Source organism: Aspergillus aculeatus (genome assembly GCF_001890905.1).
Source record: "Aspergillus aculeatus ATCC 16872 unplaced genomic scaffold ASPACscaffold_16, whole genome shotgun sequence".
NCBI lineage: Eukaryota > Fungi > Ascomycota > Eurotiomycetes > Eurotiales > Aspergillaceae > Aspergillus > Aspergillus aculeatus.
The window spans coordinates 161,843-420,368 of NW_017962991.1; the positions used below are offsets into that span (position 1 = coordinate 161,843).

The window sequence follows — 258,526 nt, forward strand, 5'->3', positions numbered from 1 at the left end:
CTCGAGGTATGGATAGATATCCCTTGCTCAAACAGAAAATGTATCAACCAGCAGCTACTTCCGAGGCCTTGGGCTCTGAGCCCGGTACCCCGGGTTGCAGATTGACTGGCTGGGAATGGCGACCACACCTCACCTCACCAACCTTGATAATCTGTGGTTCCATGCGTGTGGTTTGTGGTCCTTGCTAATCACCGATGCGACGATTCTCAACTCAAAAAGATGTATGTAAAGCAGTGGCTATCTCAAGATACAAGGTGTCACCTGAAGTAACAGGTACTGGATAGAACACAACCTAGCGGAAAACTGAACATTTGGGGAGAAATAAGCCACAAGCAAGATATGCCAACAAGCTACCTAATCACCGGAGCGGCACGAGGTCTTGGAGTATATGCCACCTAAGTTTTTCCTCTCCACCCACCCCCCCACTCATCAATCCCCCAACATGACTTTAAGGACGCCCTGGTCAAGGTCCTAGCCCCCAAGCCCGGAAATATCGTTCTCGCCCTCATACGTAGCAAGGCGGCTGCCGAGCACCGTCTGGCTGCGGACAACATTACCAACGTCCATGGCCTCGTCGCCGACGTCACTGATGACAAGGCCCTGAAGTGGAAACCCAGCGAGAACGAACCAGCAACCATCATCGCAGACACCCAGCAAAGCATAACGAGGTCAACGTCTTTGGAACCCTGAATGTAACCCTAACCTTCTTTGACCTTGTGCGGCGCAGCCAAATCAAGAAGGTCGTTGCGGTATCCAGTGGGATGGGCGATATCGGTATGCCCACACACACAAAGAGTGAAAAACGGCTGCTGTGGTCAAGATACACACTGATGGATGCACCCCAGACATGATCAATGAAATTCGCCTCTCCAACGCCGCGCCGTACGCCATCAGCAAGGGCGCTCTCAATGTCCTGATCGCCAAGCTCAATGCCGCTTACGAGGGGGAAGGCATCCTCTTCATGGCGATTCGTCCGGGGCGGGTGGATACGCTTGAGGGTGATATGCCGCTGTGTATGTTTCTTTCTTTCTTGTCTGCACGGCCGTAGTCCAGTTAGGTGCCTGATGGTTATTCGTGACCCAGTACCGGCGCCGATTCTCTCGCGCGCGAAAGGCATCGAAGCCAAGTTCGAGGCGTATGTGGGGGCTAAGGTTGTTCCGACGCGGCCGGAGATTGCTGCAAGGTGTGTGTTGGCTGCAGTTGACCGGCAGTCCCTGGCTGGTGGGCTTGGGGGATCTTTCTGAAGTCACAATGGGACTAAGAGTTGGTCTTTTAGAGAGTAGGAAACTGGTTGGGATGTGCTGAGTTCTCGTGTTTTGCGGACTCGTTAGGGATCAGAAGCTTCCCTTTGATGGCAAAATATCTGGGAGAACCATTGAATGGCCTGGTACGTATAGTACCTGATCTCCGACGGCGTTGGTGTACGTTACACCAACCCTCGACCTGTGTTGAAATTTGACTTGGTCAAGGGGTTTACGGAGTGCATGATTATCGACACAACTAGAAATTGAACTCGTTGAACTCACCAAGGGGATGTGGAATGCGATCTTCATACATTGTGCTACCAAAATTGCTAACCTATTGCTCTGGATACCGCTTGTAAAGGAGTCTATTACACAAACTCATAACTTTGAGCGCCAGGGACTTGCATGATCAAGAGGTGTTGAGGGGAGCTGAGCGTGCGGAGTATCGGGCTGTAGGTGAAGTTAAAAAGTTTAAAGAGGACTGAAAAGGGAATTATCGAGGCTTCGTTCCTGCGGGAGGGGGCATTATATGAGCTTAAGGCGCCGTTGACCTGTGTTAGAGTAAAGGGTCTTGTTAGAGAGGACGAGCAAGGAGAGCGGAGGAGAGCGGGCTGGGAAGGGCGGGTTCTTTACGCCGAGTTTTCTAAGTATGGAGTATGTGGAGGGGCTAAGAGATGCTGGTGTTCACACTGAAGTGGGGTCTACAGATGGCAATGTTTACTAGCCTAGCTGGCTGGATAACCAAGGGTATACATTCTGTGAGACAATGGGCTTGTTGCTTGTACTCGGCGCGGGCCTATTTGAAAGTTCGATCGTAGCTGAATGAACTCATTCGATTCATAGGTGTACTTCAATCTCACCCATGAACAACATTAGGGCTATGAGCCATGTCCAGGTCAGTAGACTTATTCCTTGGCTCACCAGATGAGCAGCCAAGGGTCGACGACGGCAATTGATCTGAGATCATCTCTGGTCGATAAATCCCCGATAGTCATGCGTGGCTTTCTGGCTGCAAGCTATCTGAATTGTGCTCGGAGAGACTTATGGAGTTCTATCATACCGATACCAATCTTTGAGGCCAAAGGGAGAGCAGGGTAGTCGAGAGGGAGTATATATGGAGGAAGGCGAGGTATGAAGAAAACGAACATGGAAGCATTCTTGTAAGTGAATGCAATCATCATGTCAACATAATCCAAAGTAATCAACCATCCTCTACATTCAAGAGTACCATGTAAAAGAGCTTATCCGTCTTTCATCACCCCTTCACTACCTCACATCTGGCGATAGCCCTCATTCCATGAGTCTACCACCTCACCCCAATACCCAACTTTACACCCTCACCAGCCACACTCACCTAACCAACCATATCGCAAACCCTCAAAATCTACAACCTCAGCGCACAGACCCCTTCCTCACATCAAGCCATCAATATAAAACTCAAATAGTGAGGCAAACCCACCCCCACAATTCCTGTGCAGACTTTCCTACCTAACCACCCCGTCGCCCCCAATATAGCACTAAATAGCAACGGACTCGAAACCATCTAGCCTCACCCCTTAGTTTTGTTGGAATTCACCCAATGGCAGTCCCGAGATTACCACCACGCACTTTCAGCTAGGGATGGAGACGGTATAGAGGCATGACAGCTCAGTCGGAGTGGATCCCGGGAACTGGGTCCACGGTCCGGGAAAGATCCACTCTGTTGGGCACGTACCACCACCCAAGGTGCCAAGTCAAGACCGCCTCGGAGACTGGTTCTAGACTTGGATGTCGCTTGTGTTGCTATGTCGGAGATCAAGTTTGTATGGGTTTTGTTGGCGGGTCGGTGGAGACTCGACACGCTCTGGAGTCTGGACAGTCCAATGTCGAAATGAAATTCGGGGGCGGGCGGTCGAGTTTGGGTCTATGTTTAGAAACAATGAGTTGCAATTGAGTTGGAGAAAACTGACCCACGCCTTGCGTAGCTGAGCGCACGTCTTCTGTAGTATCATTTCAAATCTCTCCGGCCATAATGCTGCTGTTGTCTTGTCTTGTCTGGTCTTGTCTCGACAACTTTACCGACATCCGCTATGCATCAACCAGACACAACCAAAAACAAGGTTCCTCAACATTGACAGCATGCATAAGCCATTAAATTAGGTTAGACGGTTGCAGCGGAGCTGTATGATTCTCCCTGGGCGGGCAGTGCTGCATATTCTCGCACTTTACACTTTTCAGTATCTGCAAAGCTCCGGCGTCTCGACTCTGCCTCCGGAATCACAGATTCGGATATCCCAGGTCCACGCCCGCGGCTTGCGGGATTTGCTACCCGGCAAGGCGAGAAAAAAAAATCTCCGAGCGTGACATCGGTGAGGCCTAGCTTCTTTCTACTTTGGAACAGACGGTGGTTCTCGGACAGGGAATGTTGTTGGACTCGGAGAATTGATGCCCTTTGTTTGCTTGCTCTGCTGGAGAGAGATACGGTGGACACAAGGGGGGAAGGAAGGAAGGATGTTCTGGGCCAAGCGAGCGGAGTACGAGTTGCTTTTTGGGGGTCCGTCCCGAGCGGAAGTGGTAATTGTCGATTCGGCAGAACTACCTATACTTAGAAGAGACTCCATATCATTTACGTATACGTATACGTAGAATAAGGTCCTTGTCTCAAGCCACTAAATGTACAGGGGTGTAAGGAGCCTCCACTAAACGCTAAGCCCATTCTGGAAGACTATTCGTCTGCGGGTATCAAACATATTCTCAATTGGCGAATCATTTACGAGTCCTAATTCATACTGCATACATAGCTGGACACGTGCAACCACCAATCACGACATAGGAAATTCAATTCATGAACTAGAATCCCTGAATGGGAAGATCAAAGGAGGGGACGGTTTCCTTAAGGGAAATCCGAGTTAGAAAAGAAAAGAAAAAAATAGGGAAAAAAAAAGTACAAAGGAAAGGCGCGGCCTGCAGGTCAGCTGCAGCCATCGTGCTCTAGACTAAGCACACAAATCCGCCATCCGAGACGGATGAGTCACTGCTTGCATGCAACATACAGTAAGTTACAGTACATCTTGGCTGCAGCAAGAAAACAAAAGTTGGAATGCCCCCGTCCTGGAGCGGGCTTCTTCCGCTTTCCCCCCGGTGTAGACAGCATGAAGCAGGGTCACACAACAGATTTCTCTCTCTTCGTCCCTATTCTCATCTTTGTTTGTTCTCTCTGCTTTGTGGCTTTTTTTTTCGGCGAGCTTGTCTTTTTTTTTTTTTGTGGTTCTTGATTTCGAGAAGTCGGGATGAGCCGGCGAAGAATACCAAACATAAGACATAGGAAGGTATCGTTGCGATGATCGCAGAAAAGGAAGATGCCAAAAACAAAGTAATCGAGATCCTCTTCGAATCTGCAGGCGTATGCAGTGCACTGCAAGAACGCGCAAGTGCAGCAGTCGCTGAGCGCTTTCTCCATTGCCAAATCCAACGCGATCGGGCAGATATGGGAAGGCTGGAGGCCGCGGCGGGTCTGATGAGAACCTTTTGCCGGCGGACCAGATTCAATTTGGGGGACAGCGTGGTAACAGCTTCTTGGCTGCATCAAAGCTAGCAGACAGGTATCCAGTGTCGCGCGTGATAGAAGACCGTAATGACTATTTCCAAGCCAGTGCGTTATGCTCATTCAACGGTGGTAGTCGGTCGGCCGGTAGATGCGGGACGATTCCTTGACGCGCTCATACCGCTCGGCCGCATCAGCCTCGTACAGTGACCCTCGGCTGGGCGAGCTGCGAGGGGATGTGTAGATGATGGTCCGGTGACGCTTCAGGGTCCGTGGCTCACGCTCGATGATGGCCTGCGAAGGATGAAGGTAGTCCTGAGTGGTGGTGCGTCGAGGGGGCACGGGATAGGTAGCATCGTAGCTGATGACCGGGGGCGCAGAGGCACGAACGCCGGCGATTGACTTCTTCTCCACGCGCAGGCCGTCCTCGATTGCTAGCAGCAGCTGACGGGCAGCGGCATACTTGAGAGGCACCTTGACCAGTGTGGATCGGTTGCGCTCTAGGTCGACCACCGAGTAGATCTTGCCGTTCTTGCTGCGCAGGTATTCAGCCACGTCGCGGGCATACTGGTGGCCGCGCTTGCATAGAGACCGGTCTTCCTCGCGAGTCTTAAGGGGGTTGGCACAACGGGAGCAGTGACCGGCGTGGCTCTCAAAGCTGTTGAGGACATATGTCTCGTCGTCCTCCAGCTCCCGCACGAGCACAACGGGCTCGGCGGCTTGCTCGACCTGGTGAGGCATGCTTGCGGTGCGACGGAGACGAGGCTTGGATCGCAGGGGAACAGACTCTCTTATGGAGGTGTAGATAGGGGGCCAGAGGAATCGAGTTGACTTGAAGGGCGACAGTGTGACGGATGGGTCAGGTCGAGCTCTGGGTGAGCACGTGTTGCGTGAATAGGTGGGTAGCAGTAATGAGATTGAATGAGTAGGTCGCAGACAAAGTGGTCTTGCGAGTGGCTATATAACTAGTAGTAGGTCTGAGATGAAGAGCTGGATGCAGATGTATGAAGTTGAAATCGAGAAGTAGAGGGGGGGAGGCAGAGGAGGTTATATAGTTGGACATGACTGAGTGGAAGGCATCCATGAAAGAGGGTAAAATGAGCTGCAGGAGGGATTCATGACGGATCTGGTCACAGGTGGAGACGCTAAGAAGGAATCAGTCATAATCTAAAATTAAAGATAATAAAAATATTAACGATGGGAAAGGAGGGTGTGGCAGCTGATGGGAGAAAATTCCCTAGAGAAAGTGCTGCCTGGTGACCGTAAGGCTGTCTCTTCTGTGTGTCTACTTAGTACTGTGGCTGGTGCAGTGGAGTGGAGTGGATGATGGTGTTGGTGGTGAAGGCGGTGCATTTCCAGGTTCAATTCTCCACTTCCCGGTTGGAAACGCAGTGTTCACAACAAGATCGCCTTTTGGATGGAATTACTGTAAGCTGATTGGTGAGAGGGACAATAACAGTCGGTCAAGTTAGGATCATTCCCCTTCCCTGGCTGTTCTCATCTGACTGTCTGACTGCACCGGGTGGACACACTAGGAGAGGAATAGGGTTAGTTCCTCCCTAATGCCACGGACTACGCGTCTCCACCGTCCACTTTACTTATCGACAGGGTCTTATCATCCCCCCCCTAGTCAACAGTCTATACCCCTTCTAGGCGTCGGGGAAGAACTGAGTTCAGTGAGAGAGTCATCATCATCTATTGTCGGAGTCACTGAAGGATGGCTGGTGCTGTGGCTTGTACCCTCGTGTTTCCTGCGCCGCAATCCTCTAACTGCCACCTCGTCATCTTTCTTCTTCCCTCAACAACCTTCCCAACACGAAGCCTTTTGTTGCTCAGAATCTCTCTGTTTTCCTGATGACGCCATAATTCCACCAGAAAGAACGACGACGGACTGTGGCTTGACCCTCCATGATATGAAAAATCCCCTGTCTGTGTATGCCCGGCGAGCAGCTCTCCCCGCTTCATGGCTCAACCGCACCCGTCCCCGCGCTCATTTGCTACGCAGCCGCTGTCAACATCGCGGAGCGGTACTCAAAACAATAGAATCCATCCGTTCCAAGCCGTCGGGTCTGTCTACAATTATCGCATACCCTATCAGTCTCTCATGCTGAATTCTAGCATTCTAAGAATACTTACAATAAACGCTCGCAAGTACAGCGCTGGGTGAAGACCGACGAGGGGGGGATCCGGACTGCCAACTCTCCGCTATACGAGCGACCTGTCGATCGTCCGCACTTCCATGTGCTAAGGGGGGTCAACCGTCTCAGCCCCATTACCTCCCCCCCCACTCCCAAACCCAAACCTTTCTGTTTCCCTTACACTAGTCTCGATCATGTCTTTCTTCTTTGCACAGGGTCCAGAAACTCCTTCCTGAACTCAGCCTCCGTCAAAGCGACAACGACGACTGGTCATGGTTTCTCTTCTCCCCCTTTTTTCCTTACCCATCCAATCCCATCCATATGGCTCTACATGCCACTGAGCTTGGGTGTAATCCCTGCTACCACGAGTTCTGGATCGCGAGATTTATGCAACCTGCACGTTTTACCTATCTGCGAGCTGTTTCCTTCTTCGATGTGGATAGTGGGCTACGAGGAGTAGTGGCAGGGAACCTGGTTTCAAGTACCGCGCGGCATGACCCTTGAGTGTGTCTCGTATCCTATCGCGGTGGCCTTGGGTGTTATTTGGAAATGGCTCGCCACCTGGGCTGCTTTCCTTGTCTGAGACTCAAAGTCGTCATCAACTTGCGCAGCCCTCACTCGCGCCCTCGCACATCCGCGATAATACAAGAGTCACCCGTCTACAAGCATTACTAATTCTGTTCACAAGTAACCCGTCGACCCAGGTTGCTTTGTCGGATGCTGCCTTGGGGGTTCTTTTGCAAGAAGCCGCCGCATGCGAACGATCCGATGATCGCATGGGCGCGTGCCCATGCTGGACTGACTGCCCCAAGGCAGACTGGGAGATGCAGGTCAGGCTGTGCGGTGATTCCTGTAGTCGCCACGGGGAGATAACGATCTCGTCTTTTCTTTTTCCCCTTTGCGACCCCGGGTGATCTCTAAATCAGAAGTGCGCCCCCGATCATCGGTTCACCTACCAATCCCCGCCGTGGGAATATATATCAGCAGTTGGAAACACCAGCACAAACAACACTCATACTGCTCACCCAACCGCCTGGCCGCGACCTGCGACAGAGTCTGACTTACACCAGGGATCCAGGCTCCAGAATTTCTCTTACCTCACGAGGTAAACGTCATCGTCAATCGTGCTCCCCTGCGAGCTGAAGAGTTGTCACCAGGAGGCGGCAGGTCAAGCTTGTTGCATACATGATCTGTACACAAGCATAGCCTTCAACAACAACAGCCCGGCTAGCTCAATCGGCAGAGCGTGAGACTCTTAATCTCAAGGTTGCGGGTTCAACCCCCGCGTTGGGCTTTCTCTTTTGCTTTTTTGCCCTTCGCACATTGCCATTGTACTGCGGTTGAGCGTATATTTTTTTTTTCCTTGTGTGGTTCGTGGACGGTGCGGAAGCTCCACCGGGACCCACTTTACCTTCAATCAAGCGAATGGCTGCTCACAAGTGTAGTCAGAGTACGTAGTAGACGAGAACGCCAATCAATAAATACAGCCTGTGGTGTATGCCTACCTCATATGTTGAGTACCATCTGGTGTAATGAAGCACTTCAAACTCTACTCCTGTACGTCGCGCCTGTACATGGCGGCCCAGGATTGCGCCCTTTCTCCCTCGGCACTGTACCTGCTTTAGCTCCGCTGCACGCCCGCCGGCCGGCGACGGGTCCTAGCCACCTGATCCCATGCCTTAGTGGTGACGGCTATCGTGTCCGACTGCATGTAACCTGTCGGTCCGGTCTTACGGGCTGTTTTATGATCGGTTGGAAATGCCGCCTACACTCATCCAGCGGGTTGGGAATGTCATGCGTGGAGAGATAGATTATTTTGTCTCCAATCCAGAAATCAAGCTCCAGCGGTCCAGGCCGTCGACACCCTGTAACATGCATTCAGTAACCAGGAGGGAGAAGAGTACAATGCCGGAGGTCGACATCCGCCCCAACAGATCAGAATATCCCAGTTCAGTATAAAGCAACCCATCTCGAATTCCATATCCCCGAAGACAGAGGAAACAGCCCATCGCATTTTCGTTGTGTGAAAAACCAGTTGTAACACATCCCCTCTCATTCCCAAGGCTCAACGCCAGAGCACCATGCACCTAGTCATCTCGAAGATCCCTTTGGTTATGCCTCCCTCTGGGGCAGAGAGTTCAATACCTAGCAAAGACATGGGACGAACACCACGGAGGATAATTTAGCTTCAGTTAAGCACAGGAACGGTCGGTTGTCAGTACATATATCTTCACAGGCCTGAATTGTGGAGGGACGAATTACACACTATTCCTTGGCCTTGCATTTGTGGTTCACACACACGCCGCATCTGCCGCGGCAGCGGTCGTTGCTGACGCAGTTCCGGTTACAGTAGTTGATTCCGGGATCCAGGGCCTGGTCAGCGAGGTCGTCGACGGGATTCATGACGGCTGCGTGAACGAGGGCAGCGAGGAGGGAGAAGAGGGTGAGGTTGCAGAGGTTCATTGTGTTAATGTTTCTTTGGTAGTGGAGGGGTTTGTGTGGTGGAAGAGCTTGTAGAGGTAGAGAATTGTGAGTTGGCAGAAGGATGAACGGATCTCAGTTTGTGGAGGAGGTGAGGGTGAGGTCTAGGAGATGTTCATCCTAACTATAGAAGTAGAGCATCTCAAATCACTTTCTGCACCTTGAGGAGATATATTCACTTGTACGCGAGTTTACTTGAGCAAGATCATTCACTATGTGAACACTTACTATTGACTCTGAAGATATCACTCTAGAGACTAACTTACTCTGGTGTCTCACGCTGTGAAAGGTTTAGGGGTCTCGTCTGAAGCGATGAATTGATGTACTGTACTTCTGGCCGGAAAGAGGTATTGTAGACCCTGGGTCGCACGACAGACATATATTTATTAATTTTAGACTTATGACAATTCCCTCTGAATCTCCGATGCTATGTTACCAACCCGTTGCAAGAATATCAACATGCAAATATTCAACTTGGACGGTCAGCAATCTGGAACAGGCAAATACTTGGAGCACAATGTTTGGATAACCGAAAAGGACAACAGTTGGCGTTTCATTGCCTCCAAAGGCCCGTCCCTTGTTGCTTCCTCAAGGCTCGGAATGATTGTGATGAATGGTTCCATTCTCTGTCCACCCAGATTCAGCATATTCCCTTCCAGGCTGGCGACAGATGCTTGATTGCAACACAACCATGGACTTGATGCGGCTGAGAATCAACTCCAGTCTTGTTGCAACACTTGTGCGAAGTAGACGGACAACAGCAGCTGCGGTGCAACCTGGTTATGTGTTAACAGGGTCATGTATGCAATTGATATTCATATTGACCAATCAGCTCGCATGGCTTAGATGGTAAAGCGCAGCACTAGTAATGCTGAGATCCTCGGTTCGAGTCCGAGTGTGAGCAATTGCATTTCCTTTTTGGCTTTTTTTTTTAGCCTCCTGTCTCGGTATGTGATTGGCTTTGCCATCTTTCTTTCCCTCCACTCCAACAATCTTTTTTCTTGTGATATAACTAAACAGCCAAAACTTCTCCTTCTCCTTGCTCTTAGTTAACTACACTTTGTTGCCCCTCAGCCAAGAAGCAGATAGCCGAGCACTGGAGTCAATCTACCCCAAACTGCCGAGTTGCTGAAAATGGCAGGGTTTCGCGGTCGGCTCCGCCGTCCGCCAATCCACCGGAGCTTATCGGCCATGACGACGAGTTGGAGTAAGCAGTCTGGCTTATCGAACATTTCCCCGCTTGCTTCTACTCGGCAATCGTCCTGAACGCTGGTTCGCATGGACTGCCGATCCTTGACAATCCGAATCTCACCTGGAATGTCATGTTGTCATGTTCAACTCGCTGTCTCAGCTGCACCCTCTACATAAGTAGCATTGATTACCTTCCCACCCGCCCCCGCAACAGCCAACAATGCAGATTCTAGGTGAGCACCCACCACATACTACCATACCCACTGCACTATTTCCCCGCTTTTCATCCATTGAACTGTACCAATTGCCATCACCTCTAACACCCTTCCTCGCAACAGCATCAGCACCATCCACCATGAAGGACATCATCTCGAAATACCGCCCGGACCTCAAGCCCTTCGAGGAGATCTACCGCCACCTCCACCAGAACCCCGAACTCTCGGGCCAGGAGCAGGAAACCGCCGCGACGGCCGCGGAGCACCTCAGGAGCCTGGGGTTTGAGGTGCACACGAACCTCGGCGGGCACGGGGTGGCGGGGGTGCTCCGCAACGGCGCGGGCCCCACGGTGCTGGTGCGGGCCGACATGGACGCCCTCCCCGTGGAGGAGAAGACGGGCCTGGCGTACGCCAGCACGAAGACGACGACGGACGCGGAGGGCGTGACGCGGCCCGTCATGCACGCGTGCGGGCACGACACGCACGTTGCCAGCCTGATGGCCAGCGCGGCGCTCCTGCACGCCGCCCGCGCCCACTGGGCCGGCACGCTGGTGTGCATCTTCCAGCCGGCCGAGGAGCAGCTGGACGGGGCGCGCGCCATGCTCGCCGACGGGCTGTATGAGAAGATCCCCGCGCCCGAGGTCGTGCTGGCCCAGCACGTCATGCGCATGCGGACCGGCACCGTCAGCGTGCGCGCCGGCCGCTTCCTCACCGCCGCCGACGCCTTCGACGTCCGCATCTACGGCCGCGGCGGCCACGGCTCCGCGCCCCATACCTGCATCGACCCCATCGTCGCCGGCGCCGCCGTCGTCACTAAGCTGCAGAGCATCGTCAGTCGCGAGGTCACGCCCGGCGAGATGGCCGTCGTCACCTGCGGCAGTATCCAGGCCGGCCACGCCCATAACATCATCCCGGATTACTGTGATCTCAAGTTGAATGTCCGGACGTATGATGCGGGCATCCGGAAGCGCGTGGTCGAGTCGATCCGGCGGATCGTCGAGGCCGAGTGCGAGGCCGCCGGTTGCGTGGAGAAACCCTTGGTGAAGCTTACATATTCCACCCCGGCGACGATCAACGATGGGCAGCTGGTCAAGACGCTGAAGGGTGCCTTTGGGGATTATTTCCAGGATGGGCTCGTCGAGTCGGAGCCCGCGGCCGCGAGTGAGGATTTCTCGCTGCTGGCCACGGCGGTGGGCGCGCCGTATGTGATGTGGACGTTTGGCGGCGTGGATGCCGACACCTGGGATGATGCCGTCAAGAGGGATGTCGTCCGCGAGCTGCCGAGTAACCACTCGCCGTTCTTCGCCCCGGTCATTGAACCTACGCTGCAGACGGCGGTGGATGCTATGGCCGTGGCGGCGATGACCTTCTTGCAACAAAGAAAATGATTGGCTTTTTTTGGGGTTGTTTGTTTGCGAGGGGTGTGACTGCTCGAGTAGAACCCCTCGTGGTATCATTGTCAACGTACTGTACATAGAGAACACGAAAGCGTTGCATGGCGAATCTGTACCTCTCAATCCATCCCATATCGTTTCCTAGTCTCGACTCGATACATGCACCACCACCTTCCCGCGCGCCCGCTCCGAGCGCAACTTCTCGAAAGCCTTGGGTGCATCCTCAAACTCATAGACACTATCCAGCACAACCTTCACCTTCCCATCCCGGATCAGCTCCCCCACCTTGACCAGATCCTCCTTCCTGGGCTTCCAGAAGATAGGCAGGTACCTCCGCTTCCCGCCGCCCAAGAAGCTGGGGCGCAGCAGCCGCGTCGCGAAGGTCGGGAACCGGGTCGCGCCGACCTGCGCAAACACCTTGCCCGGCTTGAGGAAGGCATGGCACTCGTTGTACATCTCGGCCGGCAGGCCGATGTGATCGACGATGTGGTCGAACACGGGGCCCTTGGCTTTGAGAACGGCCACCACATCCTCCGCGGTATAGTCCAGCACCTCGTCCGCGCCCAGCTCCCGGCAGAACGGCACGTTCTTGGTCGAACACGTCGTCGTCACGGTGCACCCCAGCGCCTTGGCGATCTGGATGGCGTAGATCCCGCAGCCGCCGGACCCGGCGTTGATGAAGACGTTCGCCCCGGTGTCCGGGGTGATGAACGGCGCGATCGACTGCCACGCCGTCATGCCCGCCACGCCGACGGTCGCGGCGTGGTCGACTTCGACTCCCGCGGGGATCGGGTGGAGGTTCTCTTCTCGGGCGATGAGGTATTCGGCCAACGAGCCGAATTGGGTGGGCAGGTCGAGGGTGCCGTAGACGATTTGGCCGGGCGTGAACGACGATTTGTTGTTGTTGTTGTTGTCGGCGGTGGCGACGACTTCGCCGGCGAAGTCGAGGCCCGGGCTGGCGGGTTTGCGGATCAGGGCCGTCGTGATGATCGGCATGGCGGGCACTTTGTAGTCGGCTGGGTTCAGGGCGGCGGTTAGCACGCGGATGAGGACTTGCGACGGCTTGAGAGGCCTTGGAGGCGCGCGGGCGCAGGGCTCCAGGGTGAGGTTGGCTTCGAGGGTCGGGTTGGTGTGGCTGTAGAGCCAGGCTCTCATTGTGGTTGGGTAGGGGGTCGTTGCTGTTGTTGTCGTCATCTTGGGTGGGTGATTCGTGTACAGGCTTGTAAAATGGGTGTGTGCTGATGGTGTGAATTCAGGTGGGAGGTTGAGGTGAAAGTGGCAGAGTGAGTGGTTGGAAGGGAATTGTTTTTGGTGGTGGGTTTTCTGGTCGGAGTCGCGATAAGATAGCATGCTGAGAGGAGATTCCGCTAATGGCGACGTCATGGCGGCTGTTCTAGACTGGGATGTTTGTATTGGCATGGATCATCTCTCTGTAAATACATTTTCCGCACAATGGAAGCTATTTTATGCTTGTGATATGAAGTTGACATCTGATCACAGACATTGGCACTGCTCAAAAAATGGTCAGGTGATGCTAGCGATTGAGCAGAAGCGGCTGGCGGTGAGGATGGTTTGAGTGCAGCTGTATGTTAACTTATTGTCCAACAACCTCCTGCTGTCAGATTTCTACGTATGACAACACAGAACCCAACCTCAAGCCACCCAGCAGTCGAGACCCAGCTGAAGCCCAGCTGAAGCTATAGCGGTCACCGACTAAGCCTCAAGCCATTCGTCCGACGCAGCAATGGGGTCCTTATCAGAAGCTTGGCTGCGAAAGTGGGCCAATGGAGAAGCTACTGGAGCGCACTCGTGTCGGCGTCATACAGATCAACTTTCCCTCTGCACCTCTCCAACGACGAACAAACCACCCTCGGTCGCAAGTTGCACCCAGCGACCTTGGATACTATACATTCATGATGCCTGACTGTTTGCGACCGACTCTTGCCTGAACGCGCGTTTCAACGACTGCCATCGAGCCAACGCAGCTTCCGCAATGGGACTAGTGTGACGGTGGCCGGTGATGACATCATGAGTCCGACCTCGGCTGGGCCTGAGGAATCCATCAATCAAAGGGGATGCATACCAGACTATCAGTGGATGATGATTATGATGATGATGATGATGATGCACTGCGTTGTTGTTCCTCACAGCACAGCCATTCATTTACTCCCAAAAGGGTCCAGCCCTTGTCTCTCCTCCCAGACATTGGTTGACTGAGCCATTAAGATTATATCGATCGGTTCCTGGCCCACTCCGTTCGTCTCCCTGTGTTTCCGCTGCTTCCTATCCCTCCCTCCCTTTAGTTTATTTGCGCTGCCACCCCCTCTCCTCCTGAAGCCTTCTTCCATTCGACCCCGCCCTTTTATATCTCGCCCACTTCCTTTCAGTTCTTCAAGACTTCATGACCTTCTGTGAGGCTTGTTCCTTCCTCATCTAGCACATCAGAACCATGCCCCTGAATACCTTCGCATTGAGTCTGGCCCTCACTCCGACCGTCCTCCAAACCCTGATCTCTCATGTGGGTCATTCATCCTTCCCATCCGCTGCCAACAATGGCTCCATCGCGTTTCACCTTTCGTTGATTCCTTCCTTCCCCGAACTGACCAACTGACTCCCGTCTCACATGCCATCAGTACCTCCACCGCAAATCGCTCCACCACAAACCAAACGTCCACATCTCCTACGATGAAAGCATCCGCATTTTACGCGAATTCCTCATCTACGCCTCCAAGCATAGTCTAGAAGACCTCCAAACCTTCACCTGCCAGCGGGTGCCCGCGCCGCATTGGGTGAAGCTCGAAACCGTGACCGTGCCGGAGGACTGTCTACTCGGCGCAGCTGATGCGATCAACAAGCAGCTTGGCCCGAAGGGCATCGCCCGCGTCGGCGGGAAAGAGTGGTGGCAGTGGCGCGGCCCCGCGGAGGACTTGAAGGCGGAATGGATCGAGATGAAGGAGGACTACAACGAGCGGAAGCATACAGATCGCGACCATCCCAGCCAGAAGCGCATCATGCTGTACATCCATGGCGGGGCGTACTTTTTCGGCAGCTTGGATACACATCGGTATCAGATGCAGCGCCATGCGCGGAAGTTGAAGGGGAGGGTCTTTGCACGGTAAGCCTTTTATGTCCTCCTTGAGTCGAAGCATCTCTTACTGACCGTGCTCAAGTGAGTCTTCGAGCTGATGATAGGTCCCAGTGTCCACCCCGAATTAAGCTGATTCCCTGTTTAGCTAAATATCGCCTGGCGCCGCAATTCCCCTTTCCTTGTGGAATGCAGGATTCACTGGCGGCCTACCTGTTCTTGTTAAAAGAGCATAAGCCTGAGGAAATCCTCTTTGCCGGTGACTCTGCTGGAGGAGGTCTGGTTCTCTCGTAAGTTTGAGGTCCGGTCAATCATGCAAGCTGCAGCTAATGGTCGAAGTATGCTGGTTCTCCTACGCGACCAAGGGCTTCCTCTGCCGGCGGGGGCTATCTTGATTTCACCCTGGGTGGACTTGACCCATTCGTTCCCTAGCATCGTCAAAGACAATCCCGGAGACTATATTCCTCCGTACGGCTTCATGCACAAGCCGTCTCCGGCGTGGCCGCCCCCTAACGCAGATGAGCTTGCTTCTCTAAAGAAAGCACTCAAGGGGAACCCGGCTAAGCCCAGCCATGCTGTCCCCGAGCAAAGTAGTCGAGACGAAGAGACGGCGGAAAGGGGTTACTCGATACACAAGAGCAGCTCTTCCGAAGCCGACCGCACGAATTCGGATCGCCAGTCCACCGAGATTCATAACGAGAAGATCAGTATCCCGATTGACGGAGAAACGGTCGAGATCAAGGACCAGATTCACATGTATGCAACCAACGAACTTCTGACCCACCCGCTCGTGTCCCCTATCTTCCAGCCTTCTCTCGGAGGACTGCCTCCACTGCTGATTCAAAGTGGAGGCGGGGAGATGCTGAGGGATGAGCAATTCTACGTGGCCCACAAGGCGGCCAACCCGGCCGCATACCCGCCTGGCGATGCTTTTCTCGACGAGCATGACCCCAACCGGGAAACCCTTCACAAGTATCAGGGAACCTACGTTCAACTCCAGGTCTGGGACGACTTATGTCATGTGGCGCCGACTCTCAGCTTCACCCATCCCGCAAAGTACATGTATCGGGCGATTGCGCAATTTGGCGCCTGGGCTCTTGCATGTGCGCAAGACACGGAGGTCGAGATTCTTGACGATCACGGTGTATCCAGCGACACTGATAGCAGCGAGGACCCAACCAAGAGAGAATCGGAGAAATCTCACACCCCTGTCGACTGCATTGGCAAGGCTGGGGACCCCTTACCCGCGTTCAAGGACCGCATGATCCGGCAGCGAGTGGATAAGAAGGGCAACGTATACCCCTTGGATCCCCCATCGGCGTGCTCCGTGCTCCAAATCCCCCCGTCCAAAGTGGGAGTATTCAACCCCGTGCTCGTGCGCAAGTGGCTGTCTGCGAAGAAGGGATGGGATACCAAGTTCGCCAAGGAGAAGCTCCGGGTTCAACGACAGCGCATGAAGGAGCTGGCGTATGGACTCCAGAATTTCCAAGGCGAGCTGCCACCGCCGAGCTCCCTGGCTGCCCGGCGCACCGTCCCGCGCGTGTTGCCCTCCAGGACTGGCGGCAAGAGCTACCCGATGACTATGTGGAGTAAGATGGCCAGCAAGCATGACGAGCGCACCGTCGTCAAAGAACAGTTGAGGGGCGACCGTTCCACACGGACGAGCGTCGATGCCGGCCAAGCGGGAGCGTCGATGAAGGCAGAGGCCGCGCAACAGACGGACGAGAACGCGTCCGCCACCCAGCGCGCCGCCGCCGTGACTGGCGCCTCCGTGCAGGACTTCTCCAACAAACCCCAGTCGAATGGCCTGAGCAATGGGGGTGGTTCGTCGGGAACAAAGGTTCCATCCGAGGAAGATGATGATACGCGCGATCAATCAGCGAACTCACACACCAAAGCCCCCTCGCTTGAGAGCTTCACCCCCATGCTCGTCCTGCCGGGGTATGAGGGAAAGAACTTCGAAGAAGAGAACGCCAGCACCCGCGCGCTCTTCCATGAAGCGGGCGCTCTTCCGAACACAGGCGACTCTCACTGGGCTTCACGACTGCGACACCGGGCCTCGTCCAATGCCGGGTCGGGCACCATCCGCAGTGGGCTCACGACCGAGCCGCCGGAGGATACGAGCACAATCGGCGACGAGAAGTCTCTGGCCGTGACCACGAATGGACTCGATGCAGCGAGTACCCGTGCTGTGCTCAATGCCAAGGGAGTGCTGGGCATAGCTAGCGATAACGAATCTGCGTATCGCTCGTTCGAGGCTCTGCCAAGTGAGCTTGGCGATGGTGAGATGGGTACCCCGGGGCTTGGTCCTGATGGTCACGAGGCAGAGTCGACGCCGCGGCCTGGCTTGCCTGACCGGGAGTACTTCAAGACGGCGGAGGAGTACGTTGCGCACTGAGGGTTGATGTCGTTGTATTGAATAGGTGATTTCTCCTCTTCACGAGATGTATATAAGCATGGCCCGTGTCCATTTCCTTTGGTTTCTTGGGAGGTCTGTCGGTCGTTATACCCAGCTTTACATAGTCGCGCTTCTAGTTTTGGTTTCTTTGTTCAAGACGCAGCAAATTCCATCTATATCCAGCATTACTACCAATCAATTCAAACGATTTGAAGAATCATACTCAATTGCCAGGGTATATATACACACTTGAACCAAAAGAGACCATATAATACAACAACCCCCCTTTTCCTCCTTCGCTTTACCTGGCCTGGAAAAAAGTGAAATCCCTCACCACTGCACCCCAGCCTTCCGCGCCACCTCCTCCGCGATCCCCAAGAACGCCGCCCGCCGCCCACTGTCGGGGTTCCCCTCCTCCGCGACGACAGTCGGCACCCCGCGATCCGCATCCTTGCACACGGTCCCGTCGAGGGGCACGTCGCCGAGGAACTCGACGCCCAGGCGGCGACACTCCGCCCGCACCCCCCACTCGTCCTCCCGGCCGCGCAGGTGGTCGTGGCCGTGCCCGAAGATCTCGGTGCTGGTGCCGCAGCTCGGGCAGCGGAAGTAGGCCATGTTGCGCACCATGCCCAGCACGGGCACGTCCATGCGCTGGAACATGCCGATGCCGCGGACGGCGTCGCGCAGCGCGATGTCCTGCGGCGTCGTCACGATCACCGCCCCGTCCAGCACGACCTCCTGGTTGATGGTCAGCTGCACGTCGCCCGTGCCCGGCGGCAGGTCCAGGAAGAGCACGTCCAGCGGGCCCCACGAGACGCTGTGCAGCAGCTGGTGCATCGCCTTCGTGACCATCAGGCCTCGCCAGGAGATTGGGGTGCTGTCCATCGGGACGGGGTCTGTTGTCGACGACGGGGCTTGTTGTGTTTGGGGGAGGAGGTAGCCCATCGACATGGATTTGAGGCCGTAGTTCGTTAGCGGGAGGAGGCAGTTATCTATTTTGTATAGCGGTGGTGGGTTAGTGGGGGTGGATTTTGTTCGGCGGAGAGAAAGGGGAGCGGGAACAGAAACGCACTCTCATCCAGCCTGGGCTCCCCGCTCAGATTCAACAGCGTCGGGATTGAAGGCCCGAAGATATCGGTATCCAGGATTCCGGTGCGGATGCCGCGCCGCGCGAACGCGAGCGCGAGGTTCACTTTGACCATGTCACTTCAGTTTCTTTTGTTTGGGTTGATGCGCTGTAGAGGAAGATGTACCGGCGATCGTAGACTTCCCTACGCCCCCCTTCGCGGACGAAATGGCAATCACCTTCTTCACATCCCGGATCTTGCGCTTCTCGGGCAGCCCCCGGCGGCTGCGGAGGGAGGGCGGAGTGCCCGAGCGTGGGAGGCCCTACCATTTTCACCACGCGGTTAGACGAGAAACCTTCTTCTAAAGAAGAGTGGGAAAAGGAAAATACCAAAGGGTTATCATGCTGCAGCACCCGAACGGTCGAGAAGAACCTCTTCCCCAACATGATGACAGTGGAAGCGATGCGAAATGGGTTGTCGGCGGTGAGAATCCAACATTATTGACGGAAGATCGAGGATACTGCCCGGTTTTTGGTCCTTCACCGCCGGTCAAACCTGCCTTCCACGGTTGCTTTCCGGCTTGAAGGAGTTAGTTCTCCCGTGGCCGCATCCCGAAATTTTGCGGGCAGAACAAGAAAAAAAAAAGTTGGCGCGGAAACAGAAGCAACTAAGAAACTATTAGGCCGTTGTTTTGCTGTACCCTGTCCCTGCACTCGTTATGGCTCCCAAGTCGCTGGCGCAACAGCTCGCTGAGCTGGAGGATCCTACTCCTAGAGGTTTGTTTTTATTTTCCTTGCTTTTTGAGGTTGAGTTGTCTGTCCTTGGGTCTGACTGACTTGTCTTTGCGCCCAATTCCAGATTTCGACCCCGAGGATCTCGATCGCGGTGTTCAGTCGAGCGATGAGGAGGGAGGAAAGGCGGTGGATGCTGATGCGGGACGAGAGCATTATCAGGCTGTTGGGTAGGTTTTTTTTTCCTTTTCTAGGATGTTTATCATGGATTATTTTGGGTAGTCGTGTGTTGTGATCGCTGGGTTGAATGAGGGCGGCGCTAACTTGTCCCAGCAAGGGAAAGCTTCGCAAACAGGATCCCGTCGCCCTGGGGAAACAGTACGCCGGCTCGAAGGTTAGCAGACAGGCGCTCGAGGCCGAGAGCGATGACGATCCGTTCGCGGCCCGGTCCAGCGATGAGGAAGATGAGGAGGAAGACGATGAGGAGCTAGGCAGCGACGAAGACGAGGAGGATATCTCCGACGACGAAGCAAGCGAGGAGGAGACTGCCCGACCCGCCAAGAGTGCCGGAAAGAAGGCCAAGAAGCAGGTCAGCTTCGACGACATGGATACCGATGGGTCGGACGAGATGGACGGTTTTGAGGACGAGGACGAGGACGAGGATGACGAGGAGGATGACGAAGATGAGGATGAATTCCCATCCGATGAGGACGACGAGGACGAGGATGAGGATGACGATTCCGACGCCTCTGACGACGAGCCCCGCCGCACCGGCAAAACCGACGACCGCGAGGAACTGCGCAAACTGATGGCCTCGGACCAAAAGACCATCGCCGCGACCATCTCGCAGGCGGCCAAAGCCGACGCCGCCAAGGGCAAAGCCGTCAAGCAGCAGCGCGCCACCTTCGACGCCCTCCTCAACACGCGCATCAAGCTCCAGAAGGGCCTCACCGTCATCAACCAGCTCTCCCTCGCGGCCGCTCAGCAACAAGCATCAACCACCACCGACGAGAAGAGCACGCCCAATGCCGATGCCGACGCCGACGCAACCCCCGAGCCTCTGGATGGCGAAGCCATCAAATCCGCCGAATCCGCCGCCCTGGCGCTGTGGTCCACCCTCGAGGATCTCCGCCTCGCGCTGGCGGACGCGCACCACAAGCAGCAGCAGGGGGATGACGACAGCAAGAAGCGCAAGCGTCCGGCGCCCGTGACGCCGGCCACCTCGTCCGCCTCGCTGTGGAAGCGCATGACGGCCCTCGAGGCCGAGTCGCTGGCGCACCGCCGCGCGGTGCTCGACAAGTGGTCCCAGAAGGTCCGCGGGGCGACCGCCGCGACCACCGCCAACGCGCGCGGCAAGCTGCTGTCAGCCTCCAGCGCCTCGCAGACGATCTCCACCGTGCTGGACGCGCAGGTCGCCACCGAGACGGCGGCCGGGCTCCGTGCCGTGAAGCGCGCCCGCACTGCTACTACTACCAACGGCACCAAGTCGACGACCACGACCAAAGCGGCGGCGGAGCAGCCCGACGAGCCCGCGGAACCCCTCTACGACGACACCGTCTTCTATCAGACCCTGCTGCGCGAGCTGGTCGAGCAGCGCATCTCCTCCTCGGACGCCATCACCAACGGCCTCGATACCCTGCACCTCCAGCTGCCCTCGCGGCTGTCGGCCGTGCACCCGGTCACCGGGATGCGCAAGGACAAGGTCAAACGCGACGTGGACACCCGGGCCTCCAAGGGCCGCAAGATGAAGTTCGAGATCCACGAGAAGCTGCAGAATTTCATGGCGCCCGAGGACCGCGGCGCGTGGACCCGCCACGCCCGGGAGGAGTTCTTTGCTTCGTTGCTGGGGAACACGGCCAGCGGCATGCTACGGGAGGAGGATGAAGATGAAGATGTGGATGCTGCTGGTGAGGATAGTGATGTCGATCGTGAGGAGGGTGGGTTGAGACTCTTCCGGAACTAGTCCTTGTTGCTGGTGGCATAGCATAGATACTCGATTTTTTTTATTTCCATTTAGAGGTTTCATTAAAAAAAGGATGTACTGTATATATCATGTCGCATTGGATTGGAAATCAATAAAAGCCTTCCGTTTCGCCATCAATCCGGCCCAACATTATCATCGCATTGTCATCATCATCATCATCATCATAATCATCATCATCATCATCGCCGGCATCGTCACTATCATAATCCACACTCAGTATCAGCATCATCGTTCTTCTTCTTGCTCCTCTTGTTCTTGCTCATCCATCCATCGTGCATATCTCGTCCCACGCAGTCGTCAGTCGTCAATCATAAATCAGCAACCCGAGGCTAAGCTCTCAGGCTACAGCAAACCGAGTCGAGAAGTGCCTTTCATCCCCGTTCGCCCATCATCAGCGGATCCACGATCACGAATCTGTGGAAATGCACGTCGAAGTCGTCCCGGAGTCGCTGTCCTGCTTGTCCAGAACCCCCCAAAGCGTCCCATCACCTCCGAGCGGACGACCCACTACTACTCGTACTCGAATGCGAGGACCGCGATCCGGACTTCGAGCTTGCCGGCGTATATCTCGGAGGAGCATAATGACCACCCTGCTGGTGGGCACCGGGCCGCTCCCAGGCGAAATCCGTCCGCCTCGGCAACCCCAACATCCGCTCCTGCACCGCTGCCTCCAGCTGTAGTTTTCGGTCGACTTCCTCCTGCGGAGAGAGGAAATGCGGATACCCGTTCCAGTCGACGATGACGGAGCCGCTCACGTCGTTGTAGCCCGGGAGGAGGGAGGCGGCGGCGGCTGCTGCTGCTGCTGCTGCTGCTGCCGCCGCCGCTACCTTCGGGGACGTGTACTTGGGGGACGTGGTTCTGCTGGTATCGATCATCTCAGTGGTTCGGGATCGATTTAACAGGAATTGCTGTTCGAGGGCTTTCTCGTCGAGAGAAACCAGTAGATCATCCGGAGGATCGATGTTCTGCCAGCAGAGTGTGGTTTGTGTCTTGGGGTGGAATGAGATTGAGAATGTTCCCTGAGTGTTGACGGTGGTGTTTGGTCCTATACCTGTTTCGCTGCCGTTGGGTAGCGTTGGAGTGGTGGGACTGGGATGGGCTGCAGGCCGGGTCTTTTTGCCGGTGAAAAGTGCACGGATCGAGTGGCTTCCTGTCTTTGAAGGCTTGCTGTCCTGGTGATCAGGCAGCGATGGGGTTATCAAAGGCCCTCGTCTCTGCTTGCGAAAGAACGGCATCGGGCTGTCAGAGGGAAAAGGGGTCCGGCTTGGTTTCACGAGTGTGACGAAGAAAGTAAGTTTACCTCGGTCGCTAGATCAAGGAAACACGGTGAGTAGCTGTTATGCTGAGCAAGTGAGATGTCTTATCTTGAGCAAGGTTTTGCTTTGTTTTCACATGCGTGGGCTGCTGCTCGAGACTGTCAATGCAGATAACCAGTTGTCAAGCCGGAAGCAATCAGAAATGAGACCTGGCAGGGTCACATTGAGATATCAGGCGTTGCAGGTATAAAGTTGCGCTGATTTATGGTACCACGTGGATGAGACGTCATTGCTCTGAACAGCCGGTGTATGGGCCTGAGATGGATGATGGAAAGCAGGGTCCCATTCTCTGCTCGCCCAAAACATATCAAAGTTGATCAATGATCAGGGCCGTTGATCGATCCTTTGCGTCGTCTTGCAGAGCATTACAACTCATTACAGGCTCGAGAAGCATGCAAGGATGTTAGCGCATTCTGTTCTATTATTATAGGATGATTTCATCGGGGATTGCTGGCAAAGTACTCCATACCGTTCACCGCTAGAACTGGACCCTGAAATCAAAAGGAGTGCCGTCTTGCATAAGAGCCAATTCCACTGTCCTGATCAACACACACGAGACCAAAGTGATTCGATTTGCAAGACGGAAGCAAATTCTCCCCACGGAGGCGAAGATATGAGCTATCGGTAGGAGAATTTCGGCCAATGTCGCGGATACTGGTCCTGACGGAGCATTTGGTCCCCAATCAGCGAAATGTCATGGCAAACCTCCTGTAGGCACCGCGGCTCAATAAGCTTCGGGTTGGCTCTCGTAAGCGGCAGCTAACCTAAATTTGCATGAGCTCGGAGCGAATGAGAGTAGGAAGGACCCTCTAATCGGGTTGAAACGATCCCGAGTCTGCCATGTTGATCTCCATATATTGAGATTCCCATCCCCGTGACCGCCTTTTTCCCGTGCAGGTGAAGCACGCTCTGACCTCAGAATTCGGTGAAACAAAATGGTGTATCATGCCCGCAAACCGAAGTCTGGTGTCAGCAGTCAGAATCATCGTCGGCCCATTGCTCCCGTAGAGCCTGAATTGCCTGCGCAACATCCCAGCCAGTCCTAGTCTCCATCTCGCGTAAAAGAGCCTCGGCAGCTTCTTGATCCTCTCTACGTCGAATGACCCAACCCCCTGTATATGGAAGTCAATTTGTGGGAATCAACGGTCTCCTAAACAGCTTGCTGGAGTACTCACACGCTACAAGACTATGACGCGCGGTGAAAAGCGTATTTTCGGCTTTGGGATTGGACTTGGCCAAGCCAAGGACCATGAAGAGGTGGTGTCTGACTACTTTCTGCTCTTGACCGTGAGCACAGAATCAGGAAGGCCGGTCTTGGATCCTGTCGAGAATCAACGAACCTCTATGTGTCTGGAGACTTGGAAGTTCTGGGAAACGAGCGCGGGACTGGGGCAAGTGGCGACTGCTAGGACGATCCTTGCGATATGATAGTACTGTGTCCCAACGACTATAAAGTGAACACTGCGTCAGCTTATATCGCATTCACACTACTGTTCTTTCGCCCTCACCGTGGACTGGCAGCAACATCCAGAACTCAGGAAATCGCTGATAAACCGCCTTCCCGCGTGGTACAGAGTGTATCGCGTCGAAAGAGGCAGGCTTCGAATCGTTCCAGGCTTCCACTTCTTGTGCCAGTCTCTGCAGCCCGCTTAAATCCAGAGAGGCCTCACGACCAGAGGAATTGAACGCGCAACTTAGGACTGTAGCCAGCAGAAAGACCATCCGACTTGCCCATGCAAAGTCGTCATTCCTCACGAAGACATCGGACCTGTGGAAGCTCTCGAGGTTTGTCCGTAATGGCTTGTGGGAGATGAGCGAGATGTAGATGTCTTCACGGAGACAGAGCCAGGCGGCTGCCTCGCCCAGCCCGCCCGACGAGCCGAAGGACGATATTGTGTTCAGAATGCGCGCCGTACCCGTCAAATGAAACAGATTGTCATCAGCTGGAGTCTGTCAGCCACCCGAGCAAGCCGTCACTGGTCTGTTTATCATACGCTCCATTTCTTCATGCTGTCGCAGAATTGCAACTGTAGCAAGAACGACATCGGTGATGTCCGCTCTCGAGCCAGACAGGGCGGGAATCAGAAGCTGTAGGCAGTGGTTATGGTATCGCAGAGCCTCGGACGCATCCACTTTGCGCTGTCTGTCAATGTGTCGCGAGGAGAAGGCGAAGATTGCAGAGCGCAAAGCCGGCTCCTGGACAGCCCTTACCGGCACATCGGTCTCAAAATGCCGATCGGGATCGGTGATATCAGCCTGTGCATGATCCGCGGAGCATCAGCGACCTGCTAGAAAAAGCCTGCATATTTCGCAGCACTCACCCATAACGCCATGTTCTCGACAAAGTTACGCATCAAGATCGCTTCCCGGGCGCTGAACGACGGTTGTTGCGTCTTTGACTGCTTGCTGCTTGGCGGACTGTCTGTGCTCAGGGCTCCTGAGTGACCGATATTGGGGCGCACAGAACCCCGCGCTCTCACGACCACCGGCCCACTATCGTGACTGCTCTGTCCGGCGCTCACGCCGACTGATCGGTGGCCGCTGTGCGCCGGCCAAGCGGGATGGCCTGGGCTCGGATCGTTCGTGAACGGGCTAGATGATAGATCATACGGCGACCACCCGGACCGACAATCCTCGTCCAAGAGCTGTGGTGACGGAACCACCTCATACAGTTGCTGGATGGCCTCGGTCTCATCCCAGAACTCGACTATCAATGACCGTGAGAACAAGATCTTCTTTGCTTGCCCAGGAGGGGAAACGTTTACCAGGACCCATCACAGACGGCCACAGATCTTGCCCGGGAAAAGCAATCGCCGTCTCCATGGGAAGATCTAGACCTCTTCGAAAGCGGACGTTGCAGCCTCTATTGCAGTCGATGCCTGCGTGTTGACAGTGCGCACAGGAGGGTAGATTGGTGTCGCCTGGGGGATTGTTAAGCATCAGAGCTGTGATTCCTGTGTGTGGATGGACTCACACTTCAGGTGCCGGGCTGGAATCAACAGTAATGTCGCAACACTTAGTATACTTAAACAATCTTTGAAGGGAAACCAGTAGCCTAGGCGTTAAGTTTGAACATACCCCTGCATCGTTGGCTGATGCGAGTTTGTTAGCTTTGTTTAGCTGAATGATTGCCTTGTATCGAGGGCGAGGACATTACCAGCCGGTGATTAGACGAGTTCTACGTCTGGTTGTGGGGGACATTGGGGTATGTGAATGGTTTCGGCAGAGAGTGGATTTGAAATGGAACGTTGACGGAAAGAATTGGCTTGTGAGGGAGGTTATTAAAGGGTACTAAGAGGGAACAACAATACAGAGGAGTCAATGGTAATAGTCAATAAACTAGTCTAATTTGGGAGTAGTTAGTCCCTTCCCCGGTCTATTTTCCCCGCATCCCCATATCCGTATTGAGGGGGTTCAGTAATGCCACTGGAATGAAGTTTATCACATATTGCAACGGGTCTGACCAAGAAGACTGAATAGAAATAGTACGTATGTTGGATCCGGAGAAGACAAGAGGATTCGCCATCATCAATGCAGAAAACTGTTGCCCTCAACTAAACAACGGGTCCCGGGGGGGGGGGGGGGGAAGGGTCATTTACCATGTACAATATACAATATACAATATACCATATACCATATACTATATACCAAACCAAACTCTAGATCTAGATATAACACCCAACCCAGAGCCTCACAACGCAGAGAGCAGCGCCCCCGGCCGATGTACCAACAACCCTACCACCTCGCCGAACCGTTGCACCAGGCGCTGCGCCTCGGCCTGACTGCCCACCGCACTAGACAGCACCAGCACCGCGTACAGCGAATCCGGCTGCGGATACGTGTAGAGGTAGATCGTGCGCTCGGGTGGATTGTCCACGCTGTGGGCCTTCAACCGCCAGACGGCGTCCTTGTCTACGGTCCGCACGGGGCTTGCGTTGATATTCTCGTGCAGCACGATCGAGTCGATCGCGGTGTCGCGCGGCCACGCCGTGCAGTGGGCCACGAGGTCGCCCCACTCGAGCGTCTGGTGCTCCAGCGAGGCGACGTGCTGGTCCTGGACGGCCTGCAGCAGCTCGCGCACCGTCCAGGCCGGCTCGGCGCGCACGCGCACGGGCACCGGGTTCAGGCACGGCCCCACGATGCGCTCGGGGCTGGGCACGTCCACGAACCGGCAGTTGACCATCTGGCAGAAGGTGACGTCCGCCTGGCGCGTGCGCTCGCGGAGGACCTGCGACCACGCCGCTTTCACGACCGTGGCCCAGGTGGTCCCGGCGGGCGGGGCCAGGGCCGTGGGGATGTCCTGCGTCGCCACGATGCACGTTTCCTGCTGGTGCGGGTGCTCGGTGGACGGGGTGAGCGGGAGTTCGGTCGGGGTCGACTCGGCGAGGAGAGCCCGCCAGAACTGCAGGCCGGGCGGCGTGCGCAGCGTGGCGCATTTGCGCACAAAGTCGGCGTAGCTGGTTGGGATGGTTAGCGGGCTGCTTTTCTGCCCGCCGTAGAGCTCGGCCAGGTCGCCCAGGAGCGTGTCCAGGCACAGGCCGTCGAATTGCGCGTGGCTGATGCGGACGATCAGGGTGTGTTGCTGCCGGGGGCCATCGAGCAACAGAATAAACTTGAGGAAGGGCCCGCTGAGCGGCGTCGGGGTGCTGCGGTCCTCGGCGCAGACGGCGTGCGCCCAGAGGTCAGCGTCGTGGCCGGCGGTGGGCGGGCTCACGGCGCGCCACGGAACCTCGACCGCTCGCAGGATGACCTGAACGTGCTCGGTGTGGAAGGGGAGGAAGATCGTGCGCAGGATGGAGTGGCTCTGCACCAGCCCTTCGCACGCCCGGCGCAGTCGGACGGGGTCCAGCGGGCCAGTCATCCGGATCTGGAGGTAGTCGAGGATCTGATACTGCACGAGAAAGAGCTGCGTCTCGCGGACCGGAGCAATGTCTTCGATCATGTCGGCGGTGAGGTGGGTGGGCAGATTGTTGAAGAAGTCGTGGCGCAGCGAGCTGAAGGGGTCGTCCTCCGCGGTTGCTGGGGTATGGTCAACAGGCTCTGGGTGACTGGTCTTCGCGCATTCGGCGAGAGAGCTTAGACTGGGCTGCTGGAGACAGTCGATCACCGTGAGGCCGAGTCCCTCGCCACGCGCCAGGGTTACGAGCTGCCGCGCGGATAGCGAGTCACCACCCAAACTGAGGAATGACTCGTCCATCCCGACTTCTTCCAGGTCGAGGGACAGTGTCTTGACCAAAAGCGACTGCAAGAGTGCTTCCCTCTCGGTGCTCGGAGGGCGATACAGCTTGGAGACGGTCATGTACGCCACGATCTCCTTGCGAGAGAGCTGGGAGATGGTCTCGACCAAGAGTCGGCGGTGCATCTTCCCGGACGCAGTGCGCGGCAGACGGGCCACCGGGAGAAAGGAGTGTGGGATCATGTAAGACGGCAGCAGCTCGCTCATCTGGTCCAAAGCCCGTCGTGCGTGAGCCAGAAACGCTGCATCGGGGGGCAGGAGCTGGCACTGGCCAGCAGCATTTCCGCCACCAGGCCGCGCAGACGCCACGGGGATGACGGCCACGAGCATGCCATACTGCGAATCCGCATCGCGGGGACGCACGAGCTCCGCCACGACATGGGAGGCCTCCGGAAACTGGGCGCGCAGGTGGTACTCGACCTCGGCCAGTTCGATCCTCTGGCCCCGAACCTTGACCTTGCCGCCCTTGCGGCCGCGGAACTGGTAAGACCCGTCCACCGGGCTGCGCGAGAAGAGATCCCCCGTCTTCAGGAACCGCGTGGTCGAGGCACATCCGACTTGCTCTGCCCAGGCCGGAGATGTGATGAAGGTGGCATGCATCTGCTCGGGGTTGTGGAGATAGCCCCGAGCCAGACACGGCCCGTGAAGCACCAGCTCCCCCTCGGCGCCCAGCGGCATCAACCGATTGTGGTCCTGGGCATCGACAATCCACCCGATCGCCGCGCCGGGGAATCCCACCGTAGACAGGTCCTGCGGCTCGAAGATCCGCTTCGTTATGATCGGGCTCCCGCACTCGGACTGCGCATACATGGAGTGAAGGGCGACGTGAGGCGCCCACTTCCCAACCTCTAGCCGACCGATCGCTTCGCCCACCAGGAACATGGTCTGGATGCTGGGCACCTTAGTGGGCTCGAGCACCCGCGCTACGGAGGGAGTGATCATCGCCCAGGTGACGCCGAGACGGTGAATGGCCCCTTCGATGTCATTCTGTAGCTCGTCCTCGGATGGGATGCACAGACAGGCGCCGTAGGTCAAGGCCACCAGGTGCTCCCACATGCAAGCGCTGAAGTTGTACGATGTCGACTGCAGTACGCGGGACGAGCTGTCAAGCCCTGAGACGGACTCCCCGCTGGTAAAGCCGGCGTGGTTGGTGACGACACCCTTGGGGGTGCCTGTCGACCCGGAGGTGAAGCCCACATGGAGCATGTGATGGCTCTCAACCCTAATCCGTTCCCACAACCACGGTATCACCGGGTCCCTGGCGGGAGTCCCAGCGCTCATCTCCTGGATGATCATCACTTTCGGTCCGAGAAGACAGGCCTTGGCGTACTGCTGCTGGGAGGTCAGGATCAGGTGAGGGCACGCGAGGTCGCAGAGCGTGACGAGCCGGTGAGTTGGTTGCGAGGGATCCAGCAACGAGAAAGCCCCTGCTGCCTTGAGGACGGCATGGATTGCCAAGGGGGTCCACTTGGACTTCTCCGACAGAATAAAGACGAGGCCTTCTGATGTGAGCCCAGCAAGGCAGAGTTGATGGGCAAGGTAAGACGCGCTCTGGTCAAGCTCGCCGTATGAGAAGTCTCCGTCCCACGCGCAGATAGCGGGTGCCAGCGGCCGTTCGGTAGCATGACGTTCGATCCGGTGATGAACGCAGTCGCCGCTTGTTTCAGTGCCGCTCTGCTTGTTCCAATCGAGGCTTTTCTGGAGATCTTCGGGGCTACTGGTTTGAATGTTCGCCCAAGGTGTTTCGAGGTTGGACGTGACCTGTGCGAGAGTGTGCGAGAGCGTGTGCAGGACTGACTCGAACACCTCGAGAGAGAGGACCGTCGAGTCAAAATGCACCTGGACCGTCACACCTGCGCGATCAAGGCCGCATATCAGGACCAGTGGATAACGAGAACTCAATGATTCCGAAAGTCTGGCACTACCAGGCTCGTCGAGGCCAGCCGTCGGTCGCATCACCAACACGTTGCGGAAGTCACAGAGACGGGTAGCCTCGGCGCTGCTGGTGCGCAGATTATCCAGCCCCATCTGCTCAAAATGACGACTGATCTGCCAGTACTGGTTGACCATCGCACAGCCAGCGCGTACGGTGTCGACCGAGTCCAGATTCAGGTGGCAGGGAACAATGGCATTCGCGCCCTTGCCCTGACCCTGTGTGTCATCGAGCACCCCAAACAGGACATCCGGCGATGCTGTGTATAGAGACAGCACCAAAGCCCAACTCAAACATAGGTGGGTGGGTAGCTCATCCTGAGGGATACCATGGGGGAACCACTTCGTGACTTGACCATCGAGCGAAGGGCTGTAGGAGTCCGATGGCAACGGCGGAAACCTCACGCCCTCGAACTCCATGAACTTACCTCCTAAACTTGGATTGGCCATTCTGCTGGTGTAGTCCAGACCGGAGAGGAGTTGCTCGGGGCTGTATAGCAGGCTTACAGCAATACTTTGATATTGATCCAATGGCGACTACTTATATGCGAGACAATATCCCGTGCTGGGTCGAACGTCCCCGGATCAAACCCTCCCAAGCCGACTGTCACATGGCGCCCTCCGGCCCTGAGAAATCGCCTCATATTGTTTTCGACTTTTCGAGATGGAAGAGTCTCCTGCAGTGGCCCCAATTCACCAACAGCCAAAGGTTCGGTTGAGCCGATCTCCAAGCCCGTGCAGATTGGCGTTCCCACTCATTTTCACATACCTAGTTTGAGTGGCGGATAAGTTAGTTACCTCTTTGCAGACGACTCCAGCCAAGTCGATGCTAGGATTGAGAAGGGACATCAGGCTGGTGAGAAATTCGCATTGGGAACTGCTTGGGTTGACTGCCGAACTTGATTGATTCGTGCATGCGACTGATGCGTCTCAAGATCCTGCTGATCGACAATGCATGCAGGAAATATAACTCATCCTGCACCGCTCAGCTTCGCCAACTCCCTCGATCGATAAGCGGTGTAGCACGCTTTCTGCATGCGATACACACTATGCGGTAGCATTTTCCGAGAAAGACTTATTCGTCCGATTGTGCCACGGTCGTGAAAGCTGTCGTCGTCTCGCCACAGGATTACTCGTCAGCTTGTCCCCCGCGGTAGAGTTACATATAATATCAAGCTCCAACACACCTGATACCGGCCTTCCACAACTTGGATCAAAGCACGACAGGTGAAAAGTTCGAACCCGATTTGGTTCTTCCTACCCCCCCCTCCCCCCCTCTCCCCAACCATCAAACCATCAAACCATCACACCATCACCATGGGCTCTATCGGATCCTCCCATCATGACCCGCAACTCGCAGCCTCCGCGTCCAGCAACGAGGCCGCGGACATGATCACGCTGGACTGCTCCAAGCTTCACGGGTCCGCCGCCGAACGAGGCGAAGCGCTCCGCCAGCTCGACCACGCCCTGCAAACCTACGGCTTCATCTACCTAGCCAACCACGGCATGCCGGCGGAGGTCTACGAGCAAGCGCTGGAATGGATAAGTTGGCCCCTTCTGCTCTGCCTACCGTAACACACACACACAACCAAAGCTGACCAACCGCCTCCACTCCAAGCGCTTCTTCGCCCTCGACGCCGCCACCAAGAACCTCATCCCGCGGCCCGCCAGCGACGCCCTCGAGGACCACCTCGGCTACGCCGAGTACGGCGTCGGCCACATCAGCCAGCTGGTCTTCGACGAGGCGGCCGTCGAAGCCCACCGCCGCGCGTCCCCGGACCACAAGGAGACCCTGGAGGTCGGCAACCCGGCCGACCCGAAGAACCGGTGGCTGCCGGAGTCCGTCTTCCCGGGGTTCCGCGCCTTCTACACGCGCTTCTGGGACGCGTGCAACGAGGTCGAGGCCGCGCTGCGCCGCGCGCTCTGCGACATCCTCGCCATCGAGCCCGACACGCTGTGCCGCATGCAGAGCCAGCGGTTCGGCCACATCAGCTTCCTCCACTATCCGCAGATGGTGCTGCAGTCAGCCTCGGCCACCACGGCGGCGGGGGATTCCGCGGGGGGCCAAGGCCCGCGTCGATTGAACGCGCACACCGACTACGGCGGCCTGACCCTCGTCTTCCAGGACCACGTGGGCGGGCTGGAGGTGCACGACGGCGCCGTCTTCCGGCCGGTGGCGCCCAAGCCCGGCACGATCGTCGTCAATGTCGGCGATATGCTGGAGCGGCAGTCAAATGGGCGGTGGAAGAGCGCCTTGCATCAGGTCGTGGGGCCGCGCGAGGAGACGCTGGGTGCACGCTCGGATGCGGGCAAGCTGGTCTTCGATCGCTACTCGATTGCGTATACCGGGGCAGTGGACCCCGAGGTCATGATCGAGACGTTGCCGGGCTGTGACGTGCCGGGGACATGGAGGCCCAGTATGGCCGACTGGGACCAGGAGAAGCCGGTGACCTCCTATGAATGGCTGACGAAACGGGTGGCAGCCGAGTATCACCAGGGCTGAATCGGGACGGTGGTGCAAATGGGCTGCATGCGATAACTTGGAGGTCTGCAGTTGGGAAACTGTATTACCGAACCAAATTAGGGCTCGTGTCGGTGAAGGGGAGAGATCAGCACAGTGCATGGCATTGCATGCCTGCGGAGCCTTCCCGTGAATAGTCTGGAAATAGCTCCATTTAATCAAGCAAGGGACGGGCGCATATTCTGCATAGTCTAGTGATCTTTGTTGTTCTAATCATTCGGAATTTGAGGCGACATCCAAGCCATCCATATGCTCCGTATGCTCCGTATGCTGGCGATCGATAGTTAACTAAAGTATGGGAGACCTCCCCGGCTTCCGGTGGTTCTGCCGGCTTGTTGTCAACTGTAATAACTGGCTGCCCACTTCCATGGCCAGCACGACTGTGAATCACTCGCAGCTTGACTGTGCTCCAAGGCAAAGACGTTCTGTGTTCTTCAACTTGAGATCCTCTGTCTCGTTCATCACGTTCGTGGCGTCTTACGCCATTTTTACCGTACGTATGCCCCCCCCCGGTCCCTCCCTTTGTACAGTTACCTCGGAAATGCGATCATCAAATTAAATAGACTGAGGAACCTCAAGGATAGCTTTTTGTACGGACTGGTACGCTTGTCAGGAGTTCCAATCCCATCCGAGCCGCTCAGTCAGTCCCATAGCTAAAGCCGCGTCAGATCGTCCCTGTGGTTCCTACTGCGCTCAACGACCGACTCGGGGTATCCAGAAATGACGGTAATGATGATTCATTCTCTCGCGAGCTGTCTTCTCCGTCGTGTCGCTAATCTCCCGTCCCACAAACACAGAGCAAACATGGACCTCGATCCTGATCGCGCTATACGGTGCTGCTCAATTCTCTCTTGCACGTGAGTACGTTCACAAGCTTAAGAGATCCCAACTCCGAGGCTAACGCTGACCCCCTGCTCCACACGTCCAGCCCTCAGCGGCTACGTCTCTGATCGCATTCAGTCGCGGTGGTGGCCCATGGTGGTCGGAGTGCTGACACTGGGCGCGGGAACAGCGCTGCTCTGCGGGGGGAACCGCATTGGCGCCTGGATCGCAGGTCGTCTCCTCCAGGGGGCCGCCGCCGCCATCGTTTGGACCGTCTCATGCGCATTGCTGGTGGACACGGTTCCGGAGGAGCAGCTGGGCCACGCCATGGGGTGTATGAGCATGGGTATGACCATCGGGAACCTCATCGGCCCGCTCATCGGCGGTGCGGTCTATGAGCACGCCGGGTACGACTCGGTCTTCATCGTGGCGTTTGTCCTGATCGGCATCGATCTGGGCCTTCGACTGTTGATCATTGAGAGGTCGCCTGCCCTCGAGCCCGTTCGTGGTGGTTTGGACCGGGGACCTCCCCTGGCCGACCCTGCGCTGAAACCGGCCGATAGACCCGAGGATGAGTCCGAACCTGCTGCACCTCCAGCGCTGCAATCCCATACCGGTCTCCACGGCCTCTGGAGACTGCTCTCCTCGCCTCGAATCCTGGTCGTCCTCTGGACGTGTCTCGTGATCTCGATCGTAATCTCCGCGTTCGACAGCGCCTTACCGTTGTTCGTCCAGGACGCCTACGCATGGGCGCAGACCGCGCAGGGGTTGATCTTCATCCCGTTCCTCGTACCCAGCCTTCTGGGCCCGCTTGTCGGGTGGATCAACGACCGAGTGCCCTCCCGGCGTCGTCGGCTTTTGGCCGGCGGAGCGTTCCTGCTGAGTGTGCCTCCGGCCGTCCTTCTTCGTCTGGTCTCCGACAATGACCTTGCGCACAAAGTCCTCCTCTGTGTCCTGCTTTGCCTGCTGGGAGTGTGCATGAGTCTGTTGTTCCCCTTGGTCCTGGCGGAGAATTCGTATGCCGCGGCGGAGCAGGAGCAAGAGGCCCCGTCGACCTTTGGCACCCAGGGGGCCATGGGGCTGGCGTACGGCTTGGCCAACTCCGCCTACGCGGCTGGCTCCGTTGCCGGCCCTCTGCTGGCGGGCTACATTCGCCAAAGTGCGGGCTGGGCCACGATGACCGGGGTGTTGGGCTTACTGGCGGGGGTCTCAGCTCTGCCTGTACTGTTCTGGTTCGGAGGCGTTGTGCCATGCAGGAAGCCCGTGAGCTAGTTAAGGGGATGAGGATAGGGAGAGGGGGCTGACCATGTCTCATTCATGCTGCACGCGTCCAACTTGTTCGTCGATGGGTATAATCTTCGCCGCATCGTGGCAATGGCTAATGAGTGATATGCTGGGTGTTCTGTCTTACTTGTGCCCCTATTTTGGGGACTCGATCCATGCACAGCCACATGCTGTTCGAGGCTAAACTTGATAAAGGACGAGCATCATCCCCCGTGCAGATCGCTTGCAAATGATATCCTTGTAATGATAGCTCCATACACTCCTGATTCATGGCTTTCTGTTTGCAGTCTAGACATCTCGGATGTAAATGTAAGGGCCTTGGTGGTCAGGAGCATATCCTAGCTGAAGAAAGCAGCGCCAGTATTTTCTCGGCTTCTGCTGCTGTATCAGATCAATGAGCAGAACGTAAGGCAGCGGATGCCATATTCCTGAGCATACCTGCCTTATGATCTGCAAATCTGCAAGGGCCCTCGTCTACCTTCAACCATCCCATCGCCCCTGAAGGTTGTGATTTACACCGCCATTTCCCTGTTGCTTCTGCATAAAATGCTTCCGGTCATGCAGACGGCCCGGCCGGCCGGCCTGTGTCCAATAATTCTTCTCATCTTAGCATTTGATGCCGCCAGAAGGACTAACGATGCAATGAGATTCGCTAGTAGTATTCAGCCCCCCACCCAGGCCCAGCCTCTGCGCATGAACAGCCTGACTAAGGCATTGGAATAGGGAGGTAATTCCGTTCTTCAATTACCGTCTCCATCTTCCCTCTTCTCCCTCCCCTCCGGCAAAACCTTGCTCTTCTGCCTTTTTAGTGTTATTTTTGGCGAGAGGTCAGGCTGTCTGAGACAACCAGAAACAAACCACGATAAATAAAGCTGTTCGACAGACAGGCTCTCACCGATCACCGTATCGAAAAACTGAACACTAAGCCGACGGAGGCCCGACCATATTGTACCTCAACATAATGGGAGACATAACTTTGCGCGATGCTCGCGGCCTGTCCCTCACTGAGAGTGTGCTCTCCTCCTGTCAAAGGGTAGAGGATCTACTGACAAGCAAAACCCCAATTGTGCTGACCGGAAGTACCCTAGATATGGGTGCGGTGGTTGTCGTGGCTCAGTATGTTTTCGTTCCCCGGACCCCCGGTCCATCCACTCACTTCCCCTCAAACCCCCCTAATCAAATCTACCCAGACACGGCCAGCATGCCACCATGACCAGTGACCCCACGATCCGTCAAAGCATGGAAGCCAGCGTGGAATTTCTGGATCAGCAGCTACAGCGCGGCGAAGTGGTGTACGGGGTCAACACAGGGTTCGGCGGCAGTGCGGACACGCGAACCACGCACTACGCCGGCCTCCAGAAAGCCCTAATTCAGATGCAAACCTCGTGCGTTCTCCTGCCCAGCGATCGACAACAAATCCCCTCCTCCACCACCACGTTCCGCCCCTGCCACCGGAGCCATAGCATGCCGATTCCCGTGGTCCGGGCGGCCATGTTGACGCGCTGCAATTCCCTGCTCCGCGGTCATTCGGCCGTGCGGCCGGTCGTGGTCGAGCATATTCTCACGCTGTTGCGCCACGGTGTGACGCCCGTCGTGCCGCTCCGGGGCAGCATCTCCGCCTCGGGCGACCTGGCGCCGCTCTCCTACATCGCCGGCACCTTGGAGGGCAACCCCGACATCTCCGTGCATGTCCACGCGACTGACGAGATCCTTCCCGCGGACGACGCCCTCCAGCGGCTGGGACTCCCCGCGCTCGATCTGGGGCCCAAGGAGGGACTCGGTCTGCTCAACGGAACAGCCTTCAGCTGCGGCGCCGCCAGTCTGGTCCTGTTCGAAGCCAACCAGCTCCTCCTCCTCTCACAGCTCCTGACCGCTATGGCCACGGAGGCTCTCGCCGGCCAGGCGGACAACTACCACCCGTTCATCGCGGCTGTGCGACCCCACGACGGACAAATCGAAGCCGCCGCCAACATCTTCGGCTTCCTGGCCGACTCCCGTCTCGCGGCGCGGTCCACGGAGGAGGCTGCGGACAACAGCAGCAGCAGCAGCAGTATGACCGACGCCGCGGGCCACGCCGGGCTCAGCCAGGACCGGTACGCCCTGCGCACAGCGACACAGTGGCTGGGGCCGCAGCTCGAGACGATGGCGCTGGCGCTCAGGCAGGTGGCGACGGAGCTCAACTCGACGACGGACAACCCGCTGATCAGCGTGGCGGGCCGGCACGTCCACCACGGGGGCAACTTCCAGGCGGCGGCGATCACGTCGGCGATGGAGAAGACGCTGGGCTGCGTGCAGATGGTCGGCAGGATGCTGTTCGCGCAGTGCTCGGAGCTGCTGAACCCGGCGCTCAGCCACGGGCTGCCGCCGAACCTGAGCCTCGACGACCCCAGCCTGTCGTACGCGTTCAAGGGCCTCGACATCAACATGGCCGCCTACCTCTCCGAGCTGGGCTACCTCAACCACCCCGTCAGCAACCACGTGCAGTCTGCCGAGATGCACAACCAGAGCCTCAACTCGCTGGCCCTGGTGGGGTGCCGTTACGCCGCCGACGCCGTCGAGGTCCTGGCCCTGATGACCGCAACCTTCTTGTACGTGCTGTGCCAGGCGCTGGACCTGCGCGTGCTGCAGACCGAGTTCCTGCGCGACGTGCGGCCCAAGGTCGACGCTCTCACCGACGAGGTGGTCGCTGCTGCATCGTGCCGGGGGACGGCGGCGGCGGACTCCTCGACCCTCCAACATATCCGCACCGCCATCTGGGCCGAGTTGATGTACCACTGGGCCCGATCCAGCACCCTCGACCTTGCTGACCGCTGCACCACCACCGCCACCAGCACCGCCGGCACCCTGCTCGACCTACTACCGCCGCCCAAGACTGGCGCTGGCGCTGCCGAGACGAACCTGCCATCGCTCCGCGACTGGAAGCGCACTCTCGCGTGCACGTTGCGCGAGAGCTATGAGACCGTCCGCGCCACGCGCTTCACGCAGACCACTACCTTCCCTCCCACCCCAACCTACCTCTGCGGCGCGTCGCGACGGCTCTACGCCTTTGTGCGGGAGGAGCTGGGCGTCCCGCTTCATCGGGGGTTCGCGGATCACCCGACGGTCGATCGGGCTCAGAGCGCGGGGAAGCTGACCATCGGGTCGCAGGTGAGTAAGGTCTACATGGCCTTGCGCGAGGGGCGTTTGCGGCGGGTGCTGTTGGAGTGTTGGTAGTGGATCTTATCGGCTATGTATCTAGAATCCAGTATCAGCAATGCAACATAGTAAACTGATTAGGCAGCAACTCGAGCCATGATGCACCGACTCAGGTCTTGCGCCTCCAACATGTAAGTAAAGGTGGAGGGGATTCTAACGGAATATGTACCACTGCCGCGAGTAGTTCAGAAAGGTCACCTACACCCGAAATCCAGTGTAGCGAATCTAGTCTAGCATATCCCAATCCCGTAGTGAAGATGCACCTCAACTCAATGGTAATCTCCAGTTCATGATCCTTTTCAATCCGTGGGGGCATAATCCTCCGGGACATCTACCGGCAGTTAGTATTGCAAGAGAGCTCTCCCGCCCAAGTACCTCCCAAGCTCTATCCTTCAGCCGGGGATCTTAGCATCAACTACAACCCTCGAGGAACATTTCGTCAACTGTCTTTGTCCAGCAACAAAGCATTGCATCCATCAAGCTAATATAAAATGCATCCTCTACCTTATGCTCCCTCAGAGCGTCCCTTTTTACTCCCCTTCCCTTCTACCCAACGGAACCCTTCTAGAAACACCGACCTAGAACCTTTCCAAGACACCAACACCAACAACACAACAAAGCCTCCCACAAGTTCTGCTTCGTCAGAAGCTTGAGCTCTTTCAAGATGACGTGGTTGAACTGCTTCTGGCACGAAGGGAGTACGGAGTCGGAGTCATGTGGAATGTGCAGGACGGTCCTAGGCGCCCGCCGAGGGCTCGCGAGTCATGGATTTCCGCCCGTGCTGGACGGCCAGTGTCGCTGCTGTGGGCCGAATGGCTTCATGCAGCCGCCGTGCCAGAATCTCGAATGTCACCGCAATCGAAGACTTCGCGTCCTGCGGCAGCAGGCACGCGGTCCTGACCGGCACGATCCTCCTCCCCCTGACCCCAGTTTTCCTGGTGAGATCGACCGCGCCCGCATCATCTATTGCATCATGACGCAGGAACAGGAAGCTCGCCTAGACGAATACGAACGCTCGCTTCCCGGGCAGCGACTGGACTTGGGGGTGCCCATGCCCATTCCAAGCACGGACTTCGATATCGAGGGCCTTTCTCATGACCGCCGGCTGGCTTGGAGTTGGAGGCAGTACAATCGACAGATGCTCGAGTGGGAAGTTCTTCAAGAGCTCCAGAAAAGTGATAGACAAGAGCTTCTACACCGAGGGTACCTGCGCGAGCTGAATATCATGAATGGTATGCAAACCCTGGAAGCTGAGGCTCCGAGTATCAGCAGCTGCACCAACGGTGACACCGGCCCAAGAGACCGAGCGGTGGAGCAGTTGCGGGCAGCTCGGTGGGCAGAGGCAGACCCAGCTCCAGTGGTATCGACAGTCGACATCATAAGGTACCTGTTCAAATCTTCCATTCCCGAGTCCTACCTGTGTTTAGTCGAGGAATATGGAGATCGCGAGGTAGCCCCGAGCTCAGCGACCGCAATCCATGAGCTGCTAATTCGGAAGGATGCCGGAAGGCCGCTGAACTGGGACGTTCGCCGTGAAACGCCGGTGCGGGTCGACCGCCCTGTCCCATGTAATTGCAGCTGGAATCCGCGGCGCCGGCCTGCATCAACGCACCCTCCAACACCAAGCAGCTCTGCTGTCACAACCCGGCCCGGTTCCGCTTCCTATCGTTGGGAGCCATATCCCCGTAGCCGGCCTGACACACGCGACCCCAGAGTGGTGATTCCAACTTGTCCCTGCTGCGGGGTATGGGCGACAGACATGCCATGGCCCACGTTTCAAGGCGCAACTTTGGACAACAACCTGCTATTCCACGACACTACCACTCCATCCGAGGTTCCGGTATCCAACATAACCCGTCTCCTTGCGCAGAATCTCAAACTTCCCATGGTCGAATATATCAGCATGGATCTGGAAGGGAACGTTATCGACGAGACATTTGAAGCCGCAAGTGAGTATGGTGAGAACCACGAAGAAAATGACATGTGGTAAGCCAGAGATTAAAAGCGGAAAAACAACGAAAAAAAAAAAAAAAAAAAAAGGAAAAGAAACTCTACTCGGAGAAAAGATAATAAGAATAACCATCCATAGAATTTTTCTTCTTCCCTGCCGCCTGTAGAGTTGATAAATCACAAAGCGCATAGGTAACTCGCGCCCAATAACACGAGCTGAACAAAATCACGAATAATCTGATTGGAATACAGTGCCCCATGCCAGCCACGAAATTCATTCAAAGCTCCCTCCTGAGTCATATGCAGCACGTTCCGTTGGAAAATCAAAAAGGAACTTAACCTTACCTAGATCCGGCACACGAACTCAACCCCGTGGAAATACTATGAAGACTCCGTGCCCCGTTAAGTGTGGCTGGTGCATCCGCATAAATCTCCATGATAGCAGGGGCCAATAGCGCATAAGTCCGGGTCGCCTGACAATCCAGAGGGAAGTCTAATGTGCCATCCGGTACCAGAACATACTTTCATTCAGCACACATCTTTTGTGTTCCAATGGCGCTCGAACCCCCCGCAATTCGACAAGCTTCTTGGTGGGCAGTTGGTCATTTCCAAAGGTCGCGAGGGTCGAAGTCTGCGCGATGGTGATATCGCCGGTAATGCTGCTGCCAGAAACAAAGTTTCCTCTCGACTTATCCGTCCCACCCCGAGCCCAAAGCTAGCCTCTACACGTTCCCTTATCAAGCTTGACAAGCCATGTCGATCTCGAAACTAGCCGTGCGCTCGTAAGAGGACGGAGGCAGATGATGTCTAGACCTTGATTTCTGCAGCTGTTAGTGAAGACGTTCATCATCGACGATCCACACACGGGTAATGGCGTGCATGCGCGGGAGCAAGAGAAAGCCGGCACTAGCAAACCATGCCGGGACAAGAAGTATAGATGATGGATTGGGTGGTTGGGGATGGTAATCATCCCCTTTCCCTGCTTCTCGACCATCACGAAACGATCATGGGAACAAACAACCACCTGGTTTCTTACCCTTGAAGTCTGGGAATGCATAGTCTTGCCCACACGAGCGCGTTGTTCCTCCTGAGAAGCAGAGACGAGAATGGTATCTCGAACGAGTTCTGGCAAACGTAGTTCGAGTATCGGGTCCCAGTCGGTAATGTTCCCCCCTGAAGGAAAAACGAATGTGCGGCTTGCGGAGAAAGCAGGAAAGGTCATGGGAGGATGTGTAGCGTATCTCCAGCACACCAAGTGTCGGATTCTATTTCTTATTATCGGAGCCGGAGTGGGCATCGCAACAGTCCTGAAGCAATGAAGTTTGATGCCCAACCGATAACTTGTTTCGTGTCTGCGAATATCGTCTCTCAACTATTGCGATTGATCAGCTGTTACAGAGCAAAGGTCTCGACTCCAGCCTCGCAGCTACAAGCCACGTGCTGCCCATAATTAGGGATGCGATCACACTGTGAATCAGGAACTGAGGTATCAGTAACCAATTGAGTGGCAAGAACCGAGAAAAATGGTAGACAAGCATTGCAAGTCGAGCAAAGCATTCCGAGAGAAACAAGAACTCCGGTCTGAGAATTTGAATGTTCATGTAGAGATAGTTGTACTGTTGTAGTGATCAGTGCAGATGTAGAAGCACCCACTGCACCAAAAACCAAGACCCATAATCCATCCGCCCTGATCCAAACCCCATCGGGAAACCCACTCATTGAGCTGGAGCCCGCCAACGGCCCAGCCTGGAGTCTGCGATAGACAAAGTGGAATCTACACAGCACAGCCCTCACCGCCTAATCACGTGATTGCATCACGAAGAGGCACAGCCAAAGTTTCCACCAAACCTCCGCCGCAACCTCCGCATCCCCGATCGCGCAGACGCAAGACTTTGATCCTCCGAACCACCAACCTTACGCCTCACAACCTCAACGCGCTCATCACACTTACCACACAAAATGGCCAAGAAAGGTGAGCACTACCTCGATTGCTAGCACCTTTGGATTTCAATTGCCCGCGGCTAGCGGGACATCCAGCCCGGTCGGACAAGAAGAAAAAAACGTCGCATCACTCTCCCCAGTCCTTGGAGCACTTGAGAGACATGTCTACGAGCAGAAGCTAATTTCTGCTTTTCCCACGTGTATAGCCAAGTCCCGTACCATCACCGTCCGTCTCATCTCGATGGCCATGACTGGCTTTTACCGCACAATGGTCCGGCCGCGTACGCACCGTCCGCTCAGCATGCTCAAATACGATCCCGTCGTGAAGAAGCAGGTCCTCTTCCTGGAGGCGACCAAGGGTGGTCGGAACAAATAAAGTGGTTCGTCGGCTCCACGGAAGCTCTCGCTGCCGTCAAGCGGCGTCTCGCGCATCATTCGACGGTTGGTTCGTCTTCGTCGCAACACTCCCAAAACAGATCTCGGCCTGGACAAATCCCTGATATCGTTTCCTCGCTTCATTGTTATCGATTCGCGGAGAACATCGGAACAACCAACACGGCCACCACCTCGATGCAGCGAGCCGAGCTCTCTCCAACTTTTGAAGATATGATCATGTATATTATACAGCGCAACAGCTAAGACTTCACATTGTGGGATGCACTTAACATCTCCATGTATGTTAAAGCTGTCTGCTTTTCTTGTGTTGCATTCTGGCGTTTTAGAGCAGTACAATCTGGGTCCATCATCGTTCAATATATCACAAACTACTTCACAAACTCCTTCTCAATGGAAATCTCGCCTGCAAGGAAGTCAATCTCAATGTTTTCTTTAATTGAAAGGTTCAAAGCACATATGAGAGATTTATCAGTTTCATCAACATCACAAGTTCATCGCATAAGGATATCAACTAAACTACCATAGATCAACAAACGAGCAAAAAGAATTCGATGTTCTCACATACTAACACCATTATCTGCGTGGAAGAGTTCTCGAATTGGGCATATTTTGCTGGAATTTACTTTCCTCGGCTGAAGCGGGCAGTATAGCGATCACCTTGGTGCTTTAGCAGCAAACACTGGGTTAGCCATCAGAACCTACTCACCTCTTGTTTTTCGGCCGCCGCCTCTACCACCTCGAGTCGGCTTCTTCTGGAACCCAGTTTGATTATCAATCAGCGCAGGTCTACTGCTTCCAGAAGCAAGCTTTTCAGGGCTCGATTTGCGATCGAAGTACTCTGTCACTGTCTCCGTCTGCGATGTAGTCTTGATTGTGTCGAAGGATACTCTAGTCCTCTTGTTCATGATAGAGCGGGGCGTTCCAGCTTCAGTGACTTCATGTGCAATGTCTTCTTTGGAGGCGCTTGCTCCTGGACCCTTGGACTTTCCCTGAATCCGAGTCATTGACTGCTGTTGCTGCTTAGAGTATGTTCTTCGCGAACGCTTGGAATTATCCTCATCAAAGCTGTCTGCGGAGCTATCCTGGCTGTGAGTAGTCTCCATATCGTGTAATTTGCGTTTCCCTTTTTGCGCGGCTGGGACTTCAGTCTCGAATGTGACTGATCTGTGCTTCGCTCTGTTATCACCCGGTTTGCTGTTTCCACTACTCAAGTGTAACTTGAGTACCGTGGGTGCTCTTTCAACTCTGCGTGGACTACCATCATTTTTAGGGCTTGCAGCCTTCGGAGAACTTTTTGATGGGGAGTTCTGTTGCCCTTCCATCGAGTCTTGTCCCTTACGCTTAGTAGAACAGTTCGCAGCTAGTTCTGCCACGGTAGAGCTATCTGCCACTGATTCCCTTTCCGGAGTGAATATAAGCATGGCTGCGAGGTCAAAGCTATCGTTTCTTGAAAACAGGCATTCAGTGCGAGGGGATTGCTGCTGGATGCTAGAAAATGGAACAATACCTGACTCCAGCAAGCATATTGAGTCCATAGAAGCCTCGTCATTACTGATTTTGTCGCTTCGCCTTGCTGGTGAAAGACTAGTGGTTGCCTGGCTGTCAGGCACTGTAGTCGCGGCTCTTGTCAACTTGGAATTGATCTGCTCAGGCTTTTCGATATCCTCCTGGGAAAGCAATCCACCGCTACTGGCACCGAGGGACCTTTCTTCGACAGGATTGACCCGAATATCATGTCGACTATCAAGCGCAATGCCAGCCGTAGACAGCAGATTCACCTCGAACCTGCTCCAGACCTCCGTAAGCGAGTCTGTAGCCGCCGCGAGACCTGCGCGACCGAGAAGCTCCTTGAGTTTGTTTACCCACGCTTCTGATTCTTGAACTCGCTTAAGGAGTGCGTGGATTTCATCCTTTGTCTTCAGCTTGTCGCTCTCAAGACCCGCTCGTTCTGCTAGGACACCTGTGAGCCTCTCCTGAATCTTGTGACACTCTTCTTGTTTCTCCATGTTGTCTTGCAAAAGCGCGTCGAGCTTATGCTGCAACTCTGTCAGAACCTTGTCTTTTTCGTCACGAGTATCAATAAGGTCATTTTCGAGGGCGAGTGCCTTCTTGTTCGTCTCCTCAATTTGATTTTGAAGACAGGTGCTCCGCGCTTCGGCCAGAGCTGTCTGTTCCGCCAGTCTTGTCAGCTCTTGCTCTTGCTCGGCTAATTTAGTGGCCGTCTCGGATTCACGACAAGCCAACTCTTCAACTTCCTTTGCCTTCGAATCAAGCTATAAAGAATTAGAACTCGCCCGGCTAGTCGTCATACAGGCCACTCACAAGTATACCTCGATCGGCATGTTCTTTGTCTCGTGTTCTTTTGAACTCATCCTGTCAATTGTTAGCTCACATGATCGAGAAGTTGGGAAAGGGCATCTTACGAATGTTGACTTGGTATCGTCAAGCTGCTTTTGAAGAAGATCCACTGATTGCGCTAAATCGACTTTCTCTTTCAGCAGATCGCGGTGTTGCTGTTCGTATCTAGCCTTTATCTGCTCGCGAGCGATGACACTGGCCCGACCCAACTCCTCTCGGACTTGGTTCTCCTTCTTCTTGACTGCATCTCTCAGGGTGACAACTTCCGATTCGAGCTGCAGGACACAAGATTCTACCTCTTGAGTTCGTGATTCTGCCTCAAGCAGGGAGGAATAAATGGCTTTGTTCTCGAGATTTTTTGCTCTCAATCTTTCTGCCATGGCTTCCGACTCCGCCACCACTTTCTGCATCCTGCCCTCTATTTGAGCTTTCTCCAACTCGTGACGCGTGAGTTCAAGTGCAGCTAATTCAGCATTCTTGAGAGTCCGCGCATCACCCAGGTCGGCTTCGAGTTGCTCCATTTGGCCGCAAAGCCTTGCTTCGTTGTCCTTCAATGCGTCAATAGAACAGTTCAATTGATCAGTCAAAGGTAACAGGCGCTCAAGGGTTTCTCTCAGTCCGCCGAGATGCTCCGTATTCCTGGAAATTCCCTCGACCAACGTTGATTCGCTCGCAATCTGACTTGTGACGCTTTGGAGTTGCTCGGTCAGGTTCGTCATATAGCCGCCATCATTTGCGCGGCATTCTTTGGTCAAGTCGTGTAGTTGAACCAATTCACCTCCCATGCTGTTCGTTCGTGATCAGCAATAAAGCAGCATTGACTAATTTTTGAGAGCTCACCGTGATATTTCACCCTTGACTCCGTCAATGCAGTTCTTTAAACTCGAGTCATTGTTTACAATATTTTCACAGAGATTATCAAGTGTTGTAACACATTTGTCTAAGCTAGGACCGATCATTTGCTGAATAGTGTTTTGAGAGAGCTGTTGCTGGCTACCCAAGGTGCGAAACACGGCCTCGAAGCGCTTCAGAATCGCTAGCTGATCAGCCCTGATCTGATTAAGCTTTGGTTCTTGACTGCGGGAACATTCTTGGATGTATTGCTCAAGAAGTCTGGTTCTTTTCTTCTCATCGGAAAGCTGTCCTCGAACATATCTAGTCTTCTCCTCTGTTGCAGAAAGGGCCTGTTTCAGTAGGTCAACCTGGCTCTCTGACCGCAATAACTGCTCTCTCCCTTTGCTGGCAGCATCTGAAGCTTTAGCTACTTGTGCCTTAGCATCACTAATGCTTCTGTCAATATCTGTCCTTTCGTCATGCACGCTCTTCTTCGCCGCCAAGAGCCGGTTTGCATCGCTACGGAGGGTCTGGAAGTCGGAACCAAGCTGGTTGACAAAGCCTTTGATGTTCGTTATCTTCGACTGCCATGCATCGACCTGGGATCTGTAAGCTCCCAATTCGATCGTTCTCTTGCGGATGACCTTGTCGGATACTGCAAGTTGACTCTTCAGCGCTTTATTTTCGTCAGCCAGGCCAGAGATGCAAGCTTCCATCTGCTCTCTCAATTCGATCGCGGCAGCCTCATTTTCTTCACGAGCTTTAATCCGTCCGATTAGCAAATGAAACAGACTCTCTTCGGACAAGGAAGAATCATCATCTCCTGATGCTATGCGAGTTGGTTTGACATTGCGAGAATGACGACTTTTGCTTGAGCGGCGGCGCTTAGAGACCCTATACTTCTCGTTTGCAGGGCCAACCGGGTATGTCTGGGCCATCTCACTGGCCTCTGGGATCTGCATTTGAGGAACCAAATCTGGTGCTGCATGCGTAATTTTAGATGCACCGTGCCCATCACCCAAAGGCGTACCATGATTGTCGGCCCTGCTCACTGCGGGCGCTTGGGAAATTGGATGATGGCTTGGAGGACTAGAGGCTTTCCTCATCTCGTTGTCTTTGGCTGCAAGCAATGTCAGAAGCCAGGTACCTTTGAATCCGGAAATCAGGTCCACCCACTCGATGATTCGAACACAAGGGTCCCGTGTTCGGCATTGATAGGCAATTGGTTTGCATCAGGCACCACAACCTTCTCAGAGCTCGAACCATGCAAGCCATTGACAGAAAGCGGGGAGCAGGGCCGTCTAGAACCTGGCCTCGTATTCTCTCGGATCCGAGTTTGTGACTTTTGCGTGCCAGATCTTTGCCGGGCACTAGTTGGAGAGGATAAACTTAGTGGTCTGCAATATAGTCCTCTCCCTCTGGTCATATAGAGCGACTTACCTTGATAAGCTTCTGATTGCCTCGTTGGAGGGCTCGGCTGTACCATGCTCGTGCTGGGTGGCAGTATTGTTCAGCCCAGCTGTGGACGACGATGGCTTAGTTGATGCCTGAAGAGTGAATGGCTTGCGACCTTGCGCAGGCTTTGCAAAAGAAAAAGCCGATAGGTCCAGACCAGAGCTTCTCGGTCGCTCCATAAGTAATGGCGATGGACGTCTTTCCGCAGGTTTGTCGGTTGAGGCGGTAGTGTCTTGGGTTGCCATTACAGCCTTGAGCTGTGGGGAAAGAGGCTCGTTGTTGGCAACTGCCATCTGGAGCAAGAACAGTTCCTCTACCTCGTCGAACGTACTGTCTGTGCCGGCTGGGGCGGTGGTGAGGTTGGACGGTGTCTCATTAGCCATCTTTGACACCTCGCTAGTCTGCACATTGACGTAGCTCTCAGGCCAGTTTAGAGCATGACATGAAGATCGAGCAAGGAGTGACGAGATCAATGAAGGAGGTAAGAACAACGTGAGCTAGCAGTGCGAGGTGGGAAAGGATAGACTTAAGTTCAATTCTGGCCGTGAGGGACCGGGTAACCTGGTGGTGGAGTGACTGGGTAGGTGCCTTCCTTTTTCGGCAATCCACAACATTTCTTAGCAGCCATCAGCGGGGTGCCTTCTCTTGTGGCTATGAGAGAGTCCATCATACTTTCAAGATGACAGTAACTGAGCCTTCAAATCGGGTGTATAGATAGTAGTCATACCAGCACTGGGGCGAAAGGGGGTCATTCATCACGCTAAATGTATCCAAGATGCGCGATACTCTTTTTGTTTTCTGCAGCGTTGCCGATTCTTCATAGTGTTGCTAATTGGAGTGGCATCTGCACAGAAGTATCTGCAGCACCCTGCAAGCTATCCTAATATTAGACCGGAAGACAATGATTGTATGTGCAGCGTAGTATAGTAGGTGCTATAGTGCGAGACGGCGCTAAACCTACAGTTTTCTCCCCAGCGACAAACGGCCCCGACCCAATCGAACCATTGGTCACTTGCAGGCGCCGACACCACGCCTTCTCCGAGCGCATTTCGTCTCTGATTTGATACTATGTTTCAATCACCATAGAAATGAAACGCCCACTCTCCAGGCCTAATGGATGCAGCTGACGACCCAATGCCCATCCAGCAGAGGTCAAGGCTGTCTTCGTCGGGCCTATCACAACCGAACAGTCAGGGATAGCTCCTCTTCTCGAAACACCACAACCCCTGGGTGTTGAACGTGCAGAGGAGTCAAGCCCAAAGATACCTTAGTAGTCTCACCCGGTCTGCAGAAGCTCTTTTCTCATATACTCCCCCGATTTCCCACTTCACTGACCTTTCTCTTCCCGCCCAGATCTCAAGTCACACAACACTGCGCGTCGCCGATCCAGATCTTCCAACAACGTGTTCCGCTCCGATCGTCAATAAACCCGCACAAAGAACACATCGCTATGCTCTTAAGGCGGCTATACCTGCCCGCTGTCATTGCAGCGCTGATCACGCAGACCTTCGCGCAGAGCGTGCTCGACGCAGTAGATGGCGAACAGAAGGATAGCTCCGCGTCGACCTCGGAGACGAAAAGCGTCTCCTCGAAAGGCATGATCATTCTATGCACGATCGTGGCTTTAGTTATCGCTGTCGGAAGTAAGTCCCCCCGTCCATCCAAGCAAACAGATCCCTTCCAGAAACGGAGAATCTCCAGCCTGCTAATCAAGAAAGCGCAGTCTCGTTCACAACCATCTTCATCGTGTTCAAGAAACGGCGCTGGCAGATGCGCGAAGCGCTCTACTCGACCGAGCGCGTCATCCCGGACATCGAGCGGGCTTCGATCGTTAAAACGCCATCAAGCCAGTTGGACCGGGTGGGCACCCGTGCAGACGCTGAAACCCGGCCTGGGTCGCAAGCACACCATGAGGCCGCGGGCCAGGTCGAGAAGCCGGACGCATCTGAAACGGCCGCGACACACCGAGGATGGGGCTCGTTTTTCTCGTTCGGGCGGACGCAGAGCCGGCAGTAATCGACTCTGCACGTATTTTCATGAGTGAGCTGAACGAATCTTCTGCATTTGGGTGTTTATTTTCCGCGTTGTAAGTGGGCGTTTATGGGGATTGTCGGTTTTCCGAGGAAAAAGCGTCACCTCCCGAGCACTTTCTATTTAGCGTTCTATTTACAACTATTCGCGAAGGGCTGATTTCACCTTTAATCAAACGCGCCAGGTGCGTGGTCCAGCTTGATTATCTTGCGAGAATTGGCATGCTACATACAGTAAGCGATCATGAGGCCTGCGAAAAGAAGAGCCTTGCTCCAGAGAAAAGGGCACATCTTCCTTCCCTCGTATGAATTTATCCAATGAACCCGGATGACATTCGTCAATCAGTAGACGTGAGCAAAACTTCTACCCTCGAGCAATGCATAGCGCATGTCTACGAGTGATCCAACAAGTCCTCTTGCTCAGTGATGCCGTAGCATTTCCCACCACCCGTCTCGACCACCAGGTCATTTACACCACCACAGAATCAAGAAACCGAATTATGGGAAACCAGACTGGATAGCTCGACTCTTCGAAACAGAGACACACATTCTCCATATTTAAAGTGTATAACAACATCAACTGCCCTCGATGTCCAATCCGAAACCCATCGGGAATATATTTCCGACACAGCTTGCAGCAACGCAACAACAACAACAGCAGCTCATCCCAATATCCTCCCAATTCAAGATTGGGAATAACCAGTCCATAGAAACATAATCCAGAAAGCGCCTACGCATAAAGACAGCAAAGTAGCAGATTACGACCGTCGCAGCTGCAATACAAACTCCTCTTTTTACTGGAGAGAGTGGCTTCGCGAGGGTTATCGATTCAGCTGAGGCGGTAGGTATTGTACATACTTTTGCACTTAGCATGCAAATCCTATACATTGAATTATACTCACAATGTCCTTTTACATAAATATCGGTATGGAAACAATCTGAGCACATTGGGGCTTGCGGACTAACAGGGCAAGAGGATCGGAGATAATCGTGTCTGGCTATATCTGAGTCCCCTTCACGAATGCTACCCGTAGAAGATTATCCGAGACAGCCTTTAGGAGGAAACAGTGTTGGCCGTTGCTCGGAATGTGTTTATTCCACTAGCATAGCTAGCATAAGGAAAGTCGACAGTTTACATTGCTTGAGAGCATGCATGTATGAGGACTGCAGAATCTGGCCGAAGTCGGAAGTTCATCAGCCCCCGGGGCAAATCCATCACAGACAGAAGTGGCAAACAGTAGTTTTGGTCCACGAAGATCCGATCTCACCTCGGTCGTAGGCAAGCATAAACACGATAGAACAATCGATAAATCCGGTTCCCGACGGCTGCCAGTCTCCAATTCTACATTTGGATGCAATGACGGAAGGCCGACGGACGGAAAATCCCGGGGCGGTTGTATCGGGAGTGAGTTCTGCCATTTTCACAAGTCACTTGAAGGCTTTCCACCTCCTTGAAGGCCGCATTCTTCAACCGAGTGCGATGTTTCTACATGTTCGGGTTCTAGAACAGAGGCAGAGTCTAAGGATCCTGTACCTTCGTCAACCATACCCCCATCCCTTTCCGTCATCTTTGAGCCAGGTTATAATCATCCGAACTACGGACTTATTTATCCCCGTGTAAGCACCACCACTCTTCCCCGGGTAACCGGGCTCCTCACGGCGGCGGGAAGAAGAGGAGAAGGGTGGGAGGGGAACGCGAAAGCATAACCGACTTGATCTGAGGGGGACGGAATGGGGGAACACGATAATACGTGACATGTCAGAGTCTGGGGTCCGGCTGCTCCATTGCTCGTCCTCCGCATCGATTTGCCACACATCCTTTTGAGCGGGTGTTCACACCCCATAGTGTATTCCGCGATACCACCCCCTTCGATCGCATTGCACTCGTAAACAAATCGGCTTGCTTTATCTGGTAGGAAAGTTAAACCTTTGTCGGAAACTAAGGAGCTCAAAGTTCCGAATCTCCAGGCTGTGTCCGTCGCCTGCCAATTTAAGCCACCACAGGCGAGGCCCGCTGCGGAGGGTTCTCGCCTAAGATCCTCTGTCCGCATGACAGATTGTTACTAAGGAAAAGCCGCTGACTGGCGAGATCAGATCCAGTCTTTCAGACGCAGATCGAAACTCGAAAGGCTTCTTATTCTGGTGCGGCTGAGTTCGGGACAGCCCGGCATCTGGATGAGCTTTACTCCAGCTCACTACCTAGTAGGCAGCTAGGCTCATTGACCGCTTGCTAGGGACTGAGCGTTCGCTCAGAATCCTGCATTCTGGAGGCAATTCTGACACGGGAACGGAAAAAAGCCCTGAGCTGTTGCTACAATGTTCAGGGGGTCGACGCGGGACGAACGATCTTAGCGAATCGTTTGGTGGTAAGGTAGCATATACTGGCCGGGCCTATCGAGGACTTATCTGTGAGAGAACGAAGAAAGGCACAAAGTCACCTGCTAGTACAAGGAGACCGTGAAGGAACCAAGCGGACAAGTATCCGGTTGGACTGTAGTAGGATGGATTAGTGCTCCATACAACCCCGGCAAACAATTAGGGTTGGGCGCAACCCACGTGCATCTGGTAAATCCGAGACGAGATGGTGCAAGCCAGATAAGGTACAACCATTGCTACGACTAGATTGCGGGAGGCCTGAGCACCTAGCAGCATGGCAAGCATGGCAAGCAAGTAACATCGACGAGCTGTCAGTTCAGCATCTGTAATTACCCGCGAGTGAGGGAATTGATGGATAAAATGCGGCCCCGGAAAAGAGTTGTGCCCACTAGACAAACGCTCCCCACCTTTTTCTTTCCCCGAAGCAACCGGAGAAGAATCTGGGATGCCTCAGGCCTGAAAAAGGTAGTCGAGCTCCAGGCTCTGCCACTTTGGTGCTCCGTCGGGAGGCAGCTAGCCTTGTTCGGATTAGTGCGACTCGTGGCATGGACAGGCCAACGAATGGTCGACCGTTCATTGACCGCTGGCGGGCCTGGCCGATTCGGGGGGGAAGACACCTGGGGAGAAAAGCCGAGCTATGACGAAAGCGGGATAGAAAGAGGGCTTCAATAGGTTTCATTGCCTTGGAGTCACTTTGGTGAAGTTGTAAGACTCTCAAAGGACTGGGCGGAGTGGAGAGGGGGTCGCGTGGTGGTTGGCTGGGCATGGCTTGGCTGGGTTTGTCTTGGGGCCAGGTCATGGGGTCGTCGGGGAGTATTTTTTTTTTTTTTTTTTTTTTGTGATTTTTCACACTTCCCGTGTGGTCACCGTGATGAATTCTTCTTTCCCCTGGACTGAAAGAGAAAAGAAATTGTGACTGTCTAGTCTAACCGTCCGACTGAGGGGAGGGGTCGGGATGATGATCCTCGGGTGACTGGCATGCAGACCAGACTCGTCGTTCTCCGTATTTCAAAGGTGCATGTGATGGTCTGCCGAAGACAACCTATTCCCAGGGCTAGGATTAATTGTTGTTGCTTGCTGGTTTGCCGACCAGCGTCTCCTCATCCCACCCATGGTAAGGTCTCGTCGTCAGACTCCCGAGCCAGCAACGCCGGCGGCTTGACAGGCGGCGGATGAACTTACTGCAAGCAGAAGGAACATCAGCAGGTGGGCAGGTGGTGGCTTAGTGGCAGAAGGGACCTTCCTTCCTCAGTCTTAGTGTCTCTCCGTCGTCACATCGGTCGACCTCCGGAGGGGGAAGAATTGGGGGGGAAGTTGGGGGAATGGGGGTTTTCTTGTGCAGTCACCAGTCGCGCGTTGGCTGCCCCCATTCAGGGCATGAGGACATGACTAATGAATAATTCCCATTGTTCCAACAAGCCTGTTGCTTCTCAGCCTTTCTCCGTGATTGCGGGGTCGGTTCGCTTGATGCCTCGGGTGGCGGTGGAGACCAATCAGCATCCCCGGTTGGCCCGATTGAGCGGCCACGGGATAACCGGTTAAATGGGCGCGGGGACTTGCCGGGTTGGCTCCGATCGGTCGGCTTAGGATCAATCATCATACGTACTGTACATAGTACTAACTGAGGTAACTACAATACAATGAACTGACTCGCCCAAATGGGAAGTGCAGCATACTAGTGGTGCTAGGGTAGGTAAGGTACTTACCTACCTACCGTACCCATCAACCAGCCTGTGACGACAATGATAACTTTTTTTTCCAAGAATGGACTGGGGGTGCATAACCAATTGGGGTCCATGGCCACCAACGGGCTGCACAGGCCTTTTGAGGCTTGAATGTCAGCGAGTAGGATTCTTCGGGACTCTGTCGATCGGGTACCATATCCCTGACGGCAACCAATCCCGTCAGGGATAATATACGATCTTCCTCTCTTCATTCAGTTCGGTCCATGCGAAAAGCAGCAGCAGCAGCAGCAGCAGGAGCAGGGAATGGAGGAGGAAGAGGGGGGAGGCGAGATGAGACGACCCTGTGCTGCATAGGGTGTCCGGCCAGTGACCGCCTAGCGAAGGGAGCCCCGGCTGATCGTGATCTCATCTCGCTATTCTCCCCCGCGGGGAGATCCGATGCAGGGGAGGTGGGAAAAGAGACATCCGACAAGAGAACACCCTCCGCGACAAGGAGGACTGAGATCTGGGGCACGAAAACGAGAAATGCGAAGCCGGCTGGCTATGTCAGCCCTGGGCGTCTTGGCTCACCCGTCAGATGCGTCGATACCCGAGGTTTATCACGAATTGTGGTCGGCTGAGATTCACTTGCCGTTACTTTTTGCCCCTCCTTGTCGTTCTTATTCCTCCGTCGCCTACCCTTCGCCGTCCCGTTTGGCTTAACCGGGGATTGACCCGTGTCACTTGCTGTTCTGGGGTTGGGGTTGAGTTTAGACTTGCATTCCGGGGTATTGTGGCTGGGTTAGTCGGTGGGCTGTGACTGGCGGCAGTGGCAGCATCCGAGCAATCAGGCCGTGTGCTCGACCGAGTAAAAGTGGTTGGATGGCTGGATGGTCGTGGAGGATGTGTTGATGCGTCGGGTCGTGTAGACATGTAGACATGGAACAGAGGGATTGATTAAAGGGATGAATGGATGAATGAATGGATGGTTGAATGAATCGCGGAGGATGGGTTCGCAGTGGCCGGGTCGGCGGTATTGTCTTTTTGGGGGTTCGCGTCGTCATGCAATCCCCGGATTCTTTGTAACGGTTTTCACTGGGGGAAGAAGGGGGGAGAGAAGTGTCAATCAATGTCTTCTGGATACCCCCATTCCCCCAATTCCGACTAATCAATTCCTGATTGTTATTGTAGCAATCAGAGAAACCCTCGTTTCAATAATTGTCTTCAACAATTGCCATAAAAACCCTGATTGATCCACCCTCACCGAGTACTTGATCATTCACTGCTCGGGGACTGACATTGATCGACGACAATAAGCCGGGAGCAGGGCTGGGGAAAGGTCAAGTTAGGTAATAGAATGGGCCAGATGGCGGTCAAGTGACGTTCCACACGCGGCTGCTGCTAACCGGCATTCTGTCTGTCTCTCTGTCTCTCAGTCCTTCGGTCGGTCGGTCGGTACCAGACCAGACCAGACCAGACCAGATCAGATCAGATCAGGAGTCAGGAGTTGGCCTGGGTGTGAATGATCAATCAGTATGTGAGACTCAATCATGACGACAAAATGAGTCTTTCCCTGATGATCTTTGTGATCCATCTCGCTTCTCTTCCCCTCTTTTTCCCTCCATTTCAAGGTTCTCCCATCGCTCCCCGACTGATCTCATGGGTATGGGTGATTGTACGTACAGTACCTGAATAGTGGAGGGACACCAGACGGCATGGCCCAGCCAACATACCGAAGCAACATCGGCTGTCGCCGCCAACTGGCACCCGAGTCCGTGTATTATTACCCAGCGTGACGCCGTGACCCAACCAGCAAGTTGTCTAGGAAGGTAGGTAATTTACCCGACTCGACTCGGGACTCTTCCCTGATTTACGGGTGGTGCTGCTGGGCTTTGTTTCTTATTTACGAAGTACTGTTTTCAGCCGCCATTGCAGAGAGAATGGAGAATATACTTGGTTCCTATTTTTTTCTGTTTTACCATAGGTAGATTTCTATCTAATAAGATAGCCAGCTCAACATATTGTGGTCATGATCTTCAACTTCTCTCTCCAAGAAATTCACCTGAGTCTTTTCCCATCTCGGCACTCGGAATCTTGCTCCACACTCTCATTCTCTCCGGCCGCTCGGTCGCGTCCTTGCATCCTCAGGCCGCACTAGACCCGCTCCGGACTAACTCTTGTCGGGCCTCCGCAAATGCGGATGGCGCCTTGCCTGGTTGGGATCCCCTTGACGCTGTTCAACCCTCGGCCGGACTTCTCAGCTTCTTTTTCTGCAACTTCTTCTTCGTCTATATCATCATCATTGTCTGATGGGGCCAGTCCACCTTCAGTAGCAGCCATTTTGAGACTAATACTAATCTTAGTCCCCCCTCCCTTCCCTTTCTTCCCCCCGGCTTCTTGAATCATAATTTCTCCATCTATCGTCAAGCTTGCTTTTCCCTAAACTACCCGAGTTGAGGTTGCCAGACATTGTCCCCTGCGCAACCCACGCGCGCGTTGCCGGACCGGAGCCCCGACCCTGGGCGAGAAGAGAGTCGGGCTCTCCCCCACACTCCGCGTATTCCGTCTTTACGGTTAGTCTGGCGATTTGCTTGCCCGCCTGCTGCTTGCTTGCCTGCTTGCCTGCTTGCTTTGCTTTGCTTGTTCTCTTCATTGGTATTATTATTTAGTATTATTTATTATTATTTTCTTTGTTCTTATTATAATGCTTTTTATTGTGACTACCTTTTTTTTGAATCTTTTTTTATTATTTCCATGATTTTTTGTGAAGGGATTTTTCTTTACCTATCCATTACTCTATGCCTCTGTTGTCTTTTTCTCCCCATCCTCTTCTTCTTTTCCCTCCTTCTAACTAACCCACCCCCATCCATCCACACTTCCCTCATCCTTACATTCTCTCCCCCACACCCACACTAGCCTCGCCGAACTCTCCCTTTCTTACCCGACCAGACTCCATCTGGATTCTTCCTTTTTTCCATCTCCTCCACTCTTTTCCCCCCTCCTCCACCTTCTCTCCCCCAGTCGCACACTTTGCTTACATCGGGGGTTTAATTTAATTTCTCGTGTGCCCGAATTCTCGCGCCTATCGCATTCGGTTTCATTTTTCCCGTTCCCCGGCCGTCTACTACCTACGGCCACTCTCTTCCTTTTTGTACTCATCCCACGCCCTCTCCACTCCAACTGGACTTCTTTGATTTTTTTTTCCTCTCTCTTTTCCTTTTTTCGCCTTCCTTTCCTATACCTTCCCTTCTGCTAGCATCTTGCTGCATTGGTCGAGAACATCGCAATATCGCTGTCGCCAGCCTCTACTCCCACACCTATTTCCTAACTGACCGACTACTTCCCGGCTTCAGATCTGACTCCCCTTGCGTGCTACCGGCATCAGAACGCAAAGATTCTACGCCAATAAGCATCCTTCAAAGCTTCTGTAAGTGCACGCTTCGTCACGGACATCATCGGTGGATCCTCAAAGCTCTACCCCCTCACCCCCCCTCTCTTCCCTTTTCAAAAACCGGGTTGTGGTACTGACAGCGAACAACGAACAACAGCCCGTGAAAAGACCGGGCATCGCTGTTGTCCCCCCTTGCAACCCAGACCGTCTGGCGTCTGGCTCGGAATCCCGGGGAAAATTGACCGGAGAAATACGGCGGACGGGAACTGTAGCAACCTGCGGAGACACAAACCACCACTACTGCTACCTCTTCGCTCTTGGTGCCTGCAGTCCTTGGGGCTGTCGTCCCTCCTCTCCCTCCAACCCTTCTTTCCCACAATCGTTATCCCCTCCGTCCTTTCCTTTCTTCGTATCTTATCAGAGAGACGGCTTGCCCGTCTCTCGTGCCCACCCTTTTCATCACAATGCGCTCTAGTATTGCCTGTGCTCGCTGTCGGCGGAGCAAGATCAAATGTGTGAACGCTGGCATTGACACAACTTGTCGCGCGTGTGAGTCTTCTGGCAGAGAATGTGTATATCCCGCCCCCGCAATCGGCATGGGCGGTGGTGCCGCGAAACGGGACCTCGCCGCCCTGGCGGAGGGCGAGGAGCGCAACGGCGACTGGGACAGCCCCAAGCGACAACGCTCGCGCAAGACGGTTGGTCTCTCCTCCTCAGCTGCTAAAGATGCGTCCAAGATTGGTGCCGAGGTGCTTGATGCATCCATCCTGACCAACAAGGTTTGGGATGCCGTCTTCGACCTTTTCCAATCCCACTTCGCGACTATGCTACCCTTCGTACATCCCGCATCTTTCATCGGCCAAGCGCGCCAACTTTCCTCCAACTCCTCTAACCCCTCTCCTCCGAACAACGCCGATGCGACACGCGACTCCGTGCAAAGTCCTCCTGTGACTAAATCAGATCTCAATCCGCTCATTCCCCTCGGCGTTCTCGCTCTGACGGCACGTTTCCACCCTCAACTTGTCGCATACCACTCTCCATCGTCCCCTGGAAATCCCTCCAACCCTCTCGTTGCCTCCGAATATTATGCAACAGCGTTGCGCAGCCGGCTGGCCGGCGTTGAGGGTGCTAGTCTGGCAGTGCCCGACCTGACGCGCGTACAAGCCTTGCTGATGTTGGCGCTGCATGAATGGGGAATGTGTCGTGGGAGGAGCGCTTGGCTATACGTGGGGATGGCTATTCGGCTTTCTCAAGCGATGGGCCTGCCCTTTGAGTTGGAGAATGAGATGCCATTCCGCGAGGGACCCCGATCTCCTGTTCTCAAAACGGAAGCCGACCTATTCGGGCTCCCCAGGCGTCCTCTCGAGCAACGGGAGCAAACCTCCGACGATGTCATCGCCCAAGAGACGAAGCGCCGTACCTTTTGGGCCTGTTTCATCCTCGACCGGTGTCTGAGCAGCGGCAAATACCGCCCACGCATGATTCGCGTCAAGGAGCTCGCTATCCAGCTTCCCAGTGATAACGCTTTTGCTTTCGGAGAACGTGTTCGGACGTCACGCTTGAGTGAGCCCGCAGTGCGTCGCCCCACAAGTTTTGGTGCTCAGGGAGTTCAGATTCCCAGCATTCGACAAAGCTTGGGAGGCTTGGGAGACGACCGAATGCCGAGTGCTGGTCCGGGAGATGCAAAAGCGTGGTCTCCTATTTCCCGTCGGAAAGACTCGAGTGAGGATGAGATCGATCGCTGGGAAGTCGGTGCTGAAGAGTCCGTCCACAGTCGAATTATCCGTATAATTCGCATCTGGGGCAGCATCGCCAAATGGTCGTGTGCTGGGGGGAGAAGGTATGTCTGCGCTCATTCCCTTAGCACGATTTATTCTGACTGTGAGTAGAACTGAGCAATGGCCTCCGTGGCACCCTGAATCACGCTTTTCGAAGCTTCGAGCAATGCTGAGCGAATTTCAGGATGGGTTATCCCGCAACCTTCAATACTCTCCTCGCAACACCGACACCCACATCATGTACAAAAATAACACACTCGCACCTTACACTGTCATGCATGTGGTCCACTTCCTGTCGGTGATTGTTCTTCACCGTGCTTACATCCCCTTCCTCCCGGTACGATGCAGCGAACCTGTCGGACCGTTGGATGAGCCGCTCTTTCCGATGGAAAAGGCCGGACTTGCTGATGGATTCTGGCGTGAAAGTGCTCGGGTGTTGTTCAGCGCGGCCCGACAAATGATGGACCTGGTCGTGACTTGCCAGGACCGAGGAGTGCTGGTAGAAAACCCTCTCGTGGGGTTCGCAGTGTACAATGCCGTATTCATCGGCATTTACGCTGCTCATTTCCCACACATGGATCCAGACGGAGTCCTGGCCTCGAAGAATATGAGCGATCGAAACACGCAGGGACAAGCGCAAGCCCGGAAAGCACTTGATGTCCTGCGTGAGATGCGACCTCGCCTCAAGATGGCGCGTGGCTGGTTCCGCACTTTGAATCGGCTGCACACGTATTTCTCCAAGGTCAAACGTGACTTTCGGCGGCAATCGCGCAAATCGGACCCGGCCGACCCGGCCGACGCTCACGCCAATGGCATTCGCCCTGTACGTGAGGGCGGATCCGGCGGCGGTCTTGAGGAGTTCAAGCTTCTGGAGAAGTTGTTCCTTGATTTTGGCATCATTGAAGACCAACTCCCAGAGAGTGGCGCCGACGATGACGGTCTTGCTGCTGCGAGTGAACGGGCTACAATCCATAGCGATGCGGGCAGTAATGCTGTCCGCAGCGAGACTGGAGACACTGGAGAGCCTCCCTTAGATGGCGCGGGGGGCAGACGTGAGTCTTGGGTCCCTATCAACAGCCCTGGTATGCCGCTGCCCGGACCCGACGGCGAACGCCGGCCTAGTCTTCCATTGCCTCCCAATCGCTCCTTGCAATCTCAATCCCCTTACTCTCTCCCGTCTTTGCAACACCATCCGGATGGGCCATTGTATAATTCGTCGTCCTCCAACCTTCCTTCGCTGGGACCGCCTGGACCATACGGCGTTCCGCCTTCTACATCGACCCCGGCGTCTTCGCAGTACAATGGTCCAGGAGCAGCTTCCAACCGCCTGCAGCCGTTGAATTCCTGGCTCAATCGCACTCAGCCACCTCCTCCTTATTCTCAGTCACTTCCCCCGATCAACGCGGCAGCGTCGTCCCATGGATTGCCATTGTTGCCCCCTCCCGGCTCAGTCGGCCACCCTGGCGCCTCCCCGCCAGTGACCGTGGATGGACTGGAAGTTGTTAACACTAATAGCTTGTGGTCGACGAGCTTGGGTGGAGACGATGTACTTGCCTTTCTAGAGGGGTGCGAGTATGATCAACTACCAGCCACAGTTTCTCCAGAGAGTACTCCGACCGGGTGGCTCACCACCGTGTGGACCGAGTTCGCCCGCTAAATTTCCCGATTGATTATAAGCCTTGTCTGTTTCTTTTTCCTTTGTCTTTCGATTTCGATGTCTTTTTTTCATGATGGAGCATTTTTTGGGCTGTATTATTACGCTATATGCGCGCCTGCTGTGCTGTATGATTATGTATGCGCGCTTCGGCGGACTGACGAGACCACGCAATGCTTTGGGATTGACGCGATGTTTATTTGAGGGTTGGTTGAGACCTCTTGGGGTAAACCCCTATCAGAGGGGTCTGCAGGTCGCTTTTCTTGTTTCTGTCTTGTCTTTGGTTCCTGGTTTCAGCAGCATTGGAATTTGCAATGGCGCAAATGTTGTCTGTGGAGTGACACGACAACTGTTGGGAATGAAATGGCTTGACAAGGGGGTTTCATGCAAGTTGATTTTGACGAGCGTGGCGTCCGGTTCGGTTCGGGGTTTATCTTATTTTGGATGGACCGGAGGCATTTCAGTTCCAGCAATCTATGACGATTACCTTGGTCTTTTTTTTCGTTGCTGCAATGCACCTAGCTGTAGAGAAAGAGAGACACGAGATGCCGCTGGCAAAGTAGCATCGCTCGGACTGTCTCGATGGCGGGGTGGTTGTTGGGACGCCACAGCGTGGCGCAGGGCGTGAGGACTCTAAGGAGGGTACCCAACAGCTCACCATCAACACACGTACGAGGCATTTACTGTCGGATTATCTTGTCTGTTGAAGCGCTCCAGCAGAGGACATTCCAGACTATTCAATCGATCCCCCTCCACCCCCCCTGCAATGTACGGTATCCATAGCAGGAGCAGCACAGCCAGCCATACAGCGCAAGTCCAGGAGCCCGAAGCAGATGCACGCATCTCTCCGAGCGCTTACTTTCGAGAAATCTCATAAGTGGTCACCATGATTATCTCCAAAGAAAAGAAATATTGGCTTGGATCGCGACAGGTGGTTGGCTCACCAGCAAGCTAGCTGGACGGTGCACCGTACCTTACTTCCACTTTTCCCTCTCCACTGACGAAGTAGCAGGAGTTTTATACAGATGGCCCATGGACTTGTATGTTCAGAGGGGATCGGTCCTCTCGAGTGCTGATCAGGTGAACGCCTTCAGAATCAGAATATGGAAGATTGGTGGGGAGGAATGGTATCCATGGGCTCGAGAGGGTAGAAACAACAGACTGTGCTGTTTGCAGATGCGACAGGATCTCATATGCCTACGATAATTCAAGAACGAGGACGAGGATTAGAAGTCAAAACAAGCTTCAATTCCCACTCCAACGGATCGCAACTCTAACGTGTCCACTGGAACTCTAAATCGATATGATGGACCCCCCAAGCAAAACCAAATTAACCAACAAGGCGCAGACATACATGCATAGTGGAGTCCAAGAAACCGCCCCAAGCCGAGCTTATTGAAAACTCAATGGATAAACAGCTGATCGGGGCCGTAGTGTACACCGGAGAACTGCTTTAGTGATAGTCCCAGTGGTCGACCCCCCTCTCCCCCGATAAGCTCTCGCTAAAGTGCGGGTTAATCTGGACGTTCGGATCTTGAACCACTTCACCAGCCCTTCTGGAGGGTACATATTAACTAGATAACCGCTGTGGGAACGCATCCATGCAGACTATCAAATTCGAGTCCATGATTATCGTGTTCACCTCCGATAGGATCTCTTTCGCGACTGTTCGGTCTGGGTCGACCGCCGAGACGGTAGCTGCTATGCTCCCGAGTCTTCCGAGGAATGACCTAGCTTTGCCTAGGGTATCTGGTCTCTGGGTTAGACGATTATCTATACTTAAGACAAAACATCATCTAAGAGAGTAAACTGACCAAGTGCCTTCCTCAGAGTGTAGTCTTTGTGGACACGGCGAAAGATCTTCTCGGTCTGGGTCAATTCGGGCATCGCTGCGGGGGCGATGACCTTCGTTTTGAGCTGGTCGCAATCGAGACCGATGTCTAAGGCACGAGTATAGTCAGCCATCCGATGTCCGTACTCAAAGGGCAAAGATCCAGAAGAAAGAAGGAGGAGGAGGAGGAGGAGGAGGAGGAGGAGGAGGCGAACCGGAAGATTCATGATATGATCGCAATTCTTCGAGCAATGCAGCAGCGGTGACCCCGACAGGTATTGTTGTGATACTTGCTGTGGCCGTTTCAGTCAGATCCCCCATCAACGCTGCAAAGTATGCCGCCATTGGAAGTCTCCAGGCTGGGTCCTCGAACAAGTCCACAATTTCGCGGAGCGCCTGCATGCAATCATGCGGTACGGCCGGGTGAGTCTGCCTGCGTGTCTCCAACACCCCGCGCAGGCGAAGGACCTCGTTCGCCCATCGCGGTCTCTGCTGGGGAAGCTGGATATCCGCGAATGCGGGCTGAATGCGCCGGAGGCGGTTGCCCTCACAGAGGGACTGCGCACTGATCACCTGGCATTTGCCCTCGATCTGCAGCGCGCCCTGCGACAGGTACTCGCCAAAGTAGAGTTCCGCATCGCGGAATTCCTTCAACCTAGCTAGACCTTCACCGTGTGGTTTCGGATCATTCTCGAGGAAGACATTGAGCAAGTCCAAGTCACGGATGAAAGTTCCGCGAGGGAACTCGGTCGTGTCGATCACGTAGAGGTTTATTTTGTCCAGAGGCGAACCGTCGCGGTAGCTCCAGCGGCGGAAGTAGATGTACTGTAGCGCAAAGAGCAGGGAACTGGTCCATGAAACGAAGGGGTCGTTGGAGGGCTCCTTCCACCAGAGATGGTCATTCAGAAGGGCGGCTATGCGGTCTCGTTTCTTGCCTTCATTCAGGTTGGAGAAGATGTCTTCCCTGTGAGGGAGGGTGCTCTTAGGACGGACCCATGTGCTGCTCGTTTTGGCGCTAGTCTTCGCAGATGCCACGCGAAAGAGATAGGTTGGGGTCTTTGAGAGAGAGCTGCAAGTTGCTTTGAGGGCGGCTGGAGGGTTGAAGCAGAGAGGTTGGAATTGCGCATTGATGTTGAAGTCTTGAAAGGACTCAATGATGGTTTCGACTGTCATGTTTGCGGATGGGCGTGGATGATTTTGATCGGTCGATGCTGGATAACTTGGATGATCCTCAGAATGTGCACTGGAGTGGAAGTAGGAGAAGGAAGTTTCCGCGACATCAATCTGGCTTTTATAAGTTTCCTCCCCTTGATCCTCTATCCTTTCTTCTTGGAACATTGATTGAACTCAAAGGACAAGGCAACAGTAGTTGAACCTGAACCCTGTTATGGCAGATGGCGCAAGTGTTGCCTGCCGGGGCTATAGTTGAAACGCCATCCATTGGTACGGGTGTATTCTCAAGGCTGAGTGAAGTGAAAGCCTGGAGGGCTCAAGGCTGGCGCACAAACACTTCAAGACTGCGCCGCTAAATGCTAGACATGGGTTAACTTATGTGTTGGTGAGCGCACTGCAACTTCCCAACTGTGCCACATTGTGGCTTGTTGGCGCCTGCACCAAGCAGCCTGAGTCGTGAATTTGATCCACAAAACCACAAAACACACATTCTCTTGATCATAGGAGCAAGTAGAAGATGGTCTGCAAATAACAGTGAAATTTATTTAGAGAGCCTGGACGATCTTCGCGACTATCAACGGCCATGTTGCACTTCCGTAGGACTGTCGATCCTAGGAGAGGTGGATACCATGTGGAAGTCGTCCGAGACAGTCACAGTGGTTGCAAGGGTTCGAGTGACGCCAACACTTCAAGAGATGACAAGAGTCATTGCTCACCTTTGCAGGCAAAGTGATCTTGAAAGTGTGGCGGTGTTGGGCGCTTCTGATTGTGTGGGTAAAACCACGCTAGAATTGTCAATCCAATAATTCTAGCCTCCTGAAAGCCGTGTTGAGCAGGTTCATGTGTTGGAAGACAACAGTCAGGTGAGGAGCCACAGCCTTACCTGCAGCCTTCAAGGCCTTGGTAGATCGTGAAATCAAGGGTTGTGTGCACTGTACACTAGGCATCGCCCCGACGATTGTCAGGCTGCTAGCACTTTATTGTCGATCTTCTCTCGAATGCTTCGTTCCTACTATATACGTGGAGGCACATTGAGCTGCATTGATTAGGTTGCGTGCAGTACCAGAAGCATAGCAACGGCTGTCCTGTGCTTTAGGCGCAAGACGTGAACAAGCCCATCTCATGGCAGTAATAATAAATAGAATAAGTATGGAATAAATTACAAAGAGAAAGTCCTTCGTTATCATTGATTTTGGTATCCTACCACATCAAGTGTGGACATCGACAATCGCTCCCCCCGCTCCTGCGACAGGATCGACTTGCACTAGATCTGTCACCATAGCCCGTTAGCGATGTGATACAGGGTAGAGGACACGAGGTAACGGCGGGATGTATCCTATCGATCAACACTCAGAGAACTAGTATCCTTCTTCCTCGCCTTGCTGGTAGACGTGTCGCGATCGCGTCGGATCTTTGCGCATCTGTTGGCCGGACCCCGTAAAACCCACTGTCCGAGTCAGTCATTGAAACGCACTTTACATTGTAGGAAGTGGGAGAAGAGCATACCTCGAGCAGTCAATCCGTCTCCTGTTCGGAACATGCTCTCCTTCTTGCGTCCGAGTTTCCCTTTGCTGGCAAAATCCTTCCACTTCATCTTGCCCGCCTCCAGCTCCTTGTTGGCCTTCACCTTGCGGGCGGCCTTGGCAGGCCGTGCGGATCCCTCGCTCACCTTGGTCGGCTCTTGACGCGCCTGGTTGGCCAACGCAGGGTTGATGTCCGCCGCCGCAGAGATCACGCTCGAGTGGGATGGCTGGGGTGCCGGTGATTGGGAAGAAGAATTGCCTGAGCCTGCATCAGCCTTGCGCTTACGCGAGTCATTGCTGGAGATTGGCCGAATGTCCTTGGAAGTCAGAGATTCCACCGTCCCGTATGACTTGAACGAAACGAGGTAGACGGGGTTGCTCGAGGAGCCGGTGATGGAGGTGATGCGCGCGGGATAGAACGAGTTATCGCCCGATACCCAGCGCGCAAGAACGTTTTCGTTGACGGAGAAGGACGACTGGTAGGATGGTGCCGGTTCATCGGGCTGCTCAGCGGTCGGTTTGCGATAGTTACTCTGTGTGCTATAACTGTCCTTCGCTCCTTTATCCTTCGCCGCGGCTGGTTGCGGTACTGCTGGTGGCGCTGGCGGTTTCAGTTCGGCGATGGATGTTTCGGTAAGGTTTATAAGTTCTTCCAGCTCAGTTTTGAGACTTTGCAATTCTGTGTTGTCTGGGTCTACCTGCAAACTCGATTGGACGGTTTCAAGCTGATGATGGTCAGATCCAGTGGAGGGTGGTAAAAATGCGGCGGTCGTACCTGAAGCTTGAACTCCTTGACCTCAGCCTCCAGGGCTGCAGTTTCCGACATATTTTTGAGAAACGTTGAAGTGGGTTTGAAGAAAGAGGGTATGGCAAAGAGAGGAAGTATGAGGAGAGGCGGTCTATTGATGGTCAAACCAAGACAGACTGGGCTGAATCGCGAAGTTGCAGATAAGAAGTCGCGTTGGGATAAGATAGCGTGGCGAAGCCCCACTGTGGCTAGTCTCATCACGTGATTTTAGCTACACCGCCACATGGTTGAACAGAAGGTCGGCTGAGTCCGACAGTAAACGTGGACTCGTTCATGCTGCTTATCGCTGACAGACTGCACACGTCAATGAATGCAGAAACACGAGGTCATGTCGTGACGGTCAACACCATCCTGGCCGGTTCCCTCCTATGTACTATGAAACACTGCACCTAATACCCAAGCTTCATCGGGGCCATTGCGGCCATGCACAAACGCCAGACTCCATCAGGGCAATCAACCCACTGAGGGTCGAGGCTTAGTTGGCGTCCGTTCCATCGGTAGTCGATCCTCACGTCATTCAGTTTCGGGACCTTTGCAAACCGATGGGGAGGGTAATTGGCTCCTGCAGGGTCATGATGGATCCGCCAATAACTCCAATCATTCAAGACCATCTTCTACAGCGAAAGTGATAATGCAGGATGGGTCTAGTCGCTGGAAGATGGCGTTTTTGCTATACTTAGCATAACGCCAACCCGCTCTTCCTCCCTCGTGCCTGGGGTTTTATCGATCAACCCATGGATGGTGAACTTAGGAGAGCCTGTTTCGGCGTCTAGGATTTCGAGCCGGAATCGCGGATCTTTGACCTTCCATCCCCACGGTTTACCCCGGTTGCCCGGGTGGCACTGGACCGAGATGAGCAGTTCCGGCGAGATGAGATTGAGTTTCCCAGCTGCCTCATCTTGACCTCTTTTTGATCTATTTACGATAGCTGCTTGCTGCCCTCGGCGTTCTTCGAAATGGTACACCGTAACAGAACCTCATTGAATCATCTCCATAGAAGAACATGCGACCCGAGGCACCCGAGTGGTACGAGGGCCCCGATAATCGGAAGACGCAGATACATACATTCCGCTATTGTACAAATACGGTCTGTAGCAGCATTCATCACGGGGAATTTTTTTTGTGGCGCGAGATGAGTCACTCTTGTTGAACCAAATAGATTGTCTAGTTAGTAGGGCGTAGTTGTTGAGTGCAACGGTGCATCGGTAGTAAGCACGGAGGAAGCGGCGTGTATTCCCGATAGGCAGTTCTTCATATCAGTGCTGAGTGAGTGAAACCAATCAATCAATCAGCGTGGAAGAGAATGGGCGAAGAGAGAAAAAAGACTCAAAGCATCGTCAGCCTCGATTTATAAGCAGGCGAGACCTTCTCAAGGGTTTTTAGGCACTTTACCTTTATTGGTTGAAGTGCCTCCCCCGCTTTTGCTGTTCACCAATGACCATTCACAGATAGGCTCACCGCCCTCTGCCGCCTTAGGCAGCGACTCGCCCCCCCCTCCTCAGTCTCCGTCCCTCCGCCCTTTCCATTCCATCATCTTTCTTCTTTCATCCAATTTATCCAATTTACTCAGTGCTCCCTCAACTTGCAGAGTCACTCACTCTCGACTTCACCACTTCCCCTTCAATTCCCGAACTACGCCTTTCTTGTCTTAGGTCCTTAAGTCCTCCAGCGATCCAGTCAGCGAATCATCCCCCCCCCATGATCCTGAAACCGCCTTTGCCTTAGTGTCCTTTCGCCGGCCTTGCCCACCCACCCCCTCCCTCTACGCTGCTCTTCCATCTTCCATCCTTTCATTGTCAGTCCACCGGCTTGCATCATAATTCTCTTTCCTTATTCCACACTTTCTCCGAGCCCCTCTTCTCCTCCTGACCTATCCCAATCCCGGTGGTACCTTCAGTCATTCGTCAGCCTTTGTTGCGGCTTGTGCACTCGCTTGCTAGTTGCTTCGATACTGCTCCTGGTCAAGAACGTCCCTGATTCTCTCTTGCTTCTCTCCACTCCAGCAAGGCTCTTCCACTGAGGACTTTTGCATCACTTCAATCAACTCGATCAACCTTATCTCTCGAACAAATCTTCGCAGAGTTCAGCTTCGGTGATAGCGGCCTCTTTACCGTAAACGAGTCTCTCATTCCTCTTACGGGTCCTATTATCCAGGAGCCCGTCGATCACCCCATTCAGCCTCTGGGTTCAACATCGATACAACGAACGGGCGGGAAGCCCGGCCCTGATAGCTCAACGAACAGTCGAATCGAATTTCTTGACAAGACACTTGATCCTATCAGCTTCGTATACGAGACGCTATAGCTGTAGCTATCAGATCACCGATTCTTTCCAGTTAGCCTAATCATATTCTCGCTTGGGGCTTCGAAAACGCGTCCTTCCAGCACAATTCGTATCCTCCTTTCACAATGGCCGACTACAATTCCCTCTATCAACACAGCTTGTACCTCTCCCCCGACCAGCAAGACCTTCTTCTGGCCGCGCTTTCTTCCAACAACCCTCCGCCCAAACAGCAAGCCAACAACCAAATCAAGAGATCAACTTCAGAGCCAGACTCCACCCCCGGTAATGCATCCTCGAGCAGCTACAATGTATCGCCGGGGTTTGACCTCACTCAGCCCAACTCCGGTACCTTGGGCTATGGTGACGACGAAAGTCCTTTCCTCGACTTCAACCCAGAGCTTGACTTTGACTATCAAGGTACGGAGAATTTGATCGGTGATTTGCCCGAAGGACTTTCTCTGCCGGACGAACATGAAGCAGGCGAGAAGAGAAAGGACATGGACGGACCTGCCGAAGAAAATGAAGGCGCTGGCAAGAAACGAAGGGAGAGTGATGACAAGACAGCCAAGAAGCCGGGAAGAAAGCCATTGACTTCGGAACCCACTTCGGTACGTTTCGTCTGCGCCGTTCGTAGTAACGTACCCTTCCACCCTTGTACTAATTCCTCTATAGAAGCGTAAAGCACAGAATCGCGCAGCTCAACGGGCATTCCGTGAGCGTAAGGAGAAGCATTTGAAGGATCTTGAAACAAAGGTGGATGAATTGCAGAAGGCATCGGATGATGCGACCCAGGAAAATGGTTTGCTTCGCGCCCAGATTGAACGTCTGCAGGTTGAACTCAAGGAGTACCGGAAACGTCTTTCCTGGGTTACCAGCACAAACGGGCTCTCAGCTATGAACGCTATCCCTGGAGCCTACTCCAAGGGAAATTACACTGGTCTTCAGAACAATGATTTCATGTTCGACTTCCCCAAATTTGGCGACCTTCCAGGTGCTCACATCTTCAACAATGGTCAATGGGGCAAGAACCAACAGGACAACAAGCTCAAGAACGACGTCAATTCACGAAGCGAGTCCCGTGTCCCTGGTGTTCTGAGTCGCGACTCACTGAATGGAGTCAAGACCAATGGATCTGCGACGAATACGCCTAGCCCCATGTCACAGTCCAACGGTGAACGCTTGGGCTCCAAGAGTACCACGCCCAAGCTTCCAATGACCCACAATACTCAGCACGCACCTTCTGTACAAGATGTTTCAAATTCTGATTCTCCGTCTTCTTCGTCCGACTCTCACCAAAGCCAGTTCCTCTCTTCCAGCGGCACCTCCCCTGAACCATCTGTCAACTCGCCCGCAATCAAGCACCACACTGACCACAGCAACTGTACTTACAATGGAATCAACGGCGAGGAGTCCTTTTGCGCACAGCTCGGTATGGCTTGCGGCAATATAAAGAATCCTATCCCGGCGGTCAGGCACAGCAGTGTCAGCGTCGCGAACACGCCCAGTCAGCCTGAGCAGGGTTCGACAGAAACTGCTCCCGAGCCCGCTCTTGAGATTCTGGCTCAGCAGAATGGTGGGCAATTTGACCCGGTATTGTTCGGAGATTGGCGCGAACCGCAAGACGCAATTTTGTCACAAGACTTTGGCACTTTCTTCGACGACGCATTCCCATTGCCGGACTTGGGTAGTCCTTCGCACAACTTCAGCGAATTGGCCGGTCAACAGCAGCAGCAACAGCAACAGCCTAAGAGGAGTCTGATTGACGAGATCGACAGCAAGCTGGATGAAGATGAGGTGGTTCCTGGTGAAGACAAGACACAGATGATGAGTTGCACCAAGATATGGTACGTTCTTTCATCGCCTAGCACAAACCAAGACATACTAACCCAGCCCAGGGATCGTCTGCAATCCATGGAGAAATTCCGCAATGGCGAACTCGATGTCGACAACCTCTGCTCAGAGCTACGCATGAAGGCTCGGTGTTCCGAGGGCGGCGTGGTCGTCAATCAGCAAGATGTCGAGGACATCATGGGACGTGCCAAGTAGTTCACACAAGTCACCATCGATCTATCGACAAGGAAATTCCAACGCCGTCGCTACCGATTCCGACACTATCGTTCTGCGTTTCAGATACCCACCCTTTACAATACAATCACCACACTACCGCTATTGATGTCGTTATGACCCAGGGAAAACAGTTTGGATCATGGGAGCTCTTTATATATCAAGGGCCAGCACACAAAATGTGAACGAAGACCAAGTTCAGCCGGTATAATCTAACCAGCTCTATACTCTATTGTTTTCCCCGACAAACTATGTACACACATACTACAATATATCATCCACACTCATTGCCTACTTTCTCTTTCTCCATTCTGTCTTTGTTATTCATCTCTCTGCACACTGAACATGATCACGGGAGGCGTGCTTCTGTCAATTTATCGATAATCTCGTATCCCCTGGAGCTTGCGGGGAGAAATTGTACATCACCACCACCATCGCTTTTGGAGTATGAATTCTGTACCTGATTTCTTCGAACTCTCAATGTGCTCGATGTCCTCGATTTGCTTGCTTTTCACTTGGATCGAAAAAGAAACTCCTTCCTCGTTTTGTTCTGCTTGCACTCACACAACCACGGAATCAGCGCTTCTTGATTAGGTATCTTGTTCTTGCCGGACGTCGGAGGTCTCATTTTTCATCAACACTGGGCATGGATTGGGTTGATTATCAGGCACTGCGGCGCATCTGCGTTCTGCGTTAATAAGAGGTAGGCGGCTGGGGGGGGAAATGATGGGTTCGAGCTTTGGGTCTAAATCCTGTTGGTGTTTTGTTTCTCACGCCTGTTTCATCGCTCTTTATATCATTTTATATCAGTAATCAGAGCCGGCGCTATGAAATCCATTATATCTCTCCCTATAGTCCCGAGTTGAGTAATCGCGATCTCAGCTGTAGATGCAGTGCGTTCCTTGATCTTGAAGTTTCGAGGTTTGCACGAAGGCCTCGCCCAAGGATAATAAATATATCCCATCACCAAAACCCAGCAACTCCGCGCAGCACAACTCCAAAACTACAAACTATGTATAAGATATGACTACCACTTTCCTAGCCCTGCATTTACTCAGTACTATACTAATCCATGAATATTTCCAAGACCCAAAATGAAGTTACTAGGGTATCGATATTGGGTAACGTCTCCAGATAGAGAAAACAGAGGAATTTAAAGTAACAAAAAAAAAAAAAAAAAAAAGAAATAAGTTAAAAGAAAAAACACGACCGCTCAGCTCTCCTTTCTCGAAATCTCTTCTTCTTTCCCACCCCCTTTTTTTTGGGTTTCTATAGTGCTCTTTCCCCTCGTCTCTTCCTAATCGTTGCCGCCCTCAAGAGAATCCTTCTCTCATTCACCCACCCATCCACCCACCCATAGTTTCCGTATCTTGACATCCTCCTCTTGCCTCGCCCGCACGACCGGTGGAGCTGCTCCCACTTCTACCCCAACCGTGGCTTCTGTACCAACGAATAACATAAACTCCTTAGCTCCCGATGGTTTTCCAGAATCTCGATTTGAGACGGACCGGACATAGACTGATCTATTAGTGGAACAATCCTACCATCGTTGCACGGTAAATGTCTACATGGAAGAAAGAAGGAAGAACGAGAGAAAAAAAATCAATGAAGATTCAAACGCATCTCGCTCAAAGAGGTAATGGAAAAAAAGAGTAGTGGGAAAAAAAAGTAGATAAGGAAAGAGAAAAGAGGACATCATTTTTGCAGACAAGAAATATCCTGCACAAAGAAGATTAGAGTATCGAGCGAAGACCGTGCAAGATTCGTAGGGAACATGGTGGGTGATGAGTTGAGGGTAGGACGGATGCTAGAGACAGATGAGGCATGATGAGAGAGTAAGGAAGAGAGGTAAGGAGCACGGATAGAAAAAAAAGGTTAGAAAAAGCTTTCGACACAGAATGAGGAAGACGGAGACGGCGAGTTGAAATCAATAGATGCGACGACAATTACACCTCAAGCGTCACCCCCAGCTGCGGCAACGGGCTTGTTATCCCCAGCCGAAGATTCGGACGGGCCACCCTTGTTGAAGCCACCACGACCGCCCCGGCCGCCGCGACCGCCTCGATCGCCGCGGCCCCGGCCTCGTCCGCCAAATCCACGGCCCCGGTTGGTCTCACTGTCGCTGGCACCACCGCTCTGGTATCCGCGCTGAGAGGAGCTGGCACCGCCGCGGTTGCTGCTCTGCCATGTGCCGGCATTGCCACGGTGGCTGCCGCGATCCTCGAAGAACTTGATGTTGGGCTTGCGGGGCTGACCAGGTGGGCTGGGCTTCTTGTGGTCCGCGGGCTGGCGCTCCAGCGCGGCCTTGGCCTCCTCAACAGTCGCAAAGGTCACAACGTGGTTGAACTTTCCCCACTTCTCCACTCGTACCATCTTGGCCCGGTCTTCCTCGGGGAAGAGATCGCGCACGGCTTGCTCGTTGTCGACGTTGGAGACGAATAGACCGTTGCTTGCCTTCTTCTCGGGCTTAGGCAGGGGAGACTCAGACGGCTTTTCAGGCTGAGCGGTGCCGTTGGGCTCGGTGGCAGCGGCTCTCTCGGGGGAGCCCATGGAGGGCTGGCCGGCAGGAGCGCTAGGAGGCTGGGGCGTAGCAGGCTTGGGGATCACGGGAGCCGGAGAGGTGCGGGCGGGGGCGGTGGCAGAGGCCTTAGCCTGGGCGGGCTGAGGGGGTTGCTGTGCCGGGGCACCAGGACGTCCAGATACTGGCTGCACCTGACCGAACTGAGGAGCAGCGCCGGGAATGCGGGGAGAGGCGACACTGGCGGGAGCACCAGCAGCAGGGACAGGGGCAGTCTGGGCAGGGGCCACAGGTTGGGGCTTTCCAGTGCGGTGAGCGAAGTTGAAACCCTGCGCGCGCATTTCGGTCGCAATGCGGCCGGCCTCAATCTCTAGCACGAGGAAGCCGAAAGCTGCATCCGCCAAGTTGAAATTCCACATGTTCTTGAACGCACTCTCGTCCACCTGGCCGGCCGCGTTGCCGGGAGCAGCAGGCCCACCAAAGGGATTGCCGCCGTTAGCAACAGTAGGCATCCGGTTGACCACCTCCAGGGCATTGTCCAGCAGAGTCTTCTGGGCCTCGTTCTGGGAGATAGCGGTCTCAACCTCTCCACGGACAGTCTCCCATACATCGTTGAATGAGGCCTTGGAAGCAGCCAGCTTGCCGCGGTAGTGATCCAGCGAGGGGTTGACGGAGAACTCATTGTAAGACGAGCCGTAGCGGAAGTGCAGACCGGCGGAGATGGAGAAATCGGCTTTGAGGGTGACGGATAGTTGATTCAGCATGCCCTCACGGGCGGGAGAGGCATGCGTGACGAAGACGCGGGTCTCAGACGGGTCATACACACGGTTGGCCGTGTCGATCAACTCGCCCATTTGCAAGAGGGTCGTCCACATGGTACCTTGACCGCCCGCAATCGTAGTCTTGCCCTCGCCATTGTCGAATAACTTGTGCATCACGACAGCACCACCCAGACCCAACAGACGCAGCTTGACGCCGCCAATGTCTAGCAGTCGCGAATTGGCCTCATCAATGATGTGAAGGTTGTTGACCTTGTACTCCCCGGAGCGGAACTTCTCCAACACGCGGACATCTTCACAGGCGCCCCAGACCGTGTACACCGGAACATCGAGAGTCAGCCGCTTGTCCAGCAGCATGGAGAGTTCTGAAAGGGGAAGCTGGTCGGGGGTGAATCGCTGCTTGATCGACTGCTGGGGAGGGGTTTGGGCGATCGTCCGCTTCACATTCTCCGGTAGCAAAGGTGAGTATTGGGCCACGTGCTTCAAGGTCCTAAAGTTGAGAGCCCAATCGGTCAGTGGGAACCGATCCGATCACATGTGTTGCATGCATCGAGGCCGCATTCAAGACGAACGAAGACACTCCATTGAAGCACCGGAAATCACTCACTTATCCGCAATGCGCTCCAGCGAGGTATCATCGTAGAAACCAAAGTCACCAGTGTGGATAATGTGGTCTGCACGGGCCTGTCTAGCCAGTTCATTCAGAGACTTGAGATTTCCTACGTCACGGAAAAAGCAAAACAAAGTTCCTCCAAATCAGCGATCGTGTTTTCTGGGTGCGACTGACCCATTGGAGGTCTATCCGGAGCACATACCTCGAACATCAGCGATACACAGGACTCTGACGGGACCATTTTGCAAGACGCGGCCATTGTTGGGGAGAAGAGGGGTGGCGCCGGGGACAGGGCCAGAAGTGACAGCACCGTTGGGAAGCGGGTAGCCTTGAGGACCGAAGTTGTGAGGAGGACGGGGCTAGAGAGAGAGGTCGAAGATCAGTCAGTGAGCTGCAAAAGCTATACCTCAAGCGAGCGCGTGCGGAGGATCGCCAAACGCATGGATGGAGAAAAGGATAGAGGGGAGGAAGCAGCCGTGACGTTGAGCATCAACAGCTAAAGCTGAAGAGGCGATCAGGCAAGACGTACAGAAGCCATGGGGGAGAATCTAATGACGGGGGGGGCGACGGAGAATCAAGGGTGAGGAAATTGGAGAAAGCAGAAAGAGGCTGTAAAAGACAGGCAGCAATAGAAGAAGGAGATGATGGGGAGAGAGACACAAAGCAGAAGAAGAGTGGGAATGGGAGAGTAAGTGAGGGAAGATGGGGGGAGTCTGGGAGGAGAACAGCAACAGCCAGCAAGCAGTGAGTGGTTGAAGCAACGGACAACCAAGAGAGGTTTGGTTTGACGGGTTTGGCAACACAACGACATCCCCGCTTAAGTAAGCATCCACCAGGGGCAGCTCTTTTTCTGTCGATGCTCTACCAGGTAATCCAATTAACCCAGATAAAGGGCGCAAGGGATTGACGGCCAAATAAGACACGCACACTCTAGCTGTACCACTAACTGAACAAAGGAACTTGTGCAGTATTCAGTTCAAACCGGCTAACCTGGCTGGTGGTGGAAGCAAACCACCCCCTTCTACACTGTAACACAAGACCTTGAAAAGCACCGACAGGCTACCATACTACATTACATACATACATGCTCCTCACTGGTATCTGACCTCAGAGCTCAGAGCTCAGAGACATTTCATCATACTCACTTTCTTCCTCCACTACTCCAAGTCTTCTATACACGGCCTGCTGCAGACAACGAGGACCCTGCAGTGCCAACAAAGCAAAATGTCCTCCCACTGTAGGCCGCGCTCGACACAAGACAGGGACCCCAGAGCGGCCTCCTTTGGCTGATGTGGCGATGTAGCGATCGGAAAACGGCCAGTGATGTTTGCCGTTGGTCATATATTTCCACAAGTCGTCAACAAACTCATCGCGGGTGGTGGAGTCCAACGTCCCAGCCAGCCACATGTTCCAGTCCGACTTAGCCCAGTCCTGTCGGTCATCCAAGGGTACACCATATTCGGCTCGGACCGATTCAAAGAAAGTATTCCCCATATCATATGCAGCCTTGGGGAAGGTGCGTAGGTCTAACAACACATCAGGGTAGAGATTGTACGGAATCTTCCAGGAGGCCGGCTTTCCTGGGTACTGCAGCGCAAAGTGCGTCTTTTGCGCGTCAACCCCCAATCCCCGAGAGAACAGCAGCTCGGCTCTTTCGTCGCCAACACGTGAGTATTCGGAGAAGCCTGTCAGCTCCCCGAATGCCTTGATACCAACGGCAGCCTTGATCGCAAGGTTAGTCTCGTTGGCCAGAGGTCCAGCGGCGTCGTTGGAAGACAACTGCTCAGCTATGTTGATGCCATTATCGACCAGATAATCTGCATAGCCCTGGAGAAGCTCGGTATACTGGGACGCCCAGTCTGTGTCTCCCGTGGCACGAACATAGGCGAGTACGAGAACCAATAGGTTCCCGCATTCCTCGATCGGCATTGGTTCTGCTTGTTGACTGTCGTGGCCAACTGCATTCGGGTAATGTGAGCCCATATCATGGATCACGTAAGGCTGCCGCCAGCGTCCGGCGGCGAGGTACCTCATCATGGGCTCTAGCAGAAGTCGGATGTAGTTTGGGTCCAGAATATAGTAGATAGGGAAAGCAGGCATGATGACGTCCACCGTGTTGATGTTGCCATCGCTTGAAAGCTCTTTGATGAACGCTAACACATCTGTGGTATTCAGCGTGTCATTAGGAATGGTAATCTCAATCCCTGCATAGGCCTGCCGACTCGACAAAGTCACAATGTCAGCGTATTTCTGCCCTGCAACGGCGGCCGCCTGTTTAGCCATCTCCAAATCAAGAGCGTGTGACTCTCGAAGAGCATCCGGGTAATCATTCAAGAAGTGCGCAACTGCTTGCTCTGTTCTGGGGTACAAGGCCCGGTAGTATCCTGTATACGGCCTCCCTAAGTAGTTGATTGACTCTTCGCGCACATGCCCAACGGCAAAAGTTACTGACTGCGCGTTCACAAGAAATCCCAAGTCGTGAGCAATACCAACAATACCCCCAGTCGTCAGGAGTTGGTTGGCATTGTTTAGCTTTCCAGTTTTCGCAAATTGGGACTGCACATCTTTTCGTTCTCCCGAGGCATATGAGAGGCTTGAGTTTAAGGTAGATTGAGAGGCTAGGACGGCTTCGCCCCAAGTTGCCATGTCACTTTCCTCGGAGTACGGAATCGCATTCTCCGACCGTAAGGAATACATAGCAGTAGAATTCGCATAAAGAAAGCTACAAGACGTAGATTCTGACTTTCCTGTCCAGCTTTTGTCAATGCTCGAGTAGATCTGAACATTGTTGGATGACGCTCCAGAAATCGAGACTGTCAGATAGCCTGAAGGTAAGCTAGTCAGCACGCAGCCGATGAATGTCATGCATAGAACCCGCCTTACTGAATGGTAGGGACTGGCGAAGGTAGTCAGAGGGCGAGATGGGTGAAAAGAAGTCTAGTGTAATAGTCACTGTGCCAGTAGTGAGAGTGAAGAGGGAGTGTGTGGCAGTGTATTCTGCACTGCGAACAGTAGCAGGGCGAATGAATTTATCAGAGCCCTTGACGTTCATCAGACTATAAGCCTGGCCATCTACACGAGCCATAATGGACCAGGTAAGATTCTGGCCAGTCCAGAACTGTGGCTCGGCCTCAGGGAGTCTCCCGACTTGATTGCTCGGCACCCATGTTGATAGGTATGGGCTTCGCACTGCCAATGGATAAGATGGAGGAAGAACAGGTTGATGGACAACGCTGGCCTGCTTGTTGGGCGTAAGAACGGAGAGTACGGTGGCCAAAAGTGAGCTCAGACCTAGGTTGGTAGTGAAGTCCAAGTACATTGTGTATTCGCAGTGAAGTGAAGAATACAATCCAAGGGAGGAAGCAGGAGGGAGGGGGAGAAGGAGGAGGGGAAATCCGCTGGTGACGACGACTGGCCCGCCCTGACTGCTGATCACCAATTCCCATCCCATTAACACGCCACTTTTCGCCTTCAACAGATGATGCTTTTTCCTTTTTGATCCAAGTCTGACACTTTCAAAGAGATGGTGCAAGCGGTGTTCTGTCTAAAATGCTCCCTAGCCTCGACGCTCACTTTAAAGCTTGCAGTGCAAGGAACTCGCCGAAAGTCCCCCATATGCGACCTCATCCTCTCCCTTCAGAGTTCACCTTCAATACTTTTTAAGCTTCCAGATATCTTTGCAGGTCTTGTCCATGGTTTCAACTGCCATCACGAGGATCTCTCCATGATACCAGGTGCAAGAAACGGCCGGCCGGTGTAAGCTCCTTTCGAAACTTGACAGCCGTGCTTGGAACAGATATTGCAATTTCCCGGCTCATAACTAGCAATATAATTCAAAATTGCTCGTGCAAGTTAGAATAGGATTGAGAAGTGTCAGAAGTGATCGGCTGGTGATGGCGACAGAACAATAGCTGGCTACATCGTTCTCTGGCTGGGACCCATGAGAGACGTGCTGACAAGCTGAGCATAAGTAGATTGAGAGTATATGCTGGATCTTGAAGGGCCTCCAAGACTTGAATCAGTGTAATATAGAAACTGAAACAGGATGAGTAGCATCTCGCACGTTCACCCGACAATATATTGATAATTAGCCGTATTCATGTGGGCAAAGAGCGCCGCGTCCTCATGAGCATATGCAGAATGTTTGCTCAGGGATTCTGACTCCTCATTGTCTGATCACCCTGGGCTTCTAACCCTTCAAGTTGAGGGCTTTCCGCCCGGTCGGCTTGTATGTCTCGACAAGGACGAGTAAGTAAGCCTGACCCAATTCCCATTTACAATGGCCTCGGGTGAAGCTGTTGAACCAGTTGCAGATACGGTCCTGGCAAGCATGAGGTGCAGCGTTGAGATAGCGTGCTTGATGGGGTTAACTTGCTTCGTAGTCATGGACTATCGGAGGTTTCGGTGGGGCGGGAACAGAGAGCATGGGAAGGCCGAAGAGAAAGTGGATTGGGAGATTTGAGAGAAGTTGGGGATTCCTGTTGTACATGACTGATAAGAAGATGATATCACACCTATCAAAGGGAGATAGTTCGCAACCTTGACCACCACAAAAAGCCCGGAGACTCTTGGCAACGATCCCAAGAAAAACCATGAGTTGTGAAGCTCATATTGAGGGCCACGACCTTTCCGTGATTTCAAGTATCGATCTAATGCTGCCTCGAAACATTGATGGGGGTCTGCATCGCAGACGTACCTCCGACAGCGTCCGCAATAAACATGGGCATGCGTTGTTGACTGTGATTAAATGGTACTCAGCGGCTTCTGCTCTATGAAATCTGCCTTTACAGAGTCTGAGATGAGGTAAATCACGAGGAACCCGAGGCATAGTGCAGTCATCTCGGGCTCATTCGAGTTTCGAATTGAAATTGTACACGGCTTGAGCATGGTACAATCTGCTTAAAATTGGGAGACGGAGGCATGGAGCTTCCCCCCTTCGTCGGTAGCACGCCGTGTCCAGTCATATTAGTGATAGTCCACCGTTTGTGGATAAAAAAACATGCTACCGTAACAGTAGCTTCCAGCGACCCGATAAAAGCCAACTAAAGAGCACATAGCATCGGGTCTTCAGACCTTTGTCTATAATGTATACAACTTCGGCATTCGAGGCTGACTTCTCGCTGATATATCGTTCTTACTGTTTCGTTCTCGTCATCACGCTGGTGAGTTGATTGAAACCTCACTCTAGTTCATCATCGGTACCGTGCACTTGCTGGGAATTTCAAGCTTCAACTTCTTAGTCCTGTTCGAAGCTGGCTCAGCTCGATGCTAGCGTTGACACGGTTCCAATTGCCATGGGCTGAGCTAAATGCGAATTGAGAGTGATTATGCCCAATCCCCTAGCTCGTTGCCCGCACTCTTTGGGGCATGCAACTCACCGCCAAGTGCATACAATCCACTTAGAGTTCTGGAATCGAGCCCTCATGCATTTTTGCGCTCTGTGGAGTATTCAGTACATGCTCTGCGACAGAGTTGAAGACCGCTTTGTGGACGAACCATCTGTCGCAAGCCATTGCACGGCGGTATGGGCTAAAAGTTCTTCGCCCAGGACGCTAAAGGTGCCTTCCACGGTGAAGTCGAGGCCATGCAAGAACGATTCAACGTGTGAATCGATTCGTGATGGTTCTTGGGATATCGAGTCCACCTGAAGGACGATGCCTTTACCTGCGGGGCAGCATAATATGCAGGACGACCCGGCCGCTTGGGGACTACTTGCACCAATGAGATCACAACTACTATCTCGGATATATCTGAACAGATCGCGGTCGCCATTTCGATTGAGTCGTAGCAACAGCTGTCTTGCTGGTAGGTTGGTTTTGTAGTGGTAGGGGTTCGGTGGATCACTGAAGCCTCGTGGTAGTCACACGAGGTGCGATATCACAAGGCAAGCTATAGAGGCAATCTGCCAGAGCCACCTTCTCGAGGAATATCAGTAATTGTTGAGGTTATCGATTACACTAAGTGGATGGATGGTGCAACGACGGTTTCAGACGCAGTCATAAGAGTAACTAGCAGAAATAGGTAAGGTTAACTATCGTTACCAAGTTTGAGTATTGGGGTGTGGAAGCGCTCACGCACGATCCTCAAGGTCAAGCAAATGTAAGATGCTGTTCATCCCTTGAGACCAAACAGCGATCAGATTGTGTGTATGAAGGAGAGTGAGGATATGGGGCAGCAGTCGACTGAGCCTTCCGCCCCCTTTCCCGGACTTGTTCCGCAGCTATGATTGCTGCAACGGGGAGTTCCCGGGCCATGATGCTTCGGGCTCTTATAGAAGCTGCGATCGGTCGAGGAGAGCCAAGGAAAGGAGCATAGAACGTGGATTTGTGTCTGCGGACAGGGGGTATCGTCTTAGTGATCCACTGGCATGCGAGCGTGGATGATCAACAGAAGAATACTCGTGGGCGCGAGAATGAAGATGATATAGTAGATTGAAGCAATACCCATGATAGTCAGTACTTGGATGAGGCTGTAAAGCGAAAATTTGATGATGTGGTACAGATCCGAGTTGATCCCAGGGAAGATGATGCGAATCAGCCGAAGCACAAGGAGTTCGAGCACAGCAAACAGAAGAAAAAGCGCATTGTAATATATGAGAGAGAGCAGAAGTGATGAAGCGAAGGGGGATGACTCCAGAGGGTTGTCAGAGGTGATGAATGACATGACACTGCTGTTTGAAGAGGAATCGCGCATGCTGGGCAGTGTAGTATGTGAGTGAAAGACTGATGGTATTTATAGAATAGAGGGGAAAGTTCCAGTCTGTGTAGTTGACAGAACTTTAGCAAGCAGGAAGAGATATACAAGAGGAAGAGAAATGGTCACAGAAAAGAGAGGATGTTGGCAGCAGATGACAAGCGATACTTATGCCGCTTAGGAAGAAACAAGGCTTGTGAGATCCCTGGACTGATGAAGTAGGTCGTTTGTCGTTCGGGCTTCTGTGTAGCCCAGGGGTGCTCACGCAAGGTAGTGAGGTGGATAACAAACGGAAGTGCGTTTGCTCTTCCAGGATGAAAGAGCAGAAACAAACTGTCTTCCGTTCAACTGTCTTCCGTTCAACGGGAGCAGACAGAACACCGCAGTCTCGAATGCATCTGCCTGGCACGAAAAGAACCAGGATCCATCCATGTAGGTTTCAGGACAGGTGGAGATGAACAATTATGAAAATGGTATTAGTGAAATGTTATATGCTAGTCTCAAAGATTGATCGGTTATCCCAAATGGAAACTGTAACAGTCTCAAAAAGCCCCCCGTAAAAGACACAAGAAACGGTATCAAGAGAAAGACACAAAGATCTAATCAAATCGTGACATCAAATATGGTACATGACATGGCAGTTAAACGATTATGTTAGTAAGAATGCGGTGTCCCCTAATCGTGCACGATTAAGTGACGGTGGTCTTGCTCGGGTAAAACCTAGCAATGGAAGTTAGCATGGCTTCAAAGTATGTAAGTCAGGGATTATTCTTACCAAGCAGCCACGGCAATGATCAAGTACATCATCATGAGTAAAACACCCTCGAGCCAGTGCGACTTTCCATCGGCGATGAGATAGTTGACCTGCTGAGGTTAGTGCATGTCCACGGCGCAGGTGTTGAGGTACAAACCAGAAGAACAGCAACAAATAGTAGGATCACCTGGAAACCGTCAAAGTAGAGGGTCATGTCATCATTGCCTAAGCAGCTGTTAGCGATTGGTCTCGGCTCTTCTCCTCGACAGCAAGACTGACCCATTCCCCACCCGATCACAATGATCAAGGGCAACACCAACAACGCGATCTGCATACTTGAGCCGACGGCCACGCCGATGGCTAGGTCCATCTTGTCCTTGCAAGCCACGGTGACAGCCGTCGCGTGCTCGGCCGCGTTACCCACAATGGGAAGAAGGATCAACCCCACAAAGGTCTCCGAGATATTGCCGGTCTGTGTGAGAGCATCGATAGAATCAACCTGACCAAATTAGCCGTTGTCAAAGTAAGATGAGGCGAAGGATCAAGCATACCATGAACTCGGCACAAAGCGCAACAAAGACAGTCGAGATGACAAGTGTCAGCACGGCCACCCAGATGCTGAGCTGAGGCTGTTCCTCATCGTCTGGTTCCTGAAGCTCCACCTTCTGAGCATGCTCACCAGCCATCGAGGCCGTCATCTTGCCAATCTGTGCGATCCCCCGACTGGCGTCGCCTTCGTTGATTTTCTGGCGTCTTCTTTCCACCTTGGGGCTAGGGGCGTTGTAGATCTCTGTGTGCGACTTGAGCTGGAAGAACAGATAACATCCATATACAACCAGTAATATAACACTGGTGCCGCGGGACAATTCCGCAATTCCAGTCTCCCCAGCATCTGACCAAGCATGGAAAGCTGTAGGAATGATAAGACTGGCCACAGCCAACGCCAAAAGACTGGCTGCGGTTTGTGCAACCACGGGATTGAAGTGTTGCTCCAGGCGGTCGATGCCGCCGAAGAAGAAACACATACCCATGACCAAGAGCAGGTTGGACAGCATACTACCGATCAAGGACGTCTGCACAATCACGACTTCTCCGTCAACCAAGGCGATGATCGCGACAATCAGCTCTACCGCGTTACCGAAGGTAGCATTCAGAAGACCACCGATAGTCTCACCAGTACGCATGGCGATCTCCTCGGTCGCATAACTCAGCATGGCGGCAAGGGGAATAATGGCGATGAAGTTGACCACGAAAACCGCCACCGGAGGGACGTTGACATAATTTAACGCAATTCCCACGGGTGCGGCGAAGAGTAGGACATTGATCCAGGAATTGAACAGTGTGGCTTTCAGTTGTCCGACGGCAGTAAATTTTTGCTTGTCGGGCATAGACTTGCTGGAGTCGGCGGTCATGCGATCCTCGTCAGCGCTGGATCGGAATGTGTTGTCCAAAAAAGTCCTTCGCTTTCGTGGTCGCGTCTCGTCGGGCTGATCGGGTTGCGGCACATTGATGGGGTCATGGCTGCGCAGCGACCGCTCGGTATCGGCCTTTTCGGCGCTGTCAATGCGATTCAACTGATCTGTACCGGCAGACTGGGGTGGAAAGGTATCCGCATGCTCTGGACCGGCCAGGCCTTGGGTCATATCTCTCCGACGTCGGCGCTCCTCGGAGAGTCGCAAACCACCTTCGGAAACCACAGGAGTGAGTCGATTCTCCAGTTGAATGGAGTTGGTCCGCCGCGGTCGCGCCCGGAATTTCTTGAAGGGATTATGTGTCGAGGGTTCGCCTTCATTGTCATACCAGGCCAGCTTTCTGGCTTGTCGTCGGTATATATCTGATGCGGGGAGCACGGTCAGCAAATGGCCCCATTGCACGAAAAAGGGGCAGGCTCACGCATTATTGCGGTGGAAGTGGATGTTTGTGTTTAGAACTGAAATGGCTCTGGAGGATTGAGGACGAGCTTCTTATACTACATAGACATTAGGCGACAGGCGATCAAGTAATAGATCTTTGGGGCGATGGCATAGCGATCCAACAAGCTTCAGATGCGCAGCACGCCGAGGCTTGTTAGGCGGCCCAGCAGACTGGTACACAGCTGTCATTGCAGCAATGATCCAATGGGAATGAAGCCGTTCAGGCACTTACAAATTGACGTGGAGTCTGAAGCAAGCAGTGAGAAAGCGATGAAGTCTTAAGAAGTGTGGCTGGAGCGGTGGAGAGTCGCGCAACACAGCCGCCTCGTTGAAGCCACAAGAGAGCAGACGAAGGCAATGAATACCCACCTGCTGAAATCATAGACTGCGAGGAGAATGGAAAGGAGGGAAATGTGCTCTAATCAGACCACCAGCGAGGATAATAAGAAAGAAAGACTAGACTACCCAAGCGAGGGAGAAAAGAGGGAGATCTGGCGGGTTGACTTTCTGCAACGAATGACCCAGCAATGACAACAACGCAAGACAGACTAGGAAACGAGTGACAGCAGCAAGGGAGTGAAAATCCCACTTGAAAAGGGATCAATGATGAAGGGAAGATTAAGTTTTGGTGGATGACCACAATCACACTGCATTATTGGATCGGATTGCAGTAATTCGATGGCACAGCCACAATCTAAAGCGCCAACAATCTCCACGACATAATCATCGCCGTGGTGTTTCCACGGGTGAGTTACGCACATAGCCGCCTTGGCCATTCTTGTGATTCTTATTATTCCGCCGGTTCTTCTCTTTTTGTTGACATTTTTGAAATAGAATGGGAAGGGGGAGGCGGTAGAACCGCAGAAGTAACAACCATGGTGCTGAGAGTATTCCCGGTCGGGGGTGGTCTCCGATAAATGTTCAGGCACTTCCATCTGTTAACAGACCAGACACAACAGGACAGGACACACAACACGATGCGGCCCAGCGACGTAATCAACTCTGCCAAGCCCTCCGATTGTCTTCGACTAGCAGCAGAACCAATGTGCGCATAACTCTTGGCCGCCACCAAGAGAGGACCTTGCCCCCCCTTTGCCTATCACACTAGACTACCGTACTCGCTTCCAGTTTTTGCGGCGCACGCACACTCTCAGGCTCGGTTGCGGGCAACCTCAGAGACAGTTTGGGCAGCAGTAACAGACGGGATGATGCACGAGGCGTCAGTCGGACATTTTGAGAGGCTGCAACGGCCTCAATCTCGAGTGCATCTGTGCACTTATTCATTCAATCCATCGCCAATCTCTCGGTGCTGGCGTCATTTTATCAGTCAACAAAGTTCAAACATTTCCGGCCCCTGGCGTGTTTCAACCAGGTGTTGGTGGGGTTGACCCAGGAGTCCAGGACTGCTTCTTCACCGCTTATCTAATCACACGTGATATTACACAGCCACATGTGGCTGGTGAGTAGCTGCGCCTGTGTAGCAGACAAGCCGCACCTGCATCAGCCACATCAGCCACACACGCCGTCTCTCTCCCTCCTTCTCTCGCTGTGAGCGTTGGCAGGCAGGGCGTCAGCGGTGTTGACCCATATTTGGGACAACGAAGACTGTAGGTATGCGGCCTAGCATTATATGCATCTGGAAAAAGAGTCAGTTGGATAGGCGTCACCCCTATGCGAAATTCCTAGACTATGCTCTACTGGCGCAAGGCCTGCAGATTTGTGTCACTATTTAATCGGATCGAGCGCCCGCAACAATCTCTCTCTCTCCACATAGTTCAAAGATGAATCATTACACAGGCGGCGTCGATATTGTGCACTTCTCGATGAGCATGAAACGAGGGCTCTCCGCTGCGTTGCGCAGGCCGTGACACCTTTGGATTTCACGTCCACGAGGGTTGGCTGTAATGCCGGAGAATGACCTTTTGACCTCCTTGCATCGATGTCTGTGCTGTCTCGCCTGCATCCAAGCGATGAGGTCATCCTGAAATCGGATGGTCATCGGAGTTTATACATAGTATTTGTCGACAACAATTGGATCCAGAAAAGGGGTGGCGAGCAAAAGGAGAAAACGCGACCTCCCGACAACAAACAAACAGAACAGAGAACTCAGTGGTTGGACTAGTGATGCCACTAGGATGTCGCTCCTGGATGATCCCAAAGCTTGATCCTCTGTTCAGCCGATTAATCCTCGGAGTGAGTATCTGGCCTCCTCCTGTACCGAAATCCGTGGTGAAAGGACTGACTACACTGTATTGCACAACATCTCGCATACACCACCAGTCAGCCAGTCAGCCAGTCAGCCGGATCGGTCGGATTCAGTCAGGACTCATGCACATCCATCCTCGAGCATCCGGAGGAGATGTATGTATTCCTGCTGATCGGTCGGTACATGCATGAAGAGAAAAAGACCATGAGCGACATCGACGGAGTATTGTTTAAGCCTTGATCCACTCAAACAAGCCTTTTGCCCATCTATATTCGAGACACGCTTGTGGAAGAGGGCATGCATTGCCATCCTTTGCCGCAATGAATTTTTATTTTCAGATGGGAAGAGGGTGTATTCGATACGGGGTGATACCTGGTCTTACTTGGTCTTACCTGGGGGCACAAGAGGCGACGTAAGCTCAGGGCCCTTTGAACCCTGACTCCCTGAGACCCTGCGGCAGGGTCTGAGGGGTCTGCCTTACGATTTACCGTACGAGACACGGTATGGTCACAATACAAGGAGGAAATTGCCCAATTTGCCCCTTCGACAGGCCCGCTTCTTCCTACTGTTTCGGAGAGCGGACTGGAGCGACCAACAAATCTGAATCACCTTGGCCCCCCCATCAAGTGTCTCGACTGAGCCGTGGGCGTGCATCTCAATAAGCCACTGACCCACCCGCCACCTGGTGAATGGCCAGGTCCCAGACTGATTAGCCCCTCGGCAGCACCGGGACTTGCATGCTGATTTGTCGAGAGCAGAGCGGATCAGGAACAAGGCACTCTTCCATTCTTTATTGAAACGGTAAGAACCGTGTAATGACCGTCCTTACCATACCCACGGTCAGGGTTTTGAGCCAATCAGCCATCAGGGTCCTGGGGCAAGTGGGTCGTTTACTTGGGGTCTCAACCCTGAATTTGACCCCTGGCTGATGGTAAGAGCGAGGTATTCGCCCTCCTGGAACCGCCCCGATTACAGCCAAGCTGAGCGAGCCTGTAGGTATTGCCATCCCAATAATGGATTGTAACCGAACGCGCCGTTGTGTGCCACGATGGATAATTAGGATGTGGGAGGTGGGAGGTGGTGGATAGGATCGAGGTCGACGATATTGAAGAGAGATGTCTGTCCTCATCATGGATGTCATCATGGATTGCGGATACAAGAGCAAGACAAAACAGTGGATGCACAACAACAACATTATCATCATCATCATCAATGGCCGTAAGATACTCCCCCGTAACCCTCCAATCAGTGTTGCCTACTGTCCCCTGAGTTCCCATCAGTGTTAGTACTCAGTAGTTGTGCTATTTTTACAGGCGTCGTAATCTGGTTCCTCTTGGATGGACCGACCATCATTCTACTCCGTAGCAGGACTCTAGGCAGGGGCCAAACTGAGCTCTCCCATTCTTATCTTCCGCCTCCCCCCAGCCATCACTCTTTCTCTCCTTCCCTTCTTTCTGGTTCCTTGTTTTCTCTTTTTTCTCTCCAACTCCCTCCCAAATCAACCTCAATAACATCATCCCACTTCAACGGCAGAGTGTGCGCCGTTAGTCACTCGTTCTTCCTTTTTAGACTTTTGTTTCTGCCCGGTGCGGTTCAATCTTCTTTGCTCTCACTCCATTCAGATTCAAGACTCTCGTTCATAACTCCTTCCACGGTTGACCATGAAGTACAACTCTATCGCCCTGGCTGGGGCCTCGATGCTCCTGGGCCGTGCCATTGCTGCCGACTTGCCTGAGATTGCCATCAAGGTATGTGCACGAGGGAGACAAGGAACACGAGTGAACCGGTGTTGACTGTTTGATTCGTGTAGGGCAACAAGTTCTTCTATTCTAACAACGGAACCCAATTGTGAGTCTTCCTGCCAGTTTGCACCAATGTCAGCCGTGACTAACCAATTCCAGTTACATGCGTGGTGTCGCCTATCAGCGTACGTCGATGGAGGACTGTGTCAAAAACTTACGAGGGACGAATCTAACCGATTTACAGAGGACTACACGGCCAATGGCACCTCCTCGGACAACAACGACTACATTGACCCCTTGGCCGATGCCACCTCTTGCAAGCGGGACATTCCCTACCTGCAGCAGCTCCGCACCAACGTGATCCGTACCTACGCCGTTGACCCCACCCAGAACCACGACGAGTGTATGACTGCCCTGGCCGACGCCGGCATCTACCTGATCACGGATCTGTCGTCTCCTTCCGAGTCCATCAACCGCAATGACCCCCAGTGGAACACTGCCTTGTACGATCGCTACACCAGTGTGATCGATGCCTTTGCCAATTACACCAACGTGATCGGTTTCTTTGCCGGTAACGAGGTCACCAACGACAACAACAACACCGATGCGGCTGCTTACGTCAAGGCTGCTGTCCGTGACATGAAGAAGTACATCAAGGCCAAGAACTACCGCACCACCCTTAGTATCGGTTACGCCACCGACGACGATGCCACCATCCGTGACGACCTCAAGGACTACCTTGTCTGCGGTGACTCTGAGGACATGATCGACTTCTTCGGTTACAACATCTACGAGTGGTGCGGTGACTCCTCCTTCAAGACCTCTGGATACCAGGCTCGTACCGAGGAGTTCAAGGACTACCCCGTTCCCGCTTTCTTCTCCGAGTACGGCTGCAACGACCCCTCTCCTCGTACTTTCACCGATGTCCCCGTTCTGTTCGGTAGCGACATGGATGACGTCTGGAGCGGTGGTATTGTCTACATGTACTTCCAGGAGGCCAACGACTATGGTCTGGTCTCGGTTTCCGGCAACAGCGTCAGCACCCTCAAGGATTTCTCCTATCTTTCGTCTCAGATGCAGAAGGCCACCCCTACCGGTGTGAACAGCAACAGCTGGTCCGCCTCCAACACCGCTACCAGCAGCTGCCCCACCGTTGCTTCGGCCTGGGAGGCTAGCAGCTCTCTGCCCCCTAGCCCCAACGACGCCCTGTGCGACTGCATGGAGGAGTCGCTGAGCTGCGTTGTCAAGGACTCTGTCTCTTCTTCCAAGTATGGTGATCTCTTCGACTACATCTGCGCTTTGAACGACGGCAAGTACTGTGCCGGCCAGGCCAGCAACTCGACCAGCGGAACCTACGGAGCCTACAGCGTCTGCTCGACCAAGCAGCAGCTGAACTTCGTCATGAACCAGTACTATAGCGCCCAGGGTGCCTCGGCCAGCGCCTGTGACTTCAGCGGCAAGGGTACCACCACCTCTTCCCAGTCTCCCACTGGCACTTGCTCTTCCTTGTTGAAGGAGGCTGGTACTGGCGGCACTGGCTCCGTGACCTCTTCCCCCACTGGCGGCTCTGCTGCCAGCGCCAGCTCCAGCTCCTCCGAGGGTGCTGCTGGTATGGGTGTCAGCCCCATGGCTGTCTCTGTTGGCAGCTGGCAGCTGGGCGCTTACGCCGTGACTGCTGTGGGTGCTGCCCTCGGCATGATCTTGCTGTAAGCGCAAGACGGAACGGTGACTGGGTGGAGGAAGCAGCCAGAAAATGATTATATCTGTAACCTTTACCGTTGGGATTCTTAGCCGTACATAATTGAACCGATTCTGTATACGTTCGTTTTTAAAGATTGAATTGATGTGTTCATGTTTGTTCTAAACCTCTCATGCCAACTCATGTGCTTCTGAGTGTAGATGGATCTAGCCTAGATGAAACGTTAGTTTGAAATCTCGGTCGTATGCGCTGTTAATCAGCTTGTCATCTGCTTGCGGCCCAACAGTGGGTTGAGGTGCATTTATCATGCAGCTGCAAGCCAACCGGCTCGGCGGGGCGATCCGAGGTCGGCGCATGAGAGCGCAATCGCCGAGCGGTTCGATGGAGTCACTTCGGCCACACAATCGGGATGCCGAGAGAGGACGGAAGATATAAATGGCTGCATCCTCGGCGAGGCTGGTTCAAGTAAATGTTTTTCAATCGTATAGAAAAATCAATAGAATAAAAACCATGCCGGCCATGGAAAAGTTCTTGAGTGGTGATGACCTCGAAAAAGCAGCCGCCGCCGCCGCCGCCGCCACCACCAACATTAGCACACCACTGCCGACCGAGCATCCAACCACACCTTCATCCTCCCTCTCCTCCTCATCAACACATACTCTCGACCCGGACGCCGATCCACACCAACCACAGCAGCAATGGACCGTCCGCTCATTACTCTCCCTCCACTCGCCTCCCCAAAAGGGCTACGAGCTCCCGTTCTGGCATAAAGCCATCATCCTCTTCATCGTGAGCTGGATGACCCTCGCCGTGACCTTCTCGAGCACGAGTCTCCTCCCCGCGACGCCGGAGATCGCGGCCGAGTTCGCCACGACCACGGAGATCATCAATGTCACCAACGCGGGCGTGCTGCTGGCCATGGGGTTTTCGTCGCTGATCTGGGGCCCCATGAATGCGTTGATCGGGCGGCGCGTGGCGTACCTGTTGGCGATCTCCGTGCTGTGTGGGTGTTCGGTTGGCGCGGCCGTGGCGGGCGATATGCGCGTGTTCACGGCGATGAGGGTGTTGGGCGGGTTGACCGGTACGGGGTTTATGGTGACGGGCCAAACGGTCTTGGCGGATTGTTGGGAGCCTGTAAGTTTCTTATTTTCTTTGTGGTTTGAAGGGAAAGGGCGAGGGGGTTGGGTCTCCGTATCTTGAAGTATATCCTGAACGGGGTGGTGAGGATATGGGAGATGATCTTTTAGCTTCATGCATAGCACTCATGGTATCGTTCTTTCGGCACGTCAACTGACACCCTCCAGACGGTCCGAGGTACCGCAGTTGGCTTCTTCATGGCAGGCACAGTCGCCGGACCAGCCATTGGTGAGTATACACTCCCTGCTGTCCCTGTCCGCTCTCTAATGACAACAACTACAACAACCAGGCCCCTGCATCGGCGGCATCATCGTCACCTTCGCCAGCTGGCGCAACATCTACTGGGTGCAAGTCGCCATGACCGGCTTCGGCCTCGTGCTGGCCATCCTCTTCGTCCCGGAGCTGTCGTCGGTTGACGCCAAAAAATCCATCACTCTTGAGGAAAAAGCCTCGGCGCGCCGTTCTCCCTCCGAGCAATTCAAGCACATCCTGCAGGCCTTCAACCCGATGCGCGTCTTCAAACTCTGGATCTATCCGAACATCTTCCTCGCTGTACGTCCTTCTTCTTTCCCCTCAGAAACAATCCTAACGAAAGGAAAGGATCTAACCTGCGGCCTCCTCTCGACCTTCCAATACGCGATCCTCACCTCCGCCCGCTCCATCTTCAACCCGCGCTTCCACCTCTCCTCCGCTTTAGTCAGTGGCCTCTTCTACCTCGCCCCCGGCGCCGGGTTCCTGGTCGGCAGCATCGTCGGCGGCCGCCTCAGCGACCGCACCGTGAAGCGCTACATCGCGAAACGCAACGGTACGCGCCTCCCACAGGACCGGCTGAACAGCGGCCTGATCACCCTGCTGGGGGTGCTCCCGGCCGGCGCGTTAGTGTATGGGTGGACCCTCCAGGAGGGCAAAGGCGGGATGGCGGTGCCGATCATCGCGGCGTTCTTTGGGGGCTGCGGCCTCATGGGCAGCTTCAATGGGCTGAACACCTACGCGGCCGAGGCGCTGCCGCATCGGCGGTCCGAGGTGATCAGTGGGAAATATATCATCCAATATCTGTTTTCGGCGGGGAGTAGCGCCGCGGTGGATCCGCTGATCGGGGCCATTGGGGTTGGGTGGACGTTTACGATTTGTGAGTCCTTTTCTTTTAAGGGGTTTGGGCTTAGTGATAGGGTTGTTGCTGACCGTGGTGACTGTTTAGGCGTCTTCTTTTCGATCTTCGGGGGCGTGTTGGTGATGCTGATTACGAGGTGGGGGTTGGATATGCAGCGGTGGGTGCAGAGGAGGGTTGGGGCGGATCCGTGATCTTTTCGACTTCGGTGATGAGGTTATGACTGATGATTGTTTATGATTTATTGGGTAATGTCTGGGTTTGCAGGTGCGGATGAGATAGAGAGCGATTGGGGTTGGGATTGTCCCTCCGGCATGAGCCGTGGTAGAAAGGATAATACAGAGACTGAATATAGATCGTGATAAAGTTAACTTATCTTGTTCATCTCGAATAAACAGGCTGATCAAGAGTCTGGCCGTTTGGTAAGAGGTGAGCATTGGTATGGTATCGTAAGATATACCATGACCAAGGTGTGGAAGCTAAGAACGATAATCTCTCGCCATCTTTGACGAGAATCAGTATCACAGGATATAGAATGGATGAAATGTTGAAGCAGAGTAAGCACGTTTGGAGGGATCTTCCACATGACCAAAACTCTAGAAAGGGAATGTAGATTGTGGCATTAATGTTGTTCATCTTTATGGGATCGGGGTTTTACCACGGAATTAAAGGTATCATAGCGACGACCTATGGAATTAGTTGGTCTGACCCGGCAAGTGGTTCCTTTGATGATCGTTGTGGTGATGGTGGTTCGTATTGTGGGGATCTATTTGGATTGGTCTTGGGCGGTTCTTCTCCGCAATCTGACCCCAATACGAAGCTCTTCGTCATCATGTCTCCTCTATATCACGATACTAGTGTATCAGGTATCATTCCCAGAAACCCCACAGGTCAATGACTACTGGTCATCCCCTCATACCCCCCCTCATTCAAATACGTATCCACCTGCAACATCCCTAGATCGAAATCACTCTGCGCCAGAAAGTCCTGCATCGTGGGTTCCATAAACGCCATCGCCGTCGTGAACCCCCCACTGCTGTCCCGGAGCTCCACGGGCAAGAACTCCTCGACCCCGGCCGTGGCGGCCGCCGGCCCATCCACCGTCGTCGACACCACCGCCGCAGTCGCCACCCCGGGCCCGATCGCCGCCGTCGCCGCCGCGGCCGCATTCTGGCTCCGCCGGCGGTCGCTCAGATACCGCCCCAGACACTCGTGGACCACCTTGAGGTGCTGGTAGAACTCCGACGCCGCCAGGTTCCCGTTCTCGCTCATCGAGCGGAGCACCTCCAGCCCGGTCTCGAACGAGTTCATGTCGGCGGCGCTCCCCATCGGCGTGAAGCTGGACATGGCGAGGACCAGCGCGGACGAGAACAGGTAGTGCGCGTGGAAGTAGCCGAACGTGGGCATGGAGCCGTTGATCCACCGCGTCAGGATGATGGAGTGGGTGTGCCGGGCGGCGTGCACGCACGCCTCCCCCAGCGTAAGAACCGGTTGGGAAATCTCCTCCGACTCGGGCTCGCTGAGCTTGATGAGGATGTGGAGGAGGGTGGGGCGCGTGGTGATGATGACACACTGAGTTGTTAGTTAGGTAGATGCAACCCAAGACACCTCGGTGCACTGCGTACGTACCTGGTTGAAGGATAAATGCAACGATCCGACCGGTGTGCGACTCGTTTCCGGTTCCTCTTGATTCAAACGTAGGTGCTCCGGTAGCGTTTCCACCCAGTTCTTCAGCGCTTTCAACAACTTCTGCACGCGCTGCAGAAACGTCTCGCTGTACTTGCGTCGACTGTACAGTTTGGCGATCGTCTCGCCAACAATCCGCGCCAGACTGATGTTCGCCTTTAAGTATTCCGTGTCCGAGAACTGCTCCTCGTGCAAGGCGATCGGAGTGATTGTCGACGGCATGTCCAGATGAATATCATCGTCCAGGATCTGAGACGGCACTCCCATCTTCGAGCCCCACATGCGATCGAAGATGTAGATCGTCCACCAGATACGCACGCGATGCTGGCGTTCCACCGGGTCGATCAACTGCGATTCGGGAATGTTGTGGTTCAGACCAATCGTCAACCCCAACCGCATCGCGCTGCCAATCAGCACGTAGGCTGAATGCCTCCGGTTCAGGTAATAGGAGAACAAAGACTGGATCATTAGCAGAGTCCCCGCAGCCTGGATCGAATGCATACCAGCAACAAGAGCGTCTCCAAATGGGCGATGCTCGTCCGCTCCGGCAGCACTTGCACGAGGCTAAGCGCACGCGCGAAATACTTGGTCCCTGGCACCCGCGACCCCGAGGACGGCTCATTTCGCATGGAATATGCCTCGCCAAAGGCGAAGAGCGCGAAGAACTTGCATTGGTGGACCTTGGCCTCGAAGTCACCCGTCTGGTAGATCTCCTCGAGCTTCTCCGTCGTCGATTTGCGCAGGACCAGATGGTAAATGAACCCGATCTGCCGCAGGGCAATCTTCAGCAACAGCCGGGCCTGCTGCAGACTCGGCCAGCCAATCTCGCCCGCGGTGGCCGCGCTGATGCTCTCGTCGTGGACGTACTGGGTGCGAGGGATGTGGGCGGTGGCGTTACTCCCCGTCAGGAAGCGCCGGAAGCGCGTCGCAAACGCGGTGCAGGCGGCCTCCCCAATGAAGATAGGCGGTGCGGAGGGATCGTAAGGATGGAACCAGGCGCGATCCCCAATTAAGGGATTGCGCACGTTGTTGGGATTCCCAGTTTCCAGGTCCGGGGCTTCTGCCGGCACTCGTGGCGGCCCGCGCCCCGAGACGCCGCCCCCCTCTGGGTCCGCATCGGTCGGATGTTCCGGCGCTCGGGGCTGTTCGCGCAGACGCTGGTTCTCAGCTAGCAGGCGTTGCAAGAAGCTGCAATAATGCTGGCATTAGATCAAACCCTGTGTACAATGGAAGCGTGAGATGTGATGTGATGGAAAGTCCTCCCTACCTTTCGCTTACTTTCACCTGCCGATCGCGAGGCGTGTACTCGCATTCATCGGCACAGCCAACCTGCCGGCATTTGAGACACGGCTGACCCCCTGAGCATTTGATCTTATGCGAATGGCAGCGCTGGCATCTAGATTGGCTCATCAGCCGATTTCCTGGGATGCCATCTGCAAGGGGGGGTTTATAAGAGGAAGAGAAACATACGCGATGAATTTCGGCCGCTTGGAGATCTCGACCTCATCGGTCGTTCTGCTATGTTTTCTACGGTTCATCAGTCATGACGAGACAGAGGTAGTTGTCAAAAGAAGTTAGAGGAATTTGAGACCGGTGGATGATCGTCATGTACGTGGTTGATAGTTTCTTGAGTTTCCGGTTGGAAGGAGTTGAAGTTGAGTTCGGCCGGCAATCGGTGAATTCTGCCGACTCACTGGCACCTTCCGGCCGATCCCCGATTAGGCATGAAGGCATTGGATGGATGGATGAATGGAATGTTCAACTCCCGTCGGAAATGTACAATTGGTAAGTTACTACCTTAGTACCTAGTTAATAGTAGTATTATTCGGCTTCTAGAATTAAGTTTCAAGTATCCAGCTGCGCCAAGTACACTCACCCCTTGAGGAATTCTGCAAGCTTTATTACGGACGTAAGTCGGGTTTATTCGGTGATACTATTCAGTTAAGACTGTGTGTGTGCGTGTGATCTACAGTCGCGTTGGCTGGCCGGCTGGTGGTGTGGCTGGCTGAACTTTTATCTTTTGTACTGCACCTGCTCCGTAGCAGCTCCAATATCTCGCCACCTTTGCAAGCACCCTCCCCCTCTACAATGGAGATGATTTGGTGGTAGTTGTGGTAATTGTTTACTGTGGTGGTTCCACCTGGCATTTCCCCCCCGCAGTCCGTGTGACTGCCCAGTGCCTATCAAATGTGGTGTCCAGATGTTTAGCACTGCTCGTACAGAGGCTCTCATCCCTGCACGGGAAACCATCCTTAACAACCTTGAAAATCCTAGTACATACTGACCGGCTCAGATTCTTGCTGCCATGGGCTGCCTTACTTATTTAACCAGTTAATCGGGTCGGTTATAGCCAACCCAATTGCGAGTCCAGAGGATCGTCCCAGCAGGAGAGAGAGAGAGTTCTTTGCCGTCCGGTTGGAGGCCGAGAAATACAACCTTGTCGAAAGCGAGGCCTGCAAATCTCCATTCTCAAATTGAACTGACCCTCACCAGCACGAACACGTCGCCAATCCTCCTCCATTGGTCGGAACCCACGATTGTCAGGGCCTTTGAAGCTTCGACTTTTGCTCATTCTCTCCCGTGCTGGAGGCTGCTTACCCTTTCCAGTCCCTAGGAAATTTCATTCTAAGTGATTGTGGCATTCTTCCTCTCTGCTTTTCTGCTTCTTGGGATCGAAATGATAGAGGCCCGCCATTGCGACCAGGAAAGAATCCAGAGGATTAAATTGGGCTTTTCCCTTCCCCTCTCCTATTGAGCCAATTCCATTGTTGCTTGTCATCTGCGACGACTGCCTTGATTTTGTTGCAGCACCCCCGCCGGTAGAACCAGGGATTTTCCCGCTGGCCGAGCATTCATTTAACTCGGCAATTGACATGGAGAATCGGCCGAGTCTGCTACTCGGTACTATTCAGTACCAGGTCAATTCCAAACCCGTCTACTAGCGTAGCGGAAGAGGAATCCGCACCCTTAAAAGAAGACGATCACCACTCAAGCAGGAAGAAGGAGCTCTTCACCCGATGGTGGGACCTACAGCACCCAAGCAGACCACATGGGTATTCCCCAACTGTGATGGGCGGGCTGAGAACCCGAGCGCGCTGTGAGTGGGTATGGAAAGTTTCCACTGGGCACCTCTCTCTCCGTCTCCCTCCCACCACTCATTCACTCTCCTTCTCCCTATCCCTCCTCTTCGGCCCGGCTTGGGCACCCCCCAATTCTCTCTCCAGTTCCCCTATCCCCTGATCCCCTCGCATCCTCTTATCTCCATTCAACTTTCAGTTCAGAGACTTTAATGGCAACCACGAAACCACAACAAGGAAACCCCAAGAGAATCCAAGAGAAAGGTCCCGCCCAGACGTGGGTAGAGTGTGATTGATTAGTCCCATATGTGTGGGGCACCGTGACAATCACGGATGGAGTCTCAGCGGAATTCTTTTCCACGCCAAGTCAATCTTCCGCCAACATCAATCCCATCCATCTATGGCAGGTCAAGCGCACGCCTGCTGGAAAGTAGATGCAAGAACATCCCTCGAACAAGAGAGATCGAAGAAACAAATATCATGGCTAGCAATAGCTCCCAAGCCCATCACGCTAACTATCGCAGCATGGGAGGCGAACCAATGTGGCCCCCGCGCACAACGTGGCTGTCTGACTTGACCAGGTCTGGTGATGGCCGCGCAGGGCGCAGGCTTTTCTCACATGTGTGAATCGGGCAGGACGGTCTCCCTCCCGTTCGTCTTCTGCTTCCTCCCTCTTCCCTTATTCTCCTGTCGCTTCTTGCCACTTCTTCGGTTAATCAATCCTGTCTCTGCTTGCTTCGCAACGCTGACAAGAATTCAATCATTCTCGTCAACTTCAGTTTCGTCTAGGTGCGAATGCCCACCTACAGGAGATCAGGGGTGTGCGGGCTGGTTCCCGCGTCGGCATGAGACACTCCGGGGGACTGCGTTTCTGCTCCATGCTAGCCGTTGGCATAAGGGGCATGTTCAGGTATGCACTTGGATTGTTATTTCAGAGTCAGAAGCTACTAGCTCGTCTCTCCTTTATGGTCCTGACCTCTGATCAAAGTGCGTCAATCTGCAGATTCCACCGGTCGGGCGGGGCAGCTGGCTCACTATCGCCAGTCAGGCCATTTTCATCAACCAGGCCCCAGCTCGTATTCGAAATTTGAACACACGGGGTGACGGTCTGTTCAAAACGTCCTCAGTGGAAGGGTGTCAGAGTCACAAGATCACTAAGCTTTCCCGGGAGCCATGGTTGAAGGAGAGAAGGCGACGGCAACAAGCACGGTCAAAACTTTAGTTCGCTACACCTCACAGTGTCGACTCATCATCAGTTCTATTCAAGTCTCCTGGTGTCCTAATCTCTCGCAAAATCGTCGTTAGGAACCTTTGCGCATCAAGGAAAGCCCTGACTTACATGTTTTGTGACCGAGGTGACCCCTTGGCTGGCCTTGCCCGTCATTTGTCACCCTCCAAAGTATGGTTAGTGATAGGGAATTGACACAATTAGATCGGATTCATTGGATTATGAGATCCTCCGGGTCGATAAGATCTGCTCCGCTAAGTCCTCTCATGATTGTTGACGATCGACTTTGCATTGAAAGAAAGTGTTGGGGAGCCTCGCGATAGCATCACACCTCAGAAAGCAAAAACGTTCTGTGACAGTTTGGGCTTTATGTTATATTCTTGATTTTCACAACACAAGTGTGGTGAGCTTTAAGCGAGCTCAATCACCTGCCATGGTCCCATTGACCATTGAGACGACGTAAGATATAACGAGCCCCGAGCAACGTGCCGCTGGCTCACGAGAAGACCAAGAAAAGTGCACATGCTTTATAAGTCGGTGTATCCTCGAGGAATCAGGCCTCCGCAGCACGTATAATCAAATCACGACTTGTTCAGATGTTCGAATCATGCGTACGAGGTGATGATGTGTCTGGTCTGTCACAAAACGGTAGACGGGTCAGGCCAGTTGGGCTATCGGTGGCTCTCGGCTCGAAAAAAGCGACCATTAGCACACGGCTCTTTCGCTCTTTCTAATATCGACAGTCGCATATTTGGGGAAATGGACAGGCTTGTTGTGGGAGTTGCGACGTGGTTGCACCGGCTCTTTTCTCTGCTCAGTGTGACTGATGAAAACAAATCAGTACCCGAGCATCGGTTCGAAACATAAGCAAGACTTTCTCAATAACAGAGGTAAACATGGAAAATAAGGAGAGGTTTATACCAGCGAGCGAACGGAGGCTCTCATCCTGATACCTGCTCACATGGGGCAGAATGACCGCGATAAAATGAGCGTGTTTCAAGGCTATCAACACGCTGTTCCTTCGACACTGCCAGCCTATGCCATCGATTTCATCATCTTCCGCAGTCTCAACGGTCTGCGTGAAGGTTCTGCCCTCATAGCCACGCCGCTGGTTTGATGAGATGATGGGTTATCTTCCTCTGGGTGCCCCTTGTTGGCCTGTTCGCCACGAAACACTGATAGCCAACGGAATCTTTGCTGGATCTTATCCCCGCCACCAATTCGAAAACCGAAGACCTCGAGGGTATAGTGCCAGAAGCTGGTGGGTACAGGTGGTGCTGGGAGAAAAAACAATCATCGAATCTGATATCCGAGATATTCAGCTGTATCTATTGAGTACTGGGACGGTTTTGCAATGCTGTCTGCGCGAGGCAGCGGGTTATCCTTCGATCTTGGCATAACTGGAGCGAGCCCCTCTGCAGGACTAAAGAGACGGTTCACATCCGACCAGACTTTTGTTGTGCAAAGATGGGCCTCGAATCCACAGGTCGCTGAAGGTCACAAAGAGATTAGGTGCCGGAAACAAGGAGAGATCGACTTGCTTTCCAACAACCATCGGTCGTACATCTTGACTCCAAATCGGAGACGATCGAGATGGCGGCCTCTCTGATCTGTTTCCCCCTCTTCATTTTCCCCTGGTTTTTTTTCTCTCACTCTTGCAGCAATCTCGAATTTTCGACCCCGCTTGTTATATGAATGGGGTTTGTTCTTTTTTTTTTTCCTTTTTTCCAAATTTTTGTCATGCATTTCTGATGAATTTTGCCTCCTACGATTGCAGGGGGGAGATTGGGGGTTACCACGGTATACAACCCTTGGTTATGGTGCCAAACAATGGTGCTCGGGAGGCGCGAGCCGATTTCCGCCCAACTGTGGCAAGTACGCCCACCCGGCAGTCATCTCCAGCCTACCACACTTCACCTTGGCTGGGTTCTGGGTCTCTTTCGACCAACAAGAGCCCAGTGCTTTGTACCGCTTTGTTACACCACCACCCTCAAAACAGCTTTGTCCCTATTGTTTGCCCCTGGCCTATAGTCCGTTTTTATACTTCAGTTTTGCCGGGCGTCATTCGCACTATCGTTACCGCCAGGTTGCTAGGTCGTCGGGTTCGTCGGACTGTGTGTTATTGAGGGCCGAGACGAAGGGGCCGTGGTGGGATTCCCGGCTCGTCCTTGACCATGAGTGACAACAGCCGTCCCCCTCATTTCCCTTTCCCTTCTCAGACTCCATCTTCGTCATCGGATTTGCTGGAAAGTGATTCTCAGTTTAGTCACCTGGGTACCGCGCTGAATCGCCAGCAACCTCATGGCCTTTCCGGCTCCTACGAAGTGGTGTATTCTGGCTTCTCTGAGAACCCCTCGACTGGCTCGCAGCTCATCGAATGTGATCGCTTCGGAAGGGTGCGTATTCCTAGGTCAGCCACATCGACTGCCTGGACCAGTAGCGGACGTGTAAGTCGAGCCTGCGAGAACTGTCGCGATCAGAAGGCCAAATGTAGTGGTCACCGCCCGACGTGTCAACGGTGCCAGGAAGCGGGCATCCGCTGCTCCTACGGTGACCGGAAGCGAGAAAAGGTGGCCAAGTGAGCGTTCCCAAACCCTGATGCAAACATTTACAAAGTGTCTCTAACTTCGTGTGCACCAGGCAGCTTAATGACCTGACAACCCAGGTCAAGGCATATGAGGATCTGTTACGAGAGCTATCGCCCAGGCTGGATTCGGAAGCGGCGAGGCAAGTCGAGCAGATTTTAACTGAAGTAAGGCTCTTTCATTACATCCAATGCATGGCTCCGTTTACCATCTTCACTGCCCACGTGGTCTTCTTCCCTGATCGGATATGATTTTAGAGTTGTATTGACAGGATAAACACAGTCAAATATCGATGAGGACCTGCCTGTTGACCCTGAGGTAACAACGTCTGCATCAACAGCGCCAGTCACGAATGATGCGTCAGGGTCCAGTGTGACCCCGGCTCTCACGATAGGTGCCCTGGACTACATTAGTGAAGATTTCGACCGACAGGCCATGGGGTTCGTGGGTGAACACTCTGAAATCGCATGGCTGTACAGATTGAAGCGACTCATACGGCGATCGAGCCCTGCTACAGATAATCATGGCGACTCTATTGCTTCCGCGAGCTACTACTTGGACGATTCAGAAATCCCTCTCGTGAAAGATGTGGACCCAATCAAACGGCCCCCTTTTGCAATTGCTAAGCAGCTCCTGGACACCTACTTCACAGTCGTGCATGCATCCTTCCCGATAGTTCGCAGATCGTTCATCATGAGACAAACTACACTCTACTACAATTCTCCTTCCGTTGGGCCTGGGGTTGGGCCTGGAAGGAAGTGGCTAGCCATGCTCAATCTGATCTTCGCGATTGCCGCCAAATACACCCACCCTCAATCCAGTGACGCTGAAGAGTGGCCTGATGACAGTGCTGTTTACTTCGCACGAGCACAGAAACTATGCGTGATGGGAACGGTTTTAATAGAACATCCTGATTCGCAGCAGGTGCAGGTGGAGGGATTAACATCCTTTTACCTTCTGTCCATTGGGCAAGTGAATCGGTATTAACCTCCCTTGGTTTCCCCTCTGGTATCGTTCATTTGTTTTCGATTGCTCGCTTTATTTTTCATTCAAACCCTGCACATGATTGGCGTACAGTGGTAGTCTAATCGTGTGTGGCTCAGATCCTGGAAACTTTGTGGTTACGCCATCCGTTCGGCTTTAACCCTGGGATTCCACCTTCGAAACGAAAGCGACATCAGGAACGTCATGAAAGAAACGAAATATGCTGTCTGGTGGTCTCTTTATTTGCTCGATTGCTCGCTTTGTGTTATGACTGGTCGCCCGCCTTCTATCAACGACCGATTCTGCACAACACCACTGCCGGTGCCCTTCACAGAAGAAGAGTTCGACGATAAGGAACAGCTGATCCTCCTTCCCGAAGTTCGGAATGCTCTCGTGAAATCTCTATGCCCCGGAAACCCACAGATTGTCGATGATAAGGGCTCGCCTGAAGCCTCTGGCGCCCAAGTGCCCGACCAGGGTGACAAGAGCGAACAGGATGTGGCTGGTATCCTTGAGTCTCTAACATCGATGCCCAATCCTGCCCTTTTCTTCCTGTATATCGTCGACTTAGCCGCCATTATGCATGAATCCGTTGAAGTTCTGTATGCTCCAGGGGCAGCTCGCAAGCCATTGCATGAGATCGAGGGAGCCATCTCTTCTTTGAACAGTAAGGTGGATGCTTGGCTTGCGAGACTCCCAGCGGCATTTCACTTGTCGCAGGGAACGAAGGCATTTCAGAGAGAGCGGACAAACCTGGCATTTCGCTTCTACAGTGCCAAGATTCTTATAACCCAGCCTTGCCTCAATCACCTTTCCCAGGCGACCGACGTCAATAAACTCCTGGGAGGTTTCTATGAGATGATGGCAATGATGTGTGTGGAGTCGGCAGACCAGATGCTCGATCTGTTGCCCGATTCACCCGATCTTGCTTGGGTCTACCGGGTCTCTCCTTGCTGGTATCTTCTGCATTACCTAGTCCAGTCGACTACGATCCTGCTCTACGCGTTACTGCTTGTAAAGAAGCCAGGAAGCGTTGAACATCGGAAAGTTCTTAAGCGATTGGAAAAGTCAGGCCGTTGGCTGACGGAGATGTCTCTGGAAGATCCGTCTGCTGAGCGAGCTTGGCTCGTGTGCAGAGAACTGATTTCTGAGAATGTCCCTGAACTCGAAATTGAGATTGGTGCTGATTCTAGATCGCAACTGACTGAGCGTCCTATGGTCGGCTTGCCTGCTGCGAAACGCCGTCCGTCTGACTGACTTTGCCGGTGGCCACTAGTGCTATCTTGATTTCAGTGTGCCGAAAAGGACCAGAGAAAACCGATTGCTCCAAGGAGACTCTATACCCCACATCCTCTATTGGTCCTGCGGCTTCGGCTCTGCAACGGGATTACTTTTCTTTTTCTTAGTTGATTCAATTGCACCATAACCCTACATATACCCCCTCATAGAATTGGAAAAGGTCTCATGTTGTCAGTTGATCTGATTTTGAGCCTATGAATACGTGCCGGGAAGGAAATCGTGAGAGCGAATATACGATGCGCTTGCGGAGCCTACCGGTCTGTGCTTGTTGATGGTTCCTCTTTATCATCTGAGCAGAAAGCAAACACTCACTATAAAGCCCTGACGTCTTATTCCAGAGTACAGTAATTAGACAGACATCTCAGATGATCAGTCACATCCAGATGCGGGAAGGTCCATCCCGGAATACCTTTGACTAAATCCCAGCAGCGCGGATTGGGTTTCAGACGGTCCCCGCGATGTGGGTTGTTGGCCCATGCAAAGCAGAGTCTTGCTTCTTAGCTCTCATTCTTGGCCGACCATTGCCCCACGGTTCAATCACATCCCTTGGATGGAGTCCTGTCCTTGCTGGGTCATGTCTAACTAGCTCCATTCGGTAATGTGGCCCTTGAGTAGTGCTTGGTTGCTAATGGAATCAGTCACTTAGCGCCTTCATTGAGTCGTGCCCAATGTCGACCTTGTAAATCTACGGATTTATTTTCCTTCTGAAAGGCGGTAAGAAGAAAGCGCAGTCAACAAATTGAAACTCCGCGGAGATGTGCTGCCATGGCTAATGCACGGGGCCAGCGCCTGCATAGCTAATCCGATGCCTTATTGCTGGCCTCCCAGTCCAACGGTGGGCCCGATCTCACCCAGCTTGTATCATTTGATTTGCTGGCAGTCAAATCCGTGGCAGCGGAAAGCCCCTTCTAGTGGAATAGTTAATTGAACACTAGATTGCTTTTGGGCTGATGGTCCGTCGACATTGGGAGAGCGCGCATCTTGCGCCGTGGGTAATCCACGGTTGTAGCCGACGTCGGCCCTGGACCGGAGCTCCTGTTTTGCCGGATCCACGCCATCAAGTCGAGTCTGGTGCATAATAATACGCATCGTCCCGCTTACCAAAACGTTCAGTTGATCGGTACTTGATCGGTACTTAGTCGGAATTACTACGTATCAGGAATCCACGATCATGAATGATGCAGGGCTCGAGGCCCAGACTGATGAGTGAAGCTGGAGTCTCAAGAGGAATGCAGGGAGGGAAGCATACAGGAGGCATAACTTATCTGCAAGATAACCAGCAGTAACCAATCAGAATCTTAGAGTCGTTGCCTTCGTCCCAGGCTCCCTGGTATGCCTTCATTGCAGATTGCACTAATGGGCAGATCAAAATGACACCGCACCTTGACGGCGAGCGCTACGCACAAGTAATGTACGTATCTGATTTGGTCTACAGAAAATTCCATTGTCGGAACTCTTCGAGCTGGGCCCAGGATTGTGTTTCCGGTAGCCCGATGATCCTCTTCTCCCAGGCTTCAGCCCTTGAGCGACAGATCTGGCTTTGACCCACACATAGCACTATTAGCCTACTACCTTTGACTCTGCTCACTACAGAGGATCGTGGCAGAACAGCCTAATCAGTTCGATCGACTGGTATGTTTTCACAGTAGCTGTATCCCACCACTATAGACATACTTGCACCTGTTTCATGATGGAGGAAAGTCATCTCGTTCATTTACTGCAGATTCCCGCCTTGGGCCTTTCTTCATCTTGCCAGCAACCTAGTCTGAGACTTTTCCACCCAAAGACATCGAACCTTCGAATCTCGAATCCGCTTTGGACGGACGAAACCCATCACCTCAATCGACTGAAACGGAAGGAGTCTATTTTATTTAAATGTGGAGGAGCGCGAAAAATTTGCGGATCGTCTAACCACCCCTCCCCTCCCCCCTTCTGTCCTCCCCAGACCCGTCGCATTGGAGCAGCTATCTATAGGCGGTTGAGGGACTTGAGGCCATTCTGCCGAAAATCTTCCATCGGGCTGTAAGCGAGATTCTGGAGTGCGTATATGCAAATTATGATTTGCCACTGGGTATGATCCCGGCTCCTGCCGCAATGGCGACCTTCCATCCCGAGTCCAGATCTCAGCCTCCCTCCCAGTCGGAGGTCTTGATTCTTCCGGAAAGATATTCCGGATTTGAAGGTTAACACGTGTGGTTTGACGATGTGAGTTGAAGTAAATTGGTGCTGCTTGATGGCCCACCCTTCCTCTCGGTAGGCTACCTGCATTAGGCAGGACCTGCGGTCCTGGACTGTATCATTCATTCTGTCGTGCCATATTCTGATAAGCTGTGATGGAGCCCGACGAGTCCAATTAGTGGCTTTCATTGGAAATAGGCGATCGCATCATCGCGGGTCTGTTCTGTTCGGCACACTGACTGAGCACCTGATGGAGATTTTGTCGAGTTGAAAGAATCGCTGGAGTGTCGGGATAGCCAGTCTGGTGGCAATTGGAAAAAAAAGAAAAAAGAGAAAAGACCATCAACAAGTACACGTACAGTAGCCTCTATCACATCATGATCTCCATAATCCCAGCAATCGCTACTGGGCCGATGGCTATAGATGTTTCTGCCTGGGGCACCAGGGCACCAGTCATGATTATGTAAGAGATCATGTACAGCCACCCACACTGACCGCCTGCCGAAAGTGGCTGGACGGAGATGTCATTCACCACCTGCCCGGTCCCATCGAGTCCACTGAACTCGGTAACGTACTTCCATTGAATGAGTTGTTGATCTCCGCAGAATCCATCCAGCCCACCTGGACCCTGGGGCAGCCAGTACGGCTCATTGCCTCTACGCCTCATCGTTCCTGACTTTATCAATTTCAAGATGCGATAATAACCGCCCAGATCATGTCTTTACGAGGGCCCATGAAGCGCTCACATCTGAGACAAGTGAGCGCCGCCAGTATAGAGACCCTTTCTACTGCCCGGTCGTTGGAGGTCCCCCATGCTGTTCCCCCAGAGCAGCAGTCATCAATTCTAGATGAAAGGACGATCCGCTTAGTCTCTGCCAGTCTAGATCGTCGACAATGCTCTCTCTGGGTTCATGATGAGACCTTCTCCAAGGAAGAGATCCTGTTCAACCAGGCCGCCTTCAGCGACACCGGGGCGCAGATCGGCGATGTGATCGAGATCCTGCCCGCCCGGTTTAACGGCGATGCTGCGCATACCTTCAAGGCGGATCTCGGGGCCAGGTCGTCACGGGACGTTCACGTTGACCCCAACCCGACACTCCACCCGGACCCCATGTCCAAATTCAAGACCCCGTTACAGGGTCGATGTCTCTTCGTCGTCAAGCCCCTGCCGCAGGAAATCAAAGCACGGCATCCCAAGCTTGAGCTCTCTGTAACTAGTTCCGTCGCCAACATCTTCGGCTTTAAGAACCGGACCACCGTCCATATCTCGATCGTGGAGCGCGCGCAGTGCTCCGCCTCTCATGTAGACATCTCCTTCCGCGATCAGTACCTGGTCCGCTCGGATATGTGGCGGCTGGTCATGTCCGAGCTGGCGGATAAGATCGTCTACAAGGGCCAGAAGATCGTCTTTATGGGTAGTATCAAGGCGACCGTAAAGAATATCTTCATCCGCGGCAAGAAGGTCCTCTCAGGCTTCTTCTCCCCGCAGACCATCCCCGTATTCCGCAGCGAGTCGGCCAAGTATGTCCTGTTCATCCAGATGTCGCGGGAGATGTGGGACTTTGATTCCGAGGGCACGGGCGATATTTTGTTCAGCAGGGTCATCAACGGCTTCCTTCCGGAGCTCTTCAAGCGTTGGGCCAATTCCGACGCAAGGCATCTGGTTACCATTGTGCTGTTCACCCGCGTGGAGTACGATGCGACGGCGATAGGCCCTGCGTCCAATCTCAACCTGGACAGCTGGAAGAGTGACTTCACGACCAATGCAGCTCCGACTCGAGATTTTTACCGCGTGGTCGTCAACGATATGGCTAGTGGTCATTGGACGGCAATTTTAGATGAGCTGAAGAAGGATTTTAGAACTTTCTTGAGGGATGTCTCTATCCTCAAGCCACCGGAAGAGATGCAGACGCCCACGGTTGATGGCATCAAGGTCGCCTCCAAAGCTCAATCTGCAACCATCGCAGGACGGCCCAGCACTGCTCTGCGCGGCAATATCTTGGAAGCGATTCACCTTGCGTCCTCTCACCTGGCTTATGATCACATCGATCGTGACATGCTTCACACGGGAACGTCGATCATCGTGATCACCCCTGGAAGCGGTGTTTTTGAGGTCTCCTACGAGTCGCTGGCTTCGACGACGGAGGCTCTTACCAACCGCGGTATCGCCATTGACTTGGTCTGTCTGAGCCCCATGCCTCTTCATTCAGTGCCATTGTTCAAATACCGCGAGCCGGTGAAGCGACCCCAGACGGCCACGTACGGAGGAGACATTCGGAATGGAGGCTATTCTCCAGAGGCTCGTCCATCCTTCGCAAGCTTCGCTAGTCACACGTCACATCTCTCGCCCAAGTCTGTCATGCATGGCTCGTATCCTGGGATGAGTAGCCGGCAGCCATGGTCTTCCCATGCGAATAATTGGAACTACGGAATTCCTCATTGGCTCGATATCTCATACTGGAATCCTGACACTTACCGAGAGGCTCGACGGATTCTAAAGAAAGATCCGAATGCGCCAATCCCTTTCACTGTCACCAAACAATCGAAACTATTTGTGCCCCGTGTGCGGATGTACGAGATTCAGATGATGGGTGTTATGGAGAGCGAGCAGTCAAACATCTCCATCCCTTACCTGCTCGAAGGACAGGGAGTCACCAGAGGAGCTAGTCCCGCGACCGGCCTAAGCCCTTCAAGCATAAGTCCATCGAAGACACCCTTAAAGCGTAACTCCCCATTCAGATACCAGCTTAGTGACAGTCTGCGGCCGGAGCCCTTTCTTCAGAACATGTCTCATTCCAAGGATGCCATTCTGGCAAAGACGAAGAAGTCTTCGAACTCGGTCATTGCTTGGATGGACAATTATGACGACGGTGTGTTCCATGCTTTGCCGAAGCGTTCTCAGCCTCGCAGGTCTGCGAAGAAAAAGCGAACCAGTGAACCCGAAGTGCAAGTCTCCAATGCTCACGAACGGCTTTCCGCTCGATCCGTGACTCGCTTGCGCGAGAACGAGAACAATGCCAACGAACGCCCACATTCCGTCGGTTCGGCTCCTCGGAAAATCGAGCCGTCACGCGCCGTGCAGAAGAGTCCGGTCTCGACCAAGGCTGCATCACCCAAAAAGCCGGCTCTCAAGCCAACGTCTGCTACGAGAGTGCCCCGGATATCGCGGACGATCAGCTTTGCCCTGCGGGGGCTCACGTCCATCGCACCGAGGGCCCAGGCAAGTACGGAAATCCATGTGGAACATGCCAGAGGACAGCCGACGCAGAATGCGAAAAAGGTCTCCGGAATGCTTGCAGATTCGAGAAGCGTTGAATCTTTGAGCACGTCCGATTCAGCGTCCACGAGAACCGTGATCGATTTGTCCACAACGTCTAGCACACCGAACACACCTCAAAAGTCCTCGCAAGGCTCGACAGCTACACCAACGAGGCCCATTTCGATCAAGGTTCCGCAGAAGCAGCCCTCTGAAGACGCCGAGCAACCGGATCGCTCCGTGGTTCCCGAGTCTTACTCGACCTCGACCACGGAGATTCCGATGATTGATGACTCGCGCCACGAGAGTCGAATTCGGAGATCCAATCCTCGGGTCACGGTGACTGTGAATGGAGGCTTGCGCGATGCTTCCTCGAAAAGCCCTCACAACACGGCATTGGCGCCTTGGGTCCGTTCTATCAATCCGTGCAACACTTCGAAAGAGGTTATGCGGGAGACCAGCTGGTTTGGGCGCTGGCAGCATGCCTACCCCAGACCTCCCCATGTGGCCGTCGTCAAATGGAAAAGTTTGAAGTCCCCTGCCATTCTGCCTCTAACCACAGAAGAATTCCCCACCGCGAAGGAGCTGGCCTCGGACTACTTCCAAACCCCGTATCGTGTCTTCCCGAATGAAGATGCGGAAGGTATCGAACCTCCAAAAACAAGAGGTGTGCTCCTTCGCGAGATGATCTCCTTGCGTCTCTCACATGGCTTTCAGATCGTGGTTGGCAAAGCTGTTGTAGAAGCCTCTGGGCAGTACTCTCTGGAATCACCCAATGTATTTGACACGCGTGGGCTGGAAAGAGATGGTGCTACTGTGTTTCTATCTAAGGGCAACACCATTCACCGACTGATTTGTGTGGAAGGGGCGGAAATTGAAGTGACGCGCTATACCCATCGCAACACCTCCATTCTTGCCTCGGAACAGTTCGATGACTTCAGCATGTACTCGCCGGCGATGCGGACGATCTTGAGCCCGCAGTACGAGGTGAAGAACATCCGACTCGATTCGAAGCTCGAGGAATACAACTGGAACTACGCCGACAACTACGTGGCTGGGCATCGGGATTATCTCTTCAATCCATCCCAGCAGCTCCACTTCTGGCGCGTGCGCTATGTCTTGATTCCGATGCATTTGCACGTGAATTCCCGCCGTCACATTCAGACGTTCAACGAAGACAACGAGGAGGAGATCCACCTGTTGGGCATCAACCAATTGACACGGATTTGGCAACGCCACAAGTACATCCCACCGGAGGAGAAGCTTTTCAATGCTTCGAATGGCAAGAAGGCCGAGAACCCGCTCAACATCATCTACAACACGCAGAATTCATCGGAGGTTGTCGCCGCAGAATTGGACCGGATGCAACTGACCGACCCCAGCTTGGATAGTGCGCCTGCCCAGCTGTTGCCTGAGTCCGAGCAGTTTGAGCGCTCCAGTATCACCTTGTCAACGTTGGCGCAGGCCATTCAGGGCGAGAAAGGTATACGGATGGAGGATCGACGGTGGCACTGGCGGCTGCACTACAGCTGCTTTATCGGGTTCGAGCTCACCACCTGGCTGATTCAGACTTTCCGCGATATCGACACCCGAGAGGAAGCGGTGGACTTCGGCAACGAACTGCTGAAGCACGGACTCTTCCATCACGTCGAACGGAGACACAATTTCCGCGACGGGAACTATTTCTACCAGCTCTCGAGCGAATATCGGCCGCATCGCCCGGAGTCTCGAGGCGGTTGGTTCCCCCAGATGCGGCCGGATAAGGCGACCCCCTTGACTCCTGCTGCCGATCACTCGAGCAATCATTCTCGCGCGGAGTCCCGATCCGAGTCTCGATCCGAGTCCCGGTCCGAGAGTGTGGATGACTCCATGCCTCAGGTGCCCAACACGCCTTCCAGAGCCAAGAATAAAGCTACGATCATGCTGTCGAAGAAGATGCAGTACGACGTGGACCCGCGTCGACGATCGAACCGCCCCGAGGTCATCGATCTTCACTACGACCGTCTACACAACCCGGACAACTGCTTTCACATCGAACTCAGCTGGATGGGCACGACGGCCAAACTGATCGAAGACACGGTGCTGTCGTGGGCGGCGACCGCGGAGAAGTTCGGCCTGAAACTCGTGCAGGTGCCCATCGCCGAGGCGTCTGCGATCGACCAGACGCAGCCCTTCCGCAAGCCCTTCCGCGTGCAACTTAAGGTGCCGCCGCCGCGCGGGCCGGTCCCGGTGCCCTACAACCCCAACCCCACGGCGTCCGTCTCGGCCCAAAGCCTCAATCCGGATCCCCTCTACTTCCAGAAGGCCCTGCTGCGCAAGTTCGACTTTGTCCTCGACTTCGAGGCCCGGGCGGCGTTCCCCGCCGACGTCGAGGTGTCCTACTCCTGGGGCATCCCGGACTACCGCTACCCGCAGTTCATCCATCGCTCGGGCAGTCTGCTGGCCCAGATTACCGACGAGGGCGAGTTCCTGTTCCTGGCCAATCGGCTGGTGAGCACGCGCAGCACCGCGAGCCGCGACATGCCGCGCCTGGAGCGCATGGAGCGCGCGGAGCAGTACCGGGCGCGCGCCGGCACGTACGACCCGGTTGCTGCGGACCGCGTCTCCTCGACCTCCTCCCCACGTCTCTCGCCCATGGTCCGCCCAATCCATGATCTCACCGGTGGTAGTGGCAGCATCAACACCGGTGGCGGCGGCGGCAGCACCACCATAAATTCCAGCACTACAAGTAATCCCAAAGACAGTGCCAACCTCCCCCTCGTCGCCCCGCCCGGCCAACACCCCAGCATCGACTCCTCTAACCTCTACCGCGCGCCCGAGCACATCCTGAACGGAATCGTGGATTTCTGTAACGATCCGATCCGTCTGCAGCAGTTCTATAAGGAGTCGCACGCGCGCCCGGTCTCGACGCGCGTCACGCCCTCGAACCCGCCGACCAAGATGACGGATATCCCTTCGCTGGAGCTGCCGGACAGTGTCGTGGGCCATCCGCAGCATGCGCTGCTGCCGGCGTTGCCGCAGCGGATCCATTCCAGTGCGGTGCTGATGAACCCGTCGACGGAGGCGCGGGCGCGCTCGCGGGACGAGGGGAGTAATCTTGTACGGGGGAGTCCGCGGAGTGGGAGTTTGAGGCCGTTGATGTGATTCGATTCGAGGAAGAAGTCAAGAGGTTTGTGGGGGGGGTTTGCTTATGAAGAAGACCGTGGGATGATTGTCGATGAGTCAATTGTGTATGTGTATGTGTAGTGGTCGTGGAAGGATACCCCTTTAGCCATGTAATACAACCTAATGAACAATTGTTTGAGTATCCAACTTATCTTGGTTGCCTCAGGGCCTCTCAACACCCAACTCGCAGTTATAGATACATCTCAGCATCTCACTGCATCCCTTGTCCACCACTGCACCATGAAACAGCCCAACAACCACAATTCAAACACAGCCAATCTACCACACCCTCCCCAAACCCACACAACACACACAGCCCCCCTTACTGAATAACCGTAACCTTGACCCCCTCGACATCAGCCTTCACCACCCCGCCCTCCTCCTTCCTCACCCTCACAACCTTTCGCACCTCATGCGCTCTCACCGGATCCACAACCTCCACCTCCACCACCCCTGGAATATCGCCATTAACCAACACCTCCAACCCACTCAACGGCTCATCCTCCGGCTTCGTCAGCTGAAAATTCACCGGCACGACAGCCCCCGGCCTAATCAACAACGGCAGGGTCTCGAACCCATGCGTCTCAGTATACCACCTGCCGCCCTGATATTTTCTGGAATGATCAAACCAGCTCACCCACTCCCCCCCTTCCTTAGTGTCAGGGACATAAAACTCCACCACCCCCTCCTTACTAAACACCGGCGCGACAAGCAAATCCCCGCCCAGCATATACACCGTATCCACACTCCAAGCATTCTTATCGTGCGGAAACTCCAGCAGGAGGGGCCGCATAACCGGCGTCCCGCGCCGCCCACCCTCCAATGCACTCCGCAGAAGATACGGCGTGAGCGCGATCTTCCGTTTCACGCAGTCCCTCAGTACGACCGAGCAATCCTCGCCGTAGATCCACGGCACGCGGAACGAGTGGCTCCCGTGCAGCCGGGAGTGTGTGGACAGTAGGCCGAACTGCACCCACCGCTTGTACACGTCCGGCGGCGGGGTGCCTTCGAAGCCGCCTATGTCGGAGGCCCAGAAGATGAAGCCGCTGAGACTCAGGGACAAACAGCCGCGCAGGGACTCGGCCATCGCTTCGTAGGTGCTTTCGCAGTCGCCGCCCCAGTGGATGGGGAATTTCTGGCCGCCCGCGGCGGTGGAGCGGGCGAAGAGGACGGCTCCGGACTTGTTTGTGGTTTCGTGCGTGGTGGGGTCGATGTTGTCTGGGTGGTGGTGGAGGAGGGTCGTGTAGCAGAGTTCGTTGAAGGTGAGGGTGTAGTAGTTGTGCATGCGGGTGGGGTCGATGGTCTCGTCGAAGTAGGTGACGTTGCGGTAGGGGATGCGTTCGCCGAAGTCGGTCTTGAAGCTGTCTACCCCGAGGTCTAAAAGGCGGCGCAGGTGGTGCTGGAACCAGGTGCGCGCGGCCGGGTTCGTGAAGTCCACGATCGCCATGCCCGCTTGCCAGTAGTCCCATTGCCAGACTGTGCCGTCGGTTCGCTGGGGCGGGGGGTGTTAGTGAGGGGGCTGAGGGGGAGGTAAGCAGGGGGGCGGCTTACCTTGATGAAGTATCCTTTCTCTTTACCCTCTTTGAATAACGGCGACGCCTGTCCCACGTACGGGTTGAGCCAGACACTAATCCGCAGCCCCCGTTCCTTCAACCGCTTGATATAACCCGCGGCGTCCGGGAACATGGCCGAGTCGAACTCGAAGTCGCACCACTGGTAGGACTTCATCCAGAAGCAGTCGAAGTGGAAGACTCCCAGCGGGATCTCGCGGTCCCGAAACCCATCCAGGAAGCCGGTGACGGTTTGTTCATCGTAGTTGGTCGTGAAGCCTGCGCCACAGCACACAAAAACATCAGCATTGGCATCTCACAAAGCCAGTCACCAACAACTATACCAGGGTGAGATCCAGAGGGAACATACTAGTCGTCAACCAAAGATTATAACTCCAAGCCGGCACCAAGCTCGGCCTCCCCGTCAACGCCGTATACCTTTCCAAAATCGCCTTCGGCGAATCCCCATAAATCACAAAGTACTCCAGCTCCTCGCCGGGCACCGAGATATTCACGCGGGTGGTGCGCTCCGACTGCAGCTCCAAGCTCACCTTCCCCGGATGATTGACAAACACCCCGTAGCCCGCACTGCTCAAATAGAAAGGGATGTTCTTGTACGCCAGCTCGGAGGAGGTGCCGCCGTCCTCGTTCCAGATGTCGACCGTCTGCCCGTTCTTCACAAACGGGCCGAACCGCTCGCCCAGCCCGTACAGCTTCTCGCCCACGCCCAGGTCCAGCGCCGCCAGCATGTACCCTTGGCGCTCGAAGAAGATGCCGTCGTCCCACCGGGACTTCTCGGTGGTCTGGTCGCCGATGTACCCGATGGAGCGCCAGGAGTGGCCCGTCAGCTTCCTGTTGTTGTTGTTGTTGTTGTTGCTGTTGCTGCAAGCGGAAAAGACGAAGTCGAGTTCGTTGGGCGCGGTCGTCACGGCCAGGTCGAGCCCGCCGCTGCGGTAGTGGAGCGCTTGGTTCTCCTCGTGCGAGATCTGGGTGTGGCCGGTGGATGTGGTGAGTTCGTAGTGCGGGCCTTTGCCGATGCCGCCGGCCCTGTTGGACTTATTTAGTATGAGGGTTCGGAATGACAACCACATATACTGATATTGTATGTAGAAGGTGCTTTGGGACGGAGATTTGAAGAGAGGAACAGGGTACGGACCAATGGACAAGCTTCACGCCGATAATCCCTTCCAATGGCGACGTGACCTGCGCCGAGACCGTAGCTATACCGTATCACGTCAGTCCAAGCCCTCTTCTACTTTGCAGCTGGATAAAGACGAAATGAAACTCACCAGAGTTTAAAGTATCACCACGGTGCCGCTGGAACTTGTTCAGGAGCAGATCCACCGTCTCGTTCTCGATGCTCAGTCGCTCGACGTTGTTCATCCAGTCGATCCGGATCCCCTCCTGTCATTCCCAACATAAGCGCGCGGGTTAGTTCTTGATCAGCTCGGTCTTGGACACGGAAAACTCACCCGGATGCGCCACATTCCCTCGGTGAACTTCATGGTGATGGATACGGTGTGTCAATTGATGATGCCTAAAGGGTTTGAACTTTGGGGGGGGGGGGGGAGCAATGCTAGCTAGACCCTGAGGGAAGGGGAGGAGGAGAGACCCTCGGTCCCTGGGTAGTGCAGTGCGTCTTAAGTATGAACTGGAGCAATTGTCAACACCTCACCCCGCCCCCACAGTGCAAGCACTGACAGGCAGACCAGGATTGCGCCGGATGAATAGATGTCAATGCATTTCACGGGCCGGAAGACCGAGAGAACAGAGAGAGGGGTGATTGGAAGAGGGGTAAAACCCGCGCAGTCAAATTGGCTAAATGCTGGATGGACCCTGGATTTATCCTTATTGGATTTGTCCACCAATCGCTTAGCCCGCCAGAAGAAAAAGGTCGCCGATGGGCTGATCCATTAATCAATTTGAAATTACATGCGCACAATACTTCACGAGCATCTTTCATTCACGGCCGTCATATCATATATGTATGTATGTATGTATGTATGTATGTATGATGTTGTACGGTATGTATGTATGCTCAACGCTGGGTCGAGTGCAGAAAAATACTCAACATGGGTATCATGTTAACACAAAAGCATCAGAACAGAGAATCCACTCAGAAAATGAACCCTACCACGCCTCCTCAACATCGAGAAGCCACTTGCGAACTCCCTCGCGCAGCGTATTATCCGCCCCGGCCAACGTACGCTTGCGCTCGCGATCTGCTAGGCCGAGCTCCCCGTCCACATCCTCGCGGCAATGCTCCGCGGTCACACTGCGCACCACCTCTTCCAGCGCCCCGAGAACCAGCTTGCGACACTCAGTCCGAGGCACCTCGACAGGTCGGATTTCTTCCCGCGTGGGCGCTGGGGCATCCGATGCCTGCTTATCCTCCCCGCGACGACCACGGGATGGCGACGGCGCGCGCGAATGCACCATGGACGACGGTCCACTCTGTGCAAGCACCCTTTCAAGAGCATCGACAAGAGTGCCATCCAGATCCATCACGGGCTCTTCCACGAACCGTTCTTCAACCTCGGTAGGATAGAAATCGTCCATGGAGGAATTGTTGGATGTCTTGCTCGACCCAGTGGCGTGCGAGAAGAAGCTGGTGAGCTGCGAGGCCGAGACAGACCCGTTGGACACGTACCGCGGAGTGCCGGGCTGCGAGGGGAAAGACGACGTATACGCCTTGCGCGACGACCCATGTCCCACCAATTTACGCCTCAGTCGCAGTCGCTTCACTGTGAAATTCCGGACATCCGCAATCACGGTGGTCGCAACATCCACCCATCGTTCGGAACCATCGGCGTTGAGACACAGAGCTTGACTTGGTGTAGGCTCGGCTTGCATGGCGCGCTTGATATCGGCTTCCAGCGAAGCGTAGGGTCTCACAGCCTGCAGGAGGAAATCGTCATGGAAAGTTCGCAGCCAGCCAGCGACGTTGGTGTTGGGTCCATCATTGTCCTTGAGACTGCCGTGGAACCCGGAGACACTGCTCTGTGTAGATGCCATTGCATCCATACTAGTAACCGAGGTGCGGGTCTTCTTGGGAGAAGCCAGCGTGGAGTCCCCAGACGACGAAAGCGACAGGAACCCTGGGAGCGGCAGGTCCACATCCACCACGCCGTCATCTCCACGAACAGCCATCCTCAAGGATGACTCCCTGGTCTGGTCCGTGGTCGACGACAAATCCGGTGCGTCCTCCTCGAATGAGATATGACTGTTTGTCGCCGGAGGGATAGAGATATTGCCGCTCGTATTAGCTTTGGGTGCCGCCGCCATGGGTTCCTCCGCTGCTTCTTTGACCATCTGGGCAAGTGTCGGAGGGTTCCGTCTGGGTGGGTTCGTATAAGCAGACACCGATCGCTTGCGCGCTTCAGATGGCGCAGGGGCGTCACCAGCGTCTGATGACTCCTGGCGAGAGCTCCACAAGCCAGAGAATAATGTACCCCAGCGACCACTCGCGGGAGGAATCTGGCCATTGGCACAGGTTGCCGAGGTTTCGGACCGCCGCAGATTCTTTAGAAGAGTTTCTGACGCCAGGCTGTCACGTCCTTCGGTCACACTTGGATCCGACCCCATCCGCTCCGACCGGCTCTGCGAGGCGAAGTGCGGGACGGGAACGGTACTACTCGGAGTAGTGGTCGAAGTGGTGGCTGCACTCGTATTCCGCGGACGCATGTCTCTAGTATGGATAGGAACCCCTAAGGCTCGGATCGAGCGAGCATCTGAGCCCCTGCGCTTCGCACCAAAATCAGGCGGAATCATCGGCTCGGGTTCTTCCGCTGAACGATGGGCCGTCTCATTGGATGAAGCACTCACAGAACGCTGGTGCTGCTCTCTTTCATTAAGGTTGAGGCGCTGCGCACGAGACCGTCGTTCCATCACTCTCCGCAACGCCTCCTGTCGTAAGATAGGAACATTAGGCGGGCTCTGGGAGACAGCACGAGTCGACGCCGCAGTGCCAGGACGAATCGGAGACGGCAGGGGCTCGAAGCGCTGCTTGGGCGGCAAGAACGCCGCCAGTAAGAAAATAAGTCTTCTGGCAGTCATCTTATCCGGCGAGATGATCACGGTGCGATTAGCCAGTATCGGATCAGCGTCTTGCTGAGCCTTCTGTTGCAGATAGTGCCGCCGACGGTACCACTCCGGGCCCACGGCATTGAGCCACTCCGTATGGTTCCCCAAAAAGGCAGTGACCAAGACCAGGAAGAAGAAACTGTGGTCTTTGTCTCCGAGACTACGGATTATCGACCGCCCTTCTTCACGCCAGACGCCCCAGCGGCTCTGGCCTGTGACAACGTAAGGCATCTGCAGAGCCGTGCTAATGCGACGAGTGCTGCGGATGGCTTCGTCGCGAAGTTTGGAATTGATGGACAAAACATTGACCGGCAGATGAACAAAAGTCTGATTGGTCCTCTGCATATTCGGAGGCTTGGCCGGCTTCGGATGCGGCCCTGCCGAGGCGTCTACTTTCTTGAGTAAGAAGAGGATCTCGTTCCGAGACAGCCTCTCCAAATGGGACAACGTCCGGTTGATGATATCCCAATGATCAACCAACAGATCGATACGCTCATCCAAACTCGCAGGAGGAGATGCAAGCGACAGACTGTCCTCGAAGAAGCCTCCACGCCAACGATAGTCCGAGTCCAAGGAGCACGAGAGCCCTGGCTTGGGAGAGCCTGGACCTTGCGCAAACCGAGAGACCGGCCGCCCACCATTTCGGGATAAGAGCGGGATCTGGATTGTGATAGCGACCGCATACATGGGGGTTTTCTTCTCCTTGATCTTCTTGCGCTTCGAGACGTCCGGGAAGGGAAACCCTGGGCTCGGGAGAGCGTCGTGGGAGACTGAAGATGACAAGTCAGGCCTATCCGGAGGAGAGTCATCATCTCCGCCTTCGGGCAGATGCACACTGAACATCCTTGTCAACAGGATAGTAACCTTGGCAGGTGGTTTAGACTCATTACCCCGATCGGAGCCGCCAAACGTCGTGGAACTTCCTGTAGTATATGCTCGTGATAGAGAGCTACGTGCTGCCGGAGAGGCTGGCGAGGTTTGACTCGGTTCATCATCGGCGGAAATGATATGCATCTTGGTGGAGGAACCCTTGTAGCTGAAGGCACTGCTCCCGAAGATGCAGTTCAGCAACCCGGAGTCATTCGCATCCGTCGTGCCCCGGGAATGGCCACTTTCGGTGAAGTTCCCACCTGGCGCCAGCGTAGAGCTACGAACCCGTGCCCTCATGAACGCGCCAGAAGACATGGGCGGGGATCGCCGTGTCTCTGCGGCCGCAGACAGCGGGCTTGATTCCACAACCGATGACTGAGGCAGATAACCCCGCCGCGGGCCGCGAGTCAACGTGGAGAGCGTGCGGGCATGGCGGGTACCAGTATTTTCAAACACCTGTGGCTCCAAGCCCAGACCATGTGAGCCTTGTCCCTGCGGAGTGGCCCGGGTATCCAGCAACACGCAGGCATCCCGGTCTCCCAGCGCGTTCTGGGCGATTATCACACGGAAATCCTTCAGGTGGTCCAATTCGACGCCGCCACCACGATCATCATATCCACCGGCCGTCGAGGTATTCGGGGAATTGAAAGCGGTATGAAGGGGGTACGCGTGCGAGTTGGATCGGCGAAGAAGGCTAACGTCAGGATAAAGCAAGCCCGATGTATGTTCCTCCTCTGTGACCGATTCCAGTGGCTGTGGGTTCTTCGCGGAGTATGCCGTCGGATTGAGAGTGGCCGCTGCAGTATTCAATAGTCGACCGAGCATGATGATAACAATGGCTCGAAACGGAACTGCAGAGTAGGTAAAAGAGCGGGGAAGAAATCGCAAAGTCGATTACGCCGAAGCGTTCAAATAAAATGCGCCGATAAAACAAGCAGGAAACCAACAGTCAGACCGATCAACTAGACTGAGCTGCAGTTCCCCATGATTCAATTTCGCGAGAGAACGACCATGATCAGGCCGTAAATGGGATAAAGTGTGTGTTTCTGAGGGAGGTCGAGAGAAACACGCGTCGCTTGTATCGGTCGTCTTGAGAAGGGTAGTGGGTGGGGGGGGGGAAGTGGTTTAAGGTGGGATCCGTTCTCAGCAATTGAGAGTCAGTGGGTGGCGGTGAAGACCGGAACAGGACAAATCCCGATCAAACCGACCAGAAAGAGGAATTGGAATTGAGGGATGAGAGGAGGAGGGGGAGGAAGAAGAAAGAAGGAGGGGGGAGGTAAAGTAGAAGGGAATGGAACGAGGAAGGGAGAAAGAGGGGAGGTAAGAAGAGGTAAAGTAGTTAGAAAGTAAGTGGTGGTAGTGGTGGTGGTGGTGGTGGTGGAGGTGGTGGTGGAGGTGGAAGGTGGAGGGTGGAGGAAGAAGTGCCGTGGAAGGGAACAGTAAGTGGTGCGTGTGGTCTTCACTATCTACTATAAGTTAGTGCTATGAGTTACTATTAGTACTACCTACTAGACCACTACCGGTACTACTCCGGGCGTCGAGTTACTGAGGACTAGCGGTAGTTAATCTACTTTAGGCACTACTTTCCACTCCCACTCTCCCACTCTCCCGTCCCGATGCCGCCCGCGGGAGAGAAAGAGAGACGGAGGATTCATTCGAAGTGTATGAGTAGAAACGGAAAGGGCGGTGAAGGAACCACCACAACCACAACCATAACCACAACAATAACACGGGGCGAACAAGACGGGGTAAAAAAAAAAGGAAGGAATGAACACATGATCTCAGCCTCATCGCAGATCGCGGTCTATCGGGACTGCATCTTCTACTCCTTTTCTCTCCCTGTCAATCCTCTCTGGCTGCCCTGCAGACGGCCAAAAAAGGTCACACAAACCACCTCATCGTACATCGGCCAATCTTACCCATTCTTACCCATAGTACCAGTCATCTCCTGGTCTCCTTGGGCTCCGACATGGCGGTCCAACACCTCTGATTCCTCCATTCCCTCCGTGATGACGGCAACTTACAGCACTTGCTTGCAGCCAGCAACATCGCCCGCGCCTGCTTATCACCTCCAGGGCATTCTTCCTGGCCAACTGTCAGAAAAAGGATTATCAAACAGGCAATGTAGAAAGAGTTACACCAACATAATTGGTCCTTGGATTATCGTGACTGCCAGCAAATAAAAATAATAACAAGAAAAATAATAATCAACCTGCTAAACCATCCATGGTATATTTTGACCCCTCAATCCAATGATGACCGGAGAAAAGCAACAGAGTCCGGAGTACACGAATACTTTTCAACAAGCAAATCAGCGCTGCGTCTTACGCTTCACCTTGTCCACCAGCTTCTTCAGATCATCCGACCCCGCGTCTTTCGAAGCCTGCTTCTTCTGCTTCTTTGTCCGATCCTGGTTGCTGGGCGCCTCCTCCGCGTGGTCGTCCCGATCGCGGCGACGCTTGCGACCCTCCTCCAGCAGCGCCTTCATACCGGAAGTGGGCTTGAACTTGGGGTTGGTAGGATCGATGGCGAACTCGTGGCTCTCAAAGAGTCGGGAGAAACGAGGATCGTTGACCTCCATCTTGAAGTCATCCACCACGGGCTCCACCTGCTTAGCCTTGCCCTTGCCCTTCTTGCCCTTCTTACGAGCCTGCTTCTCGGCCTTCTCGATCTCAGTCATATCAAAGTGCTTGATACCCTTGTTGTTGTTGTCGTCAACCATGAGCAGCTCCAGCTCAGCGCGCTTAGCCGCGGCGGCGGCCTCCGCGGCCGCACGCTCTTCCCGCTTCTTGCGCTTCTCCTCCTTGCGACGAGCAGCGGCGGTAGCCTTTCCATCAGGGTCTTCGAAGAAGGGGTCATCGAAGCCCAGGTCTTCCTGCGGGGGCTGTTCCTCGGCGGTCGGCTTGGCATCGTTCTGCTCCACATCACTCGCGTCGCCATCGCCGCCCTGCTTGGTAGCCTTGAGCTTCTCCTTTCTGCGCTTCTTTCTCTCGCGTTCCTTGCGAATGTACCGCTCGATCGTAGTCTCCTCAATCTGAGGTTCGTTCTCAAAGATGCTGTCGCGGGTGGGCTCGCCCGCAAGTCCGGAGGTGAAAGTCACTTCCATCTCACCCACGGGTCCGTCGGACTTGGAGGATTTAGTAGGCTCGGCACTCAGCCCTAACAGCGCGCGCATGCGCTGTCTCTCTTCCTCCTTCTTGGAGATGTTTGTGCTCGACCCCTCGCCCTGCGTAGCATCCATGACTTCCACTCCGCCGTCCTCCTCCTCATCATCCGAGCTGTCGCTCGCGAGATAGGCCTTCAGATCGTTCTCATCGATATCCTTGCGGCTGCCACGGAAGGCGCGGGCCTGGGCCTCCTTGCGCGACTTGTCCTCCATATCCCAGGTCAACTTGACCTTACTGTGCTGCAGGGCGTCGGTGACGAACTCGTTGGGCTGGTAACCGTCGGGGATGCGCTTGCACTCGTCGCGGGGTCTGTCGTCGTCGAAGTCGGTCTCGTCCGGCACGAAGCGGAGGTCGAAGAAGTTGGCACTAGACAGATACTCGGCGCCATCGACGAGGTCGTAGACATGCTTGGCGACCTCCTTGGAGGAGAAGGTCAAGATAGCGTAGAAGTAGCGTAGACGCTCGAGCTGGTACTTGCGGAGCTTGGTGGAGTTGAACTCCTCGCCCTTATCCTCCTTGAGCATGGACTTCTTGATCTTCTCCTCCTCCTCATCCGAATCCAACTCCTCCTCCTCGTCATCATCGAACCCCTCAAAATCTTCGCCATCATCATCACCATCCCCCCCTTCTTCGAACTCGCAAAAATCTCCTTGGGGGGCCCCTCCATCTCCTCGCGCTCCATGCGCTCCTTGCCAAATTCACTCGGATAGACCGAGACCTTCAACACGCGACCACCAGCAGGCACGAAGCTCGAAAACACAGCCATCAAATCCTCGGCGCGGATATTGTCCCAATCAAGATTAACCACCGCAATGCGGTCCGTGACCTCCCCAGTCGGGACATCGCGCTGCTGCTTATCCGGGAACTCCAACTCCTCACCCCCAAGCTGTTCACCATCACCCTCACCCTCACCCTCATCTTCGGTATCATCCTCATCATCCGAACTCTCCTCCTCCGAAGACGAAGACTCGAACCCCCCATCGCGAGCGGGATCATACTTCTCCGCCCGCCGCAACTCCGCCAACACCTCCTCATCATCCGCCACACTGCCCTCCACCTCTTCCCCTTCACTGGCATCATCTTCGTCATCCTCCAACCGATAGAACCGCTCCAGCTGCTTCTTCGTATCATCCCGGGCCAATTTCCGCCCGTACCGATCCACCGCCGCGTTGCGCGAGAAGTCCTTGTCGCGCAGCATGTGCGCAAACCGCTTGTCGAGCTTCACGTGCGTGTGCCGTTTGCTGGGGAGGCGGTACCGCGGGTCGTTCTGGATGTTGGCGAAGCGGGGGTCGGCTGGACATCAAACACACAGGCGTCGATTAGCATTCAGTACATGATTGCCGTAGATGCTCAGCTGGAGTGATTCCACACAGCCGCAATCAAAAACGAAACGAAACGAAACGCAAAGGTGAAGGGCAAAGCATACTGATAACCGGGGCATCTCCGCCGGCGCCGCCGCCGGAGGAGGACTTTTTGCTTTTCTTCTTGTCGGGCATTGTGCGTATCTTTTGGGGGTCAGAATCTGTAGTTAGAGGAATAGGTGATGGAGAACCAATAAAGGAGGAAAGAAGTAGTTTTCGTGCTGGCAGTGGTAGTTGTGGTGGGTTTTGATTTCACCGAAGTTGCAAGAAAGTGATGGCAGGATAATTTTTTGGGCGGAGCGGGAAACCACCGTCTGGTTTGGCAAAACTCAAAAGACTCTTCGGTCGCTGCGCCGGTCGCCGCACCGCCGACCGCCGCCGCTGCCCTTGGGATTGTGTGGTCCGTGCGCTGGGCTTTTTCTCCGTACTGTACTTTGGGATGATGATGAGGTACTATAGAGCTTTTCATGCAGGTTGATGGTGAATATTGATGAGGATTTTTATTCTGTAGGGGCAGGTTATTCAGACAGAGCTGTTCAAGGAGTTCACTTTGGTGAATTGCCGATCCTCTAATTTTACACCCTGTATTCTCACGAAGCTAAGACCGGTATCCAATTATATAGTTTCACCATTTCAAGACTGACTCTCATTTTATGCTACTTGCAACTTGCAAGCAAGATAAACATCATCATCATCAGATCATAACACAGATCCTGGTATTATATTAAGCAATATAGGCAGGTGCCGGGTGCTCCAGTGTATCATAGCAAGGCGCAGGCCCCAAAGCGTTCAGGTCATGACAGTCATTCCAAGGAGGCACAAGATCCGTATGTGCACATGTTGCCCCATCCCCATCCCCCGTCGACCCCAGCAGCTTCGGATGCAGGATATGGTCCCCGTACAGCGGCGGCGGCTCTCGAATGTCATGGATCGTCTTGTTGCAGATGGATCCATCCTGTCCGATCACCGAGGGGGTCATGTAGATGCAGAACGGGATGGATTTGGCCGTCTGCGACAGTGTGAGCGTCAGTCTTTCGTCCGACCTTGACATGCACCCGGCAAACATACCTCAGTAAAGACCTTCCCGGTGGCATCCTGGAACTCGGCGCTAACCACCAATCGATGGCTGATCTTGATGCGCTTCGTCGCGGTCGTCTGCGAGCAGGAATCGAAGCTCGGGGGCAGGCAAGCCAGCTTGCTGATGCACCATTCTGTCGCCGCGGCAGAGTCGCTTTGGGAGTCATCGGCGTGCCCCCCCGTGACTTCGAATCGCTCCGTGAAGATGGTGTGGTTCTTCAGGGATGTGATCGAGTAGATGTTGTCGCGCGCCGACTGTGCCGCCGTGGCGTCCAGGCGGATGAAGTGCTTTTCAGCGACCTTGACGGTGATGGCGAGAAGTTTGACATCCTTGGACACGGCTGTGAATTGGCAGTCAACGGGGAACCGGGAGCCGAAGGGGATGTAATGGCTGGGCATCGAGACCGAGTACTGCAGTTTCTGGTCGAAGCTTCCTCCTACTGTCTTCACAGGGTGTCAGCCTGAGGGTTTCACATCACAGCGACGAGCTGCAGTCACATACCGGCGAAAAGTCCGACGTCAGGTAGTTCGCCTCCAGGTCTGAATCGTGGTAGATCCGGATGGGTTTCGAGACCACGAGATTTCTCCTGTATCGGAACGCCACCGTCGCCTCGACCTTGTACGAGTGGTAATTGTGCTTGACACCCGTCACCGTCTCGAGGAACTTGCGCGGTAGCGGGATGTCAAAGGGGAACTCATGCTGTCCTTCTGGCATAGGAAAGGAGCCCAGCGTCTTGGACGAGGCGAGTACTTGCTTGTGTTCGCATGTGCTTTGCACGCGGTCTTCGGCGATCATGAAGCCATCGCGAGGGCTGGAAGCAGCGCAGTCAGCATTGCGCTTTTGAGAGGGAAAAAAAGAGTCAGACTCGATCAGATAACGTACACATGGAGCATTCCTTTCAGTTTCACTTTGATGCTCTTGATGCGCACACCTGGGGGAAAAGCAACGTTGAACGACCCGGTTATCGAAGGAGCCGTCGCTGAATTCCGTGCCTCGGGCATGAATATGCATGATTGGTCAAGCCTAGAGAGTGTGTTTCACATGGAAGTTGTGTTAGTGGTTTGCCTGATATCTAAGCGACGCAGCTACGAAAGGACAGAGGGGGAAAAAGTGATTACCTGAGATCATAGCTGGTTATCTTCTGACGAAACATCAACAAGGCGGGCTACTGAGAAAATTTCAGTATGGTTCCGGTGGTGATGCTGGTGCGAGAAGCAAGTACAACTGATCGGTTATAAAGAATGAAGCCTTGGAGGTTGCGCATTCTTGAACCCTGGCTTCTATACTTCTCCTTGCATTGATGGTAGCATCCCGCAAGCACGCGGACTACCCCAATCGGGGCTAAAAGCTTTAATTTTCTTCATCGCCATTACATCACCTCCCAATGGAGGACGGGAAACATCGTCACTGGAGCCATCCCTGGGGGAGGTTGTCACGACCGGCCTGCTGCGAAGGGGGTGATGGTGCTTTCCTGGGATCTGCGGCATCTCGAACAGTCAGAAAGATTCGAGGAGGCTGTCTGTACGCGTACTATGCTTTCTTGGCTCGCTAAGGGGTTCAATGATTTGCTCGTATGCAAATGTGTGTGACACAGGAGGGCAAGCCACCAGACCAGAGATCACTGGCGACGATGTAACTATGAAAGTGATGCCTGAGGTTCTGCCAAGGGCGAGCTCGAGTACTGCGTCCCCTGACAAAAAGGGGTCACATGATGGTCTCAGTCACAGCCCTCTTTCGAGACATTGACTCTTCTGTACATGACCTGAGCTCGTTGTACAACTGGGCGCGTGCATATCGCGCAAAATAGAGATTCTCAACCCCTCATTGCCCGCCTTAAGGGGAGCCTGGATGATAGCCGGTGGTAAAGACGCCAGTGGCCAGTGCAAAAAGAGCCAACGATGACCACTCAGTATTTATGCATAGTCGAATTCTCGAACCAAGTATTCGTCTGATAGCCACGAATTGTCACAATGTGGCCTGCGACGCGACTTGTACTGTCTCCTTTGCCCCACCCAGTCAAGGTAGTCACGCGGGATCCCATTTTCGACGACGACCCCACCCTTAATGAAATGTGGAATAGCACTGCATAAATCGATGGGACAGCGGGCTTAGGGCTTCGAGGTTTTCTTGTCTGGTGTTCTAGGTTTGTAGAATGAAAGGTGTGGTTGTTCTTATCTCTGGCGAGGACGAGCGTCTGCGTAATACACTTCAGGGAGAGTTTGGGTTTAGGGCCAGTAGCGGGCAGTAGCGGGCAGTGAATTGGTAAGTATGCTGTTCCGTGTGAGATGGCCAGGTCAGTCTAATTTCAGAATTCGTTCCGTGTTCGTCTCAATGCTCATGTATCTCGTCATTATTGGTACTACTATGCACATATATAGAACATTATGTATGGGTGGTAAGCCGAATAAAGTGATCCTCTCAGTGGTGATATATACTTTTCCGTTCTTTCAGCAGCCGAAATACCTCTTCTCGATCCAGCGCGGCTCGCGTTCCTCTTCAATCCGCCCGACAACCACCCGAACATTGGGATAGACGGCGCTGAGTCGCTTGAGACCAATCTTACCGGCCGCACAGGTGACGAACACAATCCGCTCTTCGCGCACGCCGTGGTCGATCAGCACGCGGACGGCCATCAGGGCAGCACCTCCGCTCGACATTTGCGGGTCCAGAAGCATGACATTCTCGTGCTCCTCAATCCCGGGAGGCAGCTTGAGGTAGTGGAGCTCTGGCTCTTCGTTCTTTTCATTTGTCTGGATAAGTACACGACCGGTGATGCAGTCGGGAATGGTGCGCTTGAGGGCGGTCTCGAGGCAGGATCCGCCCCGCAAGATGGCGACGGCGGAAACCGTGCCGGCTTGATTCAAGCCTTGGTAGGAGTTGTCGTGTGGAGTATGCACTTCCTTGGGGATATAGTTGGTCACATCCAAGGCTCTGTCACAGTGATTCGATAATTAGTCGATTGCCTCTATGCGTTGATGGAGATGCCCACTTACTTCTCGATCAGTAGGGCAGCAAGGCGGTCGAAGTAGAACACAAAGTCGACCTGCTCTGTTGCAGGATCTTGCAGGATCGTGTTCATGCCGATGAATTGTGGTGTTTCATGCATGACGACAACGTTGGGAGACAGTTTCTCCTCCGAGGCAAGGAGACCGAGACGAGTGAGTTCTGCACTGTGCTTCTCGGACTTCTCTTCCAGATTGCCTTGAATGTGTTTCACAACCATGTCTGCGCAATTAGTCTGGAGACAGCGCACGGCATGGCTTAGGCTTACCGATAGCGGTTCTGTTCTCGATTCCACGAGGGATGATGAGATCTAAAAACTGGTCAGTCTAAGACAAGAGCAATTAGTGGATCTCTGAGCTCACCTGATACTGCTCGTTGAGGTTCGACATATTTCTTGTAAGAGGGCTTGACATAGGTGAACCACTGCTTGATGATTCCCTCGATGTCTCTTCCGCGCTCACGGACATCACGCATGACTAGCGGTGATTTAGTCATTGCACAGCACAAGAACGTGAATGATGCAGGGGCTTACTTCTGCGTCCCAGACAAATGTCCATATCGGCCTCTACGAAGATCTGTACAATGGTAAGCGTGTATGCGACCTGAAGAGCGAAGACAGCCCACCTTGACATCCAACAGTTCCATGATGCGCGGGTCATGCAAAGCCAAGATACCCTCCAAGATGATCACGTGCGGGGAGTAAAGTGTCGTTGTCTGGGGCTCACGTTGGTGTTTGGCAAACGAATATACAGGAATGTCTGCCTTCTTTCTGAATGATTTGAACCAGACCGGTCAGCTTCATAGGGAGTGTGGTATATGTTGATGATAACACCAAGGATGGTCACTGTACCCTTGCTTCAAATCCCGCAGGGTCTGCACCAAGACATCGAAATCTAACGACTCGGGACAGTCGAAGTCATAATCATTGGCATGGGCTCTGGCATGCTCCTCTGGAGTTAAGCTTTTATAGAAGGAGTCCTGTACCACAGCACCGTCAGAAACCAATCATATTGCACACATGGAAACCCCGATAGACCGATAGGCGAGCTATTCGGGTACTGATAGATGAGATGTACCATTACGAGAATCACCACCCATGGCAGATTCAGTGACTTGACAATCTCCATTGCCACCGAAGTCTTGCCAGACCCTGAGCTGCCCGCAATACCAATAATGCTCAAATCAGCCCATGGTGGCGAGTACTTCTTATCCTTGTCCGTGGCAGACGAAAACACCGGTGAGATGGACTGCATGATTTAGATATTCCTCCCCGAGGAATTGACGGACCAAGATACGAATCAGATGAATTCAGAGGAGGCACTGGTACTCATAACAAGGGAGTGGGGGGAAGACAGTGAGGGGAGGGAAGAAGAAAAAAATAAGAGTCCCCGATTGATTGTCTCAGGATAAGGCTTTGGGGGAGGGACCCGATAAGACGGAGAGGGGAATTGGCAGGCGATACACGATACTTTAGACTGCCAAAAGCACCAAAAGCATCCAGTGATCGCCGCTTGACTTCTTTAAGGTTAGCCTCGGTCCGTGACCTTCGCTTGCGGTTTTAGGCTTAGCCAGCTGCACGTGACCTAACAGCTCCCGCCGCATTTCCTTAATTTCTGTCCGCCTGATTTCTTCCTCCGCTTCTCTTCTCTTCTCTTCTTCTTTCACACACTCCCCTTTCTTAGAGGTCACCTCATGGCTCGCGCCTGCGAAGCTCTCCATCTTCACAGACCGCCGGTGACTCAGTACCAAGGAAGTTGATCTTGCTCCAATTGCAGTTATGTCTTCAGCAAACTACGTATGCGCCCTGATGTGTCGTGCATGCGTCGTTGCTTGGTTTTAACGGGAAACAGATGTCTCCCTCTTCCCCAACAGCAACGCCGACATGGCGTCAGTTTGAGCGGAAGGTTGATGAGGTGAAGCCGTCCAAAACGTGAGTTGACCTTGCCGACGCTTTTTTGTCCTTTTCGTTTGATGCTTTTATGATGATCTTGAAAATCAAGTTGGGAATCTCTCTGAATCAATGTGAGGAGAAAATATTTAACTTGTGTCACTGAACCTTCGTCAACGCGCATTGTTATTCGTGATCTTCCGGTTATGATCGTGTGCTAACACGCTTGTGTTGAAAGTGATATCAATTATCTGGTTATGGACTACCTCATCACCAATGGCTACCCCGCTGCGGCGAAGAAATTCGCGCTCGAGGCCAATATCCAACCCAGAGCAGATATCGAGGCGATTCAAGAAAGAGTTGAAATTCGTACTGCGATTCATGCCGGGAATATTCAAACCGCCATTGAGAAGATCAACGAGCTCAACCCTCAGGTAAGAAACATCCTCTCACTGCACAACCCCACCCTCCTTCGTATGATTAGATCAGTTTCATGCACCACTCGGAACAATCCTTCGGGATTTGGTCGATAAACACTCATCATCATCAAGAACTTTGTATGATTCGAAGTCACTTCTATCATGTGTACTACATCTCGGTTGTGGGAGCATCCTCGCTAACTTACACCGAAACAGATATTGGATGAAAATCCTCCCCTGCACTTTGCCCTGTTGCGTCTGCAGCTGGTCGAGCTTATCCGCTCGTGCACTTCCACTCCTGATGGAGACATCAGCCCAGCACTAGAGTTTGCGACCTCGCAGCTCGCTCCCCGGGCACCCACCAACCCTCAATTCCTGGAAGATCTCGAACGGACCCTTGCGCTCCTGATCTTTCCGTCCGATAATCTCTCTCCATCCCTTGCCCCCCTTCTACAACCCGAGCTCCGTAAAGATATTGCCAACCGTGTGAACGAGGCCATCCTGCAAACCCAGGGTGACTGTAAAGAAGCGCGCCTGCGCAACCTGGTTAAGCTACGCGCGTGGGCGGAAAACAAGGCCCGCGAGGCTAAGAAGGACATTCCTGACAAGCTGAGTTTAGGGTTAGGGGACAGTAACTCCAGCACGTCCAGTACCCACGACAACAGTAATGCCGGCACGAGCCAGAATGGCTCGTCCAACGACACTGTAATGACCAATAGTGGGGACGTTGACCCAATGATCTCGTGATCGCCCTGGCGGTGATGTCTTTGCACGTTATTCTGTTGGTTGCCAGCATGGAGTTTGGAGCGATGTTTGATTTCGGTCTGGGACGTTAACTTGAGCTTAAATTTAGTGGTTCATCATTCCTGGTTTGGTCCTGAGTGTAGCTGCCGTGGCTGACTGTCTGGCTTGCGGTTCGACTGCATTGACGGTCTGGTTGCTTGACCATTGTCATGGCTATTTCGTCATGGTGCATCTGTCAGTTTAAGCATATCCCATATCCGCCTGCCTATAGCTCGTTATATACACCACAGCGCCAGAACAGCCCTTGAATTGATGGAATACAATTGATGCACATAAGCAATAGCCAAGGATCAACACTACAGCTCCGTAGCTATCAGCAAGCCTTCACCATACCACAAGATAAACAACTACTACTCATTCAATCTTCAACTTCGAACAAGAAGTGACAGCAATATCAACAACCATCAAATTCAGTACCCAACGCCCATCATGCTAAACCTTCAGCTAGTAACAAATCAATCCCATCCCGCAGGAAGGGCTCAAACCCACATCCTCATCGCGGCACTCAAAGACGTACAACCTCCCCCTCCCAGCAAACAACCATATATACATCACCACCACCCACCCCTCCAACCCACTGAACCCCATCAACAAAATCCAAATCCAAACTCAAAACCAACTACTCTCATTCCCCCACCTTCACCACCCACCCAACAAAAAAGAAATCAGCCCGAATTCCTTTCAGTCAAGTGTCAATCAGCAACAACGGAAAGAAGAAAATTACCGCCTCTTCGTCCCCCGCAACACAATGCCCCCCACCACGCCAGCCGCCAACGCCAACCCGCCCACAATCGCAATCCCCAGGAGTCCCTCCTTGGATACCTTCTCCTCGATCAGGGACCCCAGACTGGCCGCTTGCAGGTTGGCGGGCTCTTTTTCCAGGAGGAGGTCGTTGTAGCGCCGCGCCTCGCCGTAGTTGCCCAGCTTGTAGTTGCCCAGCGCCAGGTAGTAGAGGCATTCGCGGCGGCGCTCGGGCGCGGCCCGGAAGATCTCGGAGAGGAGGCGCACGCCTTCTTGTTGGTCGGTGCGGGAGGAGGATTTGATGAGACCCTATTTTCGGGGTGATTAGCCGGGGGAAAGAAGAAGAGGGGGGTGTGGGGATGATAGGCATGCTGTGGGTTGCTGGGTTGGGTTGGATTGGGCTTCGGTCATAGACAAGACAAGTATGGGAGGGGCACATACCCAGGCGAGGTTGAACTTGGTCTGGATGCCGACGTAGTCGCCTTCTTTCTCGTACTGGGCGCGCAGGACTTGGAGTTCGGCCGGCTTGAGCGGGCTATATTGTCATCGAGAAGTGTTTAGCTTGGGTCCGGGATGCGGGGGAAGGATTGTTTTGGTCGAATATGGAGGAAAGGACAATACCTCTCTGCGTCCGCGGCATCTGCATCAGAAACGCTGGTTGTTAGATAAGGTCAAGTCTGCGGGGAAGATGGCTTCTTTTTTTTTGTTTTGATGACGATGGGAAAGCTTACATGGTAGGTTGGAGCCCATGGTTTCTGATTTCGTGGTTGTGTTTAATGTTACTGCTCTTGGGGAAATACCAAGCGTAAAAAGCAGAACACAAGGACCGATGGATGGTGAAGGGGGATGTGATCTTTGGCGGAGGCAACTCAGTTTCAACTCGACTTGACTTGCTCTCGGTCTCGCTCCATCTCCAGTGGCATCCCGTGACGCCAGCCAGTGTCGTCAGGTTTTGTGGCGGTGCCGCCTAACAAGTGGCTTGGCGGGGGAACTTCCAGAAACTGTAGGCGGGACGATGTGGCGCCGTTGCTCTAACAACAAACATTAACTTGCCTACATCTTATCAACTTACACTCCCCAACCGCATCACTATCAATAACATCACCACCACCACCAAGCCAAAAGAATCACCACGCAATACCATACCGAAAATGTTACTCGACGAAAACCCCGCCACTGTACTTCAACCCCAATCACCCCCCCAAAAAAACCTCTCAACTAATCCCCCGCCAGCTCATCCACCACACAATCGGCAACTTCAACATCCAACCCGACAAACAAGCCGTCACGCGCATCAATGACTCGCTCGCCACGCTGCAGCAGTCGCGCGAGCTGCGCATGCGCGAGGCCGAGTCCGCCCTCCGCAAGCTCTCGCGCCACCTGTCCGCCTTGAACAACCAACAGGAAGAAGCCGTGGCCGCGCACGACGCCGGCCAGCACGCCGCCGAGATGGTCGAGCTCGACACCAAGAAGTTCCGCATTGCCAAGAGCGCCACCGAGCTGGAGATCGAGAGCGAGCGGCTCGAGGGGGAACTGGAGATGCTCCGCGAGCGGCTGGCGGATCTGGAGGCGCAGGGCGTCGAGGGGGATGAGCCCACGCGTCGCGAGCGGGAGATGGATGATGCGACGCTGTAAGTTCTTCCCTGATTACTGTGGGCTGAAGAATTCGAAGGGGGCGAATAAGGGAGTGAGTGGTTATGCTGATAACGACATACACAGTCTTCGACTCAAAATCTACCGATCCCTGGGTGTCGATATCGAAGCGGACGAGACGGGCAACTTCAATAAAGCCGTGATCCGGAATAGTCGCAAGGGCGACGTCCATGTTGTCAACATTGATCCGAAATTCTCGCGGTTCTTCTACTCGAATTATTTCTGGTCGACCTTGCAGGGGTAGAGAGTGCTACCTCTTCGGGATGGCGTTTCGCTGGTTTATATGGTGTTGGGTTGGTTTCCTCGGCGTCTCTTACTGTATCTTACATGATTGATTATACCCCCTCCGCCTCTGCTGAATCGAATCTACCTTTCTTTCTGGTGTATATATCCTCCTATCACGTAGGATTAAGCGTCGATTGTGACTCTTCTGCCTCCGACTTTCCCTCCACCACCACCCCCTCACTCAGCCCCATCATCTTCAACTCGCGCAGCAGACCCTCGCGATCTCGCTCCGACAGCAAACTCGGCACGCCGCCCTTGGCCCAGAGCAGCGGTTTCTCCTCGGGGAACCGGCTCTGAATGACCGACAGCGCCTCGTAGCGGGTCTCCTGATCATCGGGCGCCAGATTCCAGAGCGCCCACCACTTCTCCTCCTGCTGCAGCATGCGCGCCTCGATCTGATCCATGCCCGGCAGCGGCCGCGCCCCGCCTTGGCCCTGGGCCTGGTCCCAAGTCAACCGGATCGGCGGCGGGTAGGGCTTCGCGCGCAGCTCGGAGGGCAGCTTGTCGCGGAGCTCCTCCTCCCACAGCGCCAGCCCGCCCTCGGCCTCCAGCTCCGCCAGCTCCGAGGCGAGCTGGCGCTCCGGCCCGTGGACGACCTCCACGCCCAACGGCGCGACGCCCAGCGCCTCGACCGCCTCGTTCCACAGCGCCTGCCGCAACACGCCCCGCAGATCCACCATCAGATACACGAGCGGCAGCGCGCTCCGCTGCAGCGCCGCGCGCACCCCGGCCGACGCCTCGCGCCGGTTGACCAGCATCCCGACGCGCGGGCCCGCCAGCGCCTGCCCCGGTCTCGGCTGCTCCAGCCGCCAGGTGTGCGGCACCCGCCGCGCGATCACCCCCTCCAGCTCGCGGATGCACTGCGGCCCCACGCGCCGCCGGTGCGCCTTGCACTGCACGGCGACGTGGATCGGCTGCTCGTGGCCCGGCAGGTGCCAGGTGCCCAGGTGGTCGATGCCGTTGTCGCTGCGGCCGCCGGTGCGGTGCAGCAGCAGCGCGGCCGCGTGCCGCAGTTCCGTTTGCACGGTGTATTCGTACAGGTTGCCGATGAAGAGCGTCGAGGTCCGCGAGAGCTCGTGCCGCCGCGCAAAGTCGATGAAGCTCGCGCGGTTGTAGTGCTTGTGTTTCGAGATCGGGGGCACGGGCAGCTGGTAGACCCGCCGCGTGAAGAAGGAGAGCGAGGAGGTCATTTTGCGGGTGGTGCGGGGGGCGGGTGCATAGTTGTTGGTTCCTCGGTATTGGGTAACGGAATGCGTGTGAGCTGATTTGTGATCGGTAGTGGTGACGTGGTAACGCGGTGTTTAAGGAGGGAGGTTTGGTTGCGTGGTGATTATTGGGGGAAAAAGTGGTGTGTGAGGGAGGGAGGAAGAGCGGAGCGGAGAAAAGGCCGACAGACAATCTCTAATCTTATCGCGATTTGCATCTGATCCTCTCTCTCTACCTTGCCGACTTCTCTCCACCTTGAGCGAGCTTCCTCTACTCTTCCCATACATACATACTCTTCCACCATCTCTTACTCCGGCTCTCCCTCTTACCTACTTGAATCAATTTTCTCCACCTCACCACACCACCACCATACAATATAAAAAAGAAGAATCCAAGATGGCCGACATCCTAACCCAACTCCAAACCTGCCTCGACCAAGTGCGTCCCCATCCTATCCCCCAGCAACCCCAACCCACCCACCCAACTAACAATCCCCCCCAAAAAGCTAGCAACCCAATTCTACGCAACCCTAGGCTACCTAACAACCTACCACGATAACAGCCCCGCCACCGTGCCCCCACCAACCCAAGCCCAAACCGCGCCCGCCGCGCCCGCGCTCGCCAAAATCCCCAAGAACTCCTCCGCGCCCCCGGTCCCCGCCAGCGCGCCCCTCGCCGCCCAGCAGCAGAGCAACCAAACCCAACAACAAACACCCGCCGAGATTCCACAACCAGCACAACCAGGCGCGGCCGGCGCGGAAGACACAACAACAGGCACAGCCCAAGACCCCGCCCTCCCGCCGGCGCCCGACTCGCCCCGGACGTTCGCGGCGCGGCAGCGCGAGCTGGCCCGGGATCTGGTGCTCAAGGAGCAGCAGATCGAGTATTTGATTAGTGTGCTGCCGGGGATTGGGTCGAGTGAGGCGGAGCAGGAGCACCGCATCCGGGAGCTGGAGGGGGAGTTGAGGCGGTGGGAGGGGGTGAGGGGGGAGAGGATGCTGCAGCTCAAGGCGTTGAGGGGGCGGTTGGAGGGGGTGTTGGGGGCGATGGAGGTGGGGATATATGGGGAGCGGGAGGTTTAAGTTTCTTACACGGAGTAAGAAGGATAGACGGGGGTGGGGATGGGGATGGGAGGAGGTGGTTGTTCAGAGGAAGGAAGCACTGGTTGATTAGCGGGTGCATGCATCGGATTTAATGATGAATTCAACTGATTATGGAAGTTATTAGGTACTGGATTGCAGATCTAGGTGCTGTGTCTTTCGTTCAAGCAAGCAAAAGTAAAAGCAAAAACGAAGACGTTGACCATGCCTTCTATATGTCTGTCTTCCTTCGTCGATGTTCGTCGGTGCTGTGTAGGCTTGTTGTCTTTCTCGCTCTCTCTCTCTCTCTCTCTCTCTCTCTTTTTGTGCCCGTGTATATCGTGCTGGAAGTCTGTCTGTCCTCCTTGATGCGCACGCCAAAATTAATAACCCAGTAAGAAACAAAAAAGAACAACGCCAGTTAATGACACCCTTCCCTTCCCTGAACCATCCAAACCACCGGGTATAGAACGAGAAAACAACAAAAAAAGTCACTTGAATAAACTCCGGTATTCGCGCATCCGCTGCTCCTGCACCTCCCGCTTATCCAACTTCCCCCGGTTCATGCTCAGATCCGCCAGCTGCTGCTTCTTCTTGGCCAGCTCAAAGATCTTCTCCTCGATGCTGTCCGCCATGATGAACTGCACCGTCGTCACCGGCCGCGTCTGGCCGATGCGGTGCACGCGGTCGACCGCCTGCGCCACCGCCGCCGGGTTGTACTGCGGCTCCATGATGTACACCTTGGACGCCGAGGTCAAATTCAGCCCCACGCCGCCCGCCCCAATCGTCGCCAGCAGCACCGTGATCGCGTCGTTGTGCTGAAACTCCTCGAGCGCCTTGTTGCGCGCCGCCAGCGTCATCGTCCCGTCCAGCCGCGTGAACCCCGGCAGCCCGTTGTCGCGCAGTGCGATCTCGATCAGGTCCAGGTGCGACGTCCACGCCGAGAACACCACGCTCTTGTACGGCCGCTGCGACTCGCCCTGGCTCTGGTTCTGGTTCTGGCTCTCCTCCGCCGTGGCGAGCAGCTGTGCCACCAGCGCGTTGGTCTTGGTGTGCGGGCCTTCGTACTCGCCCATCTGCTTCACGTGTTTGCGGCTCTGTTTCGCCCGCGCCTGGTCCCCCAGGTAGTCTTGGAGCCCGCCCACGGTGATGATGGAGTACGAGGCCGGGATCCAGCCGTCGCAGACCTGGCACCGAAGGTTCGGGGAGTGGCTCATCTGCGCTTGCTCGAACGCCTGGGTCCACCCGGAGAAGCAGTCCGGGCAGAGCACGTCGAAGCAGGGAAGCACAATGGCCACGGCCGCTTGGCGGTCGACCGCGCCGTTGTCAGCACTGGGCTCCTCGAGCCGCTTGCCGCACGTGGCACAGGTGTCGGCCGACGACTCCTGCATGAGTGTGAACATCTCGTAGGACTTCTTGTCGGTTGCGCCGCTGCTATCGCCGCCCGCTCCCTCTTCCAGGTCGATCGCATCCTGCACACTCAGTCCCTTGATCCGCTTGCGGTCGTCCGGATCCAAAAGCTCCTTGCCGTGGGCGCTGACTTGGCGCAGGATCATCATGGCCTTGAGAATGTGGTGGTACATTCGCCCTTTCATCTTCGATTTCTCTTCGCCGGCAATCACCCGCATCATCACATTCGACTCCCTGCGGAAGAACTCGTGGAGCTGGCGTTCCTTTTCGGTGAAGTTCAGCATGACGATCATATCCTGTCGCGGAGGCAGATCGATCTTGTCCTTGACTCGACGCAGCGTGAACGAATCCACAAGCACTCGCAAACTGGCTAGCACGGTCGCATCGCCTGTCTTGAAGCGACTTAGGATGTACATGCCAAAGCGACCCCGGTCGTCGTAAGGGTAAAGACCGAGGAATTTCGTCACGGAGAGCAGATCCTCCAGACGATTTTGGATGGGTGTGCCGGTCACGGACCAGCGGCGCTGCGAGTTCAGTCTGAGGATGGCCTGAGTCTGGGCTGCGCTCTGTTCGCGGATGGTATGGGCTTCGTCCAGAACGATTCGGAACATGTTCATCTTGGTCAACGGACTCACCCCCCGTTTCGCCCCCCTCCCCGATAATTCGCTGAGGACGATGCTGTACGTCGTGATGACAAGATCATATTTGGACAGTTCTTCCACATCGTTGGTCCGAGACGAGCCATGGAAGACGTAGTATGAGATTGCGTCCTCTTCGAGATGCTCCTTGATCTGCGCCACCCAGTTGTTAACCGCGCTGAGAGGCGCCACCAGCAGCGTAGTCTTAGTATTGCGGATGCCAGGGAGGCTCTTGACCAGCGCGGGATCTGGAACCTGTTTCACCCATTTGGTAGACTCTTCCAACGAAGTCAGAACCAGCGAGAGAATACTCAACGTCTTGCCAAGGCCCATCATATCTGCCAACAGTCCACCTAAGCTTTGCGGGGGCTCCTCGTCGAGCACCGTGCCACTGATGATTTCGCGGTATTTCCTCCTGCCGCCGGACCGGTAATCCCTTCGCCATAGCGAGTTGTTGTCTGCTTCGTTAGGACCGAATCTGCGCGGCTTTTCCTTTTCAGTCATGAACCAGAGTGCTTGCTTCTGATGACGAAGCAAAGATGTGCGCAGCCCAGAAGGGGGCTCCATTTCAGGCAGATTATCATTGCTCTGGAGCTGGTCGAACATTTTCATCACTGCATCGTTGACTTCCTCAGCGGTTCGCACCTCATAGTTGACCCCTACGCGACCCCTGGCGGCCACGGACGGCAAAAACGCAGCCTGAGCCCTCCGCATCTCAGCGTGTGGATTAAGTGTCGGCACACCCTGTTCCACCGCAACTGGAGACGTAAGCCATACATTATGCTGGCCGAGGTGCTTGCCGACCAGCGTAGCATCTTTCCTGAGGCCGTATAGATTGATAGACGCCCGGTAGGTCTCGGAACATGGTACCCATGGCCATTCGCCCTCCTTCCGCCGTCGAAAATCCAGCCGCGCAGTCAGGTCCACCTTCACGGCAGGCGAATCCAGTAACGGTGCAATGACGGCTGCTGTTCTGGCATCAATCACACCAAAGATCTTCCCATTTGGGTCAGAAACTTCAATGCGGTTGTTCCCGCGCGTTTGCCGATGCACCCCGAGTTTCATTGACGGCCAGTCGTGCGTTGAGTCTGCGAAAAGAGAGTGGGTCGAAGGCTTCGGGACCAACTGCGCTTGCACCGTCGCCCCCTCAATCTTCCCATAACATACCCTCTGTAGACTGAGATCATTAGACCCAGTGACCTGTATGTCATCGTCGTCGGTGGCTGCAGCTGATACATCTACCGCAAGGAGTTAGCCGGTCAATACAGGGCTCCCAACTGAGTTTCAGACGTCCCATACCTGTAGTCAAGTCCACGACATTCCCGGTGGACGAGGACGAATCCGCCTGGTCCCGCCCTTCCTTCATCCATCCGCCGAGTTCCGAGTTTCCAGTCCCGGAGAAGTTTGTACTTTGCCCAGCCTTCATTTCTTGATCCTTCTCTACCTTTACCCTCTTGATCGGCTGACTCGCACGTCTTTCCACCCCGTACATATTCTCTATGAAACTCCCATGACGCGCATCAGGGCCGTCATCGTCGAGGTGCTCGGAGCTGCGTTTGATGCTCGTGCGATCGTCGCCTTCAAAGTCCGAGCTCGCGCTCGCAAACTCAACATCGATTGTAGGCGCAGCCTGATGTACCTGCGCCAAAGCGCTCGTCGCATCCCCCGCCAGCGAAGGGGTTCGCGTCCCAGACCGTGATGTCATATTCGAGTTCGGGAGGGAGTTCGTTCTTGAGGCGCCCCTTCTCTGCTGGCGCCGGCGCGGGCTGTTGAGGAGTAGATGTGCGGCCGAGGCGGTACCCGGCGGCGCCACGGACGAGGCAGGACTGCGCTGCGAGGCGGGTGTGGAGGAAGAGTCCGGTGGGTTCGTCGAGGATCCTGGAAACGATGAGTCTTCCGTGTCTGGTCCAAGAGTGTTACTTCCAAGGGAAGGGGACGAGGGGCAATGCAACGTCGAAAAGAGGAGCGAAGACAGAGGTCCTTCTTCGTCGTGCGGGGAACCAGCGACGTCGGGGGAGGATGAAGTGGGGTCCTGGTGAGAGGAGGATGATGCGGGCTCGAGCTCGGGCTCCAGGGAGGCTTTACCATTCTTGTTCTGTAGTTGTTTTCTGTGCGCCCGTGGGTTCAACAACAGGGCGGCGTCGGAGGAAGCCATGATTGTCAGATGTTTGTCAGATGGGACAAGTCTCCTTCAGCTGCAGGCGGCGAGAGCGAGACACGCGCGCGGGCGGGAGGGAGATCCGGGAGAGACGGTCTCAAGATCGCAAACAGGGAAACTGGCGGAGAGAAAGTAGTGAAGACATAAATCGTCCAGAATAGACAAGCGATGGGGATAGGAAGCAGTTCTCGAGTAAGGATGGTCTGTCGCTAGTGGTCAGGCTGAGCATACACTCCGGAGGGTGGGAGTCCGTTGGCGGCGAAACGAGGGACAAGTGAGGGAAGGCCACAGCGTCAATGTAATAATATCGAAGTAAGCTGGTAAGACACGAGGCCCACAAGTAGAAGAAGAGAGGAGTAAGACAAGCGTGGTAGAGATGTGAGAGGTGGAGATTTTGGAGGGTTGAACGCTCGATGGTGACGACGGGGGAGACGATGCCAAGAAGTTAGCGATAGATAAGATTGCGGGCGAGTCACGAGTCATGTACGTACTGTATGCATATGGCTACTATTGATGGCCGGGGCTCACAAAGACATGATCCAAAGAGAAAGATCCCTTCACACGCTCAGCCTTCGATCTGCCGTTTGTCTTGCTTCTCCAACCCAGTCTCTCCTCTCCGTCTTGGCCTCCCCGCCCCTCATCCTCCGTTTATTCTCCGACTCTAAGTCCTCGGTCTTTCTTTCATTGTTATTCAAGCCCACTCCTCGATCTTGAAAGCAAGGCAAAAAAGCATTGATTCTATTCTTGATCCCTTTTGTCTCGCAACTATTCATAACTATATGTACTCAAAGCAGAATTATATACCGAGTGTAAGTCTGAATAAAGATTAGGTCTCCCACAATATCCCACGTGAAGATCAACTTCCATTGTCTATGACACTAACCCATCAGATGAAGTTTTCCAACAAAAGCCATACCTTGCAAATCGAAAAGGAACTCCTCATGCCAGATTATCATGATACACGCTAAATGGGGAGACGAAGAAGAGAAAAGCGGAGAAATGGGGAACGGAAAAAGCGTTGAAGATTCCGTGTTTAGCACCAGGTAAACACGGGATTCTTACTTTTGACGGCCTCCAGCCGCTCGACAATCACTTTACGTTGGTTGCCTTCCATGCCCTCCGCGGCTGCATATCCGAGATCTCCTTCGAGATCGTCGCTGCTCCAGAGCAGGTGCGCTTGGCCGCGATTACTGGAGACGGAGCTGTGTTTCTGGTGTCGGTGACCTGGCCGAGGTGGGAGCGTGGCCCAGCTGCGTTCCAAGTCTCTACCATGACTCAGCTCGTCAATACTGTCGCGGCCATACCGGTCATCCATGGTGACTGGGCTACCCGAGAGTGCCCTGCCATGGCCGGACGCGGAACCGCGGCCTCTGGATAGTTCGAACCGGTTGGGGTTTGGCAATTCATTCGGAGGGGAACTGAGTCCGAGCAGATCGGCCTCGGGACCTGTACCCAAGGACATCGAGGCACCAATATCCATTTCCTCGTTATCGGGATCATACGTGCTAGGTTTGTCGTAATTTTCGTAGCTCTTCACTTTGCGTCTCTGAGCCTCCGTGGAGGGGCCGCGGAGGGGGATAGCAACTGGCACATCCACAAGATCATCCCAGACACAGACGCGTGTTCTTCTCGTCAATTCAAGTGGGCCATGGTCGGGATGCTTCAGTGTCTCCACCACATTCCATGCCTGGCCTTTCATGACTGCAATCTGTCTCGCAAACATGCTCTCCTTGAAATCATCATCTTGTGAGAAAACACGGCGCAAAGCCATCTGTGTGCCGCTCCACCAGGCAGTAGAGGTTAGAAGCGGTAGAAAATGGTCACGGGTCTTCTGCGAAAATGGTTGGCCGATCAAAGATACGGGCAGAAACAACCAGCCGAATGGGAAACTCCGCCACTGAGAGATATTAGCACGAGCCATGCAGATTGTAATTTCGTCATTCAACTTACCGCATCGGGATGTTTCCATGGCCACGAGAGACTGTTATCAATGGCACCAATTTGGATGGTTGCATAAGGTTCGGTTGCGTTCAAGGGAGTCCCTGTGCGACTCACGGCAAGCATGGACTCATGTCTCCGGTAGGGATGAGGCGCAGTTGTCGCTCCGTCGGAATTGACTGCTACCGGGCGCGCAGGGGGCAAGTCGTCGTCATCATTTTCTTGCCGCTGCTGCTGCGCGCCATTGGGTTTCGGCGGATCAGCGACAATGGAGACTTCCTCGGTTTTCCAATCAATCTTAATCATCCAATTGTCGAGACCTCGGTCCGTGTTGCGCATGATGTAGTCCAGGATCACGAGCTTCTCTAGCTCTTCCCTGAACGACTGCTTCAGGCTTTCCGTCCAGTAGAACCGCCGCTCTCTGCTTTCCTCACGCGGCGACGGAGTTTGCGTCTGACCGTCGTGGTATGCTTCTTCGTCTTCATCGTCCGAGTGTATTCCAGAAGGGCGACATGCTTCATTCCACGGACGCTTCTTTCGCTTGGGAGCATCTTCTGCTCTGAACCCGGTATTGGTTTGATCGGGCCAAGGATGGTCGCGCAGGAAGAGGTTTGCATCCTTGTAGCCTTTGAGGAAGACCTGGAAACTACCGGCCTTGGGCGGGAGGGACTTCTTGCCCATCCAAGCTTTTCTGCGGTCCCAAAAGTCGTAGAAAAAGGACTTCGAGGACAGCCAGACAATATCGGTATAAGGAACGAGATTGGTTTGCAGCCGAGAGTCGAGAACATATGCTGCCGCTTCGGAGACATAGGATAGGTTGGGAATGAGACAAGCTCGACCGAAGAAGCATGGGAACAGGTTGCGGTGAATCCATTTGGTCCATTTTGGGTTGCGAGATGCATAGGGTTCTTCATCCTTGGGCTTGAAGACTCCCACCACCTTACCCTCGCTGTTCCGTGCGAAATAACTACCCGAACTACCCTGGGAGATCATTCGGGGATGGACCCCCATCTCAATGGCGATCCGGACACTCTCCACCACCTCTTCGAACTCCTCTCGAGCTCTCCGCGCAGCACCTTCGACCTCGTCTGACTCGAGAACCTCCGCAGTGACAGGTCGAACCCCATCGGGCGCCTGGAAGACTGAGTGGTAGATCTCTAGCTTCTCCTCCTCGAGTGTCTTTCCCTTGACTCGATTGATCTTGAATTTGGAAGCGAATTCTTCGGCCCACCGCTCGAGGCGCGCATTGATGGCTTTAATGTCCACCCCCGAGTTCCTCCGTCCCCGTCGGTGATACTGCCCACTCAGCCTCCGTCGCGGTTCGGGGGGCGAGGTCAGGCCGGTTCGTGCGGAGATCGGTGCATATCGTGGTGCGGATTGGGAGATGGTGTGGGAGTCGTGTTGTAGGTCGTCATCGTCTGAGTATTCGTATGGATCGTGGGCTCGGTCTTCTTCTTCCTGCGCCAAGCGGGCATACCCCGAAGTTGCGGGTCGATTCTTGGGCATGGTGGCAGGGCGACTGGTTTAGGACTGCAAGGGCCGGGAGGCAACCAACATTCAGTTCATATGAAAGGGAGCACGAAGGGAAGGAATTGAGGGAATGGGGCATAGAATGAACGAAGAGAAAGGGAACAATTAATACGATGAGTTTAGCCGAAAGAGACTCAAGGCATTACTGACGACCGACCGCAACAGAAACGCAAATGAAACTGGGCGGGTGGAAATGGGTGGAGGGTGGAGGTTAAGTTAGTTGAGTAAAGTAGGACTGGACTAGGTGGAGGAGACGGAGCGGGCGAGGGACTGGACATTCACGCTGTCATCTTCTGCTGTTCCGATACGGCTGTGGCTTGCCTCGCCTGTTTTATCTGGCAGAACTGTATTGATACCATCTCCGGTGCCTCAGCGCTGTCTTTTAATTGGACGATGGACCGTACAGGGTCCTGTGCCGCCACATGTCTGACGATACGATACGACACCGCCACGGCAGCTCCTCCGAAAGCGCGGGCTCCACCCAAGCTTTATGAACATCGACAAAACCCCTGAATGATGAGCAGAAGAGACGAGGGCCTAGAAGTCTGGGGCAATCATTTACAGTTGCTGTGAGCCATACATGTTCAATCCACGTGGTGAAGCAGAGATACTCAGTTACGACTGTCAAGCAGAGAACGGAGGCACAGTCTCACTCAGTACTCAGTAGGAATATCTTATACTCCATACAAATACGTACTCCGTAATAGCCACAGCTCCATTGATCGATGGCTGTCTCGGCGAGCAAACGGTTGGTCATCGTGGCCGATTAATTGTTCGACCCCGTGCGGGAAACCGGTTTCACTCGAGCCCCAATTCCAAGAAGAAGCGATCGATCTTAGGGTACTCGGTACATAACCCCTAAAAGCTTCCTTTCCGAGTAAAGAACCGAAGGACCAGATGGAACCAAATGGATATCAAAGGGGCATGCAGGGGCACGGCAACAACATTGCCAGGACTCATTCCGGGTCTAGTACCGAGTAACTTGGTTAATCGATAATCGTTTTGAGTGTACTCCGTAGATAAGGGAGGAGACATGCGGACAAACAACCATGTCGGAGAGAACAAATTAATTGTTCGGTGGGTATTGTCTGCAGTGTACTGTGTACTTGTCTCGTTTACTACGGACATGTATACGCAAGTATATAGTTAACTTCACTTCGATGACGGCATCACCTACCAGCCCAAAACAAGAAAAGAAAAACGCTGAGAAGACAAAAGAAAGTGGTCCGTAATAGCCAATAACTCATGGGTCCAGCCCCAGCCGCCGTACAAGGGCATGGAACAATCGATAAGTTCCCTAATAGTAACTGTAGCCTCTCCGGCCCAGCCTGCGCGCGCGATAAGTTAATCAATCAATCTCGTTCCACCCCCGACCACCCCGTCACGCTTCCTCCAATCTCACCTTCACCACTCCTCCCTCCCCCATTCGTCTTCGCGTTTTCCCCGGATGACCACTTTGCAGGCCTCTCAGGCAATTCAATTGATGGTCTCTTCAACGCCTTGTTCTCTGCTCCGTCACTCATTTCACTTGTTCTTCGGGTCGAGTCTCTTCGTCTTGTCTTACGGACAGCCTCGCTGAGATCTTTCGCTCCTTATCCGTTATATCTGCCTTGTCCTTTGCCAGTCCAACTCGGTTGCGATAAAACCCAGAACACGCGGGAAGAAAAGATTCTCACATCGCTTCCTTGAACGCTTGCATTTGGCTCGTGGGAAATCGCAGGAAGACATTCCAGATCAATCCTCCCTTTTTTTCCGTGGCTGGTCCTCTTCCCGAGCAGCGCGAATCTTCCCTCCTCCATACAACAACCCTCGGAGTTCTCGACGCGAAACCGCTTATATTGATTCTCAATTCGGTCAATTGAGGCCGGATTTATAGTCAATCCTCAACGACATCCTCCACGGTGGCTTCACTCCTATTCCGGGCGTCGCCCATCGACCCAGCCCTCCGACCCCCATCGCCGTCTAATCCCCAGTCCCACGAACCCGCTTACAATCCAGGCTCGTCCTCCGGGGAGAGTCAATTGGATTCGCGTCAATCCACAACTGATACTGTGACTGGAGCCTCGTCCGCATCCTCGCAGTACTCGGGAGCCATTCCGGACCTCAGCTCGCTGGACAAATTCACCCATAGTCCCGGCAGTAGCAGCAGTAACGGTAGCGCGTTCCCCAGCTCGCTCGGTCCCTCTTTGCCTGGGTTGTCAGCTCTGGCCTCGGTCGCATCGGCGCCCACTTCCAATCTGCGGTACGTATTCTTGCAGCCTCTCCTCGCCAGGTGAAATTACGAAGATATTGGTTTGTGGGACAAGTCCGTGGCGGCTGTTTGATAACTACGGGTGGAGGCCATCGACTTGATCGCGTGGTAAGCACGGTCTTTACTGACGAATCTTACGTGTTCAGAGCGTCGAGTAGCAATGCAAATCACGGAATGGCCAATATGACCTACGCGACATCATCCCCAGCGGCCACCACTGGTGGACAAGGCAATAACCCTGTAAGTAATAAATTGGATGGATGGAGCTTTTGGGGCTTATCGCAACTGGGGAGGGGGAAGTCCTTATCTACGGACTACTACTCTAGTAGTGCCAGCTGAGGAATTTTTTCCCCTTTTGACCTTTTGAGCCGGAATCCCCTCGTTTCTTTTTCGCACCCAATCTTTTGCTGTTATCAGCAGCCGCTGGGTCTTGGCGCCGCACCACCAATGCCTTATCGCTCCAACCCATCAAATCTCTCCCGATCTTATCAACCCAGCGCTCTTCCTCACTCCATCCACTATCAGCGCCGTCTCCTCATCTTCCCCATCCTCTGCCTTCCTCTACCGCCCCGTTTGCTGCTGAAAAGACCATGGCGACCACGTTGGCTGATCAAAAACGTCCTCAATTACAGCCCGTGTGCCAGAATTGCGGCACCTCCACCACCCCCCTCTGGCGCCGTGACGAACTCGGCTCCGTGCTCTGCAACGCCTGTGGTCTCTTCTTGAAACTACATGGGAGGCCTCGTCCGATAAGCCTCAAGACCGATGTGATCAAAAGTCGCAACCGCGTCAAGACCGCCGGTCAGGGTACCAAGCGCAAGGTGAGTACTCGACTCGAAAATTTTTCTTATCCGTGACGTCTCTTCCCAGTACCCGGTTGCTAACCCTTCTTGTCTATCTTCCTCCACAGTCGGGCGGTACCATCGATACCAATGGCCTCTCTGCCTCCCGATCCGAAGCAGGGACTCCGCCTCTGGGATCGCATGGCAATCGTCGCGCGTCGCGAAAGACGTCTCCGGGCCACTCCGACCGATCCAACTCGCCGGTGCCGCGCACGGAAACTCCTGGTCTCCCTCAGGTGCAACAACAACACACCCAATCGCTGCACAACTCCAATATCGCACCGCAACACATGTTCGACAGTGTGACCATTGGTGACCATGGCATGAATCCGCCAAGTTCAATGCCGTCGGTGCAGCTGCGCCAGCCTTCCCCGACCTCGACGTCCGCGACTGGCGACCGTCACCCCGAGTCTCCCCAGACTTATGAAGGTCTCTTGGCGGCGAATACATCCCTGAAGACGCGCGTGAGCGAATTGGAGTTTATCAACGAACTCTTCCGCGGTCGCGTCGCGGAGCTCGAGCGAAGCGATGCGACGGCTCGCCGGTCCGAAATGATTGTGCGCGACTCGGAAGTCCGGCTGCGACGGTCTCTGGAAGAGGCCCAGCGACGCGAGGACGATCTCAAACAGCGGGTTGCCGACCTTGAGCGGCAGCTAGCTGACAAGAGTACTCTCAACAACATCACGAACAGCGACAGTCCGGGTGAACCTTTAGCCAAGAGAATGCGATTGTCAGACGTGGTCGAGCAACCAGCCGAGTCTCCGACCAAATCGCCCAAGAGCGTCTAACCCAGGAAGGAAGGCTCAGTATGTTGGACGAAAGCGTCCGCGTTGCTGATCCCAACGTGTATTCGCGCGTTGCTGAGATCTCTGATCTGATCTTCCTTGGTCTTTTTGATACCCTTTACGAGTCTTGTCATTGGCTGGTTGTATATCGGATTAACTAATTGTACCCTTCTCCTTGGATCGAATCTTTTTATACTTATTCTCTTTCTACCACACCCCTACACAATCCCTCTCTTTCTGCTTTATTCCTAATTCCGATATGGGACGGGGAAAGATCGGTTGGTCGGCAGTCATCAGCACATCGCACGCGGTATGGAATCTGCAAGGCAAACCACAAAACAGGACAAGCGAGACCAAGTTTTGCCACGATACAAAAAAAGGAGAATGGATTGACCCTGTAAAATGACCCGGGGCATCTTTCTCGATGTTCAGTACTTCGATGTTTATCTTATATTCCCTGCAATCACAATGTGCTTTTCCCATTCGACCTTATGACATGTTAATCATACCGACTGTTTGCTATCCGGTCGTGCTATGTGCTTTCCGCCGCGACGAGTATCACTTGATTGAAATAATCTAGTTGGTGTGCCCCCGCGTATACAGTCCTTCCTCGACACTCGTAATCAAAGACAGCTCTCTGCAGCCAGGACGTACACTCTGTTTGCTCACTGAGCGGGCACCAGCAGCCTCGGTCATTCCTACCTCCGGTTCCTCAATGATCACGCATCTTATACTGTACGAGCATGATCATTTGCGTCGTTACACGTTCTGAGAGGCATAGGGCTCGAATCCCTCCCAATCAGTAAAGAGCCGTTTTCGTCATACCTTCTACCGTCCAGAGGTATACACGCTGATATCATGCAGTCTTGGCCTCGATATCCTCATCGAAATGGGATAGTATCATATGAATGCGAGGATCATGAACCAGGATTGTCCTTCGGCTGCAGAGGCCTTCCGTGGAATCTGTGTGCCAATGAAATGTACCGATGGTGTCTTTCCTTGACTATGGTATAACAGTCATGCTCTCTAACCCTAAACCCCCATTGCTTGCTCTTGTCTCTTATTCCTACCTCTTGAAAAGCGTCATACAGGACAGCGACCTGAACAGCATGGAATTCAGCATGATAGGGACAATCCTGCTCGACCTCTCCCTCGTTGGACTCGTCTACGCCGCCGCACTCATCTTCTACCGCCTGTATCTCAGCCCATTAGCACGCTTCCCCGGCCCGCGTCTCGCCGCAGCCACCGGCCTGTACGAAGTGTACTATCAACTCATCAAGGGCGGCATCTTCACCTGGCAAATCAACCGGCTGCACGACCAGTACGGCCCGATCATCCGCATCAAGCCGGACGAGCTGCACATCCGGGACCCGGACTACTACGCGACGCTGTACTCCGGCCCGGGCACGCACCGCAACAAGGAAGCCGGCTTCAGCTTCATCGCCTTCCCGCAGTCCATTTTCTCGACGGAGGACCATGCGCTGCACCGCGACCGCCGCCGGGTGCTGGGCCAGTTCTTCAAGAAGAATGCGATCCTGCGGCTCGAGCCGGCGATCCGCGCCAACATCGCGCTGCTGGAGAAGCACTTCGCGGCCCTGGTCGACACGCCGGGGTGTCTGGAGCTGCACACGGCGTTCCAGTGCTTCACCTCGGACACGCTCTCGCAGTACTGCTTCGGCCGCCAGCAGGGATTCCACTACCTCGAACAGCCGGAGCTGTCCAACACGTGGAAGCTGCGCATCAACTGGATGTTCGAGTTCTGTCGCGTGAACCGCCATCTGCCGTTCTTGGTCGTGCTGGCGCGGCGGTGGCCCGCCATGGCGGAGCGGTTCTGTCCGCCGTTTGCGTATATCATGGGCATGGAGCAGGTGAGCCTTTTGGGAGATGTATAGCACTAGCCCCTGTGATGAAACAAGATTAACAAATGTCAGGACGTGAGAAGCTTCGTACGCCACGCAATCCATCAACACCAAACCCAAACATCCACCCTCTCTCTCTCGAAAACAGACAGCCCCAAAGACCCAACATCACCAATCTACCCCAGCATCCTCGCCGACCCATCCGTGCCTCCCCGCGAAAAGGACTCGCCCCGTCTCGAAGACGACGCCATCTTCCTCATGATGGCCGGCACCGACGCGCCCTCCCAAGCCCTAGCCATCACCATGTTCCACATCCTCGACAACCGAGAAGCCCACGAGAGACTCAAAGCCGAGTTACTCGCCAACATCCCAGACGTGCGCTGCATACCTCCGTTGGAGACCCTAGAACAACTGCCCTTCCTTGTAACCCCTTCCCCCCCCGATCCCTCCCTGCAATCAAAAAAAAACTGATCCCGTGCCCAGAGCGCAACAATAAAAGAAGGCCTCCGTCTCTCCTCGGTCGTGACGACCCGACTGCCGCGCATTGCCCCGCACGAGACGCTGAGATATCAGCACTGGGAGATCCCGGCTGGTGTACGTTCCCCCCCTCGCCCCTCGCCCTTCGCCCCCTTCCTCACAAACTGTGTAACCCCCCTCCCTTCGCCCAATGCTGAATACCGTAAAAAGACCCCAATAAGCATGTCCACCTACTTCATCCTCCGCGACCCGACCATCTTCCCCGCGCCGACCCGCTTCCTCCCGGACCGGTGGCTGCTCGCGCCGGAGGAGGCGCTGCATCTGCAGCGGTATCTGGTGCCTGCGTCGAAGGGCACGTTGGGGTGTTTGGGGCAGAAGTACGTTTTCCCCCTCCCTTCCCCCCAAGCATCATCCCCAGTCCTCTAAACACTCCCACACTCCCCGCTTGCGTTGCGTGTCATCGTTACAGTTGGCACAACCCACTAAGATTACACCGATGGTGTGGTGTGTGCAGCATGAACGCAGCCTGGATGCACCTCGTCCTAGGCACGCTGTTCCGGCGCTACGAGCTGGCGCTCCACGAGACCACGCAGGCGAATGTGGAGATGACCCGGGATAATTTTATTGGGCAGACGGCGCTCGGGGCGAACAATGTGCAGGTGAGGGTTGTGGGGGTTGTGGGTTGAATTTCTGTGGTTGCGGGGGGTATGGGAGGGGGGCTGGGGTTTAGGATGAGGGTTAAGGTACTGTGGTTGGACTGGTGGGGTTGGGTTGGGTTATGTTTGGTTGTGGCTTTTTGGTCGGTGAGTGTGGGGATAGTAATGAATGTGCTTGAGTGCTTGAGGGTGAGTCAAGAGTCTGGTGGGTTGCTGCTGTGGTTGATGTGGAGAGGAATCTTGATGTGGAGGGGAACCTTGAAGTCGTTTCTCTAGTTTAGTCAATTAGTTACTTGGTGGGCTGGGTAGGTAATCAGAAATTGCCTGTTTTATTGGTGGTGTAAGTGGAAGTGGACTCAGGGTTTGGAGATGTAGTGGTGGTTCTTGATATTTGGATGTATTTAGTGCGAAGTAGAAAAGCAGAATCAATGGGGATATCAGGTGAAGAAGGCCGGGTGGATGCAAACCGCCATCCATGTACTGTGCTATACCACCCGACTAATATGTCCGGAGCGTGGACTTGGAAAGGTTGGAAAGGACATTCGTCGTGCCCGGACAGCTACTTGAAAATCATTCGATAGGCTTAGTAGTCTATAAAAACCATCTATGAGAAAACTCTAGTCTAGACTGAACAAATCTATAGTCACCACCACATCATAGACATTCAGCAAACCTTCTCAATAATCAGACTCTCCTATGGACTTCTCGTATAGAAGTGACCCTGGGTATTACATACGCAAAGACTGAGAAATGGCCAGGTCGCTCATGCAGGTTGAACTGTGGGAATAGCCTTCTCAAAAGGCTAGCTCGCACGGTTGGGTGGTACTTGTATTACCAGACGCAGCCCTCAAGCCAGTCGATCATGCTCGACCTTCTTCCGCATTGCGCCGTGGATGCGCCTCTCGCGCAGGATCGTCCACAGGCACACAATCAGTCCGGCCAAGCCGGAGAAGAACGTAGTGTAGTAAGCAGCCTGGTAGCAGGCCAGCCCATCCGGGCATTCCCGGTCGCCGTCCGGGCCAACCACGGAGTGATGGTCGTAGGTGTGCCCATAGATCAGGTTGAACACGTTGCCGCTGAGAACCGGGGCCATGGTCATGACGCCCCAGTTCTGCGAGAGGCCGTTGATGCCGAAGTTGTGCGCGACCAGGGAGGGAAACACGCCGAAGAGGAACCCGTAGGCGATGCCCGTGAAGCCCGACACGATGACCAGCTGGTGGGGGTTCGAGATCGACGACCCGGCGAGCTGGGTGATGGTGAAAACCAGAGCGGACATGAACAGGCACCAGAAGCGGGACATGTTCAACTTCTTAACCAGAAGATCCGAGCCGATCCCTGCAGGTTACACGAAGGCGTTGAGCTGATGAGCCAAGGCGGGATGTGGGGTGTCAGCACTTACCACTCAACAGACGACCGGTGAAGTTGCCAAAAGACAAGATCGAGACATGCATGACCTGTCGCTGCTGGATGAACTTCGAGCTTGCGCTGTCATCGTAATATTTCCAAAGTGCCTTGGCCTGCGGAGGTTAGCAACCCACCGGACCGGACGAAAGGAAGGTCTTACGCTGTTTCCGATGTTACTGGTGTGCGGTTAGTCTTTCATGCACAGTCAACGGGGTCATCATTGTACTCACTTGATCGTCATCAGGCCGATGCCAGACAGCAGCGCCATAGTCAGGAAGAGCTGCCAGAACTCGACCCTTGAAAGCATCGCCAAGCCTCTGACGTCTGGATGAGGTGAGTCGGGAGCAACATCAGACATGGCATCCTCTTCAAGCTCCTCCTCTTCATGCTCAGGTAGGGATTCGTGGGACGTTCTGAATGGGACTTTGGGAACCAGGGAAGAGGTCTCGTTAACATCGGGGTTGTGGTTGAGGGCAGTATGGTTCGACGCGTTCGATTGCGACCTGGTATGGCCCGGGGGTGGGGAGTTAGAGATATTATATCTATGCGTACCTGCTTCATCAGAATCGTCATGGCCGGGTCGCAGCTCGTTGGACCTCGCTTTGCGCAGCCGACGTGATTCCACTCCGGGCGACCGGTCTCGGCCGAGTGACATGTACGAGTCTACGGGTGGGAGGATTCGGAGAAACGGGATCGAGATCAGGTTCAGAATACAAGTTCCCAGAGCCAACAGGAGGAGAAAGCGACCAGTGTCATCCTTGAAGAGAACGCTGGATATCGTCGACCAGAAGAAGGCGCTTAAGCCGAAGGCCGCCAACGGAAACGCAGTCGCCGTTCCACGGTGCTCGGGGAAATTCGACGCCGCTGCAATCGTGGTGTCTTAGCACAAGTTCAACAAAGTCAGCCAGCATGGACTTACAAGTCTTGATAGATGCTGAGAATGCCGAGGCACTGCCGAAGCCGGTCAGGAAACTGAAGAAGGCCAAGAAAATGGTGCTGAGAGAGCCTGGCCCGCCCTCATGTGCTGTGCTCATCGACTGGAATTAGCAGTCTTCTTCACCACAGGTGACACCAGCGCCTACCCAGATAGATGGGATAATAGCCCAAGCCGAGAGTGATAGCTCCCAAGAAGGTCGTCAGACGGGGGCCCCGAGCATCGGTCAACAGTCCCAACGGGATGCCTGACGCATACATGCCCAGATTTCCCGCAGCACCCTGGAATTTGTGAATCTCAAGGTCAACTTGATTGAATGAACAGCATGCTTACGATGAAGTTGCTTTTCGTTGCTGAGATTTTCATCTGTTGCGCGAACTGAGGCGCCCATGCGGAGTATGCATACTGGGTCTGATTAGGACTCGCGTGCACGGTATATCAGATGGTGGAATGATACCTACATTCGTCCCACAGGCGAGCGCAACCACCGTTGCTGCTATCACGGAGATGAATCGCTTCGTTTGATGCGATGAAGGCGCCATGTTGCAGTCTTTGGGTGCCGTTTGCGCCAGGAAAGCCAGGGAGCGGGCCTCACATGCAAAGAAAAGGTGGGGAAAGAGGTCGCAAGACGGCGAGTGTCTATTTGTAGCCTCGACTCGGAGTGTTCCACGGATGGTGCAGGGGAGAAACGTTATCACGTCACGATAACCGAACAGAAGGCCGAACGCAAGGAGACGGGACTAGTTTGTAGCTTAGTGGTAAGTTACTCAGATAGGTCAACTAGGAGTATATGACAGCGCCAATCGAGATAAACGAATGTAGTGACGGTGTACTGTGTAATCAATTGAGAAAAAGAAAAGAAACAAAGCCGAGTAAAGAGTGGTGGGGAGAGTTAGAAAAAGAAAGATGAGATACGAGAAAAAATGAACAAGTAATGAGCGACAGCAGAGGAAGGAGAGGATTTTCACCTGGCACTCGCTCCAAGTGTCTTCTGTCGAATCTTTCCTTTTTCCCCTCGGGGGGACTCGTAATCGGGTGGATTGGAAGATCGCGCCGTCCTCGGCCTCGACTCCGCACTTGCGCTGCACTGGCAGTGGCAGTTCTTGTCAGGACCACCAGGACCAGTCGCTTATCGCCGATAAGGCCCAAAAAAGGGGCCTGACCGTTCACAGGCAGTTTCTCCGATGCCGGCGGTGAGTCTCACATGACGAAGGCGGCGGCGACAAACAATTGCCGGCGGCATGTTGACTTGCTGCCTGCCTTGCTTGGTCTGCAGTCCCGGCCACAAACTACTTACTACTTATTATTCACTACGGACTGTTCCGCTACTTGTCAACGCTATCTATATCAACTTACCTCTCCAGACAGAAAACATTGAGGCATTGAAAGGTTCATCATCATGGGAGCCCTTCTGTCTCTGCCTTTGTTGGCAATCCCGAGCGCCAGCACGGTACGTAATCTCTATCCTCGTCGCCCGTCTCCGACTAATCGCGACACAGCTCATCACCCTTGCGACTTCCTGCTGCGGCGCTGCGACCTGTTCCGCAGTATGTAGCGCATGTGGCAAGTTCCAGAACAGGTGAAACCTATGGCTTCTCGGAGAACACGCGAACATGGAACTAACACCGCGCAGCATGGCGACGAGAATCGCCTACGCCTTCATCCTCCTTTTCAACTCAATCGTATCCTGGATCATGCTCACGCCATGGGCACTCAAGAAACTTCAGCACATGACTTTGGACTACATGGAAATCCGGTGTGACGGCAAGGAATGTCACGGATGGGTCGCGGTGCATCGTATCAACTTCGGTCTTGGCCTGTTTCACTTGATCCTCGCCCTCGCCCTGCTCGGGGTGAGGTCCTCCAAAGATGGCCGTGCCGTCCTGCAGAATGGGTTCTGGGGTCCGAAGATCATCCTGTGGCTCGCCCTCGTGGTCACGTCATTCTTCATCCCGGAATCGTTCTTCTTCGTCTATGGACACTACATCGCCTTCTTCTGCGCCATGCTGTTCCTGCTCCTCGGGCTGATCCTCCTCGTGGACCTGGCCCACTCTTGGGCCGAAATCTGCCTGCAGAAGATCGAGGACCAGGACTCCCGGACTTGGCGCGGTCTGCTCATTGGCTCGACCGTGGGCATGTACCTTGCATCGCTCGTCATGACGATCCTGATGTATGTCTTCTTCGCCCACAGCGGATGCTCCATGAACCAGGCTGCGATTACGGTAAGTGACTTGCACAGTGCACATTTGTGGTCATGGGTCTTCCTGCTGACTTTTGCACTTTAGATCAACCTCGTCATCTTCTTGATCGTCTCGATAATCTCTGTGCAGCCCATAGTGCAGGAGTCCAACCCCCGCGCGGGACTGGCCCAGGCTGCAATGGTGACGGTCTACTGCACGTATCTGACCATGTCAGCTGTCTCGATGGAACCGGATGACCGGCACTGCAACCCGTTGGTTCGGGCGCGGGGCACCCGCACCGCTAGCATTGTTCTGGGCGCGATCGTCACGATGGCCACGATCGCATACACCACCACGCGCGCGGCCACCCAGGGAATCGCGCTGGGGTCGAAGGGCGGGCACAGCTACTCGCAGCTGCAGTCCGATGACAACGAGCACGGCCTCGTGACGCAGCAGCCCAGCAGTCGTCGGGAGATGCGGGCCGAGGTGCTCCGTGCGGCGGTGGCCAGCGGCAGCTTGCCCGCCAGCGCCCTCGACGAGAGCGACGACGAATCCGACGAGTACGACACCAAGGACGACGAGAAGGGTTCGACGCAGTACAACTACTCCCTGTTCCACATCATCTTCTTCCTGGCGACCACCTGGGTGGCCACGCTGCTCACGCAGAACCTGGACCCCGAGGCGGCGGACGACTTTGCGCCGGTGGGCCGGACCTACTGGGCCAGCTGGGTCAAGATCATCAGCGCCTGGGTGTGCTACGCGATCTACCTGTGGACTTTGATCGCCCCGGTGGTTCTTCCCGACCGCTTCGATACCTACTAGGGGTGTATGTAGTATAGCCGCGTATTCTTTGGCGTTGAGCGTTGCTTAGCGATTTTGTCGTTCGTTCTGTTTTGTTGTATGGTTGTATATATTTCTGGCACGAGTATGCATGATTTCAACAGTATTTCGCTCGCTCAGTCCATTTACTACGTAGGTCCGCGTAGCTCATGCAAACAGTATACGTATACTGCAGGGTACTGTACAGTAGATAGCGGGGATCCGCAGGCTGCTTACGTAGTTATCGGGGTCGCGTAAAGTGGTAACCGCCCGACGCGTGGAGCCCACCCTCCGTTTCCCCAGAAGCTTCGAGCTTTCCTCTCCAAACAGCTGAGCCATGGCATGAACATGGCGACCATCAAGGCCATCGAGGCCCGCTCAGTACGTTGCCCTCTTTTTCTTCCGAACAACAGCAGCCCTCTCTCTAACCACCCCCCCAAAAAAGGTCCACCAAATCCAATCCGGCCAAGTCATCACCGACCTCTGCTCCGTCGCGAAGGAGCTGGTCGAAAACAGTCTCGATGCCGGCGCCACCTCCATCGGTGCGGCCCCCTCCTATAAACCCCTGATTCAAAACGCTAGGCACTGCAGCAAGAACTAATTTCTCCTTGGCATAGAGGTGCGCTTCAAGAACAACGGGCTCGATCTCATCGAAGTCCAGGATAACGGCAGCGGGATCGCGCCGGAAAATTATGAGAGTCTGGGTGTGCCTCCCTAACCCCAAGCCCGTTGACTACGGTCACGATTATTGCAAAGCGTTATGGTAGTGGATGGACATGCTAATGCCAACGCCGACGCAGCCCTGAAGCACCACACCTCCAAACTGGCGACCTTCACCGACCTGAACACGCTCCACACCTTCGGTTTCCGCGGCGAGGCGCTCTCCTCGCTGTGCGCGCTGTCCAGCTTCCACGTCGTGACGGCCCAGGCGCACCAGGCGCCCAAGGCGACGCGGCTGGACTTCGAGCCGTCTGGCCGCCTGTGCAAAACGCAGCTCGTGGCCGGGCAGAAGGGCACGACCGCCGCGGTTGCGCACATCTTCCGCGGCTTGCCGGTGCGGCGCCGCGAGCTGGAGAAGAATCTCAAGCGCGAGTACGGCAAGGTCGTCAACCTGCTGCATGCGTACGCGTGCATCAGTACGGGGGTGCGGTTTACCGTGCGCAATACTACTGCCACTAAAAGTGGCGGCGGGGCGGGAAGGAATGTGGTGGTGTTCAGCACGAATGGGAATGCTACGACCAAGGCAAACCTGGCGAATGTGTATGGGGCGAAGACGCTGGGAGCGTTGATTCCGCTGGAGCTGGAGCTGGATTTTGCCGGCAGCATCAAGGTGCGCGGCCATATCTCTCGGCCCGTGGTCGGGGAGGGGCGCCAGACGCCCGATCGCCAGATGTTCTTTGTGAATGCGCGGCCCTGTGGGCTGCCGCAGATCGCTAAGGCGTTTAATGAGGTCTATCGCTCATTCAATGTCGCGCAGTCGCCGTTCGTGTTTGCGGACTTCGAGATGGATACGGCGGCGTATGATGTCAATGTGTCGCCGGATAAGCGGACGATCTTGCTGCATGATGCGGGCCAGCTGATTGAGTCGTTGAAGCGGGCGCTGGTGGAGTTGTTTGAGAGGGCGGAGCAGACGGTGCCGCAGGCGCAGGTGGCGGCGGGGAGGCAGTCGCGGTTGCAGGGTCTGGGTTCTGGTCGTGCGGGTGATGCTGCTAAGGATAGGGAGAAGGAGGAGGAGGAGGAGGAGGAGGAGGAGGAGGAGGAAGAAGAAGAAGAAGATGGGGACAAGCCACAGATCAAGACGAAGGGTGCAGGGCACGCCAACGCTCAGGATCGAATGAAGAGCTTCTTGAGTGGACTTGGGGCTGGAGGCAACCGTGAAGAGCCTGCTGATGATGCTCCGAATGAGATACAAGACGCTGTGTCTGCAGCACCGCAGTCTCAGCCTGATTTGCCCGAGGAAGAGGAAGAAGAAGACAACGAGCTCTTTGTGCGGCAGGACAGCACGCCAGTGTCTCGCGAGAGGGCTCTTCCGCAGGACGAAGTGCCTGGTGGCTCTACACAGGACACCCAGGCTGCCGCTCCCTTGAGCCCTCCAATCCCCTCGACACAGGACTCAGAGATCCCGGAAGAAACGCCGAGTATTGTGCAGAACGCCTTTGATCGCATGCGGCCCAGACGCATGCCGGCCGAGATCGCCACGATCAACATTGGTAACCGGACCGTCACCTCCGTGATAGGAAGTGGTGTCCCGAAGAAGAGATTCAGTGACTCCACTGGGTCAAGTGGCTCTACCAGGAAGAGGCGGATACACACGCCGTCCCGGCCGAGCATTTTTGGCAAACATATGCGCGACTTTGCCGCCCCTGGGTCCCAGATGGCGCAGGACGAGACCGAGGGGGATGAAGAGATTGAGGACGAGTACTCTGACGAAGTCGAAGAAGAGCAAGACGAGATGGACGAGGATGCTGAATTAGACGAGATGGAGGTAGATGATGCAGAGCAGATGGAAGAGACCGGCTCTCAAGCTTCTGCGCACTCCGACGCCGGTGCAGATGAAGCAGCCGACAAGGAAACCGCCACGCAACCTGCGCAAGAGCACATGACCGAGGAAGAGAAGAAGCAGCATGAAGAGGTCGAAGTGCAGCGGTTGATCCAACAAGCGGAGGAGAAGACCGCCCTCCCGCACAACAGCGAAAAGCGTGCCATTAAAATGAACAAGGGCGCCGCTCACCGCGACTCCACGGTCCAACTCGTGACCACCGTCGACGGCTCCCTATCCAAGATCCAAACCCGATTCAACCAACTGCAAACCTGCCTTCGTCACGCAGCAGCCGACACTACACAAGACCCAACCGAGGTAGCAGAAACCCAGGCTACTGCAGAAGAACGACTGTCCCTGACGGTCAGCAAGGATGATTTCGCGCAGATGCGGATCATCGGACAGTTCAACCTAGGGTTCATTCTGGCGACGCGACCCCGTGGCGGCCATACTACCTCCGGCACCCACCAAGATGAGCTGTTCATTATCGACCAGCACGCCTCGGATGAGAAGTACAATTTCGAGCGCCTACAGGCGGAGACGGTGGTGCAGAACCAGCGGCTAGTGCGGCCCAAGCCGCTAGACCTGACGGCAGTCGAGGAGGAGGTCGTGATCGAGAACCAGGCGGCGCTGGAGAAGAACGGGTTCGTGGTGGAGGTGGACGACAGCGGGGACGAGCCCATCGGCCGCCGCTGCCGGCTGGTGTCGTTGCCGCTGAGCAAGGAGGTGGTCTTCGGGGAGCGCGACCTGGAGGAGCTGATCGTGCTGCTGTCGGAGATGCCCGCGACGAGTGGGAGTGAGGAAGTGCCCCGCCCGACCAAGGTGCGGAAGATGTTCGCCATGCGGGCGTGTCGGTCGAGTATCATGATCGGGAAGAACCTGACGACGAAGCAGATGCGGCGGGTGGTGCGCAACCTGGGAACGATCGACAAGCCGTGGAACTGTCCTCACGGGCGGCCTACGATGCGGCATCTGATGAGTCTGGGGGAGTGGGATGAATGGGAGGAATGGGGGATGGAGGAGGATGAGGGGCGAGATCGCTTGAATATCTGGCGGGAGTATTTTGAGGAGGGGGAGGAGGCCGAGGATTAACCTGGACAGATGTCTTGACTTGGAATTGGTATACCGGTCAGGATTCAACTTTGTATATACTTTGGTCAGCAGGGCTCTACTTCTATCGAACATATCTACAACCCACTACCTATCTCGACACTACCTACATACAAGCACCGCATCCTCTACTCCTCAAACCCAATCGAATGCGCAATCTCCCTCATCTGCTCCAAATTCTGCTGCAGACCCTCAACCTTAGCCTGGAACCGCCGATAACAATCCTCCCCCAACGGCACCCGCAACAGCCCATCTTTGCCCCGTCCCAACCCCGTCCCATCCACCACCTCGACAATCCGCTGCGCCGCCTTGACCGGATCCGAGCCCGCCGCATCCTTTGCTGTCTTATTCCCCCTAAATTTAGTCAGAACCGCCTCCACCGGCGTTCCCGCATACTCCGGATTCAACCCCGCCGCCGGCTCCACAAATGCCGCCCAGAAGCCCGTCCGCAGCGTCCCCGGCTCGACCAGCAGCACGCGGATCCCAAAGGGGGCGAGTTCCTTGGACAGACTCTCAGACATGCCTACCCCAAGAGACACATTAGCCTATCTCCCGCAGCCCAAACCAACCCCCCCCTCTTCCTCAAGAAACCGGAGAGTAACCTACCTTCAAGAGCAAATTTACTCCCCGCATAAACCGCACAAGCAGGCAACCCATCCACACCCGCACTACTCGAGACATTCACAATAGTGCCGGCCCGCCGCGCCCGCATGGACGGCAGCACCGCCTGCAGCACGCGGATCGCCCCGAACACGTTCGTGTCGAACTGCGCGGCCACTTCGGCGAGGGTCATGTCTTCGATACTGCCTAGCAGGGAGTAGCCGGCGTTGTTGATGAGGACGTCGACGGGCGGGTGGGCGGCGAGGGCGGCGAGCAGAGTGCTGAGGGTGTCGGGAGAGGTGATGTCGAGGGGCAGCCAGGTTAGGTTTGGGTGGTTGGTGAGTTGGGGGTTGGTGAGTGAGGCTTGGGTGGGGTTGCGCGCTGTGGCCAGGACGGTGTGCCCTGCTTGCAGGGCGGAGTGGGCGAGGGCCGCGCCGAGGCCGCTGGATGAGCCGGTTATTAGGTATGTTTTTGGCATTTTGGGGGTGGGGAGTTGAAGGGGGATGATGGGGAGGTGGGGGGCAGATGGGAGGCGGGATGTATATGTAGGTGATGTATGTGGTTGTGCCATGTATAAGGTGGTGTTGTTGGGGCTGGGTCTGGTGGACGGAGTTTATGCTTAAGGCCGGGTACTTCCGGTATCTTTTGGCGGGACTCCTTAGAGAAACTACTGGTGAAAATGGTGGGGTGAGATTGACTATATGGGTGGGTTTGGGGGCGGGAATCCTGCGCTAGGCATCCTTTTTGTTTCTGATTCCTTGTAGAGGTGCGGATTGCGTGGACTTGATAGAAGGGGATTGCTGTGGATGTAGATAGGAAGGTAAAAGGCAAGGCGGGGCGGGGCGGGGCGGGTGTTCCTGTTCCATGGTTAGAATCGTCGATTCATGACCTTGTCGGAGTATGAGCGAGTAGTATTGAAGTAAACAATCCATAGCTACCAACAGGAAGTGCTGTATAGAGTGTCATATTCTCGATTGACTAAAAATAAAGTAAGTATAAGGTGTAGAACAGTGTACTGTACCTACTACACCGACTGACCTATCTCCAGCCGTATAAATCACATGCAACTGACAAGGATATGCCTAGTATGTAGTCTAGTCAAGTCAAGCTATATCCTCCCATCTCCACCACATCACCATCACCAAGTCCCCTCTACCAACCACACCAGAAACCACCCTACGATCAAACCATCCTGATCCTTAACAAACATCACCAAAATGCCCGACCACCCCACCACCACCACCACCACCACCACACCAACCACAACCACAAACGCAACCACAACCCCCGCACCCGCACCCGCACCGGCAGCCACAGCCACACCCCCCAATCCCCTCCTCGGCACCAGTACCAGCACCCCCCAAAACCCCCCCTCCCGCCAGCCTCAGACCCAACCTCAACCACAACAGCCTCCCCCTCAAACACAAACACAGCAACCGAAGCCCGAACAGCCTTCACCGCCACCCTGCGGAGCACAGCCCAAGCGCACGAGACGCACCTCCGCGAGCGCGCCCGGATCCTACACGACAACGCCGCTGCCCTCGAGCGCCAGGAGCACGCGCTGGCGGGGTCGACGGCCGCGCTGGCGAAGCAGAACGCCCAGCTGGCCAAGACGGCGGACGCGGCGCGCGACGCTCTGAAAGAAATCGGGGACGTGCAGAATTGGGCGGAGGTGATTGAGCGCGAGTTGCTGGTGGTGGAGGAGACGTTGCGGTTGGTTGAGGGTTCTCATTTGGGGGAGGGGGAGGGGGATGATTCTGGGGATGAGGGGGATGCTCGGTTTCCTGGGCTGGGGGATGTTGGGGGTATTGGGGCTGGGAAGGGGAATGGGAAGGTGAGGAGGGATGAGCGGGGGGGAATTCGGGAGGAGGAGGGTGGAGGTGATGATGCCGATGACAGCGGAAGTCCTGGGAAGGGGAGGGGTGGGTGGTTTCGGTGGTGGTGATTCTTCTTGTTTTGGATCTGGATTGGTTTTGATGTCAATGTTTGTTCGTGACGATTATGGTTGCGGGGTACTATCTTGTCTCTTTATTATATCTGCAGTCATTGATTGATGCATACGCCATGCAGGTACACAGCACCTACTGGATAGTCACGATCAGCAGGTACACTACACTACTTCACTGCATGCATCATGTCCTACGTCTGATCCGCCTGTATGCACCAATCGATACATCCATTAATCGCTAGTAATCACCCAACACCGTGCATGCCCGAAAATACTATGTATGTGTTAAAACAAATGGCAAAAATACAAGTAACCCCGACCAACGGATCACTACATATTGGCCAGCTCGTGGTCAATCTGTTTGTCGAGGAAGGCCCGTTTGTCGCCCATCAACGTCGTTTGCAATCGTTGCTCAACCAATGCGCGCACTGTGCCAGATTAGTAAGTAACCGAAACAACCACCCAGGCAAATCACTTACCCTGCTTCTTCGTCACCGTGTCCAAATCCACCTCGGCCAAGCAGCTGCGAATCGCCTCCGTGATCGAGGCCTCGTCCGGCCCACTGCCCCCGCGGAAATCGAACGCGCTCACCGGTCGAGAGGAGTAACCCCCCACCGGACTGCGCGAGTTGGGCCGCGGCCCACCGAGCAGGTTCTCCGTGCTCTGCATCAATCCCACACTGTGGCGGTTCGTCGCCATCCCACTGTCCTGGAACTGGCTCAAGTTGCCCATCGACATGTGGCGCGACACGTTGTGGCTGCTCTGGTGAGGGTTGTCCGTGTACCTCGTGAAGCTGGACAGATGCGATTGGCGGTTGCCCGGCGTGTTGAGGAAAGGTGCCGGCGACTGCGGTGGCATGTAAGGGCTGCTGTGGCGACCCTGCCCGGGGAAGCCCGTCAGGATCGTCGACGCCGGCTTGACCGACGAATACTGCGAGTGCATGTCGTCCATTTCCATCGCCATCTCGTCACCAAAACGCCCAGAGTACAGCTTCTCCTGGCTCATGCCGAAGTCACCGCGACGCCCGGGGAGATTGTTGGCCAGAGCATAGTCGTCCCAGCGCTGCAGCGGAATGCTGCGCGGGTCGAATTTGTCTTCCTCCACCGCCACCACCTTCTTGTCTCCCTTCTCACCAATCACGACACGCGTGTTACCCCAACTGAAATCATCCTGTTTCCAAAAAGAGTACAGCGGCAGAACGAAGTTGTAGACCGGGTAGGCACACAGATAGATGATCATCCATCCGATGTGTTGCCACTGGCGCTTGAGAAGGAAGATGATCGCCTGGAGACCGTACACACCCGCCAAGATAATGATCGAGATGATCGGGAACTGACCCGTGCCACTTCCAACCAGATACAATAGGTATCCCAGGTAGACACACGTGGCCGGAAGAATAAGCGTACCAATAAGATCAACCAGGACGACGAACCGCATACTGAACAGACAGAAGCCACACATATCCTTCAATGCCGCAACCTCAACCAGGTTATGGATGGTGGAGTTGATCCAACGACGTCTCTGCGAGAGCAGGACGGACCATGTCTCGGGCGCGGCCGTACTAGCGTAGGCATCGGGGATGAACTTGTAGGACATGTGGGGGAAATGCTTCGTCATGAGGGTGGTCAGGAAACGATCCTCTCCCAGGGACAAAAGGTTCTTCTTGTGAAGGGTGTCCACTTCAGGGTCGGCATATTCGACGATGACCTGATCGGAAATGATAAGCGGACGACCCTTGTCGGCGGTGCGCAAGCGATACATGCAGAAACTAAAACCTGTTAGTAGCACTTGAGACACTCTGGGATCAAGTAACTTACCATCCCGGAAGACAGGTGACGGTGCCGAAAAGCGATTCGAATGCCTTGGCCAAATGGTGAGAAATGTAGTACTCGTAGACCTGGATCATCGTCCACCAACTCCGCTCCTCGTTCTGAAGACTGGTCTCGCCACAAATACCGGCAATCCGCGCATCATTGGCACATGCAGCCACAAGTCGATTCAGTGAATCTTCCCGCACACTAGTATCGGCATCCACCATCAGGCAGTACTCGTACAGCTCGGGGTCAACGCCAATCACGTTGTTGATCTGATGGAAGATCTCAAGCTCGAGCGGCGTCATGGGGGAGCGATGGTGCACGCGGTTCAGGAACTGCATCAACAGAATCTGCGAGTCACGCTTGCCACGGTTTCCAGGCTTGGGCTTGCTCTGCTCCGACTCCTTACCGACCTTCACCACAACGATGTACGGAACCACATTGCCTTCATATTCGTAGAGACCAGAGTATACCTTTCCGTAGTTCAGTTGTTCATTCCCTTGTCCAATGGCCTTGCAGGGTAACGCAGGAGGATCGATCTTGGGATCCACCCCAAGAATATCCAGCACGATCTTGGGAGTTGGCCGGTCATTACCACCACCGACAATCATACCGTCACAGATCACGAAGATGAGCTTCCGCTTGTTATCATATTCGAGGGCAGTAAGCGAGTCCAGACCTTGCCGCAGCGCATCCTCACCTTCGGTGTAGGCAGGAACCATGCAGATAACGAATTTGTCTTGCGGAGCAGGCCGACGCTTGGTACCGAACTGCAGAGCGGCAAGGAACTTGACAACAATCACAGCACAGATCATAACCGTGAAAGCCAGCAGAATCCAGTTGTTGACCGTACACCTTGGGCTGTTGCGGAAATCGACTTTGCCCTTGTAGAAAACGTAGTCCAGGCACGTCTGGGCATTGCGGAAATCCGTGCTGTTTCCCCACTTCGACGTGACGTCCTCACCGGCATAGTCCTTGAAAAGTGTGGTCACGCTGCTGGGAAGGTAGTCATATCCGTCGCTGTCATCGAACAAATCGGCCGTGTAGAAATAATCCGTCAGATCATAAATCTTCTCATTGACAATGACCCAGTACCGCGAACTTGACTCAGCCTGCTCCTTGACCGTCTTTCGGGTCCAAACAAGAGGTCCCTTGTAGTACCCTTTCATTTTGGGTAGGAAGATGTCCTCATACCACGTAATGTTGTGCAGCGCCGTGGTCGTGCTTGGCGTTTCATAGGGACCACACTTGTGTTCCGCATTAGGGTATTCAATGGCGCTGGTGTCGTTGTATTGCATTTGAACTGACTGTTCCGTGACAAAGTGGCCGCAGAAACGAGTTAGTGGGGGAGGGAAGTACGGATCCAGGATCTCGCCGGCGAACGGCTTCATGTTGGTGGTGGTCGTCTCAATACTGCTGTCACTGTGCTGTTTACGCCAGAACTTGCTGATGTCATATACGTTTCCATGGACACTGACGTAGAAGTCATTGTTGCCCACATGCCAGCTGAGTTCCTTTTCGTTCCAGACTTTGTTCTTGTTCGGACACAGAAGGTCGCCGAAAGCGATGATATAGAAGCAGACAATGCCGTTGAACAGCAGGATAAGGAAGACGAGAACGAACTTCTCTCTCCAGGCCATCCGGACGTCAGGACGCTTCATGCGACCAAACCAGCGGAGGGCGAAAGAGGGGATCCAAAAGGTCAACGCCCACACAAAGGCGACCCAGGCACGTCGCACCTTGGTAATGGGCTTCTTCTCGATGTGCTTACCGTCTCCAAATTCCGGATCAAGCTCGCCTTCGTACCGGGCATAATCCTCGTCCCACTTCCGCGTATCGCCTTTGCTGCCGAGGCCGTAATCGCCTCCACTCATGTGAAGCGTGTTGGGGACACTGGGCGCAATAGACTTGGCCAGGCCACCATGAACGCTGGGCACGAGGGTACTTTGTCTTTGAAGCAGGTCATCCCGGCTTCCCAGAAGACTGGTCGATTCTACGACCGGAGTTCCGGCGTAATGCGGGTCAAGCATAGTGCTGCCGTAGATAAACGGGTTCACTGGTGGCGACTCGTCCGGTTTGAGATCGAGCATCGTTTCAGCCTCCCACCAAGCGCTCTCTCGCATCCAGATACGCTGGTGACCGACGACCGCGTCGCCATTGGTCCATCCTCGTTCCATCAACCAACTTTCGACCCCTTCTCTGCCGTCGGCGCAGCCAAGTCGGTGGTAACGGCTCACGAACTCGTCCACATCGAAATCCGCGGTGAAATCGAGCTGCTTGAGTCGTCTGTTAGCCCATTCGGCAAACCGCCATTCGCGTAGTTGACGGGAGACTGCCGCCGCCGACCAGCCGGCAGCCGGGAGGGAAGGGTTAAGATTCTGGGGAAGCTCGTCCGTTGGGTGCAAAGAGATATGATGCCACACTCTGCTACTTCCCAGAGTGTTGATGAGATCGAAGCGACCCTTTTGGCCAACCGTGATACCTTCGCTTTCGACGGGCAGCAAAAGGCGTCGAAGGAAGGAGTCCCCTTCCACCTCGAAGCCGACTTTCTCGAGTACCTCCTGTCGCCGCGCGATTTCGTATTCACGTTCGCGCCAGGCATTTCCGGTGGTAATGCCAAGGTCGGGCTCGACCTGTGCCACTGCCGCGTTCACGTCGTTGGAAACTGCATGCCCAACCGCAGGCACGCTGACGCCGTCTTCCTTCATTTCCGCATTGATACCAATGCTATCGTCGAAGACTTCTCTCATTGCCAATGCTTTGCCCAGGGCGGGTCGAGGGATGTCCACCACCGTGATGGCAACAGTATCGTCGTCAGTCCATTGACCTCCAGGGCCGGAGCCACCGCTCATGCTGGGACTACTTTCTAGCATTGCTTGGAGCTCGTTCGAAATGGCCTCGTTCGCCCTGCCGATCACCCAATCGACAAGGGCTTCGTAAATTCCAGCAATCAGCACCTCCCGTTCATCGGTCGAGCACTTGCGGGCTAGAATTTCCGGGTCAATTCCTAGGAGGCCGCCGACCTCCTCACATGCCTCCTCGAGGTCCTCCTGATCGACGAGCAATCCTGCCGCATCGCCTAACTTCAGCAATCCGGCCAGTGTAGCCAGTAGGCCACGCAACGAGGCTCCCTTGATGCCGATGGCCTTGAGCGCGGCCCGGAAATCCTCTGCGGCAGCGGCATCGTCCGCTGTCGGGAGGTAGGATGGTGGGGTGTAGGTTCCGGACTTATTCAGCAGAGAATACTCCGATGCGTCCTTCAGGTTCAGGAACTCGCGCTCGGCGGGGGTGGACACTGAGGCTAGAAGGTAGTAGAAGACGTCAAACGCACGAAAGCCCGGCTCCGGGGCAATGTCGAGAAGTCCCTTGCGTACATTGATCCCGGACGTTGACAGCGACAACGTCAATCCTACAATGTCCCCTTTCAGATTGAAGGAGTAGCGAGCGGCAAGGGCGGAGTAGAGGGAATAAGAAGGATTGAAGGACGTCACAGCGGAGACGAAGGGTCGAAGAGCCGTCAGCGCGGTGAAGGTGACACTCGGGGTCGAAAGTGGCAGAGCCGCCAGGAATGGCTCCAAGATGGAAGGGGTCGACTGGTGTGCTGAGCTGTTGTAGGTTAGCAGAAAGTTTGTGCACAGCAGGATCTTGCATACCAAAGCACAATGCAGCCGTCCTCCGCTCGTCGGCGCGCATGCTCCCACGCCCGGAGCGCGATCTCACGGTCTATCGTGCCTCCATCCTGACCGTTTGAGGTGGCCCGCGAGGCAGTGACCCATGTATTCACCACCAGGCTTGTTGCTGCGTCGAGTTGATATGCTTGAGCCGAGTTGTAGTAGGCATGTAGCGCATTCAGAAGTGTGGTTGTTGTTACAGGGCTCGGTGAGTGTGCACCTGGCCGCGAGGTCGATAGGCCAGCGGAATGGCCCGAGTAAACGGAAAAGCGAGTGGACATGGTGGTTGTTCCTGTTCACAGCAGCTCACAACAGTCAAGTCGATATACTTTCTGGTTAAGAAGTTGCCCAAGCAGCCCGATCCAGTGTCCGATAAATGTATAGGCTGGGTGGCTGGTTATAGCATGGGTCTTGGGTTGGCTGATTCAAAGGCGGGCGATCAAGCCATGAGCATGTCTTGGTGGTTGTAGGACTGTAGCTTGTCGGTCAGAATAAAACCGTGTCGTGTTATGTGACTATCGACAAGTCCGATCAAAATAGTCTATCAAGTCTCGAGTATGTATCAGGTGAATGTCTTCTGAGCGAGTGTCAGGGACGGTAGTCGGTAGCGAATGTTGGAGGATCGATCGATTAAGATTAGAGTGCTTGGAGATGGGGGGGAATAACTCGAGAAAGCGAAAGACTGGAGGGAGATGAGGGGATAGGATAGCGACAGAGTTGAAGAACTGCACAAAAAAAGAGGAATTAAACAATGCAGGACAAGCAGCAACGGAGGGAACAAAAGCCAAGATGAAGATGCAACGCAACAGCGCAGGAAAGAAAGCAGCAGCGGCAGCAGAGAGGAGCGAGTTGATCGAATGTTGTTTGTACCAATACTTACGCTCTCTCTCTCAGTTACCAGTCAGAGCTTAGCTCGATCGGGATAGTCAGGTATGGGTATGGGTAAGTAAGTATGGGTCGGGGCGGGTTTGAAAATTACTGGGACATCGGGGGTAGATTACCGCTTACCGCCGACACTAGTACTGCGACTGTCTGCACATTACAGGGTGCTCACTAGCTCGGTAGATACCCGCCAACCTGCGGGCGCAGTTTGGGTTTCAATGTTGTCATGGGGTAATTTGCAATGACCAGGAGAGACGATCAGTTACTAGCCACTCAAACTAGCTAACTTTAAGCGGTCAAGTGCAGGAGACAGATACTACTCTGGAGTAAGCAGCAGAACTATCCATGGGTAGTCAACGTAGTCTCCGTATTCGGGCCAGGAGACCTTACTCAGGTGGTAGAATGGTGGTCAAATGGGCAGTTGAGACTAGTGACCTCCCTTTGACCCCCTTAATTGTGTCTCTGACTCCATTGCTCTCTTCACCGGGAAGACGATAAATTACTAGGTGCAATGAGTGTGGGTGTGTAAGTGTGTGTATCTCTTTCACTTCTATCTTTGCCTTCAAGCGAGGCTCGACCAATGTCATGTGGCGTGCTTAACGTACTTTGGCTGCAGCCAATCGGTGATGCGGAGTAGGATTGATCCATGGCTTTAGACCCTGGAGGGAAACCCTATAATTGGCAACAAAACTGAGTTGTTGTCTCACACCTCTTCAACAACTGTTCTTGTCTCAGGCAAGAGGCCAATTAAGGTGGCCGCCCTTGTCTTGCCACTCTTTGGCACTGCAGTCTCGCCGCTCTGCTATTTCTGGATATCTTTCCAGCATGGAGGGGTAGCTGTCATATGCTGTTCAGAGACAATTCTGCATCCAATTCATCCCGGATTGGCTGCGGCCGTGGATGGTAGTTTTTTTTTATTTTTATTTTTATTTTTTGTCATGGCAGGACACTTTTTATGCCTGCTCAACAAATGCTGTGCTGAGTCTGTTCGTGTGTTACCAGACTACCAGATACCCACACACCAGTCTGACTACTACACGGGCAAAGTGTCCAAACCATGGTGATACGTGTAAGAAAGTTAAGCCTGACTCGGACGCTGTAATGGTACTACGGTAATATCGATTTCGCTTGCTAGCCACCTCGCATGAATTGCCTCCTCCCCATCAATATCAATAGATTGCTGTAAATTGTCGCTGCAGAAGTTAGTGTTGTCGGGGTACGGAGTACAGAACGACAGAGAGAGGGGGCAAAAGAGGGAGGAAAGGGTGCACAGCTGACTAAGGAACCCTGTCTCTCTTTTGTTGGAGAGGGAAGGGGAAAAAACAACAAACGAAAGGGGGGTTTTTATCTCTTCCCTTCCTTTCCCTTCCCTCCTCCAGTCTTCCCCCAACTTCGTGGGTCCGGGCAAGGAAAAGAAGAAAAGATTCCCACTTTTTTTTTCTCGTCGATGCTGTTGGTCACAAAAGCACCCCTAGTTTCACGCTTGGCTGGATTGGGGAATGAGATCGAATGATCGCTCCACTCCACCCGAATTCTTCCTTTTGGGTTGGATTGTGCTGCTAACTGCTCAGGGTCTCCCGGATGATCCTGATCACCAACCACAGACGGTACAAAATGTGGTGCTCCAAACTTGGCATCACCGTCAGACTGGATCGAGTCTTCGAGTTTGACTACTTATGATCTCAAATGTCTCTCTTTCTGGAGGATCTCCATATCAGATCCTGTCCGCTTCCCGAGTCTCCATCATCATGACTGCACGTCTGCTCTCTGCATGCCGCATGGGTTTATTGAGTCCACTGCCTCTACCACACCCCGTTTCACCCTCCACATCCTATACGATGCGTGGAAGAATCCGCGCGTCGTCCGAACCCGCCCTGACTGGCAACTGCATCAGTCAGGGAAGTTGGAGCCCCTCCCCTCCCCCCTTTTCGACCCTGCGCGGGTGGCGCTGAATGATTGACATGGGATTGTTTCTGTTGCGCCAGCATTGGATGGGCAGCCCTCGTCTCACATTCTCAGCTGGTAATTCTAATTCTGACTCGAGGGGGGGCGGGCGGGCAGCAGGAGAGCAGAGCGAAGAGGTATTCTATCTGAGACCTCGCGGGAAACCACAAAGACAAGACCAATGGTAATTATGGGTCTTGTTTACAGCGTATGTTTATTGATCGAAATCGAAACGATTGGTACCTCAGGGCCCGGCCCCCCCGACCCTAACCTTTGAGGTCAGCCCGTCAGCCAGTCGAGCCTGAGCCAGAGACCAGACCATTCCATTCCCAGGGAAGCTTCGCCCAACCGGTTTCTGTACAGCCCTCCACCTGGATTCGGATCCGCGGGCCCTCGGCTGTCAGGTGCAGGATGCAGCCTCCAAAAATAATTCTCCCCTAGCAGCATGGGATGGGATGGGCTTGGATTTTATGCTCTATTTCTCGTAATGGCCGAAGAAAGGATGCTGCTAATCTGTAGACTACTACCGTAAGAGCAGGTTGCCCGGCAATTAGTGAAGAAAATCGATAATAATAACAAAAGAGATAGTGAAGAGTGGTGAAATGAAAAATACGTAACCTCAGCTCTTTACCAGTGTACTAGTAACTTTCAACCTAATGTCCCCTCTTTTTTTCTCTGTGTTTCTTTTCTTCCCTCTCCCCCGCCGCCGCCCATAAAAAGATCCATCCATACGGACTTACCCCATACGGTAATATACTTACCAGACTGGACCAGGAGTGGATTCCCTTTATCAACATTGTCCGATGCGTTTGTCTTGTCTGTCTGTCCCCAGAAAAAGCTACCCGTTGTTCACTGGTGTTGCTTCTTCCTCTTCCTCCTTCGAATTCCCATCGCTCTGTTGCTCCTTCGCCGTTTTTGTGGTTGTTGTGATTGTGATTGTGTTTGACATCTGATAATCCTAATCTTAATCTCCTTCCCATTGCCCCCGTCATCGACGTTCGCTTCATCTCACTTGGCGCCCGCCATTTACAATCGCTTCAAACCAACTTGCGCCCCCCTCCCATCTACCCCCCAACTCTGCGGGCTACCTCCAGTCGCTTCTCTTGACCTTGAAGTTTGGGGCATCATTCAAACTTTGTTTCAAGCGCAGATTGCTATGATCAGTGCAGGAAATGTACCTATGTTACTTTGACTGACTATCAAGCATTGTCCATTCGAGGTAATCGCAACATTCCTGGGCCCGGAACAACAACACGCGTTTTACTTCGGCCGAGCATAGCAAGAAAGGATTCCACTAAATTTGACATCGATCCAACTGCTCCCACCTCTAAGATAACTTCGAGGTCGCTATTGTGAGCAGCTTCAACATTCGGCCTGACCCACGACCTGGGTCTTGAGGCGTAAACACCGCGAACATGGTTGCACATGCCACCGCGGGACACACCCCGTCTCATGCACAATCCTCACTACCGTCATTACCTTCACATCTGCAGTCTGACACACACCTGACTGCACACTTGGCCAGCCGGTAATGAAGCCCATGTGAGCTCGTCAAAGGAATTCAGGTTGCTAACGGTGTGACACTGTAGATTCCATGTCGGATTACCAACTGCTCGCTTGTCATCGCAAGCTTTGATTAGTCTCAACACATATACCTCATCTGCCAAAGGTCCTGATGGCGACAAAGAGGGCAGTGCTATGGGAGAGGCGGAGGACCTGGCCAGGCGGGCATTCACTCGTCTCGGTGCACGGGGAGAGAACCAGGCCATTGTTTTCCTGTAAGCCCCTTGGTGGTCGTCACAGTTGGGACGAAAGCTAACAAGATAACTCAGTGGTGAGAGTGGCTCCGGAAAGACCACCCTTCGTTCTCACATCGTTTCGGCCTTCCTCTCGTTCTCCTCCACCCCTCTATCCTCGAAGCTGTCATACGCTGCTTTCGTCTTCGACACCCTCACGACAACCAAGTCCCTGACCACGCCGACTGCATCCAAAGCTGGGCTTTTCTTGGAACTCCAGTACGATGGCTCCTCATCAGTGAACCCCACCCTAATCGGTGGTAAGATTATCGACCACAGACTTGAGCGCAGTCGCATTGCTTCCGTTCCTACTGGCGAACGAAGCTTTCACGTCCTTTACTATCTCCTTGCTGGAACGAGTGCTGCCGAGAAGACCCATCTAGGGTTCGACAATTCGATCCACGTCTCGACCGCGGCCGGCAAGCTGTCTTCCGCCTCGATCGGCCACAAACGATGGAGATATCTGGGTCATCCCACCCAGCTCAAGGTGGGCATCAACGACGCCGATGGATTCCAGCACTTTAAAACTGCATTGAGAAAGTTAGAGTTCCCCCGCAGTGAAATCGCGGAGCTGTGTCAGATGTTGGCGACGATCCTTCATCTGGGACAACTTGATTTCGTGAGCGGACAGACCACGACGACCGGGGCGGAAGAATCTGGCGGATACTCTCACGAGGGTGGCGAGAAGGTTACCGTCGTCAGAAACAAGGATGTTTTGTCCATCATTGCGGCCTTCCTGGGCTTGAGTGTGGAACAACTCGAGACCAGTTTTGGCTACAAGACGAAGACCATCCGCCGGGAGCGCGTCACTGTTATGTTGGATCCCAAGGGGGCACGGCAGAATGCGGATGATTTGGCCAGGACCCTGTACTCTCTCCTGGTGGCATATGTGATTGAGACCATCAATCAGAAGATCTGCGCCGCCGAGGACAGTGTGGCCAACACCGTCTCGGTCGTCGACTTCCCTGGTTTCTCTCAAGTCAGCGCAACCGGCTCGACGTTGGATCAGCTGCTGAGCAATGCGGCGACGGAGTCCCTGTACAATTTCTGCCTGCAATCTTTCTTCGACCGGAAGGCAGATATGCTGGAACGGGAAGAGGTTTCCGTGCCAGCGACGAGCTATTTCGACAACGTTGATACCGTGCGAGGCCTGTTGAAACCCGCAAACGGTTTATTGAGTATCCTCGATGACCAGACTAGGCGTGGTAGGACAGACTCTCAATTCCTCGAATCGGTAAGAAGACGTTTTGAAAACAAGAACCCCGCTATCACCGTTGGTTCCACTGGCCAAGCCACGGGTGTGGTCTCCCAGCATGCACGCACTTCGTTCACAGTGAAGCACTTTGCTGGCGAAGTCGAATACCCTGTTCATGGTCTTCTTGAGGAGAACGGTGATATGATCTCCGGAGATCTGATGAATCTCATGAAGTCCACGAACAGCGAATTTGTGAGAGATCTGTTTGGCCAGGAGGCCCTACACACGGTTACGCATCCCCAAGAGAAGACCGCCATTGTACAAGCGCAAGTTAGCTCGAAGCCGCTGCGTATGCCCAGTATGGCCAGGCGTAAAAATGGCCCGTCTTCCCGTCCCATGTTCGATGCGCCGCCGCCTATCGAGGACAGAGACGAGATTGAGAGTCAGGCTGACAGTACGTCGAGGAGTTCCGGAAGACGCAAGAGCGCCATGATTGCCAGTGGCATCCAGGGCGCTGCCGGACAGTTCCTGTCTTCGTTAGACATTGTCAATAAATGCCTGAGCTCCCCCAACTTGAACCCTTACTTCGTTTTCTGCCTGAAGCCCAATGATCGACGTATCGCCAATCAATTCGACAGCAAATGTGTCCGCGCGCAAGTACAGACATTCGGCATCACGGAAATCAGCCAGCGACTGAGGAATGCAGACTTCAGTGTCTTCCTCCCATTCGCTGAGTTCCTGGGTCTAGCTGAAATTGGCAATGTTGTGGTGGGAAGCGACAGGGAGAAGGCTGAGGTTGTCCTTGATGAAAAGCGATGGCCGGGGAATGAAGCCCGAGTCGGCAGCACAGGTGTCTTCCTTAGCGAGCGTTGCTGGGCGGACCTTGCAAAGGTCGGCGAGCGCGTGGTCCCCGTCTACGCTGCAGGTGAAGGCTCCGACGAAGGCGGGGACGGTCTGCTTCACCCGCAGACCGCGAACTACCATGATTCCAAAGTCCGACTCCTTGGCCCGGCGGACCAGTCGCCGGGTGGTTTCATATACGGCGAGGAAGGAAAGCAAGGGTATTTTGGTAGTCGCGATCTCGATGGACGCTCCGAGGCTGGTGCTTCTGCCTTCAACTCCGGAGACATGTTCCGGAATTTGGATACCCGTGAGCAGATGTTGGAAAAGGGCAATGACAAAAACATGGAGGAGATCGAAGACATACCTGTGTCTGGTAGTCGCAAAAGGTGGATGTTCCTCGTCTATCTGCTAACGTGGTACATCCCTGACTTCACCATCAAACTCCTCGGTCGTATGAAGCGCAAGGATGTGCGAATTGCCTGGCGTGAAAAGCTTGCGATCAATCTGATCATCTGGTTCTGCTGTCTCGTCGCCATATTCTTCATTGTTGTCTTTCCTTCCTTGATTTGTCCCACACAGCATGTTTACTCGTCTGCCGAGCTGTCTTCGCACAACGGCAAAGATGGACACAGCTCTTTCGTCGCAGTTCGGGGTGTGGTTTTCAATTTGGGCAAATTCATGCCCGCGCACTACCCCGATATCGTGCCCGAATCAGCTCTCAAGAAATACGCAGGCACGGATGCCACCGGTCTGTTCCCTGTGCAGGTCTCAGCTCTGTGCCCCGGCACGACAGGAGAAGTGGATCCTACGGTGCTTTTGGACTACTCAGCGACCAACGTCTCAGGCTCTGCCACCACTGTCAGTTCCACCGATACCAACATGCAGTACCACGACTTCCGCTATTTCACCAACGACTACCGGCCGGATTGGTTCCAGGAGCAAATGATTTCACTCAGATCAAATTACTTTAAAGGTTGGGTCGGTTACACACCAGAGTACATCAAGACCCTTGGTGAAAAGTCCCAGTACATTGGAAGTATCAACGGCAAGGTCTATGATTTGACGACGTATGTTGCAGGAGGTCGGAGAGTGGAAGCCCCGGAGGGCAAGACGGTCCCTGCCGACGTCAACCGCGACTTTATGAGTACTTTGGTCGTCTCTCTCTTCCAGGACCTTCCAGGTCGGGATTTGACGAAGTATTGGGAGAACCTGAAAATTACCGACGTCATGCGCCAGCGTATGCAGCTGTGCTTGGACAATCTCTTTTTCGTGGGTCATGTCGATACCCGTAACTCGGCTCAATGTCTGTTTGCACGATACTTCATTCTGGCAATCTCCATCTTCATTGTTTCGGTCGTGGTTTTCAAGTTCCTTGCTGCCCTGCAGTTTACAAGGAAGAATCTCCCGGAGAATCTTGATAAGTTCATCATCTGTCAAGTTCCAGCCTACACGGAAGACGAAGACTCTCTACGCCGTGCCATTGATTCCATGGCTCGCATGCGTTATGATGACAAGCGGAAACTCCTTGTTGTCATTTGCGATGGTATGATTATCGGGCAAGGCAACGATCGTCCTACCCCAAGAATTGTCCTGGATATTTTAGGAGTCCCAGAATCCGTCGATCCTGAGCCTCTCAGCTTCGAAAGTCTGGGCGAAGGACAGAAGCAACACAATATGGGTAAGATCTATTCAGGTCTCTACGAGGTTCAAGGTCACATTGTCCCCTTCCTTGTTGTTGTCAAGGTTGGAAAGCCTTCCGAGGTGGCTCGCCCTGGTAACCGTGGAAAGCGTGATTCTCAGATGGTACTCATGCGATTCTTGAACCGCGTACACTACAACTTGGCTATGAGTCCGATGGAGCTGGAAATGTATCACCAGATCCGCAACATCATCGGTGTAAATCCTACCTTCTATGAATTTATTCTACAGGTCGATGCCGATACCGTTGTCGCCCCGGATGCAGCAACACGCTTCGTCTCTACGCTGTTGGCTGATACTCAAATCATTGGTCTTTGCGGTGAAACTGCTTTGTCTAACGCTAAACACTCGGCCATCACCATGATGCAAGTCTACGAATACTACATCTCACACAACATGATCAAGGCATTTGAGAGTCTGTTCGGATCAGTCACTTGTCTGCCCGGTTGTTTCACAATGTACCGCATTCGCTCTGCGGAGAGTGGAAAGCCTCTGTTCGTCAGCAAAGAGGTTATCGATGCCTACTCCGAAATCCGCGTTGATACACTCCACATGAAGAACCTGCTGCATCTTGGTGAAGATCGTTATCTTACCACACTTTTGATGAAATTCCATCCCAAGTTCAAGACCAAGTACATCATCGCTGCCAAGGCCTGGACTATCGCGCCTGAGAGCTTTGCTGTGTTCCTGTCGCAGCGTCGTCGTTGGATCAACTCAACTGTCCATAACTTGATGGAGTTGGTGCCTCTGCAGCAGCTCTGTGGTTTCTGCTGTTTCAGTATGCGTTTCATTGTCTTTGTCGACTTGCTCAGTACCGTCATTCAGCCTGTTACCTTGGCTTATATCGCGTACTTGATCTACTACCTCGTCACCGATACTTCGACTATTCCCTGGACCACTTTTGTTCTCCTTGCTGCCATCTACGGTCTCCAGGCACTCATCTTCATCTTCCGTCGCAAGTGGGAAATGCTCGGATGGATGCTCATCTACCTATTGGGTCTCCCTATCTCTTCCCTGGCTCTGCCTTTGTACTCCTTCTGGCACATGGATGACTTCTCCTGGGGTAACACCCGTGTTATCACTGGAGAGAAAGGTCGCAAGGTCGTCATCTCAGATGAGGGCAAGTTCGATCCGGCGTCCATTCCGAAGAAGACGTGGGACGAGTATCAGGCCGAACTGTGGGAGGCGCAAACTTCCCGGGACGATCGCTCCGAAGTCTCTGGCATATCTTATGCCACCAAGTCCTACCACCCCATGCAATCTGAGTACGGGTTCCCGCCCTCGCGGCCCATGTCTCAATTCGGCATGCCTCGCTACTCCTCTCGGATGTCCTTGGCCCAATCGGAGATTATGAGCCGTCACATGGACTTGGAGATGGAAGACCTGTCTCATCTGCCTAGCGATGATGCTATCCTGGCTGAAATCCGGGACATCCTCCGCACGGCGGATCTAATGACGGTTACGAAGAAGAGCATCAAGCAGGAGCTTGAGCGACGATTCGGTGTCGCGTTGGATGCTAAGCGTCCCTACATCAACTCAGGTAAGAAGCCTTGTTTGGTCCTTTGTGGGTTAAATCTATGGTTACTAACTTCTTCACAGCTACTGAGGCCATTCTCGCCGGTCACCTCTAGGTGAAGATCGCATAGCTGTAGTCTTCAACTTTCATGATAAACACGCCCTTGCTACCGTCTTGGCGAGATTTTCCTCCCATAATCATTACTGCTTGTTATTGATCGTCATGCATCGCCGCCGCTTTCTCCCCTTCCCACCTGGGCCCCATTCCGAACCTTCATGTCTATCCGACCTCTTGACATCTCTGACACAGTTGCCAATAAAATGTTCCCACCGGTTTCTCGACTGTGTTGTTATTTCCCATTGATCTGTTTCGCTCCATTTATCTCTTGGCATTGGCGTTTGTACATTACCACATGTGTGGCATATTTTATTCCTGCCTCCTTTCCTGCGCCTCAAGGATGTATTATTTGAGCGGACAAAGATTTTATTCTCCTGCTGTTTCATTGTTACTTTTTGTGTCAAATCCTCTATCTCTATTTCCATCCATATTAGATGAGTCTCGAGGGTTGGTGGATAACTAATATCCCTTTTCCATATTGACGATCATTGCGTACATAGATTGAGGCGAAAAACTTGAATGCTATTTTTGGGGTCTCATATTTAATGATTGTGTAGTAAGGAGTTACCTGGTAGTGTTAACGCTTTGATACGTCTGGAACATGGAACTGATTCATTGGTGGTCTCGGTGGTTGACAAACTCTGAGTGTGGAAATCCGTGTAGTTCATAGGCCGTATCACGAGTCAGGATATTGTGGCAGTATCATTGAGAATAGAACTAGGATTCTTCATTTCCATGCACATATATATGTATGTTACAGGGTATAGACATGCTGAATAAGTACATGGAATCAGGTGTGATGCATTGCACGTTTAGATGTATGCCGCAGTCATGTTCATTATGGTAGGTATGTACTGTACGTTGCAAGATACAGATTCAGCTGGGGGTGCTTGGTGGATTGTATCATTTACACCATGAATCGCCTCTCGGTTGGGTGGATGTGAGGCTTTCTCTTATCTGCTGGGAGCTTCAGCACATAGTGATAGAGCGTGGTACGTAGAAGCGATGGGCAGTCGCAGTGACTGATTGCCCCTTGGGGGTCTTGTCGTACCCAGTTAAGTGGGACTGAGATCTGGGACCGGAAGAGCCGAGGGAGCCCGATGGGAAAGGTCCCTGCGCATGCGTTGAGTGTTCGTCGCTGTACTTGGCCTGCAAGATATGACGTCGGACACGCGTAGCTGTGACGCCGCCCGCCCGCCCGCCTTCCCTTGCTGGTCTGGTTGGGATGAGATTGGGACCCAACCGTGATCAAGATGTCTGTCTAGTCCGCGAGGCGAAGGTAGAAACTTTCCAACAGGGAAAGGGAAACTTAGGGATCGAAAGCTCGAGGGGCTGACCGACGATGACACCTAGAAAGAAGACCCCACGCCCATGTCTAGCCCACCAACCACTGTACCTCTCTCCCCACCACCGGCTTTGCGACCGCCCGCGCCATCGTGCTGCTCTATGCCTCCTAGGATCTGCCACGCGCGACCCATCATGCCATGGCCCAGTCCCTGGGAAAACCCTGCCGCGGCGCCGTAGACCGAGCTTTTCGTGGCAGCGTGGTGTCGCCGCGCGAGGCGCTCCTTCTTGGCCGCGGCGACGCGGTCCTGTTCGCGTTCGTGGCTGATGATCTCGTCGCGCCAGTCGGCCCACTGCTCAAAGTTCTCGCGCTGCTGGAGAACGTGGTAGCGGAGTTTGGTCTTGCTGGGGCGCCACGTGACACGGGTGGTTGTGGGGGTGCTGGTTGGGTCGGAGGTGGTGCCGGTGGTCGGAGGAGCGGTGGACTTCAGGTCGCAGATGTGCGATTCCTGGGTCAGTTTGAGGAGATAGGTGAAGACGTCGCGGCTTTCGGAGGCGGTGTGTTGGATCTTCTCACGACGCGGGGAGGAGACGTGGCTCTGCGTCAGGGGCACGTCGAGCCAGGAGTGCAGGTCCGCCGAGCGTTGGATCGAGTACGGGTCGAGGATGTGGGCGCGGCGGTGTTCCTCGCGGAAGTAACGTACGGCGGCTTGCAGGCTCTCGACCTCGGCGCGGAGGGCTTCGTTCTCCCGCATCGTAGCAAGCGAGAGGCCGGCGTCAATGACCACGCCGCCTTCGGCGGTCGTCGTGGCGCCTGTCGTGCCGGAGATGCGCTTGACCTTATCCAGGCGGGTCTTGAGCTCGTCGCGTTCGGTCTCGAGGGCTTCGATGCCCGCGCGCTGTTGGTGCAGAGTGGATTCCAGATCCGAGTGTGCCGACTGGAGCTCTTCGATCTTCGCCTCCAGGTCTTTGACCATCGAGGCCTTTTTGCTGGCGTCACGCATCCGGGACTCAACCAGTTCGACTTTGATGGCTTGCTCCTCGATGGTCTTGTCCTTTACGCCAAGGGCGGTGGAGGCTTCGTGGATTTCGTTCTTGAGCCGTCGGATCTCCTCGTCCGCGTCGGGGGAGTTTTGTTTGTTGGATTTGAGTTCCTCGGCGCGGATGGTCCAAGGCGAGGGTCGCTTTTCGAACTCAGACGTGATAGAGAGATCGGATGTGATTGAGTCGAGCTCTTCGAGAAACCCGCCCAGGCTGCGCAGTCGGTTGGAGATAAGAGAGGTTGCGTCGCTGCTTTCGCTGCCTGTTTCGGAAGGTTGTGCATAGAGTGTGGAGATTTGGGACATCGTCTTCAGTGCTTCCTCCAGACTCAGAGGCTCAGTTCGGCTTTCGTCGATGATGATGATCACAATCGTCTCGCCGAGTTGTCGCGTTAAAGCAGAGAGATCCTTGGCTGCTTCTTCGGCTTGTTTGAATGGACCGGCCACATCGGGTGAAAGTGCAAGGGATCTGGAACGGAGCTCTTCCAGAGAGCGATAAATCTTTCCCATGGCGACTTTCAACCCACGGGCTTGTGTCACAATCCCTTCCATTTTGTTGTAGAGGAACGCGTTTTCTTCATCGCCACCTTCCGGTGCCGCAAGCTTTGACTGCAATAAGGTCCTCAGCCGCGAGATGGTAGAAGCGCTATGATCGATGTAAGACTGGGCTAGCATGGAGCGCATGCAAAGTTCGTCCGCAAATGTTTCCAAGGTCGTTGGCAGAAGGGTCTCAGCAAGATGGGCGAGTAGGGAAATAGACCGCTGTAGCTCGACTGCACACTTCTTCATGTTAACTTCGTTCTTTTTCAACCCTTCGATCCAAAAGTTCAACGTGCGTTCCACGGGCTCGAGCTCGAACAGGGCGCCTGCGATGCTGCCGAAACTCTCGGCTGAACAGGTGTTGATGTAGTTGACGAAACGATCACAGAGAGCAGCAATCCATTGTAACCTCTCCATTACTTCGCTCGCCACAAAGACCTCTTCAATTGCGGTAGACACCGAGGCTTGCTCTGCAACCTTTTCGCGGATGGTGTCATTCATCAACGAGGCTTTGAAGTTGACACGCTTGAACCGGAGAAGCGCAAGGATAGCATTACGCTCGCTGTCAAAATACTCTGGGAGATACAATTTGAGAATCGACAAGTGCTGCGTTGCTTCTTCCGCCTCCATACGACCCAGTTCGATATCGATTGTCTTGGTTTGCGCCTTGGAAACCGATGCCTGAAGCTTCAAGTTGAGGTCCATCATGGCACGAGAGCGCGTGGTGAGATCAGTAGCTTCCGCTTCGGAGATTTGCTGCGATGCGCGCATGTCCTCCAAGTCGCCTTGCAGGGTAGAGACCAGCTCTCGAAAACGGACCAAGGTGTATTCGAGGTCTTCGATGACTTCTTCCTGTTGCGTGATTCTCCGGTTTTGTTCATTGTACTGACTCTCCCGGTAATCGATTTCCTCCTGAAGCTGTTTCTCTGTTTCTATGTGGTTGTATTCGAGTTCATCGTTGATCTCTTTCAATGCCTCCAAATCTTCGATTGCAGCCTTGAGGTCGTTGATCTCTTCCTGGTAGCGCATGTTTTTATCTGCCAGTTCTTCAATCATCTCCTCGGCGCCCAGTGCGGTTTCAAGCTGCTGCTTCAGATGCTCAACGTTGTTCTCGGACACAAGAAGTTTCTCTTTCGTCGACTCATACTGAGATTTGATAGCTGTATAATCTTCAAGGTCTTGCTGGAGCTCCTTGACTTGGTCTCTCAGCTCGGCCTCCTGCTGCTGAGTCATGTCGCGAAGACGGATCAGAGCCTCGCGGAGACGCTCGTTCGTCTTTTCCATCTGCAGCCATCCGTGGCTTGACTTCTCCTCGGGAGTCATGGCCTGTCCAAGCTCCTCGTTTTCTTCTCGGAGGACCTCGACCTCCAGCGACAGCTCTTCAACCCTCAAGCGTAGTGTCTCGCATTCATGTTTGAACATGTCGGACGTTTCTTCCGCCATCTCACGATCCAACGTAGCCATTTCCAATATTGAGTCATGTTCGGCTTGAAGTCGCTCGACTTCTTCCAGCCGAGCTTCCGACTCCTTCAATTTCTTGCGTAGTTCGCCAATCTCAAGCTGCTGAGGTTGGTATTTTGCTTGCAGCTTCTGAATGATGCTCTCGAACTTATCTCGATCCGACTGCAATTGCTCCAGGTTCTTGAGCTTTTCGCGATCGTCGGCTCGTTTCTTCTCCATCACTCGAAGCTTGGTTTTTAATTCATCAAGTTCTCGCGACACAGCGCCACCGGTCGAAAGACGCTGTGACGAAGGCTGTGACTGCTTTTGGCTGCCACTCACCGTCCGTGAGGCGCCCGGATTAGGCCTAGTAGACCTGAGACCCGGATCCTCCTGATCTCCGTCGTCCTCAACGTCCAGTGTTTCAGCATCAGCATCCTCTGACAAAGGACTCGTTTCACCCTCCACATCTTCCGACGCTCTGCTGGGGCCCATTGGCCGCACTGCATGGCGTTTCGCCAGCCCCGTGGGCGCAGATGCGGTAGCGTGCAAACTCGGTCTTCTTGTCTTGGATGCGGGTGTTGATATCGAGGAGCGGGAGGTGCGATTGATAGTTGATGGGAGCGGCGGAGGGGGCATAGATGTCTTGGAACTAATAGACGGGCGAGCTTTGGGGGTGACTGCGGCGGGTCGCGGAGTGCTGCTAAGAGAGGAGCGATTGGAGGAAAGCCCAGATCCCGACAGTTGCTTCGTCGGAGACTTCGTAGGAGACTATAGTAAGCGCCAGCCATTAGCTTGAGAGTTCTCCGGCCAGCGCATCCGAGGGCATGCATGCATTACCTTTGTTGACAAGCGCTGAACGGCGCCTCGCAGCGCCGAAGTCGGGCTTGCCGCACCGGCACTGTGTCGTTTGGTGTTGGCGGTTGCGATCGCATTGGGCTTCTTGAGACCAGCGGCAATGCCGCTCTGAGCTCTGCCTCGGGCCGGGGTGGTTTGAGCGGTGGTGATACCTTTCGGAGCGGCGGGCTTGGGTGGTGGCCGTGCGGGCGGTTGTTCAATGATCGCGTCGACGGCAGTTGGACGAATAAACATGCCAAATCCTGGCTCGCAGTCAAAGTACCTCTCGCCTTGTACGGCGCCATCATTCTTCCCCGTGGGTTCGTCGAGCTCAATGCCTACCCAGTCGCCAGGCGCGAAGTGTGTTGTGCCCACAAACCGAACGGTGGCCTGCCGACCGTCGGTGAGAGTGACCACATGGCCGGGGATTAGTTCAGTCATATTTAAGCATGCGTCAGGGCAGGAAACCCTGAACAGACGCACAGTTGCCCTTGACTGGAGGAGGGGAGTAGTAGGGGGGGAACGGAGGGGGGAGAGGATGGAAGAGGGGGAGTGAATAGAGTTGGTAACTTCGTACGGAGTACAGTACTTCGTTATTGTTGTTGACGGGACGGAGAGTGGATTGATTGTTGTCGGCCTGAGAGGCCTGAGGACGCGACAGGGGTAGCGGGCCTGAGGCATTGACAGACATCCTCCGCATTAGGGCTCGAGGCCGTCAACAACAACCAACATAAGTTAATCTCCATTGCTTCTTTCTTCTCCATCCCTTACTGTTGCCACATTCTTGAAGCCCATGGCTGAGCTGCCTGTTTTTTCATACTGTTGTATGCACGTCTGTCTCAGCCAGAAGGTGAGGGGCGAACCCAAACATCATACTCTCATTGAGATGAAGCCTCAGTACTTGAATCTAAACAGCAAGGGTTCGACGACTATATAAAGATGCAGTGTCCAGCAATTTTACGGGGAGAGCCAGCGGTCTGCTTCCTCATATTCCGGCCGCTTACTGCTTGTTCTGGTATTCAGCCAGCAATTCCACTGGATCTTTAAATACCCAAGAGTCCTCCTTCCAACTCTACACCACCACAGAGCACTCAATACCTCAGTAAAACTGAGCAAGATGGTCCGCCTCATCTACACAGGTGGACTTCTAACCACCATAGCCAGCCTAGCACTGGCAGCTCCCTCGACCGACGACTGGGCGCAGCGATCAATCTATGTACGTCTCTCTGCCTAATCATGCCACTGTGCACAGCATCCTCATCCCCTCATTAGCAAGTCTTGACCGACCGCTTCGCGCGCCCCAATAACGCACCAGATACATCGTGCGATCCCACCAAATACTGCGGGGGCACATGGGCCGGTATCATCGACAAACTAGACTACATTCAAGATTTAGGATTTACAGCAGTCCAGATCTCTCCAGTCGTCGAGAACATCCCCGAGACCACATCGGCAGGGGAGGCGTGGCACGGCCACTGGCCGCAAGACATGTACGCTTTGAACGCGCACTTTGGGACAGCCGAAGACCTGCAAGCGCTGGCGGATGAGCTGCACCGACGGGACATGTATCTGATGGTGGAAGTGGTACTCAACAACATGGCGCAAGCCGTCGACATCGAAAACACCACTACTTCCTTGGTGATTGACTATTCGCGACTGCACCCATTTAACGAAGAGGGATACTACCATCCCTACTGCAATGTCAGCGAGGCAGGCGATGCAGCCACATTCCAGAGCTGCTGGCTGTCCAGCGAGCCCGTCGCGCTGCCCGATCTGAAGACCGAAGACGCGCGCGTCTCGACAATGCTCCAGACTTGGGTCCAGGAACTCGTGAGCAACTATTCAATCGACGGGCTCCGGGTCGCTGCAACGAACCACATGGACCCTGAATTCTTGAGTGGTTTCACCCGCGCCGCCGGGGTCTTCACGCTGGGAGAGGTTGACTCGGTCGACGCCACCACGATGTGCCAGTACGACGAGGCGGTCTCGGGCCTGGTCAACTACGCGGTCTACAAGCCCATCACCATGGCTTTCGCGCCCGCCGGCGACATGCCTGGGCTGGTGAATAGTCTGCAGACGGCCATCGAGAAGTGTGACAACTACACCCATCTGGCGACGTTCGCCGAGAATCACGATGTCCCGCGGTTTGTCTCCATCCAAAATGATACCGCAGTAAGCCTTTCCTCCTACCTCCCTGCCGCCGACTAGCCCATATACACGTAGACGTCATGCTGCAGTGCATAGCTCTCCCAACCCGCACGCTCTAGACGATCCCCCTCCCCATCCCCTCCCTTCTGTCCAGCGCATATTTCAAACCATATACCAGTCTAACATGATCCAGCTCGCTCAAAACGCCCTAGCGTTCACCCTCCTCACCGACGGAATCCCCATGGGTAAGTCCAGCCCCAAGTAGCTCCGCCCCAGACCAAGCCCCAGGCCCAGCATCCCCCGAACCACCAACACTCCATACTAACCCTCCTGGGACAAACCAGTCTACCAAGGACAAGAACACAACCAAGCCACCCCTAACTCCCCCCTCTGGTCCCTGCCAACCGACAACTCCACAACAGCAACCACAACCCTAACCAAGACCCTGAACCACCTACGCAGCCACGCCCTCCTCATCGACCAAGGCTACCCGACAAACCACAGCGAAACCCTCTACCTCGACGGATCCACCTACATCACCCGGAAGGGCACAGAGGGGATGCAAATCGTCTCGGCGTTTTCCAACCGCGGCAGTACCACCACCAGCGGCAACTACCAAGTCAACGTGACGCGGATGTATCACCCGGGCACCGAAGTCATGGAGATGCTGGGCTGTGAGCGGCACGTCTCGGCGACGGGCGGCGTGATCCCGGTGGATTTCGTCGGGGGCGCGCCCAAGGTCTTCTATCCGGTCAAGTATCTGAATGGGTCGGGGCTGTGCGGGTTCTGAAAGTTCTTTGTTTTCGTTTGACACAGAGGGAAACTGGAGAGATTGCGTCGGATGGAGGGGACAGTGGGCTCCGCTCGGATGTTCAGTCACAATGCTGCAGCGAGGTCACTTGGAGCTGTCCATAATTGACTTGATTGATATATATTGTTTATCAAAGCCAGAGAACACCCAGGAATTCAATACAAAACAGCGTCACTCGTATATTTCATGGCGTCTTCAAAGCCCGTGGGCCGTGTAATTGTACGAAAAGTCTATGCTATAAGTAAGAAAAGAAAGCAGGAATGTATCTATACAGTCACGAAAAAAGGCTCAGGACCGCGACTTGAATAAGTGAGGGAAACAAGTCCTCAACTCCTCCAGGCTGGAGATCTGGAACTGGGAAGCTGGCTCGGGAGGGGCGGGGACGCCCGGCTCGACGAGATGGGCCACAGCCCAGCCGCGCTCCGCCGCGTGTTTGCAATTCGAGCCCGAATCATCTATATCAACCAACCAATCCCGAGGAAATTAGCATGATCCTTTCTTTTTATTTCCAGTTCCAAGGCAATATGCCAGGAACGAAAGACAACCTACCGACAAAATAACATTCCCCCGAACTCGACGCCCGGGCCTCCCGCTCGGCCTTGTCGTACATAACCTGGCTGGGCTTGCACACCAGGGGCGTCTGCGAGTAGTCGCAGTACGTGACGCCCTCGAACAGGTCGTCGACCTCGAGCAGCCGGACGACCCGCTTGGCGTGCGTGACGTAGGCGTTCGTCAGCAGCCACAGCCGCACCTGGCTCCGGTCGATGTCCTCAAGCAGCCGGCGCAGCTGCGGGTCGGGCTTCAGGATCTCGTCCAGCGGCAGCGCGTCATCGACCTCGCGGTTGAAGGCGAGCGGGTCGATCTTGTGGTGCCGCGTGAGGCCCTCGATCGCCAGCCCGTACTCCTTGTAGTATTTCATGTGCAAATGGTGCGCATCTTCGGTGCTGAGGGAGAGGTGCTTGATGAAAAAGGCGTCTGTTGTGCAAAGAGGATTGGAGTTTCGGTTAGTGAGGTGTACAGTGCAGTGAGTGGTTGAGCGTGGGGTTCGGGTTGTGGTTGTTGGTCTCGGTGTTGTAGTCGTGAGTTATGGACTCACTGATCAGCTTTTGCATCTCATCGTGAATGTTGCATTCTGTGCGCGCGCAGATCGCGGGGTCCGGTTAGTTGGTTTCGGTTTACTTTCGTGGAATGGTGGAGTTGAGAATTCGGTGTTGTATACCTCGGGAGTACAGCTGCAGTCATTGAGTGGGGACGGCGGTCAGTCCAAATGAATTTATGGGAATGTTGGGAAGGGAGATCGTACGCAATTGTCAATGTCGAAGAAGAAGATTGGTCTGGGATCCCGTGGCGCGCTGGCCGACTGGTGATTGTTGGTGGTGGTGGTGGTGGTGGTGGTCATTGTTCGTCGGGACTGGGGCAGTTTGCAGTGATTCCGAGGGATTGGAACAGCGCGGAGGGCAGTCAGAAATCGCGGGGTCGAGAAAGGGGTCTGGATAGCGCGATGTGCGCCAGAAGTAAAAGATGATCGATAACAGGCGCGTAGAATGGGATGATTCATAGCCGAACCCTATGCGCCGTGGATAATGTGAGTTCGGGAATAGTAATAACTTGAATATGAGTAATACTGCAATCGTTCAGTAAGATGGATGCTGACTCGTTGTCTCGGGAGTCGGGGAGAATCAAGGACGGCTTTTCCCCGGCGAGTTTAGCGCGTTCGGCGGCAAGTCGCTCGAGTACTCGTAACAGCACGGCTGGCTGCGTCCTTCTTTTCCCTCTCCGCAACTTCACCTTTGGCTCGACACTTGTCTTCCCCTCCCTTCCTCTCCCCACTCTCCCTTATACATTTTAAAAAAGCACAAAAAAAAAGGAAAGATAAGCAAAGAAAGAGAAAGGAAAGAGAAAAAAGACTCTAGCTGGTCCAAGTCTATTGGCGAAGCTGTCCTACTTATACCGCATCTAAAGATTGCAACCTGGACGGGTGACGCAGCAGAACTTGCTCGCTTTAAACCTCAGGTGATTTGATCTATCGACTCTCACGGCCAACATAATTCTTGCCTAGGAGAGTCATTTTCCTAAATTATGGCAGCAGCTCAGCTTTCAACATCAGGCAGTAGTGCACCTACTAGGCTACCTACAACAAATCAGGAGGTGCAGGAGTATGAGAAGATCCTGAAAATAAGTGACGAAATCTTTTCTGGAACTCACCCTAGATTGAAGGTTCCTCAGCAATTTGTGCGCAAGACGGCTTCGCGCAACCCCCCTGCCTCTTCTACTCCCTCTCAGGTAAAGCCAGGAGAATGGCAGAAGGCTTCTCCCAAGGATCAGGTCCCGACCGCCCCTTCCAATGCTAAACCGGCCAACTCTCAGAGCGGTGGCGTTGGGGCGGTTTCGTCGGGTGTGACGGGGGCGTCGCGTATCATCCCCAATCCTACCTCGGAAATTGATCCGATCTTCTTGACGAAGTCGGACGATCTCGTGCGAGCTGAGCTTCAGCTACAGCGTCAACGGGTGGAACGGGCGTTACGGGAGCAGCTGGAGCAAAAAAGGCAGGAGTCAAGGCAGAAGGCTGCTCTACAGGACGCGAAGCCGGATTTCGATGTTTCTGATGTGCTCGTCAAGGCATTCGAGATGGTCAACCCATCGCCGTCGGCCGATGGCCGTGGCAATGGAGAGCCCAGCGATTCCTTTGACGATAATTCGTTCTATTCCAGTAGAGCTCCTGATTCGCCTCAGCAGGGGGAACCGCAAAAACCATCTCCAGCACCTCAATCCAATTCTGAGGAGCTTGCTACTGCGGCCCCAGTAGAGAACTATTCAGATGAGTTGCAACGGCTTGAGGCCCTCAACAGAACTGGATCGGATCAGGATATGCAAGATACTTACCCCGTGGCAGGCCATCGATTACCCTATGATCAAAGGCAGCCGCACCATGGCGAGGTCGACTACGCATCCCGCAAGTACCCGAACCACAACCAACCACCTGACGCGTTCGAAGAACCGGAGTACTCGCCGCCTGCGCCCGGAGTCGCGCCCATGGAGAGGGAAGACAATTACGAGGTTCAGAGGGAGTACGCGGGCGGAACCAAACGACGTGCGCCGGAAGGTCGACCAGTTGAACGAGCCCGCTACGCTCGACGATCTGTCTCGCCTGCCGATGATGTCCGAGTCGTGCGGAACCACATCACTTCGCCTGCCGCTCCACAACCGTCTAGGGTCTCTCCGTTGGCGGTCACCAAGGTGTCGTCGGTTCCACATGCGCGTTCGGACTACGCTCCGGAGCGTCACGCCAGTCCTGAAGTACCCGCCTATCCTTTGACGTCTAGAAAGCGTAGGAGACTGCATGAGGATCGAGACCGGTCTCGTCCGTCGTATAAGGCGCAAGCCACCACGGTTGCCGATGAGGCATACATCAAGGAAGAACCCGTATCGCCTCCACTTTTTGCAGATACCCCACAGACGTACAGAAGCCGCCAACTCGAGGAGCGCCCTGTGTACATAGACATTGCCTCGCCACAGTATACTCCCGTGATCGAGAGAAGGGAGCCGCCTATGAGAGAGCCAGGGTATGAGTATGAAATCTATGACGCTCATCATGCAGATCCTGGCGCTCAACGGACCGTCTCCAGACTCAGTGTGAGACGTCCGATGCGCGACGGTCAAGATCTTCGACGAGTTGCCAGTCTCCAGCATCAAGCTCGACAACCTGAATATGCCCGCGAGTATATTGACCAAGCTAGCCCCCATTCTCTGCGCGCAGGATCCTACGCTATCGTGGAACAGCCGGCACCAGAACGAGTCCGGTACTATGACGAGCTGCCCCCGCCGCCTACACGCCGCTATGTTCCTGCAGGAGAGTCGCCGATGTCGCCTCGACTCCGGGAAGCTTACTACGAGGAAGAGGCCACGAGTCAGATGATGGCGCCACCTCCGCGACGGATCGTGGTTGATGAGCACGGCAATCAGTTTTACCTCCCCGCCAGCCGAGCCCCGCGCGGTGAGCTTTACGATGACCGTGCGGTCACTCTACGCCACGCGAGCCTACGGGCGGCATCCGTCGTTGAAGACCCCTTCGGCGGTCGGAGGTACGTACAGGACATGCCCCCTCCGCCGGCTTATCGACGCGTCACCGAGTACGCTCGCCCAGTCCCGAGTGAACGCCGACCTTATGCGGGCGCCACTCCCGCGACCGTTGCCGCCGGCCCGGATGACCGAAATGTCTATCCACCACGTAGCGCCAGCGTCCAAGTAACCGAATACGCCACCCGCCGACCTCCACATTACCTCGAAGAGGCTGAACTGCCCCGCGAGCGAATCGTACGGATGCCGAGCGTGCGTCCCCCAGCAGGACGGTATGAGGAGCCACGCGAGGTCATCCAACGAGTGGAAAGTGTTCGCCCCGGCGGAGCGCGCGACGTGAGTGTGTATCTGGACGACGGGATCCGGCAGCCGCGCGAGTACGTGGAACGGCCTATGTATGTTGCGACGCGGCCTCTGGCGCGCGAGGAGCCCGTTCCTTATTATGAGGGAAGTGTTGCGGCGAATCCGGAGCGGGTCGTATTAGAAGGTGCACCGCGAGGGGATGTAGTTCACCGAGTTCCTCCTCCGCGGTACTAATTATCTTTTCTCTTTTCGTCTGATGTTTTCAGATGAACACGCCATATATTTTCGAATTTCAGTTTACGTCTCCGTTGGGGGCATTTTATTGTACTTACAAAAGCAAGCAAGCAAGATGACTGGGATTCATGCTACTTATGCATGGAGATGACGTATATGTGAAACTATTTCGAGAATCATTCCTGGAGGGTAGTAGAGAGATAAAAGGTATTCAACCTCAATCTAAACTTCGATGGACGTTCTTCTGGTGCTGTAGTACACCGAGTAAGCAGCTATGCTGATTGGTAGTTTGCTTTCTGCCGCTCTGCTGGCAACATGGATACCGCCTCCGCCGCTGCCGCTATAGTTCCTTGCTCGCATCGCTCACGTCCATGATAATTCATCGCTCGCATGAATTGTCTCACTCATAGAACTTCTTCAATGATATCATTCGATATCATGGTTCCTCGTGGTTCTTCACCTATCATACAACACTAGATGTATCCCGATGTGCACCGTCAAGAAAAGAAATTGGCACCTCTATCTCTCCCACACCATCCCTATCTAGATTCCCTCTACTCCGATTTATATCTACAGAATAGAGCCGTTGATAAACCAAGCTTGCGTGGTTCGCATGGTGTTCTCCTTCGCCAGATAACGCCCAGAGTCTATAGAGCAATGAAGACGGCTTGGACAAATAAGTTGGATTATACGGAGCAGGTGTTTGAGCTACCTATTATCGTATACGATATATGTTCTCAGGCTGGGAGGCTTCCGTAAGGTATTTTCCTACTCCTGTCAGAACGACCTATCACATTTGAGCTTGCAGGGGTATCTCTTCTTCTAGCCTTTTCCTGGAAAATGAGAGAAGTTGGGTTGATAGATACGAGTGCTCGTACATATGGCAATGATACAGAGGTACCGAAGGCGAATTGAAATACGGACCCCCACCGCAGTGGGTTGAGCGATATGAGGCGGTTGATGAATGACGTCGTTGCTGATTCGGGCGTCGAGATCGATGAGATCGGGTAGTTCACAGTAATTTTGCCATTATTGGAAGTAACCACTACACTATATTATTCATTTGCGTACGAACCTGGGAGGAAAGTAGTCATTCGATGATCTTCCAAGTATAAGTTGAGTCGAGGGGTCATCCTTCCTGGTGCCATGGATAAGAGGGCCCGGGCAAAGTCTGGGGTTCAGTTTCTTGAACAAAACCCTCGGGGAAGTTGCCACGAATCGGACGAGATGGGCTCGACTATGGGGAGCTTTTTTTACTTTTCAGGTTTGTGCGATATTTACTGAGTACTGTAAAAAGAAACCAGCTGGTCATTGTGACTAAGCATGTGTGACTTGGATGAAACGAAACCAAATGCCAAATGCCTTTCCCTGTGATGCCTTAAAAGTTATTGTTCGATGTTAGGATTATCCCGTGGGTTCCCGTTGAGCCCCATTGCGTTTCTCTTCAAACCCCATGAGGATTCAACTTAAGACGGGACAAGCTGCTTGATGATCATCATCGTGATAGACACAAAGAAAACGGCCGAGGAAACTAGAACTAGACTAGAAGAGGACGGGGGGAAAGTGTGTCTGACACTCTTGACTGTTTCTTCCTCACCCTGGATTCGCCGGGCGGAAACCAAGTCATGATACACGGTGACGCAAGGTCGGTGGTGTTTCACTCCCCTCCCCTCTCTTTCTCTCTCTTTCCTCCAATCCGGTTTACTGAGTACAGCCCTTTCCCGCTAAGTGGCTGCTGTTTGGAGTATTGGCATGCATTAGTAAGCTTGAGTTGATGGCCTTGAGGGAGGGTTATTCGCCCCTTCAAGTACGGCACATCTTCTGGGTGTAGTATGTAGTTGTCTGGTAGATCGCAAATTCCTGCCCGTTACCGGGGAGAGTTCGTGATCCAGACTGGTATGTATGTATGTATGTATGTACTGCTGTGTCTGGGTTGAGTGTAGCAGTAGTGATTAGCAGTGGCAGAAGGGGCGCAAATGAATGGGTCGATTCAGACGCGTGGCAAATTCAACAACGCGACTCTGTCTCCTGGTGTACAGTGTACACACACATATTATTACTTGAGTAGTTGTGTGATTGTTCAGCCCCAATAGGATTCGAGGTTCAGCCTAGTAAGAGTCGATCCTGTCTGGTCTTGTGTTGTTGGGGGAGAAAAGGTCCCCTCATGCTTGCTTGCTCGCTATCAAGGAAAATCCGGCGAAGAGCTTGATTTGATTATAGAGGTAGGTAGGCCACCACCAGGCTAGACCGGACTCAAGTGATCTGCCCTTGCCCTTTCCCAGCACTTCCGAGCTTGGATCGCCAGTTCACAACCGGGTCTGGGATACCTCCGGCCGGGGGGGGGGGGGGAGGGCGGGGGCTATTATCTTCTCCTGGAGTATCGGCTCGCAAGTTAGTCTGTGTGTGTGTTGCACATGCTTTCTTCACATCCTCCGTTTTCTCCGCATTTCCGTACTTCAGTCCAGTTTTCGGACTGCAGTTGAATGTTGACACCCATAGACTAGTAAGAATCCCGGGGCCTTAACCATGGCTACACGTGACTTCTTAGAGTGCAGTCTCTAAGTCGCCTGCAGCGCCCAAAGGGGCAAGGTGGGTGGACCGTGCACGGGGAATTCAATGCAGCGGTGGATGATCACAACGCCCATCCTTCTCTTCTTCACATGAGGAAGAGTGTTATTTGACCTGACCTGACCCCTCGAAGAAACAGAAGTGGGAATGTCTTTGGGCAGAATTGAGTTTCCTTTTAAATTGCTGGGCACTGTTCAGCGTTTCTTTTCATTGTTATTGGGGTTCCTTCCAGCCCGTTTTTGCCCCAGTATGGAGAACGACGGGATGGAATGTTGTGGATTTCTGTCAGAAATGGCCTGGCAGGGAGTGAGTGAGTCAGGCTTCGTTTCTCTCTGTTCCGAAGTACGACTCGAGTATAACCCCTGCTATTGTAACTGTACTCCGGATTCATCAGGGATAGTGTAGATTTTAGGAGGACAAGAAGGGGGCACTGGGTGGGTGGACTGATCCCTAGTTGGACTAGTCAGGACGATGATGACTACTATTCTGGTAGTAGGCAGGACTTATTAGTATCGACTCTAGTGAGGGTTAGTCTGCTTCTGGTCACGATCGTACTTTGGCTAGACAATGCCAGCATTGGGCCTAGACACTGGGCTGAGTACCCGCCGTGTCCCGCCTGATGAAGAAGAAGGGGAGGAGGGATGAAGATTAGTAGTAGTTATTGGGGGTGCGGTTCGAAGGAGAAGGATCAGGACATTTATAGCACACAGTATGGTCAATTCTGGAAATCAAGCACGAGGTAGCTTCCGATAATAAATTCTCCTTGATGGATTGATAATTCGATTGATTGATCAGGATCAATGATGACTGATTAGTCGACTGATTGACTGGTTGATTGATTGATTGATTGAGTTGGCTGTGAACGGGTCAGTTGGGTGCCTGAGGAAGACACCTCGGCCAGAAGAAGATTGCTCCATCCAATCCAATCCATACATCCATCCATCCATGCCATCCCATCCATGGCTGTGTTCTTTTTTACTCTTGTGATGGATTCATCCAACTCTGCTTGCTGTTGCTGTTGCTGCTTGCTTGCTTGATTGCTTGCTTGCTGGACTCCTCAAGCCTTTCTTCCTGAATTCGGCCAGAAGAATTCCTCCCTCTCTTCCCACCCCCGCTTTGTTCTTCTGATTCATTCTTCTCCCTGTCTGCTCTGATCGACTGACTAAACTTGAATCAATTGTCAAGTTCTCGCGGCCAAAAAAAACCCAACGCCCATTTTTTGTTGATTGATTGACAGCCCAGACAGTCTGCTTTGGACTGCTTTGCTCTGCTTCATTTTCCCTTTCTTTCCCCTTCTCGAATTATTCTGCTATTCCTCCTCGCCGTCTTATCGTTCTCATTTTGGACATTCTATCTTCTCGAACATTGCTTGTTTTATTCTATTTTATTTTATTTTTGGTGTTGTCCGCAGCCCACGCACTATAGGTTCAATCATCTTCGATACCCGTTTTGGCCCGTCAAGGTGGTTGATTGCCTTTTTCCACCCCATTCCGGATTACCCAAAAAGGCGCCCTTCTTCGTCTTAAGTTGTCATTCGAACTCCCTCAGTCTCCTCCCTCCCTCCCTCACTCCCTCTCTCTGTCCCTCTCTGTCTCTCCCACACTTACACTCCCTCCCACTAAACTAACCACTCCCTCCCTCCCCTCCACCCCGACCCATTCTACCTTAACACCACCACCACCTCTTCCTTTTTCCTCCTCTCCTTGTGCGCTCACCTCCCTCCCCCCTCCATCCCCCCCCCAAAAAACACAACATATCCCTGTCGAGACTGGCGACAAACCAAACCCTTGTCTGTCCGCCTCGACTTTTTTTTCTTTCTCCTCATCGTCCTATTCTCTCTCTTTGGTTCCCCCTACTGCTGCATTAGCTTTCTCTTTTCCTTCTTGTCCCTCCTCCGGTTCATTCGCCATTTCCTCCCTCCGCTGCTCGACCCTCCCCCTCCTCTCCCCTCGACTCGTTCAAGGGGCCAGAGACTCAACCTGCCCTTGTCATGCACAAGATCTCCAATTTTACGGGTCAGGCCCGTCATGGCTGGGAGCGAATGACACCCACTTTCGGCATGTCTCGACCGCACACCGATATGAGCTCCCACTCCCTTCGTCGACCGCACGGCGCACCTCCGATGACTCCGCCCACCGGCATTGACCCTACCGTCAACCTCTCCTTCAATGTTCCATTTTCCTCCACCTTGGCCGGTCCCGATGCCGACGATGTCCTGCACGCGAGCCCTGGTGCTCTTCAGCGCTGGTCCTTCCCCGAGGGCACCCCGGACGGAACCCCCGTCCACCAGCTTCCCGTCCATGCCAGCAATGTCGAGGCCCTGCGGAGGTTATGTCGCCAGATCACCGAGAGCAGTAACGGTCGAGTAGAGGCTGTTGTCACGTCGTCCGAGCCCAAAACGGTCCCCTCACTACAACGACGACCCCAAGGATTGGCGACGAATGTCTGTATCACCGGCGATGGAGAGACTGTGCGCAAGATGCGGGCAAGGGTCCTGAACGAGACTCCAATTTTGTTGGTACGGCCCCAATAATGGTCCTGTTTCGCCACGGCGACTTTTACTTGCTTGCTTAATACTGATGATTCCGGTCTAATAGCGTTGTGCGACCGTGGATGTTGACGTCCATCTTATTATTGACGGATCGACCAAGAACATCCGTTCCAGTGTTCTGGAGCATCTCGACACCCTGGCTGCATACACTGGCACCGATATTTTCCTCCTCAACCCCAAGATTCGCGACAATGATAGTGCTGTGATCTCCTCTTATGGCTACGCGTCGGATAATGGGCTGGACCAGCGGTTCCGGGTGTCCATCTACGGTGACATGGAGAGCGCGGAGCATGCCAAGACTCGCGTGTTGATCATGATTGATCAAATTGTAGGTGCTTGTTATGAACGAAGGAGACGGTCGGGATACTAACGATGCTTAGCTCAAACGTCATGTGGATGCCATGAAGCTGGAGCTCACCATGCACACTTTGGTTTGCGGTCGGACTCGCAAGAACATCAAGTTGATCGAGGCGGCAACCGGAACGGCCATCTACTTCCCCCCGCCATTCCCGCGCATTTTTGGATACACGCCCCCCGGTGCCCACCGTCGCAGTGAGGACGAGGTTTACATCACGGGTGACACTCAAGAGCAGATTGCTCGCGCCAAGCAGAAGTTGCGGGAGCTGGTAATGGGGGTCAAGATCTATGTGAAGGATGTCATCGTCAACTCGAACAAAATCGACAACATCTTGCTTGATCGCCTCGACAAAGTCCGGAAGGTGATGGAGATGAACGGATCTTACGTCCACTTTCCCCAGCTGGGAATCCAGCGGGGTGTGGTTCGCATTCAGGGCACAGAGGTTTTGCACGTCGAGCGCACAGTTCGCGAGATCATGGCTTTGGTAGGTGGTGTCATTGCTCGGGCGGAAAGACTTTCCATCAGGTGTCACTGACAGATCATGATAGGCCGGCCAGTTTTACAGCGCCTCGTGGTGGATTATCATGCCCGACCCGTCCCAAGGTGGATTACGCGCCCCACCCGCCGCCGACGTTCGTACAATGCTGTCCGACATCTGCAGCAATTCGGGTGCCGAGGTCAGCTTTGACAACTTGACATTCACCATCAATGGATCAGATGATGCTGTCAAGGCAGCGATGATGGTGATCAACCAAATCCCATTTGTCCAGCGGAGCCAGTACCAGATGCGCGTCAAGATCGAACTTGCGAATGAGCACAAGGAGTTTGTTAGTGGCAAGAAGAATGGCAAGATCAACAAGATCATGGGACAGAGTGCGTACATTGATTGTGACTGGCCGCATGAGCGAAAAGGCTGACCCTTCTAGGCAATGTGCAAATCATTTTCGATGGTTTCAACGAGTACAACTTCTACATCGACGTGTGCGGCAACCAGTACGAATCCACCAAGAACGGCCTAGATCTTGTTGAGCAGGAGATGCCCGCTTCGATCTCCTTCCATGTGCCCGATCAATATCACAAGCGGATCATCGGAATCGGTGGTCAGCATATCCAGCGCATTATGAAGAAATACTCGGTTTTCGTCAAATTCTCGAACGCCATGGACCGCGGCGGAATGGGCAAAGAGGACGATGATATCAAGGTTGATAACGTCATCTGCCGGACTCCTGCACGCAATGCCCAGAGTCTCGACTTGGTGAAGCAGGAGATCATGGACATGGTCGAGAAAGTCGTAAGTTTACATTCTGTCTGACCACCGGTGACCCTTATCTGACGTGTGGACAGGATGCCGAGTATGTCTCGGAACGAGTGGTCATCAACAGGCTGTATCACCGTGAATTGCTCGCCCGCATCTCTGAGATCGACGAGCTTGAGAAGAAGTGGAACTGCAAGATTGAGTTCCCTAGCACCGAGCTTGCTAGTGACGTCGTGAACATCTCTGGACCGGAATACCAGGTTCCGCAGGCGGTTGACGCCTTATTGGTATGTACTATCTATCTTTTCCGTTGTTGCAGTTCTAATTACTGTTATAGGGAATGGTCCCTGAGAGTCACGAACTCCTCTTCCAAAGCTCCGCAGAATTGCGCGATTTCTTCAAGTCCCCTGACTTCCGTGAAGATGTCTGCGCAAAGTTGAAGGAACAATACGAAGTTGATACCACCGTGGATACAACTTCGGACCTTCCGACATCTGACAGTGCCTCGGGGTCCTCTTCTCCCACTTTCGGGCCTGAAGATCGCGTGGTGCTCGGATACACTCGCAATAATGCCGGCGGACTGAAGGATGCGATCGATTTCTTGATCTCGCGCCTTGTGGCTCACGGACTCGACGCGACGACAGTCAAGGGCGCCATCCCGCGACCGAAGTCTGACTCGTTCGAAGAGTCCCTGCCTTTCTTCGACTCCAAATTGTTGCAGCATGCTCCTGCTCCCCTCGTCACCGACTCTCCTACCCGACCCAACTTCTCCGATGAAACCAGCGAGCGCGGGTCCATTTTTGAGCGACTGCGCAAGCCTGGTAGTATCTCTTCCTTCTCCTCGTTCATTGGACGCAAGAACCACTCGGCTTCGCCAGGGTCTTTCTTCAAGCATGCGTCCAGCAATGCGTCGAAGGCATCCTTGGTTTCGATGGAGTCCCGCGACAGTGGCTATCGCAACCCATGGAACGATTCTGGCGTGAACCTCGCCGAGGACGACCTGCCGGTTCTCGGAAGCTCTCACAGCCACAGCAGCAGCAATGGCTGGCCCGCGCGCTTTGACACGAAATTTCCATTCGGTACCGCGCCAGGGGACATGACACCCAAGCATGACCCGCGCGCCTCTTTTGACAGTGGTCGTCCTAGTACTTCCAATTCTACTTCTGGATACCCGGCCCCAATCGGGCCACCGCGTTAAAATCAATGTCAATTTGCAGCAGTATACCCCAAGAGACTTTCTAGTGTTTTTCTTTTGATATTATTTTTGAGATTTGTTGTCAGCGATTTGTGTTTCGGATTCTTCTTGATACCACAGAGTGCATGCATGCAATCAAGACGTCACAGGAAAAAAAGATATAAAACAGGAAAAGGAGGCAAGACATTCAAAGAATACAGGATTGTTGTGTTGATATGCGTCACCTACTCCTGGTCTTGTTGGGTCTGTCCTCCCGGTGATATTCTCCTCTCTGTCATTTATTTCTTCGCCAGATGTTTGTCTTCTTTTATTTTTTTTTTCACTTGATCTTGTTGAGTTAAGCCAAGGGTTGAGGGATACCCATAGGGGACCTTGGAGTGAGATATCATACGGGAAACAAATACGCGGCTGGTGGATTTTGCTAAATTCTTTTTTTTCTTGCATTGACACTGTTATTTCCCCCCTTTTCAGACATGATACCAAGTGAAACGAAGGTGTATGCAAGGATTGACATGCTGCCCTTGGACAGTTTGCGTTTGATGGATTCGATTTGGATTGTTATATACCTGAAGATATCCAGATGTTTCGTGTTGCGGCAGTGAAGTATTTATGTTGTTCAGCTTAGTCTACATTCTCCGCATGATTCGTAGGTGCTGAAGATTCCCATTGTATAGATCCTTATTGCATGCAAAACATCACTACCCTCTACTGTAAAAGTCCGAAGAAGTGCAACAGCCCAGAAACTAAACGAGCGTATGGTAGGTCAATTATGTTCCATCTATCCCACTGTAGATAATCCCACTATCATCCTTGAATATCAAACGAGAGAAACCACGGAGAACAGACATTATGAGTAAGCGAGAGTGATGGGGAACGGTGAAGGTAGGAGGGGGGAGGGTATCGAGAATCAGCAGCCTGCCTGTCTTATCTGGGAGAAAATGAATGGGTTGTATGCTTCATGCTTGAGAAATAAAGCGTGGGAACCGACATCAGTGATCCGAGAAGAAGCGAAATGGAGAAGCGGGGGGGGGGGCAGCATATAATCAGAGCATTAAGGTATTGACATTGGCGTTGGCATTGGCATGGGCATAAGGGCATTGGTATCAAACGAGATTTGGGTTGGCTGGGGTTTCGGTAGGGGTATAATGAGCGACATGATGCTGGACGGGATTTGCGGGAGATGGCCCGGGTGAGGAGGCCGTTCAGGGGGGGAGGGGGGTCTGTTATGTATCTTGAGGGTTGACGATTAGGGTTGAGAGTGTTGGCGTCTTGATTAGGGAATGTTGAAACGTTCAGAAAGCAAGGCCAACGGCCGAGTGGCGGTAGTTCTCGTAGTACTGGGATTGGCGCAGGTCTTCGTACTCCCCTTCTTGGTGTTGGGGTTGGTCCTGGTGGGCGTGGGAGTAGTGAGACTGCCGCTGCTGCTGGTGAAGGTATTCGCTCTCGAAGATGGTGGGATACATGCTGCGGTCTTCTGGCAGGCGCGGGGTGAATGGACTGCCTAGCTCTTTGTTCGGGATTCCCTTCGCGGCAAATGCAGCAGGAGGAGCCGGGCAAGAAGAAGTGGCGGTGCTGCTCTTGAAGCCTCCTCCGGTTAGATTGGTGATCGAGGAAGCGAGCGTCGATCCGCTGAGGGTGCGCGAGCGAATACGGAAGGGGCTGTTACCACCTTTTTGGGACTGGTTTTCCTTGTTCAGCCAAGTGGGAGGGGATGGGGCTGGGGAGTGGTTTTTGGTGGTTGGACTGCTGCTGTTGCTGGCGTGGAAGAGCCATTGCGTGACGCGGCCGGAGCGGGAGGGGGTTCGCTCGCGGTCGTCGGAGGGGGTTCTGGGAGGATGGCTGTGGGAGGTTGTGCTTCGCGATGACGGGGAATTTTCTCCTTCTTCTTTTTCTTCTTCATCTTCCTCCTCGGTGGTGGGGATGCATGGTAAGGGTCTGTCCTGCAGGTTGTTGGGGTGGGGTGGTGTTCTGGGGGGCTTGGATGCTCCTGCATCGTTGGACTGACGGCGTGGACTTTGCTCGTCTGTGTTTGTGCCTGGCACGATAGCAATAGCAGAAGAATCACGGCTCGAGAAATGAGGGATGAAGGGACTGCTTCTGCTGTTGCTGGTGATGGCGGTGGTGGCCTGTCTCTCCCCCAAACCGAGATATTCGTGCGCTGCGAGGGACGAACGACGTGAACCAGACCCCACAGGCTTGCGGGGCAGCTGGAACGAGGAAGACGGTCTATGCTGGGTTCGCGGCTGAGGCTGAGACAGAGGCAGACGAGCTTTCTCGCCGGCTAGGGCTACGGCTCGCGGAGGCCGGGTGATGATGGTCGGGGAACGACGATCGGTCTCGAGGGGAAAGTCATCGAAATGAGGCAGCGTTGGAAGCTGGCGGCCCGGGACCTTGAAGCTCAGCTCCAGCGGAGTGTATAATCCGCCGTCTGCGGCTGCAATATCAGCATCAGGCAGAAAAGTCGACACTCGTCGGAAGTCGGACGGAGCGCTGATGCGGATGGGCGGTGCGGCGGTCGATTTTCTCTTCAGAGAGATGCTGGCCCGGTTCTTGCTTTCGAGCATCCATGAGGGGAAGGATGGGGTCCGGGGTTGAGGGCGTGGCGGGGTGGGAGCTTCATCGTAGACGAAAGGCTTCATCGGGGGAATGAGACGCGGTTGCTGGGTGTGGCATATCTTCATCTCCCGTTCGGCACCTGTAGGGGGAAGAGGAGGAATCTCAGTCAGTTACTCCGTCCTGGGTTGTGTTAAGCTGGGCTGAGTGGGTTGGGTTGCGTTGTAAGGTTGTAAAGTAGCCGACTTAGGGCTGTGTGTTTTTGTGTTTGGAATGTATATGCTCCAGGCTAGACCGATGGATGGACATTACCTTTGCGCTGCATGGCTTGTTGGTGATGGTGGTAATTCTCCTGGTCATCCCCGGAGTGCACACAGAAAGAGCAGGAGGATATCCAGCCAGTGAACATAGATCCTGCTTGTTCAATTGCCTGCTTCATGGCTGCCAGCGCATCAAATGTGTTGATCCATCATCCAGTGGATCCGGCGAACAGACAGTGGGGAAGAGGAAAGGCGGGGAGGGGACCAAGCAGAGTGAAATAGAAACACGAGATGTCAGACAAGCCTGCTGACGAATCTGAAAATAAGAATGAAAGCAAGAGAAATAAAGGTGACAGCCACCAGCTACCACAGAGCGGAGGAAAGGAAAGGAATCTCAGGCCTCCAGGGAGAGAGAGAGAGAGAGAGAGAAAGAGTAGGGGAGAAGGAAAGGGCAGACTGGCAGACAGACAAACAGACAAAGAACCAGCAAGATAAAGACCTGGTGATTTAACTTCCTCCCCGAGACCAGACACATACACCAAGAGACTAACTACAAACTACGAGAGATTGCTTCAGATAGAAGCTCGAGCATCAGCCATTTCCTCTGGACTAATGAGGGGGCAGGATGAGGCAGAGGATGTGACGGTCGTGGTGCCATTCCTATTGCCCTAATCAAATGAGGCACACCAATAGCAGGGAAGCAAAAGTCCCTCTTCTTCCACTCTCCCCCCTCCTCGCCAGCATGTCGGGCTGTCGATCAGCCATCATTGATGATCATTGATGACCATGTCAGTCCTCCTATCAATCCTGGAGATAGCGTGGTGGGCGCGTAATGGCTTGCCGTCATTTGCTGGGGGAACCAACCATCAGCCCGAGTGACAGGAAACCCCCGTCACATCATCACTTGCTCTGGGCTCGTTACGCAAATGCCCCTGACAGAAAAAAAGAGGGTGGGTTAATTAAGAAAAAAAGCACATGGCTCGGGTACACTAGCCTCCTCTTCAATCATCGTACAAGCCCTTCCTTTCTTTATACAGTACAGGTTTCCTCCACATCACAAAAATAAAATGATCTCGAAACTATTTCCAGGCGCAATCACCACACATGCAAGTTTATTGGTCCTAAAGCTCGCTCTTCGCTACCTACTGGCCCCAAACATTGTCTTCTTCCAGGTCCCCGTAGGCCCAGCCCTGTCTCCTGGATTCCTCTTCCTCATCATTTGCCTCGGGGTGAATTAATGCGTGGAAGTCATCGCCATGCCGTTCATCTACCGGTTCGCCCGTTGGTCTCCTACAATCGGTTGTTAGTGCCATATACCCTTTGCTAAATCAGAAGATACATACTGGAAGTGCCGGTGTTCGGGTTCGACCGTCGTGGAGCCAAATGCCCTCTGCGCCAGCTGCCGTTCCTCTTCCTCAGCCTTCTGATCTTCGACAACAAGATCCACGATTTGGCTTGGGTGAGAGGCGTAGGAGGCTGCGGAGTTGGCTCTCTGCTCAGCGTAGCTTGCACGCGGGCTGCGAGAGGCTCCTGCGCTACGATGGTTGTTATCGACACTAGAAGGGCGCGGCTTTTTCTGCTTGCGGGATTTCTTGACGACCCCTGATGTCTGTCGCTGTGGTGAGGCTCGCTGACGTGCGAGGCGCTGCTCTGCTGGCACCTCGTTCGCGGTGATCACGGGGTACTGCTCCAGTCAGCTGACCACATCTCCTCGTTTAGGGGATGAAGTGACCTACGTTCCAATCCCCAAATTCCAGCGCTCGAGCGTTGTCGAACAGCCTCTCGTCATCTTCATCCAGAGTTGTCTCCTCCATCTCGTTGTGTGAATGCATGCGACTCAGCGTGCTACTGCGTCGGTCTCGGCTGCTGCCTTCCGACCCGGCCAACAACGGTGTCCGGCTGTTGATCTCCCCAGGGGTCGGGATCCAGTACTTGGCTTTACCACCACGTTCATATCTTAGACCATGCATCACACGCCGGACACGCGAGTCAGATTCTGCATGTGCGATAATGTGGTCCCCCGAATCGAAGAGACGGTACTCGTAATTGTCACCACGTATCGTCATCTTTGTATCCTCAATAAGATCACGGACACCGAAGGCGTCACGAAGCGCGTATTTGACGGGCATCCGGGCGGCGGAGATCGTCGAATCAGCATAATCATGCCAGGAGAAAGCGTACCAATGCGTGAGAGCGAAGAAGGGCATCTCAAAGCAGATCAGGCTGTCCTGAATGGCAGCCGCAAGGTTGTCCGGTGTGTAGCCGGCAACCCCGTTCGATAAGGCTCCCAGCCATTGCAGGATCGACAAGAAGAAGCCTTGCCAGTAAGATGCGAAAATAATAAGCTTGACACACAAGAACTTAGGTACCGGACGAAATGGAGCTAGATCGTTATGCAAGCAGACCCAGAACATGGCTAGAGAATAGAGACTGACGGTAACGCTAACGTTGTACACAATACCTGTCCACAGATACCCGGAGGTCAGGCCTAGGTAGCCCTCCTGATAGGTATCGGTCGCTTTCATCACAATAGATATAATGGCCAGAATGGGTTTGAGCCACGTATACTGAAGGATGCCGCGTTTGACGGTCAGAAAGGTCTGAGGGTCAGAAATGTCGACTTTGGGTAGTATGTGGTTGAGAGGCCAGGCATGTTGAACAGGAGGTCGTCCATGGGTCATGATGATCAACGACCGTTCGCCGCCGAGGAAATTGATAAGCAGCTGGAAGAATGTGTAGATGGTAAATGCCTGGAGAGTATGCTGTTAGCCCGTGACGATGGGAATCGCCAGAACACAGAGATCTACCTCATAAACATCACGGATCGGATCCAGCCACATTGCTGCTTGTAAGGATATGATGCTGGCCCATGATGAGACCGCGTATATGGGGACCCTGAGCTATCAATCAGTTCCACTCGAATCTGAGGCGAAAGTGGGTACACACATCAACAATATGCGGACAACATAACGCTGGAGTAATGGTTTTCGATAATTTTTGCTAACAACCGATCAGCGCGTGATCTAGATATACGAGCGAATAGGATATCGTACGTTTGGAGCCATATGGACCTGTACAGGGTGAAGCGATTAGCATATGAACCATGATGATGACATCTGTCTGCCTGGAGGTTAAAAGGGAAGGGGGGAGGGGCTGGAGGACGAGGAGTCTTCGTACAGGAGAGAGAGCAGAGAAGCGACCAGCGAGGATACACCGGCGACTATCACTACAGCTCGAGCTAGACTCGAGCCTGTCCCACCGAAGGAGGAAGTGGTGATGCTCATCGTCAACGAATGTCGCGGTTGATTGTCCGCGTACGCCTGCCTATGTATGCGACCACCGCCAAAGCATTCCGCAAGTTAATCCCAATGATGTTTCGAACTGGGCATGATCCGGTCAACGGGGTGAGAGATAAAACAGTTATCGGAAATCTTCCAGCGATTCCTTGTCGGTGTCAAACAAGCGCCCCTCGCATGCTTGATGGCTAGCAGCCAGGAGTGTCGTGTGCGTGTTGTTGTGCGGTGAGAGAGAAGTTGCGCAGCCTGGAGACGATGGGGGCATTCCTTATTCATCACTGGTTCCCCGTCCCGTCCGTCATTGCTCCTCTTCCTCCTCACTGACTCGGGAGCTCCTCTTTTCCCCCCCGTCTTGGTAGACACCGCCTAGACACCGCCTAGACACCGCCTAGACTAACAGGCTTAGTCCCGTCTAGCCCACTTCGGGCCAAGCTCCCTCCTGCCCCCTACGTACACTTCGATTACTACTCCGTTCACAAGAAGTACATTCAGTTCAACTACCTTGATGAATGTCAGTTTATTGATTATCCTACTCCGTACCAGGAGTTGCAGTCGCTAAACCTCCCCGCACTCAAGGGCAGTCTTTCCAGTGTTTCTCTGTCCATGGACGTCTAGCTTGAATCCTTATTGTCCCTGCTTGGACTTTGCCGCGGGCGCATCGCATTGCCTGTTTTGCGGCGTCACCATGTCCGCTGGTGGTGAACGTTTTTGGTGACTGCGAATATGGCCGGCACAAGCCTGACTTCTTTATCCCTGACCCCAGATCCAAGCTTTAATTGGTTAGTATCATCGATGCAGCAGACTTTCTGCTTAACTAATGATAAACACATAGGTTCTTCCTCCTGGAACTTATTGTCTCCTGTATTCTGTGAGTGTTCGACACGTGCGATCGCGGAGAACGGGCTACTAATCACTTCGCCAAGCGTGCTCTTCTTCCTGCTCTACTTCAATCGACTGTTTGCAACCCTCGTATCCTACGGAATCCGCGCATATACCTGGCATTATTACCGCGCCTATGTCGATATTCGAGCCCTGCAGATCTCACCCTTGGGCGGGAGGATTTTCTTCAAAGGCATCCGATACCACGGCGTGAACGAGACTATCTTTGTACACGGAGGGTTTATCACATGGCACTACTGGAAACGTACCGTGAGACGGACGGACGTGGCGGGCCTGGAATGCGATGATGGAGCAGCGAAAAGAGAACGTGACACCGGTGTCACCGGGGTCACGGGCGATGCCGATAGCAGGAAAGCGGACAGCGGGGAACAAGGCGGACCGAAGAATGCGGATTCTCTTCCTTGTCGCATCACAGCAAAGGTCTATGGTCTCGAGTGGTTCGTATACAACCGGGCTCCTGCTTACGAGGGCATACTGGCGGGATTCGATCCATCGAATTCGTCTTCTTCGGCTACCAAACCACAATATCCTGAGAGCGATGCGCTGGATCCGCGCTTAAAAGAAGGAAATCTGGATTCATCTGTGGCCGGATCTGCTCGCGCCGAAAGTCAAGGGAGGCCAGCTACAGCTGGATCGCAGGGCACGGCTGGGTCCGAGCAGGAATTGGGGGATGGCATAGTAAGGTTCCTACGACTTTTGCCGATAAGGTTGGAATGTGACAAGGGTGCCATTGTCCTGGGAAACGAGAACACGAGATCGGTTTTGACGACCACTTTCGACAGTGCTACTGGTTTGATCGAGGCCTGCAATGCTGGGGCGCTCGACCTGTACCGACAGGTGTTTTTCTTCAATTTCAGCCATCCGGTAATTCAGATGCGCCCAAATCCAGATTTCAAGCAGAACCAGCTGGCTGCTGCAAAGAGTCTTGGGTCAGCCGAAGAGGATCAAGCTGGAATGAAGCGCAAGCGAAATCCTATCTTCAACTACAGGTTTCAGAAACGACGAGTCTGGCACAGTATCCGTGATCTGATACCTTACTTTCAAACGTCGGTAGAATCATTTCATGTGCATCAGAAGCATGCCAGTTCCGGACTTAGAAATTCAATCGATTTGGGCAGTGATACGCGCTGGATTGGACTTTCCCGATACCTGGACGAAAGCGCGCAAGATGACCACGAGGAGTGGAGCTCCGTTGAGTATGGTCGTTTCTCGACAATTCTTGACAGTCCTGGAATGTCCGTGGCTTACTACTGGGATGTTCCGGGGTGTGTCAAGACCTTTCCACCATCGGAAACTTCATCGCTGCCGGATGCGACGTGGAGAATCAACAGAGCCCCGCCTCCGGAATGGGGCATAGATGTCAAGATCAATGGTGGCACTGTCAACTATGGTCCCTGGGCCGATAGGGAACGAGTCGGTCTGCAAAACGTGTTCTTCCCCAATGCGTTTCGGAGCTCGGAGCCGTCCGAGCCCCTGAATCCCGGAGAGACGAGAAAGACCACAGTGTTTACCTTAAGAGTCGAGATCAATGATGAGCTCACACTGCGAATTCCTACTAGGGAGCCATCGAAAGACTGGCAATGGAAAGGTCGTGCTGATACCATAAGAGGTGTCTCGAAGTTAAAGAAACAGAATAGTAGGAGGCAGTCGCGTGGCGCAGAAGGAGAAAAAGGCCATATTGGTCCAGACAGACGACCTTTTGGGTGGTTGTCACTTCGTGTGGCTGGTGACTCGACGATCCGCTACAGCATGGATATGTTAGCTTCTAAATCAGGATTTCAGAGCCGGCTCGATCTTGACCTCCGAGAGACCAAGCTGATGTCCAGTGTCAATCACGCGTTACTATGGCAGTGTCCAAGGCATTTGATCGCTTGCGACCTGTCCGTTCCTCTCTCCTGGAATAGCATGCGTACCTGGAAATTTGATTTCCACAGCGATGATATGGAGCTGTTCTTGCTCCGAGATCACATCTTCCTTATCACTGACCTTGTTTCCGACTGGGCATCCGGGCCACCTCCGGAGTATAGCACATTTGTCCCCTTTATCTATAAGATGAACCTATCTTTCTCGAATTTCCAGTTGTTCCTGAATGTTAATGATATGAACATAGTCAACAATCCGTCTGACTTGGATGACAACCGCACATTGGCCATCAAGGGCAAGAAGATGACCTCGAACATCACCATCCCCTTGAATAAGTATAGGCCCGAGGAAAATGCTATTTCCTTCGATGTCAACCTCGGGAATGCTGGTATTGACTACTTGACCCCTGTATGGGATACTATGCATTCTTTTCTAGCGAACAAGTCCACTGCTGCGCTCGAGAAGCTGACCATTGACGGCGTGTACAACTATTACCTTACTACATCTCCCGACTTGGTGGATACACTGGTTCTGAACGTTGACGGCTTTTCTCCCAAACTCTACCTGTTTGGATTTCTAATTCGGTCCTTCATGACCATCAAAGAGAATTATTTCGGCGAGGAGATGCACTTCAAGACGCTAGAGGAATATCAGGAGCTTGCCTACCCACAGGAAGACGCCGGAACCCAGCTTCGGGCTAACCCTCACAGGCAATCGAATGACCTAGACGTGATTGTGCACGTCACTGTTGATAACCCCTACGCTCTTCTTCCGGAGAACATCTATGACCAATCGAACTGCATAAAGCTCACCGCCGCGTCCTTGGAGGCAGATTTGCGATTCACAAACTATTATATGGATTTGCATTTCTCCATTGCCCCGCTAAAGGCAGCCTTGGAATCAAGCAGATCTACGAGCCCGCCTACCGTATCAGACACGCAGCTGTTCATTGACGGCGTGTCTGTTTATGGCCATCGTTTGTTTGGTCTTCCCCCTGCAGAGCCAACGTATGTTTGCAACTGGGACTTCGACGTTGGCCGTATCATCGGGGAATGCTCGACAGATTTCCTTAGCTGCTTGATAGGAGCGCTCAAGAGCTTCGATTTTTCATTCGACAATGAAGAGAACGCCCTTCCGCTGTTGAATCCGTTGCAGCTCCATGATGTTACTTTTCTACGAGCTAAGGTTGAGGCCGTTCATATCTCCATCCTATTGGAAAGGGCAGCTCTGGTCCTAAGTACTGGTCTCGTGACAACAAAGTTCAATGACTGGGCGGACACGAGGTTTTCAAAGCGCATGAGCCTACTTGTCCCTGACCTCTCGGTTGCTGCCATCGACTACAATTCCATGGGGTCATCTGGAAGCTTGCCCAATAAAACTATAACCCCTCTTGCTCTCCTCGAGTCCACTTTGAACCTCAGAATGGTGCAGCAGAAAGCAGATGCCAACGGAAGTCGCAAATTACAACAGGAACATGTTAAGCTTCATGATCAAAGAACACAACGCACCCCTTGGCTAATTTTTGACTGGGAAGACATTGAGCCTCGCTCACTACAGGTGGCTGGTGATGACTTGTCTTCACCTACAATTGCCATACCTACCATGCCCGAGCCAGTCAGCAAGTACCGTAGTGTTACCGATAGCCCATCCTCACTGCGCCGATTTTCGACAACAGAAAGCAATCGCAGCTTCAGGAGCTTTTTCGTATTATCGGAAGTATCGAGTGTGAAGAGCGGCCGCAGAAGGCAACCCTACAGCTCTAATTATGTGGCATTCCCGCTCGCAGACCGAAAGAAGCCGAATTCTTCTCAATCAACAGTCCACGGCAGGGATGTTAATCGGCAACGCGCTGTCCAAGACTGCTCCGAGGCTGCTCTAGCTGGAAACAGCGATGCGTCAAGCCCCTGGTCTATGCCTACGTTTTCCTTTCACAAGATAACATTAGATACCTCCCAATTACCTCAACGACCAGCTTCGCGTGCTAATTCGGTACAAAGTGACTATGCTGATGTCAAGCTTGGTCATCCCTTCTTTCCTGAAAATGATGGAACGACTCACACAAATCTCGCTATAGAGTTGCCACTCGGTATCAGGAGCTTTTGCTCTCCCGAATTTCTTCACGTCGTGTCTGCATTGGTTGAGAATCTGCAGCCGAATCACCCTAGCGATATCATTGACTCTCTCCAAAAGGACATCATTTCAGACATCGTGGCATACGAAAAGTCGATGAAAAGCCCGCGGAAATGCACCAGCATTGCTATCAGGGCCCCTTACTTGCTTGTCAAAGTAGTGAATCCCGGCTCTGGTGTCACTGACGAATTTAGCTTCCGAGATGAGTATAGCATAGTGGTCTCGCATCTAAAAGCAGAAATTAGGACCAAGACCCAGAGGCGAAAGGGAGACCTTGTCGCAGGAGTCGATAAGAGCTCTACTGTACATGCAGCTGCAGACGGCCTTTCGGTCTCGGTGCAAGGCTGTCGCGCCGATGCTTATCAGGAGAAGGCCGAACTGAGCTGTGTCCTTGGCGACATAAACTTCTGGCTCGTGACAGGATCTATACAAAGGTCCAACTTCCAAGTCAGATCTTTCGAGACTGTGACTTCAACCAAATCTGTGGAGCACCTTGCTTCCCTGGTCCGCAGAACCACGACTATGATCGACTCCATCGCATCATCTTTCAAGCATAGCCTCTCTATTGGCGAGAGGCGATTGTGTTACCTCGTCTATTTTCTCACCCAACAGGCAGCTAAAATTCCTGATCCCTCTTTTCTCGTACGTATTTCATATGTGCTGAGAGTTGCGCGAAACCATTTACGGCAGCATGATTCATGGAAGATCATCTCTCGTCTACGCAATGTGTATAAGCACTTGCCACCCGCTCAAGCGTCTAAATTGACCGACAAATGCATGTATGGAGATTTTGAGCTTCCATCCAACGCTAAAGACCTGGTATTGTCAAACTTCGACCAATGGCGAGCCTGGGATTTGGCGCACGCCGAGAAGAGTTACGTGATGAGAAGCGTGTGGAATAGTTCTGAGTCTGATACCACAGAAACAGCGGCTTCCATGCTCTTCTCTTCGACAGTGAAACTTTTCCGTGTCTCCATTGATCCTGGCCCGAGGGAAAGTGATTTTGGAGTACAGGATCTAGCAACTGCTGTCTCGCTGAACGTTCCGAACGATAGCCTATCGGCTGAAGATAAAGACCACAAGGAACTAATAATTGTGCAATCTTACTGCTCGTCTTCCGGCCTCCGCTTGCGGTGGGAGATTCTCGACCTTGTGGAAGGGGTTCTGAAAACCATGTCTACAGTGACACTTGAGTCCGCAGCACCGGCACCGAAGCACGACAACGGCCCAAAGAAACCCATCGAGTTTCAGCTTGTTCTCGGGGCTGACCTGGGCTCGATCACGCTTGATGGTATCAACGTCAAGCTAGCGCTGGCTGGGAAATCGCTCAGAAGCTCTCTCGTTCATAAGACTCCGAGCTCCGGAGTTACTGAAATGACAAGCTTCTTGTGGAGTGCTAGCGCCTGCTACTCCGAGATATCCAGCAACTCGAAAGTACTGATGATGTGGAAACTTTCGGACCCTCATATGTATGGCTCTCGAGTGTCCGAGGAAACCGAATCTGGATTGGACAACGAATGGATGGTCGCAGCGTCCTGCAAAAAGCTTCGCTACAACATGAAAGAGGACCCGCTCAGCCTTGCGCACATAGCCGATCGACTCATAGAGGATGAGGTTCGATTCGTTTATGAGCTTATCAACAGCGTGGAGTTCCCGGCACACCAGCAGGGCCCTGTAGCCCCCACGAAGCCGGACCGCAACATATTCCATGTCGCAGTATTTCTGGACGACTATCGGTTGAGTTTCTGTGTTCTACCCTCGCTGACTTATATCATCTCTGGCGAGGTGGCGCGAACCTCTATAACGCCCAGACGAGGATCTAAGATGGAGATAGACTTTGATTTGAAGAGGAACCTTCATACTTTCCTATCCAATGAGGGCGGGCAATGGCACTCTCTCTCAGCACTCGAGATCCCTCCGATCAACGGCCGGATCATTGCCGATCTCTCGCCTGGCCGCACGGAGATGGAAGTGGATGTCACTATTGAGGTCATTCATCTCGAGGCCAGCGCTGTGCGGAGTCTATTGGGCGCGCTGACAAGGCCAGAAGTTTCACATTTCATGGGCGATCTCAAACAGAATGTGGACACCTTACAGCTTCATCTTGACCATGTCCTTGCACTCAGAAAAGCTCCGCCGCAGCGGAAGGACTCTTCAAGTGACCACATAATTCTCTACAAAGCACGCATGACCATGGCAGGAACCAAGATTCATGCGACAGCGCCAGCGCTCAACGGAAACCATTACTCGGCGGATCTAGACATCAGACTGGGAATGGTGCGTCTACGCCTGGACAACGGCTTGGAGGCCGGACACCTGATGGAATATCCTGAGTTCCACGTCGACTCTTCGAATCTAAGCTTGGATTTGAAGAAGCAAGATGTTTCAAGAAGCCGATCCTACTGTAGCTTTGTTGTGGACGCCAAACTTCAAGGAACATCTATGCAGCGTAACAATGGCGAGATGAGGCGGGTGCTACATTTAAGCAGCACGAAATTCAATGTCGATCTATTCCCAGAAAGCGCTGCACTGCTAGTTGACTTAGCTGCTCATCTCCAAGAGCGCATCAAGACCTTGGACCTCTCCCATGAAGTGAAACGATTTAAGAAGCTACGGCGTCGGGGACATGCAGAACCGGAACGAACATCCTTGGAAGTTCCTCGGATCCAGGTAGACGATGCCAGTTCGTCTGATGAGCTCTTCAGTGCCATTTATTCCTTGGACTTTCACAATATTCAGCTTGGATGGAACATGATGACGATGTCTTCTGCGATACCAGAAAACAAGCTGGCTGATTTGGTATTCTCTATTAAACGGGTTGAGTTGTCAAACAAGAAGACAAATGCTGCCAAGCTCCGAATCGAAGACATGCAGTTACAGATGGTACCTGTCCATGGTAACCGGCAGAAGCGCTCACTCAACTCGGCCCTTTTGCCGGAACTGGTTTTCAACGTTGCATACGCTTCCGTGGGCAAGGAAGTTCGATTGGCCTTTCAGGCTGCTGGAAAGTCATTGGATCTGCGAGCTACCTCGGAGTTCATACTTCCGGCCAGCATGATACGTGATTCGATTGCCTCTGCTGTCCGGACCATAAGGGAGGCCAATAACATCCTGGTCTCGAAGCCATCCGGAGATAGCGTGAAACTCCGTCCCATCTTTGGAAACAAACGCTTCCGGTCTGTGCTAATTGACGTTGACTTCGCTGGAGCCACTGTATCCCTGCAAGGGAGGCATACAGAGGATCAACAGACAATGCTGACTGCAAGTTTGAAGGGGAACCAACTTCCTCAGTCAGGATATGGTCAATATGTTCATGGAGATGGCATGGCCACGGCGACTTTCAAGGCCCCAGGAGTGGCACTGAAAGTGCTATTCGAGGATAATGGCCGTGAGGACCCGGCTCTTAACGCGGAAATAAAAGTCGATGCGTCCACGAATGTGCTTTATCCTAGCCTCGTTCCTTTGATCAAGCAGGTAACAACGACTGTCAAAGAGGTCATGGGAGATCATCCAAGGGCCAGACGGCCTTCGAATGCGGTGATGCTACAGTCGCAGAAGCTGATGTCAGAAACCCCGCTTGCAAATACAGATCCGGGATCAATTCTTGGCCGTTGCAAGTTGAATGTTGGGATCTTGATTTGCAGGCAAGAGTTCAGCTTGAGCTGCCAACCCATAGCTCGTGTGGCAGCCACTACGCAATTTGACAGCGTCTATGTTACGATCAATACAGTGCAGTCGAACGAGCAGGAGCGGTTCCTTGCTCTCCTGGTGGCTTTCAATTCCTTACAAGCATCAGTGAAGCATGTCTACTCCAATGAATCGACTGCGAGCTTTGAAGTGAAGTCTATGGTCATGTCAATCATGAATAGCAAACATCTGGGAAGTTCAAAAGGCATTTCAGCCGTTCTTCGAGTCAGTCCCATGAATGTTGCACTCAATGCAAAGCAGGTGCAGGATCTATTACTATTCCGCGAGATTTGGTTCCCGTCCAACGATGAGATAAGTCCCGGGCCTGCTTTCCAGTCGCAATCGCAGGACACGCAAGCCTATATTGTACAGAGGTACCAACAGGTTGCAGCAACCCCTGCCTTCCCTTGGAATACCACGATCGCAATTGAGAAGCTGGAAATACAGCTTGACTTGGGATCTACTTTGGGCAAGGCGCAATTTGCAATCAATGACCTCTGGTTGTCGACCAAGAAGACATCTGATTGGGAGCAAATCCTCTGCGTCAGCTTCCACACAGTGGGTATTGAGAGCAAAGGCCGGATGAGCGGGCTCGTCGAACTACAGACTTTCAAGATCCAGACCTCGATCAACTGGCCCCACGATCAGCAAGACAACAGAACCCCACTCATTCAAGCGTCCATATCCTTTAATCAGCTGGATGTGAAAGTCTCCTTTGATTATCAACCTTTCCTCATCGCTCACATCTCTCGGTTCGCGTTCTTTATGTACAATGTTCGCCCTACGGCCGATGCGCCCAACGAGCGGCTTTTCAGCATCCTCGATGGAGATCAGGTGCAGGTGTTTTGCACCAGTATGACTGCCTCCCAAGCCTTGGCTCTCTTCCAGGCTTGGCAGCGACTGGTTCAAGATAAGCAAGCAGCGTACGAAGCATCTCTACAAGACATCGAGCGGTACCTGCGTCGGAAGACCTCTGTGTTTTCGGAGAAGACCGAGACAAGCTCACGTGAGATTTCCAAGCCCGCTAAGAAGGAAACGGAAGAAGCACCCATTTCACTGCATACCGGAGTGGTGGTCAGTATCAACGTGGTCACCATGGGCGTCTTCCCGCGCTCATTCTTCGACAATCATGTCTTCAAGCTGGAAGCACGGGACGCCCAGGCTCGGTTTGATGTGTCACTCGACCAGGGCAAGATCCATAGTGCATTGGGTCTGACCTTAGGCCAGCTGCGGGTTGCTCTATCCAATGTTGTTCGTTCAGGCTCCATGGATGCAGACGAGCTTCTACTTGTCAGTGAAGTTGGCAATCGTGTCACTGGATCCCGAGGAGGCACGATCCTCAAGGTGCCGCGACTGGTGGCTCGGATGGAGACCTGGCAGGTGCCAGGATCCCACCAGATCGAATATATCTTCCAAAGCACGTTCGAAGGCAAGGTCGACGTCGGATGGAACTACTCCCGCATCAGTTTCATCCGGGACATGTGGGAATCGCACTCGCGCGCGCTGGCCTCCCGGCTCGGTAAGCCGCTGCCTCCGTCCGCGGTGCGCATCACGGGGGCGCTGAATGCCGATGGGGGCGGCGGCGGCGGCGGCGGCGACAAGAACGAGTCGCAGGAGAAGATCACGGCGGTGGTCAATGTGCCGCAGTCGAAGTATAGCTATGTGGCGTTGGAGACGCCGGTGATCGAGACGCCGCAACTGCGCGACATGGGCGAGGCTACCCCACCGCTGGAGTGGATTGGGCTTCAACGGGACAAGCTGCCCAACATTACTCATCAGATCATCATTGTTACCCTTCTGGAACTGGCGAAGGAGGTGGAGGATGCATATGCAAAGATACTGGGGTCGTCGTGATGCCATGCAGCTTTTCCTTATGCTGTGACTTATGTCGAGGCTGTGCGTGAACCGGTGTTGGTCTTACCTATCTGTGCTGGACAATTGGCTGCGGGGAGAAAGGACATGCTTATTGGTACGTGCCTTTCGCTCAATTAATCACTTTAGACTGTATATAGAACTTTTTTGTATCTCTAGCGTACAAGTAATGTATATACTAGCTTAACAATAACCGGTGTTGATCTGTGAAGGAGAAGAGATGTCCCATCCGTTGACTTAGTGGCTATTGATAGAACGATTCATAATGCCTGAGGCACCGAAACAGGTCGGAGGAAAGCGGCACAAGGTGGAAGACGCAGATTGTGGTAACCACCGGCCGGGGCAGGCTAGGCTGTATGATCATGATGGGTGTACAGTACGGTTGCTGTACGGAGGAGAACTGCTGCATCCAATGCATGCACTCCCCGCCATCCTTAACTCCGCCACCCAATTGTCGGCGAGGCGGTGAACATGGAGGGGGAAGTTTGCCTGTTAGCGACTCAGTGCCCATGAGGGGCATTACCATACCATACCGTATACTACCTACTACCTACTAGCTAAAATTCCTGCTTCATCCGAACAATAATCGCTACAATGAACTGACCTACAGTGCAGCAAGTCAGGATGATAATAATGATTGAATGCATGAGTGGCAGAAGTACCTAGTGTGTCAACCACTTCCACTTTCACTGCCACTGCACCTTTCGCCTCCAATAAGACCACTCCCACTCGCCTGATACACGATGGAGATTTTTCCTCCGTGCTATACGTCAGACTAGCAGTCAGCGGCAAATCATCGAAGAGCTCCATCGGCCCAGCATCTACGGTCCAACCAGAGCAGACACAGCTCCGAAATCATGATATCAACCCAAGCCTCCAGGCTGGTTTTTCTTGCCACCACCCCGGGAGAGAAGCATCCATTTTGTGTACTGGATCTTTGGGTAGGTCGGGAGTTTAATTGTGTGAGAGTAAGAAGTGCAGTGCAGAGCACAAGAGCTGAGCTGAGCTGAGCAGAGCTGAGCCGAGCTATGATAGCTCACGTAGCTGATTTGTAGAGGGGAAATTGTAACCATGGTCTGCTCTGATCCTTGCTATAGGAGAGACTCTATCTACTCGTACAATGTACAGTACTGTGGTAGTCACGGGTAAGCAAGTATAGCCAGCCCAGCCCGTGCAAGCCTGTCGGGAGACGATAGAACTATTTCGTACGGAGAAAGAACTGCCTGAATCCTCGGGTGTAATTCAATGGGCAAGATGACTGACTGACTGACTGGATGACTGACTCCCTTCTCTGTGGTCATTAGAAATAACAATCATCTCCTCTGACTCTTCCGTGAGTGCCTTCTGATGGTCCAACTCCATGGAATGGTGGATGGAAGGATATGGAGGATAATGATGATGGCAAGAGAGCGGGCACCCAAAAGGGATATGGTATGGTATGGTAGGAAATATTAAACATGTACCAATTACCAACCGGACAGTATTATTACCACCTCGTGGTGGGGGGGCCACCACCCGCCACCACCCACGTTGCTCGGATCAAAACGGTCACAAAACGAGGGGCCGGGCAAGTTGACCAGCAGGAAAAAAAACGCACATCCCAGATTTGAAATCGGCCACAAAAAATCCCACCAGCAAAAGAAAGAAAAAAAAATACTCTGCAAGCCCCACCAGCCGCCCTCTCGCTTTCCTCCCTCTTCATTTCCCCTCTTTTCTCCTCCTCTTCCCTTTTCCCTCTCTTTTTCCTTTCCTCACCTTCCGCCGTGAAGCCATCATTCTCTCCCTCTGTTAAAGGAGTTTCTTCGCACATAGGTCCTTTTTGTCCTATTATTCACAGGTCGAGCTAGCTCTCGATCGTGACCCTTGTGTGTCGTTTCTTCTTTTCCCTTTTCCCTCACATATCCAACCCCGCCTCTACGGCCTTGATCTGAAAAATCAGTCAAGATGGTTAAGTATGTTGTCCTTATGCTGCTGCTACCCATCTCCCCGTTCCCCGACATCGATCCCATCATGAATGATCCGTTTAAGGATGGGGATGGTTGTTGTTCGAGATGAGAATATCATGAGAATATCATGCTAACAATGTCCTGTATAGCTTCACTATCGAAGAGGTCCGTTCAGACAAGACACCCCCGCATCCGCTTGCATGATCCTATCTTGCAGTTGGGGAAGATGATGGGAAAACTCTGTGCATGAGAACTAACACCATGTAGATCCGCGGCCTGATGGACCGTCCGACCAACATTCGGAACATGTCCGTCATTGCCCACGGTATGTATTGAACTCACCACCAAGTATCAATTGTTGGAAGTGGAATGCTGACAGACCTTCCGTCTCTCAGTCGATCACGGAAAGTCCACCCTTTCCGATGCCCTGGTCCACCGTGCCGGTATTATCTCTGCCGCCAAGGCTGGTGAGGGTCGTTACATGGACACCCGTCCTGACGAGCAGGAGCGTGGTATCACCATCAAGTCCACTGCCATCTCCCTGTACGCCAAGTTCGATGATGAGGAGGACCTCAAGGAGATCCCCGGCTGCAACGGTGGCGAGTTCTTGATCAACTTGATCGATTCCCCCGGTCACGTTGATTTCTCCTCCGAAGTCACTGCCGCTCTCCGTGTCACTGACGGTGCCCTCGTCGTCGTCGACTGTGTCTCCGGTGTCTGTGTCCAGACCGAGACTGTCCTTCGTCAGGCCCTCACTGAGCGTATCAAGCCCGTCCTGATCATCAACAAGGTCGACCGCTCCATGCTCGAGCTTCAGATCTCCAAGGAGGACCTCTACCAGTCCTTCTCCCGTACCATTGAGTCCGTCAACGTCATCATCTCCACCTACCACGACCCTGCTCTTGGTGACGTCCAGGTCTACCCCGACCGCGGTACCGTTGCTTTCGGTTCCGGTCTCCACGGCTGGGCCTTCACTGTCCGCCAGTTCGCCGTCAAGTTCGCCCGCAAGTTCGGTGTCGACCGCAAGAAGATGCTTGAGCGTCTGTGGGGTGACAACTACTTCAACGCCAAGACCAAGAAGTGGACCAACAAGGCCCCCGAGGGTGGTGAGCGTGCCTTCAACCAGTTCATCTTGGACCCCATCTTCAAGATCTTCGCTGCCATCAACAACGACAAGAAGGACCAGATCCCCACTCTCCTCGAGAAGCTCGAGATCAAGCTCGCCAACGACGAGAAGGAGCTCCAGGGCAAGCAGCTCCTGAAGGCTGTCATGCGCAAGTTCCTTCCCGCCGCCGACGCCATGTTGGAGATGGTCTGTATCCACCTGCCTTCTCCCGTCCAGGCCCAGAAGTACCGTGCCGAGACCTTGTACGAGGGTCCCAAGGACGACGCTGCCTGCGTTGGTATCCGCGACTGTGACCCCAAGGCTCCTCTGATGCTGTACGTCTCCAAGATGGTGCCCACCTCCGATAAGGGTCGTTTCTACGCTTTCGGTCGTGTCTACTCCGGTACCGTCCGCTCCGGTCTCAAGGTCCGCATCCAGGGTCCCAACTACGTCCCTGGCCAGAAGACCGATCTCTTCATCAAGAGCATCCAGCGTACCATCCTGATGATGGGACGTTTCGTCGAGCCCATCGAGGATGTTCCTTGTGGTAACATCGTCGGTCTGGTCGGTGTTGACCAGTTCTTGCTCAAGTCGGGTACTCTTACCACCGATGAGACCGCCCACAACCTTAAGGTCATGAAGTTCTCCGTCTCTCCCGTCGTCCAGCGCTCCGTTGAGGTCAAGAACGCTCAGGATCTGCCCAAGCTCGTCGAGGGTCTCAAGCGTCTGTCCAAGTCCGACCCCTGTGTCCTGACCTACATCTCCGAGTCCGGTGAGCACGTCGTTGCCGGTGCTGGTGAGCTCCACCTCGAGATTTGCTTGAAGGATCTCGAGGAGGACCACGCTGGTGTTCCTCTCCGTATCTCCGACCCCGTCGTCCAGTACCGTGAGACCGTCAGCGGCACTTCCAGCATGACTGCCCTGTCCAAGTCCCCCAACAAGCACAACCGTCTCTACCTGACTGCCCAGCCCCTTGACGAGGAGGTCTCCCTCGCCATCGAGGCCGGCAAGATCAGCCCCCGTGACGATTTCAAGGCTCGTGCCCGTATCCTTGCTGACGAGCACGGCTGGGATGTCACCGATGCCCGTAAGATTTGGTGTTTCGGTCCCGACACCTCCGGTGCCAACTTGCTGGTTGACCAGACCAAGGCCGTCCAGTACCTCAACGAAATCAAGGATTCCGTTGTCTCCGGTTTCCAGTGGGCCACCCGTGAGGGTCCCGTTGCTGAGGAGCCCATGCGCTCCATCCGCTTCAACATCCTTGATGTTACTCTTCACGCTGATGCTATTCACCGTGGTGGTGGTCAGATCATCCCCACTGCTCGTCGTGTCCTGTATGCTGCTACCATGCTTGCCGACCCCGGTATCCTGGAGCCCATCTTCAACGTCGAGATCCAGGTTCCCGAGCAGGCCATGGGTGGTATCTACGGTGTCCTTACCCGCCGCCGTGGTCACGTCTACACCGAGGAGCAGCGCCCTGGTACTCCCCTCTTCAACGTCAAGGCCTACCTGCCCGTCAACGAGTCCTTCGGTTTCCCCGGAGAGCTCCGTCAGGCCACCGGTGGTCAGGCTTTCCCCCAGTCTGTCTTCGACCACTGGTCTGTCCTTCCTGGTGGATCTCCTCTTGACGCCACCACCAAGCCCGGTCAGATCGTTGCTGAGATGCGTAAGCGCAAGGGTCTCAAGGAGCAGGTTCCTGGCTACGAGAACGTAAGTTTTTTCTATTCTATCATGATTTTGGATTCCATGCTAATTCTGTCTGCAGTACTACGACAAGCTGTAAACACGTTCCAAGCAAGCCGACTAGGTTTCAAGTCTGTGATGGTTGGAATCCTATTATGAGATTGACGAACGCAATACCCTGTCTACGTTGAGGGGGAAGGAAAATGAAAATGAGGTGAAACAGCTTAATGTCGTATGTGGATTGTCGAATACCTAGAAGTAGAATCCAGGTGTGCACGAGCATTGCTTTGGCTTTTTTATTACGTTTACGACTGCGTGAGCTTTTCCAATAGTTCAGTTGCTGTCCCATAGTTGGACATTAAAATATGAGATGGCAGTTCAAGTTCAATTCTGTGTTATTAGAACAATCGTAGGTGTAGCCCCTCTGAAGGTAGCCTGTAGACTAGTTTTTCGTCAGAATCAAGCAACTGGCGGGCTCTCGCAGGGCAGTCACGTGGTATTCTGTCATCCGCGTCGCTCGCGTTTCCCCGGCTTTTTCGAACCGCCAGGCTTTGTCGAATATCTATCGAAGCCTTACTACCAAGCCATGGTTTGATCTGTCGTTCGCATCGCTTTCGTCCCATCACTCTTGCAGTCGCTGGATAGTGTCCCTCCCTTGCAACCTCTTTTCGAGTTCCTCGGTTCCAACTCTCGGCGTCAAACGGCGAGGACGGACGCCTGCCTGTTTGATTGTCTCAAGACCTTCGAGCCACAAGCCTCTCTCTTTGGTGACAATCGGGCCAAGATCGCCGACCCTACCCGACATCATGCAACTTACCGAGAACGAGGCAGCGGAGGTGAAGAAATGGGTTGTCAGGAAGCTAGAGGATATGTAAGTGTTGTCTCTGTCCGCAAAGAGGAACCGCCACGGCTTTGGGCGCCAATCTGCCTTGTCCGCGCGCGCGCGTTCGCTCGAATTTACACTCGAAGACTAACGTCTCGTCGCTTGCCAGCTCTGATGCCGATTCCGATGTACTTGCCGACTATGTTCTGGCGTTGATCAGGACCGATGCTCCCGACGAGGATATCCGGAAAGCTTCGGTGGATAACTTGGAGGATTTCCTCCGTGAACGTTAGTTCTTTTTTTCTTTTTTTTTTTTCCTTTGCGCTATCGGCTTTGAGATGAGATGGTTTTATTGTGTGCTCGGTTGGATGAGTACATTTTGCTGACGTTCTCTGTTATCTTCGGGTAATGTACAGACACGGTGAAATTCGTCGACGAGCTCTTCGCGACCTTTGCCTCTAAACCGCAACCCGCTGCTGCTGCCCAATCGTCATATGCGCAGGGCCAGTCGCAGGATGCGCCCGCTCCTCAGAACCAACAGCAGCAGCAGCAGAACCAGCAGCAGCAGCAACAGCAACAACCGAGTGCATTCAATCCTCCGACTGGTCCTTCAAAGGGTCCCTTCGGAGCACAGCAGATGGGCAACAATTTCTCCGGACAAGCGCCGGGTGGTGATAACCAGCACAATTTTAACCGCAAACGTACGTTCCAGGAGGGCTTTCAGATGGACGTGGACCGCGAAGAAGTCCCGCAGAATCGCAATTACAAGACTCCCCGCCGGGGACGTGGTGGTGGCCGAGGGGACTGGATGGGTGGCAGGGATGGCCGCGCAGGAGGGCCCGGGCAACAACAACCACACACCTTCAACCCTCAAGCCCCGGGATTCGTGATGCCCCCTACGTTCCCTCCGTTCGATCAGAACGATCCCATGGCGGCGATGATGGCGCTACAGAGTATGGGTTTCCCCCAGATGCCGGGAATGCCGCCGATGCCGATGCCACCTGCGGGCGCTGGGCAGCAGCCGGGTGAGATGGTGCCGAAGAGCTCGGAGCGGTGTCCTTTCTACGAGACGCAGGGGATCTGCTACCTTGGGACTACGTGCCCGTACCAGCATGATACTGCTGGCGGAGCGTCCAAGACGGATGGTATGTATTTGACTTACCTTCTAAACGGCGTGCGTGACTTAGGACTGATTTTGTGGGAGGCGCAGAATACGATCCCAAGTCTTCGAGCATTGTTACGGACTACCAGAGACGATCGGATGGGCCGCCTATGCGGGGCGGGGACCGCGGTCGTGGCCGTGGCCGTGGCGGCGACAGAGGTGGATTTGGCGGCCGAGGACGTCGGTCTGAGTTCTCCTCTGCCGGTCCCAACGAGGATACGTCGATCACGACGATCGTCGTGGAGCAGATCCCCGATGACAAGCTCGACGAGGCGACGGTCCGGGAGTTCTTCTCGCAGTACGGCGAAATCGCGGACCTGTCGTTACAGCCACACCGGCGACTCGCGCTGATCACCTACGAGAACCACGCGGCGGCCAAAAGCGCCTGGTCCAGCCCGAAGGTGATCTTCGATAACCGGTTCGTCAAGGTCTACTGGCACAAGCCCAAGGGCGACCGGAATGGGGACTCCCGGCCTCACCATCACGCCGACGCGGGTGGCGGCGACTCGGAGGGCCCGGCTTTCAACCGGGAGGAGTTCGAGAAGCAGCAGGAAGAAGCCCAGCGCGCCCACGAGGAGAAACTCAAGAAACGCAAGGAAACCGAAGAGGCCAAGCAAGCCCTGGAACGACAGCGCGATGAGTTGCTTAAGAAGCAGCAGGAGGAGAGACAGCGACTGATGCAGAAACTCGGCGGCAGCGGCGCCGCCAGCAGCAGCAATGGCGACGCTACCGGTGGTGGCGGCGCGTCTTCCGACGGAGGAGATGGCCGGTCCCCGTCGGCGCAACCGGAGCATGTCAGCGAGCAGACCAAGCAGCTTCGGGCGCAACTGGCCGCTCTGGAGGCCGAGGCCAAGAGCCTGGGGATCGATCCTGCTGCTGGTGGTGGTGCTTCGGGGCCGGGCTACCGCGGCCGCGGCCGAGGCGGCTACGGCCGAGGTGGATTTGCCCCTCGTGGCCGGGGCGGCTACGATCCCTACTATCGGGGCGGTGGTGGCTACCGTGGTCGTGGTGGCATGGCCGGTCGTGGCGGTGTGCTCCGGCTGGATAACCGACCCAAGCGCGTGGCTGTCTCCGGGGTGGAGTTCAACTCCGAGAAGGACGAAGCCTTGCGACAGTTCTTGATTGTAAGTATTCCTCCTCAAGCTGTGCACAGTCATCCCATCTGGTCATTCTAGTTACTTACGTCATATATAGGGCGTCGGCGAATACTCCTCCATCGAACCCAACCCCGACCAGTCCGACTCCCTCATCGTGGCCTTCAAGGAACGCTACCAGGCCGAGAAGTTCATGTTCGGCCCCCGCGACATCCCGTCCGTCGGCCAGGTGGAACTAGCCTGGGTGCCCAACCCGCCCATCTCGTCGTCCTCTCTTCCTCAATCTGGCGGTGGTGGTGGCTCCGACGCCAACAAGACCGGCTCGGACGAGGATACGTTGATGGACACCGCGCCGATTGCGTCGGGGGTGCCAGATCAGAGCTCGGGCCGGAAGGACGGGGGCCATGACGTGGATTATGATGTTGCGGAGATGGACGATAGCTGGGGGGTGGAATAATTTGACCGGTTGGTGTTTCGATAGGGTAGTCGATTCGAATTTATGTTCTTAGATGGGAGCATTTAGCTTTGAGCTGAGTTGATACTCTGAAATGTGGGTTACGTTTTGGGGAGACAAAATATGAAGACATTTGAGCCCTTTGTTTGAATGTGAACAGACGAATCTAGATGGGTGGTTGTAGCTGTTGCTGCAACTTGAGAGAATTGAGAACCTTCTTCCAGGCCTCTATTGCAGAGGCTGTCTCAATGCATATCCTGCTAGCTATATCGGGCAAGTTTATGTATGATAGGGCAAGGATAATTGATGTTTGTTAAGATATAACCTGTGTTACATGGTAGAGAAAGTAACCATGCTAGGGCTGTATATAATCTATCACAATGGACTTGCACAGTGACAGACAGACACTCCGAAGGCATCTTACCAACTGCCTTGGGCTGTAAATACCCGATCCCTGCCCATCGAAGCCATTCAGGAGTCAAGTCAATTTTTCAGTCAATGTTCAGTCACCATGTAGTAGTCTAAGTAACTTAGTTGGACCCAAGCACATGCTTAGTCACAACAGGATAGTTAACTCTTTAATCAGCCAGACCTAACTAACTAACCAACCAACTAACTAAAAGGGCAATCCATGTGCCAATACACAAGGTAGCTCTTCATTCACCTTCTTCTCCCCGATATCGAGTATACCTCAACTACCAGCGAATCTCCCACCTGCTCTCAATGCACTTCATCAGCAAAGCACTGCGCAGGACCCTCTCTCGCCATGGCCCCCTTTATCCCACCCACCACGAGATAAAAGTGCTATCAACCCTCTATCAGCACGCAGGGACTACATCCCCCAAAGTCGCCGTCACACGCACCACCTCCCGGCCTCATCCAATCTAGACCCGAACCCCGAGAGTAAGTACCACCGACTCCGACTCTACGGGACCGAAGATCTCGTCACCGGACTCGACACCCTGCTACATCTCCTCCGTAACCCGGCCGCGGCGCAGGATGTCCGCCATCTAGAGGTGCATGGAGCTCGCCAAGTGACAGATCGCGAAGACCCAGATATCCAGAGATCCCCGAGTGAGACTCAAGAATTGGCGGAAGCAGATATACAGAATTTGGGGGCCGCTATCGTCAAAGCTGGGTTCACTGAAGGCGATGAACCGCAGATGCTGCTAAACATCCTACTGCAAGACCCTGCAGGGAAAAGGCTGTCTGTGACACTCCAAATCCTTTTTCTCTTCCCTTTTTTTCAAACGTTGACTAAGATATCGACCATTCTCACTAGGCAATGCTCTACTTATAGCGGTCATATTGCATTCAAGCAAGCCCTTGCCGCACTTCTGATTGCGATCTCACCCAAGCTGGAGTCACTTGCCTGCTACCACATCGGCGAGTACGACACCGCCGCTCCATGTTTCTGTCTTGTGACTCTGTTTCGTCGGGCAAATCGGACCTCCCTACGCTGCCTTACCTCCGAAATCTCCAGAAGTTCACCTTCCTCCCCGACCACGACTTGCCCGACAACGACGGACTGGACTACATTCTGGAGTCTTATTACCACCGCATCAACCTCGTGCGGCGGCTGCCGGCGCTTAAATCCGTCGCCTTCACGCTCGCGACATGGAACAACGAGGCCGGGGTTCCCTCCTCCCCCGAATTCTTCAATTTCAGGGAGCTAAGCTTCACGCACTCCATGATGCACGAAGCAGACCTATGCTGTCTCATCGGCGCCGCCAAGGCCCTGAGCAACTTCCGATATAAAATCGGCGGCCGGAGGCTTCCCGAGGGCGGGCAAGCAGACCGTGCATCTATCGCCAGTACTCAAAAGCCTGTGGCGGAATCGGCGTACCCTCGAGGGAGTTGATCTCGATGTCAAGGAGAATGTGTCGTGGGGGTGGGGAGGTTATGGGGCGGAGGGGGTAGAGCTTACTTTTGAGGAATTTTATTCAGTGTATGAGGAGGATGGGGATTAGGAGTATAAGGAGGCTTGGGCTGAGGAGCCGAAGACGCTGGATGTAAGGCTCGAGCCGCCGCCGGCGGATATCTCGCTGGCGGATTTTCCGAGGCTGAGGTGGCTGGGGTTGGGGCCGCATACGCTTTGCTTTTTGGCCAGGGGCATAGGCCCGAACCGCTGGAGAAAAGGTGGGAATGGAGGAGAGGCGTTCGCGCTGGGAGATCGGTTGCCTCGGTCTCTGGAGGTGTTGCGGGTGTATGGATGGGGAGAAGAAGACGGAAAAGAGGAGGATCCCTGGTTCAGGAGTCGGGTCGGGTTGCCGGATTTGGATGTCGACGCGGAACTGGGGAGGCTTGTGGCTGAGAGCCGTTGACGAAATTGACGGTGGAAGGGTTCGATCAAGTGATTCCCAGGGGGAGGGATGTTCCTGACTGGGCTGGGGAGGAGCATCCGTTTGTTTGGAGGGGGGGTTGATTAGGGTGGGTGGGCTTGTTGAGGTTATCACTTGGATGGTGGTATGGCGGTTGCGGAGTGTACCTTTAAAGCAGTTTGTGAGCAGGCTGTTTGATTACTTGTGATATATACTCTAAGCCTGGTTAACCGCCTTTATTGTTGGTTGTACAGTATATGTATATATATATATTGTAAGCAAGTGTCGACGTCCTCAAGGTTGATTTAGTATAAAGCTTCGGCCAATCGGCGTTCGTCAACTGTGGACAGGTCCTCATACTTCTGAAGTAGTAATGCGACGCGAATAAAGAGCTAGAGCCAAGATGTACATAATTTGCTGAAAGCACCTTCCAAACTGCCTTAGACAGTATACAAATTCTCTCTGGCCAGAGACCTACGCTACTTTGATTGTCAACAAATGGTTGGGAAGAAGGATTCCACCCACTCACTCCTTTTCTCGTTGGGGCCAACCATGTTACCAATATGCTTAGTCACGATCAGGACAGTCAACCTATCCTCCCGTCACGGGTCTAGATATATAGATCGATAGATACCTCGGTTCATGCCTAGCCACTAGTTATTATACTATACCAACCCATAAACATACATACCCATCAAGCAAACCCAACCCTAGACCTCCTCACCCATTCCTTTCTTCGAAAATCCAAATCCCCCCAAAATGACAACAAAAGGCAGCTGCTTCTGCACCGCCATCCGCATCGAATGCACCAGCCCGCCCCTCACCACGGCAAGTTTTACCTGTCCTACCCTTACCCTTACAGCAATCCCACCCAACCCAATAAACCCAATCCTAATGCAAACAATGTGAGCCCGCAACAGGGCCTCTGCCACTGCCACGACTGCCGCAAACTCACGGGCTCCGCCTACTCGCACAGCGTCCTCGTGCCCACCGGTGCCTTCCGGGTGGTCGCCGGCACGCCCAAGGCCGTGGCCAAAACGGCCGATAGTGGGAATGCGGTGCGGAATTACTTTTGTGGGGATTGTGGTTTGTCTCCCCCACCCTTCCTTTTGGTCTCTTCTTCTGGTTTGGGTATGGGGGTGGGTTAGGGTTTGGGGGTAGAGATAGTCGTAGTCGACAGTCTGGGGAGGGTTAGGCTAACGTATCTGGCGGGTAGGATCACCGCTGTACGGACACAAGATCAATGCTGATGGGCGGCCGGCGGAGGTGACGGTTGTGAGGGCGGGGGTGCTGGATGATGCCGAGGTGTTGGAGAGGAGGCCCGACGCGGAGTTGTTTACGGGGAGGCGGTTGGGGTGGGTTGGGGCGGTGGAGGGGGCCGGGCAGGTTTGTGGGATGTTGGATTTTTCTTAGTTGTTTACTTGGGTATTCTTGAATGTAGATGTGTGGGTTGTAGGGAGGGTGGAGTTTGGATTTCGGGGCATGGAAGGATTGTACAGTAACTAGTTGGTTGGTGGTGTAATGCACCTTGACATCGCTGTGGTTAATTAAAATCGAAGTAAGTCATGTCTAACCAGATGCTCTAAGTCAGGACTATTGTAGCTCGAAATCAACGCTCTAGGTTTGTACAAAAGACTGCCCGCGTCTATCCATACTTTCCGAGTCTCAAGCCAATCATCCCATGCAAAAGAAAAAAACTTACTACCGTCGAGATCGGGCTATTCGGGCTGCATCATCCTCGCTGTCACTGTCCATCTGGTCCAGCATCCGGTCAATTTCGTCGCCCGCCTGGGCTTCTAACCCCGTGACTTCCTCGGCCGACCTGGCGCGTGGCTGACCATGACTATGGCTACTATTAGGCCGGCTCCACGGTACGCGCAGACTCGACTCCTGCGACCCTTGGCTGCTCCGCGGGACGTTCTGGTGCCGATGAGGCCGCCGGGAATGCTGCGAGTGGGTCGAGTGGTACCCCGAGTGGCCGGGGCTGGACATGAATAGCAGCGTCTCGATCGCGTCCTGCTCCATTGCGCTACTCCGGGCGCGGTCGTGCTGCTCATCCGCCACGCCACCATGGCGCGCGGAGGGCATAGCGCCGAACGGTTGGAGCGGAGGCGTCCCTGGTACTAGGATGGTGTCTGAGTTTGCGCTGGACTGGGACAGGCCCACGTCCTGGTGGGAATGATGTCTGCGATGAGTGAAGGTGGGCGGGCTGATGAGCTCGTTTGGATTCGGACGTCGACGTCGGTTGCCGTGACTGCCTCCCTTAGAGATGATATCTACAGGCGGGGCGAGTTTTGGACGACTAGAGTGGTCTATATGAGAATGAGAATGATGATGATGATGGTAGTTATGATGACTCCTCGAAAATCCCGCATGAGGAGATGCAGCAGCCTCCGACCAAGCCGCTGGGGAGAGCCGCGCCGACCCAACGAGCCGGTTGAACCCAGCCGTGCCATACATGTCCGGCGACGACATCGTCGTGCTGGCAGGCGAGCCCAATCCCTCTGGGTGTTGTGCGTCGACCTGGTCGAGATAGGCGAGCTGCCCCGATCGCACCAGCGAGTCAATGCGCGCCGTCGGCGGGAGGTCCTGGGCCTTCTGCATCTGTCGGCTCTTCTCAATCTTGGCCGCCGCATACGAAAGGCGAGTGCGCAGGTGCACTGACAACTGAACTCATATCAGCAACCCACAGCACCCCACCAAAAGTAGAAGGGAAAAATTACCGCTGCGATTCGGCTTTCGCGGGAGAGCGACCCGATACTGCTTGACCGGAGCCTCTCCACCCCTCTTTCCCCCGTCTTCGACGTCTCCGCAGGAGACGCAGCAAACCCTGTCGCACGCTGCTTCCCCGGCGAGCCCTTTCCAGAAGGACTGTGCGATAGCGAGAATGGTCGGGGCGTGGCCTGCTGCCCCGCGATCGCTTCCTCGATGCTCAGCTGTCTGCCTCCCGACACGGACCGGACCGAATTGGATACCTTCGACGGCTGCGACACAACTGATGAAGTTCCCCGTGAATCCGACACTTGTGACGAGGAGAACGAGGAACTGTGTCTATCATCGTCATACAACGGGAACTCAGGTGTCGGTGTCAAGTGGGCTGTGGTCGGGCCCAGCAGCGAGGATGGATCCGTCGACGACGAAGACCCCCGCGCAGAATCTCCTTGCAATTCGGGGTTATTGGCAGTCTTACTGAAACTCAAACCACCGTCGTGTCTGCCACCCCTTGCATCATGCCGAGAGTCAATCTGTCGCGACGAAGAAGACTGCGCGGAGTGCACGTGGTGGCGCGTATCCAGGCGCGGCGCTCCGCTGCTCATGTTGGGCCCGGACTATAGAAAAGCGGGCAGAGCCACGAAAAGAGGACCGACTGACTGACTGACTGACTGTAATAATGCAGTATGTTTTCTTTGTCTGGTAATGTCTTGGGAGCAGACGATATGTTTTTTACGGGGGAAGCAGGGCAGATATGATGAACTTTCCTTCCCATATCCCCAGAATGAGGGCAATCAGACTTGGAAATCGCTGAAGTCGCAGAAAGTCCGCATAAACTGATGTGTCTTATTCGCCGTTTGACTTCCCGGATTTCCAGCGTCGCGGATATTTTTGGCGCGGGAATGTCCCGCAGCCCGACCCAGTCAATCAGCCAATCCACTCTGACTGACACACTCAGTGTACTCGAGTTCCACACGGTCCTAAGTCCTCACTCGGGGCGGGATGTGTACTGGGTTCGTGGCTGTCCTGCAAGGAGGCAGATGTTGTGGAATCTTCGGACGGTCGCAGCAGGATGGCAGGCGATGCGGCCAGATGCAGCAAAGTCTCTCTCACACGTCTCTGACGGGAGCCTCAATCCGAACACCAGGTCGAACGGCCGAAGGAGGACGACTCGAGGGGTAGAAGGTAGAGAAAGGCCATAAGAGAGTGATCGCGGCTTGCTGATTAGATCAATTGACAAACAGGTCAACAATCTATCAAGCTTGTCCATGGGGGAAAACACAGGGACTCCCGACTCGCAGACGCCAGGCGACGACAAGTCGGAGGGCGACGCGTTCACAGCGCAGTCACGTGGTGATAACTGTAAGTGGATGCCTCGAAGGCCAGGCACCAAAGCCGGAGGATCTACAACACCACCACCAACGAAAAAAACGTCTTGATCCAAAATGACACCAAGTCAATCTATTTCTTCCTGGTATAGAGCAAGCATCAATCCCAAGAACAAGTAACAGTGAGTATATGTTCAACCATGTCAGAGGAGAAATAGGGTCCAAGCAACAAAACTCAACGCCATCCATCCCATGCAGCATGCACATAGATACACATGGACATTATTCACAGAAGCAACTTTTGATATAAAATCGGTAAATAACCTGACCCTGAAAAAGAGCAACTAGGGGCTCTACCTGCGCTTCTTGCCACCGCCACCCCCTTCTCCGTCTTGGGCCTTCCGCTTCTTACCTTCGCGACGCCAGTAGTCATCGCGCTCTCGCTTCTCACGCTCCGCCTTCTTCTCCAGACCCTCGGCCACCTTGGCGCGGTACACCTTACGGCGCTCCTCCTGCTTCGCCGCGCGCTTGGCCTGCTTCTCGTTGCGCATGGTGTTGAGCTTCTGCATGAGGTCGCGCGCCTTCTTCTCCTCGCCCCCGAGGACCACCGCCCGCTTCTGCATGTAGGTCTTGTCCTTGTGGTGCTTCATCTTGGTGATCTGCGACTTGAAGGGCAGGTCCGTGGCCAGCTGGCGCGGCACACGCAGCGGGTTGAAGTGGCGCTCGGGGCGCTCGATCTTGCGGTACGCCGAGTCCTTCTCGAGCGGGGTGGGGATGCCCTTCTCGCGGCGGACCTCGCCTGTGAGACGCATGCCGTGCCAGCCGCTGTCCGCCGCACCCTCCTCGGCCAGATCCAGCAGGTTGGTGACCGGGTTGTAGAAGCGGTGGGGCTTGATCGGGTACCAGGCCCGCAGGAAGACGATGTCGCTCATGAGGATCTTGTCCTCGAAGGTGGCACGGAAGTAGCCCTCGGGCTTGGCCAGCGCGCGCTTGATCTGACCGCGGATGCCGGAGACGGTGCGGATCGAGGCGCCCTCGAACTTGGCAATCTCCAGCGAGGAATTAAACATGTCCTTGATGAAGGCGGTGTTCTTGAAGATCTTGTAGGGAACACCCGTCAGCTTGAGCTTCTTCACGATCTCGGTGTGTTCGTCGACGTTCAGCACCACACCGGTGGCGGCGATGCGGAACCCAGGGGCCTTGTTGGAGAAGGATTGCAAGCAGCAGAAACCGGTGTTGGGCGCCACCAGCGGGCCGTAGAAGGTAGCGAAGCAGTGCATGTGTTCCGGGGTGTACTTGAGCATACGGTTGCGCGTCCGACTGTCGGAGGTGCTGTAGATCGGCAGGGACTGGAAGCGGCGCCAGCCGAGAGAGAAGATGAGGGGATCGCCGCTCTTGAGGATCTTCTTATGCCAGCGGTGGCGCTTGATGCGGATCTGGACATAGCCGAAGCGGTCCTCGGTGGGTGCCAGGCCACCCACAATGACGGGGTAACGAGGGTTAAACTTCGTGGCGAACTCGCAGGGCACCTTCTCGAGAACGATACGTGCATATGTGCCGGCCTTGAAACCTTCCGCTCGGGCGCGGGAGGCTGGGTCGAGTAGGTCAAACTCGGCGCGGTTGATGTCGAGCTGCTTCTGAAGCTTAGCCTTCTGCATGTCGTACCAGTCGTCCTCCCCGAACTCCTCATCCCCTCCACCATCCTTGCGCGAGTTATCCTTGGAGTTCGCGAATCCCTCGCGATCTTCTTCCTCGAAGCGAAGTCGTAGCTCTTCTTTCTTCTTCGCATTGCGCTCACGCTCCGCGTCCAGGTCGACGGGGCCCTCCTCTTTCTCACCCTCCTCTTTCTCACCCTCTTCGTCGTCGGAGAGACCGTTAAAAGCTTCGCCCGTTTCCAGGTCCTCGAATTCACCATCTCCTTCGTCGTCCGAGTCAAATGCATCGTCCACATCCGAATCATCATCGTCGCCGTCACCAGATAACTTGGCCGTGACGAATCTGCTTCTTAGGGATTCGATAAGCTCTTCATCCTGCCACTTCTCTTCCAGCTTGGCGTAGTCAAACTCAGGAATGTGACGGAACTCCTCCTCTTCCTTCTGCTCGGCGCCGGTCTTCTTGAAGAAGGTGTCCTCTTCCTCATCATTGTCCTGCTTGTCCTCATCCTCGTCCTCGTCTTCGTTCTCATCACGACCGCTCCATCGAGGCATCACGTCCTCGGGGGCAATGGAGTCGTCGTACAGCATCCGAGACAAATCAGTGATGCGGAATCTCGGGCGCTTCGAATGAAGGGACTTGGCATTAGCAAGCATGTTCTCTTTCCAGCGGGCATTCTCCTCATCGTCAGAGTCCTCTTCCTCGTCACTTTCCAGAATCTGGTCCTCCACGGATGAGATGGAGCCGAGATCAGAGTCGCTATCAGCGAATTCAAGGTCACCTTCGGTCTGGCGAGCATTGCCATTTTGCCTCTCCCTGAAGTTAGCTTCGAAATCTGCGGGTGCGGAAGCATCGATCTCTTCATCCTCGCTCAGATCCTCCAGTTCATCTTCATCCAGCTCTTCCGCGTCATCCTCATCTTCTGCGCTCTCGAAACCTTCGTCTTCATCGTCAACAACATCGGCATTGTTGTTCTCGCCGTCTAGGAATCGAGCGTGGCGCTTGTGCTTTCTTCCAGCAGCACCATCCTCCTCGTCTGCCTTCGCAATGGCTTCACCGCCACGGAAGAGGCGGACACCGCCGTCAGCTTCACCGAGAAGCTTGCGCTCACCCTGCAGGCCAACAACCAGTTGCTCGCCAAGACCGCGCTCCTCGTCATCGGACTCGTCCTCGTTTCGCTCAAAGTTCGAGGTCTTGACGTCAATGTAAACGGCATCCTTATCCACCAACACACCACCAACATCAGACATGGGCGCGAATAAGAGCTTTTGCTTATCCCCCAATCGGCGCCGGCTGGTCTTGCCATTGGCTTTTGCAGCCTGCTGCTCAAAGAAGGGTGTCGGGCATGGATCCGGCAGAGACTCGATGCCGGAGACCGTCAAATCACCGACTCCCGGAACGTGCACCCGCGCTCCCTGAGCCGCGAAGTTGGTCCCACGCAGGTAACCGTAAAGAGCTATCGTTCTATCACATTTCGGGTCCTCCTCAATCTGGGTGGGTGGCGTGATATCCAAGAAGCGATCTGCGAGGGCGTAGGGGTGGGAGTTACGCCATACGAGGGGTCGAGGGTTCTTCATAACGGACAGGAAGCGGGAGAGATTGTGGACTTCGCGATCGGGGTAACGACCGTTGACGACTCCGGAGAGGTAGAAGAGCTTGGCGCCATTGTAGAGTTCGCTCCAGAAACGGTGCTTAAGGCGCTTCTTGGCGGCCTGCAGAGTGCTCTGCTTCTTGAAAAGGTCGAGATGGGTCAGGATACCGAAGACGTTACCGGGCATACCGTGGGAGCCAAGGACGTTCAGGAATTCCATGGTCTCCATCTCGAATCCATAGTTACCGTCGATCATCAACAGCACGATATCGGCGATCTTGGCGACGTCGATCATGCTGGCTAGGGAATCGGAGGGCGATTCGAGGAAAGTGAGACGGCGTTTCTTCGACGTGACTACAGTCAAGGGGCCTTTCGGTGTGCTGAGGGTCTGCTTCGTGTAGCGACGGATGAGGGACTTGATAAGGGTCGTCTTGCCCACCTAGATCCAGACTGTTAGAACTTCCTATTCCTGGGTCTCCGCATGTGAAATCCCGCTGGGATACTTACTCCAGGTGGTCCGACGACGGCAACAATGAGAGGAGGTGCCTCTTCAGGCAGGCGATCCACGAGGGGCACATGAAGCCTCTTTTCTTTGATCTAGACAAGTGAGGTTGCAAGGTCAGTGGCGTTGTCAAAAGTTGTATCGTTGCGGAGGGTGGGTAGCGCATACATCGTGCGATCTCGCGCCGGCCTTGTTCAATTTGCCGGGATTCGAGAAGGCAAAAGCTTTAGGATTCGGTCCTGTGAAAGTGACTTCTGTCAGCTACCTGATCACGTTGAAAGGACGATATTGTGGCAAGCCGATAACTTCATCACGGAGGCATGCGCAGGAAGATCCATTACATACCATCATACTTTTTCTTCTCCTTGGTGGCTCGATGCGACCTGTTGGATTGCTGCTCCATTGTGGGAAAAGTCAGAGGTCTAGAAGACCTCTAGAGTAAAATCCTTTCCCCGCTTGATTCGAAGCCGTGACGCAGCCAAAAAAGTTGAGCGCAAATCTGCAAGACTGCTCCGAATGTCTTTAGAAAGCTTGGCTACCAAAATTATTATTCCCATTTTCTTTTGCCGGAAGAAGCTTTTCTCCGAGTCCCGGGATCTCTCCCGCCTGGAGCACACCAGCGGGCGGTAGTCACCAGCAGAAAACTGCGCCAGGCAACCATTCAGGCTGGGAACTTTTTTATGACTAATTGATGAGTTATCGATAAACTGCCCCCCACTTATCGTCCGGCCCGGGCGAGATTCGATAAGGTCTAAACCCCACTATGTCGGCCCGGTGTCTCGTCGTCGCCATTGCCGGAAGAGGTCACGACTGTGAGATATGAGCGGGGTAGTATGGGGTCGAATACGATGGGTCATACTCAAGTACGACTAGGAGTGCGATTATCGGCATAGGTCCCAGGGCCACGATGCATTTAATGGCGCCGGGTTCCTTTTCCCGAGGTTGTTTTCTAAGTCAGAATCCTAATTCCTAAATATTGGTTGCATATCCCAGGGCTTTCGTTCCCATTACAAACTCAAGTAGATCCAGAGGAAGAAGCACCCGCGAAATATGGCTCCTGCACGTCGCCCACCGCCCGCATACACGGCTCCCCCAGACTCAGGGGTCCATGCGATCTCGCAAGTCTACAGATCCATCTCCAACACGGCCAACGATCCCTCCCAGCGCGTCCTCGAGTCATCCTTCACGATCCGACCATGCTCCGGGCAAGCGTGGGTGGTCCCCGCCGGCCACATCTGCCGTCTCACCACCCCGAAGGGGCCACAGGTGGGTGATCTGAACATCTGGAACGCGAACAACCCCCGGGAGCGACTGTGGGCTGCACGTACCCGCCAGATCCATGCCTCCCACGTGTCCGTGGGCGACCGGCTCTGGTCCAACCTGCCGTACCTACGTCCCCTGGTCTCCATCACCGGAGACTCGCTCGCCGGCGGCCAGCTCCATGAAATCCTGGACGAAGAGGGCAAGAAGAAAGAAGGGAAGGGCTTTGGGACCACGCAGTTCGGCGGACGCGTGCACGACCTCCTGGGCACTCGCTGCGACCCTTACGTCAACCTCGTCATGGGCGGCGAGAGCTTCGACTTCCACTGCCATTCGAACCTGACCCGGGCGGTGGTGCCGTATGGGCTGACCGAGCTCGATGTGCACGATGTGCTCAACGTGTTTCAGGTGACGGGACTGGACGAGCAGGGCAAATACTTCATGGAGACTTCGCCGGCCAAAGCGGGGGAGTATTTTGAGTTTTTCGCGGAGGTGGATGTTTTGTGTGCGCTTTCCGCGTGCCCTGGAGGTAAGTGAGAGTCTCTAGTAGGGGGTAGATTGTAACACAGCTAATGAGGCTCCGCAGGCGACTTGTCGGAATGGGGCTGGGAGGAGAAGGCGGACATGGGGGCTACAACTCGTCCTTTGGGGGTGGAAGTATACAAGCTCGCGGACGCGACGGTGTTAGAAGGATGGAACGCACCCCAGAGTCCCAAATATCTGGGCGCACATGGCATGAAGATGCCACAGAGGGAGGATGATGGAACGGGGTATGTTGGACTGTAACAGGGAAATCAGGTCTCTGCAGCTTAGATTATCGCTCTGTACGTTTAGTAGTGTAATGCTTCCCAATTTGCACACAGAAATGAAACTGATAGATGCGGCATCCAAATCGCATAGTTTACAATTGATCTAATTTGATTTGTTCAAGCGTTCGACGACACCAAGGATTGAGGAACGGGTGTGGCCAGGACGACCACTCCCGCCCACGGAATTGATATCAGACACGGTTCATTGACCTCGAATATCCCTGCACAGTGATACCTCGCTCTGGAGCTTTGAGCAAGTCGGAGTGAGAGTTCGATCCCATGTGCCACGATGCTTGTCCAGCTTATCGCGCGGGGCCGGGGAGCCATTGGTGTCAACAAATCCCGCACCGAGAGGATCGAGAGAGCAGCGCTGGCCATGAAAAATGCCTCGTACAAGAGAACGCTCAGCTAGCTATCCTGCTTATCTTTGCTTTATATTTCTTCGATCAAAAGAGAAAAAAAAAATCTGCAGAGATAAGGATACGAATGGTAGGATAATTGCAATTTGTCGATGTCGAGAGATCCCGTCGCGACAGGCCTGTCATCGAAAAAAGTGTCTGGAACCATGGAATCGCTACTACCGCTGACTTTGAGGCTGAAACGAGTGATACAAATACCAGGAGCCCGGCCATACGCTTGACCATGTTTGCCATTCAGCTGATGCAACTACTCCTCCGAACCCGAAGTTTTGACTGTTGTATGATTGTGCTTGTTCGGATGTTCTCTATTCTCTAACATTCGCCGAGCGGTTCCCGGGCTGTCACTATCTCACACTATCAGCATGGACTCAGAATCTGAGGCTGAGAGGGCGCCTACTGTAGGCGAGAAGGTCTACAAAGAGCCTTCGCAGCCGTACGAGACGATTTATAATGTTCGTCCTTGGAACAATTGTCTCAATCAGTCTGAGAAGAGAGCGAGCACGGTCGAGGAGCATGATGATGACCCCGGCCTACGCAAGCCAGGCGATTATAAGCAGAAGCAGGTATTGTTGACGTCCTTGTGGTCATTGAGGCTGGTCAAAGTTGACGCGAGCAGGTGTTCAAAGGCAAGATGCTTCTGTGGCTCGCATATCAGTCCATCGGTGTGATTTATGGTGATATCGGGACCAGTCCGCTTTATGTCTATTCATCGACATTCAACGCGCCACCTTCGCGAGAAGATCTCATCGGCGTCCTCTCCATTATCATATGGTCCTTGATTTTGATGGTGACTGTCAAGTACATCTTCATTGTGCTCCATGCTGATAACGACGGCGAGGGTGGTACATTCAGCACGTACTCTCTACTCAGTCGCTATGTTAGTTCGTCATCTTCAAGACATGTCAGGTACTGGACTAACATGCTGGCTTTAGATGAATATAACCCATCGCGATCCTCGAGAAGCCTCGCTTGTCCAGATGAAAAGACACCTGTCGAACGATCTTGAAAGAGCCAGCAGATACGCCAGACATAGCCTCGAGACAAGCAAGTTTGCAAGGCATCTTCTGAAAGTGGTGGGCGTATTGGCGGTTACAATGGTCCTGGCCGATGGCCTTCTCACCCCAGCTCAGTCCGTCCTAGGAGCCGTGCAGGGCATTGAGATCGTCTCCCCCAACATTTCCAAAGGCACCGTCATCGGCGTGACCGATGCTATCTTGGTCGTATTGTTTCTGATACAACCGCTTGGCATCACAAAGATGACGTTTGCATTTGCGCCAATCGTGATTATCTGGCTGGGGTTCAATGCTGTGTTTGGCATCTACAACCTCGCGCATTATGATGCTGGTGTCTTCATTGCCTTCAACCCGGGTTACGCCTTCACCTTCCTGGTCCGACATGGCGAGTCTGGGTGGCGCATGCTGAGCGGAACCTTGCTCGCCTTCACTGGGGTTGAGGCTCTCTTCGCCGACTTGGGCGCTTTCAGTCGGAAAGCAATTCAGATCAGCTGGCTGTGCTACACCTTTCCCTGTCTCCTGTTGGCGTACATAGGGCAGGCGGCATACATCAGTGTGCACCCGGAAGCCTACTCTAACCCGTTCTATAAAGCAGCGCCGCCGGGTACTATTTATCCAGCCTTGATTATTGCCATTCTCGCGGCGATCGTTGCATCGCAGGCCATTATCACTGCAACTTTCCAGGTATGGGACTCTTCTCTTGTTGATGACAATGATTGTGATGCATGTTCTGATGCAACAGCAGCTTCTGGCACAAGTGATGAAGCTATCCTACTTTCCCCAGATCAAAGTGGTACACACGTCCGATGTGTTCCACGGTCAGCTCTATATTCCGATTGTCAACTGGCTCTTGATGGTTGGGACGATCCTGGTAGCGTCGATCTACAATAACGTATGTTACCTCTCTAATCTGCTATGGCTCTTTTCTCTGACGCAACGCAGACCACATCCCTTGGAAATGCATACGGTGTCTGTGTCATCTTTGTCACGTTCTTTGACACCTGTATGGTCTCGATGGTAGCAATATTCGTGTGGCGCATCAGCCCATTCATTGTCTTCATGCCTTGGCTGGCGATCGCTTGTTTTGATGGGGCATATCTTTCATCAGCACTCACGAAGGTTCCTACAGGTGCATGGTTCACTCTAGCGCTAGCGACCATTCTAGCACTCGTGTTCCTATTATGGAGGTTTGGGAAAGAGCAGCAGTGGTTTGCCGAGGCTGAGGATCGGTTCCCTACCTCACATTTCGTGAACAAAGATCCAGATGGTAGGATGCGTCTCACCGACCGCTTCAACGCAGTCCCTTTGAGCACCAACCCCGGGGTCGGGATCTTCTTCGACAAGGCAGGCGAGACCACCCCCATCGTATTCAGTCAATTCGTCCTCAAGCTCACCTCTATACCGGAAGTAATTGTGTTCTTCCACCTGCGACCCCTTGAGACGCCATCAGTCCCCGTGGAAGACAGGTATACCGTTTCGCGGCTCGCCATCCCCAACTGCTATCGGCTTGTGGTCCGTTACGGCTACAATGATGAGATCATGACTCCGAATCTAGCCAGTACCATCACGGATCAGGTCCGCAGATACCTTATCGATAACGGGCATGGCATGGAGCTGGATGGAGTCGCAATGAGTGCACATCGATCTCCGAGCACGGAAAGTCAAGGAGAAAGTGGCTCGGAGGCAGCACAGTCCAGCAGCCTGGTCCGATATAGTTACCCGTTGAACAAGCTCGAGCGCGCATGTGCGCATAACATCCTCTATATCACTGGTAAGGAGCAGATGAGGATCAAGAAAGGCACCAACTTGTTCCGTGGTCTGGTGCTGTGGATCTTCTTGTGGATCAGAGATAACACCAGGGCCAAGATTGCATCTTTGGGTCTCGAAGCGGAACGGGTGATAGAAGTTGGGTTTTTGAAGGATATCTGAGGCTGCGTAGAGTGGTTGATTACCAATAGGAAGTGAACCAAGGTAATGGGGAATATCACGACAGACTGTACAGAGATCACGAATCAACGAATCATAGGCACGAACGACACTGATGTCCAGTATTGAATTCATGCTTGATGTCTCGGAGTTCGCGAGTAGTATAGTATGTCAGAACAAGTTTTTCTGACAGACTGATCTACCGGAGGGGTCCCTTGTCGTCACTGTGCATGAGATGGGATAAGATCGTTGATCCTCACGAGAGATCCCAATTGGGACAAAGGCGTTGAGCTCGGCTGAGCCGAGGGGCTTTGAACCAGGTGTCCACGTGACCCTCCGATAGCGTCATCGCGCATGCGTCATGGCTTTTCTGGTGGGGGATAAACAACCGTCTTATCGCAATGGGTGACTTCACTCCGCTTGTAGCCTGATCAGTAGTAGACTTGACAATTAGGATAACTTAAAGTTGACCAAGTGACACACATGCTGTCAGACATGGCGCAAGTAGTAAGAAAGGGAAAGAAAAAAAAACGAATGCCCCTCCCCCTCTTACCTGTAAAGTCGACTAGTTAGTGGCTGTAACCAACACCACCACCACCATCATTCCTACCATCACCCCCTTATCAGCCGTGCGGGCAACGGGCAACTTCCCTCCCCCCGCAGAAAGGGTTGCCTATTCAGACTAGAACCACGCAACAGAGTATAAAACCTTCTCTCGTCCCACCCCCCCGGGCACCGCTTTTCTTCCCTCTATCCACTTTCCATAAACCACTCCCCCATCCAGCCATCATTCTCACTAGATTTTCACGGCTCTCTGCCTTTCATTACACTGCAACCAAAATGCCTCTTTACAACGTTCGTTGCGCTCCACTTCCCCGCTGATCCCTCCCCCCTATTCGGAAACACTAACCATTGTTTCAGGTCACCCTGAAGAAGGACTCTCCCCCCGAGGAGTTGGAGAAGTAAGCGATCCCCTGCCTTGTTCAGTGACTTCCTGTATGAACACAAGCTAACATCCTCTTCTCTTGTCATCAGGGCCAAGCAGCAGGCCACCGAGAAGGGCGGCACCATCAAGCACGAGTACTCTCTCATCAAGGGCTTCACGTAAGGCAGCCACACCCACCCTCCCGCTACCCAGCTACTCCACTCCGCACAACCCACACTTCCGAAACCACCTCGAGAAAGCAGACTAGCTGACGACTACGTTAGTGTTGAGTACCCCGAGGACAGCGTCCTCTCGCTCGAAGCCAACGAACACGTGCATGTCGAGCAGGACGGCGAGGTGCGCACTCAATAAACGCCCTCCGACTTTCCCTCTCACTGGACTTGCGGACCCAATGAAGGGAGATCAAAGGATGTGTGTCATGTACGAGTTATGAAATCATTATAGTTCACTGTAGAGCAAGGAGGCTTAGCATCATGAGTGTGAGGACCGGATTGTCCCGCTGTGCGGTGATTCCAAGCTGAGCACGGTGTTGTGTCGTTTGCTTCTTTTCTCTTTTTATTTTTTTATCAATGATAACATACATCGATTGCACTATATTTTTTTCCCCAGCGTAATGACTCTACAAGTCTTGTTGTTCGCAACCCTACCGTCCCTGGCCAGCCAGGATACAAGTCGCCAAGCCCTCTTCTGCAGCCACCGCGTGATAGTGCCGCTGATGTTAAATCTCAGTGTGATAATAATACAGTTTCTATACTGATATTTGACGATTTGCTGTGTATTTAGCAGTATATATATATATAACTAATCACAACAGAAAATGTCTAGCTATTGCTTAGCTGCTTCCACGAGTGGACCCCAGGAGAGTTGTACTCTGGCTGACCAGTGAAAAGCAAATTGCTAACAATTCAATTGCTATAGCCAATGCAGGTCTGCAAAATGGAAAAGGCGAGAACGACCACAGCATGCCTCGTCTGCCCAGTGCAGAATTATGGACATTTTCGAAAAACTATTCCTCTTCTTCTTCGCCATCAGAACAGTACAGAACTGGGTCGAAGATTTGCCCAAACGCGGGTTTGGGCGTAGAATTCGACTGAGTCTCTTTTCTTCTCTGTGCATGTATTCCCTTAACGGGGGGTGGTCGTCGGTGACAAAATTTACTGCTGTCTCCATTTGGCTTATCATGAAATTGTAAACAATGGCGAGGTCGCTCTCATCTTGCTGCAGTAAAGGTATCCCGTCTGACCTTCGCTTGTGGTAGCACATGGCTAACCAGGCGGATCAGCTGGAGTTCTGTATTGCTGAAGGCTTCCTTTCTTTTGACCTCAACGCATATGGCAACAAAAGTCTGAGAGGCCGCGGCCAGATTGCCCGAGCCTCCTCAGTCGTTCTTATATGTAAGGTAGCGAACACCAACACCAGAGTCGCCAATCACCACGCTGGTGATCTTGGTCACGCAGTCGGATGACGGATCTCAGGGCGTGATACGTGATATGTCAAGCTCGCTCGCGGGCCGTCACCAAAGGTGGTTTGCCCCCACCGCACAGAACGTAGTAACCTCTGTATTGTGGAGGAAAAGAGGCAGCCGTTCTTTCAAAGTAAGTGCATCACAATCCAGTCCTAGATTCGGGTCAAATAAGCCTTGCTGGTTGAGGAATTGTAAACCTGACACCTTTCCAGAGCGGATTAGCTGGTGGGATCTAAAAAACAGGAGGATCAAAACCTACCTTGCTGGTGGATCAGTAGCCATGATGCTACTCTATCACTCCTTTTTCCTTTTGTCTTTGGGGCTTAACGATCGACCGGGAGGGTAGAAGTAGGATATTAGTATCTGATTGTCTAGGCAGGTGGATGTTGGCAGGTGGGAAGTGGTAGGGAAGATAGTGGGAAAGATGGAGATGGAAGAAGGAGAGAAGGATGGGAGGAAGAGAGAACAAGTAGAAGGCAATATAGTATCTAGGTGAGTAAACGATAGAAACCCTGAATACGAATTCTATTGTGAATCTATAGATTCAGATAGTGGAAGGTGAATACATACCAGGTAGTTATCAACAGCCTTCCAGCCCAAGCAAGGGAAGCGTAGACTATCCACTCATATAGCAAGAACTAAGCATTAACATAGTACCCTATGTTATAATACAGTGGTTAGGAGATCGAGCTACACTTCTGCATGGTATCGGTTATAGGTACCAGTTTGAAATAGTAGTAATGATAGAGACAAGGCAATAGGAAGGCAAGTGGAGCATGCAATCAGGTATGACCGCCTGTTAGCGGTAATAAATGCACCGGGTCTCTTAGTAGCGACTGTGACCTTTTGCAGGGGGAACTAATCTTATTGTTACACTACATATGTCCTGATAGTAGCCTTGCAATTCCAGTAAACAGGCCGATGAGATGGACTATACGATTGGGAAGATAAGACATTATCGGCTATTTGCGGGGACAACTGGCTGCAAACCAGCATACCGCCTTTCGGCAGAATTTGCGGGAATCCCCGAATCCCCCAGCAGGGACGCAGTGAGGTCATTACTGGTAAGTTAACCTCCCCGATTTGATGCTGAAGGATGGCTACAAACCGTGATGACACTACCACGGGCTTTACAGATGCCGTCTGTGGGTGACAGACTCTTACGCACACAACTATGCACCCTTTCTAAGACACGCCCGTGGTCGGCGTCATCTCTCCGACACGTCTCAACCTCTCAACACCCCTTCGCATATGGGGCTAACGATGAAGTCGCACGTCTTGCAGCCAGTCGCCGACGGCCACTGACGCTGACAGACTTGCTCAAGTAAGTTGCCCTCTTGGATACTACAAATGCGAGATTGCATCGAAACTACAGCGCTGTAGATACTAATGCTGGCGTCTGCTTCAGACACGGAAGACCGCCGTTATCCAAGGATGCCCTCCTCGCCTCGGCCAACTTCACCCTGTCCCTGCTTCCAGCACGGCTGGCATCACGAATCGAAGCCCTCCGGAACCTCCCCTTCATCGTCGTTTCGAACCCCCATGTCACGCAGATCTACAACAACTACCTCCACTCACTCTCCACCCTCCTCCCTTACCAACAGCGCCAGGTTACTACCGTGGAAGAGCTGACCAAGTTCGCCGATGTCCTGGCCGACCTGGTGCACACACACACCAACACAATCCCGATCCTCGCGCGCGGGTTCCTCGAATGTCGCCGCTACATCGACCCCTCCGATGTCACCCGCTTCCTGGACACCCACCTCCGCGCCCGCATCGGCACCCGCCTCATCGCCGAGCAACACCTGGCGCTTCATTTCGCCTCGCAGCCAATCCGGGACAGCCACCACGAAACCAATGGACAACGAGAACCGCAATCATCCCCACCAGCCAAGGACGCTGCCGCGGCTCCGTCTAACTACATCGGAGTGATTGACACCGCCCTGCAACCGGCCCGGATTGTCAAGCTCTGCGAGGACTTCGTCGGCGAGATCTGCGAACTCAAATACGGCGTGCGGCCCCGGCTCGTCATCGGCGGCCAGCCGGACGCCTCGTTCGCGCACGTCCCGGTCCACGTGGAATACATCCTCACAGAGCTGTTGAAGAACGCCTTCCGCGCGACCGTCGAGTCCGGTAACGGCCACGAGCCCATCGAAGTTACCATCGCCGCCGCCCCGGACGTCCCCTCTTCCCATCATCACCACCATGATTCCCTCGCCAGAATGACCACGAAAGGCTGGCAGCAGCAACAACCACTGCAACCAGAACACCCGTACCCCCCACAATCCGAGGCAGACCTAGGCTTCGAAATGGACAACACCGTCGTCGGCACCGCCGACGCCAACGAATCCATCAAAGCCTGGACCACGCCGCCGTCCGCGCAGTGCATCACGATCCGCATTCGCGACCGCGGCGGCGGCATCCCTCCCGAAGTGCTGCCGAATATCTGGTCGTACAGCTTCACGACATTCTCCGAGTACGATGATCACAACGGGGGCTCAGAGAGCAACGAAGGCATGGAGGCGCTGAACACGATTGCGTCCACCAGTGGTGGAGGAGCGAATGGACACTTAAGCAGTATCGCCGGACTCGGGTACGGGCTGCCGTTGAGTCGTGCGTACGCGGAGTACTTTGGGGGCAGTATCGCCATCCAGAGTCTCTGGGGTTGGGGCACGGATGTGTATTTGACGTTGCAGGGGGTGGGGAACGTTTCGTGATTTGTCAGCTGTGCCTTTCGCAGGTTGCCTGGATGGTGAGGATAATGGGCGTGTTCACTCTTAATTGTTCTGAGGAACTTGGTTAGAGGTAGGTAGGTAGGTAGGTAGCTAGTTAGGATACTACGGTGTGATTTGAAGCTAGTTGGAGTCACCCTGCAAATGCTGTTTTTCTGGGTGAAGTTACCACTCTTGCCTAAGATCCTGGCGGTAGCTTACTAGACGGAGCAACAATCCTTTCACTACCAATCCAAAAGGAAGAAATAAGTAGAATAATGGAAGATTGTAGACCAGTCCCAGCGACCGTGTTGTCTGCTCAGCTGCCTGGTATTCATTCCCAGAGTCAAACCCACCTATAGAGTAGAGGAGACTTTTTCCCTGTTCTGGCCTTGTACACTCACCGTCCGTGATCAGACCTACGGGCAATATTTATACTCATACTGCACCCCGTGGATGTATATGGTTCTAGCTGGTCCTGGTAGTTAGTCAATCATGGACTAACGAGAAACTCGAGATAGAAGCTTCTCATATGTTTGTTTGCCTCTGTAAGCAATCCTTATGCAGGACCATCTGGTGCTTCTTATAGAGATCTAGCACTGAAACCGACCGAGGATAGTTCGGGAGCTCCGCTCAGCCATGGGAGTCAGAAATTTGACTGGCCTCGACTTTTACCCAAACAAGTAATGACACCCCGAACCACCACCTCGAGACACTTGTAATCATCTCTTGTATACTCCGCACAGAGCCATGTAAACCAAAGCCTCCTCAGGCCCGAAAAGGCCAGACCCAACACGAACTACGTCCACTCCTTCTCTACTGTTGGAGAAATACCTTTCAGAAGAATGGCTATTGGCCTGGTCTATTGACTATGCGATGTATGGCAGGGCGAGAAAATACAAGTTTGACTTGGAGCCTCGAATAAGGTTTCAGTACACCCGGAACATGGCCCCGCGCGAAATTGCAGCTTCTTGTTCACATTAGCATATACAGGTCAACAGAGTATATACACCAGAAAAGATCCGAAATTAGACAATGAGGTAGATATCAAGAAGATGTCGTAGGGTAATAGCAAGTATAGGTTTAATCAAAATCCTCCTGCACCACGCACACGTTGAACAGCGCCAACCACGCCCTTCGCCCAGCTGAAGCGACCAGGATCAGTGCCAATGGATCCCTCAGGAATCTCATTGGTGGTGGGATCATGCCAGCAGCCATCTTCCGGGCTGACTGCGCCGTACAGAGCCGTGTTCTGGTTGCGGTCAATAGCCTCCCTCCATGCTCGGCAGACAATCGGTGAGTCGAGAAGGAGGTTCACTTCTTGGCTGTGGTAGAAGGACTGTGTGTCGAGGTTGCCGTTTCCTATATGATGATGTTAGATCACAAATAACTCACGGTCGCAACACAAAAACGTCTGATATATGAGGCCTACCCTGGATGGCCACCTTATCATCAATGATCATTAACTTGATATGGCAGCTGCGCCGCTTGAACTTGTTGTGAATGGGCTTGGTCTGATCCTTGGCGACGTAGTTGTAGATTCGAAGTCGGGAGCGTAGTTCATCGGTCTCCAGCGATTTGTACATCCGATGCGCGATCATTTCGTTTGTACCATTCTGGAACGGAAGTAGCTCCCCAGCGTCATTGTAGCCCAGACACAAGTATGCAGTGACCGTTACGCCGCGAGCCTTGATAGCCTCCTGCAGAGCTTGAACGATGGGTTCTGCGTTCATGTTCGGAGTTTGAATGAAGATCGATTCTTGGGCATTATGGATGGCGGCGAGGAAACTGCTGTTCTGAGGGGTATGGACGCTCGTGTGGTTCGGTGCTAGTTTCGCTTCGTTAATGACCTATCTACTGCTAATGGCACGCGACTGGACTTACCCCCCCAAGGTTCTCGGTTGACTACAGCAATTGGGAAAGGATCATGGGGCGGAAGAACAATATAAGGCTGCATCTGAAGCTCCTGATCGCGTTCCGAAGCGTCACCCGTCGTATTGGGCTGAATCGTAGTATCTAGGTCGCGGTTAGCAATCTGCAATGAGAGTTGCGAGGACCGACATACTCAAACGACGAGTGACAGCTTGAACTTTGTTTTCACCGTCACGAGGCTCAAGTAGCCCATTCATTCGCTCTGCTTCATGTTTTAGATTCGTATCATAGTGAGACTCCTGTACGGTGAGCTCAGGAAGAGGACCGGGTGCGGGTGCTGCATGGTCCAGCTCCACGGTCGACTGGCAGGGGATCGCAGCACCCGTGGCTGGCGACGCGAGCATCGGCAGAGTGGGCTCCAGGGGGCGACCCCAAGAGATCAATGCTGTATCGTAGAGACCATCGACGATGGGCCCCTCGACGTGAATCATCATTTCCAGGTTATCATTGTCCTGGACGTTGCTGCTCTGTAGCAGCGCGATTCGACGATCAACTACCATAAACTTGGCATGGAATGTGCCAAACACTGGTCGGTGGTAGTTGATGACCTGCAGGTCTATATTAGGGATCTCCTCGGACGAGGGAAGCTTCACCTTCCCGCCGCTGTACTTCTTCTCGGGTACGGGCAGATGATTCTCGAACAGTTGCTGCGGGTCACCCCGATCGTACACCATCTTCACAATCACCTTCTCACCGCGTTCGCCTGCTCTTTTGGAAAGCTCACGGAATGCATTGGTGATAAGCGTGGATGCGTCGGAGTGGATCCAGAAGTTAGTTGCCAGAAAGACCTCCTTCTCCGCTCGCACGATGCAATTCGCCATGTGTCGACACAAATCTGGCAAGGGAGCGATAATGGTCAAGGGTACAACACCATGACTTCCCATCAATGGCGGAGAGACGACGCCCACCATTGGGTTCTTATCTAACGCACAGAGAGCATCGTGGTAAATCTTGTATCACAGTAGTCAGCAATCATCCCCCGCCATCTCGAAGTTCATCGAGCTGACTGACCTGAAGGAAAAGCTTGCTTGGCTGGGAATTACCCCAGGTCCCGCACTCCGCCGCCTTTTGCAATTCATCTCTATCGGTCAAAGACTCCTTCGAGTCGGAATGATTTTTGGATTTGTGATCGTTGTAGAGGCGGTGAAACACTTTTGGGGGTGTCTGTGAGGGATCACGTAACAGCTCGGATGTAACGGTCTGATCTTCATGGCAGAGCCTGTAAACACTGTCCGGTAGCATGGTGGTGCGAAACTGATTGGGACTTTTGGGCTGACGAAAAAACCAGATAACAGTGGTACTCAGACATATGGAGAAGAGGGCCCCAGATAGCTTAATATAGAGCAGTAAAGTGGATGAGGCACCATCGTCCGGTCGCAAAAGGGCCGCCATAAATAATCACTGACGCACCGGCAAACTGTGACGTAAAAGTAGAAGTGCTAGTATTGTGATGCCTACGCACGCGGCATGTCAGCAACTAATTTGTGTGACCGACCAAACCTCTTTTACCTAGGCTGTGTTCTGGTGCGATGGTTCGCAAGCTATCATGGATAAATAATAGTGATAATGGTTCCTTCAAGTCCATGGAAGCTGCACATTGCAGGGGTTGCTTTCACAGTCGCACATGGGAATGACGAAAAATGGAGCAGTATTGTCTTGCTGGGCTGAGCCACCACGTCATCGGCCCCAGTGCCAGATGGATCCATTCCACTCGTAACCGGCTTGGCTCTGGAAACAAGCTCCAAGAAAGGGCGGGAACCCGGCAAACAACTTGCATAGGGCTGATTTGCATCTGATGTAAGAAAGAGTCGAGTTCCTCGAAGAACATTGGTGCAGGTCAGTGCATATGTTGTGTATGTACAGTAGTACTTGACTCCAGTGCAGCGGGGAAGGAAGGGGTGGTACGGCAGAATGCTTCTCCTTCCCTCCTCGCTTAGAAGATTCACTGCTGCTACTTACGGAGTACAAAGTGGCTTACTCATACCTCAGAAAGTCAATTCCATCATTTCCCCTCACTTACAATCCACAATCCACCTTCCATCGTCCCTTCTTAACCTCGGGCTTAAGCTCCACTACTCGGACTTCAACCCGAGCCCTTGCTTTATCAATCAGTCAAAATGCGTTCTTCTCTGCTACATCCCCCTCACCCTCCCACTTCCCCCGCTTGTTCTCATCTATATCGAATCCTGAACCCCAGATCTTGATTGAAGTCATCACCATGTAGGTGCAATTCATGAGTGAATATCCAAGCGGGCAATCGCTGACGGTTCTCCGGCGGCAGGGTCTACACTGCATCTTTTGCCTTCTTCGAGGCTCTGTGGGAGGTATGCTAATTTGGACCCCGACGACCACATCTCTCACAGCAAGAGCTGACTCGACAGGCCGGCGTCACTCATGTCTTCGTGAATTTGGGTTCCGATCATCCCTCAATCCTAGAAGCCATGGTCAAAGGCCAGAAAGAGAAACCCAAGGAGTTCCCAAAGATTGTAACATGTCCTAATGAGGTGGGTTGATTCCTTATCGCCAGGCCATCGGCTTCAAGCACCTCCGCACTAACCCCGCAATCCTTCGTTCTTGGCAGATGGTGGCTCTCTCCATGGCCGATGGCTATGCGCGTCTGACTGGCAAGCCTCAATGTGTGATTGTTCACGTCGATGTGGGCACGCAAGGGCTCGCTGCAGCCATTCACAACGCTTCCTGTGGTCGTGCTCCGGTTCTGATCTTTGCCGGTCTTTCTCCTTATACAATTGAGGGTGAGATGCGAGGTTCTCGCACCGAATACATCCACTGGATCCAAGATGTTCCGGACCAGAAGCAGATCGTCTCTCAGTACTGTCGTTATGCTGGAGAAATCCGATCGGGCAAGAACATAAAACAGATGGTGAATCGGGCTTTACAGTTCGCCACAAGCGACCCTCAGGGCCCTGTCTATCTGGCTGGTGCTCGAGAGGTCATGGAGGAGGAAATAACCCCGTACTCTATCAATCAAAGCCAGTGGGTACGAGTTGCTCCACCAGCACTACCTTCGGCAGGAGTGGAGTTGATTGCTACTGAGCTTGCGGCTGCCAAAGAGCCATTGGCGATTGTAGGATACTCGGGCCGCAACCCCCAGGCAGTGAAGGAGTTGGTCACTCTAGCCGACACATTCAAGGGCCTGCGCGTTCTAGATACTGGTGGCTGCGACATGTGCTTCCCAGGTGACCATCCAGCATCTCTAGGAATGCGGTTTGGAATCCATGATGCGATAAAGACGGCTGACTTCATTCTCGTTGCCGATTGCGACGTACCATGGATTCCTACCATTTGCAAGCCTTCCGACACCGCCAAAATTGTCCACGTCGACGTGGATCCTCTCAAGCAACAGATACCTGTGCATTATATCAACTCGAGTGCAACCTACCGGGCGGAGTCTGCAACGGCGCTCAAGCAGATCAACGACTTTATTGCATCCAGTCATAAGCTACAACAATCTATTAACACGGCAGAGAACCAGGCACGGGGCGAACGTCGTGAGGAAGAATTCAGAAAAACGCGCAAGGCAATCGCCGATATGGCCGTGGTCCCAGCAGGCGGGGGCGGGGCGCCATTGAACGCGTCGTATCTCATATCCCAGCTCCGGGAGGGATGTCCTGTTGACACCATCTGGGCGATCGAGTCCGTGACGCTGACCGGGATCGTCTCGGATCAAATCGCAGCAACTATCCCCAAATCCTGGATCAACTGCGGCGGCGGTGGTCTGGGCTGGTCTGGTGGCGGTGCTTTGGGCATCAAGCTCGCGACCGATCTTGAACACGGGGGGAACAACAAGGGCAAGTTCGTCTGTCAGATCGTAGGCGACGGCACGTACCTCTTCTCGGTGCCTGGCTCCGTGTACTGGGTGGCGCGCCGCTACAATATCCCCATCCTGACAATTGTCTTGAACAACAAGGGCTGGAATGCCCCGCGGAGGAGTATGCTGCTGGTGCACCCCAACGGCGACGGCTCCCGGGCCACCAACGAGGACCTCAACATCTCCTTCGCGCCCACTCCGGACTACCCCGGGATCGCGAAGGCGGCCTCGGGAGGTCAATTCTGGGCGGCGCAGGCGTCAACGGTTGCGGAGCTCCGTCGGTTGCTGCCTGAGGCCATCAAGAGTGTGCAGGATGGCACCACGGCTGTGTTGGAAGCGCAGTTGGATGGGACGGAGGGCAAATACGTGGCAAAGCCAAAACTTTAAGCTTTTGAACTTGAATTGTATGTGTAGCAAATATGACTTACATGGAAGTCTATATATCATTGCAAAGAAGATCGATGATTCAAGAAACTTTAGTCCTCGTCAGATTGCCTTAGTCGCGCTTGAATTACAAAACAGTCGAATTAACCCAATGCTTCTGTCTTTGACGGGCTGACAGGGCACCCAAAGTGTTGCCTTGAGAGGACTAGACGTATGCGCTAGAGCGCTCAAAGTAACACCTGCCATGTTCCCCTGTTACTTGTGAAGAGCGAGCCCTATCTTCCAAAAAGGATGTGTCAAGTGTGTTTGTGCTACTACTCTAACGGCTGTTGCGAGCTGTACAATACGAGGAGTGAACGTTCCCAGAGGATTCAAGCAGGCAAGCAAACAGTCAATGCATTGTTCCTACTTACTAGATGAGTTACCTAAGTAAGGAGTGTTCACAGTCTTAGCAAATCCGCCCCCACGCCTGATTCGGCGCATGTTCCACGCAATTTTCAGCCTACGACTAACAAACGAAACAGAATCGAGCGAAGCGATAGCAACCAGGCAAATCAGTTGATGATAGTTCCCGAAAAGCCATCCAGATCAGACGGGGGCGTCGGAGTCCTTGAACTTGGAGAGCTTGAGGACGTTCTTGGCGTTGTCCCTGCCGACACGCAGATAGCCGTCGCGGCCACCGAGGATCTTCTTGAGCTCGTCGGAGTTGTTGTCGAACCATCCGCAGCCGTTCTCCAGCCTCTCGTAGGGATAGTCGACGCTGAACATGATGCGGTCGACGCCGATCTCCTCCGCGACGAAGCGCAGGGTGTTGGTACTAAAATGGCCGCTGGTGGTGACGTAGATGTTGTTCTTGAAGTAGTGGAGGACGTCGCGCTCGCACATGGTGTCACCGTTCTTCTTGGCGAGGGGCCGCTCGACGTCGTTGATCCAGTGGTTGGCGCGCCAGAAGTCGAAGGGGATGCGCTCGCCGAGGTGGCCGAGGATCAGCTTGAGGTTGGGGAAGCGGTCGAAGACGCCGTTGGTGATGAGGCCCATGACGTGGCGGCCGACCGCGTTGCAGAAGCTCTGCGGCGGGCCGACCAGGTACTTGCGGTTCTCGTAGTGCTCCTTGTAGTTGTCCCCCGTGGGCGCGGCCGGGTGCAGGTAGATGGGCACGTCGAGCTCGACGGCCACGCGCCAGAACTCGTCGTACTCGGGCTGGTCGTAGTACAGGCAGCGGCCGCGCTGGTTGGTGTGCTGCACGTCGTTCAGCAGGGCCCCGTGGAAGCCCAGCTCCTTCACGCAGCGCCGCAGCTCCTTGCCCGCCTGCGCCGGGTCGTGCATCGACAGCGCCGCGAAGGCGCCCAGCCGGTCGCGGTGGTCCTTGATCTTGTCCGCGATGTAGTTGTTCACCTCGCGCGCGTGCGACTCCGCCTTCTGCCGCTCCCGGATCCCCTGGATTCCCGGCACCGTCAGCGACAGCACCGTGTACCCGATCCCGTTGTCCTCTGAGATCTTCAGCCGCTCCCCCGTGATCGACTTGATCTGCCGCAGGTAGCGCTCCAGGTCGTCCGGCGCTACGTAGATTGCCGCCTGGTCGCGGCTCTGATCTGCCTCGGACGGGATCTCGAAGGCTTCCTCGATGGTGACCTTTCCGCGCATTTTGGTGGGGGGCTTGGGGGACTTGCGTAGAAAATTGATGAAGGACAAAATGCTGGTGTTTTGCGTGATGTGGTTATAGAAACAAAGCTGGAAATGTCGATGACTTCGGGAGACACTGATGTCTTGACCTCTCGAATTTGTCCATACTTCAAGGGCCATTATATAGATCAACTTGGGGATCCAACCATGGTAAACTTGATATGATGGCCCATGACGAAGAACGCCGGTCCTCAATTCCATTTTCCAGCATTGTGGCTCGATGAGCTCGGAGTTGAGCTTCTGGCTTGGATGGAGAGGGGTCGGATGGTTCCAGATTCAATGTCGACTCTCGGTCAAGTCTTCCCAGGCCTTTCGTCTTGCGGAGTAGAACTTTACTTCATCAGCGAGAAGTTGGATGAGCAGTTGGGTGAGCAGTTGTGCGAATATTGCATGTGATGGTGAGCACGATGTGATGCTTGTCTTATTCCGGGTTGACTGATGTGGCTTTCGCGAGAGGGGAAGTGAGGGGAAGTTAGCCATCTCGATGCGGAGCACCAGTTCTGAGGCTGCACTCCGCACGTAACTCTGAAACTCATGCTACTTATCCATACTGCATCCGGTTCTGTCAATGGTTTGCGCATTACCATAAAATATATTCCCGATTTACATTGCTTTAGAGTGCTAGCGGCCCACCTTTCGGGTGGCATATATCCATAATCATTATCTGAGTATGGTGCTGGGTCAGCCTCTACAACACTAGAATCAGGGCATTAATCGGGACTTTCCAGAGGCTATATATGACAAAAGACTTAAGAAACTATTTTTAGTTTTAGTTTCAGATATCCTCGCTAATTATCATATTGATATTCTTACATATTTGTAGTACTATGCCCGACTCCAAGCTCGATGCTAAGTTATTGGTGCTCTGGTCCGGATACTGGAGGTCATGAATGGCCCTCACCCGTAGATACTGTCCCATTCCAATCCACCATGACCACCATTCGTCATAATTCCTTTCATATCATACACTCTCCCTCTGCCTCTAACCCTGTAAAGGTCCGCAAACTGGAGATAGTCCGCTGGATCCTCAAAGAACGTCGCCAAATCTGATCGCTCTAGATTCGCGCATTGCTCATCCGTATCCTGAGCTACTTTCAGCGCAGGCAGCAGTCCACGCCGCTCCGGCACCTGTTCCAACCGGCGTGGTTGAGCATCGTACTCCAGCGTCCAGAGCACCTTGCCATTCGCAGGCCACCCGTAGGTTGCCTGCCGAAATCTGCGGAGGCCTATGTCCAGCGAATCGCCGAAGTACGCCTCCTCGCATCTGTCTTCATTCTTCCAACTCAATGAAAGGACGAGAATTCCGTGGTAGACGGATTTTGGGGCTAAAAGGTAGTATTAGCATTAGTCAAGGGGTCGGGCGAGGTATTTGTATTCCGGGGCTACTTTCTCAACTAGGGATTCACAAGAAGAGTACTGCAGTACAGGTCTCAATGATGGAGAGAAAATACCGTACCCTTATTTCCATTTAATGACCCACGCACTCTGCCAGAACTGGAAGTGATGTTGAGAACTGCAGAGGAGAGAAGAAGGCTGCCATAAGGATTTGTGATGGTTAAATCGTTGCCTAGTCGGGTTCGTCTTTCTTGTCTGAGAGAGCGGAAATAAAGCATATTAATTGACCTACTGTAGAATCCTTGTGGAAGAGCTACTTGAGCATGATTCTAAAGATATTAATCAGACCTTCACTCACTTATACCTACTTGGACTCACTAGGACCACTCTCAAACAAGGACAGTATGGGGTACTCGATTGATCGAGTGTTTTGAGCCTTATATCCGAGGAATCACGGTCTTCTCTGCGAGGCTCTTCCGGGTCGCGAACGACCAGGCCACCGATACAGTATAAGACCCCACGTACTGTACACTAATGAAGTTGCGCCTGTGATTATTGTAAGACTAGGCGCATGCACGGGGTTTCCCATTACAAATCAAATCATATTGTCATATTTGCGCAACAAGGGTACTGTGTATTGAAGGGTTTTCGGTTATAGTTCCTCATTTGACTCATTTGGCAGCGAGATGATACCATGGGCACTTGAAAGTTGTAAGGAACCATGGCTGATCGGATCTCCGATAAGTCTCGCTCCGATGCCGGCGATAGCCTTATCTAGGCGTGGGGCTGTCATACTGCCGATATGCACCATTACCACTTCTCAACTTTCCCCCTCCAATTGTCGTCATGTTCTACCCTTGGGAGATCCCTGCGTGAAGATCCAGATTCGCAGGGATTCAGTGAAGGGATTGCACATGATACAATGATCTGTGATTACCCCAGGTTTTTTGCAGATGCGGGGAAAAGCATCAAATCCGTATCTGTCGGAAATAACTCGAAATGTATGCCGGGCGGTACTTGGATTACATACCGTACATACATTACCCCGCCACGCCTTACCGATGACAGCATTCGCAATTCGATAGAATGATTTTACCATGCCTTTCCAGGGTCAATGCGATTGATCCACCTGCTCCTAAGTTATCACCCTCACTTGCCAATCACAATCGCCAAGGGAAGCTGCTGTATCTCGTCCTGCAGCGCAGGTTGCTATCGTGGACAAATCGCCGTTGCAGTGCGCGACGCTTGCCGGCGGAACCGGTCCGCCCGAGCTTTTCTAAAGCGGAGCAAAAAGCGGACGGGCAGCTGTCGGAGTGTGTGACTCGATTTCCTTTCCTTCTCTTTATTCTCTCTTCTTTCCCACTCATCTTCCGGTGTTGCAACATCTCTTTTCCTTCACTCTGTTCTTTCTGCACTTTTCCGACACAAAGTGCGAAACATACAACAATACAATCCACTTGCAGCCTATCCTTTCCAGCTTCTAATTCGACCATGAGCCCCGCGGCCGTTGACTCGGGCTCGGCTTCCGCTGCCGTACCATTGACAGTCGACGCCATTCCGGCCCTCAGAGCAAAGAGCGCAGAGATTCCCTTGGGCGTTGCGCCTGCGACCCATAGTGACCTCTTCAAGAGCCCAGTGCGTCCGTTTTCTGGCTTTTGCTAATGGCGCAAGGAACTAACCCCTCCTCTACCATCATCAGCACTGCTACACCAAGCCACAAGCCAAACGCTGGGATGGTTAGTACCCGCCACTATGTTCCTCGGACTGAATCCTGATTTGTTCCCAGATATCTTCTCCATCGAGGCAAAGGCTCGGAAGGTTCGTCCGTCAAACCCCACTGGCCCGGCTGCACATTTCGAAGCTAACCTGTACTCGTTGGATATCTCTAGACCTCAACATTGAAGGGTGCGGCGCAGTATCTCAAGAACCCGGGCTTGATTTCCCTCGGTGGTGGTCTTCCCTCTCCTGAATACTTCCCCTTCGATGAACTCTCCGTGAAGGTCCCGACTCCTCCTGGCTTCTCTCCCGAAGAACGCAGCAAATCCGGTGCCGTTTTGACTGCAAAGAAGGGAGACACGCGTGACGGAACAAGTTTATACGGTGAGTGTTAAATGACCACTTTCGTTCTTGAGAAGTTCATCATATGGCTGAGACTGTTTTCATCAGACTTGGAGGTCGCGCTTAATTACGGCCAGGCCACGGGATCTCCGCAATTGCTGCGGTTCGTCACGGAACACACAGAGGTATGTTGCGGAGGAGTACATCACACTGCAAGAAGCTCTGTTAACGACTGATTCTTGGCGATTAGCTTATCCACAACCCCCCTTACTCTGATTGGCAATGCTGTCTGACGCCTGGTGGTACCTTCGCCTGGGATGCTATCCTCCGCATTCTCTGCAACAGAGGTGACTACATCATGATGGAAGAATACACTTTCTCGAGTGCCAAGGAAACCGCGCTTCCTCTCGGCCTTAAGGTAGTCGGGATCAAGATGGACGAACAGGGTCTTCTGCCCGAGGCACTTGACGAAACTCTCAGCAACTGGGATGAGGCGACTCGCGGTGGCCGTAAGCCTCGCGTACTGTACACCATCCCAACGGGACAAAACCCCACGGGTGCAACTCAGTGGACTGAGCGGCGTAAGGCTGTGTACGAGGTCGCTCAGAAACATGACATCTTCATTGTGGAAGACGAGCCGTACTACTTCCTGCAGATGCAGCCTTACACCGGCGCCGACGGCACTCCTGCACCGCCCCCGGCCAATCACGCTGAGTTCATCAATTCGCTTGTCCCTTCATATCTGAGCTTGGATACTGATGGCCGCGTTTGCCGGATCGAATCTTTCTCCAAGGTTCTTACTCCTGGATCGCGTGCCGGATGGCTGGTTGCTCCGGAGCAGTTCATCGAGCGCTATATTCGTCACAGTGAGACTACTGCCCAGAACCCGAGCGGTATCTCGCAGATTCTCCTCTTTAAGCTTCTGGACGAGCATTGGGGCCATGCTGGGTACCTTGACTGGCTGATCAACCTTCGTATGCAATATACCGGTCGCAGGGATACCTTGGTAGTTGCCTGTGAGAAGCATCTCCCACAGGAAATTGCGAGCTGGGTCGCACCCGCAGCGGGCATGTTTGTAAGTGCTCAAATACCTTATTGAGTGGATTTCAAGCTGATCAGTTTTCTAGCACTGGATTGGCATTGATTGGCAAAAGCATCCCGGCCTCGCGGCAGGCAAGACTCGTAATCAAATTGAAGAAGAGATCTTCCTTGCTGCTGTTGACAACGACGTCCTTGTTTCCAGAGGTAGCTGGTTCATGGCCACTGAAGTTGGCGAGGGCAAGATGTTCTTCCGCGCAACTTTCGCTGCCGCCAGTTCTGAGAACATCGATGAAGCCATCCGACGTTTCGGCAACGCTCTCCGGGTGCAATTTGGTCTTTAGACGCGTAACTTCTTTTTGATACCCTGGTTGGATAAGTACATACGAGAAGAGGTTTAGCATGTAGGCGACGGGGGGGGAGGTACTCGGGTGCTCTAGGCATTTGACATGCCTTTTCTTTACGACCTTGGCTTCCTAATAATCTCAAAGCTAGAGCTAGACAGACATCTTACATGCAATCTATCATCACTTCATGATCATCACTTCATGACTATGACTTGCATGTGCTTACTGCAGCACGATGTGGTCGGTCCGGATCTGAATTCGTAGCCCGAGCGAAAAGCATAGCCGCGTAAAAACATTTTTCCGCCCCTGATCCACAAGTCGAACGATTGATTAGGAACTTTAATCGAACGTTGCTCAACCCTGATAACGCGTTACATGTCGGAAATCCGGTCCATGGTGAGATAATGGCGAGCTATTTTGACAATTTATAATCCTAGACTGAGTCTTACAGCATTGATACCCCTAGTGTTTCTTTTTCATCGCCTGTTTTCCTGTCATCTCTACGCTTAATCTTGGACTCGTTGTATCCTCTCCCCTTTGTTAGCCAGCTGGATTGGCTTACTAGGGAGCTACTTGTTGGTAAGTTCAACCTCAAGCCTCCTGTGGAAGAGCATATCCCCATTACGTGCTATCTGTTTTGCTTTATTGGGATTCCCTGGCCCAGGTCAAGCACAAATTCTATCGCTCTGTTACTGCTGAGTTCCCATCCATCACGTGACACTATACAACCCCATGCCAGCAAGCCCCTCAGCTGGGATTTGAGTCTGTAAGGTTACTTTATCATAGATGAACGATCTCTAGCGTGTCGAAGATTGCAAGATTTTTGCGCTGTGTTGTTTCTTATGCCGTAGGTATGGAATACAGAACTAACTGAGCTATAGATCAGCATATCATTGTACATTGTGCCAACTCAGCACGAACCCACAAGGTGTGCTTTGAGAGGCCCTTGCGTCCTACCTAGTATCAACTCTCGGTGATTCTTGGTTTGATCTAGTCGAATTTACTTGAATCTTCTGCCGGTTTCTATCCAGCCACTCACTGGCGGAAGCCGGGACATCGATCAGCAGGCTGTTGTTCCAGTGCATTTATTCACTGTTGACATCTGAGCCGGAGCGGTCTTTCTCAGTTTGAAACCACGCTAACGCCTCTGGGACTAGCGCTCACGTCTACACATATCACGCGTGGCAGCTGCCGATATACAGGCATATATCAACACAAAAGGAGTATCAACGACGGGTGAGTATCTACAAGTTTACAGACCGTTCTGTCAACCCTCAATTGCAAAATAAAGTATAAATATGGATAGAGACTAATATGAACATAGTATACGTTCTTTTCTCCGACAGAAATCGACTGAAAACTGGGCGTGGAGCTCTAATTCGTGTCGCTACACCGAAGTCTTCGCCGTGCTCGTTTTGGAGACTTGACGACTGGGCACATACACCACCGACAGGCGATACAACTGCCTCTGGATCAGTCAATTGATTAAGCTACAAGGTGTGTGACTGCCAGGATGAATCCTATACCCCTCCTGGCTCGAATTTCTTCGAGCCTGCTTCCTTCTCTTCTTTCTCTTCTTCCTCGTCACCAAACCTCCCTCTGTCATCAACCTCTCCATATGTCAACACCATCCTTTGAAATCATCATCGTTCAACCCCAGTTCATCTCCATCACTTGATGATTCCATCTCCACTACATATTCGTTCTGCTACTCTACTCCCCTGAACCAAGACCTCCATCCTACCTCTACCAGCATAGTGGGTTGACATGGCTGGGTCAAGGCTCTCAGAGCGATGTAGAGGCATCTACGGGTTTGCAATCATCGTTTGTCATCTCGTCGAAAGCGTGCTAACACTCTCTGCCTATCGATAGAGCGTCGCCCGATCTCGCGCTAGAACTCCCAACAGAGGTTCAACAGCCTACTGTTGGAAGATACCAAGGAAGGCACGAAAGCCAGGACAAGACCGCAGGGGAGAATCCAGAACCTGAGACCAGCTGTCAGTCTTCCATCGCAAACCAGCCTGCGGTGGTTAGCTAATGAGATTGCAGTTCTACTAAGCGAGTCCAGTTCAGACTCAGAGGGCGAAAAGTACGTTCAGACGATTTCGACTACATAATTATAACTAGATTTCAACACTAACACGACGGGACCAGGAACCCGAAACCTTACGCGGTCAACCAGACTCCGCCACTAGATCCGCCCACAGAAGAGGAACAGAAAGCCTCGAGGCGATTTAAGTGGCTCCATAAAAGACAGAAAGGTTCGAAGGATTCGAAGGGCTCCAAGGGCTTCAAGGGTTCGACAGGGTCTGGGGGTAGTAGGACTCACAGCCATCGGAAGTCAAGCTCTGAAGAGCAGACCGGTGTCTCACAGAAGGATAAGCGCAAGAAAAACTCGAATAATCTGCCACTCATCGAGCGGCTTGCACTTGGAGACGCTAAATTACTTATTGAAGAAGCGCAGGCAATCTCGACCCAGGACTCAAAGCCTGTAACAGATCATTCTTCCGAAAGCAGTGCCCCTAAGCGATCATCTCTCAAGAGACTCTTCCATATCCATTCGAGGAAAAGCCAAGGCGACAGCGACACTATCGAAGGAGAGCATTTGACGTCGGCAGAAGAGTACTTGTTGTCCAACAATCCACTATTCTCAGGTCAAAACGCACCTGGAAGCACAAGCCAGACACCACCAAGTAACTCTCATTCCCGTGAATCCAGCGGTGGGCCTGCAATTCGGCGCCTGCTCTGTTCTGAGATTGTTCGGCCAGCAGGAGACCCACACTTATCGAAGCCTCAGGCACCAGTCGAGGGTACTCCAACATCACCAAGGAGTGCGTCGCCTGACAACATTATCTACCTCACCTCCATCTTGTCACGTTCAATCTCTCCTTCTACTTCCACACCGACAAAAACACCCCATTCTACTTCTACTCCGCACCCTTCCCCAGAGAGCAGACTTGACACATCTGGTGACACATCTTTATTCGACGAGTCTCTGTCCCGGCACCGCTCCGAATCACCCCTAAGAATAAAACCGACACTCCCGCACCTCATTCCCCGCTCGACAAAATGAATCCACCGCGTGTTTCTCGTCTCCTCGACCCCGCCATGGCGGCTATCACCAAGCACAAAGCGGAAGCGATCAAACTCGCTCGTGAGCAGAGCTCTGCAGTCCAAGAGATGTGCCGGAGAGCGAAATCGGATGTTCCTGCTTACGAGTTTGAGGAGCTGATTGGCAAAGGCTCATATGGTCGAGTTTACAAAGGTCACCAGCTTCCCTCCCGCAAGCTCGTCGCGATCAAGGTTTTGGACATCGACTCCATGGACTACAAATCTCTGCGGGACTTTCGAGACGAATCAATCAACGATTTCATCCGTGAGGCGAAAGTGATGAAGCAGGTCAAAGACTCTGGCGCGAAGAACATAAATGAACTCATCGAGGCTATCTCTATTCATTCGCAGCTGTGGCTGGTTTGCGAATATTGCCCTGGTGGCAGTGTTAGAACCCTGGTAAGTTTCCGTTATATTTTATTCGGTCTGATGTTCTAACATCAGCACTTTGTCTCGTCTCTCTTCCACATTTCCTAGCATCCTTTGCAAACTGATCACTGACGATTTCTCCTCTTAGATGCGAGCCACTAACGACCGCTTGGAAGAAAAATTCATTATCCCTATTGCACGTGAACTTGCCGCTGGTCTCCGTGCCATCCACAATGCTGGCATCATACATCGAGACATCAAAGGTATGAGATCACTTGGACTAAGCCCCCTCTTTGAGAAAGTCTACTGACATTCTTTTTCTAGCCGCAAACGTCCTGATTCACGAAGAAGGAAAACTCCAGATCTGCGACTTTGGTGTTGCCGGCGTCCTTCAGTCTCAGTTGGACAAACGCTCGACCTGGATCGGAACCCCTCATTGGATGCCACCAGAGATGTTCTCGACCCGCGGCGAAGCTCACCAATACGGAAGTGAGGTAGGTGACACGTGTTTCGCATAGACAGTATCATTGCTGACTGATCTAGATCGATGTGTGGGCGTACGGATGCACGATTTTCGAGATCGCCACGGGCAATCCTCCCAACTCGAACCTCCGAGAACGCATGCAGATCGGGAGACAGCTGAACCGCAGCACCCCCAAGCTAGACAATTCGAAGTACAGTGACGGCTTGAAGAGTCTCGTATCCTTTGCCCTGGAATCAAACCCCGTCTCTCGACCTGCAATGGCAGACATTCTGACCCATCCATACATCGCTGATACCGAGGAAACCCACCCCACTTCGTCCCTGAGTGAGCTTGTCCGCATGTACTATCAGTGGTCTCAGCGGGGTGGACAACGTATCTCGCTGTTTCACCCTGGCGGTGCTGCCGCTGCAGAGATGCCAGATACCGAGCCTAGTGACGAGGACTGGAATTTCAGTACCACTGATGGTTTTGAGCGTCGCTTCTCTGTGATTGATCTCGATCAGCTGGCGGCCTCTATCGCTGAATTAGAAGCAGAAATCAGCCCGACCACGAAACCTCAATCTATGCCAGACATCCCTGATGAAACGAGCGATCAGGAAATGACAATTGAAGATAAAGCGAACTTCGATGAGCGGGTTCGTCGTGGTGCCGAAGCCATGGAAGGTCTTTTCGATGAAGAAAAGCCAAGCTATACTTATGAGACAAAGAATGACTTCGTTCCTATTGAACCCAAACCCCCCGCATCCGACCTCCCCCTGCGCACAGACACCGATCGCTCTTCCGTCACCTCTACCTTCATCGACATTGACATCGGATCCTTTGACTCGTCGCACTATGCGGCTGGAGCGTCATCTGCGCAGCCCTTCCAGCTCGCAGACGCCGATACAATTCGCGCCAATAGATCCAGCGGTCGCCAACAGCGCAACTCCACCGATGGTCGCTCTCGATCTTCCAGTAGCGGTGTGAGCAGCACTCGTGACGCTGACGATGTGCCATTCCAGCCATCAACCGGCCCACGACCTCCGACCATGGATTGGAAGTTTCCTGTCTTCATGCAACCTGCGACAGGAGAGGAGCCCGAGCCTGAACCCGCGCCCGCGCCCGAGCCCGCGCAGGCGCCGAAGCCAGCTGAGCTAGACACCTCAGAGAAGCGCGCTACAATGGAGTGGACATTCCCAGTCATGACTGCTCCAGCCGACGATGAA

At 53.8% G+C, this 258,526-nt stretch overlaps 73 protein-coding genes and 2 non-coding genes across 75 annotated transcripts in view; 41 read left to right on the plus strand and 34 right to left on the minus strand.

Annotated features, from left to right (window-relative positions):
- Positions 1–339: 339 nt before the first annotated feature.
- On the plus strand, positions 340–1,244 carry ASPACDRAFT_46620 (uncharacterized protein; the record flags this gene model as incomplete). Its single annotated transcript, XM_020201816.1, has 5 exons — positions 340–384; positions 454–668; positions 728–774; positions 846–1,013; positions 1,084–1,244. 5 exons carry the CDS (start codon positions 340–342, stop codon positions 1,242–1,244), a joined length of 636 nt encoding a protein of 211 aa, XP_020052793.1.
- A 3,646-nt stretch (positions 1,245–4,890) lies between these two features.
- ASPACDRAFT_63382 (uncharacterized protein) lies at positions 4,891–5,508 on the minus strand (the record flags this gene model as incomplete). The annotated part of the gene is made up of 1 exon (XM_020203886.1): positions 4,891–5,508. One exon carries the CDS (start codon positions 5,506–5,508, stop codon positions 4,891–4,893), a length of 618 nt encoding a protein of 205 aa, XP_020052794.1.
- A 2,618-nt stretch (positions 5,509–8,126) lies between these two features.
- On the plus strand, positions 8,127–8,199 carry ASPACDRAFT_t268. The gene has a single exon. It is a non-coding gene; the product is annotated as a tRNA-Lys (tRNA).
- Positions 8,200–10,217: 2,018 nt separating this feature from the next.
- Positions 10,218–10,290, plus strand: ASPACDRAFT_t269. Its single transcript has one exon. It is a non-coding gene; the product is annotated as a tRNA-Thr (tRNA).
- A 642-nt stretch (positions 10,291–10,932) lies between these two features.
- On the plus strand, positions 10,933–12,180 carry ASPACDRAFT_46623 (putative zinc metallopeptidase; the record flags this gene model as incomplete). The annotated part of the gene is made up of 1 exon (XM_020201817.1): positions 10,933–12,180. The coding sequence occupies one exon, from the start codon at positions 10,933–10,935 to the stop codon at positions 12,178–12,180; it is 1,248 nt and encodes a 415-aa protein (XP_020052795.1).
- On the minus strand, positions 12,103–13,686 carry ASPACDRAFT_125051 (NAD(P)-dependent alcohol dehydrogenase). Its single transcript, XM_020196783.1, has one exon. It carries the CDS (start codon positions 13,567–13,569, stop codon positions 12,328–12,330), a length of 1,242 nt encoding a protein of 413 aa, XP_020052796.1. The 5' UTR covers positions 13,570–13,686; the 3' UTR covers positions 12,103–12,327.
- Positions 13,687–14,635: 949 nt separating this feature from the next.
- Positions 14,636–17,669, plus strand: ASPACDRAFT_63385 (lipase/esterase family protein; the record flags this gene model as incomplete). Its single annotated transcript, XM_020203887.1, has 4 exons — positions 14,636–14,704; positions 14,820–15,301; positions 15,379–15,561; positions 15,611–17,669. The coding sequence occupies 4 exons, from the start codon at positions 14,636–14,638 to the stop codon at positions 17,667–17,669; spliced, it is 2,793 nt and encodes a 930-aa protein (XP_020052797.1).
- A 229-nt stretch (positions 17,670–17,898) lies between these two features.
- ASPACDRAFT_1905956 (Mrp/NBP35 family ATP-binding protein) lies at positions 17,899–19,209 on the minus strand. The gene is made up of 4 exons (XM_020198821.1): positions 19,126–19,209; positions 18,923–19,058; positions 18,742–18,861; positions 17,899–18,661 (listed from the first exon to the last, which is right to left on the minus strand). The coding sequence occupies exons 1-4, from the start codon at positions 19,180–19,182 to the stop codon at positions 18,000–18,002; spliced, it is 975 nt and encodes a 324-aa protein (XP_020052798.1). The 5' UTR covers positions 19,183–19,209; the 3' UTR covers positions 17,899–17,999.
- A 195-nt stretch (positions 19,210–19,404) lies between these two features.
- ASPACDRAFT_1890868 (AATF family protein) lies at positions 19,405–21,529 on the plus strand. The gene is made up of 3 exons (XM_020198598.1): positions 19,405–19,512; positions 19,595–19,697; positions 19,801–21,529. Exons 1-3 carry the CDS (start codon positions 19,455–19,457, stop codon positions 21,428–21,430), a joined length of 1,791 nt encoding a protein of 596 aa, XP_020052799.1. The 5' UTR covers positions 19,405–19,454; the 3' UTR covers positions 21,431–21,529.
- Positions 21,530–21,936: 407 nt separating this feature from the next.
- On the minus strand, positions 21,937–22,686 carry ASPACDRAFT_46628 (uncharacterized protein; the record flags this gene model as incomplete). The annotated part of the gene is made up of 1 exon (XM_020201818.1): positions 21,937–22,686. The coding sequence occupies one exon, from the start codon at positions 22,684–22,686 to the stop codon at positions 21,937–21,939; it is 750 nt and encodes a 249-aa protein (XP_020052800.1).
- A 1,050-nt stretch (positions 22,687–23,736) lies between these two features.
- ASPACDRAFT_46629 (uncharacterized protein) lies at positions 23,737–25,590 on the minus strand (the record flags this gene model as incomplete). Its single annotated transcript, XM_020201819.1, has 7 exons — positions 23,737–23,879; positions 23,943–24,042; positions 24,108–24,214; positions 24,276–24,710; positions 24,762–25,023; positions 25,089–25,474; positions 25,533–25,590. The coding sequence occupies 7 exons, from the start codon at positions 25,588–25,590 to the stop codon at positions 23,737–23,739; spliced, it is 1,491 nt and encodes a 496-aa protein (XP_020052801.1).
- Positions 25,591–26,458: 868 nt separating this feature from the next.
- Positions 26,459–29,959, minus strand: nrps9 (putative nonribosomal peptide synthase; the record flags this gene model as incomplete). The annotated part of the gene is made up of 1 exon (XM_020200023.1): positions 26,459–29,959. The coding sequence occupies one exon, from the start codon at positions 29,957–29,959 to the stop codon at positions 26,459–26,461; it is 3,501 nt and encodes a 1,166-aa protein (XP_020052802.1).
- A 1,293-nt stretch (positions 29,960–31,252) lies between these two features.
- ASPACDRAFT_34260 (uncharacterized protein) lies at positions 31,253–32,438 on the plus strand (the record flags this gene model as incomplete). Its single annotated transcript, XM_020200030.1, has 2 exons — positions 31,253–31,453; positions 31,530–32,438. 2 exons carry the CDS (start codon positions 31,253–31,255, stop codon positions 32,436–32,438), a joined length of 1,110 nt encoding a protein of 369 aa, XP_020052803.1.
- A 385-nt stretch (positions 32,439–32,823) lies between these two features.
- Positions 32,824–34,550, plus strand: ASPACDRAFT_1859148 (MFS transporter; the record flags this gene model as incomplete). The annotated part of the gene is made up of 5 exons (XM_020197654.1): positions 32,824–32,949; positions 33,036–33,056; positions 33,125–33,182; positions 33,254–33,313; positions 33,385–34,550. The coding sequence occupies 5 exons, from the start codon at positions 32,824–32,826 to the stop codon at positions 34,548–34,550; spliced, it is 1,431 nt and encodes a 476-aa protein (XP_020052804.1).
- Positions 34,551–35,523: 973 nt separating this feature from the next.
- Positions 35,524–37,775, plus strand: ASPACDRAFT_34556 (uncharacterized protein; the record flags this gene model as incomplete). Its single annotated transcript, XM_020200051.1, has 2 exons — positions 35,524–35,678; positions 35,753–37,775. 2 exons carry the CDS (start codon positions 35,524–35,526, stop codon positions 37,773–37,775), a joined length of 2,178 nt encoding a protein of 725 aa, XP_020052805.1.
- A 3,810-nt stretch (positions 37,776–41,585) lies between these two features.
- On the plus strand, positions 41,586–42,429 carry ASPACDRAFT_81162 (mitochondrial 54S ribosomal protein bL33m). Its single transcript, XM_020205809.1, has 2 exons — positions 41,586–41,679; positions 41,855–42,429. The coding sequence occupies exons 1-2, from the start codon at positions 41,667–41,669 to the stop codon at positions 42,022–42,024; spliced, it is 183 nt and encodes a 60-aa protein (XP_020052806.1). The 5' UTR covers positions 41,586–41,666; the 3' UTR covers positions 42,025–42,429.
- A 313-nt stretch (positions 42,430–42,742) lies between these two features.
- ASPACDRAFT_46635 (uncharacterized protein) lies at positions 42,743–47,074 on the minus strand (the record flags this gene model as incomplete). Its single annotated transcript, XM_020201820.1, has 5 exons — positions 42,743–44,317; positions 44,367–44,417; positions 44,468–45,188; positions 45,243–45,912; positions 46,720–47,074. 5 exons carry the CDS (start codon positions 47,072–47,074, stop codon positions 42,743–42,745), a joined length of 3,372 nt encoding a protein of 1,123 aa, XP_020052807.1.
- Positions 47,075–48,091: 1,017 nt separating this feature from the next.
- Positions 48,092–48,921, plus strand: ASPACDRAFT_1890872 (uncharacterized protein). The gene is made up of 2 exons (XM_020198599.1): positions 48,092–48,334; positions 48,415–48,921. Exons 1-2 carry the CDS (start codon positions 48,142–48,144, stop codon positions 48,705–48,707), a joined length of 486 nt encoding a protein of 161 aa, XP_020052808.1. The 5' UTR covers positions 48,092–48,141; the 3' UTR covers positions 48,708–48,921.
- A 7,631-nt stretch (positions 48,922–56,552) lies between these two features.
- ASPACDRAFT_81163 (putative C6 transcription factor) lies at positions 56,553–60,073 on the plus strand. Its single transcript, XM_020205810.1, has 2 exons — positions 56,553–57,992; positions 58,042–60,073. Exons 1-2 carry the CDS (start codon positions 56,617–56,619, stop codon positions 59,585–59,587), a joined length of 2,922 nt encoding a protein of 973 aa, XP_020052809.1. The 5' UTR covers positions 56,553–56,616; the 3' UTR covers positions 59,588–60,073.
- Positions 60,074–61,154: 1,081 nt separating this feature from the next.
- On the minus strand, positions 61,155–62,588 carry ASPACDRAFT_46638 (uncharacterized protein; the record flags this gene model as incomplete). The annotated part of the gene is made up of 3 exons (XM_020201821.1): positions 61,155–61,333; positions 61,399–61,524; positions 61,631–62,588. 3 exons carry the CDS (start codon positions 62,586–62,588, stop codon positions 61,155–61,157), a joined length of 1,263 nt encoding a protein of 420 aa, XP_020052810.1.
- A 1,358-nt stretch (positions 62,589–63,946) lies between these two features.
- ASPACDRAFT_63396 (uncharacterized protein) lies at positions 63,947–64,937 on the minus strand (the record flags this gene model as incomplete). Its single annotated transcript, XM_020203888.1, has 3 exons — positions 63,947–64,035; positions 64,095–64,836; positions 64,887–64,937. 3 exons carry the CDS (start codon positions 64,935–64,937, stop codon positions 63,947–63,949), a joined length of 882 nt encoding a protein of 293 aa, XP_020052811.1.
- A 2,390-nt stretch (positions 64,938–67,327) lies between these two features.
- Positions 67,328–69,248, plus strand: yap1 (putative bZIP transcription factor AP-1/Yap1; the record flags this gene model as incomplete). The annotated part of the gene is made up of 3 exons (XM_020201822.1): positions 67,328–67,810; positions 67,875–69,046; positions 69,098–69,248. The coding sequence occupies 3 exons, from the start codon at positions 67,328–67,330 to the stop codon at positions 69,246–69,248; spliced, it is 1,806 nt and encodes a 601-aa protein (XP_020052812.1).
- A 1,971-nt stretch (positions 69,249–71,219) lies between these two features.
- Positions 71,220–73,618, minus strand: ASPACDRAFT_46641 (uncharacterized protein; the record flags this gene model as incomplete). Its single annotated transcript, XM_020201823.1, has 4 exons — positions 71,220–73,053; positions 73,171–73,282; positions 73,379–73,535; positions 73,583–73,618. The coding sequence occupies 4 exons, from the start codon at positions 73,616–73,618 to the stop codon at positions 71,220–71,222; spliced, it is 2,139 nt and encodes a 712-aa protein (XP_020052813.1).
- Positions 73,588–73,935, minus strand: ASPACDRAFT_125078 (uncharacterized protein; the record flags this gene model as incomplete). Its single annotated transcript, XM_020196784.1, has 1 exon — positions 73,588–73,935. A coding segment is annotated over one exon (270 nt), but the record flags the coding sequence as incomplete, so codon positions are not given.
- A 122-nt stretch (positions 73,936–74,057) lies between these two features.
- On the minus strand, positions 74,058–76,554 carry ASPACDRAFT_125079 (putative glutaminase). Its single transcript, XM_020196785.1, has 2 exons — positions 76,060–76,554; positions 74,058–76,001 (listed from the first exon to the last, which is right to left on the minus strand). The coding sequence occupies exons 1-2, from the start codon at positions 76,493–76,495 to the stop codon at positions 74,284–74,286; spliced, it is 2,154 nt and encodes a 717-aa protein (XP_020052815.1). The 5' UTR covers positions 76,496–76,554; the 3' UTR covers positions 74,058–74,283.
- A 4,004-nt stretch (positions 76,555–80,558) lies between these two features.
- On the minus strand, positions 80,559–83,312 carry ASPACDRAFT_46643 (hydrogen/calcium exchanger domain-containing protein; the record flags this gene model as incomplete). The annotated part of the gene is made up of 6 exons (XM_020201824.1): positions 80,559–80,589; positions 80,645–80,733; positions 80,781–80,848; positions 80,903–81,122; positions 81,175–82,435; positions 83,296–83,312. The coding sequence occupies 6 exons, from the start codon at positions 83,310–83,312 to the stop codon at positions 80,559–80,561; spliced, it is 1,686 nt and encodes a 561-aa protein (XP_020052816.1).
- Positions 83,313–86,223: 2,911 nt separating this feature from the next.
- ASPACDRAFT_81170 (glycoside hydrolase family 72 protein) lies at positions 86,224–88,360 on the plus strand. Its single transcript, XM_020205811.1, has 4 exons — positions 86,224–86,490; positions 86,553–86,590; positions 86,644–86,669; positions 86,729–88,360. The coding sequence occupies exons 1-4, from the start codon at positions 86,404–86,406 to the stop codon at positions 88,192–88,194; spliced, it is 1,617 nt and encodes a 538-aa protein (XP_020052817.1). The 5' UTR covers positions 86,224–86,403; the 3' UTR covers positions 88,195–88,360.
- Positions 88,361–88,669: 309 nt separating this feature from the next.
- Positions 88,670–90,791, plus strand: ASPACDRAFT_81174 (putative MFS transporter). The gene is made up of 5 exons (XM_020205812.1): positions 88,670–89,317; positions 89,488–89,548; positions 89,610–89,872; positions 89,921–90,449; positions 90,519–90,791. Exons 1-5 carry the CDS (start codon positions 89,132–89,134, stop codon positions 90,620–90,622), a joined length of 1,143 nt encoding a protein of 380 aa, XP_020052818.1. The 5' UTR covers positions 88,670–89,131; the 3' UTR covers positions 90,623–90,791.
- Positions 90,792–91,028: 237 nt separating this feature from the next.
- Positions 91,029–94,105, minus strand: ASPACDRAFT_125087 (transcription factor domain-containing protein). Its single transcript, XM_020196786.1, has 5 exons — positions 93,585–94,105; positions 93,382–93,510; positions 92,618–93,302; positions 92,058–92,573; positions 91,029–92,000 (listed from the first exon to the last, which is right to left on the minus strand). The coding sequence occupies exons 1-5, from the start codon at positions 93,650–93,652 to the stop codon at positions 91,320–91,322; spliced, it is 2,079 nt and encodes a 692-aa protein (XP_020052819.1). The 5' UTR covers positions 93,653–94,105; the 3' UTR covers positions 91,029–91,319.
- Positions 94,106–98,198: 4,093 nt separating this feature from the next.
- On the plus strand, positions 98,199–101,429 carry ASPACDRAFT_81185 (putative C6 transcription factor). The gene is made up of 4 exons (XM_020205813.1): positions 98,199–98,997; positions 99,060–99,171; positions 99,287–99,984; positions 100,108–101,429. Exons 1-4 carry the CDS (start codon positions 98,594–98,596, stop codon positions 101,243–101,245), a joined length of 2,352 nt encoding a protein of 783 aa, XP_020052820.1. The 5' UTR covers positions 98,199–98,593; the 3' UTR covers positions 101,246–101,429.
- A 2,562-nt stretch (positions 101,430–103,991) lies between these two features.
- iml1 (GTPase-activating protein IML1) lies at positions 103,992–110,152 on the plus strand. The gene has a single exon (XM_020196787.1). The coding sequence runs from the start codon at positions 104,181–104,183 to the stop codon at positions 109,863–109,865; it is 5,685 nt and encodes a 1,894-aa protein (XP_020052821.1). The 5' UTR covers positions 103,992–104,180; the 3' UTR covers positions 109,866–110,152.
- On the minus strand, positions 110,028–112,979 carry ASPACDRAFT_81189 (putative sugar hydrolase). The gene is made up of 6 exons (XM_020205814.1): positions 112,909–112,979; positions 112,726–112,840; positions 112,593–112,656; positions 111,807–112,483; positions 111,438–111,715; positions 110,028–111,378 (listed from the first exon to the last, which is right to left on the minus strand). The coding sequence occupies exons 1-6, from the start codon at positions 112,939–112,941 to the stop codon at positions 110,209–110,211; spliced, it is 2,337 nt and encodes a 778-aa protein (XP_020052822.1). The 5' UTR covers positions 112,942–112,979; the 3' UTR covers positions 110,028–110,208.
- Positions 112,980–113,372: 393 nt separating this feature from the next.
- On the minus strand, positions 113,373–117,507 carry ASPACDRAFT_125096 (uncharacterized protein). The gene has a single exon (XM_020196788.1). It carries the CDS (start codon positions 117,212–117,214, stop codon positions 113,567–113,569), a length of 3,648 nt encoding a protein of 1,215 aa, XP_020052823.1. The 5' UTR covers positions 117,215–117,507; the 3' UTR covers positions 113,373–113,566.
- Positions 117,508–118,700: 1,193 nt separating this feature from the next.
- On the minus strand, positions 118,701–121,052 carry ASPACDRAFT_125098 (pre-rRNA-processing protein ESF1; the record flags this gene model as incomplete). The annotated part of the gene is made up of 3 exons (XM_020196789.1): positions 118,701–120,181; positions 120,259–120,849; positions 120,983–121,052. The coding sequence occupies 3 exons, from the start codon at positions 121,050–121,052 to the stop codon at positions 118,701–118,703; spliced, it is 2,142 nt and encodes a 713-aa protein (XP_020052824.1).
- A 563-nt stretch (positions 121,053–121,615) lies between these two features.
- On the minus strand, positions 121,616–123,298 carry ASPACDRAFT_125099 (uncharacterized protein). The gene is made up of 5 exons (XM_020196790.1): positions 123,114–123,298; positions 122,878–123,018; positions 122,497–122,806; positions 121,986–122,438; positions 121,616–121,926 (listed from the first exon to the last, which is right to left on the minus strand). The coding sequence occupies exons 2-5, from the start codon at positions 122,994–122,996 to the stop codon at positions 121,642–121,644; spliced, it is 1,167 nt and encodes a 388-aa protein (XP_020052825.1). The 5' UTR covers positions 122,997–123,018; positions 123,114–123,298; the 3' UTR covers positions 121,616–121,641.
- A 1,031-nt stretch (positions 123,299–124,329) lies between these two features.
- Positions 124,330–126,334, minus strand: ASPACDRAFT_81191 (uridine kinase family protein). The gene is made up of 8 exons (XM_020205815.1): positions 126,075–126,334; positions 125,849–125,976; positions 125,623–125,767; positions 125,531–125,573; positions 125,361–125,474; positions 125,267–125,308; positions 124,989–125,220; positions 124,330–124,926 (listed from the first exon to the last, which is right to left on the minus strand). The coding sequence occupies exons 1-8, from the start codon at positions 126,249–126,251 to the stop codon at positions 124,443–124,445; spliced, it is 1,365 nt and encodes a 454-aa protein (XP_020052826.1). The 5' UTR covers positions 126,252–126,334; the 3' UTR covers positions 124,330–124,442.
- Positions 126,335–126,741: 407 nt separating this feature from the next.
- ASPACDRAFT_125103 (uncharacterized protein) lies at positions 126,742–128,139 on the plus strand. The gene is made up of 3 exons (XM_020196791.1): positions 126,742–126,928; positions 127,125–127,320; positions 127,522–128,139. Exons 1-3 carry the CDS (start codon positions 126,849–126,851, stop codon positions 128,050–128,052), a joined length of 807 nt encoding a protein of 268 aa, XP_020052827.1. The 5' UTR covers positions 126,742–126,848; the 3' UTR covers positions 128,053–128,139.
- A 358-nt stretch (positions 128,140–128,497) lies between these two features.
- ASPACDRAFT_81195 (mitochondrial fission 1 protein) lies at positions 128,498–129,747 on the minus strand. Its single transcript, XM_020205816.1, has 4 exons — positions 129,582–129,747; positions 129,472–129,490; positions 129,292–129,385; positions 128,498–129,159 (listed from the first exon to the last, which is right to left on the minus strand). The coding sequence occupies exons 1-4, from the start codon at positions 129,598–129,600 to the stop codon at positions 128,830–128,832; spliced, it is 462 nt and encodes a 153-aa protein (XP_020052828.1). The 5' UTR covers positions 129,601–129,747; the 3' UTR covers positions 128,498–128,829.
- A 113-nt stretch (positions 129,748–129,860) lies between these two features.
- Positions 129,861–130,848, plus strand: ASPACDRAFT_1859171 (kinetochore Spc24 family protein). Its single transcript, XM_020197655.1, has 3 exons — positions 129,861–130,028; positions 130,084–130,481; positions 130,570–130,848. The coding sequence occupies exons 1-3, from the start codon at positions 130,002–130,004 to the stop codon at positions 130,745–130,747; spliced, it is 603 nt and encodes a 200-aa protein (XP_020052829.1). The 5' UTR covers positions 129,861–130,001; the 3' UTR covers positions 130,748–130,848.
- A 53-nt stretch (positions 130,849–130,901) lies between these two features.
- Positions 130,902–131,978, minus strand: ASPACDRAFT_1859172 (uncharacterized protein; the record flags this gene model as incomplete). The annotated part of the gene is made up of 1 exon (XM_020197656.1): positions 130,902–131,978. One exon carries the CDS (start codon positions 131,976–131,978, stop codon positions 130,902–130,904), a length of 1,077 nt encoding a protein of 358 aa, XP_020052830.1.
- A 412-nt stretch (positions 131,979–132,390) lies between these two features.
- Positions 132,391–133,075, plus strand: ASPACDRAFT_63412 (med21 domain-containing protein; the record flags this gene model as incomplete). Its single annotated transcript, XM_020203889.1, has 2 exons — positions 132,391–132,432; positions 132,500–133,075. 2 exons carry the CDS (start codon positions 132,391–132,393, stop codon positions 133,073–133,075), a joined length of 618 nt encoding a protein of 205 aa, XP_020052831.1.
- Positions 133,076–133,563: 488 nt separating this feature from the next.
- Positions 133,564–137,275, minus strand: ASPACDRAFT_46659 (uncharacterized protein; the record flags this gene model as incomplete). Its single annotated transcript, XM_020201825.1, has 2 exons — positions 133,564–136,358; positions 136,420–137,275. 2 exons carry the CDS (start codon positions 137,273–137,275, stop codon positions 133,564–133,566), a joined length of 3,651 nt encoding a protein of 1,216 aa, XP_020052832.1.
- A 705-nt stretch (positions 137,276–137,980) lies between these two features.
- On the minus strand, positions 137,981–140,997 carry ASPACDRAFT_125110 (1-phosphatidylinositol 4-kinase LSB6). The gene is made up of 2 exons (XM_020196792.1): positions 139,229–140,997; positions 137,981–139,175 (listed from the first exon to the last, which is right to left on the minus strand). Exons 1-2 carry the CDS (start codon positions 140,720–140,722, stop codon positions 138,312–138,314), a joined length of 2,358 nt encoding a protein of 785 aa, XP_020052833.1. The 5' UTR covers positions 140,723–140,997; the 3' UTR covers positions 137,981–138,311.
- Positions 140,998–143,587: 2,590 nt separating this feature from the next.
- ASPACDRAFT_34195 (putative GATA transcription factor (AreB)) lies at positions 143,588–144,627 on the plus strand (the record flags this gene model as incomplete). The annotated part of the gene is made up of 2 exons (XM_020200025.1): positions 143,588–143,818; positions 143,908–144,627. 2 exons carry the CDS (start codon positions 143,588–143,590, stop codon positions 144,625–144,627), a joined length of 951 nt encoding a protein of 316 aa, XP_020052834.1.
- A 1,118-nt stretch (positions 144,628–145,745) lies between these two features.
- Positions 145,746–147,646, plus strand: ASPACDRAFT_54396 (cytochrome P450; the record flags this gene model as incomplete). The annotated part of the gene is made up of 5 exons (XM_020202874.1): positions 145,746–146,492; positions 146,556–146,906; positions 146,967–147,077; positions 147,171–147,337; positions 147,448–147,646. The coding sequence occupies 5 exons, from the start codon at positions 145,746–145,748 to the stop codon at positions 147,644–147,646; spliced, it is 1,575 nt and encodes a 524-aa protein (XP_020052835.1).
- Positions 147,647–148,147: 501 nt separating this feature from the next.
- Positions 148,148–150,974, minus strand: ASPACDRAFT_125118 (putative MFS transporter). The gene is made up of 8 exons (XM_020196793.1): positions 150,416–150,974; positions 150,288–150,359; positions 150,103–150,235; positions 149,940–150,044; positions 149,251–149,884; positions 149,181–149,196; positions 149,016–149,133; positions 148,148–148,951 (listed from the first exon to the last, which is right to left on the minus strand). The coding sequence occupies exons 1-8, from the start codon at positions 150,494–150,496 to the stop codon at positions 148,464–148,466; spliced, it is 1,647 nt and encodes a 548-aa protein (XP_020052836.1). The 5' UTR covers positions 150,497–150,974; the 3' UTR covers positions 148,148–148,463.
- Positions 150,975–151,211: 237 nt separating this feature from the next.
- ASPACDRAFT_125121 (serine incorporator domain-containing protein) lies at positions 151,212–153,092 on the plus strand. Its single transcript, XM_020196794.1, has 3 exons — positions 151,212–151,533; positions 151,588–152,176; positions 152,240–153,092. Exons 2-3 carry the CDS (start codon positions 151,589–151,591, stop codon positions 152,954–152,956), a joined length of 1,305 nt encoding a protein of 434 aa, XP_020052837.1. The 5' UTR covers positions 151,212–151,533; position 151,588; the 3' UTR covers positions 152,957–153,092.
- A 167-nt stretch (positions 153,093–153,259) lies between these two features.
- On the plus strand, positions 153,260–156,831 carry ASPACDRAFT_125126 (ATP-binding mismatch repair protein PMS1). The gene is made up of 4 exons (XM_020196795.1): positions 153,260–153,334; positions 153,399–153,495; positions 153,571–153,657; positions 153,754–156,831. Exons 1-4 carry the CDS (start codon positions 153,302–153,304, stop codon positions 156,582–156,584), a joined length of 3,048 nt encoding a protein of 1,015 aa, XP_020052838.1. The 5' UTR covers positions 153,260–153,301; the 3' UTR covers positions 156,585–156,831.
- Positions 156,731–157,680, minus strand: ASPACDRAFT_54400 (SDR family oxidoreductase; the record flags this gene model as incomplete). The annotated part of the gene is made up of 2 exons (XM_020202875.1): positions 156,731–157,125; positions 157,209–157,680. The coding sequence occupies 2 exons, from the start codon at positions 157,678–157,680 to the stop codon at positions 156,731–156,733; spliced, it is 867 nt and encodes a 288-aa protein (XP_020052839.1).
- Positions 157,681–158,419: 739 nt separating this feature from the next.
- ASPACDRAFT_63421 (uncharacterized protein) lies at positions 158,420–159,147 on the plus strand (the record flags this gene model as incomplete). The annotated part of the gene is made up of 2 exons (XM_020203890.1): positions 158,420–158,549; positions 158,612–159,147. The coding sequence occupies 2 exons, from the start codon at positions 158,420–158,422 to the stop codon at positions 159,145–159,147; spliced, it is 666 nt and encodes a 221-aa protein (XP_020052840.1).
- Positions 159,148–159,480: 333 nt separating this feature from the next.
- csmB (putative chitin synthase) lies at positions 159,481–164,916 on the minus strand (the record flags this gene model as incomplete). Its single annotated transcript, XM_020200041.1, has 4 exons — positions 159,481–159,578; positions 159,630–160,918; positions 160,968–164,570; positions 164,618–164,916. 4 exons carry the CDS (start codon positions 164,914–164,916, stop codon positions 159,481–159,483), a joined length of 5,289 nt encoding a protein of 1,762 aa, XP_020052841.1.
- A 3,960-nt stretch (positions 164,917–168,876) lies between these two features.
- chsE (chitin synthase class Va) lies at positions 168,877–174,624 on the plus strand (the record flags this gene model as incomplete). The annotated part of the gene is made up of 4 exons (XM_020201826.1): positions 168,877–168,989; positions 169,051–169,239; positions 169,294–174,533; positions 174,593–174,624. 4 exons carry the CDS (start codon positions 168,877–168,879, stop codon positions 174,622–174,624), a joined length of 5,574 nt encoding a protein of 1,857 aa, XP_020052842.1.
- Positions 174,625–175,975: 1,351 nt separating this feature from the next.
- ASPACDRAFT_63424 (putative dynactin) lies at positions 175,976–180,208 on the minus strand (the record flags this gene model as incomplete). Its single annotated transcript, XM_020203891.1, has 2 exons — positions 175,976–179,701; positions 179,771–180,208. The coding sequence occupies 2 exons, from the start codon at positions 180,206–180,208 to the stop codon at positions 175,976–175,978; spliced, it is 4,164 nt and encodes a 1,387-aa protein (XP_020052843.1).
- Positions 180,209–180,544: 336 nt separating this feature from the next.
- Positions 180,545–182,902, plus strand: ASPACDRAFT_1906027 (alpha-amylase). Its single transcript, XM_020198822.1, has 4 exons — positions 180,545–180,983; positions 181,040–181,939; positions 182,109–182,160; positions 182,260–182,902. Exons 1-4 carry the CDS (start codon positions 180,885–180,887, stop codon positions 182,703–182,705), a joined length of 1,497 nt encoding a protein of 498 aa, XP_020052844.1. The 5' UTR covers positions 180,545–180,884; the 3' UTR covers positions 182,706–182,902.
- ASPACDRAFT_81202 (putative pyrimidine 5'-nucleotidase) lies at positions 182,896–183,860 on the minus strand. The gene is made up of 3 exons (XM_020205817.1): positions 183,823–183,860; positions 183,276–183,701; positions 182,896–183,181 (listed from the first exon to the last, which is right to left on the minus strand). The coding sequence occupies exons 1-3, from the start codon at positions 183,836–183,838 to the stop codon at positions 183,015–183,017; spliced, it is 609 nt and encodes a 202-aa protein (XP_020052845.1). The 5' UTR covers positions 183,839–183,860; the 3' UTR covers positions 182,896–183,014.
- A 747-nt stretch (positions 183,861–184,607) lies between these two features.
- ASPACDRAFT_81203 (uncharacterized protein) lies at positions 184,608–187,407 on the plus strand. The gene has a single exon (XM_020205818.1). The coding sequence runs from the start codon at positions 184,806–184,808 to the stop codon at positions 187,338–187,340; it is 2,535 nt and encodes an 844-aa protein (XP_020052846.1). The 5' UTR covers positions 184,608–184,805; the 3' UTR covers positions 187,341–187,407.
- Positions 187,408–191,898: 4,491 nt separating this feature from the next.
- ASPACDRAFT_63428 (KH domain protein) lies at positions 191,899–195,270 on the plus strand (the record flags this gene model as incomplete). Its single annotated transcript, XM_020203892.1, has 7 exons — positions 191,899–192,426; positions 192,506–192,787; positions 192,840–193,301; positions 193,366–193,690; positions 193,744–194,108; positions 194,162–194,359; positions 194,410–195,270. 7 exons carry the CDS (start codon positions 191,899–191,901, stop codon positions 195,268–195,270), a joined length of 3,021 nt encoding a protein of 1,006 aa, XP_020052847.1.
- A 1,289-nt stretch (positions 195,271–196,559) lies between these two features.
- ASPACDRAFT_46675 (uncharacterized protein) lies at positions 196,560–197,906 on the minus strand (the record flags this gene model as incomplete). Its single annotated transcript, XM_020201827.1, has 1 exon — positions 196,560–197,906. The coding sequence occupies one exon, from the start codon at positions 197,904–197,906 to the stop codon at positions 196,560–196,562; it is 1,347 nt and encodes a 448-aa protein (XP_020052848.1).
- A 1,182-nt stretch (positions 197,907–199,088) lies between these two features.
- On the minus strand, positions 199,089–201,683 carry ASPACDRAFT_1874539 (OSTA/TMEM184 family protein). Its single transcript, XM_020198039.1, has 7 exons — positions 201,258–201,683; positions 201,134–201,151; positions 201,027–201,080; positions 200,888–200,975; positions 199,817–200,830; positions 199,424–199,764; positions 199,089–199,370 (listed from the first exon to the last, which is right to left on the minus strand). The coding sequence occupies exons 1-7, from the start codon at positions 201,362–201,364 to the stop codon at positions 199,223–199,225; spliced, it is 1,770 nt and encodes a 589-aa protein (XP_020052849.1). The 5' UTR covers positions 201,365–201,683; the 3' UTR covers positions 199,089–199,222.
- Positions 201,684–202,099: 416 nt separating this feature from the next.
- ASPACDRAFT_46677 (putative fermentation associated protein (Csf1)) lies at positions 202,100–211,810 on the plus strand (the record flags this gene model as incomplete). Its single annotated transcript, XM_020201828.1, has 3 exons — positions 202,100–202,155; positions 202,209–202,244; positions 202,300–211,810. 3 exons carry the CDS (start codon positions 202,100–202,102, stop codon positions 211,808–211,810), a joined length of 9,603 nt encoding a protein of 3,200 aa, XP_020052850.1.
- Positions 211,811–213,597: 1,787 nt separating this feature from the next.
- ASPACDRAFT_81212 (elongation factor 2) lies at positions 213,598–216,948 on the plus strand. Its single transcript, XM_020205819.1, has 5 exons — positions 213,598–213,780; positions 213,924–213,939; positions 214,042–214,099; positions 214,170–216,589; positions 216,645–216,948. Exons 1-5 carry the CDS (start codon positions 213,773–213,775, stop codon positions 216,660–216,662), a joined length of 2,520 nt encoding a protein of 839 aa, XP_020052851.1. The 5' UTR covers positions 213,598–213,772; the 3' UTR covers positions 216,663–216,948.
- Positions 216,949–217,346: 398 nt separating this feature from the next.
- Positions 217,347–220,231, plus strand: ASPACDRAFT_81213 (CCCH zinc finger and RRM domain protein). The gene is made up of 5 exons (XM_020205820.1): positions 217,347–217,433; positions 217,555–217,673; positions 217,802–218,530; positions 218,596–219,671; positions 219,742–220,231. The coding sequence occupies exons 1-5, from the start codon at positions 217,369–217,371 to the stop codon at positions 220,096–220,098; spliced, it is 2,346 nt and encodes a 781-aa protein (XP_020052852.1). The 5' UTR covers positions 217,347–217,368; the 3' UTR covers positions 220,099–220,231.
- A 1,150-nt stretch (positions 220,232–221,381) lies between these two features.
- On the plus strand, positions 221,382–221,956 carry ASPACDRAFT_1859195 (uncharacterized protein; the record flags this gene model as incomplete). The annotated part of the gene is made up of 1 exon (XM_020197657.1): positions 221,382–221,956. The coding sequence occupies exon 1, from the start codon at positions 221,504–221,506 to the stop codon at positions 221,954–221,956; it is 453 nt and encodes a 150-aa protein (XP_020052853.1). The 5' UTR covers positions 221,382–221,503.
- Positions 221,957–223,084: 1,128 nt separating this feature from the next.
- ASPACDRAFT_1859196 (GFA family protein) lies at positions 223,085–223,829 on the plus strand (the record flags this gene model as incomplete). Its single annotated transcript, XM_020197658.1, has 3 exons — positions 223,085–223,244; positions 223,337–223,502; positions 223,633–223,829. Exons 1-3 carry the CDS (start codon positions 223,176–223,178, stop codon positions 223,827–223,829), a joined length of 432 nt encoding a protein of 143 aa, XP_020052854.1. The 5' UTR covers positions 223,085–223,175.
- A 288-nt stretch (positions 223,830–224,117) lies between these two features.
- ASPACDRAFT_46682 (uncharacterized protein) lies at positions 224,118–225,733 on the minus strand (the record flags this gene model as incomplete). Its single annotated transcript, XM_020201829.1, has 2 exons — positions 224,118–225,083; positions 225,140–225,733. The coding sequence occupies 2 exons, from the start codon at positions 225,731–225,733 to the stop codon at positions 224,118–224,120; spliced, it is 1,560 nt and encodes a 519-aa protein (XP_020052855.1).
- A 709-nt stretch (positions 225,734–226,442) lies between these two features.
- Positions 226,443–230,796, minus strand: ASPACDRAFT_1874552 (GTPase BMS1). The gene is made up of 4 exons (XM_020198040.1): positions 230,548–230,796; positions 230,371–230,441; positions 230,208–230,297; positions 226,443–230,139 (listed from the first exon to the last, which is right to left on the minus strand). The coding sequence occupies exons 1-4, from the start codon at positions 230,603–230,605 to the stop codon at positions 226,810–226,812; spliced, it is 3,549 nt and encodes a 1,182-aa protein (XP_020052856.1). The 5' UTR covers positions 230,606–230,796; the 3' UTR covers positions 226,443–226,809.
- A 417-nt stretch (positions 230,797–231,213) lies between these two features.
- ASPACDRAFT_81215 (urea carboxylase-associated family protein) lies at positions 231,214–232,358 on the plus strand. Its single transcript, XM_020205821.1, has 2 exons — positions 231,214–231,991; positions 232,049–232,358. Exons 1-2 carry the CDS (start codon positions 231,253–231,255, stop codon positions 232,246–232,248), a joined length of 939 nt encoding a protein of 312 aa, XP_020052857.1. The 5' UTR covers positions 231,214–231,252; the 3' UTR covers positions 232,249–232,358.
- Positions 232,359–232,942: 584 nt separating this feature from the next.
- ASPACDRAFT_81216 (uncharacterized protein) lies at positions 232,943–235,721 on the plus strand. Its single transcript, XM_020205822.1, has 5 exons — positions 232,943–233,253; positions 233,307–233,567; positions 233,623–234,387; positions 234,449–234,595; positions 234,646–235,721. The coding sequence occupies exons 1-5, from the start codon at positions 233,053–233,055 to the stop codon at positions 235,630–235,632; spliced, it is 2,361 nt and encodes a 786-aa protein (XP_020052858.1). The 5' UTR covers positions 232,943–233,052; the 3' UTR covers positions 235,633–235,721.
- Positions 235,722–236,415: 694 nt separating this feature from the next.
- On the plus strand, positions 236,416–237,167 carry ASPACDRAFT_81217 (uncharacterized protein). Its single transcript, XM_020205823.1, has 4 exons — positions 236,416–236,484; positions 236,551–236,591; positions 236,665–236,733; positions 236,839–237,167. Exons 1-4 carry the CDS (start codon positions 236,470–236,472, stop codon positions 236,924–236,926), a joined length of 213 nt encoding a protein of 70 aa, XP_020052859.1. The 5' UTR covers positions 236,416–236,469; the 3' UTR covers positions 236,927–237,167.
- Positions 237,168–239,176: 2,009 nt separating this feature from the next.
- Positions 239,177–240,757, plus strand: ASPACDRAFT_34267 (alpha-ketoacid dehydrogenase kinase family protein; the record flags this gene model as incomplete). The annotated part of the gene is made up of 2 exons (XM_020200031.1): positions 239,177–239,364; positions 239,449–240,757. 2 exons carry the CDS (start codon positions 239,177–239,179, stop codon positions 240,755–240,757), a joined length of 1,497 nt encoding a protein of 498 aa, XP_020052860.1.
- An 869-nt stretch (positions 240,758–241,626) lies between these two features.
- Positions 241,627–244,467, minus strand: ASPACDRAFT_125164 (IQ calmodulin-binding motif protein). The gene is made up of 6 exons (XM_020196796.1): positions 244,193–244,467; positions 243,695–244,137; positions 242,817–243,633; positions 242,636–242,767; positions 242,184–242,579; positions 241,627–242,113 (listed from the first exon to the last, which is right to left on the minus strand). The coding sequence occupies exons 2-6, from the start codon at positions 244,073–244,075 to the stop codon at positions 241,839–241,841; spliced, it is 2,001 nt and encodes a 666-aa protein (XP_020052861.1). The 5' UTR covers positions 244,076–244,137; positions 244,193–244,467; the 3' UTR covers positions 241,627–241,838.
- A 260-nt stretch (positions 244,468–244,727) lies between these two features.
- On the plus strand, positions 244,728–246,969 carry ASPACDRAFT_1906063 (putative thiamine pyrophosphate enzyme). The gene is made up of 4 exons (XM_020198823.1): positions 244,728–244,903; positions 244,965–245,007; positions 245,065–245,187; positions 245,265–246,969. Coding segments are annotated over exons 1-4 (1,803 nt in total). The 5' UTR covers positions 244,728–244,901; the 3' UTR covers positions 246,900–246,969.
- A 302-nt stretch (positions 246,970–247,271) lies between these two features.
- ASPACDRAFT_125165 (amidohydrolase family protein) lies at positions 247,272–249,033 on the minus strand. The gene has a single exon (XM_020196797.1). The coding sequence runs from the start codon at positions 248,538–248,540 to the stop codon at positions 247,485–247,487; it is 1,056 nt and encodes a 351-aa protein (XP_020052863.1). The 5' UTR covers positions 248,541–249,033; the 3' UTR covers positions 247,272–247,484.
- Positions 249,034–250,963: 1,930 nt separating this feature from the next.
- On the plus strand, positions 250,964–253,591 carry ASPACDRAFT_125167 (aminotransferase-like domain-containing protein). Its single transcript, XM_020196798.1, has 7 exons — positions 250,964–251,549; positions 251,614–251,650; positions 251,701–251,732; positions 251,804–252,014; positions 252,081–252,157; positions 252,223–253,047; positions 253,100–253,591. The coding sequence occupies exons 1-7, from the start codon at positions 251,406–251,408 to the stop codon at positions 253,352–253,354; spliced, it is 1,581 nt and encodes a 526-aa protein (XP_020052864.1). The 5' UTR covers positions 250,964–251,405; the 3' UTR covers positions 253,355–253,591.
- Positions 253,592–256,465: 2,874 nt separating this feature from the next.
- The window catches only part of ASPACDRAFT_54418 (putative serine/threonine protein kinase), a gene marked incomplete at both ends in the record, with an annotated part of 2,790 nt that continues 729 nt past the window's right edge, over positions 256,466–258,526 (plus strand). Inside the window, 4 exons of the mRNA XM_020202876.1 lie at positions 256,466–256,867; positions 256,986–257,100; positions 257,162–257,331; positions 257,381–258,526. The exon at positions 257,381–258,526 is cut by the window's right edge and continues 729 nt beyond it. Of these exons, the coding sequence (XP_020052865.1) occupies positions 256,466–256,867; positions 256,986–257,100; positions 257,162–257,331; positions 257,381–258,526 (1,833 nt within the window). The remainder of the gene's footprint in view (positions 256,868–256,985; positions 257,101–257,161; positions 257,332–257,380) is intronic.

Bases quoted from the DNA above. Each gene is read 5' to 3' on its own strand.
- ASPACDRAFT_125051 (XM_020196783.1), bottom strand. From the start codon at position 13,569: ATGACGTCGCCATTAGCGGAATCTCCTCTCAGCATGCTATCTTATCGC.
- ASPACDRAFT_1905956 (XM_020198821.1), bottom strand. From the start codon at position 19,182: ATGTTGGGGAAGAGGTTCTTCTCGACCGTTCGGGTGCTGCAGCATGAT. The intron at 19,059-19,125 runs GTATTTTCCTTT...TGAAAATGGTAG, and splicing joins TGCAGCATGATAACCCTTTG to GGCCTCCCACGCTCGGGCAC. The intron at 18,862-18,922 runs GTACATCTTCCT...ACATGGTCAAAG, and splicing joins AGGGAAGTCTACGATCGCCG to TGAACCTCGCGCTCGCGTTC.
- ASPACDRAFT_1890868 (XM_020198598.1), top strand. From the start codon at position 19,455: ATGGCTCCCAAGTCGCTGGCGCAACAGCTCGCTGAGCTGGAGGATCCT. The intron at 19,513-19,594 runs GTTTGTTTTTAT...GCCCAATTCCAG, and splicing joins GGAGGATCCTACTCCTAGAG to ATTTCGACCCCGAGGATCTC. The intron at 19,698-19,800 runs GTAGGTTTTTTT...AACTTGTCCCAG, and splicing joins GAGCATTATCAGGCTGTTGG to CAAGGGAAAGCTTCGCAAAC.
- ASPACDRAFT_1890872 (XM_020198599.1), top strand. From the start codon at position 48,142: ATGCTCTTAAGGCGGCTATACCTGCCCGCTGTCATTGCAGCGCTGATC. The intron at 48,335-48,414 runs GTAAGTCCCCCC...AAGAAAGCGCAG, and splicing joins TTTAGTTATCGCTGTCGGAA to TCTCGTTCACAACCATCTTC.
- ASPACDRAFT_81163 (XM_020205810.1), top strand. From the start codon at position 56,617: ATGCGCTCTAGTATTGCCTGTGCTCGCTGTCGGCGGAGCAAGATCAAA. The intron at 57,993-58,041 runs GTATGTCTGCGC...GACTGTGAGTAG, and splicing joins TCGTGTGCTGGGGGGAGAAG to AACTGAGCAATGGCCTCCGT.
- ASPACDRAFT_125079 (XM_020196785.1), bottom strand. From the start codon at position 76,495: ATGTACTTGGACTTCACTACCAACCTAGGTCTGAGCTCACTTTTGGCC. The intron at 76,002-76,059 runs GTAAGGCGGGTT...GCTTACCTTCAG, and splicing joins TCGCCAGTCCCTACCATTCA to GCTATCTGACAGTCTCGATT.
- ASPACDRAFT_81170 (XM_020205811.1), top strand. From the start codon at position 86,404: ATGAAGTACAACTCTATCGCCCTGGCTGGGGCCTCGATGCTCCTGGGC. The intron at 86,491-86,552 runs GTATGTGCACGA...TGATTCGTGTAG, and splicing joins TGCCTGAGATTGCCATCAAG to GGCAACAAGTTCTTCTATTC. The intron at 86,670-86,728 runs GTACGTCGATGG...ACCGATTTACAG, and splicing joins GCGTGGTGTCGCCTATCAGC to AGGACTACACGGCCAATGGC.
- ASPACDRAFT_81174 (XM_020205812.1), top strand. From the start codon at position 89,132: ATGAATGCGTTGATCGGGCGGCGCGTGGCGTACCTGTTGGCGATCTCC. The intron at 89,549-89,609 runs GTGAGTATACAC...TACAACAACCAG, and splicing joins AGTCGCCGGACCAGCCATTG to GCCCCTGCATCGGCGGCATC. The intron at 89,873-89,920 runs GTACGTCCTTCT...ACGAAAGGAAAG, and splicing joins ATCCGAACATCTTCCTCGCT to GATCTAACCTGCGGCCTCCT.
- ASPACDRAFT_125087 (XM_020196786.1), bottom strand. From the start codon at position 93,652: ATGAACCGTAGAAAACATAGCAGAACGACCGATGAGGTCGAGATCTCC. The intron at 93,511-93,584 runs GTATGTTTCTCT...GAGCCAATCTAG, and splicing joins AAGCGGCCGAAATTCATCGC to ATGCCAGCGCTGCCATTCGC. The intron at 92,001-92,057 runs GTACGTACGCAG...CTAACAACTCAG, and splicing joins TGCATTTATCCTTCAACCAG to TGTGTCATCATCACCACGCG.
- ASPACDRAFT_81185 (XM_020205813.1), top strand. From the start codon at position 98,594: ATGAGTGACAACAGCCGTCCCCCTCATTTCCCTTTCCCTTCTCAGACT. The intron at 99,172-99,286 runs GTAAGGCTCTTT...GGATAAACACAG, and splicing joins TCGAGCAGATTTTAACTGAA to TCAAATATCGATGAGGACCT. The intron at 99,985-100,107 runs GTATTAACCTCC...TGTGTGGCTCAG, and splicing joins TCCATTGGGCAAGTGAATCG to ATCCTGGAAACTTTGTGGTT.
- iml1 (XM_020196787.1), top strand. From the start codon at position 104,181: ATGTCTTTACGAGGGCCCATGAAGCGCTCACATCTGAGACAAGTGAGC.
- ASPACDRAFT_81189 (XM_020205814.1), bottom strand. From the start codon at position 112,941: ATGAAGTTCACCGAGGGAATGTGGCGCATCCGG. The intron at 112,841-112,908 runs GTGAGTTTTCCG...TGGGAATGACAG, and splicing joins AGGGAATGTGGCGCATCCGG to GAGGGGATCCGGATCGACTG. The intron at 112,484-112,592 runs GTCCGTACCCTG...TAAGTCCAACAG, and splicing joins GGCGTGAAGCTTGTCCATTG to GGCCGGCGGCATCGGCAAAG.
- ASPACDRAFT_125096 (XM_020196788.1), bottom strand. From the start codon at position 117,214: ATGCTCGGTCGACTATTGAATACTGCAGCGGCCACTCTCAATCCGACG.
- ASPACDRAFT_125099 (XM_020196790.1), bottom strand. From the start codon at position 122,996: ATGCCCGAGGCACGGAATTCAGCGACGGCTCCTTCGATAACCGGGTCG. The intron at 122,807-122,877 runs GTACGTTATCTG...CGCTGCTTCCAG, and splicing joins CTGAAAGGAATGCTCCATGT to CCCTCGCGATGGCTTCATGA. The intron at 121,927-121,985 runs GTATGTTTGCCG...ACACTGTCGCAG, and splicing joins CCGGGAAGGTCTTTACTGAG to ACGGCCAAATCCATCCCGTT.
- ASPACDRAFT_81191 (XM_020205815.1), bottom strand. From the start codon at position 126,251: ATGCAGTCCATCTCACCGGTGTTTTCGTCTGCCACGGACAAGGATAAG. The intron at 125,221-125,266 runs GTAAGCCTAAGC...CTAATTGCGCAG, and splicing joins CGAGAACAGAACCGCTATCG to ACATGGTTGTGAAACACATT. The intron at 124,927-124,988 runs GTAAGTGGGCAT...TCACTGTGACAG, and splicing joins GCTGCCCTACTGATCGAGAA to AGCCTTGGATGTGACCAACT.
- ASPACDRAFT_125103 (XM_020196791.1), top strand. From the start codon at position 126,849: ATGTCTCCCTCTTCCCCAACAGCAACGCCGACATGGCGTCAGTTTGAG. The intron at 126,929-127,124 runs GTGAGTTGACCT...TTGTGTTGAAAG, and splicing joins GAGGTGAAGCCGTCCAAAAC to TGATATCAATTATCTGGTTA. The intron at 127,321-127,521 runs GTAAGAAACATC...ACACCGAAACAG, and splicing joins TCAACGAGCTCAACCCTCAG to ATATTGGATGAAAATCCTCC.
- ASPACDRAFT_81195 (XM_020205816.1), bottom strand. The intron at 129,160-129,291 runs GTATGTGCCCCT...CCCCGAAAATAG, and splicing joins CCAAGTTCAACCTCGCCTGG to GGTCTCATCAAATCCTCCTC.
- ASPACDRAFT_1859171 (XM_020197655.1), top strand. From the start codon at position 130,002: ATGTTACTCGACGAAAACCCCGCCACT. The intron at 130,029-130,083 runs GTACTTCAACCC...ATCCCCCGCCAG, and splicing joins TCGACGAAAACCCCGCCACT to CTCATCCACCACACAATCGG. The intron at 130,482-130,569 runs GTAAGTTCTTCC...CGACATACACAG, and splicing joins GAGATGGATGATGCGACGCT to TCTTCGACTCAAAATCTACC.
- ASPACDRAFT_125110 (XM_020196792.1), bottom strand. From the start codon at position 140,722: ATGCCCAAGAATCGACCCGCAACTTCGGGGTATGCCCGCTTGGCGCAG. The intron at 139,176-139,228 runs GTAAGTTGAATG...AATATCTCTCAG, and splicing joins CATGGAAACATCCCGATGCG to TGGCGGAGTTTCCCATTCGG.
- ASPACDRAFT_125118 (XM_020196793.1), bottom strand. From the start codon at position 150,496: ATGGCGCCTTCATCGCATCAAACGAAGCGATTCATCTCCGTGATAGCA. The intron at 150,360-150,415 runs GTAGGTATCATT...AATCAGACCCAG, and splicing joins CGCTCGCCTGTGGGACGAAT to TATGCATACTCCGCATGGGC. The intron at 149,885-149,939 runs GTAAGTCCATGC...CCACGATTGCAG, and splicing joins CTCAGCATCTATCAAGACTT to CGGCGTCGAATTTCCCCGAG.
- ASPACDRAFT_125121 (XM_020196794.1), top strand. From the start codon at position 151,589: ATGGCGACGAGAATCGCCTACGCCTTCATCCTCCTTTTCAACTCAATC. The intron at 152,177-152,239 runs GTAAGTGACTTG...TTTGCACTTTAG, and splicing joins TGAACCAGGCTGCGATTACG to ATCAACCTCGTCATCTTCTT.
- ASPACDRAFT_125126 (XM_020196795.1), top strand. From the start codon at position 153,302: ATGGCGACCATCAAGGCCATCGAGGCCCGCTCA. The intron at 153,335-153,398 runs GTACGTTGCCCT...CCCCCAAAAAAG, and splicing joins AGGCCATCGAGGCCCGCTCA to GTCCACCAAATCCAATCCGG. The intron at 153,496-153,570 runs GTGCGGCCCCCT...TCCTTGGCATAG, and splicing joins TGCCGGCGCCACCTCCATCG to AGGTGCGCTTCAAGAACAAC.
- ASPACDRAFT_1906027 (XM_020198822.1), top strand. From the start codon at position 180,885: ATGGTCCGCCTCATCTACACAGGTGGACTTCTAACCACCATAGCCAGC. The intron at 180,984-181,039 runs GTACGTCTCTCT...TCCCCTCATTAG, and splicing joins GGGCGCAGCGATCAATCTAT to CAAGTCTTGACCGACCGCTT. The intron at 181,940-182,108 runs GTAAGCCTTTCC...AACATGATCCAG, and splicing joins CCATCCAAAATGATACCGCA to CTCGCTCAAAACGCCCTAGC.
- ASPACDRAFT_81202 (XM_020205817.1), bottom strand. The intron at 183,182-183,275 runs GTAGGTTGTCTT...TGGTTGATATAG, and splicing joins GGGGGAATGTTATTTTGTCG to ATGATTCGGGCTCGAATTGC.
- ASPACDRAFT_81203 (XM_020205818.1), top strand. From the start codon at position 184,806: ATGGCAGCAGCTCAGCTTTCAACATCAGGCAGTAGTGCACCTACTAGG.
- ASPACDRAFT_1874539 (XM_020198039.1), bottom strand. From the start codon at position 201,364: ATGAGCATCACCACTTCCTCCTTCGGTGGGACAGGCTCGAGTCTAGCT. The intron at 200,976-201,026 runs GTGTGTACCCAC...TTGATAGCTCAG, and splicing joins GTTGTCCGCATATTGTTGAT to GGTCCCCATATACGCGGTCT. The intron at 200,831-200,887 runs GTAGATCTCTGT...CATACTCTCCAG, and splicing joins CGATCCGTGATGTTTATGAG to GCATTTACCATCTACACATT.
- ASPACDRAFT_81212 (XM_020205819.1), top strand. The intron at 214,100-214,169 runs GTATGTATTGAA...TCCGTCTCTCAG, and splicing joins CATGTCCGTCATTGCCCACG to TCGATCACGGAAAGTCCACC.
- ASPACDRAFT_81213 (XM_020205820.1), top strand. From the start codon at position 217,369: ATGCAACTTACCGAGAACGAGGCAGCGGAGGTGAAGAAATGGGTTGTC. The intron at 217,434-217,554 runs GTAAGTGTTGTC...GTCGCTTGCCAG, and splicing joins GTCAGGAAGCTAGAGGATAT to CTCTGATGCCGATTCCGATG. The intron at 218,531-218,595 runs GTATGTATTTGA...TGGGAGGCGCAG, and splicing joins CGGAGCGTCCAAGACGGATG to AATACGATCCCAAGTCTTCG.
- ASPACDRAFT_1874552 (XM_020198040.1), bottom strand. From the start codon at position 230,605: ATGGAGCAGCAATCCAACAGGTCGCATCGAGCCACCAAGGAGAAGAAA. The intron at 230,442-230,547 runs GTATGTAATGGA...TCACTTTCACAG, and splicing joins GGAGAAGAAAAAGTATGATG to GACCGAATCCTAAAGCTTTT. The intron at 230,298-230,370 runs GTATGCGCTACC...TCACTTGTCTAG, and splicing joins CCGGCGCGAGATCGCACGAT to ATCAAAGAAAAGAGGCTTCA.
- ASPACDRAFT_81215 (XM_020205821.1), top strand. From the start codon at position 231,253: ATGGCTCCTGCACGTCGCCCACCGCCCGCATACACGGCTCCCCCAGAC. The intron at 231,992-232,048 runs GTAAGTGAGAGT...GAGGCTCCGCAG, and splicing joins GCTTTCCGCGTGCCCTGGAG to GCGACTTGTCGGAATGGGGC.
- ASPACDRAFT_81216 (XM_020205822.1), top strand. From the start codon at position 233,053: ATGGACTCAGAATCTGAGGCTGAGAGGGCGCCTACTGTAGGCGAGAAG. The intron at 233,568-233,622 runs GTTAGTTCGTCA...TGCTGGCTTTAG, and splicing joins ACTCTCTACTCAGTCGCTAT to ATGAATATAACCCATCGCGA. The intron at 234,596-234,645 runs GTATGTTACCTC...GACGCAACGCAG, and splicing joins TAGCGTCGATCTACAATAAC to ACCACATCCCTTGGAAATGC.
- ASPACDRAFT_81217 (XM_020205823.1), top strand. The intron at 236,592-236,664 runs GTAAGCGATCCC...TCTTGTCATCAG, and splicing joins CCCCCCGAGGAGTTGGAGAA to GGCCAAGCAGCAGGCCACCG. The intron at 236,734-236,838 runs GTAAGGCAGCCA...CGACTACGTTAG, and splicing joins TCTCTCATCAAGGGCTTCAC to TGTTGAGTACCCCGAGGACA.
- ASPACDRAFT_125164 (XM_020196796.1), bottom strand. From the start codon at position 244,075: ATGGCGGCCCTTTTGCGACCGGACGATGGTGCCTCATCCACTTTACTG. The intron at 242,768-242,816 runs GTATGTCGGTCC...ACCGCGACCTAG, and splicing joins AGCTGTCACTCGTCGTTTGA to ATACTACGATTCAGCCCAAT. The intron at 242,580-242,635 runs GTAAGTCCAGTC...AAGCGAAACTAG, and splicing joins CAACCGAGAACCTTGGGGGG to CACCGAACCACACGAGCGTC.
- ASPACDRAFT_1906063 (XM_020198823.1), top strand. The intron at 245,008-245,064 runs GTATGCTAATTT...CTGACTCGACAG, and splicing joins TCTTCGAGGCTCTGTGGGAG to GCCGGCGTCACTCATGTCTT. The intron at 245,188-245,264 runs GTGGGTTGATTC...CGTTCTTGGCAG, and splicing joins TTGTAACATGTCCTAATGAG to ATGGTGGCTCTCTCCATGGC.
- ASPACDRAFT_125165 (XM_020196797.1), bottom strand. From the start codon at position 248,540: ATGCGCGGAAAGGTCACCATCGAGGAAGCCTTCGAGATCCCGTCCGAG.
- ASPACDRAFT_125167 (XM_020196798.1), top strand. From the start codon at position 251,406: ATGAGCCCCGCGGCCGTTGACTCGGGCTCGGCTTCCGCTGCCGTACCA. The intron at 251,733-251,803 runs GTTCGTCCGTCA...GGATATCTCTAG, and splicing joins TCGAGGCAAAGGCTCGGAAG to ACCTCAACATTGAAGGGTGC. The intron at 252,158-252,222 runs GTATGTTGCGGA...CTTGGCGATTAG, and splicing joins TCGTCACGGAACACACAGAG to CTTATCCACAACCCCCCTTA.